Source organism: Pseudorasbora parva, chromosome 20 (genome assembly GCF_024679245.1).
Source record: "Pseudorasbora parva isolate DD20220531a chromosome 20, ASM2467924v1, whole genome shotgun sequence".
In the NCBI taxonomy this organism is placed as follows: domain Eukaryota; kingdom Metazoa; phylum Chordata; class Actinopteri; order Cypriniformes; family Gobionidae; genus Pseudorasbora; species Pseudorasbora parva.
The window spans coordinates 21,288,162-21,547,493 of NC_090191.1; the positions used below are offsets into that span (position 1 = coordinate 21,288,162).

General features: G+C 38.6%; 8 protein-coding genes and 1 long non-coding RNA gene across 13 annotated transcripts in view; 4 read left to right on the forward strand and 5 right to left on the reverse strand.

Moving 5' to 3' along the window:
• The window catches only part of fgd6 (FYVE, RhoGEF and PH domain containing 6), a 29,783-nt gene extending 11,039 nt beyond the window's left edge, over positions 1–18,744 (forward strand). For both annotated transcript variants that reach the window (XM_067428138.1, XM_067428137.1), the window contains 19 exons: positions 172–280; positions 1,346–1,413; positions 1,565–1,595; positions 6,015–6,166; positions 6,383–6,539; positions 7,034–7,121; positions 8,279–8,329; positions 9,484–9,542; positions 9,628–9,699; positions 9,795–9,863; positions 10,319–10,402; positions 10,491–10,570; positions 10,712–10,811; positions 12,010–12,153; positions 12,241–12,343; positions 14,148–14,242; positions 14,358–14,486; positions 16,594–16,742; positions 16,820–18,744. In XM_067428138.1, coding sequence (XP_067284239.1) covers positions 172–280; positions 1,346–1,413; positions 1,565–1,595; positions 6,015–6,166; positions 6,383–6,539; positions 7,034–7,121; positions 8,279–8,329; positions 9,484–9,542; positions 9,628–9,699; positions 9,795–9,863; positions 10,319–10,402; positions 10,491–10,570; positions 10,712–10,811; positions 12,010–12,153; positions 12,241–12,343; positions 14,148–14,242; positions 14,358–14,486; positions 16,594–16,742; positions 16,820–16,856 — 1,777 coding nt within the window. In that variant the 3' untranslated portion in view covers positions 16,857–18,744. The remainder of the gene's footprint in view (positions 1–171; positions 281–1,345; positions 1,414–1,564; positions 1,596–6,014; positions 6,167–6,382; positions 6,540–7,033; positions 7,122–8,278; positions 8,330–9,483; positions 9,543–9,627; positions 9,700–9,794; positions 9,864–10,318; positions 10,403–10,490; positions 10,571–10,711; positions 10,812–12,009; positions 12,154–12,240; positions 12,344–14,147; positions 14,243–14,357; positions 14,487–16,593; positions 16,743–16,819) is intronic.
• A 113-nt stretch (positions 18,745–18,857) lies between these two features.
• On the forward strand, positions 18,858–34,120 carry nr2c1 (nuclear receptor subfamily 2, group C, member 1). Its single transcript, XM_067428139.1, has 14 exons — positions 18,858–19,371; positions 21,468–21,576; positions 21,945–22,175; positions 23,429–23,507; positions 24,162–24,341; positions 24,480–24,627; positions 24,716–24,812; positions 28,701–28,879; positions 28,972–29,128; positions 29,210–29,331; positions 31,437–31,576; positions 31,773–31,910; positions 32,003–32,108; positions 33,322–34,120. The coding sequence occupies exons 2-14, from the start codon at positions 21,523–21,525 to the stop codon at positions 33,494–33,496; spliced, it is 1,806 nt and encodes a 601-aa protein (XP_067284240.1). The 5' UTR covers positions 18,858–19,371; positions 21,468–21,522; the 3' UTR covers positions 33,497–34,120.
• A 672-nt stretch (positions 34,121–34,792) lies between these two features.
• On the forward strand, positions 34,793–37,777 carry ndufa12 (NADH:ubiquinone oxidoreductase subunit A12). Its single transcript, XM_067428141.1, has 4 exons — positions 34,793–34,950; positions 35,410–35,492; positions 35,592–35,679; positions 37,512–37,777. The coding sequence occupies exons 1-4, from the start codon at positions 34,862–34,864 to the stop codon at positions 37,690–37,692; spliced, it is 441 nt and encodes a 146-aa protein (XP_067284242.1). The 5' UTR covers positions 34,793–34,861; the 3' UTR covers positions 37,693–37,777.
• Positions 37,778–62,338: 24,561 nt separating this feature from the next.
• Positions 62,339–89,362, forward strand: tmcc3 (transmembrane and coiled-coil domain family 3). Its single transcript, XM_067428140.1, has 4 exons — positions 62,339–62,582; positions 82,635–83,584; positions 84,383–84,518; positions 87,693–89,362. The coding sequence occupies exons 1-4, from the start codon at positions 62,481–62,483 to the stop codon at positions 87,993–87,995; spliced, it is 1,491 nt and encodes a 496-aa protein (XP_067284241.1). The 5' UTR covers positions 62,339–62,480; the 3' UTR covers positions 87,996–89,362.
• LOC137049589 (uncharacterized) lies at positions 88,660–90,187 on the reverse strand. Its single transcript, XR_010899650.1, has 2 exons — positions 89,827–90,187; positions 88,660–89,654 (listed from the first exon to the last, which is right to left on the reverse strand). It is a non-coding gene; the product is annotated as an uncharacterized lncRNA (long non-coding RNA).
• Positions 90,188–92,596: 2,409 nt separating this feature from the next.
• On the reverse strand, positions 92,597–135,822 carry lamb1b (laminin, beta 1b). Its single transcript, XM_067427093.1, has 33 exons — positions 135,611–135,822; positions 134,426–134,598; positions 128,754–128,889; positions 126,415–126,488; positions 125,976–126,164; positions 125,314–125,377; positions 123,293–123,492; positions 123,103–123,223; positions 121,143–121,331; positions 120,498–120,674; positions 120,246–120,358; positions 120,091–120,170; positions 119,818–119,953; positions 118,527–118,685; positions 118,317–118,438; positions 118,112–118,232; positions 117,813–118,002; positions 116,872–117,015; positions 116,527–116,758; positions 113,706–113,866; positions 113,408–113,632; positions 112,958–113,172; positions 112,780–112,876; positions 110,143–110,512; positions 108,001–108,185; positions 107,675–107,916; positions 107,187–107,387; positions 105,444–105,588; positions 104,924–105,128; positions 96,158–96,299; positions 95,869–96,045; positions 93,296–93,455; positions 92,597–93,214 (listed from the first exon to the last, which is right to left on the reverse strand). The coding sequence occupies exons 1-33, from the start codon at positions 135,642–135,644 to the stop codon at positions 93,078–93,080; spliced, it is 5,316 nt and encodes a 1,771-aa protein (XP_067283194.1). The 5' UTR covers positions 135,645–135,822; the 3' UTR covers positions 92,597–93,077.
• Positions 135,823–136,440: 618 nt separating this feature from the next.
• LOC137048736 (peroxisomal succinyl-coenzyme A thioesterase-like) lies at positions 136,441–142,939 on the reverse strand. Of its 4 annotated transcripts, none has more exons than XM_067426977.1 (12): positions 142,816–142,939; positions 142,136–142,222; positions 141,063–141,265; positions 140,606–140,705; positions 139,996–140,186; positions 138,927–139,090; positions 138,375–138,494; positions 138,211–138,293; positions 137,836–137,929; positions 137,636–137,716; positions 136,900–137,041; positions 136,441–136,790 (listed from the first exon to the last, which is right to left on the reverse strand). In XM_067426977.1, the coding sequence occupies exons 2-12, from the start codon at positions 142,150–142,152 to the stop codon at positions 136,660–136,662; spliced, it is 1,326 nt and encodes a 441-aa protein (XP_067283078.1). In that variant the 5' UTR covers positions 142,153–142,222; positions 142,816–142,939; the 3' UTR covers positions 136,441–136,659. The 4 variants fall into 4 exon arrangements, with proteins under 4 accessions (XP_067283078.1, XP_067283080.1, XP_067283079.1 ...); XM_067426979.1 differs by having other exon boundaries at positions 142,855–142,923; XM_067426978.1 differs by lacking the exon at positions 142,816–142,939 and adding an exon at positions 142,430–142,752.
• A 7,951-nt stretch (positions 142,940–150,890) lies between these two features.
• Positions 150,891–176,419, reverse strand: LOC137049100 (bile acid-CoA:amino acid N-acyltransferase-like). Its single transcript, XM_067427486.1, has 10 exons — positions 176,248–176,419; positions 173,451–173,550; positions 173,165–173,355; positions 172,916–173,079; positions 163,626–163,745; positions 163,242–163,324; positions 154,467–154,560; positions 151,779–151,859; positions 151,158–151,299; positions 150,891–151,009 (listed from the first exon to the last, which is right to left on the reverse strand). The coding sequence occupies exons 1-10, from the start codon at positions 176,417–176,419 to the stop codon at positions 150,891–150,893; spliced, it is 1,266 nt and encodes a 421-aa protein (XP_067283587.1).
• Positions 176,420–202,744: 26,325 nt separating this feature from the next.
• On the reverse strand, positions 202,745–235,869 carry LOC137049101 (bile acid-CoA:amino acid N-acyltransferase-like). Its single transcript, XM_067427487.1, has 10 exons — positions 235,698–235,869; positions 229,074–229,173; positions 228,758–228,948; positions 228,509–228,672; positions 222,760–222,879; positions 222,377–222,459; positions 205,174–205,267; positions 203,809–203,889; positions 203,004–203,145; positions 202,745–202,863 (listed from the first exon to the last, which is right to left on the reverse strand). Exons 1-10 carry the CDS (start codon positions 235,867–235,869, stop codon positions 202,745–202,747), a joined length of 1,266 nt encoding a protein of 421 aa, XP_067283588.1.
• Positions 235,870–259,332: the final 23,463 nt, after the last annotated feature.

A 259,332-nucleotide genomic window follows, 5' to 3' on the forward strand; every position in this document is an offset into this window, starting at 1 on the left:
GATTTAACTTCGGCTAGCCGGCGTAGGTGATAACTAGTTCTACTATTCATTTGTTTGTTTAATTTAAGACCACTATCAAGATAAAATCATACAATTGTAACGTTGGGTAAGGTGTGGTGTTTGATTGTATTTACTTTGGCCTGAACGTGTGCACTTCCTGTTTGACAACAGATGTTCTGTGAGCGGTGATCTATCAGAGGATGGATTGAGCTCTAATGAGGACGATGGTAACAGCTCTGACTCCAGCAAGGAAGACATAAGCCAATCAAAAGATAAAGAGGTATGCACAAAACAGCATCACGCCGATCACATGGGAAACTTTTCCCAATGTCCTCAACAAGAACCTTTTGAAGTTTTAGTGGAATGGACATTCAATAGAGGGACATACTAAAAATAACTTTCAAAAGATGAATGGAAGTTTTTAAAGGGGTGGTTTCTGTGTTTTTTTTTTCTAGGCTTGGTTGTGTTTATGGGGCGCAGTATAATATGTCTTAATACTTTCATTATTTATTTATTTTTAAACACCATATTTTTCTTAGATTTGACCTTTATTCCACACCGCTGTCTCCACTGTCCTTTGAACGGCTCGTTTGCTTCCTGCTTCTATGAAGCCCATCCCTCCGAAAAACTTAATGGTCTAAGATTGGTTAGATGGCCAAATGTAGTTTCATGTATTGGCTATATTGGCTGAAGTGCCAAGCACAGGTTGTCTGGAAACGCCACGCCCCTTACCATTACGGGCAGAAGTCACATCTGTGGTGAATAGCAAGGTTTTATGATGTCTCCAACCCGGGAAGAAGCTTGTTATAGTCCAAACCAGGCATGTTTGTAGGCAATAAACTGCCATACTTTAAAAGACAATATCTCTGTTTGCACTGACCTTTCAAGCTGTAACTTTTCAGATATTGTTTATGCTCAAGTAGCAACATTAGACACTAACTAAAGTTAAAAAAGTGACATCGCATGCTATAAATACAATGAGAAAAAATTAACTCCATTCACGTGTGGATAAATCAGATTTGGGAAGGTCTGTCCAGCAGACTTTCTGTCTGGAGATAATCCATGGAGACCCCCAGACACACCCCGATTTGACAAACAGGGGGTGCTTTCAGTCAAACTGTGTCCTTGTGTTTAGACCGACCCCAATCCAAATAAAGACCGCAGCCTCTCACCAGCCCAAAACAACTCACACAAACACACTCACATTTGTTTTGCTATGAAGCTGTATGTTGTCGGTAATCATGGTTGGATGTAGCAACTGTGTAAGTTAATGACACTTCAAATTCTACCATAGATTTTAAAATGGTCTGATATTATAACAGCATTGTAACTTGTGTGTCTTCAGGAGGTAGAGAGGGCAAAGAGGAACAAGGTGGTCCACATCGCAATGGAGATCATGAGCTCAGAGAAAGTGTAAGTAATGACATTAGAAAGCCTTTTATTATGACACGCCTTCCATGAAGAATTATTTGAATGCATGTTCATATTTAAAAGTCTATATGTGCATATTCGAGTTGGGATATTTTGTTGAATTTCTATTTTGATTCATTGGTTGTCTTTGCAGATTTGTGGATGTCCTGAAGTTACTTCACATCGTAAGTCATCACTGTTTTCTCTGGCTTCTTAGAGCAAGAATTATGTTATGCAGGAAGTTTGTGTCCAGCCATTTGTTTGTGTAGTTTATTAATTTCACATGAATGTGTACTCGAATAGTGTTTGATTCTCACAGTTACAGTGGGATCATAGAGGGTAACACACACAGACACATCTGTCTGTTTATTTTAGGATTTTAATGAGTAGCTGTGTGCATGTGTATTTAAGGAAGCGCAAGACTACATGCGTTCTGTACTGACCAACTCATCAACTGACCATCAGCGTTGAAATGTTATGGGTTCAGTACAAGTTCCTCAAGCAAAACAAATCGTTTGAGCTGTAATGCATCTACGATAGACGTTTTTTGGAGGCAAGGCATTTTGAAGCCTGTTCAAAACTATTGCTGTTTAACAGGTTAAAAGCAGAAAAAAGAAGGTCATATTTTCCATAGCTCACCTTTCCATATTTTTTTGTAAACAACTATACAAAAAAGCTAGCCTGACGTCGTCATACTCTCAGAATATTCAGAATATTGGTCTGATACTGCACCATTGGACTGTGAATATGGGGCGTTTCAGCCGAACCATCAGTTGAATAGACCTACAACCAATCAGAGCAACGGAGTAAGTGACCTTTGTTGAGCAATGCATAGTTGACAACAGAACTCAACTGCAGAAGAAGAAGATGAGTGCAAACGATCTTTGCTGGTGTTGTAAAAGGAATTTAAGGATACACAGAGTATTTACCAACACGATCATCCTTTTTGAGAGAAATAGTTAAGATAAATGTATATACATTAACCTAAAGGATTGTTAGGAACAGCTGTTCAATTTCTCATTAATGCAATTATATAATCAACCAATCACATGGCAGTTGCTTCAATGCATTTGGTGTGGTCCTTGTCAAGACAATCTCCTGAACACCAAACTGTATGTCAGAATGCGAAAGAAAGGTGATTTAAGCAATTTTGAGCGTGGCATGGTTGTTGGTGCCGGTCTGAGTATTTCACAGTCTGCTCAGTTACTGGGATTTTCATGCACAATCATTTCTAGGGTTTACAAAGAATGGTGTGAAAAGGGAAAAACATCCAGTATGCGGCAGTCCTGTGGGCGAAAATGCCTTGTTGATTCTAGAGGTCAGAGGAGAATGGGCCGAATGATTCAAGCTGATAGAAGAGCAACTTTGACTGAAATAACCACTGGTTACAACCGAGGTATTGAGCAATGCAGTTGTGAAGCCACAACACGCACAAGGCGGATGACGCATACTTGAGGCGGATGGGCTACAACAGCAGAAGACCCCACGGGCTACCACTCATCTCCACTACAAATAGGAAAAAGAGGCTACAATTTGCACAAGCTCACCAAAACTGGACAGTTGAAGACTGGAAAAATGCTGGATGGTCTAATGAGTCTCGATTTCTGTTGAGACATTCAGATGGTAGAGTCAGAATTTGGCGTAAACAGAATGAGAACATGGATCCATCATGCCTTGTTACCACTGTACAGGCTGGTGGTGGTGGTGTAATGGTGTGGGGGATGTTTTCTTGGCACACTTTAGGCTCCTTAGTGCCAATTTGGCCTTGTTTAAATGCCACGGCCTACCTGAGCATTGTTTCTGACCATGTCCATCCCTTTATGACCACCATGTACCCATCCTCTGATGGCTACTTCCAGCAGGATAATGCACCATGTCACAAAGCTTGAATCATTTCGAATTGGTTTCTTGAACATGACAATGAGTTCACTGCTAAAATGGCCCCCACAGTTACCAGATCTTAACCCAATAGAGCATCTTTGGGATGTGGTGGAACGGGAGCTTTGTGTCCTGAATGTGAATCCCACAAATCTCCATCAACTGCAAGATGCTGTCCTATCAATATGGGCCAATATTTCTAAAGAATGCTTTCAGCACCTTGTTGAATCAATGCCACGTAAAATTAAAATAGTTCTGAAGGTGAAAGGGGGTCAAACACAGTATTAGTATGGTGTTCCTAATAATCCTTTAGGTGAGTGTACGAACAAGTTCTCAGTTTAGAACAAATTTAACCCAAGCGCTCTTTGGCGACGTTGGTGATTTACGTTACTGTTGATCATCTGTCTATCATCGTATAAAGCCCGCCCTGACAATTTGATTGGTCCGAACAGCTCTGGTTCGAGTATAGTTGCTCCGCAACGGATCAAGTCCAAACCAAACTTCCCAACCTCAAATTTTGTGGGCGGGGCTAAGTTCAGCTGGCATCCAGGCTACAAAAAGCGATGTTATTTGAGATGCCTTAATTGGCCATTTAGCAGTGGTACAACTTTTTTTTTCTAGGCAGATGAACTTATCATTGTGAGTTACATGTGAGTTTGCACATTCAAATAGTACTTTGTGGATAGTAACCTTTCATTACTATCCACAAAGTACTATTTACATGTACTATTACTAACTGATCGCCAGAAGCTGTAGAAATGAATGTACAGATTGCCGGCCGGGAGTTGCCGGGCAAAATCAAATCGCCGGCAGATCAGGCTGGTTTTACCCAGTCTAATTTAGTGGTGCTTTAAATGGAATAAGGGGGCAAAACATCAGTGTGCTAAAAGTAGACTGTTAGCAAGTGTGCTAAAGTACAGAATGCTGCAACATGGTAAACCCTCTCTAAACTATTTAAGTTTGTTTAAAATAAAAAAGATAATTGTAACATCGCACAATTATAATTTTTTTTAATATCTTACAATTCTGACTTTTTTTCTTAGAATTACACAAGTTATAAAGTCAGAATTCCAAGATATAAACTAAAGTCAAGTGAAGATATAAACTCGCAATTGCGAGACAAAAGTCAGAATTGTGAGAAAGTCGAAATTGTGAGAATACACTGGCAATAGTGTATTCTTGCAGTTTAAATGCTGAGATATAAACTGCAAGTCTTGCAAGTAAACTGCATTCTTGCAATTGCGAGAATTTTTTTTTAATTGTCACTTTAAAAAAAATTGAGATGAACTCACAATTGCGAGATATAAAGTCGTAAATATCTTTATTTATTTATTTTATTCTGCTGTGGAAACAAGCTTTCATACTAAACAGCAGTGTTATTTTAGTATTATTGATTTACTATCATAGCATTAAGATATATATATATATATATATATATATATATATATATATATATATATATATATATATATATATATATATTTTAATTTGAGTGATTTTGTTTCCTGCAAAAATCACTACATTTATCATTTTTATAAATTTGATAATTTTTATTGTGTGTTTTTATTTTTTATTTGTTTTTTTAACCAATTTTAGTACTTCAGTTTATTTGAATCCAGTTAGTTGCTATGTTACTTTGTCTAATTTTTGTTGTATTTTTTTATTTTTTACATTTTCATTTATTTATTTTTAATTTCAGCATTATTTCAATTAACGTTTATTTCAATAAACGTAACTTTTTTTTTGTTAGTTATACGTTAACAATAACAACAACGGCAAGCTGTTGCCACTCGTAATCTGTCCAATTTAAAGCATCATCACTAAGAAAAAAATTTCCCTGGTCGACCTCAGTAGCTAACTAGCTAGAGCAGGTCCTCAAACTGGGTCCTGGAGGGCCGCTGTCCTGCAGAGTTTAACTCCAGTCCTGATGAAACACACCTGAGCAAGCTTCCCAAGGTATTCAGGGTCACTAGAAAATCACAGGAAGGTCTGTTTAATTAGGGTTGGAGCAAAACTCTGCAGGACAGCGGCCCTCCAGGACTAAGTTTGAGAAACCCTGAGCTAGAGAACTGTGGTGCATCATCCTGACCCTGCCTTATTCAGATTGATTTAAAGAATTAGAGAGAAAGTCTGAGAAAGAGTGACAGGAAAGAGACAGCGGAGGAAAGACGAGAGGAAGAGCCTGTCCAGAGAGACTGTGGTAAAGGAATAAGAGATCAACGGACAGAGAGAGTTTTCGGAAAGAAATTACACCCACCCTCCCTTTAACCCACTTGTTTGGCCGTGACCCTGAACAGCTGTCCTAAAGACGTGTGTGTGTGTGTGTGTGTGTGTGTGTGTGTGTGTGTGTGTGTGTGTGTGTGTGAGAGGGAGAAAATGTTCCCTTCCCTTTACTTCCTGTTAAATCTGTTGATGGACTGTGCTGTCAGTTTATGTGCTTCAGTTCGTTTGTTTTTAGTCTGATTGTGTTTGAAAATACCTTGTTGAGTGCTAGTTTATAGTGCTATTAATTTTAGCTAATTTTACCATGAAAGATTTATCGCAAAAACAAACTATTATTAGCACTGTTTGTGGTTTAAGTTTTAATGCTAGTGAATAAAGTTATTGTTTGAATGCACGGATGTTAGCGTGTGCCTTTTGCTATTACTCATCTTGTTTAGCTCTCTTTGCTTTGTTGCCGTAGCCTGGAAATTTGGCAGTAGCTTACATCTCCATTTCTGTGTCAGGATTTCCGGGACGCAGTTGCCAAAGCGACTCGTGCAAGCGGGAGGCCGTTGGTGGAGGAGAAAGTGTTGAATCAAATCTTGTACTATCTACCCCAACTCTACGAACTTAATAAAGACCTGCTGAAAGAGCTGGAGGAGAGAGTTGCCCACTGGTAACAACAAACACACACACACACCATATGAAAGTTAAACATGTCGCAAATTAGTTTCTTGTCATGTAAAAGAACAAGAGCATTTAGCATTTGTAGGAAGTTTCTTGGAAGTATAACTTCTATATAAATAAAAATGTAATTTTGTCATTTCTAAATCTGTCAATCCTCAATACTGAACTTTTTTTTGTTTCCCGGGAATCTCGCTTACGCCTGCAGGTCTGATCATCAGAGGTTGGCTGATATCTTTGTTCAGAAGGGTCCGTATCTGAAGATGTATTCCACCTACATACGAGAGTTTGACCGTAATGTGGCTCTGCTGGATGAACAGTGTCGCAAAAATGCTCCTTTTGCAAGTGTTGTTCGTCAGTTCGAGGTAGGAGTGTGTGTGTGTGTGCCCATCTTTATAAGACTAAATGTCCATATAATGATGTACATCGTCCCCACAATGAAAAGAGATTAATATAGAGAATAACATCTTAAAAGGGGTGATAAATTGAGATATCAACTTTCCCTTGAGCTTTTGATATATAAAAGGTAATGGTAATATTAGAATATCCTGTAAGTGTCAGAGCTGAAAACTTCCTTGTTATTCAAAGTAAAGCTTATATACACCAGGCCCAGAAAACCATTGTGTATGCATTTTGATGTCATCTGTTGCGAAACACCGCCTCTACAGCACGTCTATTTCAGTAGCCCCGCCCACCGACTTATGGAGCTGTTCAGATCGGGCTAGCCAGCAGCAATAAATATGGCGAAGAAGATAGCAAGATATGGCGCTTTATGTACGCGTTTGTGGACATAAAGCGCCATATCTTTACGTACATTTGATAATGCTTCACATTTATGATTTAAATATTTCATCCTCAGACGAGTCCTCGCTGTGCTAGTCTTGCTTTGAAGCATTACCTGCTGAAACCAGTGCAGCGGATACCTCAATACCAGCTGCTGCTCACAGGTACACACCTACACACCCTGGTGTCAAGATGCGTTTTGGTCGATAGGATCACAAGTGGACGGTGCTGAATACAGGTGTAAACGGAGTCTAAAACTTTTTGAGCTTGTCCATTTTCAAGCACTTCCATAGGTAGTTGAAAACACATTCAACCGGATTGCTTTCATTGTAGTGTTCATTGTAGTGTTAACGCTCGTGGTCAAATGGCCACAAAAGACCACCTACTCTCCGCCTTCTGACCTTACACGTAAACCGTCACTGGTCGCGTACATCGCGCTTATTTCGTCCATTAGACTGAAAGATCTGAAAAACACAGATTTACATAGATCCACCCCTCAAAGACATCAGGATAAAAGTAGTGTTGAGCGCTGTTGAGCGGAAACGTAAACAACTCTGGCCATTGTGCTCATGCGCTCATCAAATATGTCTGTGATTGGCTACTACGATCAGCGCTTCACAAACATAAATGCATCAATGACGCTTTTCACTGAGTGCTTACAAAGATGGTCATGGAGTGTTTAAATGCAGGTGTCTATCAGCCTACTTCAAAACACTATCAAACACTTCCGTGTTCTTTCAAACCGCTGCTTGCATTGATCATAGTAGCCAATCACAGGCACATCCGATGAGCACAATGACCAGTCAGAGGTGTTTACGATTACAGCTCAACAGCGCTCAAAGCGTCACATTTTTAACATTTTAGTACCGATTTGGTATCGCAGTCGGTACTTTTGACAACACTAGACAGAAGTGGATGAAAATGGACAAAAGATACCAGGTGTAAAAAGGAATGTGTCTGCCTCGTCCATTAGTGATCTGATCATCCAAAACACATCTTAATACCAGGTGTAAACAGAGCTTCAGATGAGTGCACACTGCACTCCACAGCAGAACAGGAGGATATCAGGCCGTTACAGAAAACCACACACAGCTGATACGTCATCACGGGCACATTTTGGCGAAAATTCCTTTTTTGGTTTTAGCTAGATTAAGCATGACAGTTTGATTCAATTCAAGTGAATTTGAATTCTTCAACCCTTTCTCATGTGGGTTGGACAAACTTATGATTAACCTTAAAATTAAGCTAACAAAGTAATCAGGGGAGACACAGCAAATCTCTCTGACCAATTCTGAATCTTCCAAATCTTCATTTCTTTCAGATTATTTGAAGAATCTTCCGGAGGATTCATCCGACTACAAAGACACAAAAAGTAAGGGCATACCATTTTCCCTGGTACCTGGTAAAATTTGCACTAACCAAAAATTACAGCTAAGCCCATTGTTTTAGACATGTCTCATAGTTTTATCACCTCATTTATCAAAATCGTAAGTGCTGGTCAGTTTTTAATAACCCCTTTAGTTTTTTCAAATCAGTTTAGTCCATGTAAATCTAAAAAGGCGAATCTTGTTTTTATACAAATACATAATTTTTCATAAACTTGAGTCAGGTTGGTGCCATATTTCACTTTTGACAGGAATGTGGGCTGTGAGCAAGGTTGCTAAGTCCTTGGGCTACTTTTAAACTGTTAAATTTAAAGGTTTGACGAATTGCATTAATTATATTCGACTGAAGTACTTATATTGGAATATAGTATTTTCTAACTGATAAAACTCTGCTAAATGTTTTGTAAAGGAGAGCCACTGGTAGGAAGCCTTTGATCCACTATGATACACTGTGTATAAAATTGAATGACTAAAATATGTATTTTAGTTATGGGAATGACATATTTTGAGTTTGGATACTTGGGATATGGCCATTTAGGCTACTTGAGGCTATTTTTGATGGCCATTGAGCTAGTTTTGTAATAGACCTGGCAACCATTGCTTTGAGGGATAAAATGCAGTGTTCAGTCGATTGTACTGTTGTTTAACAACACACCAGTTGATCATCTGACAAAAAGTCTTTAAAAAAAAAAAGTTCTGAGTTGTAAAAAAAAAAACAGGATCTAGGACTTTTATACAATATGTGCCATTGCAAAGACTATACAAGCCTTGTTAAATTCAAAATGGCATCTAACCTCACTAAGGTCTATAAATACTTCCAAAAATGTAAATATCTATTTTTCCTAAATGCATGCTATTGATCTTGTTGACGTTTCTTCTCTTTTTTTAAAAATCTTTAATCTGTCTCAATTGAACGTCTGTCATAATACAGAAAAAAGATAGCTTTGCAAATTTCTTTACTTTTATTGTCAAAAAAAATCTAGTTCATTCAAATTAATCTGTAAAATTATCTATCAAGCTTTTTGAGGATGTTTGCTGCAAAATGAAACAAATTATTCTATTAAAAACTTAAGTTATTTAGTTTATGAGTTGATGAATAAAAATTGTTGAAAAGTTTTATTGGTTTGTTTGGTTTCCCCAGCCGCTCTTAGTGTGGTGAAAGAAGTGGCAAACCACGCGAACGACATCATGAAGCAAGGGGTAACGCAACAAACACACAGTCACACTCCTGCATTAAGACATCATGAAAATAAACAACATCTAACACGCCATCTCATTTATTCAGGATAACTTTCAGAAGCTGATGCAGGTTCAGTACAGTCTGAATGGTCATCATGAAATCGTCCAACCCGGCAGGGTAAGAAACTCAAGTACCCATGATTCATTGCGTCTGAGCAGTGCCTAAAGTCTCGGTGTTGGCAAACTAACGTACAGTTCTTGTGTCATACGCAGGTTTTCTTAAAGGAGGGCACTCTGATGAAACTCTCCAGGAAAGTTATGCAGCCCAGAATGTTCTTCCTGGTGAGTCACTATGGTCAAGTTGGCTTAATACTATTAAAATATTTATTTAAAAAAATTACAATATTATTTTAATATGATTTATGTACTATTACTTTTATAAATATTTAAAATTTTGTTTTATTTTTAGATTTTGTGTTTTTATTTTATTTATTTTTTTATATTACTTTTTAGCTTTACATTTATTTTAATTTAGTTGTATTTTTACTTATTCTTTCCAGTTTGTAATTTTAGTGTTTCAACTCATTGCAGTTACTTAAAATATATATATTTTCAACTATGAAATCTGATTTGTAGATTTGAGGTAGTAAACCTAAATAAAGACTTTATCTGGACGACATTGGCCGCACACCAATATTACTATACATAATGTTAATACACCCATTTACAACAGGAAATTGCTACATAACAGGAAACTGTGGATGGTGTAACACACACAAATTGTTGTTCCTCAACAGTTTAATGATATTCTGCTGTACACAACACCCGTTCAATCTGGCCAGTATAAAGTCAACAGCATGCTGTCTCTGGCTGGCATGAAGGTCAGATATCCATCGTAATAATACTCTTCCTCACACACAAACACTGACAGGAGATGTAACATATATGTGTATCTTGCGTCTTTAATAGGTGAGCAAGCCCAGTCAGGAGGCCTATCAGAATGAATTAAACATTGAGAGTGTGGAACGCTCCTTCATACTGTCTGCCAAGTAAGAAACATACACTAACACACGACTTATCTGCGGGGTCTACATGAAGGATAATCATCTTTTGATCCCTAGTGAAATAAAATGGATTCTTGGTACTTATTTTTAATTAAACTGAAATCATTAACTAATTGACATTTGCAGTTCAGCTACAGAAAGAGACGAATGGCTTGAAGCAATCTCTAAAGCAATAGATGACTACACCAGAAAAAAGATTTCTTTCTTTTCCAGTCGAAGCCAAGAGGTGGGTGCACTAAAGTGTGTGTGTGTGTGTGTGTGTGTGTGTGTGTGTGTGTGTGTGTGTGTGTGTGTGTGTGTGTGTGTGTGTGTGTGTGTGTTTGTTTCAGGTATTTCCTTTGTTGTGGGGACCAAATGTTCCCACAAGGATAGTAAAACCTGATTTTTTTGTCTACATTGTGGAGGCAAATTCTCATAAGGAAATCATACAAAATATTCTTTTAGAAAATGTAAACAAGTTTTCTCTAAGGTTTAGGTCTATGGTTAGGGGAGAGAATTGTACAGTATACTGTATATATTTTTTTAAAGCTTTAAAAATTGTTTGAAAAAGACATAAGCATAAAATATTCATAAAGGCTGGAGCAGAATTAATCATACCACGTCTAATGCACTTAACTTGATTAAATAAAATATTGACCATGACAATAACAACATAAAATTATAAAATATTCACAAGCAATACACCAGAACTTCTATAAACCAGCCTGACTGATACTGAAGTTTTTTAAGAAACCCAAATATATTAACACAACTTGTCCTTTAACAACATAAACATCATTAGATATTCACAAACGGTGTATCACAACTATTCTCAACATTCAATTTTGAAATTCTCAAAAACAATTCTGGGCAAAGTAAAAAAAAGAAAAAAAAGAATCTGTTGCCATTCATACCTATTAAAAACTACACTGGGAAAACTCAGCCTGATCTGCTGGCGATTCGATTTCGCCTTGCAACTCAGTCTGGAAACCTGTACATTCATTTATCCTTCTTCTGTTACACTTTTGCGGGAACCAATCACAGACTGGCTTATCCACCTGGCACGCTATTGGTGGGTTTAACATGATGACGGATAGAGAACCGATGGGATGTTGCCTGTTAATCACACCTCTTGTGGTCCGATTGGTTGAAGGATTATCCAATTGCATGCAGAGTCATTTGAACTATGCCAGTTGATCACGCCTTTTGTGCAGTAGAAAATACAGAGCAGACTCCCCAGACCAATGTTCAATCTTAAATTGAGCTTGGTCTGATGATAGCCAGACAAATAAAAAGCATCAGCCTTTTTTTCCAAATAAAAAAACAACTGATTTCAGACACATTTTGTAAAGCTCATAGGGATGCACTGCCTCTATTTTAAATTGTATAGTATGCAGGGGTTTTTTGGTCAAACTTTCTCACGCGTCTGATTTTTCTGTGTGTAGTTGGAGGGAATATCTGATGACGGTCTACCGCTGGGCTCTAAAGCTCCTATCTGGATTCCAGATTTGAGAACAACCATGTGTATGATCTGCACGTGCGAGTTCACGCTCACCTGGAGACGCCACCACTGCCGTGCCTGCGGAAAGGTGAGAAATATGAACAGTTCTAGGCTTTGTTTCTTTTTATGGAATGAACAAATAGGTCTGACTGATATCGGTTTGTTGTGGCAACAGGTGGTGTGTCAGGCATGTTCGTCCAATAAATACTACCTGGAATACCTGAAGAATCAGCTGGCACGAGTGTGCGACCATTGCTATATCAAACTACAGCACAAGGGTACATGATTTCTACTGTCACCCAACCTTCTCTTCCTTCCACTTCTCTACTAGTAGTGTTGTTTATTGAACATGCTTGTTTTAGAGGTCATGCTTGTTCGCTCATACATGACCTTAATGGGGTATTCACCCAAAGATGAACAATTGAAGTTGTATTAAAAAATATCCTGGCTCTTTCCAGTTTTATAATAGGAGTGAATGAATTTGAATTTGACGGGAAAAAAAGACATCCATCCATCATAAAATCCATATGGCTCCAGGGGGTTAAATAAAGGCCTTCTGAAGCGAAGTGATAAAAAATATCCTATTTATGACTTGGTAAACTATAATCACAGGTTTCCGATAACGACCGTACACAAGTCTAGTTCTGGTGAAAGAGTGACCTCTGACCTAATGCATGATGTATTGATGACGTATTGAAGCGCAGATGATAGAGCAAAACAAAACACCGGTCATGAATTAGAAGCCTAAAACGTGTTTGAACCGCGAGAGCCATCTCTCACCTAAGCTTACGCTACTTGGTCATGCGACGGGTCAGAGGTCACTCTTCCATCAGAACTGGCTGCCTTTAAGCCAGAAGCCCTATCACCCTGTAACCCAAGACTGGTTTCCCACTGAAGCTAAGCAAGGCTGAGTACCTGGTCAGTACCTGGATGGGAGGTCAACTGGGAAAACTAGGTTGCTGCTGGTAGAGGTGTTAGTGAGGCCAGCAGGCAGCGCTCACCCTGTGGTCTGTGTTGGTCCTAACACCCCAGTATAGCAATGGGGACACTACCGTCATAGAGCACCGTCCTTCAGATGAGACGTTAAACCGAGGTCTGAATCTGTGATCATTAAAAATCCCAGGATTTCCTTCAGAAAAAGAGTAGGGGTGTAACCCTGACATTATAGCCAAATTTGCCAATTGGCTTCTGTCCATCATGGCCTCCTAATCATCCCATACTGATTGGCATCATCACTTTCTTCTCTCCAGCAATAAGCTGGTGGTGGGTGTTCTGGCGCAATTTGGCTGCCGTCACATCATCCAGGCCTTTTATATGTAAAGCGCTTTGAGTACCCAGAGAAGCGCTATATAAATGTAACTAATTGTTATTAATTAGACTCTTAAAGGAAGTGTATTTAAGATTGTGGCCAAAACTGGTACTGCAATCACTTTCAAATGACTGTAGAGCGGTGTATCCCCTCTCCCCCTGACTCGAGGTTGCCAGATAGGCTGCAGGATCAGCAGGAATGTTTGTAGCTGCAGCTGTGGTAACTAGAGCAGAGCTGGCAAACAGTTGAGGGCTGCAACAACAACTTTTAAATAACAATATCCTGGCCGGACTACTGTTGTCAGTATTTGAAATGAACATGAGTTCTTAATGTCTAGTGACATATCAGGACCCATTTTATGATAAATTGAAATGCATTTCTTACATACAGTTCCTTTAACAGGCTGTTACCAGTTGCCAGTGATTAAAATGTATAGTTCTATATTTTTCTTACACAAACGCATCGTTTTGAAAAACTTTAAATTAATCCCCTGGAGCCATATGGATACTTTTATGATGGATGGGTGTGCTTTTTTGAGCTTCTAAAGATAAGGTACTATTCACTCCCATTATAAAGCTTGGAAGAGCCAGGATATTTTTTCATATAACTCCGATTGTGTTTGGCTGAATGAAGATTCACCTAGAATGACTCGAGGGTGAGTAAATTATGGGATAATTTCCAGTTTTAGGCGAACTAAGTATTAAACCTGTGTGGCTGCCCAGGCAAATACCACATATTTTTTTCTAATGTGCTGTTTTGCTCTTGCCTCTTAGGGGACCAATCCAATGTAACCGTTTCCCCTAGTGGGCGGAGTTCAACATTTGCCTTTTCTAGAAAACAGAAAAGGATTCCTTCTGCCCTCAAAGAGGTGACCTGAAGTTGTACATTAGCCTCAATGCAATGACATGAAGAATTTATGTCTGTAGTGAAGGTTTCGGTTTCTGTCACAATGCTGATGTCATATTAAAATATCTCGCTCACAGGTGTCTGCCAACACTGAGAACTCCTCCATGAGTGGATATCTGCAAAGATCCAAAGGCCAGAAGAAACCGTGGAAGAGGCTGTGGTTTGTCATTAAGAACAAAGTCCTCTACACTTACGCCGCTAGTGAAGTATGCTGCCTTTATTTATCTAATAAATTTTATCCAGTGTTGAGAACGCTTTATCAGTGTTAGCTTGACTGTAGCGTATTTACACTACAAAAAGCAAATAGAAGCTATGTAAAAAAAGACATAAGGAAAATGTTTGGAAAGCTGCTTCGAAACAAAAAATAGCTTACTACAGTATATAGAAACCGTTTAAAGGGTAGTGTGTACAGTACCAGTCAAAAGTTTGGAAGCATTACTATTTTTAATGTGATGAAAGAAGTCTCATGCTCAGGTCTCCATTTATTTAATCAAAAATACAGAAAAAAGTTATATTGTGAAATTATTACAATTGAAAATAATGTTTTTCTATTTTAATATACTTTCAAATAGAATTTATTCCAGTGATGAATATGGACCATCATTAATCCAGTCTTCAGTGTCACACGATTCTTCTAAAATTATAATGTGCTGATTCATTATCAATGTTGGAAACAGTTGTGCTTAATATTTGTTTGTATAACCTATAATAATTTCTCCAGGATTCATTGAATAAAATGTGAAAAAAGGACAACATTTTTTATTTAAATAAATCTTTTGTAAAAGTATACACTACCGTTTAAAAGTTTGGGGTCAGTCATTTTTGCTATTTTCTTTTTTACATAAATATTTTTATTGAGCAAGGATGTGTTAAACTGATAAAGTATTTCTAGTAGAAAACATTTCTATTTTGAATAAATGCTTGTGATGAACCTGGACAATGACATCATCACGAATGTGTCTAGTGCCTAGTGCTGGTGCTATTGTGTTTGAATTGTTTGTGGAAAAACTTTATGCATTTATACTTTATGTACATGGGTGAGGGGGTAATGCCAACATTTATGGTTTACCTGTTTAATGTTTGGTAAGGAGAATAGCAACCCATTAGCGGTTTAAAATAATGACTTTGTTGTTCATTTGCATAATAAAACATCACAGTGCTGTTCTTTTTAACTTTTTATTCATCAATGAATCCTGAAAAAAAGTATCACAGGTTCCAAAACTGTTTCAAACATTGAACATAAATCCTCATATTAGAATGATTTCTGAAGGATCATGTGACACTGGAGGCTGGAGTAATGGCGCTAAAAATTCTGCTTTGATCACAGGAATAAATAATGTTTTTACAAGTATATTAAAATATAAAACCATTATTTTTTAAAAGGTAATATTTCACAATATTATTTTTTTTCCTGTATTTTTGATCAAATAAATCAAGCCTTGATGAGCATAAGATACTAATATTTATAACCATTATTAAAATGCTATAATTTATTAGAACAATGACAGTAGTATTTATTTGGCACAAAAAAATTAGGACTGTTGTGACTAAGCTAAATGCCGCTTATAAAACAAAAAAAATGCATAGGGACACAATACAAAAAAGACGTAAAATTCCACATCTTTGTCCATTTTTTTATGAACAATTTATAAATCTGTGATTTACTATCAAGCTTCTCAACATTACACTTGGATGTATTAAGAATATTTTTACAAAGAAATGTGTTATGATTTTACAACAGTTTTTTTAAGAACAGTTTAAGGTTCATTCACATCAAGAACAATAACTATAATGATAAAGATATAGAGTTGTAAAAATCTCTCTAAATATAAAAGAATAGCAGAGTCCACACCACAACTATAATGATAATGACACATAGAAACAATATCATTGGGATCACTTTTACAACTGATTTATTTCAGCTGATGAACGATTAAAAACATTGATCAGAATCCATCTTTTAAGAGCGGTAGACGGCATAACTGCAATGCATGCTTTTAATAAACAGAACACTTTATCATGCTACATTGAAACTTGTTGGTAATGTTAAGCTGGCTTCTGTCAAAGCTACAACAAACAGCCAAACAATAAGCACAAAATAATCAGGATTTCAGCATCAATTTTGACCATGTAGCTTGGTCTTGGAAAAAAAAAAATATATATATATATATTTTGAACATTTTTGCAATACTGAAAACTGTAAATGCGTCAATTATTCCCCACACGCAGCTTTTTTCAATTCAGTGTCACAAGATAATGCAGGCGTATGACATAATAAAAGCTGTCATGTGACAATGATTGCGTTAATTTCAGGATGTTGCGGCACTGGAGAGTCAGCCACTGCTGGGCTTTTTCCTCCGAGAAGAGAAGACGGGACCAGCTCAAAAAATGCAGTTTAAACTGTACCATAAAAACACACTCTACTATATCTTCAGAGCAGAGGACATCCCCACTGCTCAGAGGTACACCAGACAAACAGGTCATGCGGTTGAATCGAATAAAAGATTTGATTCAAACTAAATCTATTCTTCTTTTTCAGATGGATTGAAGCGTTTCAAGAGGCCATGATCCTTTGACAGGGCTGGGTTGGATTAAATAGAATAAATAAATGTCGCCAGTCTGGGTCTCTCCACTGTGTTACACAGGCAGTGCGTCTGAGGATGCACAAATCAAAACCCAGCTTGAAGCAAAGGATGCTGGTAGATGTAGTTTATGCATAAATCTATCTTAAGCACCCTAGTGAAGGTAAAACAAGTGGCCGTTTAATCACACTTACTTCAAAAATGTGAGGTATTAATACATAAGTTTGTTCTTAATGTCATTTTTTAGGAAGCACTGCCTCTCTGTAACAACTCCTTACCATAAAACCAGCCCACAGAGCGTTCAGGGTCAAAACCGTCAGACAACTACAGCTCTACATACAGTTTGCAATTAATCCAGACCATGACGTTTACATTTGAATCCAAATTCTTGCCCGTGTTGAAACGCTAGATATTTTGAAACACTCCATTGATGCCATAGGGACAGTTTGAATCAAATTTCAGGTATTTGGTCACTGGTGTGATTCATAGTCAAGTCTGAATGTGCATAAGCAAGTATGACGCAAGGAATGTCTGATGCCAGGTCGCCACCTTTGACATGTCATGTGGCGCAGTCTGGGGTGGTGCATTATGGGAGATTTTGCCAATCAACTGTGAAAGATGGGAAACGAAGGCTTTTAAGAAGCTTCTGGGCCTTAATCGTGAAGCACAAACAGAGTGACTTTGTGTGAATTGTACGTAAAACCATCTTTTTTTTTTTACAACTGATCTGTTTTTGCACGAATGATTGATGCATTGAACGCAACCATTTATATTACATGCGGCAGTTTACCCAAGCATGGTTTTACAAACAATTCATTCATTACCTGCAACAATTTACATAAAAACGATTTTACGAATGATGCACACATTGAATGTAACGATATACATTTTTTTTAAACAACGTAATTTCAAAAACAGTGCTTTGCATGTGACAATTCACATGATTTTTTTAAAGATTCATGTATAAAATGTGAGCATATTTTAACGAAAGATTGGCAGTTTATGTATGCAAAGACAATTTGTGCTTTATATGCACAATTTTGTTCAATTTATACATATTTGTTCTGCAGTGCTCGTATTTCCCGAGGGCCCTTTTTAATTTGATTTATCAGTTAGCCTGTTACAGTTACAAAAATGTTTTTAATAATCTTTAACTCTTTTGTAAAAAGTAGGCATTTTGACTGATGTTTTAAACATTATACTGGACAGAACTGGAAGTGTACATATTTTGTAAATGGTAATATAATGCAGGCGTATTTAAAATAGTTCAGGATGTTTAATGGCCTCAATGAATTATGGGTAGTAAAGACATGGTGCTAGGCTGGCTAACTCAGCACTGTTTTAACTTACTATATATGACATTATAGCACACCGGCTGTGAATACAGAAAGAAAAACTAGTGCTCTTATCAGGGAAAGATATAACACACATTAAATAATCTAATGCACCTTGTTCAGGACACTTTGACAATGGGTAGAACATGATTATATTCTCTACAGTTTTCACTAAAATCCAGCAAGCCACTGATCTTTCACTGTTTGAAGGGTAACCGGTCCAAGAAATTGATTGTATTTGTTCAATATTGATCATATTTGTGTTTTGAATGTTTACATTTTGTAAGATTGTTTTGATTTTGGGAAACAGATACACCACTGTTATGTTTTTTTTTTTCACTTAAGAAAAATATAATTGCTATTATTCCTGATGCTTCTGGTCATCTTGGCACTAGTTCACTGTTGTATCCCAAAGTTCTGAGGATCTCGAGAGGGTTTTACACCCTGAAGTAATCTGTTAATATCTTAAGGATTTCAAGGGAGTAGGCTATACCCCAACATAAATGTAAAGTGCAAATAATTTTTTAATAAATAATGTAACGATAACATGTATGCATCTCTGGTTAAACTTGGTTTCATTTTGACTTGGGTTATGTTTGCTAAATATAAACATTAAAAGTGTATTTCACACTTCTTATACCATATTGATTTGATTCAATGCAGTTATATGTCGAATATGGGTTCTTCCAATTGTCGGTAAAATAACGAGAGCGACGTAATCTTTAATCTACTACAATAACTACTGCAATTGATTTACATTCTTAAATATTTTTTTTTTAAAATGTACAAATTCATATTGTGCATGATACATTAGCAGAACTGTTGGTACTTTATATGTTATAGCTAACGACAGAGAATTCACAATTTGCTAAAATGGGACACTTATTGGTTAATGTGATTCCAAATCATCACTTTGGCGTCCTAGAGCACTAATAAAAAAAAAAAAGAATATGATCTCTAGTAAATCATTCTGGCTAACAGAGTAAATTATCATTTAACATTCACTCAAATAAACGCTTACTGCCTCGCTCACGAGTGCATTCGCGCATGCGCAGATGTGCCGGTCTCCTCTGAACGGGTCGCGAACTCTGACCTCCTATAGCTGCAGTGAGCCGTCAGTTTACTATAATTTATCAAAACAACACCGTATTTGGATAATTACACACGGTTACAGGGTAAGATTAACCCTTTATTACATTATTAAACCATATTGTGCTTGCTGTAATTGTTCAGGATTAATAATTTGGGAGAATGTTAGCACTGTTGTTAGCCGGCCTGCTAACACGCGTTAGCGTAGTAGCCGCTACCATAACAGGAAATATCGGGAATCAAATCGATCATTGCATGTCCGTGATTAAACTGACCAGACTAGCTTTTTTTTAGACATTTGGGAAAAATAAACATGTATAACCAGGCATCGAATTGGCATCGTAGCAAATGTGATGCTGATATTGCGTTATTTAGCAAGCTAACGCTATCAGCGGCTAAATCTGATATCGGCGCTCTGATAAACACAACAAATACCGATACAAACATCACAAATGCGATTATTCGGACCTATCAATAGATCCTTTGGTGTTCTAAAATTGGGAAGATAATAGATTTGTCCTGTAGTCCACGTGTGAGGAGCTGCGGCACTGAAGATCCCTCTGTGTATGTGTGAAGAGCTTTAACCCTTCAATCATGACCTTTAACCTACAGGAACAGATCTAACTTTATCTTCCCGGATCAACACACACACATTCCACAGGAGTTACTGACCCCCAGTTGTCATTCACTGTCTAGATCACATTTATTCATTATTATGTCATTCGATTCTCTGAATAACACTAAAACCATACCGCGGGATGCTGGCTAGTGTGCTAATGTAGCTACTGCTAATCAGATCCATATGAGATTTCAGCATGTCTTCATTAATATAATCAATATTATTCATAACACACAGTACACCTAAACAGATGTATCGTGTGTATAATAATAGCTCATTAATAAAGCAGAAATCATGGGTCTGTAGAATGAATCATTTGTCGTGAATCATTTGCCTGATAATAAATAGGTTAACACATCACAGGAATTGAGGCAGACCTCATCTGCATCATTATTTAAGCAATTTATATTGTGAAAAATGAATAAACTAAATATGTATAAAATATAATTTCAAAATATAGCCTATTACTGTTTTGTTCTACTCCTTATGTTACTGGACTGTTAAGTTTATTTATGTGTTTATTTCAATAATTTTCATTTACTTGTCTTGTGTATGTATATATATATATATATATATATATATATATATATATATATATATATATATATATATATATATATATTAGGTTTTTATTATTATTTTTTTTTTTACACAATTTTTCTCTAAACTTTTCCACAGACCCCCTAACACTCTTGTGCTGATCCCAGTTTGAGAAATTGTACAGTGTTTTATTTATTTATTTGCTAAGGGGGGAAAAATAAGTTGGAAATTTACAATTTACCTTTGCAGTGCTATACTGTTCATGAACATCCTGGTGCCGTGATGCGTCTGACGAATTCATACGCATCACACTGCATTTAGATGAATATGTTAAAGGAACACCACTTTTTTTGAAAATAGGGTCATTTTCCAACTCCCCTAGAGTTAAACAGTTGAGTTTTACCATTTTTGAATCCATTCCGCCAATCTCCCGGTCTGAAGGTAGCACTTTTAGCATAGCTTAGCATAGATCATTGAATTGGATTAGACCGTTAGCATCACGTTCAAAAATGACCAAAGATGCAGCGGCACAATGATATTACGCAGTGCCTGAAATTAGGCTAACTTCCATCAACATAACCAACGTGTAAACCTGCTATACTTGGCTTACACAGGGAGCATGCTGGGGACTATTTTCAGGCGCTGTGTGATATCATTGCGCCTGCTGCACCCATGGTACGGCAGCAAAGGTTTTCAGTTTATTATACTTTAAATTATCATTATTCCACAGGAATGAGAGTATAGTCCCTAGCCATATCGGCCTAGAAAATCACAACTTAGTAATCACAACAACAATAGTACACAATGTAACTTCAAAAGTGTCAAGTTTTAAATAGGAAAAATAATAAAAGTCTTTGATCATTTTTGAGTGCGATGCAAACAGTCTAATCCGATTCAATGATCTATGCTAAAAGTGATGGAGCAGAGATCGGCTGAATGGATTCGGTAAAACTTAACTCTTTAACTAACTTAAAGTTAAGAAAGCATCTGATCAATCATAGAGTTGTGTGTTGTTTTTCTCAGGTGGGCGTGTGGCTGATGGGGCGTTGCTAAGCCACGGTTCTGACAAATCATTATCATGGATGGAGAAAGTCCCAGAATTCAGCTGGTGTCTGCAGACGGAGGCCTACAGGTGACTTACACTGCACATTTAGACACTCAAGGACTCAATCTTGTCAATGGGACAGTTTGGTGCGATTAAACATTTGAATGTTAACGAACAGCTTTTACCTGTCTGTTCAGACCGACATTAACATTTGCATATGAAACATGCATTATTTACGGATGGTTAAGTTGCACTGTGAAAAGAGTTAGCCAGCCAATAAGATTTGCACTTTTGGACACGTCATAAACTTCTCCTTGAAGCGCTGCTGGTTAGACCACTCGGTGTGTAAAATAATTTTAGTTCCGAACATTCATGTTTGTGTGAACAGGCTTTCTGACCTTTAGTGCTGTAAACGGTTTCATTTTGATGGTCTTTGTTGGCATGTGTCGTATCAGATTGTGACGGAGCAGCAGTTGGCTCAGAAGGTGCAGATAGTCACAGCCATTGATCAGGCTGGATCCGGCAAGCAGCAGTTCATATTAGCTAACCTGGATTACCCCAACCAGGAGAAACTGTTCATCAAACAAGAGAACTCGCCAGCCAAGGTCATCTTAACTTCTGCCGATGGGTCAGCTGTCAATCAACTGCTTTTTGCATCACCTGAGCTGACAGGACAACAGATCCAGGTAAATGTTTTACACATACACTGCTATACATTTAGCCATCAGCAGAGTGTGCTGCTGTGTGCATACTGTGTATGCGCCTTGAATTTCTTTGACCTTTTTAGTTGGTCCACAAGGTGGCAACACTGGCCTGAAGTATTGTTTCACAGTTGAAAAAGAAATGGAACAATCACTACTGGAGATCAGTGAAGAGATACCCGGAAAAGTTTAAAAGAGTACATTTTTATCGACCATAACTTCTATAGACACTGGATAAAGATAAATCTTTCTAGACTAGACTGGCATGTGTTGACTGACTTCCTGTGTGTGTTCATCAATTTGACTATACCATATTGTTCCGAATAGAAGACAATTTGGTTATGGTTAGAAATATATCTGAAAATACGGGTTCATCTTATATTCAGGGTCTAGACTAGCCTGACAAGGCAGACCCACATCAAGATGTTTGGTCTGGAACCTCACCATTGACAGGACTCAATCCGAGGGGCGGGATAAACGATTGTCTTTTAAACTCCCTCTGCACGCGATAGGATATAGCGCTACAACCAACCAGGGCAATGAAGGTGAAACAGAGCTTGTTGATTGATTAAACATTCGCCGTATCCGGTCGGCAAAACTCTGAACATATTTTCCCTTTTTAAGAATGACTTCAGTGCCGTTCTTTGTTCTTTTCTCAGAGAAAAGCTTAACTCCAAGTCTTCCAGAGTCACAGTCAAAGCTGATTCGAAAGACCGCCATTCTCCAGTTTCTGTGTTTACTAGTAGCACGCAAACACAACTCGGCCGTCGTCATTATGGCCCCGCCCACCGACTCTATACATGATGTGATTGGCCCGGCAAGAGTTTGGCGATTACAGCTCAGAAGGGTATTGAGAGTTGCTAGACGACACTCGCGGGCAGATTAGATTTGCTGCCGCTAGGGTGCGTCTAGATTTTCTAGGCTAGGTCTAGACTTTTGCGTGTCAATAATACACACAACAATAGTAATTTTAAAAGATCGCTAGCGCAAAAAGACGCTTACAAAAAAAAAGCTTACCTTCTAAGGCCGGTTTCACATGTATGTAAGCAGCGCACATTTTTTTGGCGCTCATGTTAACCGATTAGAGCATTTATACTGCACACAGAAGCATCGCAGGAGCTGATATCGGTTTGTATCGTGAGTGTGTACTTGCTTGTTTGTTTTTGTAAAAGGCATTTCCTTTTGTAATTTACACAATATTAATGTTCATATTTATAGGCTAGTGTTTTGTTTTTCAGTTTGTGACGGAGGGCTCAGAACAGGGCGCAACGAAGCCTCCAGTGGAGTATTGTGTAGTTTGTGGAGACAAGGCCTCAGGTACTTGACATACCCATTTGTTTTGTTTTAAAGGTGCAGTGTGTAACTTTAAGTGGCATCTAGCTGTGAGGTTTTGAATTGCAGTTGCCCACCGCCCACCTCTCTCTTTCGAAGTCAAGTCCAGTCACCTTTTATTTATATAGTGCTTTTTACAAGGCTGATTGTTCCAAAGCAGCTTCACATTGTTAACAGGAAAATAATGCAACAGAATTTGATTCGGTTGTACAGCCGCTCTGGAGAAAACGGTGATGTCTTCATCACCTGACCACTTGCGGACCCCACAGACTGTAGATGCTTTTAAGTGTGGTCTTAAAACCCACCTTTTTAGCAGAGCTTTTGATTCATTTGTTACTTCTTAATTTTTCAGTTTTATTCATTTTATTTTATTTACTGTACAGTGCATGCATGTAGATAGAAATGGATCATTCTAAGGCGATAAAAACATAACGGTTCATTATGTAAGGTCTTTTATACAACACTGAAAACATAGTTATGTATATTATATTGCATTTCTTTCAATAGATCCTCATAAATGCTACATACTGCACCTTTAAATAAGTGTAGACCTCAAATTGGCTGTAAGCTATTATTGGAGAGAGACACTTGTGAATAGTTGCATTTGTCCTGTTGGTCATTTTGTGTGTGTGTGTTTAGGTCGTCATTATGGAGCAGTGAGCTGTGAGGGCTGTAAGGGTTTCTTCAAGCGCAGCATCAGGAAGAATCTGGTGTACACGTGCCGTGGGTCTGGAGAATGTATCATCAACAAACACCATCGGAACCGGTGTCAGTACTGCAGACTGCAGCGCTGCATGGCCCTCGGCATGAAACAAGACTGTGAGTCCAGATCATATACGTAACACGTACCCGCACCACTTGTGCCCTGGACATGACTGATGCAGGGGTGCGCTGCTACTTTTTAAAAAAAAAAACGATAAGTCTCATGATTTTCACCCGCTGAAATTCCACCAACAGCTGTTCAGTGCGAAAGGAAACCGGTGGAGGTGTCGAGAGAGAAGCCAGCAAACTGTGCGCCCTCTATCGAAAAGATCTACATCCGCAAAAACCTCTGCAGCCCTCTCGCCGCCATGCCGACGTTTGTTAGCGAAAAAGAGACCACCAGGTACGGAGGCTAATGTGTTTTTAAGTCAAAATGTTTGTCTTTTTTTCTGTTTCTAGCTCTCACTCTGTGTCTCTGTGTCTGATCACAGGTCCACCAGTTTACTGGACTCCAACATGCTCTTGAATATACAGCAATCACTTTCCAAACTTGACAACACCATTTTAATTCCTTCTTCACCAGATCAGGTAAGATAAAAAATGTTTTTGGGGAAGTAATACTAATTATAACTAACTAACTAAATAGCTGCAGCCCGGAGGCTTGCTCCAAGAAACACATATCGTTGCAGTGTACTTGTACATTTGTAATGACAATAAACTTCTATCTATCTATCTATCTATCTATCTATCTATCTATCTATCTATCTATCTATCTATCTATCTATCTATCTATCTATCTATCTATCTATCTATCTATCTATCTATCTATCTATCTATCTATCTATCTATCTATCTATCTATCTATCTATCTATCTAACAAACATATATAGATATATAGTATATAGTACAGGACAAAAGTTTGGACACATTACTATTTGTAATGTTTTTGAAAGAAGTTTCTTCTGCTCATCAAGCCTGCATTTATTTGATCTAAAATACAGATTTTTTAAAAATATTGTGATATATTATTACAATTTAAAATATTTGGTTTTCAGTTTATTATTCTTTAAATTATCATTTATTTCTGTGATGCAAAGCTGAATTTTCAGGTTCGTTACTCCAGTCTTCAGTGTCACATGATCCTTCAGAAATCATTCTAATATTCTGATTTATTATGAGTGTTGGAAACAGTTCTGCTGCCTAATATATTTGATGAATAAAAGATTTTAAAGAACATTTATTCAAAATAAAAACATATTTTCAAATAATATAAATCTCATTTACTATCATTTTTTTTATCAATTTAACACATCTTTGCTGAATAAAATTGATTTATTTAAAAAAAAGAAAGAACAAAAATGACTGACCCCAAATGACTGACCAGTATTGTATATTGTTGTTACAAAAGATTTCTATTTTTAAAACATTTGCTTCTTTTTTTTTATTTGTCCCTTTTTTTTACTTTTTATTCATCAAAGTATTCATAAAAGTATCACAGGTTATGAAAAAATATTAAGCAGCAGAACTGTTTCCAACTTTGAAAATGAATCATCATATTAGGATGATTTCTGAAGGATCATGTGACACTGAAGACTGGAGGAACAATCCTAAAAATTCAGCTTTGCATCACAGAAATAAATGATCATTTAAAGTATAATAAATTGAAAACCAATTATTTTAAATTGTAATAATATATCACAATATTAAAAAAAAAAATCTATATTTTTGATCAAATAAATGCAGGCTTGATGAGCAGAAGAAACTTCTTTCAAAAACATTACAAATAGTAATGTGTCCAAACTTTTGGCCTGTACTATTTTGGCCTGTACTAATATATATATACTAATATATAACAACATATTTGAAAAGGAGAAAGCTAAAGTTGAGGAGGCATTGAGATGGTTGCGTTCACCTACAGGACTTCCCTCAGTAACCATAGCTACCTGGGTATCACAGCACGTTATTTTGACACGTGCTGTAAACTGCGGTTGCACTCTTTGACCGTTACATAGGCAGACGGGAGGCACTATGCTGATGTTTGCGCTGAGCACTTTCTGCAAGTTGCCAGACAGTGGAACATTGAACTCACAATTAGCATATTGACCACTGATAGTGCACGCAGCATGATGGGAGCGGCCAGGCAGCTCCTGTTCGAGCATATGCCTTGCATTGCATACAGCTTCCACAGAGCTATCAGTTTCTCTCCAGAACAGCCCGTTTGACAGCGCCTTGGCAAAATGCAGGAAGGTAGTGGGTCATTTCATTTGAAAAACATGTCTATGTTTTATGCTCTGTTTACGGTGGTTTTAGTTATAATAAATGTACATTTTGCATGTTAAGAAGAAATGAGCTGCACTGTTGTGTGAAAATGAAAACAGGCTTGTGTAAGTAAATTGCTCAGAGCAAAGGAAGAGAAGTAATGAGAACCTGGAATTGTTATGTTGCATTATGCATAGACATGAATAAGTTCTTTGAAAAACATATGACCTTTGATACATGTCTAGTCTTCATGCTCTGTTCAGTATGGTTTCACAAATAATAATAAACATACATTTGCATCACCGCTAGATGTTGCTAAAATGTATACTATATATAAAATTTTCCCTGTAATTAAAAAAACGCTACTATTTAAAGGGATAGTTCACCCAAAAATGAAAATTTGACCCCCAGGGCATCCAAGATGTAGGTGTGTTTGTTTCTTCAGTAGAACACAAATTAAGATTTTTAACTCCAACCGTTGCTTGTATAATGCATGTCAATGTGGTCTGATTCTATGAGAGTAAAAACACATAGACATACGAATCCATATTAAACACTGTTGATCGTGGCGACACATTGATGTCTTAAGACACAAAACGATGGGTTTTTGCGAGAAACCCAACAGTATTTTTTATTTTTTTACCTCATATCAGACAAATCTGATCTAGTATTCCCAACGCTATTACTTCCGTCGAAGAAGGTCAAAATAACGGTACGATCATAGCTAATATATATATATATATATATATATATATATATATATATATATATATATATATATATATATACTCATTAGTGCCTGGATGGATCGGTCGAATGAGGTATCTACATAACTATATCTGATCATGCCAGTATATTGACCTTCCTCTGCGGAAGTAATGGCACTGATGAGATTTGTCTGATATGAGGTAAAAAATAACATAAATAATGTTTCACCCGTTTCGTCTTAAAACATCACTGTGTCGCAACGAGCCGCAAGGTTTAATATGGATTCGTATGTCTATGTATTTTTTACTCTTATAGTGGCACTCCTAGAAAAACACCCCATTGACATGCATTATACGAGCAACGATTGGAGAGAAATATCTTTATTTGTGTTCAACTGAAGAAACAAACACACCTACATCTTGGATGCCCTTGGGGTAAGCAGATAAACATCAAATTTTCATTTTTGGGTGAACTATCCCTTTACATCTAGTCAAGAACAAGCTTCGACAAATTTCATCAAAAAAATCTAAAGAAAATTTGCATTAAAAATGAGACTTTGGGACTATCAAGTTCACTGTGGCAATATTTTCACGAAAAAAACCCTACCATGATGTAAATTAAACATATATTCCCCCCAGTTCTCACTACTAATATATATTTAACTATATATTATTTAAATTTTGTAATTATGGTAGTGGGTTTTTTTTGTTTCGTTTTTTTTAACAGCATTACATTTTGTGAAGCAATATTTTTTACTAATTTAAAAAATAACATAATATTTTGAAATATATATAAAAATAATAATAATAATATTTTACATTGAATTCTTCAATCAGTTTGATTAAATTAAAGGCCAAAGAAGTCTTCAATCTTTTAAATTATATAAGAAAAATCAGGAACAGAAAAACAAAAATTTCAATTGTTTACCTATGGTGTTTATATCAACTGCAAACTTGGCAGTCTTCTGAGAAATTCGCTGTTATAAGTGCAGCTGCTTAACAGTGTAACCACCATATTTCTATTATTATGCCTAAACGCCACCTTCTGTCAAGAGTTAATTTGCATTGTTATTCAGCCTGTGCTATTGTAATACACCACTACAAAAAAAATTCTAGATTTAAAATATAATAATTGGAAAATAAATATAGGCATAATATTTTATCATTTTGTCTCGTCATTTTTATAACTGCTAAAGTGTGAGGTTTATCATTTTATAAATCTTTTTTTTTATAGCTTTTTTTAAAAAGATTTTTCAAATCTTTATAAATCATTTTGTTCAAAGCCTGTATTTCAACAGTAAAGTTGTTTAAATAATATTATACAGTTATTTTATGGTATATATGTTACTATAGAGAGTATAGAGTATAGTATTGCCCTTCTCTGCTCATACAGTATTGATTTTATTTGTGCAGGTCTTCAAGGCTTAAATTTGATTTAAACAAACCCTGCAGATTCATACCCACATTTGTTTGTTCATATGTATATTCAATTTTCTGATGTTTAATTTAGAATGATTCCAGTCAGGGAGATCTGGGCACCCTGGCCAACGTGGTCACGTCTCTCGGCCACCTCAACAAAAGTCGTGAGATGATGGACAGCAGTACTGACCTATCGGGGATGGAGACCGCGAGTAACGATGACAGTGTTATGACGGACATGCAGAGGGATGAGTCGAATGACGTCACGCGGTGCGGAAAGCAGCACGTGTAATTTTGATATCAAACCTGGAAGACGTGCAGCACATGGCTGTGCTTACACGTGTGTGTTTGTTTGTGTTCAGGGCCTTTGACACGCTCACAAAGGTGCTTCAGCCTGAGGAAGGTTGTGGGGAAGAGGTGGCGGAGGAGGGGATTGTGGCTCTCAGGGTTGGTGAACAGTCCAGCGCCCTGCTGGAACTCGAAGGCCCGCTGCTCTCAGATATGCACGTGCCCTTTAAGGTCAGGGGTCGCTGTTGATTGACACACTGCAGTTATAGTGATCAAAAATAATGGTTGAATAACAATGTGTATTGTGTTTAGCTCATGATGCCGCTGCCCATGCCAGACTTCCTGAATCTGAATTACATCTGTGAATCAGCTTCCCGTTTGCTTTTCCTCTCCATGCACTGGGCACGCTCTATTCCAGCCTTTCAGGCCCTTGGGTGAGTGTATTAATGTCCTAGTTTACACCTAGTTTCAGGCAATCACAGGTGGGTAGCACTAAATATAGGTTTCAAATAAACTTTATTTCCGAGTACTTAATGAAAGGGTTAGTTCATCCAAAAGTGAAATTTATGTCATTAATGACTCCCCCTAATGTCGTTTCACACCCGAAGACCTCCGTTCATCTTCATAACACAGTTTAAGATATTTTATATTTAGTCCGAGAGCGTATTCAAGTGTATACACACTATACTGTCCATGTCCAGAAAGGGAATTAAAACATCATCAAAGTACTCCATATGTGACATCCGTTAGCTAATCAGAATCTCTTGAAGCATCGAAAATACATTTTGGACCAAAAATCACAAAAACTACGACTTTATTCAGCATTGTCTTCTCTTCCGGGTTTGACTTCAATCATCAAATAAAGATTCAAATAGGTTGCGAATCAGCGTATTGATTCATGATTCCACGAATGTCCAATTTCACGTGATTTGAGCTGTTTGGCAGTTTAACACACGATCCAAATCATGAATCAATACACTGAAAATAAAAGGGTCAAAATAAAAGTCACAACAACAAGAGCAGCTTACGTCACTTTAGAGTTCCTACTGGTGGTGCGAATACAACCAGAAAAATAATCGCCCTGATGGCTTGTTCCTATAACTAATGCCGCTTTCCAGGCAACCCGTAACCCGTGTTTTCCCAACCTTCTACATGTGAAAGTGCACTGGAACGGCAGTCAAACCCAGGACTTCCCGCTTCCCACTTGTGAACTCGACTCGTTCTAGATCAATGTACTCCCAGTTACGAGTTCTGACGTCGCATAGCGCGTGAAACAACAATGGCAGCCCCTACGGATGCGGTGCTTATAAAAGTTGTACATTTTAAAACCAAATCGTTTATTCAAATAAGGTATTGCTCAATATGTTTTGGCAAATGCTATGCATTATCAGCTGCTTTTCTAGAGTTTCTTCTCTGTTATATCAAATAAACAAGGAGTAAGCACCTTTTGCGACAGAGATGATTGTAAATGAGCATAAACCCAGTACAGTCCGCCATGCTTTGTTTACATCTAGCTACCACAATTCCTTGCGCTCGGGCAGTTTGGCAAGACTTTGCCTGTAACCCTACAAAGTCGTGAGTCGTGGTTTAAAGTCGTAACTTATGAGCTCAAAAACTTGCCTGGAACGCAGCATACGCTCCTATAACTTAGGGTGACCATATTTACTTAAAACCAGGAAACTTGGCCCGGCAATGAGATACTCAAATGATACTAAAAATGTACTCAAAGATTCCTTATTCATTTCAATACATTTAAAGTATGCCCCCTCTGTATGGATAGAAAATTGTTATATGAGGGCCAGGACAGGGCCATGTCGTGGGCAAACAGGACGTTGGGTCACCCTACTATAACTACCCAGTGTGAAAGCACCTATTATCTTCGGAGTCAGCATTATTAAAGCTACACTGTGTAACTTTTTTAGTTTATTCTTAGCTAAAAACACTGAGTTCTTTCAAAAATATATATGCTCATTAATGTATATTTACTTCTTTCAAGTAATAAAGTATTCTCGTAAGTTTATAATATGCCATTAAAAATACATACGTGTTGAGGGGTTTGAATGCTGGTCGCCATGTTGCCCCTCCAAATTGAAAGTACATTAGCCAAAGAGGGACATACCCATAAATTCAAGTTCAAGTTCAAGCTCGATGGCACCATGTCGAATGTGAAGAGGGGGACTGCCATGTTAATCTTGGACTAAATCGGCCACCGTAGGAGTTAAAACGAAATCAGAATTGAGAGAAACTAATATTCACTGGATTGTCATATACCTTTTCACCGCTAGATGGGGGAAAATATCACAGTGTCGCTTTAAGTTACCTACCTTTTAATATAGCCTTCATATTAATATGTGACTTATATGATGTCTTAACATTTTGCCCCCTAGATAGCGGAACAAAACTGCAGGCATAAATTGCCATTTATACCCTTATTTTTTCCCTTACACCAAATTCAAATAGCAATGTACAGTGCAATGTACAGTTTTATTTGTGACTTTAGCTGTACTCTCATTTCATTCTCTGTATTTTTGGTGTTTAGCTCAGAGAACAGCATAACACTGATGAAGGCCTGCTGGAATGAGCTGTTTGCTTTAGGTCTGGCACAGTGTTCACACATTATGAATGTAGAAACGATCCTCACGGCCATAATCAACCACTTACAGACCAGCCTGGATGAAGGTATGTGGACCTGTGGCTATTTTTGACTATTATGTCATTCTAACATGTTGTGTTAAACATTAAAATACAGTGTATTTTTAGCACTGGGTAACTTTGACAGCCCTAAAAATACTTTGCACAGATCCCCTAGCATCAGTTTGAGTTAATTCACAAAGGCACAGCCACCTAATGAGAGATGTGTCTGTGTGTTCAACAGACAAACTGTCCCCAGAGCGGGTGAAGCAAGTCATGGAGCATATCTGGCGTATGCAGGAATTTTGTAACAGTATGAGTCGCATGAGTCCTGATGCATATGAATATGCTTACCTCAAAGCTGTGGTTCTCTTCAGCCCGGGTGAGCACAACTGGAGTTTATCTGAAAAATATGAAATACATTTTTTTTTTAAAGTAAAGAATTAGGTTTATTTTATGTGTGTACATGCGTAGATCACTCCGGAGTGGACGGCACCCTTCAGATTGAGAGGTTTCAGGAGAAAGCCTACATGGAACTGCAGGACTATGTGAGCAAAGTGTATCCAGAGGACACATATCGGTGGGTGACTCTTGTAGCTTGCGGTCAGTGTTGGGTAAATTACTCTTAAAAAAGCAATTAATAGCTACTAATTACATCTTCAACAGTTAGATTACTGTACTAATTAAAGTCTCTAAAAAGTGTTTGATTACTTTCTAAATCCCATACCGTCCTCGACCAGTTGAACAATACAAGGATAGACATGAAACTGCGCTTTTAATTAATTCAAATAAATAATATAAAATTGCATACATTTATTCTAACTAGCCAAAGTATTTAAAGAGAGATGGCTACATTATAAAACATACATTTTAACATTAGGCATTACATTTTGATGTTAAATCCACTATTGTGTTATATAGAATTGCTCTATAGTCTATACCAGTAGTTTTCAAACTGAGTGACAAGGGGTTCCTGGAAAATTCTAGAGAAAAAACATGAAAAATTTAAATACATGTTTAGATTAAAATAAAAAAAGTTATTAAATAAACATATGATAAAATATTAAAAAAAAAAAAAAAGTACATAAATAAATGAGTTGTATTATACATGTAATTATTTATTATTTCTAAATTTCCTTGCCTAGAGAACTACAGAAAAAAAATTAAATAAAAAAAATTATATATATATTACTTGATTACATATGTGATTACAATAAACAAGTGATTAAATATTAAATTAACATAAAATAACATTTTATTATAGATAATAACATTAATATTAATAAGTTAGATTAAAATAAATGAATAGCAAATATGATTTATATAAATAAATAAAAACTGTATTTATTTAAATAAACAGATAAAAGGTACATTTAAGAGTACATTATTATAGTGAGTAGAAAAGATATATAATAAAGTAACTTATTAGAAACTAATGTTAGATATATCATATTAATTTGTTAGTGTATTGGTATTGGGTGTTTATAAAAGACAGTTGTCTTTTAAATTTTAGGATGTGGGTCCATATTTGGGGGTCCATGGCATTCTAAACGTTTGAAAAACCCTGGTCTAAACGGTATTTAATACAATTACTGTAATTAAATAATAGAAAAATTAAAAGGAATCCCTTTCTTTACTTTGTCAAGAGAGAAGTAAATTACAGTAATTAATTACTTAGTAGAGCATTATACCCAACAATCTAAATCATTTTAAATATTCAAAATGTACACATTTTTTATTAAGATATCTTGGATGTGATTAAAAACAGTATATTAATTATCTTCATCTGTTAGTCTTTCAAAACTGTTAGTTCGTCTCCCTGCCCTGCGGCTCATGAGCGCTGCAGTGACTGAGGAGCTCTTTTTCGCCGGCCTCATCGGGAACGTTCAGATCGACAGCATCATTCCCTACATCCTCAAAATGGAGTCTACCGACTACAACAGCCAGCCAATCAGCAACACTGAGTGACAGAAGCTTCGCCCACAGCAACACCCATCAGCTTTAAAATGTCATTGGCTTTGCTCACTCAGACCCTTTGGGCCAAAACAGCAATCTTTATGATATAATCATATGATTTTTGAATGAGAAATCATTTTGTTATGACTTTGCTTTTTCATTTGGTCAGTGATTGTGTCTGTGGGTTACGTAGTATGGATAAAGTGGATTACTTCTGCGGTTGGATCGTTTGGGCTTTTATTGTATTGCTGTACTTATGTTTAGAAAAGTGTCTTATAAAGACACAGGAAGTGCAAGGAACCTGTTCTTGAGAACTTGTTCCAAAGAGAACTTTGCCCCCCCAAGCACTGACTTTCTCTGTATGTATATGAATCATGTATATAGGAATAATAAATGTCAAATCGAGAGGAAAAATGTTGGTATTTGTTCGCCTGTTCCGTTTTTATGAACACATTTGATGTGATATACAGGGTTCCCACGGTCACAGAAAACTCCAACTTTTCTCCATCTCTGGAAAAGTCATGGGAATTTCTGAAGTTCTTGTAAAATGTTTTGTTTATGCTCTAATATGTTTAATTGGCAAAATATTCTGTGAGTGCAATCAATCTCTGTATTAAAAAAAATCTAGTAAAGAAATTGAAGTCATGAAAATGTTTTGGTCAAACCATTGTGTTGGAATCCATTAGTTGTTCCAGGTTCATTCTAAGCATTCATGTGTGAACTCTGTAATGTTTAAAGGGACTGTATGTAAGAAATGCATTTCAATTAATCATAAAATGGCCCTGATATGTCACTAGACATTAAGAAATCATGTTAATTTCAAATACTCATATCACTGACAACAGTAGTCCGGCCAGGATATTGTCATTTAAAAGTTGTTGTTGCAGCCCTCAACTGATGTTGATGTTGGCATGTTGTGTTTTGGCCTGAAGCTCCGCCCTCCACCTATCTACCAATCATGAATGCAGTAGTGTTTCTGCATCCGGGTAACCAGCTCTGCTCTAGTTACCACAGCTGCAGCTACAAACGTTCCTGCAGGCAGCCTATCTGGCAACCTCGAGTCAGGGGAGGGATAGATGGGATACACCTGCAGTACCAGTTTTGGCCACAGTCTTACATACACTTCCTTTAAATAATATGTTTGTGTTGTCATTTTTATTAAATGGATAATCAAGCTTGGGCATTTCAGTTGTAGGCTAATATTTCCTAATAAACTGCTCGTTTGTTTCCCAAAGAGTGCACGTCACCCAGAGTCAAACCAAAAACCAAAAGCAGAAAATCAAAGCAGAGATTGTTGACGGAACCATACACGCCGGATCGTGTGCAGGGGGAACTAAAGTTGAGTGACCGTCCGTCAGCGTTTAGAGTCCGTCAGCTATGGCGGAGTACGCGAATTTAGTGCGCCGGGCCGTGGGTCAACTCTCCGGTCATGGCGGTATTAAAGGCCTCCTTCTGCAACTATTCAGGTAGATCACTCGAATTAAATTGTTTTAAAGCTTTAGAGGTAAACAGGGGCGTGAAATTAAGTTTGTAAAGCTATATGACACCGAATCCAAAGCAATGACCTCTTTGATAGTGACTGTACACACTGGATTCAAAACACTGATACCGGTATCAACATATGCATAGTTAAGATCGTCATACGAAATAGAACTAATAAGAGGGGCAATGATGTAATTTTATTTTTATTGTTTATTTATTACTATTCATAATATTTTTATAATTTAGGATGCGAGACTGTACCCGTTTTTGCACCTGTAGTGAAATGTATGCTGCTGCCAACACAACTTTTTGCAGCCCTGCTTTTTGATTCCCTGGAATCTATTATTAATGTTTATATGTTACATATTATATTATATTTACTACTATAATAAATTACACTTAATATATTAATAATTGATTTGATAAACAAATGTCTTTCACAGGGTGAATGACATCAAGACAGGAGCCTTGGTGGGTATTGACAAATATGGCAACAAATACTATGAGGACAACAGATACTTTTTCGGTATGAATTTACATTTTTTTGAGGTCTTGTGTCTGTACACAAATTCAGTTTGTTTTATGTCTTCTCTGAGTGTGTATTTTTCCAATGCGTCTCTTCCAGGCCGTCACCGATGGGTGATTTACACCACAGAGATGAACGGCAAGAAGACTTTGTGGGAGGTTGATGGCAGCATGGTCCCTGCTGAATGGTAATGTAGATGCATTTGGCAAGTTCTAAATGGATTTAGTTTCTTCCTGGTGCCCTGTAATATGCAGTTTTCGCACTTAAAGTGTTAGTTCACCCAAAAATGAAATTACTCATCCTCATGTCATTCCAAACCCATATGACCTTCGTACATCTAAAATTAAGGTTGAACCACTGGAGTCACATTGACTATTTTAACAGTATTTTTTACTACCTTTCTGAACCTTGAAAGCGGTAATTAAATCGCTGTCTACAAAGGGGTCAGGGAGCTCTTGGATTTCTTTAAAAATATTTTAATTTCTGTTCGGAAGATAAACAAAGTTCTTACGGGTTTGGAATGACATGAGGGTGAGGAATTAATTGTTTGGGGTGAATTAACATTAAGATTATTATATGTAATTATAGGTTTATGCAGCTCTTTAAAGAACCTACTCTTGCCTTAAAGGTAAGATAGAGGATTTTGGAGAGGCTAGCATTAGCAAGCTAGTTTTGAAAGCATGAGATCCCAGCCTCCCTTCAGAACGCCTCCTTCAAAACACATGAACGTACACAGCAGAGTCTGCAAAGCGTCACGGGAGACGGCATTAAATTACCTCATGACTCAAAGAACGTAACATTACAATAATAATAAACGTAAACAACTTAAATAGCGCCAGCGTGACTTTTACCACCTGACGGCTGCAGATTCATTTCATCAGACGATGATAGCGTTGACCAGACTGATATCTTGAAATGGCGTATGTATGACAAGCCAATTCGTATGCCATTTTGGCGTGCTATCAAGACGCGTAATCGCTTTTTAGCGTGTTTATCAACAACGTTTCATCTATCCCCCTACACTGCGCCAATCCCTAAACCTACCCGTCACACACACACACACACACACGCACATATTCAGACACATTTTGAACACGTAACTCAAACTCTTCCCTAAACCTATCCATTTGTGTATTATAAAAAACAGGACGGTTGGCGGAATCACATGGCGTAGACATACACGTGGAGATGATGGTTCGTTTCGACATAGACATTCTCGTGGAATCACACGGCGTAGACATACACGCGGATAGCTCAAAATGTGTAACACGTAAACAGATAACACGCAACTTGGCTTTAGAAAGTGCCGTTTATGTTTACGCAAAGTCATGATGTCATGTTGCGTTGACAGAAACTCATTTCATACATTTCAAACATACATTTTGAGTCTGAGGACGTGAACAGCTCCAGGTAGAGCGTCACAGTTTGCCAACTGGTAATTGCGGTTACAACATGGCGTGAGCACAGCATAATTCCTCTTGATTCAGGGGGAACTGTGAAATGTGGTTTCTCTTTGTTTGTGGCCATGAGGATTGAAACGAGGATGTGAAGACCGTTTCGACCAGTATAGCAAAAAGTGTTTCTTACAGTAATTTGTCCTAATCAATAATTCTTATGATAAAAAAAATGTATTCATTTTGGAGCCTTTTTGTGTTAAGTGACCGAATAAAAAGTGCTAATTTGCAGCCATTATGATTGAACACATTTTTACAGAGAAATAAAAATGTCTGAATACATTGCCAAATACATGTTTATTATAGAATAGATGTTTGGAATACATTACAGAATACATGTTTGGAACAGGGAGTGCATGTAAAAAACTTTTTAAAACATTAAAAAATTATTGATATTTTAATATCCTCTTGCTGATCCACCATGGGAAATTAAAAGGAAAAATATATTTTAAAAAAAGTATTAATGTATTTTTTATAAATATTTTATTTTACACATAAATTCTCGCTGCTTTGTTTCAAATTTAGATAGGCTTTAATTGCCAGTGCACAATCTTTTAATTCTCAGGCATCGCTGGCTGCACTGCATGACGGATGACCCTCCCACCACTCACCCTCCAGAACCCAAGAAATTCCTGGCCCAGGTTCATGAGTTCAACCTCAGTGGCACATCAAACTGCTACGTGCCCTATTCAACCACTCGCAAGAAGATCCACGAGTGGGTGCCCCCAAAAGCCGGGGAGAAATAATCCCCTCATCCTTTCACCAGTTCTGCTGTTTGGAACGTTCTGTACATTGTAGCTTTATAATCATAAATAAATTAAAACAACTCTTTGTCTCTGTGTGACTTTAAAATGCATGTTTATAAAACTTGATTGGATTGTGAAAATTAATTTTCAGCAGTCAGTACTCCAGTCTACATTGTCACGTGATCCTTGAGAAATCATTTTAATATGATGATTCGGTGCTTAAGACGCATTTCCTGTTATTATCAATGTTGAAAATAATTGTGTGATTTAATATTTTTGTGAAAACTACAATATATTTTCTTGGGATTTTCACTAAATAGAAAGTTCAAAAAAACATTTTTTGTAACTAAATATTAGTCACTTTGTTCAATTTAAACTTTTGAATGGTTTTATATATACCACACACACACACACACACACATATATATATATATATATATATATATATATATATATATATATATATATATATACATACATACATACAAAGATGCTGGTCATATATGAAATTCTAATTATATGACCAGCACCTGTATAGATAAAACATATTTGAAATAAATTGCACTGATAATCATGACCAATAAGAAAGTGCACAAGAAAATAAATTGGACCATCTCCAACCGATACACTATGACCTGAAAAATACTGCAAATTACCCCTCAACTTTGAATCACAGGAAATATTGTAACTTGTGTATGACACTATACTGAATTGTACCCATATACCGTAAAAAAAAAAAAAAAAACCATTACGATATTTAGCCATTTACACATCATTCCTAGAGGTGATGATACACAGGAAAGCTTTTTGAGCAATGTTACTGGCAACCAAGTGAAACACAGATAGTAGGCCCTATCCAAACACAAATGTTTTTCCCATTCTCAGTAGAAAAATGCCACAAAAAGTTGCCCTGTGTATCATCAGCTTTAAAAATAGTTGTAATTCCAAACTGGTAAACCAGAGCTAGGAGCAGTTCAGTATGGTGTCATACACAAGTTACAGTATTTCCTGTGTGATAAAATGTAGAGAGATGATCATTTGCAGTATTTCTCATGTCATCAGTAGGCTATGAAATGGTCTTCACAGATTGGTCTAATTCCTATAGCAGCCAAACTCAGTCAGTCAATCGACATTATATGTATGTTATGAGCGTCGCTGTATTAATTTCTATTCGAGGGTGAGTGAGAGTCAGACGTTAAACAGCAGAGGGCACTGTGTCCATGTTTTTTTCTGATTTTTTCTCAACGGGAAAGTTTTTGAGGGACTGTTCAACTGAAACCAAAGCAAGCCTTCTCATTGTTCATGTTGAAAGCTGAAACCAGTTGACAGACTATAACAGCTGCTTCCTATTTAGTAATATTGGGCCCTCACTGGGGTAAGAGCAAATCTTCGCATTTTACTGCCTCCCTGTATTTGAGTCGAGGTCATTGACAAACTCATCAAACACATCTTTTGACAACAGGATATCTCTCGCATGTAATTTTTAAAAAATATAAATATGTGTAGAACCTGATCAGAAAGTGTACATTTCTCTACCAATAGGCCCAAACAGTACCATGCTAGTGTTTGTTAATACACTGAGAAAAAGGTACAAAAGCTGTCACTGGGGCAAAAAGGTACATTTTTGTATACTGGTACCCCAAAGGCACATATTAGTAGCCTTCCTAAAAAGAACAAAAGTGGCTGTAGACTACCTTTTGAAAAGTTACTTCCCCAGTGACAGCTTTTGTACTTAAGAGTCTATTGAGACTTAGTCTACTTAGTCTATCTATTGAGTCTATAGTTGGAACTATCAAGTATACCATAGTACATTAATATGTTAATCATTAAGTACCTTGCATATCACCTACCATCGAGGGTGGTATCACCACAGCATTTTTGGGGGGTGCAGCATTATCACCACAATTTCACAGGAGTAATGTGAAAATGTAGTTTGTAGTTTCAGTTTCACACACACAGTATACATCTGTGCATGTAAATGCAAAATCACTTACTAAAATAGGAACTATGATGTTCACAAGAGGAAAAACATAATAGAAAATTGTCAGCAGAGGGTCAATGTATTCATGACACCGGCAGCTTATGGTTAACACACTAATAAAAGTTTTTTGTAACTCATCTGTGAAAAACAGCCAGACAGCTACTTCACTCAGCTTGTAGTTGTTATCCCCCCCCCCCTCTCTCTCTCACACATACACACACACGCACGCGCACACACACACACACACACGTTCACTACAAAATGGATTGAGGTAATGAATTATGGATATGCACATTAGCATGGTGTCATTTCACACTGCCAACTGGTTTAAATTTTCATATCCCCATGAATAAGCAGCTGTTCGTGTAGTGTAGCCTATATAGGGTGTATTCGTATGTCAGATAAACGTAAGTCCTCTGAATTACCCCTGGTAACCCTGACTACACAGCAGGTAACATCGACAACACAGCAGCACCCTAGAAATGACCCAGAACACTCTGGATTGTGTATATTATCCTGGCAACCACCCAGAACACCCCAGGCAACACTATGCCAACCACCAGTAACACCCTAGAAACCACCAGAACACTCAGATAACCATATACCTCCCAGTCCCAGAACACCCTAGCAACACGCTTGGAGTCATTCACAATATTTTAACAAGTGCACAGTAACACCATAGAGACCAACCAGAATACTCAGCCAACATCCTGAACACCCTGGAAACCCCTCATAGTAGAAGCCTACTGTTTGTCTGGCTATCACCAGAAGAAGCTCAATTTAAGATTAAACATTGGTCTGGGGAGTCTGCTCTGTATTTTCTACTGCACAAGAGGCGTGATAAACGAGCATTATTCAAATGACTCTGCATGCAATTGGATAATCCTTCAACCAATCAGACCACAACAGGCGTGATCAACAGGCAACGACTCATCACTTCTCTATCTGTCATCGTGTTAAACCTGCCAATAGCGCCCCAGGTGGATAAGCCAGTCTGTGATGGTTCCCGCAAAAGTGTAACAGAATCAGAAGAAATGAATCTTCAGGTTTCCAGACTGAGTTGCAGGGCAAAATCAAATCGGCGGCAGATCAGGCTGAGTTCACCCAGTCTTGGCCTACTCTATTACCCTGACAACCCCCTAGCAACCCCATAGGAGCTATGCAGAACACCCAGCAACACCAACTCATTACACAATAGCAACTACTAGCAACACCCGGGTAGCCAGCCAGAACATCATTGTGGGCCCCTATTATTCACTTAATAAATGTGTTTTTAAATTGTGGTGTGTCTGTTCATGGCATATAATTCCAGCAATGTAGCGATGGGCAAACAGGTTTAAGTGTCACAGAACATAATAGATATGCTGTGTATTTTGAATCTCAGTGTAATGTGGCATCGCGTGTTATAAGAGATTCCATATGTCTTTATTTTAAGGCACCTAATGTGACAAATTTAGCGCTGGCCCAGATAGTGGTTAACAGCACATTTCTATTTTTTTCTCTGCAGTGAAGGATATAAAGAGAGGAAGACAAAGCATGTAGGATGGGGTTGAGGCTATATCAACAGGAAGAGGTACAAAACAAAAAGCTTTTCCAATCCAGCCACTCCCTGTTTAAAGAGACTAAACACTCAGTCATCTTTGAACACATTTGAAGGTTATGTTGGATGTATGTTAAAGTATTTTTAGTACAAATGCAGTACTATGACAAGTTGTACACAGTTGTCATCAGATTATAAGTTTTAGATGCAAACTGTACACAGTACTTCATACCATTGATTTCCAGAGCCCACACTGACTCACTCAGTCACAGGAAGTGCAAGGAACATAGTGTCAAGTCTGTTTATAATGTGTTAGGACTGAACGCTCTTTGGTGCACTTTATATATAATGTACCTAAATAAATGTTCCGGGTTACGGCCTATCAACAGTATCTATGCTGTCACAGAAAACAATTGAGTCATACATAATCTTATAACAACAAACAGAAATGGTGTTTTCAGTAATGTGCTTCAAATGGAAATCTTTGGCCCAGGTTTTGTATTCGGAATAAACATTAAAATACAGTGTTTTGCAAGTATAGTCACAAAACTTAAACATAGTGTATGGTAACACATGACTAGTGTGATAGAAACACTTGCAAAGGTTATTTAATCGTTTTACTTCCATCATGACCATGTAAAGGTAGTAAACCCAGCAACTTAAAGGAACACTCCACTTTTTTTGAAAATAGGCTTATTTTCCAAGTCCCTTAGAGTTAAAGAGTTGAGTTTTACCATTTTTGAATCCATTCAGCCGATCTCTGTATCTGGCAGTAGCACTTTTAGCATAGCTTAGTATACATAATTGAATCGATTTAGACCATTAGCATCACTCTCAAAAATGACCAAAGACTTAATTTTTTCCGACGATAATATTTTTCCTAAAACTTGACTCTTCTGTAGTTATATCATTTACTAAGACAAACGGAAAATGAAAAGTTTAGATTTTTAGACCGATATGAATAGGAACTATTCTCTCATTCCTGCGTAATAATCAGGGAATTTCCCTGCCCTTGGGTGGGTGAAGTGATGTTACTCAGAAAATAGTTCCAAGCTATATTGGTATAAAAAAAAATTACAACTTTTAATTTTCCGTTGGTCTTAGTATACAATGTAACTACAGAAGAGTCAAGTTTTAAATAGGAAAAATATTGAAAGTATTAGGTCTTTTTTGAGCAAGATGCTAATGGTCTAATCCGATTCAATGATGTATGCTAAGCTATGCTAAAAGTACTACCGCCAGATACAGAGATCGGCTGAATGGATTCCAAAACGGTAAAACTCAACTCTTTAACTCTAAGGGACTTGGAAAATAAGCCTATTTTCAAAAAAAAGTGGAGTGTTCCTTTAAAGGGATAGTTCACCCAAAAATCTTTTACTCACCCTCAAGTTGTTCCAAACCTGTATGAATTTCTATCTTCAGCTGAACACAAAAGAAGATATTTTAAAGAACATGTTTAACCAAAGAGGCCTAGAGCCCAATTGACTTCCATAGTATGGTAAACAAAAATACTATTGAAGTCAATGGTGCAAATCAATTGTTTGGTTACCCAAATTCTTCAGAATATCTTCTTTTGTGCTCAGCAGAAGAAATAAACTGATACAGGTTTGGAACAACTTTAGTGTGCGTAAATGACAGAATTTTAATATTTGGGTGAACTATGCCTTTTAACAACACAATACATATTGGCATACTAGAAAATGGTGCTAAAGCGATAGTTCACACGAAAATAAATTGTCACCATTTACTCCTTTGAGGTCATTCCAAAACCTTTTGTATGGGTGTATTTTAATATAAGTCCTTAACCAAAAAATGACAAGCTTTACTTTTCTAATTTTAAACGATCAATGCATTGCCCCAAAATCTTCCTTTAGTGCTTTTCTATAAACACAATTTTGCTTGGTTTAACAAACTGAGAAACGCCAGCATGTCGCAGAAATAGCAGTAGATAAAAGCAGGAGACAGATTCATGCTGTGATTTTTATGGGAGTTCTTGGGGGAACAGATGGAAACTTCCTGTTGTGCTGTGTTGTGTTGTCTTCTTTGTCTTTTTTTTTTCACTAAAAACTAGATCCTAGAATCATTGTCACCGCTAAAATGACAAAAAAATGGTAACACTTCATTTTAGGGTGCAATTCTCACTATTAACTATAGTTGCTTGTTGCTTATTAGTTGATTATTAGCATGCGTATGATAGGACACTAATACTGTGTATTAGTACTTATAAAGCACATATTAATGTTTTTCTCCATGGCCATATTCTACCTCCCTTAATCCTACCCAATACCTAAACTTAACAAGTACTTTACTAACTATTAATAAGCAGTAATTATGAGTTTATTGAGGCAAAAGTCATAGTAAATAATTGGACCCTAAACTAAAGTGTGACCAAATCAATGAATGCTTAAAGAAGTATTATGATTCCTACTGGGTTGTCAATATTTAAGGAACACAGCAAATCTGGTGGTCCAGCATTCTCAATCCCACTGACCTGTAAAAGTTAATGTCATCATTTAAAGAAGAGATAAATTTAGACTCAAGTCTTTGGTCATTTCACACATACAGACTATATTCATCAATAATTCACTTCTGAATGGTAGTCAGGAAGATGAATCATTAATAATGTGACAGCAAGACTTCCAGTGAAAGACTGTGTGTGATGTTTATGTGTGCGTATTAGAGATATTGAGCGAAAGGTTGCGTGACATGCCAGATCTTTAGTTTTATTCCAGTGCTCTTGATCTTGAAGACAATAGAGTGCAACAGTAGGGTTCCAGAACTAACATAGTAAGGCTTTTAAAGATAACAAGAAACCTTTTGCACAAAATCTTTTTTTTTTTCTTCTGAAAAATATCACTTGGATTTTCAGTGGCACTAGTACATGTGTTGTAATTTCCATATTGAAGGACACACTCTAAACCCGAATAAGTTAGCAAAAATCAGTTGGCTCAAATTGTTTAACCCCTTACCTGTCGTCGTCCTACCTCTCTTTTTTTGATAGGTTTGTTTTTCTTTGTTTCACGTATGCTACATTTTAGTAATTACCATAACTTAGATGTCATTTGAAAGCTTCCGAACTCAAAATTCCTCCAGTGAAAATCGTTTTGAAATCGGACATTGCGTTACCATGGAAGCGGTACTCTAAATTCTTCTATCAGCTCTTCCCCTAGTGGGCGGTGTCAGGTTACTTTTATTTGAACTACTTTATAATCAAAACCTTTTCTAATCTTGACAAAACACATATCATTAGGAAGGTCTGGCTCTCAAGGTTCCATATTGGGTGACTGTTTTTTGTTTATTTTTTTTATAGAAGTGGCATTTGAAAATAAATTTAGTAATGTGCTACAGGAGAATGCATGAAAAAAAATCTATAGAAAGTGGAGGACACCCGGTGGCTATTTTTGTTAAAGTGCCTTAACAATATCTCTGGGAAATTAAAATTTTGTGATGTCAACTTCAAATTTGGAACACACCTTGGTTAGACTCATGGCTTTGATTTTATAGTGATTTTATAGTATTTTTTATTTTATTTTTTGTAAAATACATATTTTATATCAAATAAAAAATATTTAGTACAGTATGTTTAATTTACAGTAAATTTAAACTTGCATAACTTTTTAATATACTTTCATTTTTTTGTGCTTTCCATTTAAGTTTGGACAGTGCATTTTCATGTCTATTCTCAAAAAGGGGTTGACATGAAGTGTAAGTAACCGTGTAGGTAACAAGAACTTGCAGATTTTTATTTTGTACTTTAAGTATTTGAGTGAGCTAATTGATACATTTAACTTAAAAATATCATGTAATCTCACATCTTTAGCAGTGGAAACTCTAAGATTACACAGTGCTTTGGTACCATTAGCATAGCATAGCAATAATACATTTAACATCATGTTCTCAAACTTACAAAATTACTGAAACATAGAATTTACAAAATTACATAGAATTACTATGCTTTTTAACTAGCATAACAAAACTTAAACACTACTAAATCTCCCACTACTAAATAACGGTAATCTTGCAAAAAAAAAAAAAAAAAACATAATATACCACTTAATTTATCGTCCCTTTTGTGTCGGGGCAAAGAATGTTGCATGGGAAATGGAAATCCCAGCCCAGGTTCGGTTTGATTTAAGTTTGTCAATAAAAACTTAACTAATATAAAAAAAAATTATTAACTTAGTTAATAAAACTCAAAACAATAAAACAGTTCCAATTACTTAAATATGCACTACGTAGTATTTTTGCAGTAACCTATCTAAAAACCACCAGGCCAGTGTTTATTTTGTTCAGTATTTTGTTCGTCTGTCAATTGCCTCAAACCTGGCATCATCAGACTATGCCTTTGTTTTGAATAGGCGCCCTCTAGCAGACGGAAAAAGTTACATAGTGCAGCTTTAAACTGTGTAAGTTTTGTGAACTCAGAAGGAAAAAAAAGTTCTAAAAGTTCATTCGTTTGAACGAACTTGTTTATATCAAGTTGGCTCTACTCAAACCAATTAATTATTTTGAGCGAAGTGTCGAGAGTGACGGTTTACAGTGTATGATTGATCTTTGTTTAATTTTTTACATTACAAAAACAAGCTGAACAAGCTTTTTATATCCACTGTATGTTGCACACTGTCTGTGAGAGAGCAGCATGCAGGCGAGTCGAAGAGTACTTTGTTCAGAGCCCCCATGGTGCAGGACCAATATATGAGATGGGAGGAAAAAATTATTACTTTTGTGTTCTCCCAAGAAACTTTGCTTTTGCTCACAAAAGCACTCAAATAGAAATACATTTATTTCTCCAACCTCATATCAAAAAAGTTTTGTGAGCAAATGCAAAGTTTCTGTGAGAACGCAAGAGTTTTGAAATATAATGAATAATGAATAATGAATAACACTGAAATATAATCCTATTCATCACTATATCTTTTTAAAGGATTAGTTCACCCATAAATGAAAATTAGCCCATGATTTACTCACCCTCAAGTCATCCTGGTTACTTATCGGTTGTTTTTTCCCTATCTGGTGGAAGCTCTATATTTTACTTTATAAAGTTTTAAATATGGATATTTTTCTTGCACAAATGCATCCCTCCACTTCAGAAAGCTTTTATTAACCCCCCTCCCCCCAGGCTGGGATTGATAGATTTCACTTTTATGGACTTCAAAAACGAAACAATTCCCTAATGTTATAAAGACTTTTTTAAATATATATATATATAACTACGATTGTGTTCGTCTGATAGAAGAATGTCATATACACTAGAATGACTTGAGGGTGAATAAATCATGAGGGGATTTTTATTTTTGGGTGAACTAACTTTAAGGGCTATGTAACTGTGGGAAGGAAATTCATACAGGTTTGATCAAGGTCACGGTGTCTTTATCAGTACCCGAAGGTACATTTGTTGCACAAGACAGGAGATAAAGACAATCCATTAAACTTAAAATATTAGAAAACACCAAAAAAAAAAAAAAAAAAAAAAAATCTACAAAGCTTCTTAAAAGGGTCATGATAATGTGCCTCTACAAACCAATCATCTCCTGCTATTTTTATTTATTAATTATATAGCTGCAGGTACAAAAGTATCCCTAAATCATCTAGTTCTCCACCTAAGTGCCACACACTGACCGCCAGAGCGGAGTAGCTGAAAAACAGCAGGTGGTAACATTTTCAGATAATAAAACTCACCTTATGCTGCAACTGGTTGGAGTAAAGACCTGCAAGGTTAAGTTCAACTATAATCTTTACTGGCCCTGTAAATCTGGACTAGCCTAGAAATCTAGACGCACCCTAGCGGCAGCAAATCTAATCTACCCGCGAGTGTTGTCTAGCAACTCTCAATACCCTTCTGAGCTGTATTCGCCTAACTCTTGCCGGGCCAATCACATCATGTATAGAGTCGGTGGGCGGGGCCATAATGACGACGGCCGAGTTGCGTTTGCGTGCTTCTAGTAAACACAGAAACTGGCGAACGGCGGTCTTTCGAATCAGCTTTGACTGTGACTCCGGAAGACTTGGAGTTAAGCTTTTCTCTGAGAAAAGAACAAAGAACGGCACTGAAGTCATTCTTAAAAAGGGAAAATATGTACGGAGTTTTGCCGACCGGATACGGCGAATGTTTAATCTATCAACAAGCTCTGTTTCACCTTCATTGCTCTGGTTGGTGGTAGCGCTATATCCTATCGCGTGCAGAGGGAGTTTGAAAGACAACCGTTTATCCCGCCCCTCGGATTGAGTCCTGTCAATGGTGAGTTTCCAGACCAAACATCTTGATGTGGGTCTGGCTTGTCAGGCTAAATCTGGACAGCTTTCAAAGGCAAAACAGACACCTTTTGATGTCCCCTTTTACATAGTCTCACAGTTCTTTTCAAAAGTAAATTTAGAACCTATGACTTTCCCAACATATTTGTGACTTTCTACACAATCCACCGCCTGGTCTTTAATCGTAGTGTCATAACGATAAAGCACAAGTTCTAAAATTTATAATCATGTCCTTTGTTTTAGTTATGTTTTACTCCAAATGTTCTATTGGCGCAACGTATTTTGAACCCCTAAAATGTTCTATATAGAACCATTTTTAAGTGTCAAAAGGGTTCTTTCTTGTCATTATATAACCTTTTTTTTTTAGCAGGAAAGGTTCTTTGGAGTTGAGTATACTCCAAAGAACCTTTTTTGCTAAAAAGGTTCTATAATGACAAGAAAGAACCCTTTTGGCACTTAAAAAGGGTTCCATATAGAACACTCCAAAAAGCATGTCCTAGAAAAACCACCTAGAACACCATAGCAACTGCCTAGCAACACCCTAGCAACCACCTAGAACACCCTAGCAACTACCTAGCAACCAACCAGAATACCTTAGCAACCACCTCAACATCTTAGCAACAGGGCCCGAGTTTTGCCACGGCAAGCACCACTCACAATTTCTTCAGGAATTGTACATTCTAGTTTAGTATTTTTGTCTTGTTTCTAGTCTAAATATCAAAAAATTCTTACATTAAGAAACAATTACTAGACAAGTAAAACATGTCTTGTTTTTTTTTTTTTGGGGGGGGGGATTACTCAAAATTAAAAGAGTTTTTGCTTAAAATAAGCTAAATAACTTTTGCTTGTCTAGTAAATACTTTTTGTTTTAAGAATTTTTAGATGTTTGGACTAAAAAATCTTTACAAAAATAAGTAAGAAAAGCATTTTTTGCAGTGAACCTTTTAGGGGTTCCAAATACGTAGCGCCGATAGAACTTTTTAAGGTTCTATATAGAACCTTTTCTTCTAAGAGGTTCATCACACCAGGTGAAAAACTCCTCAATAATAGTGCCATGACTGGGTTGGAAAAACATAAGGGTGAGTAAATGATGACACTGACAAAATCTGTCCATTATAAACTCTCTAGTCTAAGGGATGATTTGATGATAGCTTTCGGTGGAAAGTAAAACCGTCCCTTTGAGTCTTGATCTTAAGGGATGAGCTTTTGACGGCAACTCTGGCGTGTGTCATGAAAGAGATACCAGTTATTGGCTGAGATGAAAGGATGACCAACTGATGCATTCCTGTGTGTGTGTGTGCGTATACCAGCTCTTTTCATCTCACCCTTAGAGGATCAAAACTACACAGTAGTGATGTCATGTCCTGCAGGGGGGCTGAGAGAATTGAAAGGACGAAGGTCATTTTTCTTTCTTTTATCTTTCAGGTCTCAGTCTCTTTGTCTTTCTGGGGTTTTTTTCTCACATCACTAATTTACTGACAAGAACAAGGGAAAAGATAAAAAAGTCCAAAGTGGGAGTGTTAGGGAGACTAATGAACAGTGCACTAGCGTATGAACTAAGGACAATAAAATGAAAGACTAAATAGAAGGAGGCAGATTGAGGGAGATAGAAAGAGAGTGTTATCACTGGTAAAAGCTACAGAGGGATAATTCAAAAGAAGTAACTAACAAGCTCAACCTGTGCATGATGTTGCTGTTTGGGAGCTGGACAGCCTCAGTCTCCATTCACTTAAATTAAAGGGTACATAACACACACAGTTTCTGCCAGTCTCATGTTAATCTCAAGTACCTAGAGTAGTATTGTTTCATTCATATCTCTGAAGAGTCTTTAGTTTTATCATATTAATAAAAGCCAGATACGCTGTACAGATTTTTTCTTGAAAACAGCCAAGTTTGTGGAGGCGTGCAGTGGGTGGAGCTAATGAGTCACATGAGCTAGCACACACACACACACACACACACACACACACACACACACACACACACGCACACACACACACACACACACACACACACACACCGACACACACACACATCATGGCATTATCCCTGGATAACTTTAACTTCACTATACGTATGAGTTGTTTACATTCAGGGGTGTAGCACAAGATCCCGGGCCCTATGAATTGGCAGTCCTGATGGGCCCCATGTTCCCAAAATAAAATAGGCAGCGGCTATTTGTACTAAGCAAAAATAGCATATTTTCTTAGCGATAATTGTTAATTACACTAAGTGCAAATAGCTGTAGATGCTATTTACAAAGTGAAATAGCTTCACTAAGTGAAAATAGGTTATTTGCACCATATAAAAGTAGTACTTTGCAATATGTTTAAATAGTAATAACATGCGATTCATACTTTATTTTGACAAATACATACTATTTGCACATCAGTATTGTTGTACATCAACAGAATGCAATAATAAGTGTAAAGGATTATATTTATTTAAATTATTAAATAGATGCAGAAAAGTATGCAAGCTTCGGGACATACTACTTCGCCATCTTTGACGGACTCAATCATCGTCAGATTAGTCACAGTTCAAATCCTCCACATTCAGTTTAATCTCCTACCGTATCGGAGAGAAATGTAGCCGCTCGTTGATCTGCCATTTGTGGGTCTTTAATGCAGAGACTCCCCTCCTGTGTTTGCAGTTTAAATATAATGATGCATTTAAAAGTTAATGGCCAAACGTGTCATTAAAAAAGTTCACAATGCTGCTTTATGTGAAATATAATATGGACAACACTGAATAAATATATTTTTGTCAGGTTAAATATTGATAGGGTCACTCAAACCCCTTTCTAAACTTCTCTACTTAACCATCGAACTCGCACATCCGTCATGTTTGTAGTTTTTTAACGCTTTTTATCCGCGTTTGTAGTTCTAATCGAATCCTCGTCCAACTCGCAATGGGTTGTGGGCAATATCAGCCGTTAGAGTGCCCATCGATCCATACTCTGAATTCGGACCGGAAATAGTAAACCATCCGGGAATCTTTGGAATACTCTTTTCAACATACTACGATTTGGGACATACTAATTCTATTTTCGAATACTATTTAGAATGGATAGTATGCGAATTGGGACGCAGGGATGCTGATTGGTTGAGTTCAAAACTGTGTTGCAGTGCGTGCAGTAAGAGTTCTATTCAAATCAAATTATCCGACGACTAGGTTTGAGCTTTATTAAGCTTATATGCAGAGGACGAAATCCAGTGGGAACTGGAAAGTCATGCAGAGTCCTACGTCACTGAACTAATCTTCACGGTACTTTACTGCCGACGGCTACCGTAACCCAGACAAAGCTCGTTGATGGGCGTGCTCTTGATCTTGCTCTGGTTGATGTGTATGCGCTCATCTAGAAGGAGTGCCCATACAAGCAATTCCTCCCTTTATTAATTCATAAAGGGCAATTCTCGCAAATAAAACTTTCTGAAACTTCTTAGAATTCTTACAATGAATTGTATTGAAGTCATTATTCATGGAAAATCTTCCCCTCCCAAGGTTTCACATCTAATGTGTGCATACATACTGAAACTTGGCATGTTGAAATCAGATAATGTTTAGAACGAAATGAGGGTGAGTAAGCGATGACAAACTTTTTGAGCTGTCCCTTTAAGAAAGCAGAACAGTTACTTCATTCTGGAAAATGTGCATAGCGTGAAATGGAAATTAAACTGCATTTTGACTGAACCTCTCCCTCGTTTTTGCATTTTATCTTGTTACAAAACCTCACTTTATTGTGTTAAATGAATTTCATGTGGTTTCTGCATGATCAGTGCCGATCAATCTGCTAGACCCTGTTTTGGCTCATTTTTAGTAGAAAACCTTTCAGCTGGAACAGCCTGTGGGCATTCTCATGGATTACGTTTTCCACGGATTGTTAAAAATAGATGTTTTGGCCTTTGCAACACCTACTGTCACGCTTTGACATCTTTGTGTGTGTGTGTGTTAGAGAGAAAGAGGGGGGGGGGGGTGCATTACTGGGGTATTTTATTACTCGACACTGTAAAAAATTTTTTTTAACTCAAAATATTATTGTATCTGAACCACATACATTTTTTTTATAAATCATGAAAATAGCACTATTTGGCATGTTTCACTGAGTCATCGGAAATAAAACACACAATTACCCAATATGCTTACAAACTCTTTTAATAATATTTTAATAAAGGTTGTCGAATCTCAAAAAAAATTCATTGTAATAACTCAAAATGTAAATTTCAATGAACTCAACATTTTAAGGCAACCAGGTAACTTTTTTTCTAAATAATTTTCTACAGTGTATTTATTTTATTATTGGTTGCGATGGAAATGACACTGAAAATATATGATACATATAATATCATTAAAACATCCCTAGTAAAAAAATAATTAAACCAAATTGTATTTGTTATACATAGCATGAAATAAATGTATTTAAAATACATTTACATATTTATGTACTTAATATAAAAACCCTGTATTTTTGGTTTACTAAATGAATATAGGCCAACTAAAAAGTAAAAAGTAAATTAGTAATTTTGTACTTTAGTTATCCGGAGGTCCAACTAAAAATATAGGCCTGCTTATCCGACTGTGCTAAAATGGAACTACTGCAAGTAAATGCAATCTGGCATTTAAAGACCAAAATTATACACATTTTAGGCTTAATATTAAGAAATGTGCATTGTGCAAAAGAAGTATTCCAAAATAAAGTTTAATTTTAATATATATATATATTAGTCTCAAGCGATATGAAAATAAATATGTTAATGGGTTTGTACTATACATTCTGGTATAGGTTTTCACTAAGGATATGATTTAGGAACATTTTAAAATTAAATCTGAACTTTTTAACACATGAACCTCTGGGACATGAAAGGGCCAGCAGTTGATATATTCTTTATATTAAAACAATAGTGTCTGTATTTGTATATACTGTATTTTGCTGTCATTTTATGTTTTTATGCAAACTTTACTTTTAGTTATTGTTCTGTTTTACAGTTTTACAGCATTGTGAATTGAATGCATTTCAGAAACATCCACAAACTCAGAATCAGTTGCGAGTTTATCCGAGGGCAATTGTGATGATTCATTCATTTAATTATGTCTGGCAGATACAGTCTGTAGGTCACTGAAACAGCTTCGTTTCAATCTGTCTCTATGAGTGATTTAGGTCATGATATTAAAATGCATGCAGCTCTGTTGTAGCAGAGGTTGGGTGAGAGAACCTGCTTCAGAACTCTCATACGCATCTTATGTTGGAAAGAAAAAAAACCCTGCTAGATCTTAAAAATGATTCACTGGTGATGTACTGGCAAAAGAAAAAAGAAACCAACCAACACCCTAGCAGCAACTGCTTAGGAATGCACTAATAGACAGGAAAGCGAGGCTATAAGGTATAAGCAGCTGTATAGCTCCTAGATCACTTATAGGGCCATATTTACTAACAGCTTGCTCCAATGCAAACTCTCTTTTAGCGTTAAAAAACGACTGTTTTTTAAGATTTACTAAAGACATGCAGTGAAAATTTTGTGATGAAAAGGCATGGATAGGTTCAATTTATCATAGCTCAATTTAAGATTAAACATTGGTCTGGGGAGTCTGCTCTGTATTTTCTACTGCACAAGAGGCGTGATCAACAGGCATTATTCAAATAACTCTGTACGCAATTGGATAGTCCTACAACCAATCAGACCACAACAGGCATGTTCAACGGGCAACGAACATAGACTGTAAAAAAATATGGACGACTCAACATCATCCGTTTCCGCTTGCCATATTTGAAGCTTTCAGGTGGCCTGCACGGCGCTGACATCTTCGGACCGAGTCTGCGCAGTAGCGATTTCGGGACTGGAGTTGCGCAGTAGAGCGCAGGAAGTAGAGCAGGAAGTACAGAAGCAATATCAAAAGCCCGCCCACACTCTCGCAGATGCAGAACAATGAATTATGTTGGTGTGAAATAAACTGTTATGGAAATGTAGAAATTAAAGCTAAAGCTCCAATCTGCTCCCAAAAATCCAGAAAAAAGTCTGTTAGTGCCTCAGTGACAACTTCACTCAGAGAGGACGTCGATCTCAGCTGTCAATCATGACGTCACACCCCCCGTTTTTAAAGCATCAGATAACTAACTAAAACTAAACTTATTTTAAAAACGAACACTTGAAATGAAATCATCATGATGATAACTGCCTTCAATGACATAAACTAACTTTGGGGACTAACTTTGAAGTGTAATTTAATTGTTTAGTTTGCCTCGCGTCCATTAGAAAACACAGAGGGGTGGCTATACTGGGACCGGTCACCGGGGGGAAATCGAGGCACAAAAGCTTCAGTATCTGAGAGGGAGACTACAGGCTTGGCAACGACCCATCTTTTCTCTATCTGTCGTCGTGTAAAACCCACCAATAGCGTGCCAGGTGGATAAGCCGCAGTCTGCGATGGGTTCCCGCAAAAGTGTAACAGAAGCAGTAGAAATTAATATACAGGTTTCCAGACTGAGTTGCCGGGCAAAATCAAATCGCTGGCAGATCAGGCTGGGTTTACCCAGTCTAGTGGACGGAATTATTTTTATGGCTTACCTTATTGCGCATGCATAAGAGTTTCTTTTTCAGATGCAACATTTATTGGAGAAGAGTATTTAAATTAATTATGCAAGGTGATTTACTAGGTTTGCACTTGTCAGTTTACTGGTGTTTACGCCATTATTTACCACCCACAAAAAGCATGTCTTAAAGGGATAGATCCCCCAAAAATGAAAATTAGCCCATGATTTACCCTCAAGTCATCCTAGGTGTATATGACATTCTTCTTTCAGGCTCCAGGGGGTTAAATAAAGTCCTTCTGAAGTGAAGCAATGGGTTTGTGCAAGAAAAATATCCACTTTTAATCCGGACACTCGGGAGGTTGTGAGATATTGCAGATGCTACATGTCAGTTAATTTGATAATCGCATCAAATCAGCTGGTACACGACACGACTGCACTGCGAACCGGCGGCGATCACACAAACTTTTGCGTTAAACACAGAGAATGACGCTTTCAATGTTGCTGCTGCTATAGCTTCAGATACAAAAAATAAAGAAAAAATAAGTGTGCAAATGATTTGTTGAAAAGCAGAGAACAGTAGCCATTCCTTTCAACAAGAAACAACCAGAGGGAGAGAGAGCGGAAGAGAGAGAGAGCGGAAGAGAGAGTGTGTGTCTGTCTGTGTGTGTGTGTGTGTGTGTGTGTGTGTGTGTGTGTGTGTGTGTGTGTGTGTGTGTGTGTGTGTGTGTGTGTTCTGTATGTTTGCAGCAACTGAGCTATAGCCTAATAATACTCATAGATTGAGCCTATGTGACATGGTTGTGCATAATTTGGCAATAGGGGACAGCCATCCGCAGGTGAAAATCGGGCCGACTCCCCACATTTTTTAAACATGCTTAAAAATTATCAAAAGGTCGGGAGGTGCTCTGCATTTCGGCTCGTTTTTGCATTCCCTCTCACATGCTGCGAGCCATGACCATACGAGCATCAATGATGTCCACACGATTTCTCCCAAGAGAAAAAAATCGTCTGCGAGTTCGTACGACAGCAAAAATCGCACCGTGTACGCCCGCCTTTAGAGATTACCGTTTATAAAGTCTTAAATATAGATATTTTTTTCTTTCACAAACACATTGCTTCACTTAAGAAAGCCTTTATTGACCCCCAGAGCTGCGTGGAGCGGTTATATGATGGATATATGCACTTTTCTGAACACTTCAAAACAGAAACAGCCATTCACTACCATTATAAAGCTTGGAAAGAGCCAGAACATTTTTTTATATACCTCTAATTGTATTCATCTGAAAGAAGAATGTCATATACACCTAGGATGACTGGGTGAGTAAATTAAAGGCTAAATCTCATTTTTGGTTGAACTATCACTTTAAACTAGACACTAACTGGTAGATTGCATTGACCATTATGGAAATGATCCGGCTGCGTCTATGTTCTTTAATTTGCATGTTGTCAGTAGATCAAATGCAAAACTTTCCACTTCTATCAGCACTTTTTTTGAATTGTGCTTTCATGCTAATTTGCCTTGTTTAGTAAATCTAGCCGATAATGTTCCACACCTCATTGGCTGGGTTTTTTGTCTACTAAAATTTATTGGAAAGATATTTTTAAGAGATGTATGTCTGTCCCTCACAGCCTCTCTTTCATTCCCGCTCAATCAAAGATGGCGCTGCTGTGAATAAGGTATATAACCACTCACTTATAGCAACACCTGCTAACAAAAAAACTAATAAGCACAAAAAAACTATATGCTGACAAGTACTCAGAACACTTTTGTAATCACATAGGGTGGATGTTTTTAAAAAGACAAGCCATCATTTAATTATATTTAAATGATAACATACATCGCTAGACAGGTAATGAACATAATAGCTAACATGGCTTTACCAGTGCCTGAATTTGTGTGCACAATATACTGATTCACGACTTAGTGAGCTAAATGAGATGCACACACCATAACATACATGCTAATAAGATGCTATCAACCGCACAAAACACTTTAGCAGTTGCTTTGAATAAAATTGTCAGCTAAATGTATAAATGGAAAAGTAACAACCACTCAGAACACATTAGGAACCACATCTCAAAGTTTTAACAGCTACAGAAACCCTTAGAAAAACAAGCTGTACTAAAAACACAAAGCAGTAAAACCTAGCTCTAATACAGTGGTGCAGGTTGCATAGGCAGGTTGCATGTGACGAAACTGAAAAAATAAAACAGACAAAATATTGACCATTTAATTTTCTACACCTAAGCTCACTAATTGCTGTCACATTGACCAACGTGTTTTAAAGGTCAGTGGTTGAGGGTCACTGGGTTGACGTCATATGGTAATTGTATTCTCAGTGGGTCTAAACACTAATGTAGTCTGTCTGCATGTTTGTACGAACAATCTGTTGTTTTAGACAGGAAAGATGAACTCAAGAGACACAAATTGTTCTGGTATGAATGTATGTGCAAGCTCTTACAAGTAGGATAAGTGCTGGTATGATTGTGTAAGGTGCTTGTGCATGGAAAGTAAGCAGGTGTGTGTGTGTGTGTGTCTCAAATGCTCTCTCTTTGTGTGTGTGTGTGTGTGTGTGTGTGTGTGTGTGTGTGTGTGTGTGTGTGTGTGTGTGTGTGTGTGTGTGTGTGTGTGTGTGTGTGTGTGTGTGTGTGTGTGTGTGTGTGTGTGTGTGTGTGTGTGTGTGTGTGTGTGTGTGTGTGTGTGTGTGTGTGAAGATCTCATTACCTTGTCTGTTCAGTTCGAAGAACATCAAGTGAAAAGGTATCAGCCAGAGTGTGTGTGTGTGTGTGTGTGTGTGTGTGTGTGTGTGTGTGTGTGTGTATGTGTGTGTGTGTGTGTGTGTGTGTGTGTGTGTGTGTGTGTGTGTAACTGGTGTTACCAACAGGGCTATTTCACACACTTGAAATAAAGTAGGGCCTGAATATTTTATGTTCTCCATTTGTTTAGAAAACTGCAAGAGATTAAATGCCCTAGAGCTCATAGTCCAGCAAGGTGTGTAACTATTTTCGGTCTGAAAGTCTTTTGCTGTAGATTTGTTATAGAAAAGAAAGAAAAAAAATAATTGGGTATTGCACATATTCAGCATCTGCAGTGGGCGGCATGTGTCCAAAAATATGTGGCTTTTTCTGCTGCATAGAATTTATTTTAAAGCTGATTCTTGATTCTCGTGCACAGCTGACAGGAAACAAAATGCAAATGTACTACCTATGGTGCTAACATATTTAAAAGATATATCTGATGCAGTGTAGTGTACTAAACTTTTGCCATGATGACAGTAGTCAACCTGGAAGTATAAACTGACACAGTCACACAGAGTGTATGCAAATATCCAGAATAACCCTGTGGCAACATACAGTGGGGCAAAAAGGTATTTAGTCAGCCACCAATTGTGCAAGTTCTCCCACTTATAAAGATGAGAGAGGCCTGCAATTTTCATCATAGGTACACTTCAACTATGAGAGACAGAATGAGAAAAAAAATCAGAAAATCACATTGTCTGATTTTTAAAGAATTTATTTGCAAATTATGGTGGAATATAAGTATTTGGTCACCTACAAAAAAGCAAGATTTCTGGCTCTCACAGAACTGTAACTTCTTCTTTAAGAGGCTACTCTGTCCTCCACTCGTTGCCTGTATTAATGGCACCTGTTTGAACTCGTTATCAATATAAAAGTCCACAACCGCAAACAGTCAGACTCCAAACTCCACTATGGCCAAGACCAAAGAGCTTTCAAAGGACACCCGAAACAAAATTGTGGACCTGCACCAGGCTAGGGAGACTGAATCTGTGATAGGAAAGCAGCATGGTGTGAAGCAATCAACTGTGGGAGCAATTATTAGAAAATGGAAGACATACAAGACCACTGAAAATCTGAAGATCTCACCCCGTGGGGTCAAAATGATCACAAGAATGGTAAGCAAAAATCCCAGAACCACACGGGGACCTAGTGAATGACCTGCAGAGAGCTGGGACCAAAGTAACAATGGCTACCATCAGTAACACACTACGCCACCAGGGACTCAAATCGTGCAGTGCCAGACGTGTCCCACTGCTTAAGCCAGTACACGTTCAGGCCCGTCTGAAGTTTGCAAGAGAGCATTTGGATGATCCAGAAGAGGATTGGAAGAATGTCATATGGTCAGATGAAACCAAAATATAACTTTTGGGTAAAAATTAATGTTTGGAGGAGAAAGAATGTTAAGTTACACCATACTTACTGTGAAGCATGGGGGTGGAAACATCATGCTTTGGGGCTGTTTTTCAGCAAAGGGACCAGGACAACTGATCTGTATAAAGGAAAGAATTAATGGGGCCATGTATCGTGAGATTGAGTAAAAACCTCCTTCCATCAGCAAGGGCATTGCAGATGAAATGTGGCTGAGTCTTTCAGCATGACAATGATCCCCGAACACAACACCCAGGCAACGAAGGAGTGGCCTCATAAGAAGCATTCAAGGTCCTGGAGTGGCCTACCCAGTCTCCCTATCTCAACCCCATAGAAAATCCATGTTGCCCAGCGACAGGCCCAAAACATCACTGCTCTAGAGGAGATCTGTATATAGGAATGGGCCAAAATTTTGTTATTGACCAAATATTTATTTTCCACCATAATTTGTAAATAAAATCTTTAAAACTCAGACAATGTGAATTTCAGGATTTTTTTTCTTATTTCCATTCTGCCTCTCATAGTTGAAGTGTACCTATGATAAAAAATTGCAGGCTTCTTTCATCTTTTTATGTGGAAGAATTTGCACAATTGGTGGCTGACTAAATACTTTTTTGCCCCACTGTATTGTGTTTGGAATACAGCCAGTCAAATCTAAATTGGTAAATGTGTTTGTGTTCACCTATGATGAAACATATGATGTAAGATTAACAGTGTTGGGGAGTAACTGTTTACAAGTAATGGCGTTACGTAATTGAATTACAAAATAAATGTAAATGTAATCCGTTACAGCTCCTGAGAATTTTAAATTACAGTTACTTAGTAAAATGTTAATGATTACGAAGGGGCTTACATCTAAATATGTTCTGTAAAAAGCTAGGATATGTTGAATAATATTAATGTGTGTGTGTGTGTGTGTGTGTGTGTGTGTGTGTGTGTGTGTGTGTGTGATGTGCGATGTGCACGATGTAATTTAAAGGCTGTTTAGTAAAGCGATGCTATATTCTGCTGACTTTCATTTGTACTCTTGTTTGTCTTCAACCTGTCTGAGAGTTGCCACCATGGAAAGTAATAAAAAGACATTCCAGTGCTGTAAATAAAAAAATAAAAAATAAAATAATCCAGAAATTCGAAAAGGATATATAACAGTTCAGTGCAAAATATGTTTGCCAACTATTAAAATTCTATCGACATCAAAGGTTTCAATGTCAAACCTGAGAAAGCATCTCCAATGATGAATGTTAACCTGCAGCACCCAGTGGACAAATCTCTCTATTACTTTGTCCCATTTTGACTTGCAAAATAGTTACGCAATGTCACGCAATGAGTCTACACAATATTTTAGATGGAATATAACTGTTTAAAAATACAACATGCATGTTTTATATCAGTTTTTTTATTACAGTATTTGATCTAGAATTGTATTTTGTTACAATTTACTAATTTTTAGAGGTTTAACAAAGTAACAAGTAACTTTCCTAACACTGAATATTATTAGCATTAATAACTTACATTTTAGTCGTACCTAAAAATACTGCAAATATGTTTATGACTCGAATATGTGCACATATACAAAACATAAGCAAAAGCAGTGTGTAGACAGACTCAGTATAAAGAAGGTGCACTAAATAAATTCTAGTTCTTCAGAGGCCACGGTCTTATTACATTAGCAGTGTGTTTCTTCCTAAAAGGCTTCTATAGAGGAGAAAAATGCTTAACTCTACAATATTGTCGTTCTCTTTGTATTATAATGCTGTTGTTTTGGTGGTTTTTGGTAGATGGCTCTCCCTGGTTGTTTACATCATTTTGCATAGTAAGCTTTTTGGAATGGTATCAATATTTCAGATACCAACACAAAAACATAAAGCATCCAGTGTTTTTCATAACCACATGCTGTATTACTTTAGTCAGAACTGCACCATTATACAAAAATATAAAATAAATCAAACTTTTTATCATTTTATCCATGCCCTAAAGCCATGCTAAATCAATTTTGGATCTGGCACCCCCACAGAACACAGTCTCTGACCCTGCTGACCCCTCTGTGACCCTCACCAGACAGACCTCTGTGCTTACAAGGATTTGTGCATCTAAAAATGTGATTATTTAGCAGCACAGCAGGGCAGATGGGATTAATTGTAACAGTTCCCCTGGGAAACGAATTACCCTTTCACTTAGTGGCTCTCTCATACAGTAGAGTGAAGTTGTATTATTTCATCATAATTAGTGCTGTTTGCTAAAGCAAGCATATCTAGTACAATTAAACATTAAAATGATGTATACATAACTGATATTTTAAAGCTCTATGTTTAATAACCCATGTAAGTTAACAGATAAAAGGCGCAGGCATATTCAATTAACAATAACCCTAACCTTGTGTTACTGACTATTCACCTTAATAGACAACTAAGGTCTCTCTCTCTCTCTCTCTCTCTCTCTCTCTCTCTCTCTCTCTCTCTCTCTCTCTCTCTCTCTCTCTCTCTCTCTCTCTCTCTCTCTCTCTCTCTCTCTCTGTGTGTGTGTGTGTGTGTTTGAGTTTGAGAGGCAGACAGATAGACAGTGGTTTGACAGGCACACCCTTAATGAGCTTGATGTGACTCTTTCAGACCAGTAGATGTTTAAAAATTCAGCAATCATTTGAAAAGGATTGTCTATTGAAACATTAATGCTGTAAGATATAGCGGTTATTTATGGTTCGAGATCAGGTGACCGGTTGTGAATTGCAGCTTCTGTCCAGGTCAGATAAATAATTACTTGAGATAATCACACATATTGTTTTAATAATCAATTTTCTTAACATCTGTACTTGTTAGTGCATGATGAAATAGACTGTGTTTGGGGGTAGATTTTTTGTTTGTTTTATATATATATATATATATATATATATATATATATATATATATATATATATATATATATATATATATATATATAAACACACACAAAACACAAACACAAGAATATATATATATATATATATATATATATATATATATATATATATATATATATATATATATATATTTTTTTTTTTTCTAATATTTTTTTTTGGTAAAAACAAACAAACAAACAAACAAACAAACAAAAATATATATATATATGTGTGTGTGTGTGTGTGTGTGTGTGTGTGTGTGTGTGTGTGTGTGTGTGTGTGTGTGTGTGTGTGTGTGTGTGTGTGTGTGTGTGTGTGTGTGTGTGTGTGTGTGTGTGTGTGTGTGTGTGTGTGTGTGTGTGTGTGTGTTATAAAAATAAAAATAAAATGAATGAGATAAATGTGGTTTTGTATTCCACTAATATATCTGAATATATATTTTTGTTTAATAAAATGTATTGAATTTTAAATAATACTTTTTAAAACTTTGTTTCTTTGAAACACAATTTTTTTATATATATATATATATATATATATTATATATATATATATATATATATATATATATATATATATATATATATATATTTATGTTTAATTTTAGTTTAGGTTAATTTGATGTGCTATTGTCATTTTGCTACTTTTTTTATCTTTCTATTTCATTTTAATTTATTTTTTTATTTCAGTTTCAGTTTTAGGTTTTTTTTTTACTTCTACTTAACCATACTTCTACTTTGTTTCATTAGTCTGCAACATTTTTGTTTAAGTTTTTTAAGTTTAAGTTTTTCGTCTAACATTTGTTTTTGATTTCAGCTTTATTTAAAGGAACTGTATGTATGTTTTGGCAACAATCTTACATACAATTCCTTTAAAAAATTACGTTTGCTGCATATAGAGCCAGGCAAAGCCTAAAATCTGAGTTTAATTAAAAGTAGTTCACCCAAAAAGCATGTCTCACTCGCCGTTTACAAACCTGTATGATTTGTTTAATTTTATTACAGGTCTAGGCTACTTTATGATAGCCTATATAATATGCAAATGTGTGCATATTTAATAAGATGTCTCATCTGAATATTTTAGGGCTGTGAAATTGCAATGCAAAAAAATGATGTCAACTTTTAAAGTACGTATTTTTATTGTATTTTTATGGAAACAAAACATTTTAGTCTAACACCTGTAGTACCGCCCCTAAATGGCTCTGATGCAATGACGAACTCGAGCCCGCCCCTCCCTCCCTCCCTCCCTCCCTCCCTCCCTCCCTCCCTCTCTCTCTCTCTCTCTCTCTCTCTCTCTCTCTCTCCAGATAAATGTGCACAAGGGTCGAGGGATTGAGTGAGTGAATGTGTGTGCCGCGGAGATTACAAAGAGGAATCCACGGACCGAGAGCGCGCGGCGGCGCCCCGCACCCCGTGACACAATGTAGCAAATTAGACCGCCGTAATCGCACATGAGAGTCCAGTTTGACCGGACCGAAGTGAGCCGAACTATGCCCAGCGCCGAGAGAACTTTACCTGAACTCGAGAGGAACTCTTTCTTACACTGCGACATGGTTAGTTACGCTTGAGTGTTTTTAATCCAGCCATGCAGCATGTTATCTAACGCGCAGACTGTGCATATGTGTGGATATAATTTGATCAGATGTGTTTCTGCTGTTTCTGCTGTACGATCTAAGATGTTGTTTTTCCTGTTTACCCGTAATATCCGTGTCGTTTTACTATAGTAACACTGCAGTAACCAATAATGTTTTCATGTGAACAATGGTTTTGCTTCACGTACCGCGGTTTTACTATCTTTACCAATGGTGTTGGTATCATGGTTTTTATTGTATCTATTATTTCTATGGTTTTACAAAAAGGTTACTGTAGTAAAACGACGTTAGTGTCTTTTGTTAATACTTGTCGTCTAAAATGTCAAACTTGTATAGTGTTGTGTGTATGTACAGCAAGTGTCTGTTAAACCTTTACAATGGCAACAACATATAGCCTACCTCAGAAAACGAATTTATTTCTATTTATTTGCTAAAACATTGGGACTTGATGAGTTTATACATAATTGTTTTCAAAATAGTGGTTTAATTCATATGTTATTTATTTGTGCGATACAAACGATAATATTTACTTTTTAAACTGACATCTCACATCATGTTTCTTTTAGATAAACGCTGTTCTTCTGAACTTTCTATTCAGAAAAGAGTCAAGAAAAATGTATCACGGTGTCCACAACTATATTAAGCAGCAGCACAGCTGTTTTCAGCATTGTTTATAATAATAAAATAAAACAAAATCAAATTCAAATCAGCACATTGGAAGACTGAAGTAATGAATGCCTTCACATGAATGAATTACATTTTATAATATTAAAACAGAAATTTTAAATTGTAATATTTCACAATGTTATATTTTACTGTATTTTTCATTGAGTAAAATTGAGCACAAGAGACTTAATTTAAAGAAATCTTACTGAGCCCAAACTTTTGAACAGCGAATGTCTGAGACATTTCAGTTATTTGCATGATCTATGCATGTTGCTCAAGCATTGCCCATAAAAAAAAAATCCAAAAGGATAACCTAAGGAATTTCTATCATAAATATGAACCAGTATGAAAAGGGTCAGATGGGATTCTGCTATTTGAATCGTTCAGTTTTTGTGACTTGGTCTGATATAAACACCAGAAAAATAAGCTGAGTAATAAAGAACTTAAGCAATATTTACACTGCTATTGTAACTGTGCACACAAACTGTCACTCCAATGAGCGTGTAAGATTCAAAGAGCATTGGGTCATTAGAGTTGTCACAATATATCACAATACAAGAATGGAACAATATGGATTGTGGATAGTGACGATATGTATTGTGAATAGTCACTATGTCAGGAAAAAAATCAGGTTTACAGACTTTTAGTGTCAGTACTATATTAAACTACTATAATGTTGAATGTATAATATTGCAATGGGGGAAAATGTGTGGGTCCTGACGCCAAATGTCTCATGTTACCAGTAAAAAGTGGCCTACATCATTTAAAAAATATATATCCAGTCAGTGACAAGTGCAACCATATTCGTCTTCAATAAATCTGTATTTTCAGCTTCAGTATCATGAATATTTTTTATTGTGGTGTCACCGTTGCATTGTTACCAGCATCAAGTCCAAGTAGGCCATTCATTTCCACCCCTAATGTAATACCAATGGTTTAATCAACAGTACATTTTGTTTGTTAACCGTTTACTACATGTCGTGTAGTACCGCAATAATCGTGGGTTCAGTAACGTGATATGTATTGAATCGTGACATGAGGGTATTGTTGTTACACCCCTAATAGTGATACTTAACCTGTTAGACCGGTTACACTGGTGTCTCCTCATAATGGAACGAGTTAATTGTGATACTTCACCATCCTAATTCATGGAAATCAAAATCCCAAGTATCTCTTGCGCACACGCCTAAACCACATTGTAATGCGTTCGAAAACTGGGGTGATGGTGGCGTGTTGGAGCATGTGCTTAGGTCTTGAGTTGGGCTGTTGTAAGCAGAACAAGTGCTTCTGTGTTCAGCGCGTACGTGCGCGCGTGTGCAGACCCCCTGACCCCTGGCACTAAGACAATGTGCTTGCCAGACTGAAGCTGCGCCCATTGTGTTTTTTTTTTAATGCGACTAGTCCCTGCTTAGAAAAAGAACATGTCGGTTTGTCATTATAAAACTCAAGAGTGGTTGTTCACTTCTAAGTGAAGAAAATGAGTGCATTAGCAACACTGCGTCAGTCCATTTGTTTAAATGAGGCTCTTGGAGGAACCATTTACGTTTAAGTGTGATTTTTAGTGAATGGAAAAGTTGCTGATAGGTTTAATTGATTGTTTTGAATGTGTATGGCAGTGCGTTATTAAGCCCGGCGTTAATGGCGAGAGAACTTAATGCATTCGATTTGCCTTTCGTAATTGAATTGCTTCACGTGTTTGATGTATAATAAACGCGTTGCGTTAGTGAAACTTTATGGATCCCCCATTGGGTGAAGCGGTGAAGTATTGATTAAATGACAGATCAAATGGGACATGCATTGAGTTCATATGACAAATACAGGCAACGCTCCAGGGAGGCTAAACATTGTTTTGCCAGCCATTAAAATTCTGTGTATATTAACATGCATTTACATTGTTTGCAAACAAACTTTTTTCTTTGACATATGGTTGTAAATTCAGCTAGTCAAATTTTTTTAAAATAGAATGATCTAGCTGACTGATAGATTAAGTTTTGTATATATATATAGTATAATTTAGTGCTGTCAAACGATTAATCACAATTAATTGCATCCAAAATAAGTTTGTTTTGTTTACACGTAATATATGTGTGTATACAGAGTATAATTATTATGTATATAATACACTCACGTATGTATTTAAGAACATTTGTTATATTTATTTTTATTTTTTTTCTCATAATATGTATATTTGAAAACACATACATGTATATACTTAAGAAATATTTGCATATATTATATATATTTATATAATTTATATTATATGTAAAATAACTTAAACACATGCATGTGTGTGTATTATATTCATAATAATTATACTCCGTACACACATTATTATGTAAACATAAACTATTATTTTGGATGCAATTAATCACAATTAATCCTTTGAAAGCACTAATATAATTATTAGTCAATGTACATTACAATGGAAGTCTTTGGGGCAAAAATTACACCGAAAGAAAATGTTTATCTGTTATAAAACTGCTAGCAAGTTGCTTGCTATGTGTGCAAATGGTCATGTAAAGCCACCATATATGTACATCTGCACAATGTGAAAGGTTAACAGTAAGAAAAATGCAATACAGTAATCCACAAAATAATGTAATTGTTGTTGAAATTACTCAAATGTATGTACAAATTAGACATAGCATTTGCAGTGTTTGGACCAGTGAAAATGTTGGCAGGGAAAGTATAAATTTGACTTAAATGCATCAACTGTTTTCCACTGTCAGGCCGAAAAGGTTCTTAGAATGGTAATGAACGGTCCAGTTGTGTTTCCACTTGAGCCTGGTATGGCACGGCATGATTGCAAACCGTTCTCGGAACGGAATCGTGCTGATAGAATCTGTTAAGTGATGCTGCCTCAGGATTGGTCCCTTGTCTTTTGCCTGCGGCTGTCAGTTTCTCTGTAGCTGGCTAAGCGCTCCATTTGAGTGACGGAAATATATAATGCGGTCGTTATTTACGCCTTATGTCATCAGTAAACGGTTGTTACCAAGGCAACAACTGACGCTTTTCCAAAGAGCGGCCGTTCTCAGCTCAAATTAAACCAGAACCGTACCAGCTGACCTGAACCGGCACAGAATGGAACGGTTACGCAATGAGAGCCATTTGGCCCTACGGTGAAAAAGCGGCTAATGTAGGTTGCAAGTCCCATTGTTACCAACATAGTTCAAATGATTCAGCATTTTCTTGAAATCCTGGTTTTAAAAAACCGTCTCAAACAGCCTCACTAACGTGTAGTTGGAACTACAGCTTTCAGCCTGCGGTTTTAAAGCATAGTTTCTTGCTTTTATAACGTGGACTTCAATAGAATTAAAATTATTCTTTTAAATGTACATTTTAATTCTATACATGTGACCCTAAACCGGTTATAAGGGTAAAAAAAAATTAAAAAGTCATCAGAAACATCATCTGAAACCTGAATAAATATCTTTCCATTGATGGATGGTTTGTTAGGATAGGACAATATTTGACCAAGATAGAAATCTGGAATATGAGGGTGCAAAAAAAAAAAAATCTAAATATAGAGAAAATCACCTTTAAAGTTGCCCAAATGTCCTTAGCAATGCATACTAATAATAATTTTTTTAAAAAATATATATTTACAGAAGGAAATTTTCTAAATATCTTCATAGAACATGATTTTACCTAATATCCTAATGATTTTTGGCATTAAAAAGAAAAATAAACAATTGACCGATACAGTGTATTGTTGGGTATTGCCACAAATATAACCGTGCAACTTATGACTGGTTTTGTGGTCTAGGGTCACATATTTGAACAGTGAACCTGTAGAAATGGATAAAAAAGAAATACTGGAGTATGATATAAGATGGAACCTTTGATGAATCGATTAATGTCAGTAGTGACTAGCTTGTTAATTTCTCCAAAAAGACACAAGACATTGCAGTTAAGCCGCAAATTACACCATTGTATTGGAAACGCTAACTCACCCCAGAACGGTCAAGCAACAACATCCTTCAGTTGAGTTCGGCTAATCATGTTTTTTTCTTTTGAAGACCTCTCCGAAGAGAGATTTTGTTATATTTACCTAACTTCTGGGGACAATTATGTCCCTAAAACATATATACCATGCTCACACAAGCATTTGAGAATGCAGTTGATCCTCTAAGGACATTGTGACTTCTGTTGTTTCCAAGGTAACTCGTAAAATCTCTCCCCAACACCCTCACCAGCATGTGGATCATGTCTGGATATTGGACTGATGCAATATGTCCCACAACCCCCACCCCCCGAAAAAAGAACGCTCCCATCAATGGCTCTGTCCTCATGCCAAATGCTTGCAGTGTTGACACACTTATAGTATTAGCCTCACTCTGAGTTATTAGTGTCCCTTTGGTGACACTTTGTCCTATGTGACCATAACTTACTGCTGTACTATTGTGTGTCTGTTTGCTACAAATAAAATTGTGGAACTGGCTGTGCCCCAGAATGCTCTCTGGGAAGACAGAAGATTTGCGGATGAGGGTGGATCTGGTGTTTTTATATCTTCCCCTGTATTGGAAGAGACTTCCAGTGTGTTTACTGGAGGAAAACAAATGAAAGGAACATTCTTGGTTGGATATAATTGAAGTCCTATGCGGCATCTGTGACGTTGTTGATATCACAGAAAGCAATTTTGATGCATCATTGAGTTTGTAAAAACAAACGAAAGTGGGCCTTACAATGGAAGTCTTATGTGAATTGATTTATGAGTGTAAAATGTGTTATTAAAGTGCTTGCTAATATTGTATGCGCTAATTGTATGCGACGTATCCACCGGTAAAGTGATGCTTACATTGATTTAATTTCACCTTTTTATGACAAGGAAAAGTTTTGAACTGTAATATGGTGCAACTTCCTGAAAATTGTTATGGTGTGTATATTAATAATTCATTAAATTTGTAGAAAAAAAACATGAAACATTTATTTAAATTCTTGAAAGCTATATATACGTTGAATACAACATTACTATAAAAACTTGGCATGTGTTGGTAACTGTCTATGATAAAGAAAAGAAAAACTTGTAATTAGCACTGACTCATAAATTTTGTTTTTTTCCTGAGAAATCCTTTCGCATGTCTTGCCTCAGACTTTCTTTGTAATGCATTTTTTACTATAAATACAATGTATGGTTGATTTTAACAACTAAAGCCAGCATTTTAGTCACAGATGTATTGAGTACAGAACATTTCTTTTCTTTTTTAAAGGGTTAGTTTACCCAAAAATGAAAATGATCCCATGATATATTCACCCTCTTCAAGCCATCCTAGGTGTTTATGGCATTCTTTCAGACGAATACAATCGGAGTTATATAAAAAATGTCCTGGCCAATCCAAGCATTATAATGGCAGTGAATGGGAGGCCAAAATTTGAAGCCCAAAAAAAGTGCATTCATCCATTATAAAAGTAATCCACACAGCTCTGGGGGTTAATAATCGCCTTATGAAGTGAAGTGATACATTTGTGTAAGAAAAATATCCATATTTAATGCATCATAAAGTAAATATCTAGCTTCTTCCAGACCGCCTAACATAAAAAGCATAACTGGCGTGATGGATGACGGCTTTATTAACCTCCCGGAGCCGTGTGGATTACTTTTAAAATGGTTTGATTCACTTTTTAGGGCTTCAAATGTTCGTTTTTTGGGTGAATTATCCCTTTAAAGGGTTAGTTCACCCAAAAATGAAAATGATTTCATTAAATACTCACCCTCATGTTGTTGGACACCCGTAACACCTTCGTTCATCTTCAGAACACAAATGAAGATATTTTTGTTGAAAGCTGCTGGCTGAGCTTCAGAAAGGCCTCCATTGGCATTCAGTACATTCCCACTGACCCACTCAAAAGACCCATAAAGGCACTAAAGACTTCATTACAAAGTCCATCTCACTACAGTGGCTGTACAATAATTTTACAAAGCAACGAGAATTAGTTTTTATGTGCAAAAAAAATCAAAATAATGACTTTATCTGCCAAGTTTCTTCCGTGTAGGTCTCTGACGTGAACCCACCTGGAACTCGCGCGATAGCGGCGCTCCTCCTCTTCCGGGTCATGTATTGAAAGGTGGAGCTGCGTCATATTCTCGCGCATTCGTCGAGTTCACGTCAATAACTTAGTGGATTAGTTATTTTGATTTTTGTGCGCACAATAACTATTTCCGTCGTATTGTAAAATTATTATACAGCAACTGTAGTGAGATGGACTTTGTAACAACGTCTTTAGTGCCTTTTATGGGTCTTGTGAGTGGGTCAGTGGGAATGTACTGAATGCCAATGGAGGCCTATCTGAAGCCTTTCTCAGCCATCAGCTTTCAACAAAAATATCATCAGTTGTGTTCTGAAGATGAATGAAGGTGTTACGGGTGTCCAATGACATGAGGGTGAGTAATTAATGAAATCATTTTCATTTTTGGGTGAACTAACCCTTTAATGTCACTTGGTTTAATAATGGCATATAGTAAAGGTTTTCAATCGGTGCAAGTTCACCTGCTTATGTGTCTTAGAAAAGAGTGTCTAGAAAAGCGCTATTTAAATGTAACAAATTATTATTATTATTATTATTATTATTATTATTATTATTATTATTATTAATAACAATAATAGATAATGGTAAATAAATTTGGCTTGCTGACCTCAAAGGAGGCTCGATCCTGAGGCTCGGCTTGAACTTAGCTAACCCCCTAACGGTATTACATAGAAATTGAAAGAATGCAATAGAGGAGGAGGTGGAGAGATGCCAGAAGAATTGTCACTAGGCAACTTAATGACTGCTTAAATATGCTTGAAATGATGACTGGCATGACTGAATGATTTGGCTTCTCCTGAACCTACGTCTGGAACTTCATTTTTTTGTTGCTTTGTAACACTGCCTCTATGAAGAGTTTCAGTTTGAGCTTACAATAGTGGAAGTCACTTTGATGTCTGTATATAGGGGCTTATATGACCAGCATGTTTTTTAAAAGGGTACATGCAGTTTCTGGCAATTTCAGGTTAGTCTTTCTTGAGTACCAGAGTAGTATTTCATCATTCATATATCTGAAGAGTCTTTAGTTTTATCATATTTATAAAAGACAGACACGCTGTACATTCTTTCCGAAAACAGTCAAACTCGATGTTTACATTTCATATGCACTTTTGCGCCGATTGCCAACAAAATAGAAAGTTGATGCAGTTTCATTCACAACCTGCTGTTTCGACTCGTGACCGGGAAGTGGGAACAAACACTTGCAGAACTCCATTGCTACTCCAGAAAAACAAACTGCATCCACGGTTTAACACTGGGTTATTTGGGAAGCTGAACAAGGTTATCTTTCCCTCACAACCAGAAACACACTTTTTAGTGACATTGTTGATTTCATGGTCTAAAAACAAAATGACAGCACTGCCGACGGCTCCCGTAACCCGAACAAAGCTCGTTGATGGGCACGCTCGTTCTCGTCTGGTTGATGTGCATGCGTTCATCTGGGAGAATTGCCCATACAAGCAATTGCTCCCTTTATGAAATCGTAGAGGGCCATGCTTGAGAGAAAAAAGAAAAAAAAAAACTTTCCAAAACCTATTTGAATCCTGAAGGAGTGTATTTGGTCATACGTCCAACTCGTTTTCTTAAAGGAACTATGTAAGAAATGTATTTCAATTCATCATAAAATGGCCCTGATATGTCACTAGACATTAAGAAACCATGTTAATTTCAAATACTTATATCTCTGACAACAGTAGTCCGACCAGGATATTGTCATATAAAAGTTGTTATTGCAGCCCTCAACTGACTGATGTTGATGTTGTGTTTTGGCCTGAAGCTCTGCCCTCCACCATCTACCAATCATAAAGTCAGTAGTGTTTCTGCATCTGGGTTGCCAGCTCTGGATGCATAAAAGAATGCATAAAATGGCATTGACACACACACACACACACACACACACACACACACACTTTAATGAAAATTGTGCATAATCAAACTAATCTACACTGAGTTTTGTGTAGAACTGCACACATACACTAACATGTTTTTGCCCCCTGGCCCTTGAGTCTCTACAGTCACATGACAGGCAGACAGAGCAAGTTTCTGCAGGCTAGACACACCCGATGTCTTCGTGCAGATATGCGTGTTAAAAGTAACAACAGTGTGATAACGGATGGCTCGTGACTTGTTTGTGCACAGTTATGTCTTGTGTCCCAAAAAGCGTTAGTATTTACAGTGTAATCAGTGAGCCCCGTGCCTAAAGGCAGCTGAAGAGATCTCTTTTATAGTTGTGAGAAACCTTGTGGGTTTCAGTGTCTGATCTTGATATGCGATATTAAGTTAACCTGTGTGTGATAGTTTACGCTACTGCATGTGGGAGGGAGTCATACTGTTAAATATGTTCCTCATTCTCTTTTTTAAATTAATTAAATGTTTTGATATGAAAGAGAAAAACTTGCTATAAGTACATGAGTCATGCCCATTGAAACTGCGGGGGCATGATTTTTGAACCAAGTGGCTTTTCAGTTCAGTTTTCAATAAAAAGGCCTATATTTTTTTGCACCCTAAGCTGACCTTTTTATTGCAATAACAGTGCTTTTCAATCCACTGTGGCAAAAATAATATCATTACATGTCAAAATTAGGTCAGTCCAATCGATTCAAACATTTATATTGCAGATATTTTACTGCAAACTGAAAATGTATTAATCTACCCACTCTCCCATTTAACAAAATATCAGTGCTGTTGTTTTGTGTATAATATATTATTTAAAATTAATTAAATTAATGATGATCACTGAAAGAAGTTTACTTTTACTTGGTATAAAAAAAAGAAAAAAAGAAATGAGCTGCTCTGTTGCAATGTTTAGATGGTTTTCAGTTCTGAAACTTGCAGACAGATTTCATGTGTGTATTTTTGGCTGTATTTTGGCTCACTTCGTGCCCCAAGAAAGATAAGACACAAAGTCAAAAAAAGTTTAAATCGCATCTGAACCGCAAGTGAAATCGCATAGTGTTTTTTTTTTTACTTAAAAGTTTAAGACTTAAACCTTATTAAAAAAAAAAAAAAAAAAAAAAACTTAATATATTGTCTATAATACAGCCTAAAATAAGTACATGACCTCCCTGACTGCAAGTTTCAGAACTGAAATCTATCTAATAATTTTATTGAAACTAAGCAGCTCATTTTGTAATAGTTTTTTTTTTCTTTTTCTTCAAACAATTCAAATACATTAAAGGTGCAGTGTGTAGTGTTTATGATGATCTATTGACAGGAATGCAATATAGTATACATAAATATGTTTTCAGTGTTGTATGAAGACCTTGCATAATAAACTGTAATGTTTTTGTTACCTTAGAATGATCCATTTCTATCTACATACAGGTCCTTCTCAAAAATTAGCATATTGTGATAAAGTTCATTATTTTCCATAATGTAATGATAAAAATTAAACTTTCATTCTAAATTATGTTCAGTTATGCACTCATTACTTGGTCGGGAATCCTTTTGCAGAAATGACTGCTTCAATGCGGCGTGGCATGGAGGCAATCAGCCTGTGGCACTGCTGAGGTGTTATGGAGGCCCAGGATGCTTCGATAGCGGCCTTAAGCTCATCCAGAGTGTTGAGTCTTGCGTCTCTCAACTTTCTCTTCACAATAGCCCACAGATTCTCTATAGGATTCAGGTCAGGAGAGTTGGCAGGCCAAATGAGCACAGTAATACCATGGTCAGTAAACCATTTACCAGTGGTTTTGGCACTGTGAGCAGAGGCCAGGTCGTGCTGAAAAACCAAAATCTTCATCTCCATAAAGCTTTTCAGCAGATGAAAGCATGAAGTGCTCCAAAATCTCCTGATAGCTAGATGCATTGACCCTGCCCTTGATAAAACACAGTGGACCAACACCAGCAGCTGACATGGCACCCCAGACCATCACTGACTGTGGGTACTTGACACCGGACTTCAGGCATTTTGGCATTTCCTTCTCCCCAGTCTTCCTCCAGACTCTGGCACCTTGATGAATGACAGGCAAAATTTGCTTTCATCCGAAAAAAGTTACTTTGGACCACTGAGCAACAGTCCAGTGCTGCTTCTCTGTAGCCCAAAGTGGCTTGACCTGGGGAATGCGGCACCTGTAGCCCATTTCCTGCACACGCCTGTGCACTGTGGCTCTGGATGTTTCTACTCCAGACTCAGTCCACTGCTTCCGCAGGTCCCCCAAGGTCTGGAATCGGTCCTTCTCCACAATCTTCCTCAGGGTCCGGTCACCCCTCTTCTCGTTGTGCAGTGTTTTTTGCCACATTTTTTTCCTTCCCACAGTCTTCCCACTGAGGTGCCTTGATACCGCACTCTGGGAACAGCCTATTCGTTCAGAAATTTCTTTCTCTGTCTTACCCTCTCGCTTGAGGGTGTCAATGATGGCCTTCTGGACAGCAGTCTGGTCGGCATTCTTACCCATGTTTGCGGTTTTGAGTAATGAACCAAGCTGAGAGCTTTTAAAAGCCTCAGGAATCTTTTGCAGGAGTTAATTAGTTGATTCAGATGATTAGGTTAATAGCTCGTTTAGAGAACCTTTTCATGATATGCTAATTTTATGCTTAATGGGAAGTAATGGGTGGCACTAGAGCGCGCTCACGCCCCTAACACAATTGTCGCCCTAGGCAACCGCCTAGCTCGTCTATAGCAAACGCCGGCCCTGCCCCTTACAGTGAAATTGGTTTTACGCCGCCATGTTTCTACAGTAGCCTAAATGGACAAACTGCTCTATAGAGTGCTAGTCACTCTCGGCTGTCTTGTCCTGCGTCAAACGCCTTCAAAAGGGAGTGGTGAGCGATTGGAGTTCACAACCTCTAAATGCTCAAATTTACACACTGCACTTTTAACCCATAAACACCCACATTTACATGTCAACAGACACTTGAAGCAGGACAGTTATTTTGCATTCTAAACACCAGAAGGTGCTATTATTCTAGTGTGCATATAAATATCAATAAGTATGTATTTAAGGAAATTTGACAAAAGTTTGCTGATTTGGGATCCTTGGGTTAAAGACGAGTGATTGATGTTTTTCATAAAATGTCAACCTGCGTATCAGCTACAGACTCGTTCTGAGTGACTTTTAGTGACTAGTTGAATATATTTATTTTTACTGTAAATGTATGACATGTTATCTGTTATTAATGTTTCTTCCTGTTACATAGAGCGAACTTCTAGAAAGCTTTGTTTTTTTGTGTGGCTTCCTCATTGCAGCATAACTGTTTCCTGTGGCACATTCCAGAGTTGGAGGACAAAGCCAAGAAACCAAGAAATGCAGTTGGTCTCATAAACAGACATTACACTGTAAACAATTATACGATCAATAAATTATCACAACATATGTTTTTAACATTGTTTTAACTCATCAAAATAAGTTAAAGGTGCACTATGTAGTATTTTTGCAGTAAAATATCCAAAAACCACTAGGCCAGTGTTATATATTTTGTCTAGTTGGGTACTTACAATATCCCAAATGTTTTCAACTATTTGTAAATTGTGAGAAAATTGCTAATTTTAACTAAGGACCGGGACGTTTCAGCATAGCGTTTGAGTGAGTCGCCTTTCAATCGCATCATTTCTGTTACCCTCGGTTTTATTCTGCAGAAGCGCTTTTCTTTTGGCAGTGTGAACATGTCACAGCAGCGCCGAGCGAACGCACAGAGGAGCGTCATAACAATTTTAAACACACTTAAATATATCTGATATGATAAAAAGGTACCTGACTGGAAAAAGCGTAAGTGCGAGCGCACGGCGACTGTGTCCTGTCCCGTCATAATAAAAGTCCTGGTACTTGCGAGCCATGTGTTTGTATAACAATCACTCTAGCGGCCGTGCTCAGCTCCACAACACTCGGTCCTGCTGTGCTTTACACTACAGTAACGTTAATAACCGCATCCATGAACATGATTTCTGCCCGAGTCCTATTTTCCATTGGCGTCATCAAAATACGCCTTTGTTTAGAATAGGCACCCTCCAGTGGACGGAAAGTTGCAAAGTGCACCTTTAAGGAATTTTCAGCTTTTTTAAAACAAGAATTATATTATTATTAATTATATTAATTATATTGTAATTTAAGTTGAAATGACTGAAAAAGTTGATTGTTCTTAATTTAATTTTTTACAGTGTAGGAACTTTTAAAGGTGTCGTGAACTGGCTTTTTTATACTGTTGTCAACTAATAAAATTACCGGTTTGGCACCAGAATCCCAAAAAATTAAACGATACCCAACCCCGAGTGAACGCGCACGCGCGCGCACACACACACACACACGTTGTTTTACGTGATGTTTTACTCACGTAAGTTTGTTGCACCATTCCTGTCAGATCCAAGATAGAAGGCTCAACATTGTGTCTACAAATCCAGCACTTGAGACTTGTTTACAAACGATTCTGCAGTGAAATGAAGCGAACACACAAACGTTCTTCCCCACGTTAGCTGGAACTTCATTAAAAATAAATGTAGTATCACACATTCCTAATATTAGGATCCGGAGGAAGCTTATGCAGCGACTGTTCTTCCATAATATGTTACTATCTTCTTCGACGCGTTTATTGCGTGATCTGATGAGTTGGTGGGCGGGGCTGCTGAATTACACGTGCTTATTATTCTGTAGAGGCGGTGTTTCGCCACTAGATGACTTCAGGAGGAAGCACGCGATCGTTTTCTGGGCCTGGTGTGTGTAAAAGCTTTTCTTTGACTAACTAGGAAGTTCTCAGCTCTGAAATTTACAGGATATTTTTATATTTCCATGAGGATATACTTATATTATATATCAAAAGCTCAAAGGAAAGTTGATTTCTCAATTCATCACCCCTTTAAAATTTCACACTTCACTTTCCTAGTACAAACAGTTATAAAAGCAGGTTTTTTCTTTGTGCATGTTTCTTGGGAAAAAGGATTTGAGTTGTTTGTATGTGTGGTTTTGCTATTGGTTTTATGACATTACCTCTAAAGCAGGGCTCTTTTGACTGGATTAGAGCTTAGCCAACACACACGCGCTAGCACAGCTGCACGGCCCTCTCTCGTCAGTCGCCTCATTCGCAATGAAGTTAAAGAGAAAATCAATCTTCTACTCAGAAGGATTTGGGAAAGAAGTCAGAAAGAGAGCGAGTGAATGCATCTTTTCAGGATTTTTGTTTGAGGGAATTATGTTTTGGACTTTGTGCTTTGCTACAATAGGAATAAAATCCCTTTCTCTGTATGTTATGTCATGTCGCACTTGTGTAATTGTACAACCAGAATTTGGGGATGAAAAATAATAATAATGGTATATGATAATAAATAGTATGAAAAAACGGTAAATGAAAGAGCATTTCTGAATTTACAGTATTATTAAAAAACTTCCAAGACACTGAATGACATTTAAAAGACCCAAAACGAGAGAGGAGTTGTAAATGACAGTTATGTGGCACAACTTGCACTGTTGGTCACATGACACTGGCAACCTGACGAATGTAGTATGTCCGTTACATTTCATACCACACATTCATTCCATAAAGAATTTTTTTGAACAGTCACAAAGTAAGTGATTATTCAAAAATTATCTTAAAGTATGTTGAGGATACATTACAACTTACTGCAACATATGTTGTGCAATCGCTCAATCAGTGTTTCAATCGCGGAAAGACAATAAAACAGCTTGTAAACAATGTCACGTAACATCACATTTACCTCAGAAGTCATTCAGTGTCCACAGCTGTTAGTTCACTATAGAAATGAACTCTTTTGCTAAATATATGCACTATTTTAGCCTGTATATTCTACTAAATGTGTTAGTGATGTCTAGATTATTTAATGTATGTTTGAATAAATCTGTCATGATTAAAATACAGACATGGTGTATAACTGATTATATTTTAGCATCAAACTGGAAAAACGTACATTTATAATTAGATTTAGAAGTTAATGCAAAAGCTGCCATATGTAAAGTTAACATATTTGCATACAATGTGTTATTTGAGTGTTGAGTATTATATCTAAAAATAAATAGCAACTGAATTTAGGCTAATAGTTTGGGCTCTGTTGTTAACCTTTAATATTATAGTAATGTGCAAGTAAGGACTCCCCTTTATAGTTTATCACGTTATCTTTAGTTAATTTTAGTTATGATTACATTTATTTAAGGACAGCCACAATTAATTAACTTAACCACTGTTTAATAAAAATAAATAAGGAATTTTGTAAAACTGCTGTACCGAACCAGTACTGAACTGTGACTTAACTGAGGTACGTACCGAACCATCAGTTTTGTGTCCAGTTATACCCCTAGTGAACAAACAAACAACAATTTGAGACGTGTGTAAAGTATTGAATCCACAGATTACTGCAGATCTTAGTGACTGTAACCTAATAGACCAAAAAAACACAAGATATTTTTTTGTTGTGATATCCTAATTATAAATAAAACATCACAACAAATGTTTCCCAAATTTCTGGAAATTGGGACCACAATCAGTCATTTTGATCGCAAAAAAATACTTATTCTTGTGGGACAGTTATTAAAATAGTATCTGATTCATTGATTGATTGTCTACATGAAATGTCATATAGATTTAATTATTATTTATTTTAAAGTATATGTATTGTTTTACTGTGGTGCTTTTATTATAATTAAAACAAACCGTTTAAAAAAAAACATTAAAAATATTAGAAACCATATTTGTTTGTATAGGTTTATAGTATAGGATGCTGCAAAACCAGACTTCAGTAGGAAACCCTGTAAAGTATGCATACAGTCACACAGCACGCGTGGGCAGTTAAACCAGTCTTATCGTTTGTCTAGGGGATTGTCGGTTAGGTAGAAAAACCGGTTTCATTACGAACGAGCCCAAGCCTTTGATTATTTCACTTCAGATTAGATTTGAGTTTAGAGAACACTGGCTCTCCTATGAGGGCGGAAAACTGATCTTAGCTCAACACTCTGTTTTTAGCTGTGTGTGTTATACATCAAGTGTGTATTCAGCTGCTTTGGGATGTAGTAAAAGCATCGTGTCAGAAGAAACTGGCATCTCATCATTTTTAGTCTTTAGTCTTCTTTCATTTCCTCTTTCTCAGGCACTTCTCAGTTTAACACAAACAAAGAAATTTGCTTATCATGGTCTTATCGTTTGAGTGTGACGCAGAAAATTCCAATAGAAGTTTTGATTTCAATTTCATGTAAATGGTTTAGTTTCAAAACTATTCTTTCTGTGGACCTCAGCATTATGTAAAGCATGTGGACAAGCGTCACACACACACAAGGGTTTTTATAAGTCTTGAGTACAGAATTGTTCTCCACTCGAAGCACTCTTCACATGATAGGCCTGCTGTGAGGTCACTTTTACGAGCCACATGCTAACTAATCTTTTTATCTTAACCCTCTCTCTCTCTCTCTCTCTCTCTCTCTCTCTCTCTCTCTCTCTCTCTCTCTCTCTCTCTCAAAATAATCCAGGCTTGGATTATACAATCTCAGTCAGTACACCCATTCCTTGTTTAATTTGAAGAGGCGGTGTAAACTTCAGTCAGGCAACAATAATGTACTTTTAAAGTGAAAATTAACAGGTTTGCTTTGTAAGAGCAGATAGAGATTCTGAGAAACTAAGATGGAGTCGCTGGGTAAATCTCATGATGAGGAGCTGAGTAAGTAAGAGAAGAATGTTAGTCAAATGTAAGGTGTGTGTGTACAGGAAGGAGAAAGTAAGAAAGGTTATATGAGCAGACGTTCTGTTACACACGTTTGATCAGACTGACCTAGTTCTCCAGAGGACAGTTTGTGCCCTGAAGACACTGATACAGTCTGCTCAAAGTCAGAAGAGGTTCAGAGGTGCTTCAATAACACATATGCAAACACGATAGAGCTCTTTACATGCATTAATCATTAAACGCCATTCAACGAGAAAAGCCATGCTCATTTAACTAGTGAAAACGCAATATATTAGACAGGCAAATGCAGCTGTTTGCTATTAACAGATTCCTAACTGTCCTAGCCTTGGCGTTAAAGTATTGCGTATCATATTGTGAGATTTCTTAACCACTATAAATTGACATAAACTTTGAATGTGAAAAAAAATGAGTAATGTTTCCATAAAAAGGGTTTAACTCACACATTGAAGTTCTAGTTACCTTAGTAACATTTGTAGAATTCAAGAACCATTTTCAAAACATTACAAAGATGGTGCAGTATGTAATATTGACAACTAGTGGTTGAAATGGTTACTGTAGACCAAATTTAAAATACTGTTAGTGTTGTTTTCCCAGCAGCCTCCTCTTTAGAGTCAGACTCGACGCTCACGCTGGTTGCCAGATTGAGGACATGCAACACGTTTAAATATGCCTCTGGGTGGATACCAAGATGGATACCAAGGCTTTTAAGATCAGGTAGAATCTGGGATCTCTGACCCAGTTTGTTTGCTGGCTTCCATAGCTACAATATCCTGTGTTTTCCTCCAACTGGCAACCCAGGGGTGTCGAAATACTTTTGGCAAAATTGGGAGTGGGCTGTAGTTTTTGCTAATGCACTAATAAACCTAGGATTTTGTGAGATTATAACATTGGCCTGATCAAGTTCAAGGTCAAGTTATACTTCAGTCAACTGTACCGAAACTCAGAATTTCAGAACTATCTTTATTCTTAAGGCCTGACCCCTAAGAAATGGTGAAATGAAACTGAGTGAAATGATGTCTGATGAGATTGCGAAATTCATTTTGTCACCAACCAAAGAGCTTTTAGCCATAATGAGTTTTGAGTGTGAAAATGTGTTCAAATAAAAGCATTAAGAGTTGTCATAAGCTTGAACCCACTGGATGTATTTTATAAAATAATTTCTATGCTGAATCATGAAGTGTCCCAGTAATGCTCGAGTCTGTGTATATCGCTCCCTATGGTCTGCATTTGCTCGTCTTATCTTCCCTCTCTTCCACTGCAGTCGAGTCATAAAAGCTCATGTCCCTGATCTCTCTTGGCCTGTTACTGCTTGATGGCTAGCTGCCATGGTAACCGACAAATTTGATTTCATTGTAAATATCTGACATTTTAGACATCTGAATAAAGTTTTCTATAACCATGGATGGATAATTCACCCCTAAGAGCTGATAATAATAAGTATTCTGCTCTGAAATGAGCTTTTCTAAAACAACACTGATGGTTAGGAAATTGCAGCCTCCATCTGTCTCTTGTTAGCGTGTTAGTACGTGTTGAGATGCTGAATGTAGCTCTTAGTAAGCCTGGAGAATGGCCTGATGAAAACTAACAATCCTCACAGCCTTGTAGAAGAGAGAACTGATTCAGGGAAATTTAAAGCCAGAAATCAACCTACTGTTATCATTTATTGTTTTTCTTATGAGCTAAAGAAATTCATCTCCAACTCCGCTTACAAATTTAATTCATGCTGTAAATAACTGAAAGCACCATTTTTGAACTGATTAGAATTGACAGGGTTATTTTTAGACCTCCTACAGAAGAGAACATTTTCAGAATTGAAAAGAACGAATAACATTTTAAATTGTAAAGCTGCCAAATAGATTTAAAAAACCTGAGTGGACTACTTTCGTGGTTCCTTTTCATTTTTTTGTGCTTTATAGTTTAAATTGGCATCAATTAATATACATTCTGCTATAGCAAATATATCCTTTTGTGTTGCTAGGATGAAAAAGAATCATATGAGTTAGTCATGAATTAATACGAGTACATCTCAAGTGATCAATAGATGGATCAAATAGATTTTTAAAGATTCATCTCCGCAAGTAGGTATTACAAAACCACTAGGTTTTGATTTTTTTTTTACTTGGTTTAACCATGGTAACTGTCTTTGTGTGCAACCGCCCAACAAATAATGTGTCTACAGATGTTTATGGGAACCCTAAATATCTCTGCTCAGGATGGCACTAAAAACTGAAGTCCAAATGTATTGATCAGAATCGGTTAAATTTCCCTTTTTACGGTGTGGTCACACAATTTTGCGAACAGGTCCAATGTCAATTCTGTAATGACATATATGAAGCACAGCTCAAACAGAGGTCACTTTTAAACTAAGCCTCTTTCTGTTGGTCAACACAGAATCTGTGTGGGGAAAACTTTCACCCTCACAAAAAATTCTAAATTGTGTGGATTCTTATTGAAATGACTGGATTTTGCTTGGGGATATTGGCCGAGCAACAGGAAATTTGAATGCAAATTTTGCTTCAATTTAAAATGGGAAGGGTTCATGCCTGAGCATTATTATTTGTGTGTGTGTGTGTGTGTGTGTGTGTGTGTGTGTGTGTGTGTGTGTGTGTGTGTGTGTGTGTGTGTGTGTGTGTGTGTGTGTGTGTGTGTACCAAAGTAAAAACTGTGTGCATGGAAAATTTCAGGTCAACTGGACCACTTGAGATGGATTGACTTGGAAATTATAATTGAAATTTAATTTTTTTGGATGAACTACCCCTTTAGTTTGCCTGAATGCATTTTATGTCCTGCAGGACTCGGGGGATGGCTTATTATTGCCAGCCTATTGCACAGGTTCATGAAGTGACCTTATGAAGAGCTTCATTCATTTCCTCATTCTGAGAGTGTTATTTTCTGGCTTAATCGGATTCTTTACACTTCATTTGGTCCAGAGCTTGTTTTTTCAGGCCAAAAATGTTGCCCTAAATCTTTACTACTATGGTAAAAAAAAAAGGAAAAAAAGAAGAACCATTTTCATCATCCATGGTGTTACATTTGAGAAATCCTGTATCGTTATGTTGCTTATTAAGCACTTTTTCTGTTTTCAGTGCTGTCATGTGACTGACTGGCTGACTGAAAAAAATAGATAATTTGCTTATCTCCTGTTCTAATAAATGAAGCGTCGGTCGCTGAGGCAGTTTCATTACCATGTTTTCTGGATTGTCTCCAACTTTGTGCCCCTATCATTTATTGGCCGTGTCTGGCTACTATGTGTCTTAAAGCTTTATCTTTTGACTGACTTCCTTCAGACATGTGGCATTTCCAATATTATATATTTCAGATAACTAAATATATAAAACTATTAAAAAGTGCTTTTCCCCCCCAGTAATTGCAACAAAGCTAAAATACCATGCATATTAAATTAAAACCTTAACTAAAATAAGGTCTTTATTTCTACTGAAATATAATTAAAACAAAAATTTAATTAAAATGAAAGCAAAAATGGAAATGTCAAAAAAATACCAAATCATGTACAATTACAATTTTTTTTAACCAAATTAAACTGAACATATAAAATACTAAAACACTCTTTTTATACAACCAATAGTGTAATATCAAATATATTGTAAATATGTTGGCCAGCACTGTACACAAGCACTTTATATAAGCTCCCATTTATCCTATCTTTTTTAAGTTATTCATTTGATTCTCTCTCTGTTTCCTTTCAGGCGGAGAGAGGTGGTGACGTGAACACCCTCAGCGTGCCGATGGTCATGCGCAGAGGTGGTTCTGAGACGTGTTTAGACCTTGATTCTGATCTGACGGTACGGGACACCCCACGATCACGCTCCGGTCTGGACACCCTGCAGCAGAAAGTGCTAAAAGTGAAAGAGCAGCTGCGAATCGAGCAAAACTTACAGGATGAAAACGTGGCGGAGTACCTCAAACTCATCAACAGCGCCGACAAGCAGCAGAGCGGCCGCATCAAACACGTGTTCGAGAAAAAGAACCAGAAAACGGCACACAATATTGTTCAGCTGCAGAAGAAGCTAGAGCAGTATCAACGCAAGATGAAGGAGTGTGACCTCTCGAATGGGACCAAGCACACGCCCACACACTCCAAAGAAAACGAGATGCCCAAAGACAACCTCAAAGAAAGCGTGGTCACAGGAAGTGGGCGCCACGTACATCTGGACAAAGTCAGAACCGTCGGCCCGGGAGTTTCGCTGTCGCCGCCGTTCTTCTTCAGCAAGCCTCGGGAGATAGCAAACCTCATCCGCAACAAGTTTGGTAGCGCGGACAACATAGCACAGCTGAAGAGCTCCATGGAGACGGGAAGCGGGCTACATGCGGAAGGGGGAGCCCGGACTTTGAGCGGCAGCGCCACACTAACCCCTAAACCCAAATACCCGAGCGACGACGAGTGCTCAACAGGGACATCGGTGTCGGTTGAGAGTAACGGTCATGTGACTGGATCGGGTGCAACAGGGCAGCACAGCGGGTCTGGGAGAGGGGGCGGCCAAGGGGAAAGCAGCAGCCGGCTGGTGGAAGCCTGGGAGGAGATCAGGGAGTTGAGGGATTCTCAGAATCTACTGGCAGAAGACATTGAGACTCTAAAGACCCAGTTTAAATGTGAATTTGAGAATATAACACAAACACTACAAGAGGAGCGCTTCAGGTTAATAGTTTTTCATAATCATATTTTTTAATGCAAACATGTTAATGTTCAACACAACTGTGGTGTGTTAATAAATGGTTTTACAGAATATAGAATTAATAGGGATACAAAATATAGGTGTACCATTTTGGTCATTGGCAGATATTAGCGTTAAATTATAGTATTACAATTAATACTAGTTTAACTTATGGGTAATGGTGAACGTTGGATATTTACTTGTGGATCAGACTGATCTCATGAAATGGCATATATATGGCATGCCAATTCGTATGCCTTTTTGGCGTGCAATCAAGACGCATAATCGCCTTTTAGCAGGGGTTTTTAACAGTGTTTCATTCTATCCCCCCACTGCCCCTACCCCTAAACCTAAACCTACCCATCACACACACACACACACACACACACACACACTGCCCCTGCCCCTAAACCTACCCATCACAAGAAAAATTCTGCATTTTTACATTTTCAAAAAATAAATAAATTAGTATGTTTATAAATCCATTTACATTGTGGACACACATAATGGTTCGTTTTGAGCATAGACATACACGCGGATGGCTCAGTGCGTACAGATAACACTCCACTTGGCTTTAGAAAGTGCCGTGTATGTTTGCGCAAAGTCATGATGTTATGTTGTGTGGATGCTCATGTATCATATTTTTACGGTTTACTTTTTTGCTCGTTTTTCTTACCTTTCTTTCATCTCAAAGCTCTTTAAAAACACTAAAGTTTAAAAGTACTGTTAAATTTAATGTTTATCAAATCTCCGTGAATATTCACGTGTTCCTTCTATATTAGGTGCGAGCGGTTGGAAGATCAACTGAACGACCTCACTGAGCTTCATCAGAATGAGACCGCAAACCTCAAACAGGAACTGGCAAGCATTGAGGAAAAAATGGCCTATCAGGCTTATGAACGAGCCAGAGATATACAGGTATATACAGACACACACACGTGCAACAACACTCCGGAAAAACTCCAGACATGAGAGGACTTGTTATCCTAAAGTTATGTACAGCGCTCAGAAGGAATACCAGCCTAGTTATTCCATGTCCTGGCCAGCCGCAACGTGATAAAGCAATGAAATGATCTTTTCCATGTTTATTTGAGCTTTAGTCCTAACCAGCCACAACGAAAACAACCCAGAGTAAAATCATACCCCACATAACTCTATTGTAGACAACATAAATGTAGTGTTTTTCAAAAACAGAACAGGTCAAACGTTAACCCCAAATGCTTGTGCATTGTCATTGGAACATGGCCATGATGTGTCTTCCTACATGGTTGTTTAAAGGGACAGTATGTAAGAAATGTATTTCAATGAATCATAAAATGGTCCTGATATGTCACTAGACATTAAGAAATCATGTTAATTTCAAATACTTATATCACTGACAACAGTAGTCCGACCAGGATATTATCATTTAAAAGTTGTTATTGCAGCCCTCAACTGATGTTGATGTTGTCATGTTGTGTTTTGGCCTGAAGCTCCACCCTCCACCTATCTACCAATCATAAAGTCAGTAGTGTTTCTGCATCTGGGTTGCCAGCTCTTCTCTAGTAACCACAGCTGCAGCTCATAGGCCGTAAAAAAATATCAAAGCGGCGACTTCATCCGTTTCCGTTGAACAGAGTTGAAGCTTTCAGACGGCATGCACGGCGCTGACATCTTGGGACCGAGTCTGCGCACTAATGATTTCCGCATTTGCCTATTTAAATCCAAACAGTGACTTTATTTTTGGCCAGGCAGTGTGTGTATATAGTCAGAGAGATAAAAAAATTCCAAACCACACAACTTTGTGATTTTGTTCACATGCAATACTCTTTAGTAAAGCACACCAGGTTAGGATGCTGGTGATCGCAAGTGTGATTTATTGAGTTTAAGTTTAGTTAACAAGAAGTTAATCTTGAGGATTTACCTTTTAAACTATGTAGATTTTTTCCCCCACAAAAAATGTTCCAAAAGAAGCCAGAGCATCAAGCTTTGCAAAACAGAATTTAAAGACCCCCTGTGGTGAAATATTTTTTTTAATATTGTTTATGTCTATGTGGTGTTTTTTATATGTTTTAAGACAAACCATGTGCAACCACATATCTTTAGCATATCATCATTACTATGTTGTGAAGCAGGGGATTCTCAAGAGAAGCCTGGCTATTCCGCTATATTTTTTGGTTGATAAGAAAAATCGGGTACGTTTAGCAAGATAGAGGGTGAATTATGATGTTATGATGAACTATATGACTTTCTCTACTGACGTTCTAAGTTAAGTTGTTCAAAGCGTTTATAAGGATGTTGAATTTTATAAGGCAGCTGTCTGAAGCCGAAAGTTAACTTCCCCCCCCCCCCCCCCTTTTTTATGTACACAAGGGTATGCTCCTTGCAAAATATACTTCTTTTAACTCATACACAGGCATTCGAAGCATGCAGTTTTGAGCAATCTCTCGCCATGAGTTACAACCCATGTAAATACTGTACAAAGAACGTGCAGATATAAAAAGTCGGTGTGCATTCAGTACGCTTGTACTCTTCTGATGAGGAAATTCTTGTTACGTGCATTGTGCGCTGACCCTCGCCTTGCGTACACGTAAAAAATGCAGGGGGAGCCGAAGCTCATTATAATATGCAAAGCTTATCCAATCATAGCAGTGGGCGTTTACTTTCAAGTCTTCAGTGCGGCACGACCGTTCCAGGAGAGATCCTCAAAACCAGTGTAGAAAATACTTATTCATTATGATGTTTTTAAATGTAAAAACCACACAAATGTTATAAGTTGACCTCAGACAACAGTATAAAAAACCTGTTCATGACACTTTTAACTCGAGATGGCGAATGTGACATGGTTTGCGTAACATTAGCAAAAAAAAAATTTAGCTGTTTGATGACATAGTCAAGCAAAAGACGAATCATATATTACCATTACATGTCCGACGTTGTAGAGAGTGATCATTAAACACATACCATTCTGGTGCATTGATTTGTAGATGAGCCTGTCCACTTCTTCTGAATCAGTTTCTGCTTCAAACATATATGGCTAAATTAAATCAGTATTTCCACTTGCCATTGCGCAACGTTTACTACAGTAAAGTTAGCGAGTGGATCAGGTACTCTGAGCTCATGCCATTGAGTGGAGGTCGAGGCAATCTGCATATTCATGTGTCCGCATATACTAAATGAAGCAAGGGTGTATAGCTACATTCAAGCTATTTTAAGTTTTTTTGTTTGTTTGTTTGTTTTAGAGGAAAAACATTTAAATGTAATTTTGGTGGTGAAAGAGTTTTAAGGAATAAGATGATTGACCACAAGGGGAATTTAAAGGGGGGGTTGATTATGATTTCACTTTTAGTGTGTAATGTTGCTGTTTGACCATAAATAATATCTGCAAAGTTACGACGCTTAAAGTTCAAAGCAAAGGGAAATATTTTCTTTTAAAGAAATGGCTTTGTAAGGACTATAGCAAACTGGCTGGTAGGGACTACACAAGCTTCCTCTCAGGTTAGTGACATTACTAACCCTGAAATTTACATAAACCCCGCCCCCGGGAACACACAACAAAGGGGGTGAGATTATCGTGACAGAATATGCTAATCAGCTACATTCAATCAATCAACTAACCATTCAGGAACATCCTTTTGCATTCTACATGTTGTCACTTCTTGAGTCTCTCCATCATTGTCCGACTCCGGTTTGAACATAAAAGGCTGAAACCGTTTCATTGCCTGTCTGCACGAAGGTTATCAGTCCTGTTAACTGGAGTTCTTGAAGCTCCGCCCCGTGAGCAGCCGTTCATTTGCATTTAAAGGGGCACAAAAACGGCACGTTTTTTGCTCGCCCTCTTAAACGTACAATTTTAACATGTTGTAAAAAATGTGGGATAAAAGTGGGGTATTTTGAGCTAAAACGTCATACACACTATGGGGACATCAGAGATTTATTTCACGTCTTGTAAAAAGAGGCAATCAACCACCATTTTAAGTGCAAAAGCAATTTTCTCCCCCTGCGAAAAGCGCGTTACAATCACTCGTTTCCCAGCTGTTGTTCTATTAAATCGCAGCCATTTTGGGACGCTGCTTGACAATTGTTTTCATCTCCGTCTTTCTCTCTTTGCAGGATGCTTTAGAAGTTTGTCAGACGCGAGTGAGCAAGTTGGAGCTACAGCAACAGCAGCAGCAGGTCTTGCAGCTGGAAGGCGCCGACGCCAAAGTGCTGCTGGGAAAATGCATTAACATCATGCTGGCCATCGTCACTGTGATCTTGGTGTGCGTCTCCACGGCCGCTAAGTTTTCCGCTCCACTAATGCGAAGTCGTCTGCATGTGTTCGGGACTTTCGTATGCGTTTGTCTACTGGTGTGCGGCTGGAGCAACTGGGAGCATCTGCAGTGCGCAATAGAACGAATGCTACTGCCTAGATGAGGGACGTAAAACTTTGACGTTCTGGTCAGATAAAGTACTCCTCCAGGGATCTTCCCTTCACAATGTGACTCCTAAGACAATGGCTTTAACACACACTTTGTCCATTTTGCGTTTGTGTGTATGTGAACGAGATAGTGTTCCTGATGTACTGTAGCAGAAACGGGTCCATCTCTGTGACTGTTTTGTGTTATTTTGAATAACGTTTCCATTCGTCAGCTGTGTCTTAAAAGTAAAGGTTCATCAACTTATTACACCTTTTATGTGCTTTCTTAGGTGGCAGTTGCATGTTTGTGCTCACAAAAACAAATCTAAGTCATTTCAATCAATCAAGAAGATAATTTGTATAGCATAAAGAAAATGAAGACTATTTAAGGACCATATTCTTTAAAAAAATTCTACTGTTATGATACGTTTTTATGGGTGTTTTACTTTGAGTAATTCTCATTCTTCATTCTCAGTAGGTTCTTATTACTGTGATGAAGGTGATTCTGCAAACAGTAATTTTAATATATAACAATGTTTTTGCATTTTAATAACAATGAGTTTTTATTGCAGTAATGAGATTTCTGCGGAAATGTGATTTATAAATAATGTTAGAATGCAGAAGATGTAATTTTCTTAAAGGGCTTGATTTTCTTTATGCAAAAATGTGTGCGTATTATAATTTTCTTTTTTTTAATTAAGGGTGAAATACAAACCAGATGTGTTTTTGACATGCTTTGAGTTTCATTCGTTTACCAAGATTTGTTTTCTAGCATTGTTTGTTATAATGAAATGGCCTGAAGTTCTTTTCACCGGCACTTTAAACATGGCGCCTAAGTTTGAAAATATTTTTGTTGTTGTCATTATTATTATTATTATTAATATTTTTTAGTTGTGCTCTGTACTGACCACAAAATATGTAAACAAACACTTCCATTTTGTTTGCTAATAGAAATGCCTTCTGGGTTAGAGTCAGAAACTAGAACAAGAAAAGGAAACGAATGTCTCCGTCAAGTTTATGTAACACATTCTGAACTGTTCTTTGTGGAAGTTAAGAATTATTTTTTATATATTTTGAATTAGCTTTGTTTACTTTAATGATTCCCACAACGGAAACTGATTTAAACATTATTACCACTGTTTCTTTTGAGTGTGTGTGCCTGCCTGTGGTTTTGACTGAAGATTGTATAAACCACAAACTCTGAATTTACCCATGAACCTGAACTAAGATGTGGTGTAACATTAGTTTTTAGAGGCCTTTAATCTTTAAGCATGGGGATAGTGATTTTATTTGTTTTATACATGCTTCAGTGTCCATCAGGTAGGAAACTGGTCTGGTTTTAAATATTGTCAAAACCTAAAAATAAATAGCATCATGTTCTCTATTTTTTGTGTTCCTAATTCAACCACCTGATGTATCGCTCATTGGAAGTTGGAACCATTTATTGTGAACTTAGAAACTATTTCTTAAATAGCTGTTATAGCCGTTTTGTTCTTTGTTTAAAAAATACGCATCCCTACCTGTATTGTTTGACATTAGTTTCCTGAAAGACGATCCTTTGCAAGACCTCGAGGCTTGAATGTCTTTCATTATGTTCAAAGGTCACTGCGACGCTTCAGCAATATTCAGATGGTTGTCGCCCTCTTGTGGTTGAAGGAAACGGAGCATGATGAACTCTAGTGTGAACAAATTTAAATTAAGATATCGTCAGACTTGTTATTAATCAAATAATAAACTTTGGGGCATGGCATTCCACTCCATAATACTTCTGAGTTTCGGCTAAAAATACAGACCGATAAGACTTGTATGTCAGACCTGAACTTAACACCCAAATAGTAGCCAACTTACTTGAATTAACTGATGTAACGTTAGGCCTATCGTTTTCCATGCTGTAAAAATTTACAAACAAACAAAAAAGCTAGTTAAGCTAGTAGCATCGTTATTTAGTCAATAATTAGCTTCCCCGAAACTGGTCTTCTCGATATTTGAGGGTTTTGGTTGTCATTGCGTTGCCATTTAGGCTTTTTTCTGTCTCCAATGTTACTTTCAGCAACATATGAAGGACTCTTAACCTGTCTACGACATAATTGAAACCGATTGCCACCGTTGCTACTGATGGAACAGCAACGACAGCCGTTCGACCGTTAAATTGCGCATGCTCGACTTTAACTGCCACTTCGTGACGTTATTATACTCAATCTACTAACCCGGGTCTTTTTTTTTTTTTGTTTGTTTTTTTTACTAACCCGGGTCTACTACAGGAGAAAAAGCTGATTTGACGTAGTCGTTAATACGTGACAGATTAGATGAATAAATGTTATATTTTATAGTTAAGTGGCATTTGAATTGTTTCTGTATGCCAAAAGCAACTTCCTTGCTTTTTTAAATTACTTTTTTGTTTTGTTAAATGATGTTAAACGATCCATTATGCCGCCCTCTTTATTGATGCGTAACGTTAGTGATTTTTGCGTTCTTTGGCTACGATAGTTAACTGTTTACTTCGGGTCAGCTGTTAAAGTCCCTAAATATAATTACGTCACCACTTGATTTGCTGAAAGCTCCAGCTTATCATTGATCATCTAAAAAGGACAGTACGTTCTGGGTAGATTAAGCAAACATCTCAAAATAAGCAATGTAATGGATTCAGGAGAAATGACCATGAGTCTGACTTTGACAATGGCCAAATTGTAATGGAAAAGCAACTAGGTCTCTAAAACGTCAAGCCTTGTAGTCTCTCTCGGTCAGCAGTGGTGAGAATTTACCAAGAGTGGTCACAAACCACAAACCGTTGACCAGGTGTTGGACACCCAAGACTCATTGATGCACAAAGGCAATGAAAATAAATTATCTTGTCTGGTCTACTGTGTGGTTTATAGGAGGAAACAAACACAGTGTTGTGCTCTAGCTCACTCCATTCAGAGTGCCAACCCCTTGTCCACGACTAGTCGAAAGCACCTACATTAATTATAATAATGTTACATTTATATAGTGCTTTTCTGGGTACTCAAAGCGCTTATATATGGGGGGGGGGGGGGGGGGTGATCTCCACAACCACCACCAATGTGCAGCATCCACCTGCATGATGTGACGGCAGCCATATTGCGCCAGAATGCCCACCACACACCAGCTTATGGTGGAGAGGAGTGATGAAGCCAATCAGTATGGGATGATTAGGAGACCATGATGGACAGGGGCCAATGGGCAAATTTGGCTATGATGCCGAGGTTAAACCCCTACTCTTTTTCTGAAAGACATCCTGGGATTTTTATGACCACAAAGTCAGGACTTCGGTTTAACCTCTCATCTGAAGGACTCTTGCTCTTTGACAGTATAGTGTCCCCATCACTAAACGGTGGTGTTAGGACCCACACAGACCAGAGGGTGAGCTAACACCTCTACCAGCAGCAACCTAGTTTTCCCATGAGGTCTCCCATCCAGGTACTGACCAGGCTCAGCCCTGCTTAGCTTTAGTAGGAAAACATCTCCATGTAAACAACAAAAACGTGAATTTGTGAAAACATGTTCACGCATGTGTATTATGCGTTCGCGGGGTGTTACTTGACAAAGTGACATGCATGCACAATACAGCCTTTTTAGTCATTTTTGCAGATCCGTGTGAACAGGGATCATTTTGACAATGTTGTTGTTTGTTTTTAGTACATTGTTGTCATGTAAACAATGTAATGCTCTGTCCAAATACACACACTTGCGGTCTTTGCAATTGACCACTTGTCTACTTGCATGACATATATCCTGTATTTGGCATGAAGTGTTCAAGTAGGCGTGAAGACTGCAAATGTGTAAAGTATTTTCGATTAGCTGATGGGACACTGTTGCAAAAAAAGAGTATTTTTTATTTTCAATACTTTGCATTTTAAAATAAACTTGTTCAGTAATCAATATGCTTGTGAGTGCCCCCTTTGCGGCTGCTATGCACCCCCGATGCACACGTCTGCCAAGCCCGCAAGACTTTGGTCCTGTCCCAAGTGGCACCTTAAACCCACACGGTCTTCTTCTGAGTCTGCACTTTCATAACATAATGGCGATTTGACTGCCGGGAAGAAGTCCACTCCGCAACCTGCACCAATGGAGGCTCGTCAGAAGTACCCTTCTAAGACCTCAAATGACAAATGGGACACACTGCGGTCTCTGTAGGTCCACGAGACCAAAAGTGCACATGAAGTGTGCCATTTGGGACAGGGCCTATGAGCTACGCAGAGGACTTCTGCCCGGCAGTCAAAGCGCCATTACGCCGTGAAAGTGCAGACTCAGAGGAAGACCGTGAGGGTTCAGGGTGCCATTTGAGACACTTCATGTGCACTTTTCGGTAACGTGTCCGTTAAGTCCACCATTTGTCATTTTAGGTCTCAGAATGGTGCTTGCGAGCACCCCCTTTGAGGTCGATATGTGCCTTTGATGCGCACTTCTGCTGAGCCTGTCACAAATGGCACACTTCATGTGCACTTTCGGTCTTGTAGACCTACGGTGCACATGAAGCGTGTCCTTTTGAAAAGGGCCTGTGAGCTACGCAGAGGACTTCAACCCGGTAGTCAAAGCATCATCACGTTGTGAAAGTGCGGACTAAAAGGAAGACCGTGAGGGTTTAGGGTGCCATTAGGGACAGGGTCTGTGAGGTGTGTGGTTAAACCCTTGTGCAGATTGGAGTGCTGATGGGCGACATGTGCGGTTGATGGCTGAGTAAGTGTAGGTGACAGGAGGGATCCTGGGAAATGTAGTTTCTGACTAAACGATGACTAGACTGTTGTCAAAATCCAAACCTATTCGCTTTCCACAATGAGGGCCTTCCTCTCGTTTTGTAGAGTTAGAATGTTTGTTGAGATAGCTGTATTTTTATTGCACATTGCAGGATTTCTCATATCATATATGACACAATAAAAGGGGTGAACTTTTTTCATAGTTCTGATAAAGCAAAAATATATTGAGTGCTCTCAGTAAAATCTTATATTGTTTTTCAGTGTAATTTCTTAAATGAATTGCATTCCTGCAGTTAGTAACTTATGTTCGGCAATACAAAAATTGCATTTGCATGGTTGACGACTGATTATAGTTTAAGATTATTATTTATTAGTTCTTGGTAGTTAAGCGCAGGTGCTGTAAATGGTGATTTTTTGACTGAGTTCTCGCAGTACAGTCTCAGCCTCAAACTCCAGCCCATTCAGTTCCTGGGTTTTCTCCTCCAGAGTGTGCTGATTTATCACAAATGATCTCTCCAGCTCTGGAAGAGATAAAGAGAAAGAAAAGTCAGGAATCATAGTTAAATCTGTAATATAATATTTGAGTCTGTGAGCACTCTTACCTCTAAGTCTCTGTAGTTTGTTGGTGGCATCTATTAATAGATCTTTTGCTTCTTGTCGTAGGTGCTCGGCCTTCTGACGTGCCTCAATCACACCTGCTGCATTTTGATCCATCAGACCGCTAAGCAGTTGGTACTTAGGTTGCAGGAGTGAGTCCATCTCCTAAAATACACAAATATACACATACAGGCTTATTTGAAAGTGTCTAGGAGTCAATGATGAGTCAATGATGCATATGTATGGAAGCTTGTTTTCCCTACAGAATAAACATTTAATAATTGTCACTTTGGAAGAAGGTGGCCTGGTTTGATGAATCACATTTTCTTTAACATCATATGGATGGCCGGGTGTGTGTGTGTGTCGCTTGGCACCGCTTGGAACACATGGCACCAGGATGTACTATGAGAAGAAGGCAAGCCGGCAGAGCCAATGTGATGCTTTGGGCAATGTTCTGAATTCCCACCTCCAATTTCTCCAGAACTCAATCCAACAAGCATCTGTGGGATGTGCTGAACGAACAAGTCAGAATCATAGAGGCCCCACCTCACAACTTACAAGATTTCAAGGATCTGCTGCTTACATCTTGGTTCTAGATACCACAGCACACCTTTAGAGGTATAATATAGAGGTCTACTATATATAACAAACTGCAATAGTTAAGCCTCTTCTGAAAAAGAGAAATCTGGATAACTCCATAGTGAGCAACTACAGACAAATCTCAAATCTCCCCTTCATTGGCAAGATCATTGAAAAAGTTGTTTTCAATCAACTAAACAAATTCTTAAACTCAAACGGATTCTTTGACAATTTTCAATCTGGTTTCCGACCGCATCACAGCACAGAGACAGCGCTCATAACAATTATAAAGGATATTCGCTTAAATACTGATAAAGGTAGAATATCAATTCTGGTTCTACTTGGCCTCAGTGCTGCATTCGATACCGTTGACCACAACATACTTCTTGACAGGCTGGAAAACTGGGTTGGGCTTTCTGGGATGGTCCTCAGATGGTTCAGGTCATACTTAGAAGGGAGAGGTTATTATGTGAGTATAGGTGACCATAAGTCTGAGTGGACGTCCATGACATGCAGAGTCCCACAAGGGTCAATTCTAGCACCACTCCTGTTCAACCTGTATATTCTGCCACTGAGCCAAATAATGAAGAAGAACAATATTGCTTACCACAGCTATGCTGACGACACCCAGCTCTAATTAGCACTGTCACCTAATGACTACAGCCCCATTGACTCGCTGTGCAAATGCACTGATGAAGTTAACAACTGGATGTGCCAAAACTATCTTCAGTTAAACAAAGACAAAACTGAAATCATTACATTTGGAAACAAAGATGAAATTCTCAAGGTGAACGCATATCTTGAGGTGAAAGGTCTGATAACAAAAAATCAAGTCAGGAATCTTGGTGTGATTTTGGAGTCAGACCTGGGTTTCAGTAGTCATGTAAAAGTAATAACTAAATCAGCATACTATCATCTGAAAAATAATGGAAGAATTAGATGCTTTGTTTCCAGGCAAGACTTAGAGAAATATGTTCATGCTTTCATCACCAGTAGGGTGGACTATTGTAATGGCCTTCTCATCGGCCTTCCCAAAAAGACCATTAGAGAGCTGCAGCTCATACAGAACGCTGCTGGCAGGATTCTGAGCAGAACCAGAAAATATGACCATATCACACCAGTCCTCAGGTCTTTACACTGGCTTCCAGTTACATTTAGGATCGATTTTAAAGTACTACTACTTGTTTATAAATCTCTCAATGACCTAGGACCTCAATACATCGCAGATATGCTGATTAAATACAAACCCAACGGATCACTCAGATCAGCAGGATCAAATCAGTTAGAAATACCAAGAGTTCACTCAAAGCAAGGAGAGTCTGCTTTTAGCTATTATGCCAGCCGCAGTTGGAACCAGCTTCCTGAACAGATAAGATGTGCTCCAACAGTATCCACATTCAAATCCAGACTCAAAACACATCTGTTTAGCTGTGCATTTACTGAATGAGCTCTGAGCACTGTACGTCCGACTGACTGCACCTTATCTATGCATCATTTTTTAAATTATTTTATAACTGTTTTAGTTTACCTTTGTTCTTTTCTTTGGTTATCATCATTTTAATATTTTTAATTCTCTTTACATTGTATTCTTTTTCTTATGCATTTGTATCCCTGTTTTAATTCCTTTCTATGTGAAGCACTTTGAATTGCCACTGTGTATGAAATGTGCTATATAAATAAATTTGCCTTTCCTTTCCTTGCCTTGCCTTGCCTTACTATATATATAGAAGATAGAAGATAGAATGGAATAACAGAAGATTATGCTAAATTACCTGAAAGCTTCATTTTATTTTCTAGAAATTAATTTGTTTTCATTATGATATAAGGACAATTGTATCAACCTTACATTTTTTACTTTATACCCCCCCAAACAACATCAAAAATACAAATAAAAACATGTTTAATAAAAAAGCGGCATGCACAGTATTCAAATCATCATATGTATAAATTTCCTTCAAATGTATTTTTGAATGAACAGAACATAGTTATAGGCAATTACCCGTTCAGTGTGCTCAATTTCCGCTGTAATGTCATCAGCTTGTTTCTGAGTTTGAGTTGCACTGCGGGACGTTTCTTGAGTTTTCCGTTGGAGTTTTTCGACTTCTCTCTCAAGATCCAGAAATCTTCCTGTGCTGCTACTCAGTTTGAATTCTGTCGCTTCTGTTTTTGACTGTACCTATAGACAGACATGTAATAAATAAGAATCAATAAAAAAAAATAAAAAAAAAACACTAATATTGTTTAAAGGGCACATAAGAATTTTTCAAAGATATACTGTATATACTCACCGTTGTGATTTGTTCTTTTGTTTGGTTCTTTTCACTCTCGACCGCATTTAGTTTTTCAAGGGCAGCAGTTCTAGCACGCTCAGTATCCTGTAGAGTTTCCTTCACCTTATCAGTGGTCTGTTTCAGTGCTGTAGCTCTCTCACTGTCACACACACACACACACACACACACACACACACACACACACACACACACACACACACACACACACACACACACACACACACACACACACACACACACACACACACACACACACACACACACACTAATGTAATAAAGGAAACTGTTCAATGGTTATTTCCTAACTAAGAGCCTTTTTATTGCATGAGCTGATTTTATTATTAATGTACAGGTGACAAATTTTTCAGTTTTTGAAGGTCACATTAAAACAGATTTACCTTACCGTACTGTACCTTATATTTTTATATACTGTAAAAATATTTAAATTCAGCATAAAAGGTACTTGAAAAGTAGAAGTCTACTTTTCAAATACCTTTAATGCTGAATTTAAATATTTTTGCCTTGTCCCAGATCCAATTATTATTATAATTTTAAACTATGATAATCTAAACAAAGTTTGCAATATAAAATGTTTTAATATTACCATTCCACAATTATTTTCTAAATTACTGTACTTGTTTACCAACTAGACAACAGTGCCAATGATGTGCAAGTGCAAGGTGAAAAAGGAAATACATGATATGAGAAATCACAATAGATATCACCTGTGAATATTTTTTATTGTGTTATTTGCAAAAAGCTTACATTTTGATCAAATTTTCAAAAAGTTTGAAACCTCATAATGCACATATTTATTTCAGTCACACTGATTAAATTTTTTGGCTAAGAAGTATCTATCCTGGCCCCAGTTATATTGTTTACTTTGTCAATGCTGACACCTAGTGGTCACTTTAAGAATTCTCTCGCTTTTAGTAATGTATCAGCCATTTTGGATTTCGGAGCTCATGGTGCAGTGCATAGAGGTGCATCCACGTCCATCCTTTTCGTTTCGCTCTTGAACAAGGCACAATCTGTAAGTTTAAAAGATTAAGCTATGCGAAAATACATGACTATGTGTAATTTGTTAAGTTAGGTAAATGTTGGAGATCTATTTACATGTGATGTGATAAATGTAACTTGAGGACCGTAATTGTGATGCTAGATTGTGTATTTACTTTAACATCGTTTGTTCTACGTTTTGTAAAAGCAATTTATATGCATCTTACACTTCAGTGAATCTTACATTGGGACAAGGGACTGTAACATTGTATGAGATAGTGTTTTCTCAATATCATTGTTCATTTGTGTTGCAGTTTCACAAATTGGTCTTCAGTAAAGAAAGTTTGACCCTGACTTCCGTCTATGACCTTTACTGGGACTTTGTTTAACTCGCTGCCAAAGCAAAGTTCAGAAAACGCAAGCTGAGGGCAGAAGAGTGAAAAGATTACCTTCACATCGAAAGCTTTATAGTGGACTACATGCACTATCTCCTGAAAGTACCAGAATGTCGCACTCGTCGAAGCACAGCCAAGTTTCCAAGATGGAAACCAGGTCAGAGGCTAAATCTTCACCAAGCAACTCTTCATCCTCACGTCACTCCCATAAATCTAATGCAAGCCAAGCTGCAGCTGAAGCACGCGCAAAGGCAGAGGCCGCACGCACAAGAGCTGAGTTTGCAAAGCGCCAGATAGATATGGAGATCGAAAAGGCTAGGATAGAAGCAACGCTGAATGCTCTGAAAGAGGAGGGTGAAGCCGAAGCAGCTCTCGCAGCAGCAAGAGTGTTGGAATCAGCCGCAATCTGTTCCAATGACGAGACGAAAAGGGGTAGTTTCGTTGCAGCTGAACGCACAGATGAATATGTTAGAACACACTTTTCTCAGAATCAGAGTGTGAAGAAAGAAAAGGATAAAGGAAGCGCAGAGCACAAAGACATTCCTGAGACCTGCCAGTTTACTCCTGAGGCTGTAAATACAATGAATACACATGACCAAATGGGGTATCACCATACAAGGCAGCAAAATCGCTTTCCCTCTAATGTGAGAAACCCATGCTTACCACGTACACCGGCCCCTCGATCCAGCGAAGTGTCTGATCTTGCGGTGTTTCTTGCGAGACGTGATCTGCTCACTAGCAGCTTCAAAATATTTGACAACAAGCCAGAGAATTACATTCCATGGAAAACAGCGTTTATGAACGCTATTGATGGTCTGAATCTAAAAGGCAACGAAGAGCTTGATTTGCTTACCAAGTGGCTTGAAGGTGAGTCCCTCCGACATGCTCTGAGGATAAGAGCGGCCCATGCACATGATCCTCAAGCAGGCCTCATGCATTTGTGGCAACGACTAGACAAAAAATATGGTTCCCCTGAGGTAATTGAAGCATCTTTATTCAAACGTTTAGAGAGTTTCGCTAAGATTTCGAACAAAGACTTCAATCAGTTGCAAGCGCTCGCAGATCTGCTCCTGGAGGTGCAAGCAGTAAAAGAGGAAGGAAATTTACCTGGTCTTGGATTCCTTGACACATCAAAGGGAATCAATTCCATCGTCGAGAAACTGCCTCACAATCTGCAGGAAGCATGGATAGTTAAGGGAACAAAGTACAAGAAAGAATACCTACTTCATTATCCACCTTTTTCATACTTTGTTGAGTTTATCAATGAGTATGCTGAAATGAGAACAGATCCCAGCTTCTCCTTTCAATCTTCTAACCTGTTGCCTCTTAAAGCGGAAACAATCCCAATGAAACAGTCAAGATTCAGACCTTCTTTCTCTACCAGCAAAACAGAGATTGAGTCGAACATGTCTGTATATTCCAATCCCAGTTCAGTTGACCTGACAAGACAATGTCCCCTCCACAAAAGGAACCACTCACTAGTGAAATGCCGAGGTTTCAGAATGAAGTCCTTAGCTGAAAGAAAGAGGTTTCTCAAGGAGAATTATATCTGCTACAAGTGCTGTGCTTCCTCAAATCACAGGGCCAAAGACTGCAAGGTGAATATCCATTGTTTAGAATGCAATAGCTATGACCACGTCTCTGCTCTTCATGATGGTCCAGCTCCATGGCTTGACAAGGAACCTACCACACCAACAGAGGCTCAAGGCGGGGAGCAGGAGGAACCAACCCCCCAAGTGACCACATCTGTCTGCACAGAAATATGTGGAACAGGGCTACAAGGAAAGTCATGCTCAAAAATCTGTTTAGTCAATGTCTACCCTGATGGTTGTCCTGAGGAAATGAAACGTATGTATGTCATGTTGGATGATCAGAGTAATCTCTCTTTAGCGAGGTCAGCCTTCTTTCATATGTTCAATGTTCAAGGAGAAGTCTTCCCTTACACAATGAGAACATGTTCAGGCACAGTTGATACCAATGGAAGGAGAGCAAAGGACTTTGTGGTTGAGTCATTGGATGGAAAAGTATCAATGAGGCTTCCAACACTCATCGAGTGTAATTCGATCCCTGACAATAGACTGGAGATTCCCACTCCTGAGGCGGCTGCTTACCACCCTCATCTTCAAGCCATTGCCTCTCAGATACCTCCACTGGATCCTACAGCTGACATTCTCATTCTCATAGGGAGAGATCTTATTCGTGCCCACAAGGTCCGTCGACAGCGCAATGGGCCCCACAATTCTCCATATGCCCAACTGCTCGACCTGGGATGGGTGATTGTAGGAGAGGTGTGCCTCAGTGGAGCTCACAAACCCATAGTGAGCACTTTCAAAACTAGTGTACTCGAAAATGGCAGACCCAGCTTTCTCACACCTTGCAAAAACAGCATCTATTCTAAAGAAAGGTTCACAAATGAAGACCCCAGACTCTTCATGAGGAGCACAACACGAGCTCATGACATTGGGAAGCATATCTTCAAACAAACCAATGAAGATAATATGCTTGCGCTATCCGGAGAAGATGAGGCTTTCCTGGACATTATGGACAGTGAATTTACCAAAGACAAAGCAAATAGTTGGGTAGCTCCACTCCCGTTTCGCTGTCCCAGAGAGCGCTTGCCTAACAATAGAGACCAGGCTGTCAGTCGTCTCTTATCACTTCGTCGTACTCTGAAAAGGAAGACAGACATGAAAGACCATTATGTGGAATTCATGGAGACAATGTTCAAAAAAGGTCATGCTGAGATTGCCTCCCCTCTTGAACACCACAAGGAATGTTGGTACCTCCCAAGTTTTGGCATTTATCACCCACAAAAGCCAGGAAAGATCAGGATAGTGTTTGACTCAAGTGCCCAATACAATAACATATCCTTAAATCAAGTTCTCCTTAAAGGCCCAGACCTGAACAACAGCCTAATAGGTGTGATCATCCGCTTCAGATCTGACTCCTATGCTGTGATGGCAGACATTGAGCAAATGTTTCACAGCTTTCTGGTCAAAGAGGAACATCGAGATTACCTACGCTTCTTGTGGTTTAAGGATCACAATCTTGATGGAGATATTAAGGAGTACCGTATGAGAGTTCACGTTTTTGGAAATTGCCCCTCTCCATCAGTAGCGGTATACGGGCTCAAGAGAACAGCTATAGAGGGAGAGCAGGAATATGGAAGTGATGCAAGGCTCTTCATTGAGCGGCATTTCTATGTGGATGACGGGCTGAAATCATTCAGTTCAGAAGCTGAGGCCATTGATGTACTATACAGAGCTCAACAGATGCTAGCAAGATCCAACCTCCGCCTACACAAAATCTCATCTAACAGCCCCGTCGTCATGAGAGCCTTCCCGAGAGAGGATCTGGCAACTACTTTGCAGGGCCTTGATCTTGGCGTGAACTCACTAGTCATCCAACGAAGCTTAGGATTGTGCTGGGACTTGTCGACAGATACATTTGTATTTCAAGTTTCCATCAGTAACAAACCTTACACTAAGCGAGGAGTGCTCTCTACCATCAACAGCTTGTACGATCCTTTGGGATTTGTAGTACCTGTAAGCATTGAGGGTCGATCCATCCTGAGAGACATCTCTGGAAATGCAGATGATTGGGATGCTATTCTGCCCAAAGAGAAACAAGAGCGATGGCAGAAATGGAAAGATTCCCTCAAACATCTGCAAGGGTTAAAAATCCCAAGAATGTATACATCCACTTCATTGTCTAGTGCACACAAGAAAGAGATCATTGTTTTTTGTGATGCTTCTACTAAAGCTGTAGGTACAGTAGCTTACCTGAAAGTTACTGACGCAAATGGTCTCAGTGATGTTGGTTTCCTCTTCGGTAGAGCAAAACTTGCCCCAAAGCCGGATGTCACGATCCCACGACTCGAGTTATGTGCGGCTGTACTGGCAGTGGAAGTAGCAGAGATGCTTAGAGAACAGCTGGACACAACACTGGATGATGTGAGATTCTACACTGATTCTAAGGTGGTGCTAGGATACATCTTCAATGAGACAAGGCGTTTTTACGTCTACGTTCACAATCGAGTACAGCGCATTAGACACTCTACACAACCGCATCAGTGGAACTTTGTGCCCACTCATCTTAATCCAGCTGATGCTGCTAGCAGAGGACTCCCCTCTGAACAACTGACTTCATCATATTGGTTTAAAGGGCCTCCATTCCTCCTACAAGCAAGACAAGACGAACTTGATAAAACATCCTACACCCTCATTGATCCTGAAACGGATGCAGAGCTTCGTCCTGAGTGTATTACCTGTGTGACTAGCCTGTCACAAAGGAACCTTGGGAGTGTAAGGTTCTTACGATTCTCCAGATGGAGCCCCATGTTAAAGGCTGTGGCACGGCTGCAACACATAGCCAAGTCCTTCAAGCATGGGTCAGATGATGTCTGTCATGGATGGCACATTTGCAACAAGCATAAGGAGGAAGAGCAGCTAAAGCAGGCTAAAGCTACAATCATTCGAACTGTCCAGAGAGAAGTCTACAGAGATGACTTTAAACGTCTAGAACAAGGTCAGGCTGTGTTAAGGTCAAGTCCTCTCAGCAAACTCTGTCCATTCATTGACACAGAAGGGCTTCTCAGAGTAGGAGGTCGGCTGGGGAGGGCTCTACTACCATCTGAAGAAATGTATCCAGCTCTCATACCTGGTAAACATCATGTTACCCAGCTTTTGATTCGACACTTCCATGAGAAGGTGTGTCACCAAGGCCGTCATCTCACAGAAGGGGCCATCAGGGCAGGCGGCTATTGGATTGTTGGGGGTAAGAGATCAGTCAGCAGCTCTATCTTCAACTGTGTCACTTGTCGCAGATTGAGAGGCAAACAAGAGGTGCAGTTCATGGCAGAGTTACCAGCCGACAGATTACACATAGACCCACCATTTACATATGTGGGGCTGGATGTATTTGGTCCATGGCCAGTCGTGGTCAGGAAAACAAGAGGATGTCCGGCAGAAGCTAAAAGATGGGCAGTTATATTTACGTGCATGACCACACGGGCGATTCACCTAGAAGTGATCGAGTCTATGAGTGCTTCGTGTTTTATCAATTCCCTGCGACGTTTCTTTGCCATCAGAGGCCCTGCCAAAATCTTGAGGTCTGATTGTGGAACCAACTTTGTGAGAGCCTGCAAAGAGCTACAAATTGACAAGAAAGGTTGCCACAACACGAACATCCAAGCTTACCTATCGGATAACCAATGTTGCTGGCAATTCAATCCTCCACATGCTTCACATATGGCAGGGTCCTGGGAGCGCATGATTGGAGTTGCCCGGCGTATCCTTGATGCCATGCTGAAGCAACATAGCCCTGCAAGGCTCACACATGAAGTTTTGGTAACATTCATGGCAGAAGTGAGTGCCATTGTGAATGCTCGTCCCTTAACTGCAGTCTCCACTGATCCAGAACAACCAATGATACTAACACCAGCAATGCTACTCACGCAGAAAGTTGGAGCCCCACCAGTACCACCTGGCCAATTTGAAAGTCCTGACTTATGCAAAGCCCATTGGCGTCGTGTTCAGTATTTAGCTAATGTCTTTTGGGGAAGATGGAAGAATGAATATTTGAGTGGACTTCAAGGACGTCGCAAGTGGCGTACAGCTAAGCCAAACCTACAGAATGGAGATATAGTGCTTCTGAAAGATGCCCAGGAGAAAAGAAATGACTGGCCAGTTGGTATCATAACCGAAACCTACCCAAGTCAGGACGGCAAAGTTAGAAAGGTTGAAGTAAAAATCGTGAAGAAAGGTGAACAAAGGTTTTTTCTGAGACCAGTCACTGAGGTTGTTCTTCTGGTTTCTAAGGACACAAGTTAAGATGGCTTAATGATCATGTACTGTTATGTTGACCTTTTTTTACCGTTCCTTAAGTCTGGTGTGACATCAGTTGATGTCAGACGGGGAGTATCCTGGCCCCAGTTATATTGTTTACTTTGTCAATGCTGACACCTAGTGGTCACTTTAAGAATTCTCTCGCTTTTAGTAATGTATCAGCCATTTTGGATTTCGGAGCTCATGGTGCAGTGCATAGAGGTGCATCCACGTCCATCCTTTTCGTTTCGCTCTTGAACAAGGCACAATCTGTAAGTTTAAAAGATTAAGCTATGCGAAAATACATGACTATGTGTAATTTGTTAAGTTAGGTAAATGTTGGAGATCTATTTACATGTGATGTGATAAATGTAACTTGAGGACCGTAATTGTGATGCTAGATTGTGTATTTACTTTAACATCGTTTGTTCTACGTTTTGTAAAAGCAATTTATATGCATCTTACACTTCAGTGAATCTTACATTGGGACAAGGGACTGTAACATTGTATGAGATAGTGTTTTCTCAATATCATTGTTCATTTGTGTTGCAGTTTCACAAATTGGTCTTCAGTAAAGAAAGTTTGACCCTGACTTCCGTCTATGACCTTTACTGGGACTTTGTTTAACTCGCTGCCAAAGCAAAGTTCAGAAAACGCAAGCTGAGGGCAGAAGAGTATCAGAATCAATTTCAATTCACTGAATCATTTCAGATCGTATCGTTCTAAATGAACCAATATCGTCCTTGAATCGTATCGACAACCTAAAATCGTGATACGAATCAAATCGTTGTTAAAACGAAATGTTACACCCCTTTTATATATATATATATATATATATATATATATATATATATATATATATATATATATATATATATATATATATATAGTGGCCATGAAATTAAGTATTTGTTCTATTGTTTTAGTAAATTCTGGCCATTTTGATTTAACTAAAACAAGGGAACAAATTATTACAATGTGGCATGATTTAGTAAAACGAGGGAATAAGTTATTATATCATGCACACAATATACTTCTAACGAGAAAAATGAATAAGTAAAACATGGTGACATGTAAGTAAATTTTGGGAACGAACTGTTAATTTGCGGCCACGATATACATATCCCCCCCTGAATTTCACGTGCGGCGCTCTGTAGACATAGATATTTTTGTGTGTGATTGTGTGTGTGTGTGTGTGTGTGTGTGTGTGTGTGTGTGTGTGTGTGTGTGTGTGTGTGTGTGTGTGTGTGTGTGTGTGTGTGTGTGTGTTGTTGCTGTATGTATAATGCTTTTTACATAAATTGCCTTTCGAAGACAATAAAGTAAATAAATGTAATATTATTTTTATTGCAGAGGTACATATCAGATTAGTAGAAGGGCCTTTGAGTGCAGTTTCCTCGAAGTCAAAGACTACCTGCCTGAGAACTTTTATGTCCAATACTGGACATTGTTAGTGAGCAAATTAAATAAACTACTGAATTTTAAAAGTGTATTTGGAAAGTTTAATGTCAAAAGTTCAAAGGTGTGTGTAAGTGTTTACTCACTTGGCAGCCTGTGCTTGTTGCAGGAGTCTCTCTGCAGTGCGGGCATTGTCTGCCGTCTGGGTCAGAATATCATCCACACTGGTCAGTCTGGCCACATGCTGGCCGATCTCTATGGTCATGTTCTTTAGCGCTCCAGATGACACTGGCAAACTCAATTTCATCACCTCTTCAGCTATTTCCTCTATACGCTTCGGATCCGTTTCGTCTACAGAGACAATCGAATGTTTCTAATATCAAAATTAAAATTTCCACTATTTTTGCAGCATTACATAATAACAAATGTATATACAATATACCATTTTCCTATAATCCATTAGCAATGGTATATAGGTTACTGTATGGTGTGGTCCATATGTAACAAAAAGTCATACTGGGTTGGTATAAACTAAAAGTTGTTATAGTTCTGACAAATGTAGTAGGACATTTCATGTAGATCTACGTATACATGTGCTTAAAGAAAAAAATGTTAGTATTCTGAACAACTAATATGTGAGTGTTTACTATATGGAACATTTCATACTTGTGAGGAAGTCTCGTATTTGCTGAATGAGGTCCCTGAGCTCATCATTGGTCTGTTCCACTCGTGCTTTGCTCTGATTGGCTTTCAGTAACACTCCCTGAGCACTGAGCTTAGCCTCATCTGCACGTCCTCGGGCATCGGACACCTACCAGACAACACACACGCATATCTTTATAAACACACATATATATATGGACACATTACTATTTGTAATGTTTTTGAAAGAAGTTTCTTCTGCTCATCAAGCCTGCATTTATTTGATCTAAAATACAGATTTTTTTTTTTTATATTGTGATATATTGTATATATATATAATATTGTTTTTCAATTTATTATACTTTAAATTATAATTTATTTCTGTGATGCAAAGCTGAATTTTCAGTATCATTCCTCCAGTCTTCAGTGTCACATGATCCTTCAGAAATCATTCTAATATTCTGATTTATTATGAGTGTTGGAAACAGTTCTACTGCCTAATATATTTGATAAATAAAAGGTTCAAAAGAACAGCATTTATTCAAAATAAAAACATATTTTCAAATAATATACATCTCCTTTACTATCAATTTTTATCAATTTAACACATTCTTGCTGAATAAAATTATTGATTTATTTCAAAAAAAGAAAGAAAAAAATGACTGACCCCAAATTACTGACCGGTAGTGTATATTGTTGTTACAAAAGATTTCTATTTTTAAAAAAATCTTCTTTTTTTAATTTAAATTTTTAAAAACTTTTTATTCATCAAAGTATTATAAAGTATTATCACAGGTTATGAAAAAATATTAAGCAGCAGAACTGTTTCAAACTTTGGAAATGAATCATCATATTAGAATGATTTCTGAAGGATCATGTGCAAGACACTTCTTTCAAAAACATTACAAATAGTAACGTGTCAAAACCTTTGGCCTGTACTGTATATATATATATATATATATATATATATATATATATATATATATATATATATATATATATATATATATATATATATATATATATATATATATATATATATAAGTGTGTGTGTGTGTGTGTGTGTGTGTGTGTATATATATATATATATAATGCTAATAGGCTGGTTTGAAACATTTCTTATTATAATCAATGTTGAAAAAAACAGTTGTGCTGCTTAATATTTTTGTGAAAACCAAGATATGTTTTATTTCAGGATTACTTGATTAATAGAAACTTTACCATTTATTTGAAGCAATATTTATTTTTGCAATGATGTAAAAGTCTTTACTGTCACTTTTGATCGATTTAATGTGTCTTGCGAACGTTTGATAATTAAAGGAAGTGTATTTAAGATTGTGGCCAAAACTGGTACTGCAATCACTTTCAAATGAATGTAGAGCGGTGTATCCCCCCTCCCCCTCCCTCCTGAATCAAGGTTGCCAGATAGGCTGTAGGATCCAGCAGGAATGTTTGTAGCTGCAGCTGTGGTAACTAGAGCAGATCTGGCAACCCGGATGCCGAAACACTATGACTTTGTGATTGGTAGATAGGTGGAGGGCGGAGCTTCAGGCCAAAACACAACATGTCAACATCAGTTGAGGGCTGCAACAACAACTTTTTTAAAATGACAATATCCTGGCCTGGACTACTGTTGTCAGTGATATAAGTATTTGAAATTAACATGATTCCTTAATGTCTAATAACATATCAGGGCCAGGCCATTTTATGATTATTTGAAATACATTTCTTACATACAGTTCCTTCTATATTGCTGTGAATACTTACCATTTTGTTTAGCTTGTCCACTTCTCTTAACGAGTGCAGGACCTCTTGGTCTAAGTTTTTAGCTTTGTTCAAGGCATCTTGAGATTGGGTCACAATAGTCTCACATCCTTCTCCACCACACTGGGACACGCCATCCGCGTTCACACAGCCAAGACCACCACATTCACCGCAACCATCAAGACCTGACACCCCTCCGCACACCTACACACACATTTACACATCTGATTATAACCCATGAGAATATAGCTTTGATTCAATTAAATAATGTGCACATTGTTTAGATTTTGACAATTTTTTTTCTCAAAAGTTCTCAGGCTGTTTCTGAGAACATGCCACTAACATGCTAGCACAAACTCCTAAATGGTAAGTAAAGCTGACCCAATATAGACCCACAAATTAGTGCAGTGTTGCTTATTAAAACTAACTGCCGTTCAGTGCCGCTTTATAAAAGACAGAGCAAACTGAAAATCATTCATACACTTAGTTACCTGACGGCTTAGACGGGAAAGGTCTGCGGAGTCCAGTTCAGATCCAATTTTGTCCAGCCTTTGTAGATGCAGCTGATGTTTCAGGTTAAATTCTTTTTCTGTGGCATCTAGTTTGGCTTCTGCATCTTTCCGCAGCCAGGCAGACTTTTTGACCGTACTTTCCGGGTCAGAGACGGCTTCGTTGACACGAAGCTCCGCCCTACCAGATTCCCTGTAATACTCTCTGATGCCGTCTGCCGCACCTACAGTTGATGATCACCACACACTTCAGACACACAATGTGTGCGTGTTGAATTCGAACCAGTATGTTTGTGTGCTCTACTCACCTCTGGGGTCTGAATGTTTGATGTTTAGAACCTGCCGCTGTTTGTCAGAGGAGATCTCTTGTAGGTTTTGGGCCTCCTTGGTCAGACTTTCCAGGTTCTTCACGGCCATTTGATGGTCAGTAGATACCTTCTCCAGATCGGTTTCAGATCGGCCCGTAGACTTTCTCAGAACTGATGCGGTCTCACTGAGATCAGGAGAAATCAAATAGTATCAAAAAAGAAAAAGAGAGAAAGGAATCAAAGAGTATTAAAAGTAAACCATGTGAAAAAGAACTTAGCATTCACACTGTCTCTGGTCTTGAAAGCAGTTCGTGACTGGGATTGAGTCCATTTTACATTCACAATGTTTTTTTTTATTTATTTTTTTATTTTAAGTATGTGGAAAACTATTTTTTTCTCTCTAAATCAACTAGTTGGTGGATTGCCTGAATGGTTTTGGATTCGCCGAACCCCAATCTTGATGGGTGTTTTACATAAGAAACATTCTTGCATTGAAAAAAGCTAAAGTGTTAAAAAGGATTTAAGCTATAAACACTATTTACACCAAGTGTTTACATAAAGAGAAAATCCACAAACTACATTAGAACTTAATTTGATTAACTTTTTAGTTACGGAGGGCATGCACAAAAATGACTGCAGAAAAATTGCTGCCTTTGTAATGCAAGAGGGTAGAGAGGGAGAGAGGGCAGGCGGCCTTCTGTCAGACATTTTTTGGGGGAGATGCTCAGTGTTGAGACTGTCATCGTATCTGTATTCATTTTATTCTTTAATAGAACAAGATTTGGTTTTCTCTGAGACATTTTTGTCCTACATTTTGTAAACAGTAAACACAGTGGTTACGAAAAGAATATTTATGTCAGGTTTTCTTTTTAATAAATCTGCAAAAATGCTAACAATTCTATGTTTTTCTGTCAATATGGGGTGCTGTGTGTACAGTAATGAGAAAAAAAAATAATGAACGAATGATTGATGACAAATGATATTGACAAATGGCTGCAATATAACACAGTGAAAAATGTAAGGGGGTCTGAATACTTTCCGAACCCACTGTATCGTAAAATGATTCAGTTGAGACAAATAATGTAGCAATGTGACTTTCTGGAAAGTGGGATCACTACAGGTTGATGGCAGGAGGGTCACAGGTGTGGGATAGAACCTGGTGCGAGTCATGGGACTAATTGCGCATAAGAAAATCACCAATCATTGGACGTGTCAATAAAACATCAATTTAAAGAATTATTAACATACAGTAATAATCATTAAATATTTTTAAATGGGACTCGAGTGGACTCGGGAATAAGTCCAATTCCTAATATTTTCAGAGTCAACCAAGTCCATGACAAGACCAAGACCATTATATGGACCGAGTCAGAGTGTTGAGTACTACAACACTGGCAGATTCGTACCCGGGTCGATCACGTCAAAACCAAGTTCCACGAGACTTATGCTCTACTGACATTGAAACACACACATCTTTTTAAATCTTGTTCTACTGTAAATAGAATTTGCCAACAAGACGTGCTTTTTGTACTTGGTCTAAATAGACACTCAGATTTTTTAAATGTCGGACATGAAGTCGGACTAATTATAAAATATTGAATAATTTAAATAATAAATAATTACTAAACTAAAATATTAATGAATCTCAAAATATTCATAAAAATATATAAATGTATTAATAAATATTAATAATACAATTAATATTAGTAGGCTACTAATATTAATACTTTTTAATAATATTTTTTTGGTGTAATTTCTACATGCTGTCACAGCACTTGGTCGTGGGCACGTGGTCCAGGATAAACCTTTAAGCCTTTAATGGTATTTGTGAATATTTTGTTTAATAATGTCATATGTCTTAAGACCTACAACTATGAGGTACAACTATAACTAAGCTTTTATGATGCTGTCACCATAAATACTTTCACTGCATGGAAAAGAGCGGCGTAAACATTCTTCAAAACGTCTCCTTTTACAGAGACTATATGCAACAGTGGGCTTTCCATTTACTTCTGGAACTAGACTATTGCAAAATAAAACCAAATGCGTTTAGTGTGTGAATGAATTAACTTTAAATGATAGAAGAGAATATATAAAAAGGAAAACAATGGCACGATATGTGTGTGCATGTGTTATACACACTTGGCTTGCTGCAGCATCCTCTGTGTGTGTGAGAGAGTTTGCTGAACCTTGTCATCTTCCAGTATCTCTCTGAGCTGTCTGCTTTCATCCTCCAGACTCGATATGATGTCTTTATAGGGTGTAGCCACGCCCGTCTCTTTCATTTCCTCTACTGTATTCACCAGCCTCTGCGTGTGATTGGTCAGTTCTCCCACATTAACATCCCATTGGCGGAAACACTGATGACACGCCTGGCAATCAGGAAAGGTCCCCACGTAGCCGCGGCCACACGAGTCACACCTTCGCCCGGACACACCCTCTACGCAGACGCACTCGCCAGACATCTTATTGCATTGTCGAGTGGCAATGCCTCGTGGGTCGCAGTCACATGCTGGAACACAAACATGCACAAATGATTTAAAATATGAAATGGTGCCAAAATTCTTCATATGATTTAAAATCTTGGATAGAAGTGCTGGAAGGAGCAGTAAATTCTTGTATGCGCGTGTGTGTGTGCTGGAATGTGTGAGAAAGCATCTGTTTATTACCACGCATGATATACTAGGTGGAAAAACAGCTGGTTTTAATGCAAAAAAATTGCTTTTTTTACATAAAAGAAAAATACATATTTTAATAATGAAATTATTTTTTTATTTGCAAAATTATAATCACTGTGTACAGTCATGCAAGTCTGATAAGATGTATCACTGAGGATCACCTCATAACTAAATGTGTTTAAGAAAATAATGTCAATCTTAATAGTCTTTATGCAGAATATAATTTTATATTTTCTTTCCGCTTGTTATTGGGATTAAATGAGACTTGTTGAGTTGTGTAGTTCAACAGTTTTTAGTTTTAGAGGATTACTTTGGAACATTATGGCAATTTGGGATAATGAGAGCTTGTTTATCTTTACACTGGAATTTTCTTGACCTTGAAACATAAACATATGATTTTTGGTGTACAGTATTTCAGGTTTCATCTAAACTGTCTCTGCCAAAAGAACAATGTTTACTGTGTTTATTAGACTGAATCGAATGTGTGCATGTAAATGCAGTTAACATCCCCAAACCATTCAAAATCATTTGAAGCGTACAAGTGCTTACTTAAGTGCACCACAAAGATAAAAAGCATGGAAAGATTTAAAAATAGTGTTTGTTTGGTTTTAGTTAAACAAGAGCAATCACACACAATTATGCTTAAAGAGACAGCAGACCCTTATTCAAATAAGCGCTGGGGTCTCTTGGACTCTCTCTGTAGAATATCAGAGAGAACTGAATAAATCACACTGACACAAATAAACACTTCCCATATACTTTCCAGCCAGTTTCCTAACATTCTGGGAGTTTATTTACCTGGTGGGCATGTGTTTGTTTGCAGCAGCCCAGTCTCACATGGGAAACTTTGTCAGCGTACCACATGCAGGAACATTGTCTGGTAACATTTTAACCTTGTATAATGTAGTGTATTTGGACACTATCATGTTTGAGTGAAGCAGACAGAAGACTAAGGAATACATTAAATAGTAGTACTAAATCACAAGAAAATCAACTGCTGGCCAGCTTTCCAGACTTACTGGAATTAGCTGAGTGCAGATGCAAATCTGCATTGAAGGTATTTCCCTGTAAAAACTGTGTTTGTTAGTATTTGTGTGTGGTTAATGTGTTCAAGGCCGCATTTACACTGGTTTAACATTTTTTTCACAGATATCAGGCATAGATTGGATCTTGATTCTGCTCTTCATGCATCACTTTTTGTTAAATTTAATAAAAGTTGGTTAAATCTGGTCCTCTTTACTTCAGGTCATGTTAACAAATGCATGAGGATTTTCTGAATCAACAGCTTTGTTTTCAGACTTGCAAATTTAGTTTATCACTATATCGCAAAAACAATTTGTGGATAAATCAATGTTTTCATTTTATTTGAAAATTATCATTCATTATCCTTTTCAAAGAAACTGTATATTTAAAAAATATTAATAATCATACTGAAAGAATATGTGTATATATATATATATATATATATATATATATATATATATATATATATATATATATATATATATATATATATATATATATATATATATATATCTCACATACATATATATATACACACATTTTACAATTTTATATTAAAATTATAATCACTCTGTAAGGCTATGCAAATCTGAAAAGAGTTGTCACTAAGGATAGCCTAATTACTAAATGTGTTTTTGTAAAATAAAATACAATTATATTTTACATATTTAATTTTATTTTGAAATTAGATAATAATTTAAAGAGCAGTCACTCATGAGAATTAGCTCATTTAATTTAACACACTATAACACACACAAACAAAAAAAATCTATTTGCGGATTAAGCAGCATTTCCATTTAACGTATTCAATTAAATATTTTCCAAGAAACAGAATTAGAATAGAAATTAATAGGAAAATTATACCTATTGGGGATTTAAAAACATAAATATTTTGAAATATTTATTTTTATCTTGGCGTATCAATCCATTCTTTTTTAAACACTGTACTGTTAAAATATGTTGAAGGAAACTCTGCTATTGAGGAAGTACTCGTGTGCACAAATATTAGTGCAGCAGTTATCAGACTCCACTCACATGACCCCTGGAGCCCAGTTTCGATGAAGCAGTGCAGACTCACCATGGCATTGGACCTCAGGATTGCCCCAGAACAGCTCCCTGCACTCCTCACACGTCCTGCCTCCAAAACCAGGCTTACAGGAACACTGACCTGACAGCTGAGATAAGTGGATAATTCAACTTATGACTTGTGATTGATTTAGTCAACTCGTGATAAATATAAGTGTTTGTATTTATACCAGGTCGCAAGAGGAACTGTACGAGTGTTCTGGGTGGCACTGGCAAGGTTGACATCCTTTGCCACTGTTCATGTTCCATGTGTTGGGAGCACAGCGGTCACAGTGCTGACCCACCACACCAGGCAGACATGGGCACTGCCCGCTATCCCTGTCACACTCACACAGGCCGTCAACACAGCTCTGCCTGGTACTTCCCACAAGCTGGCACATACACTCTGAAGACATAACGATACAAAAACGATTAGTTTTCCTTGTATGGATAAAAACATTCTTCATATTTATTTTCTTTCGCGTTTCGCGGAAGAAAGTATGTCATGGAGGAAAGGACAACGAGCGTATACCACATACTAAAAAGAGCATGAAAGAATGGATGGATTTTTAAACACAGACACACACTGCATGTGCACGCATGCAGCCAATCAAAGGCACTTGTTTACACTGCATACTCACTCCTGCAGTTCTGTGTACGGGCGTCTCCATAGTAACCACGTCTACAGTACTGGCACGCATTGCCATCGGTGTGAAACAGGCATTTGCGACAGGCACCAGTGCGGGTGTCGCATGATTCGGGGTCTTGCATGTTAATATTTCCGTTACACTCACATGGGTGGCACCGCCCCCCTGGTACCTGAGGGTTACCGTAATAACCAGAGGTGCATTCCTCACACTTGGGTCCTAGAAGGTAGAGTAGGAGTGAGAAGAAATTTAAGAAATCGTTTCGGTTCTGTTCTCAAACTGATACATTTACCTTTGTAGCCCAAGTTGCAGACACAGAGCATTTGGAGGGAGTTGGGGTTTTGGTAACAGCTCTCTGCAAACTGCATTCCACTTCCAGGTCCGTTAGGGCACATACAAGGGCGACATGGCTCTCTGAAGCCCAGTGCGTTACGGTGATAACCACTTTCACACCTGGAACAGATGTTTTCAAATGTATACCTTGAGTGCAATGTTACTTTGGATAAAAGATCAGCCAAGTGGATAAATGTACATTAAATATAATTTTCTTCCCCTCAAGTTGTTTCAAACCAGTACAAATTTCTTTCTTCTGCTGAACACCAAAGAAGATATTTTGAAGACTGTTGGTAAACAAATAAGTTGATGGGCCACATTGTATTTTTTTCCCTACTATGAAAGCCATTTGGGCTCTAGGTTTGGTTACCCATATTCTTCAAAATATCTTCTTTTGTGTTCAGCAGAAAAAAGAATTTCATACAGGTTTGGAACAACTTGAGGGGGAGCAAATTATGTCATACTTTATTTATTTTTTGGGTGAACTATCCCTTTAATAAGAAGGTATCTGTTTCTGGGTAAAGCCACGTAAATAAAAGTTTCAATGTTTTCCACAAAGATATGTCTACATTTTTGAGGGATTTGTGTATATTTAATGATGGACATAATGTTTAATTGAAATTAACTTTCATTATAAACAACTACGACTACCTATAAGATTAAATAAAGTATTTTTAAATATTTCATAGCACTGTAAATGCACCACCAGGACACATTTGAAATGTAATGCTTCTCAAAAAAAACTCACTGAGCCCAGAAGGCGAGCTGCACTACACGTCCTAGGAAGTCTGTGCAATTATGGTTAATTCTACAGCGATTGGACAAATACAGCGCACAATGAGCAAGAAGCGCCCTATTATTATATTATTAGGCATTAATGCCCACCCCCTTCTCAGCATTTTTTTAAACTCTTTGAGCTATAAGCCATGAAGCCAACCAGCTATGAGGTGAATCACTACAAACTTTGATTTGAAGATAAAAAGATTTTTAACATCGGATAAAAAGACAAAATGTACAAGACCACATGCTTAATGACAATGCCTTTTAATGTATTTAACAAAGTTAAATAAAGGAGCACATTCAGGTAATCCCACCAATAAGCGAGAGAAAAAACCTGTATAGCCATCCCTCACCTCTGTCCCATGACAGTTTTACAGCAACCATTCACATCCCCAATGCCTTTCAGCTGGTTCCTATCCCAGTCATGGAAGAGGGGAGTACTCAGTGTTCCGGCCAAATATGCATGCATTGCCATATTTGATCTGATTACATGTATGAGCAAAACCGTGAAACGGCTTACTACAATCCCATGAAGCATTGCAAACAGCATAATAGTAATTAAAACATTGGATAAATATAAAACTACTCATTTACAAATGTTGATTATATATAAAAAAACGATATATTTTAAGTTAATTGGAAAATATGCACGTATATACAAACGTATTTTGAGAGGATTCCGTTATTTGCAGTGCCTCGGGAGTGGGTGGAGCTAAAGAGATCTTTTGTTGCATTGCTTTATCGACTCTCTGATTGGTTGAATTTCCTGTATAGCAATAAATACTCTGCATTAATTTGTGGGATGATTGATGGCTTCATCTGTTAACCCATGATATTGAAGGAAATATCATGGGTTAACAACCTCTCAGCTTTATTGTAGGTCTGTCTTTAAAGGTTTATAAGTTATCGTTCCTTTTCAATTTCCCTATGGAGTTTTTTCTTCTGGAACCCAACTGTTTTAATACATAATCATATTGTTTAATATGGTATACTGTATCTTTGGCACCACAAAAGTGGTGCTAACTCTGCTCTGGAGCAGGTTTTCATAATCAATGGTTAAAACTGGTCTTTACTAAAAATATGCATTAGACCGGTTAAACAGCATGATAAGCCCCGTTTCCACCAAAATTACCCGGAACAATTTGTACCAGGAACTTTTTTTTGTCTGCGTTTCGACCGCGATAAAGTTCCGAGAAGATTAGGCAAATTAGTCCGGTGATGTAAGACTGCACGCGACTGTATTCCTCCAAGCCAGTGACGGACAAGGGCTGTCACTTTTCGATATGCATTCGAAGATGACGTGAAAAATCCGTAATCGAACTATAAATAAACTATCCGGTTTTTAAAGTGCCATGTAGCGCAATTTTTTTTTACTGTCGGTGCGTTTACATGGAGCACTGTAATCAGTTTAAAAGTCCAATCTGAAGGAAAATGCTCCATATAAACACCTGATCAATCGTAATAAAAATGCCCAAACTGAATGAAATTGTAATCGTTTTGAGATGGGTGGATAAACCTTTTCATGAATCGATCAAACGAAACATTTCACCATGTAAATGACCTGACCGGATTACTTTTGAGTGTGCGTCCTTATGTGATGTTACACAGCGCGCGCCTTCACCACTGAAGCACACGTCGCGCTCATGCACCAAGCATGACAAGAGAGGAAATTACATTTTTCTGAGGGATAAACGTGTAAGACTGATTATTACTGAACGTAGACCGAACCTCGCAAAAGACTTTTAAAAATGCCGAGTTGAAATAAAATGCTGCGTCAGCTCAACCAATCAGCATGTTCAGCGCCCAAGTCCCGCCCTCGAAAGTTCCTGAACTTTGAAAAAGTACTACCTCGCGAGCAGGGCCGTTTGAAGGGGGAAATATTTACCCGGAACTTCATTTAGACCCGGGTTACTGCGGTCTAAACACACCGAGTACCACCCAAAGTTCCTGGTTCCTGGGTAAAGTTCCTGTGGTGGAAACGGGGCTTTAGACTCTCCTACCTCTCACAGTTGTGGCCTGTGGTGTGACCTCTGCAGTTCAGACACTCGCCCGTAACCGGGTGACACTGTTCGCTGTTCCCGTTACAGGAGCAGGGGTTGCACTGAGGGAAGCCCCAATGGTTGGGCTTACAGTTGCCACAGTGTTGCCCATATGCCCCTGGCACACATAGACATTGGCCCGTGGTGGGGTGGCAGAAAAGGTTCTGAGAGCCCAGCGGGTTACAGTCACAGGCTGATGAGAAGGTGATTGAAAAAATACAATGTTAATGTTATTCTGTGCTATTGGATATGTTGGTGTTGTGTTGTTGATTTGTGTACATGTGCATATGTGTAGTCTTCACTAACGTCTACATCCAGAGGGTCCAAATTGGTAGGTGGCCGGGGCACAGGCGTCGCAGTTCCTGCCTGAAACATTGGGTCGACACTGACACTGTCCGCCGTTAACGTCACACACTGTGCTCAGAGAACCTTGTGGGTCACACCTACATTCTGCCAGTGATACATAATAGAGAGACAATAGAGGTTTATTCACAGGCAACAAAAAACGTCAAAAAACCTGGTCTAAATGGTCTAAAGCGCACGGCTCAAGTGCACTTAGGGCGTGTTCGAATCCACTTTTGCTAGTTTATTGACAGGAGAAATGTTCGGCGTGGCCAGCGCATGGTCTAAAAAAGTTGTCCACATTCTCTTAATGATTCATGGGTGTGTTTTGGGAGTAACGTGCAAAAAAACTTACGGGGGAGATTGGCAAGTTATTGGCAAGATTTGCAAACAGAAAGACTAAACGCTTCTCTAGAATGGAATTCTTATGTCCCTATGCACGTATTATTACTCGCCCTTTTCATGAGTTCACACTTTTTTATTTACATCCTGTTGATAGGATAGAAATTTGGATAGATCATTTGAACGTGCTCATCCCGAACTTTGTTAATAAAACATCATTTTTTACATAAAAAGTACTGCACTATTGAGTTTAGACCAGGTTTTTATTGGTCAATGGCGCAGTCGTTTTCAGTTGTCTCAAAATAGCAATGCACCAACAATGCACCTGAACACACCTCGTTTTCAGACCAGGGTGCATAAATGGGCACAAATGCATTTGTTTCGGGCCGAAATTAGCAAAAAACACTTGCGTTGGCCGGGTGTATAATAAGGGTCCAAAGTGTGCATCACCGAACTAACTAGCAATATAACGGCTGTGTCCAAAAGCTTTGCTGCTTTATCAAGTATGCATTCTTAGACTATTATTTCGTGCTTATTTTTGATAATTTTTTGGACTGTCTCACCCAGAGCTCCATTGTGTAGTATAGCTGACGCACTGAAGATGTAGTCTTTGCAAATATCCGTCAAGGGGATTTTAATAACATTTTGGCTCCGTTCCATACATCTGTATTTCTTAAACATCTCCCAATCATCTTGCTGCTGGGGTCCCCCAGAAAATAGATCCAGGTCTTGCACCTCTGGCAGAAGCACTATCTACAGAAATCAGAAGTATTTGCATAAGTGGATATGTGTGTAATTGCGAATGTAAGTTGGTTTATTTAATGTTATATTCATGCACAAATTGAAAGTTAAATAAACTTACTGAATCGACAAGTGTGTGAGGAGAAGTGTGATAGCTGTATGATGAGTACTGTGGGAAGCTCATTTCCACTGTGTAGTTCTGACCCTTCTCCAAACACACTGGACCATCCAGAACTACATATCTGAAACACACAAACACAGGATCAGAAGTCAAATACACAATAAACAAAACAAAAAACACTGCACACACGCTAATGCAACTGTACCTGGATCCAGGGTGCAGTGAGACAGTCTGTGCATCATTGTATGTAGAAGTGCAGCGTGCTGTTGGGTAATTGATTCTGGGCCGCTCTATCTTTACTACAACCTGCTCCCATTCATCTGGCAACTACAATAAATGCATCAAACACATGTGCTTGCTTGTTTGTGACCATGTGTGCAAGTTATAATTTGAATATCGCATGTGTGTTTATTACCAGTGGTTCATAGCGGATCATTAGGTTGTATTCCATGGATCGTGGTAAATTGTAAATGTTGAATCTCAGTGTTTCACCCTCAGGTACGTTGACAAATCCTGTACCCGTCCAGGTGGGATTACGATCCAGAGGTAATGGTCTTTTAACCAATTTTACTGCCTGCGTACAATCAAAAAAGACTTGCATTTACGTATACCTATACATTTGGTTCTTTAACATGTTACAGTGAATGACTCAAACAATCATTGGGTCTCATTCAGAGAACAGCAGAATGAGCAAAACAAATTTCTGTGTATATCTTTCATAAAACTATTTTTAAAAAATGTTCTTATAATCCCTACATACAATTCTGAATACATATACATATTATCTATTAAGCATTTTGAGTAACATGAGTAAAAAAACTAGAGCTTTAATAGAACAGTTCGTATAAATCTCAACCTTGAATTTAAACATAATTTCCTTTTCCTTTGTTTTTTTTACATTTATGAATACATATCACATAAACAAAATGGTCCATTCCCTTGTTCCATTAAGATTTATACGAAATGTAAATAACTCTAGTTTTCTTTACTCATTTGAAATTCTTAAGTCATAAAATGAATGTATTATTCATTTTAATTAAATTTAATGGAATCTTACTATTTGAAATGTGTAAATCTAGAAAAAAAGGCTTAATTTTCTTTGAGTGTATGTAAATTGTCACAATTTTAAAATGTTGCATTATGATATGTTAACAAAATATTTTTTGGTAACATTAAAATATTGCTTAATTTGTTAAAATTATCTAACAATGGAAAATACTTCTAAAGCATTTATTAACCCAAGTTAACGCTAATTTCTATATTTACTATTATATTACTATATTTACTAATTATATTACTATTATTAATATTAATATTATTTAATGGACCTGAGCTAACATGAACTAAAAATGAACAGTTGTATTTTAATTAACTAGCATTAACAAAGATTCAGAAATACTGTAACACTTTTTTTTAATATAGTTTATTTAATAGGGACAGATACAGTAAACATAGATTATCTTTAAACAATCCCATGCCAGCATCTTAGTATTTATAGCCAAAGGCTAATTTGCAACACCTGTCCCTAGAAGGGCTTTTTGTATTAAGATAATACAATATTAAGTACAATATTAAGATAGTAAAACATATATTACTCTATTATATTAAGATGTTAACTAATGGACCTCAATGTAAACTAGTACCAATTTTTAGGCCAGTGAAAGTGGTTTAGGCCAATTAGGCCAGTGTTCCTAGATGACACTTACCGATCCAAAGGAAGCATCTTCAGCTTCATAAATGTAGTGATCCAGTGCTGCAAAGTAGTACCCAGAATGCACTTGGTCACAACGCCTACCAAACATATGCTTCTTACAAGCGCACTGCCCTGTCTCCTGAGAACAGCTACACAGCAAACAAAATATATGCAAGAATATTTATATTGGCCTGGATAAATTCATTTGAAATAAAAAAACATTTAAATTAAATTACATGATAATTCATTATTTTGAAACAAAGCTAATATGGGTAGGCCTACTTACTTATTATTCAAAGCCCCGCCTATGTCACAGTCACATGGTCTGCAGCCATCCATGTCATTACTGAGACCCCAGTGCTGAGGCTGAAAGGGAAAACTGTTATACACAAGCACAAAAAAAAAAAAAACCCAAAACACACATACATATAACACTCTTACCAGACACTGGCCGCAATTTCGTCCAGTAACAAGACGTTTGCAGAAACAGCTTCCTGTCTGAATATCACAGGGACTTCCTCCGGAGAGTGTGCCTTGAGGATTACAGCTGCATGCTGGGTCCACACACAAAAGAAAGAAAAACATGGTCATACACAGTGACTTCAGAAAACAGGAAGTCTTTCAGAGGTCAAAGCCTTGAAAGAACATGAAACAAGCAGTTTGTGTGTATAAGTTGTGTGTATGTTTATGTACATCGACAGCCTAATGGGTCGTCACTGAGGCCATAGTGTCCCTTTTTACAGTGGTCACAACGCTGTCCCTCCACGTTAGATTTGCAGCGACACTGGCCAGCAATCATATCTCTTAGAACATCCGTAGCGCTGTCACATAAGCCTCCGTTCAGAGAACCATGTGGGTCACAGTCACAGGCTAAACACAAACAGAAACAGAATTTACCAAGTCACCCATTTCCCAAGACATTTTCTTGAATCAACATATTTAGTTGATCCCGGAACAACATTCCTTTCTGAAAATTTTGTCCTAATACTATCCCTGCCCCTAAACCTAACCCTACCCATAAGTTATTCCTAAAACGATATCTGGATATGTGAATAACACTGATGTAAAGCATCTAACCCTGGTTATTAGCCTAAACTTGACATAAACTCTAAACTTGTCCCTCAAATCTGATGGAATCAAAAAAGAACATGTACTTGGTAAAACCCTTTTCACCAAACAGAAACACATAAATTACACAGTTCAATTTAATTTAATTAATCATTAATTGAATTTGAGTTTAATTATTCAAATATATATGCATAATAACACTTTACAGCATCCTTTCTGCATAGCAACAAAACTAATTGTCTCTATTTTGAAAGCATTAAACACACTTACGCTCGCAGATCCTGGGGTCTCTGATGTCTCTGTCAGGGTGCTTGTAGTAGAAGGGTTTGCAGTTCTCACACCATTGGCCCTGTGTGTTGTGCTGACAGTCATCACATACTCCTCCACTCCTGTTTCCCGTTGACAGATACATCGCCATGTCAAAGTGACAGGAATATGAGTGATGATTACACTCACATCCTGAGAGAATAAGAAAAAAAACACCAGATTAATGAATAATATTCAATAAGGTGCCTGACTAAGGCATATACCGTGGGGCAAAAAAGTATTTAGTCACTAATTGTGCAAGTTCTCCCACTTAAAAATATGAAAGAGGCCTGTAATTTTCATCATAGGTACACTTCAACTATGAAAGACAGAATGAGAAAAAAAAATCCAGAAAATCTCAGTCTGATTTTTAAAGAATTTTTTTGCAAATTATGGTGGAAAATAAGTATTTGGTTAATAACAAAAATCTCAATATTTTGTTATATACACTTTGTTGGCAATGACAGAGGTCAAACGTTTTCTGTAAGTCGCCACTAGGTTTTTACACACTGTTGCTTGTAGTTTGGCCCATTACTCAATGCAGATATTCTCTAGAGCAGTGATGTTTTGGGGCTGTTGCTGGGCAACACAGATTTTCAACTCCATCCAAAGATTTTCTATGGGGTTGAGATCTGGAGACTGGCTAGGCCACTCCAGGACTTTGAAATGCTTCTTACGAAGCCACTCCTTAGTTGCCCGCACGGTGTGTTTGGGATCATTGCCATGCTGAAAGATCCAGCCACGTTTCATCATGATTCATATGGATCATTTGTCCTGGTCCCTTTGCAGAAAAACAGCCCCAAAGCATGATGTTTCCACCCACATGCTTCACAGTAGGTATGGTGCAACTCAGCATTCTTTCTCCTCCAAACACGACGAGTTTTTACCAAAAAGTTCTATTTTGGTTTCATCTGACCATATGAAAGTATCCCAATTCTCTTCTGGATCATCCAAATGCTCTCTAGCAAACTTCAGATGGGTCCTGACATGTACTGGCTTAAGCAGGAAGACATTTCTTGCACTGCAGGATTTGAGTCCCTGGTGGCGTAGTGTGTTACTGATGGGAGCCTTTGTTATTTTGGTCCCAACTCTCTGCAGGTCATTCACTAGGTCCCCCCGTGTGGTTCTGGGATTTTTGTTCACCGTTCTCGTGATTATTTTGACCCCACGGGGTGAGATCTTGCGTGGAGCCCCAGATCGAGGGAGATTATCAGTGGTCTTGTATGTCATCCATGTTCTAATAATTGCTCCCACAGTTGATTTCTTTACACCAAGCTGCTTACCTATTGCAGATTCAGTCTTCCCAGCCTGGTGCAGGTCTACAATTTAGTTTCGGGTGTCCTTTGACAGCTCTTTGGTCTTGGCCATAGTGGCGTTTGGAGTCTGACTGTTTGAGGTTGTAGACAGGTCTCTTTTATACTGATAACGAGTTCAAACACGTGCCATTAATACAGGTAATGAGTGGAGGATAGAGGAGCCTCTTAAAGAAGAAGTTACAGGTCTGTGAGCCATTAATCTTGCTTTTTGTGTAGGTGAACAAATACTTATTTTCCACAATAATTTGCAAATAAATTCTTTAAAAATCAGTTTGATTCAAAATGTGTGTGACACATCAAAATGTGATTTTCTGTGATTTTCTGTTATCCTATGATAAAAATGAGAGGCCTCTCTCATCTTTTTAAGTGGGAGAACTTGCACAATTGGTGGCTGACTAAATACTTTTTTGCCCCACTGAAATATACCGTAATTAATATAATGTAACGTAATGTAACGTAACATAACGTAACGTAACGTAGCGTAATTAATAATATAATATAATATAATATAATATAATATAATATAATATAATATAATATAATATAATACATATAATATAATAATTAATATTATATAATATTGTGTAACTGTGGGCTGTTTGTCATACTTTTGCATGCGTTTGTCTCTCGGCCCACTGCTGGTCTCCAGGGCAGATCTTGGTAAAAGTCCTTACACTCCTCACAGTTGAGTCCAGTTGTGTGGTGATTACACATGCAATGACCGTGAACCTGCACACATACATATAGGTGAGCAGTGTGACCGATTGTTTTTTGATTGTTGTTGTTGCATACACTTACCATGCCCTCAACCCCTGCCTCGTTGCCGACTGGTGCACACTTGGAAGCGTGGCCGTAGCAGAAACAGTTGCCACGGACGACCATGTCATAGAGAGCGTAATAGTATTTATCTCTCACATCCTCTCGGCCATCAATCAGATTATCACCTAAAGTGTGCAACTTTTCCATCCGCACACGCAGATTTGTGATCTTCATTAGGTCTGTATGAACAAACAGACACGCAATGATTCATCAATAGTCAGACAAAACAAATATACACTAGCAACAGTTTCAACCACCACCCCTAGCGTTGTGTTCATTTTCATAATAATAAAATCAATTACTTCAGTTAGAGAACAGACACTACAATTAAAAACTGAACGTGTCTGTTCAATATAATGTGAGTGAGCCGAGCGAGTGTCACAGCACAAACACAGCAGGAGTCAGATTACATTCATTACGAGAGCGAAGAGCTGAGGTAAGTGCAAGTGCGGCATATGATGTTCAGTCTGGCCTGTTTTCAGTTCATGCCTTTGGAAGCTTAACTTTCACAGGAATTTATTTGAAATATTGAAACACTGACTTTGCAACGCTACACTCCATTAACATGAATGCCCGCAGCTGCCCGAGCCGAGCTGTGAGTGAGTGAGATCCAACCCTCCATGGACAGGTTAAAAAAACATGCGGAACTAGCTCCTCTCTGTAGTCTCTAGCCTTTGGCCAAACAATAATGACAATATTTGCATCATCAGAGATTTTTTTTCATAAATAAAATACATAAATCTCTCGTCTCGGGGCTATATGGGGGGGGGGGGGGGATCCCAATCATTCGAATATAGTACTAAATTTCTACTGATGCAGTAACCCTTTAAAGCATTTTCCTGTTAATCATTGAATTTTTCTTTGACCTTGTGTTCAACCCTGTTATGTAATTTCCCGCAGTATTTCATTATGTTCACAGTTACTGTACATTAGCCTAGAAAAGCTCAAGAATTCAACACTGCTACAGGAAAATGTATAGTATACTGTTTATTTGCAGAAAGCAAAGCACATTGAAAAACTGATCAAATTTAGTTAGTTGCCCAATTAAATTAAATTATTCCAACATAAATTAAATATACCAATTTATTGTTCTATACGGAGCCCCTAATGGTGATGGGAAAACAATAATATATTTTTCCACCAATCTCATATTTTTCCATCACCATGTCCCTATGGCTCAGCGGTTCCCAATCCTTGTCCTGGCACTGCACATTTTAGATGTCTCCCTAAACAAACACACCTGACTCAACTTCATCAGCTCATTAAGTACAAGCTCCAATGCTACGTCTGAAATCGAATACTTCCTTACTATGAAGTATGTAAAAAAAAAAACAGTATGCCAAAAGAGTAGTATGTCCAAAATGCATTCAGACACTTTACGATCCCATGAGGCCACGGGAGGGATTTATGATTAGAAGTGAAGCGATGCACATAACAGCAACAACATGAGGGACCCAGTACTTTCATTCCTACTACAAACATTCATACCATATAGAACATTCTTCTTTAACAGTTGTAAAGAAAATACAAATTTAAAAATAGTACCTACTCAAACAGTAAGCTGCAAGACCTCAAATATATGCGTGTTAGATAAGAGTGACATAAAATAAAATTCCAGTGTTGAGGTTCTCCAGGACCAGGATTGGGACCAACTGCCTTAGGGGTTACATGAGTTATTATTGTAGAGTCCAAAAAATAATTGTTGGACATTTTTTAAGTCTATAGATAACAGTTCATAAAATTGGCAAATGAAAACTCCTATTTTGTAGACGACTAATAAGGATACTGAATATTGGGTAGGGGACCCATATTAGCCCCAAATGTATATGGGGATTGTGTCCATATTCCCTGGTACTTTGGGATTGAAATGGTAAAAAACAGTTGTGAGAAAATGTAAAATACAATGATACAAAAAAGAATTTTCAGTGCCAGGCACCAATAGCACCCAAAAGCTTTCTATTGGTCAAGACATTTGCCGTGATGATGTGCTATTTACTTACTCTGAGTATGTGGGTTGTATGGGTCAGGAATCTTAAATGCAGGATCGAGTACCCTAAAAATGACCTGTTCACAAGTAAACAAGAGCAGTGACTCAGGAATTTATATATATATATATATATATATATATATATATATATATATATATATATATATATATATATATATATATATATATATATATATATATATATATATTTAATATTATTCAATATAATATAGCACTTCTGTCATGACAACTCTTAGAGTGTTTGGCATGGTAATGGGTATGAAAATGTTGATATTTGGTCTTGGCGGAATAAATATACCCTGCTGCTGATGCTGTTGGTTATTGCGACTGCCAACAATACATACGCGTTAGCTGCTGCTGTACAATATAGTATACATGAATTACCCATAACAGATTTATACAGGTGGAGCTGGGGAAGGTGGAGGGTTTCTGAAAGAGTGCTACAACTGCTAAGTCAAATGCTAACTAAGTATTTGAAGGTTAAGCGGTGAGCTCATTGGCTACTGATACAGCAGGAACCAATTAGCAGGGCCCTATAGAGAACGATGTGATTGCAAGCAGTTTGAGGACCTATTAGCCTTGCGCCACCTAGAGTTTCATGACAGAACTTTGTATTTATATGAATATTTGTCTATATGCATGCATATCACACACCTCTCCTTCTGTTGATGGCTCAATGCCAGAATAGCGGCTGTCACAAATGACATCATCCACTTTTTTGATTGGTCCACGAGGGATGTGTGGAAAGGATTCAGAGCAGTTATAAGCGTAGTAACGATACACCTCCCAGCTCTGCCCAAAATCTGCAGAACGTTCAATCAGCATGGCTGCGGGCCGAAAGGTCTGTGGAAAAAAGCAAAAAGTTTACATTTGCTGAGAATCGGATCCTGAAAAAAAGCAAACGTTTCTCAAAAGCAAAAAAGGTGAAGTAGATTTTAGACACAACTGGTACCAAAGGTTTCTATGATGCTTTGGGAAACACAGCCCTGAACTTGAAGAGAAGCACTTCAAACATATCTACACATATGTTCTACATTCCACAAGACTGTGTTCTGGTTCTGTGTTTATGTGTGTGAGAGAGTGTCTATCTCACCTTAAAGGTCATGATGAGGTGTGTGAAGTGGAATTCTGCCTCCAAATCCAGCTGAATGGTCACATTTTCAACCCCTGGTTGGATGGGAATGGATAAATGAGTGAGGAAAGAAATAAATGAGGTGCAACTGTGCTACATGCTAGAGCGCTGCCCACAAGACTATTGGCTCTAAGAAAAATACTTTAAATACAGTTTTAAAAAACCATAGTAATAGGTTAAATATTTGTTCACTCCAAGGAATCTGGTATAAATAGTTTCCTCACTCAAAATATCAAAGACTGTGGGTTGTTTCATGGGAAAAATAAAATGTCCTTGATCTTCTGAAACAAAAGAGTTCACTGTCTTATGTAAACACACTGTAGGTTTGTTTCCAAAGAGACCATTCTTGCCCCCGGATATGTTTGTTTCCCTAGTATACAGTAGGTGCAAAAAATTACATGAAATTAGTCGCATGTCAAAATTTGTAGTATTATTTGTAGTAACAGCAGGCAAAATGACCTATTACTTCTGCCGAGATTCAGAAGTGTGCATCCAATAGACACTGGCAACCCAAATGACGCTGTAGGTCACATGACAATCACACCATGGCGGATGTAGTTTTGCTTTATTCAGTTCTGTTACATTCTCTCTTAAAACGTTCACATTCTAGCTTTCCCCTGAGAAACTTGGCATTCGTTCACAAAAAACGATAACGTTTTTCGTCCCACCTTATATAATTTAAATTACAGCACTTTTGCAAGCCAATTCAAAGTTTTGTAGGGAATGCAAAAAGTTTGGTATCGAACAAACATTTTGTGAGGAACACATGGGGCCATTCGGTCTTTCTGCTTGCAAATTCCGCCATGTAAATAGCGAATCCGCCATGGCGTGAGCGCAACTGTCTTTTAACGGAAATGGGAGATGATTGTTTTATTACACATTATGCCCAAAACAAATCCATGAATATTAAAGAGACTGGGACAACCCTTTTGGACCATTCTATTTATCTGTCATTAAACTAGCAAAAGTGGTTTCGGACACGCCCTAAGTGCAAATGCGCCATGCACTTCAGACCGTGGGCTCAGATCATTAAAATAGGGCCCAACGTTTGCACAAGTATTACCATGTCACTTTAGAGCTCCATACAAGGAGGTAATCTACATATTGTATTCTTAGAGATACAGTAGCAAAAAAGAGTCTGTTTAATTTTATTAGTCATATATTGGAAAAAATTATCTAAGTATCCTTGAATAACATTATAAGTGGACATATGCAAACTATTGCCACTGTTGACATCCATCTGAATACATAGTGCTTTTTTTAATCATAATGAACATATTTAAAAAAATTATTGAAAATGTTTATCTTCTTTCGACATTTACAGGGAACTAGGGTGTAACAAAAGACAGCACTATGCCAAATAAAGCATCCAAAGTCATAAATTCCCTGAATTAGTGATGCCGCGCCACACCCGTGGATTGAGTCTGGTAGCGTGACTGCTGTGGAGCCATTCGCTAGGGAGAGAGCAGGCCAGCTGTTTCCCACGCCCAGCGGCTGCATTCATCCCAGCTCTCACTTTCTCATTCCCACTACTTCCTGTCAGCACTTCTGCTGAGCGGAACTATTTCTTTTTCCATCCCCTCTCTATTTGTCTATCCAAATTTCTGCCATGAGACACAGTGTTCTTTTGGGATGATATGAGAATTGCGAAACATAAATGTGTATAGTTTTCAGAATATTTTGAGTGCTATTATTACTCTTTGATAGGAGACTTGGAAGTGTCATTTACATGTCATTTAAAGGAATGATTCACTCAAAAATGGATGGTCCTTTCCACACCCTGTCATTCCAAATCTTTATGAATTTCTTTCGTCTTTGGATGACAAAAGAATAGATTTTGGTAACTTAATTGTAAAATCTTGGAAGAATGTTGGAAAAGCAAACTATTTGGGCAACCACTGATTTTATGTTAAAAAACACTGAGACATTGCTCAAAATATAGAGATAGATTTTTGGTTGAACTATCCCTTAAAGTTTCAACTTGTTCTCAGGTGTTTTCTCCAAACATTCCTGATAAAGAAATACACACAAATGAGACAACTGCCAGCATACAGTCAGAATACAGAGCTATAAAAATGTGAATAGCAAAGCTCATGAGGAATATTTGGGTTCATATATGAGATCTAACTTCTGAATGCAGCTACCTTCATAAATCTTAGCTTAGTTTGAGACATCGTTGAAATCACTTCTAAAAGAGTCTAAAAGAGGAGGCAAATGAAAATCTGAGAAATCTGTCTAGGAGAAAGAACTGAAATACTGATTAGATCATTTGGCATGGTTGTTATTGAGTGAGAACTCACCATTCTCAGACTGCCACCAGGTTTTGAGCCGGTTAGGAGTGAATGCTGTCACCACGTTCTCAATGGTGTGGCTGTTGGGGTGGGTGAACTCATTGTACATTCGTCGGGAATCGCATGTAAAACAGCTCTTCTCGCCCTGACAGTAGACAGAGATCGAGATGCAGATGTTAGTGGAGCATGTGAGACATACAGTATAGAGTCTTTTGGGGGTTGGCGGAATGAAAAACACATTCATGCCGACAGCAGGAATCCAGATGTTCTGGATATGCACCTGTTTTTATCACCCTCTCTTGCACATGACTCACCAATATAAACGCATGTATAGTTGTATAAACAGAAAAACTCACACAGGCTAAATCTACTTGGTCAAGCAAAACAAAAATTCTCATAATTTATTCGTCGTTTTCTTTTCATGCAATGAAAGTGAATAGGTATTGGTGCTGCAGAACTCTAAAATGGACAAAACACACTATAAAAGTAGTCTAAATGACTACCCCTGGATCACAGACCAGGCTTTAAGCCTAATCCCAGACTAAAATGCTTGAGCTGTTTCAACGAAAAGTAACTTGGGCTGACATATCTTACAACATGTCAATGACATTGTTTTGTCTCAAGATAAGGTTTATAAAACCTGTTTATATATAACCAGTGGCTATTTGCACTAGTGAAAGCAGCCTATTTTCTCAGCAATAATTGTTATTTACACTAAGTGCAAATAGCCGTAGATGCTATTTACTAAGTGAAATAGCATACTAAGTGAAAATAGTGATAGTACAGTATATGTTATCTAGATTCACAGTAGAATATAGATAACATATCAAATGTTGAAAGTGAGTTTCAAATTTTTTTGGACAGGTAACAATAAAAGGCCAGAAAATTTAAATGTACATACAAGGAACAGATGGAGGACTAATTTGCAACTTATTTGGTCAATAAAAAGATCCTCTCAGAGTGGCAGTGTCTCTCAGAAGTCAAGATGGGCAGAGGATCACTAAATTCCCAGTGCTTTGTCAAAAAATAGTGGAGCAATATCAGAAAGAAAATTGCAAAGAGTTTGAGGTTATCATCTACAGTGCATAATATCTTCCAAATATTCAGAGAATCTGGAACAATCTCTGTGCGTAAGGGTCAAGGCCGGAAAACCATACTGGATGCCCGTGATCTTCGGGCCCTTAGACAGACAATACATCCAGAAAACATTGCCGGTAAACACAATGCACCGTGCAATTCCCCATTGCTGTCTAAAACTATATAGGTCAAAAAAGAAGCCATATCTAAACATGATCCAGAAGTGCAGGTGTTTTCTCTTGGCCAAGGCTCATTTAAAATGGACTGAGGCAAAGTGGAAAACTGTTGTGTGGTCAGACGAATCAAACTTTGAAGTTATTTTTGGAAAATTGGGATTCCATGTCATCTGGACTAAAGAGGACAAGGGCAATCAAGTTGTTATCAGCACTCAGTTCAGAAGCCTGCCTCTCTGATGGTATGGGGTTGCATGAGTACGTGGGGCATAGGCAGCTTACAAATCTGGAAAGGTACCATCAATGCTGAAAGGTATATCCAAGTTCTAGTACAACATATGCTCCCATCCAGACGTCATCTCTTTCAGGGAAGACCTTGCATTTTCCAACATGACAATGCCAGACCACATACTGCATCAGTTACAACATTATGGCTGCGTGGAAGAAGGATCCGGGTACTAAAATGGCCATCCTGGAGTCCAGATCTTTCACCCATAGAAAACATTTAGAGCACAATAAAGAAGAAGATGCGACAAAGAAGACCTAAGACAGTTGAGCAACTAGAAGGCTGTATTAGCCAAGAATGGGACAACATTCCTATTCCTAAACTTGAGCAACTTGTCTCCTCAGTCCCCAGATGTCTGCAGACTGTTATAAAAAGTGGGGATGCCACACAGTGGTAAACATGGCCTTGTCAAAACATTTTTGAGATGTGTTGATGGCATGAAATTTAAAATCAGCTTATTTTTCCCGTAAAATTATAAATTTTCTCAGTTTAAACATTTGATATGTCATCTATGTTGTATACTGAATAAAATATCGAAATTTGACCTTCAACAAACTTCAACATCATTGCATTCTGTTTTTAGTCACATTTTGTACAGTGTCCCAACTTTTTTGGAATCAGGTTTGTACTTTATTTTGTCAGATACATACTATTTGCACCTGAATATTATTTTACCTTAACAGGATGCAACAGATGCAAAGATACTAGAGACAAAATTGTACACATCCACAAGGCTGGAAAGGGCTACAGGGAAACTGCCAAGCAGCTTGGTGAAAAAAGTTCCACTGTTGGAGCAATCATTACAAAATGGAAGAAGCTAAACATGACTGTCAGTGTCCCTTGGACTGGGGCTCCATGCAAGATCTCACCTCATGGGGTCTCAATGATCTTAAGAAAGGTGAGAAATCAGCCCAGAACTACACGGGAGGAGCTGGTCAATGACACCGTTCACAATGAAAAGAGCTGGGACCACCGTTTCCAAGGTTACTGTTGGAAACGATAGACTAAGACATCATGGTTTGAAATCATGCATGGCACGGAAGGTTTCCTTGCTTAAACCAGCACATGCCCAGGCCCCTCTTAAGTTTGCCAATGACCATTTGGAAGATCCAGAGCAGGCATGGGAGAAAGTCATGTGGTCAGATGAGACCAAAATAGAACTTTTTGGTCATAATTCCATTAAACGTGTTTGGAGGAAGAAGAATGATGAGCCATCTCTATTGTGAAGCATGGGGGTGGTAGCATCATGCTTTGGGGGTGTTTTTCTGCACATGGGACAGGGTGACTGGACTGTATTAAGGAAAGGATGGCCGGGGCCATGTATTGCGAGATTTTGGGGAACAACCTCCTTCCCTTTTTTTTCTGGACCGTTCCCACCTGGTGGAATGACCTGCCGATCGTGCTGCCGAGTCTGTAGCCATTTTTAAAAAACATCTTAAGACACATCTTTTCCAATTGCACTTATCCTATTGCACTTGACCAATACAGAATAGCACTTACTGATCATATCTACGTCTCTCATCCGGATTTGTGCCTTCAGGCGGGTATGTTACATAGTTATCATAGCTACCAAAATCCAGTGTTCTGTATTTTGCGTACGTGAGTTTTTGCTGTCGATGGCTATTGCTGCGCGTTTAGCTAGAATGCCATACAAAACCAACCCATTGGGCCACTGAATCCGCATTAACGACAACAGTTGGGGCATCAGCCTTAGTCCTAATGGGTTGTTATCATAGCTATCAAAATCCAGTGTTTTGTATTTTCCGTACGTGAGTATTTGTTGTAGCTGGCTATAAAAAAATAAAAAAATAAAAAGTTGTGTACTGTGCTAATTAATTGAGATTTCTTACAGCTCTTACAGGTTGTTGGCCTTGTTTGTTTCATTGCTTCTATTGCTCTACCCTTTTTTGTAAGTCGCTTTGGATAAAAGCGTCTGCTGAATGATTAAATGTTAAAATGTTAAATGTTTCCTAAGTTAGAGCATTGAAGATGGGTTGAGGCTAGGTCTTCCAACATGACAATGACCCGAAGCACACAGCCGGGATAACCAAGGAGTGGCTCTGTAAGAAGCATATCAAGGTTCTGGTGTGGCCTAGCCAGTCTCCAGACCTAAACCCAATAGAGAATCTTTGGAGGGAGCTCAAACTCTGTGTTTCTCAGCGACAGGCCAGAAACCTGACTGATCTAGAGAAGATCTGTGTGGAGGAGTGGGCCAAAATCCCTCCTGCAGTGTGTGCAAACCTGCTGAAAAACTACAGGAAACGTTTGACCTCTGTAATTACAAACAAAGGCTCCTGTACCAAATATTAACATTGACTGTTCAAATACTTATTTGCAGCTGTATCATACAAATAGATAGTTTAAAAAAATCATACATTGTGATTTCTGGATTTTTTTATTTAGATTATGTCTCTTACAGTGGACATGCACTCACGATGACAATTTCAGACCCCTCCATGATTTCTAAGTGGGAGAACTTGCAAAATAGCAGCGTGTTCAAATACTTATTTTCCTCACTGTAAATGCTTTTCCAATGTGATATGTGATTAAAAAAGGGATAAGAGCGAGCTCTGTAAAAGGCAGATTCGAACACGGGTTGATCGTTTCAAAAAAAAGATCCTTAAGCCTGACACTTTACTGATTGCACCACTGAAGACGTTAAAATACATGCATTTTTTATATTCTTTGTCCCAACCAGAGATTGTTATGCAGAGCTAGTGCAAACAGCACTTGCCAACAAGGCACACTATTTGCACTTGGTGTGAACAGACACTTCGCAATAAGATAACCAAGTTTATAAAAGCTACTTAAATGTCCTAATTGAACTAAGGAGTAATCCTGGCTTAATCTAAACCCTGCCAGGGAAACCAGGCTTATTTACTATTTAATGTGCTCTATTGTATGTAGTCTTATAAAGTCATTCAACTGTGTCTGATTTTTTCTGTAATATTGATACTGATGATATTCCCTCTCACTGAAGCTCTGAAATATTATTCACAATTATGTCCAATGCCATTGGTGCTCTTTTTGCAAGTCGCATGAACCCATGAACTAATTAGTGATACTTTAAAGGATACTTGTTATTTTTACAATAAGGAAAAGAGCCACAAGAGCAAAACATCAGAGCTCCACATATAGAAAGAAAGACATAAGAATTAGGAATAAAGTTGAGGCGAATTTTCAGTTTTGTGTAAACTATTCCTTTAAGGTTTGATAGTATCTCACATCTACAAATCCAGATAATCAAAACTGCATGTGGTAGATGTGTTGGACTGTTCCGTTCCAAATCCTATCTGCACACAGTTCAGATCACAAGAACTTGTTGGCATTTACAGTCAGACTTTTATTCTGAGGGCCACAGAGATAGTGTAAAGGACAAAACAGTGGCCTAAAGGGGTCTGGAACATCTGACCGGGTCCTTCATCCTCCCACCACATACTCTTCACACAGAGATCCAATTGTTTATCAGACAGTGAATATAAGTGTGGGAAGAAAAAAGCGAATGCTGCCTTTCCCACCCAACAACATATAGAAATATTATGATCAAATCACACAGATGTTTTAGCTTTAAGACATGGAGAAAATAAGTGAAATAAAAATATATATAAAAGAAAATAATTATATTTTTATTGTGACATTCATTTCATGACAATCAGATTTCCTTACCCCAAAATGGTGATTACTGCAATGCGTTTGGATGTTTTGCTTTTGTATTTATTTATTTTTTTGTCAATTGTGAATCACTTGTAATAAAACAATGTATTTTATTATAATACAAAAAAAGTATATGTCATGTACAAGAGACAGAAAATAAGTGAAAAAAACGACAAACATATTTATATAAAAAAATCTGGGTGTATCAATTTCACATTATAATTATATTGCGCATAAATAAAAATAAAAATAATTAAATTACTGAATTATTAAATTTCAATAATTTATGTATTGTGACATTAATTATATGAAAAATCAATCAAATATTCTCCAAAAACTGTCATTACTGAAATGCATTAGGACATTTTAATTATATAAAATATATTTTTGAATCAGAATTTTGTATTTAAACCAATTTCACATATCATAGGATATGACTTGACTTTTATAGCACATGGCATTGCTATAAAAGCACATGTTTGTTGCAGTACCTGCAAATGGCTCAAGATGCAGAATGTTTCCGGTCCGTCCAGTCCGCAAGTCGAGGAGGCCGTAAGCCGATGTGCTCTCCCTATCAACAAATCACCCGTAGAGGGGTAGCAGCTCCCTTCTGCACACTTGTCATTGTGATCAGGTAATTGTGCCAGGGCGTGCAAAGCAATGGCTAGGGGAATCATAATGAATTTATTTATCACGTTGTGCTAAAAAATAGTAAAGTGAAAGCATATTTATAGGGGAGACTGAGGCCAGTTGTCACATATTTCTTCAGTGAATGTTTTTATTTTATTTATTTTTTTAGTTTACATAGTCACTTACATTAAAGTGTAGCGATAGATAGATAGATAGATAGATAGATAGATAGATAGATAGATAGATAGATAGATAGATAGATAGATAGATAGATAGATAGATAGATAGATAGATAGATAGATAGATAGATAATTGAACAAGCATTGGTATGTGACAACATGGCCCAATAGCAAACCAAACAAATCCACTGCTACAGAAATTAAACATTTGTATTTGTATTCAAAATCTTACTGCAATTCAAACCTTGTGACAACTAACCCCCGGAATCCCCTGCAAAGATCAACAGTGAGAATGTTATGTAACTCATATTCTATTTAATTGAAATATGTTAACTATTACATCACTGAAACATTGTGTGAACTATGCACATGGTTAATCATTTTGGCTTCTGGTTACAGTATAATCTGTTCCTAATTATTGAAATGAATATCACATGGGAACGCTTATTGCCCTGATGGAGAGTTAAATGCGGCATGCAGGAAACCGGATGGGATGAACAAAAACCTTTAGACACTAAACCTGACAGACAGACACTAACAAATACATTCATAACAAATGCTGATTTTAGATCAAATAAAATTTCACAAATACTGCATAGTGAACCACTCTTCCCCATACTTGTATAAAAGTAGCAATAATAACGAAATAAAGTTTAGGGTTAGAGCTAAAATTTGCACCAAAAACAACTGTAGGCTACTCCTTGAACTGGTACTATACAGAACCCCAAATCCAAAACATCTGGAGATGTTAAAAACAACAGTAAATCTTGGTCACCATCAAACTCCTAGTCAAACATAAGCTGCATCAAATGAAAACCAGTAGCCGTTATATTTATTTATGGAAGAATACTGAAAAACAAAACTTACATATTGTAAGAGCTGTAGTCCAGAATGTCCACATTGTTGCTCTTGCTCTCCAGCAGTGTTTTCCAGAGCTGAATAACTGCGTGTGTGGAGTGTGGGAGAAGAGAAGCTCCCGCCCATGTCATGGTATTAAACAACGCTGATTTACGCGCGTGTAGTGCTGCTACAAACCATCTATTACGTCAAACACTCTCGCGGTGTATCAAATCCTTGTGAACTGCCAACCAACACAGCATTTGCGGGAAGTATCTCTTAGGATAAACGTGGAGCCAGCGCGAACAGCATTTTTGGGCATCATAGGCGCGGTTCCAAACACACAGGACGAGTTTCTTTTGAAAAACAGCTATATAAAGAAACCGCGTTTTTAAAACTTAAACTTTTAGGCTATGCTTTCTACAAACTTTACAAATGTTTTTAAGACAGTGCTCATATTTTGCGTAGTATGAATAAACGTTAAATATCAGCATCTTGTAGCCCCCCCCCCCCCCAAAAAAAATAAAAAAAATAAAAAAGATTCAACCCCGCAACTTAACGACAATAATGTGCTATGATGTTATAATGTGCTAAAATACCGATGACAGGTAATTTAATGTCATTTAATGTCATTTTTATTTCCATTTATTTTACTCAATAGGGTCAAACAAATCTTTAAAACAAAGCAAATAAAAAATGACGGATAGTTTTTAAAATTAAAATGGCTAATTAAAAAAACAAAAAACAAATATACACATCACAATAATTTGTTGTTCTGCTTCTTAGGCATTTAAACTACCCCCCCCCCCCCCCCCAACAACAACAACTCAATTAGAAAATGAATCATGTGTTATCAAAACTATGCAATAATGCTATATTTATATAAACATTTATTGCAAAATTAATAATGCATTGTATTGTTTCTAATACAAATGTATTACATAAAAATAAATACTTATTGTCTACTTTTATTGATGACAGATACCAAAGTGAAATGTGACTGGCAATTATTATGAACATTATCATTGCAATTATAAGCATCTGAAATCAAGCTGCACTCAACATTGTAAATAACAGAGCTACAGTTTCGCCTTTACTGCAAAGTTTGAACTGAAGTAGAGGTGCTTCTTCAGAAATGCTAATATCTTATTCCATGAGTCCTCTTGTGCGTAAGCATGCGGTTTGGTCTGTCCGCCCCATAGCATGACAACTGCAGCAATAACAACAACAAACATTCAGATGTATATTCAAACAAATTACACATTTTAAACGTTCTACATATGTTGATCTTATGTGAAAAATGCAAAGTGGTTGCTTACTTTTTTCTTTCATTTCTTGCATCATGAAGTTAGTTGCTCGGAAGTGAGGCGTGTACGGAGGTTCAATCAGATGACCCGCATCAGGATATGTTAGGACTGTCAACAAATGCCGATTTCCAGCTTTTTCCATCATCATCTCCATCTGGGTATAAAAGATCCAAAACAAGGACCCAATTCACATTAGACCACTTGAATCATAGTTAAGAACATTACGCCATAGTTACCTGATGTAACTTTTTTTTAAAGGGACAGGTCGCCCAAATATGAAAATTCTGTCATTTTGTTGCTTTTTATGGTGATTTGTTTTCAAGCTTTCAAACAGGCAAACTTTATTAATAAAGTTGATATATATATATATATATATATATATATATATATATATATATATATATATATATATATATATATATATATATATAAATGGCCCAAAAGACCCCCTTGTGCCCGCTAAGCATCAAACACTTTACTGTCACTTTCTCTCTCTCTCCTACTGGAAGATGCCTCACTTCAGCAGGACTGTTAGCCAATCACAAGTTGACTTAGGATCGCTGCACGTTGGTAGCGTTCTGTCCGAGATTTTGCCAGTAGTGACACTAACCGCACTGACTTACATATACATACATACATACACACACATATATATATATATATATATATATATATATATATATATATATATATATATATATATATATATATATATATATATATATATATATATATATATATGACTCACATCTGCAGCAGATTCAACAGAAGCCCAGTTCTGATCATCACCACCATTCACCAACAGAAGAGGACACTTTATTCTCCCAACCTTTGTGCATAAACAAGAGAACTGACATTAAAAATAATAATCATTATTATTGTTATTATTATAAATGCTATAAATGTTATTATAAATAGAAACAAAACGATTGTCAAAGTCATACTCACATCCACCTTGAGAGCCGGATCTGAGGGAATCGGCAAGATGATGTCTCTCTGTATTACCTGGTTCTCCTCATTCATACGCACCTTATACATTTGCCTGCAATGAACATTATTTGTTATTGAAACATCCAATTCTATTTCCAAAATTGTAGGATGTCATACGAGTGTCATTAATAGTGTGCAGAAAAGTTATAATGTGTTTGTATTTCAATTAGCTTTCTACTGCAATGGTCAGGAAGTCCTTTGCCAGTTCTTGACTTTTTTATTCACAATGTAAATATATGGAGAGAAATAAAAAATATATTACTACTATTGCTATAACCATTGCTTAGGATGAGGCCCTGTCAGGTTATGAATTTATGTTTAACATCCACTCACTTTTTTATCTCCTCAAAGGCTTCAAAAACAGATTTATCAACAGGAACCACATGACTTCCACTGATACACACACAGCACTGGGGCTACAAGACAGTAAAATGATATTTAAAACTAAAAAGCTGCATTTAAAATGTACTGCACATGTGTAAGTAGGTCAAGCGAACCTTGATGATTTTTGAGTAGGCTGCCATACTGAGTGTGACGGCACTTCCAAAAGACAGCCCAAGCATTGCCAAATGGTCCTTCTGTACCTTCGGATGATTTTGTAAAATCTGGTATGCATTCTACAGAACAATGTATATATGCAAAGTAAGTGGGATATAAAGTTAATCTGTAAATAATAATAAATAATAATAATACGTTTTATTTATATAGCGCCTTTCCAGAGCTCAAGGACACTTTACAATAAACAAACAACAATAAAGCCAAATGACAAACAGAGTAGACAGAACAACAGTAGGCAATTGAGAGTTTAAGTATAATAATACAGAAATCGGAGTGAGAAAAAAAAAAAAAACATCTTTAAGACCTATAACATTCAGAAAAGAGGTGTGTTTTGAGCATAATGCTCAATGTAGTGTAAACGAGCGCAATGTGCGGATAACAAGTTAAATGACAAAGGTTGGTCATTGTATGAAGGTTGACAACTGCAGATCACCAAGGATGTTATTTCAAATTTGGTCCACATTAATAGACTGTCAAAAGTTCTAAATTACCTCAAAGTATGACACATGGACATCAACTGTTCTCAGCTCTTCTGGAGCGAGGTACTCAAGTGCCATGGAAGCAAAGCCATGAGATGCAAGCAGGGCAGAGCGGTACTCGACCAAACCGCCACCTCCTCCCCACAGGTCCAGCACTCCTGGGTACGGCCCAGGGCCTAAAAAACACACAGCAAGCTATTTAATATAAAGCTGACATTTAACAAAAGTAGTGACAGTATTTTCTTCCATATTGTATTTTCTTCCATATTGTGATGTGCATCCAGAGAGAAAATGTAGGGTGGGGATTTGCTTCTATACATCGTTTGTTATTTGGACGGAGGCAGATCTGAATATGTGACTGCAGTCGATTGTAAAAAAAGGGTCTGGGTTTATGTGGACTAAAATATGAGGGAAATCTGGCATATATGTCACCATTTCACTGGAATATCAAGTCATGATATTTGAATTGTATAGAAAGAAATAATACCGCTGAATGATTCACAATAAGATCAATAAAATGCATTTAAATAATAGTAAAATAAAACATTTAATTTCAGCTAGTTTAGGTAGTTACTTTAAAGGGGTACTTCAGCGCTGGGAAGATGAAAGTGTATTTAAACTGGGTTTTTTTATGTAGTAGAAACCTGACGCACGGTTATTCGAATATACTACCGGATTTCTACTGATACAAAGCTTAATGCTAATCGCTGAAGTAACCATGAACCAAAATGTAATACATGTACAGTCTTGTGTAGGTGTACTCTGTGTCCTCCATTATTTTCCATATGGGTCATACACATGGTATAATATGGTAAAGCGTATGGTAAAGCGTATGATAAAGCATATGGTAAAGCGACATGACCGCACATTCACCGCACAGACACAGAACTATAATCAATTATGTTGTCGATGATAATCGACTTAATCTATTAGTTGTTGCAGCCCTACTATCCACACTAAAGCTTGGAACATAGTCTGCAATAACAAAGAAATATGTGTATGTAAATCACAGTATGTATGAATTGTATTTTTAATGTATGATCATGATAATGTTATTAGCATTTCAAAATGTTGTGTGTACCTGGAGGGAGAAACAAAGTTCCTCGTACTCCTTTCTCCCTGACGTTCACCCTCTGCACACCTGGTGCAACGTACCAGCGTTCTGTGACACTAGTTGCCAGGGGCGTTGTCTCGTTGAATCCTTGACATAGATGCCCACTGTATACTGAAACGTGAATTACCATTGGTGTAAGAATATTTGTCTTACGCAACCTTAAATGAAAAAGACCGGAAGGAAAGATTAATAGAGTGATGACATTTCAATAAGGCCTGCATCTCACAATTTTTGATTCTGTTGGAAAAAATGGAAGAAACAGCAATAAACACACCATGAGATTTTGCCAGTCTAAATCAAATATGTCCTTACTGCAGCCTTATTGCAATGATGTACTGGATTAAATGCAATACGTAGTGGACTCGTGATTTTCCCCCAAACTAAGTTAAGGTTAGGGTGTAGGGTAGGATTAGGGGTTAGTACTAGTTGTAGCAGGTAATGAGCACAGTGATTGACATTACTGATTAAATCTTTTGAATCGGTTGTGGGGCAGCTTTGATTTAAATAAATAAAAATAAAAACATTTCACAGATCATCGCACTACATGCTGCAGTGAGAACAGTCTCATCTAAGTTACCTGAGTCCAGATCGACTTCCTGGTATGGGCCTCATGCTCCACAGCAACCCCATCTGTTCTGTGCCTTTATAGGTGCCTCCCAAACTTTCATCTTTTGCCACTACATTTCAACAGGATATATACACATTCATGCACACTGCAACAATGTTTTATGGTATTATTGGCTAGATCATTTTTACTCTGCAAATAGATATGTTGATGAATTCTGTGATTGTATATCATTGTGCCTAGCTGGAAAATCCAGCTTAAACTAGCTTCATGTGGTCTCTAGTTGGTCGAAGCAGGGTTTTTTTTTTTTTAAATCATCATCCAAGCTAGTTTAGGGTAGTTATATCAGCTAGATTACCATCTAGCTTTTGTACAGCAGTGAATGTTAGTAAGGACTCGGTTTACTGAGTAACTTTTTTTTTAATGCTTTAACTTTTATAAGGGTCATGCATTAGACTGTACCACACACCTGTAACTGTTCCGTGTTCATCACTGATGTAGTGTCCAAATGCCTCCCAGAAGTCCTTGTCTTCAGACTGATGTAGACAGTGTATCGTCACCTCTTGATTTGGCAGTAAATTTACTATGATAATCTGAAACTTCTCATCCACCAGCCCTCGACTGGGCTGGACAGTCAGCAGAGGACATGTCCCATTCTCAGTGGTCACAGTCCTATTGAGAATTAAATGAGAGATTGAAAATAAATTAAAATGAATTGCATTAAATTGAAATAAATTGCATTGTTGTGTAGAATAGAATAGAATGAGCTTTATTGTCATTATATACAGGTACAATGAAACTGTATTTGACTTCTGTAATTAAATAAGAAAAAATAAATAAGGCGATACTCATAATTATTAAATAAATATCAATAAAATAAGTAAAAAGAATACTAAAACCATAGCAGAACATTTGAAAAAGACCCTGTCCTTGAAGTGACTTTAGTGCCCAATGTGTGGTCACATGATAATGACAACAATGCAGATGTAGTAAGTCCGGATAACATTCATACTACACACATTCATAAATAGAACATACTTTTTTAACAGTTGTGAATTACGTTAAAAATCAAATGTAGTACCTCCTCAGACAGTATGGAAATTCAGACGCAGCAATGGAATATAAGGCATCACTTTTGTGATAACTCAATGCTTTTCCATACTTTATGAAGTTCAACATATTCACTTTTTTTAAACCCATCTCTTAGTTTCAACACATCTATTAACCCCTCAGGACCCATGTGGATTACTTTTATAATGGATGGATGCACTTTTTTTGAGCTTCAGATTTTTAGCTGCTGTTCACTGCCATTATAAAGCTTGATTGTATTCGTCTGAAAGATTGTCATAAACACCTAGGATGGCTAGATGATGAAATGGTGAGTAAATAATGGGGTCATTTTCATTTTTGAATGAACTATAAACTGTGTTTACCTGTCATTAGCAAAACTGTCTTTGAAAAAAAAAATAGTCAAAAAGGAGGTACCACGTTAATTTATGATTTTAAAGTAGTTTGTGGTTTTGCCTTTAGAAATATCTGTACCTAACAGGTGCCAACATGATATAGTCCGATACGATCAGATCTTCTGTGATGGGGTTGAGATGATTAGCGCAAGGACAGAAATAATGTCTGAAATAAACAGAAACAACAACAAAACAACAGATGATATGGTCTTCACTTCCCGAAAACTTCACAACATGTTACCACAATGGAAAACCACAGTTTAAACCCTCAAAACTTTTGGCATGCTACATGAGCTGAAGTTGTGCTCGGGGATGTTTATGCGAGACCCATCCGGAAGGAAGAGTGTTTTAATCCAAAATATTGAAATCTTACCTATATGGAATATATCTGTCTATCAGAATATCGTCCTAGTCCCTGGCTGAGTGAGTGAGTGCCTCTCACGGGCTAATGTTGATGACGAAATGTTCCCTTTGACACTTATGCGCGTACAGAAGCAAAGGTCGTTTAACTCTTTTAGAGTGCATGTATTTTCTACTGAATTACTTTTTACTTAGATACATTCTAAAACCATGATTTAGCATGCCGAATCCTATTTTTTTTACAGTCTATGGTCGAAGCCCTTCACACGTATGGGGAAACCGCAACAATAATCTCCATAACCGCAACAAAAGCTCCACCGCCACATTGTGTCAGTAAAGAAAATGCGTCTACAGCATATGATTGATTTAAATGACCACAGGAAACGACCAGTTCCATACCACAAAAATGCCATTCCACTCCACGTGTATTCCTCCTACCTAGTTTATAACCGTTTATAACATTCCACACTTATATTTCCGTCCAGTCACACAAGGCATCACGCAACTGCAGCGGGGATGCCAGATTGGGCAGATGGACATATTTTTGTTTTGAGAAGACTTTGGTGGCTTAAAAACATTTAATGAACTATACAATTTAATTGTTTAAAGGAATATGTCGTGTTTAATAGCTACAATTTACACCCATGTGGACCTTTATTTTCTTAAAAAAATATTAAAAGAAAAAAAAAAACTTCTGGGTCAAGGGTTTATGGGGCATGTACCATGACAGGGTTAAAAGATAAGTATCGAGTTGATAAAATCAAACATTACTCAAACTATTTAGGCTTTGTTGGTCCAATGATGCTGATCATCAACTTTCTTTCTTTTTTTCTTTTCTTTAAAAAAAAAAAAAAATTAAACATTTACTTACAGAATACAAAAGTGAAGATTCTTAAGCCAAAAGACAAAGCCAGAGGTTCAGGGACTGACAAACATTACATCACATTTGAGTTCAGAGAAAGAAAGAAAGAAAGAAAGAAAGAAAGAAAGAAAGAAAGAAAGAAAGAAAGAAAGAAAGAAAGAAAGAAAGAAAGAAAGAAAGAATTTACCAAGAGATACTTATGGAGAGTCCAAACCTTCTTCCATTAAATATTTTCCACTAATGTGTTCCATTTCGTAACAACATGAGGAGTAGAAATGAGTACAGTCATTGAGAAAAACAGAACGAATATCTCTATTTTTTTTAAAATGTAGGTTTAAAACATATCTTGCCTACATACGTGTCAGCCGGGTCTGGGAGAGGCATTTCAGAACTTGTTGAAAAACTATTATGACCTTTAAATAGCATAATGACTCCATTAGGGATAGCACCAAATTCATTGGAAAACTGTTTTGGAGTAACAGGAATATTATAGTGAGAAATAAATGAGTAAATAAGTAACCATCCTGATTAAATAATTGGCGAACACGAGATCATCAACTTTCCCCTGAGTTTAGGAGTTTAGCTATGACAGCAGCGACAACTCAGAAGAGTAGCAGCACAATTCACTTTCCTCTTCTGCAGAATACTGTATTACATGATTGAAAAATATTAAGAATTTAAACAAATTAACACAACAAGAATAAAAAAGCTGTCTATGAAAGAGGACAACTTCTTCTCTAGAAAAATCTTACTACATCAATGCAAGAAAAAGTTAGTTTAGTTGATTTATGATAATTGAACATTTAAGCTCACATGTAACGTGTATAGCTTTATTAAATAAGTGCCTATTAATGATTGATTAACTAAAATTATACGTAATTGATTAAGTACATAAATAGCCTAAGTATATAAATAAGTATATAAATGATAGCTAAGAATTGCTTAAAGCCAGACATTTTAGTCTTTTTAAAACCATTTGCTATGTAGTGACCTTTAATTTGGAGTAGAAAGGGGTGTGACTTTATTGCATCAGAGGTGTGTCACTTTGCTCTGACTTGTCCAATTTCATTTTGAGCTCTTTTGTCTAGAACATAACCTGGCCTGGAGCAGGTTAGCCGTGGAGCGTAAATTAGCCTACTGTGGAGATGAACACTAAATGCCAAAACCTGGCTTGCTTGACACAAAGCTAATCTGTCTAGCCAGCTAAATCAGCTTCATGATAGGACCTTGGACTTGCCGTCATAGCAACAGGTCCATAGGATTAAACCTGCTCGGGAGCATCTTATTTAATGTAAACAGGATTAGACTGAGTCTTGAGGTGATACTTAAAATATGTCCCAGCCACTGTTACTTTATTACTGTTACACTTTATTACCTTACTGAACCAGGGCAATAATAATTTTAAATAATATAAAAATGTATTTGAAAATAATATTATAATGTTGTGCATAATCCTATAGACACTGTCACTTTTGAGAGATTTATTTTTGATGGAATAATTACTTTATAATTGTATTGGAGTCTTACATTGTACAGTTAATCTGAACCGTGTATTTTTTATTCAAGTTTTTTTTTTTTTACATTCAGTTTTCACAACAAAATTAGAACAATAATTACGAAAAACATCAATAATAAAAAACAAAACAAAACAAACAAACAAGATGGCTAAGCCATACCAGTTCAAATAAAAATGAAAAAAATAGCACAAAAAGAAGAAAAGAGGGCATTACACAAATTTATAACAATTACAGCATTGAGTACAGTGGAAAGTTTTTATCTCTTGTAACAATACTACAAAGACAGCTTTACAAATCGCAAATTTACATTTATGAATGTAAAATCTACATAGAAAAAGATTTAGGTTTATTATGAAGCAGGCATTTGAATCTGCTTAAAAAACAAACAAAAATAAGGTTAATTGAAAACCCTTGTAAAAATAATATTTGAGATAAACAAACTAACAACTTTCCAGAGCTGGGAAGTATAATGGCACAACCAAAATAAATGATTAAGAGTTTCAGTGTCATCCTGACAAAAGGAAAATTTGGAGTCAAAATTAAATCTAAATTTAGAAAGTGTTTGACAGGATAAATGTTATGAAGTAATTTGAAAGATATTTCTTTAACTTTGTTGGTAAGGAGAAATCTGTCCATGGACCATTGGACCATTAAAATTAAATTTCCAATTTAAATTGTCAAAAATGTTGTTCCAATACGAAACTGCAGGAGGCGCAGAGACAATGTTCTCAAGGAACAGAGCTCTTATTTTATAATTTCTCCCCTTTTTTTCGGCAAAACATGTCACCCACAGATGTGTATACAGGTTCAGGAAAAGATGTTATTCCTAAAGAGAGAGTATTTCTGAAAAGCATGCAGATGCCAGATGGAATAGCATCCATAAAAGTGGCAAACTCTTTATGAGTGGTATATTATATTCTGAGGGAAATGCCGTGTACCTAAAGAGCAGACCTTCCTTGTTAAAGAGCTGGCTAACATGAGATATTCCATTAATGAACATTTGATTATAGAACAAAGATTTATTTCTTAAACATAATATTTCTATTGTTCCATATTTAACACCGGTGGGGAGAAAAATTATGTTTATAAATGAGTCCATGCCAGAAGAACTTGCTGGTGAAAGTTAGAGAGCTTTACGGGGAGTTTTTGGACATATTCAAGTTTTTTTAAATTATATGATGCCATGACATTGCTTTCTTGCTGCCAGCCAATCGCTGCATTGCCGACCGTAGTTTCGAGTATCGATACATCTGTCCTCAGGGAACGCAAGAACTTCAATAATTTCAAGTCAATAATTTCAGACAAATTAATCCAGATATTTTAATCCAATCATGTTGGGTTTTCAGATTTTGCTTCCATAGATGTTTTTGTTGTTGTTACATGGGTCACTGAATTTCATACTCTTACATGAAACGCTTTGTAGGTGGCGCTATCGAGCCATTTTGCCACGCCTAATTTTGAAACCCATATCAGACATATTCAGACCACTGACGCATGTGCAAAGTTTCATTAGTTTTCGAGCATGTTTAGGCCCTCAAAAATGGCATTCATTTAGGAGATGAAAAATAATAGACTAAACAAATAGGGTCCTCACATCGGTGCACAGGCCCTATTATTTTTTTCTTTCCATAAAAATCATTCTTGCTTGCAAGATTTTTAAATGTGCATGGAAAATTTCTGAAGGTACGGTTTCTACATCTGGTGACTGTTTTTTCAATGAATCGATTAAAAAGTACTGTATATATAATCTGTATTTAAAAAAAAATATATGCCCAATGTTGTGCTTCAAACAACATGCAAACCAAAGCACAGACATTATCTGGTGAGGGGTAGAAGGAACACACAAATTCACGCATCATCTGCACATTTTATTACATTATAGAAATTTTTATTACATTTACAGTACAGTACAGTAGTCCATTTCAGGTACTGCTCTTAAAAAATACAATTATTTGATGGGTACAACAAGTGTATCACAAGACCACCTGCACATTACATCCCTTTTGTCACAAACCATGAAAATCATCATTAGTGCAACACTGCCACAAATAATTTTACTTTCGAAATAATTAACCTGGCACATTAAAAGCACATTTTGTGGATTAACAACTTTAACAACCTTGTTACATCCAAGCATCATTTCAGGTTTGAAGAATGAATGGTGAAGTAAAGCTCTCATTTGAAATGAGCATATCCTTAATTCACCCAAAAATTTGAATTCTTTCATTATTGAATCCCCCTCATGGCTACACAATGTGTATGAATTACTTTCTTCAGATAAACACACACAGAAAAAACGATTGTGATGGTAATTGGATGAATCAATGTCTTCTGAAGTGAAACAATAGGTGTGCAAAAAAAAAGCTTCATAACATGCCAGGCTTGGTTGAATGGATTACCATCACGATTGCTGTGAATGGTTTTTCAAGCGTCAACCAAGCAGCACCCCTTAAACCCATTCACTAGCATTATTTGAATTCACAAAGATATTCTGATATTTAAAGGCACAATAGCCTATGTATGATTTTTATCCACTAGAACAATGTTATATACAGTGGGTACGGAAAGTATTCCCTTAAATTGTTCACTCTTTGTTAAATTGCAGCCACTTGCTAAAATCATTTAAGAATTGTTGACATTTTTGCAGATTTATTAAAAAAGAAAAACTGAAATATCACATGGTCCAAAGCATTCAGACCCTCTGCTGTGACACTCATATATTTAACTCAGGTTCTCTCCATTTGTTCTGATCATCCTTGAGATAGTTTGACACATTCATTTGATTATACTGATTGGACTTGATTAGGAAAGCCACACACCTGTCTATATAAGACCTTACAGCTCACAGTGCATGGCTGCGTCTCAATTCGCCTACTTATACTACGTCCTAAAAGTATGTACTATTTTTGTGAAGAAAAAGTATATAATTTTGAGTGTGTAGCAGAAAAGAATGCAAGCTTCAGGACATACTACTTCACCATCTTTAACAGACACTGTCGCTTAGTTACGAGCATCCCGTCACCGTTTAACTACCCTGTAAGGCATTGTCAGATTCGTCACAGTTCAAATCCTCCACATTCAGTTTAATCTCCTGCCGTTTCGGAGAGAAATGTAGACGCTCGTTAATCTGCTATGTGTGTGTCTTTAATGCAGAGACTCTCCTCATGTGTTTGCATTTTAAATATAATGATGCATTTAAAAGTTAATGGCCAAACGTGTCATTACAAAAGTTCACAATGCTGCTGCAGGTGAAATATAATGTGGACAACTCTGAATAAATATTTTTTTGTCAGGTTAAATATTGATATTTGGTCACTGTGGCGAAGTGAACAAGCGAGGTACATCGGAGGAGCAAATGAGAGCGGGGACGTGATTGCGAAGGAGCGTCACCTGTGAGCCACACCGGTCTCGAGTCCTCTCATGAGGGAGCTTGGAGGCATTTAAGGACGAGCGAAACCAGTCAAGGACAAGAGAGGACCAGGCCTGGACTTTACGTTGAGTTTTGTTTATGGTTTGTTACGTGTGTGCGGGCAGTCGTCCGTGAGGGGCTGCCCGCGGTTTACTTTCGTTTTGTTTATTTAAAAAAAGTTGTTGAATGTTCGCCGGTTCCCGCCTCCTTCCTTCTCATCTACGAACTTTATTACATTGGTGCCGAAACCCGGGAGGAAGGAGGGACACGTTGTCGAAGAGCCCTCACAGCTGAGGGGGATCGTGGTGCTGAGGAGTTCGGGCAGCATGGACGGAGAAGGACCGCGAGAGTCTGCACGAGGCGGTGGTGCTGTTGGTGGTTTGCCGTGGGCCAGAGCCTGTTGCCGTCCACCATGATGAAGAAGGAGCAGGGAGCCAGGGGCTCGCTACCGACTGCCCTCAATCGGAGGAGCCACCAGAGGGCGGAGGAGGATCGGGCCGTCCACCAGTCGTCCAGCACCATCGCATAGCACCGCGAGGAAGAGCCTATCGGCTGGTGAGGCCCGAGCGGCAGTGTGTCAGGGGCGATGGGGGTATGTGGCGAGGTGAACGAGCGAGGGACATGGGAGGAGCGAGTGAGACCGGGGACGTTATTGCAAAGGAGCGTCACCTGCGAGCCACACCGGTCTCGAGTCCTCTCATGAGGGAGCTCGGGGGCATTTAAGGACGAGCGACACCAGTCAAGGACGAGAGTGGACCAGGTCTGGACTTTACGCTGAGTTTTGTTATGTGTGGGCGGGCAGTCGTCCGTGAAGGGCTGCCCGCGGTTGACTTTCGTTTTGATTATTTAAGAAAAGTTGTTGAATGTTCGCCGGTTCCCGCGTCCTACCTTCCCATCTATGAACTTTATTACAGTCACTCAAACCCCTTTATCTAAACTTCTCTACTTGACCGCCGGACTCGCACATCCATCATGTCTGTAGTTTTTTAACGCTTTTTATCCGCGTTTGTAGTTCTAATCGAATCCTCGTCCAACTTGCAATGGGTTTTGGGCAATATCAGCCGTTAGAGTGCCCATCAATCTATACTTCGAATTCGGACCGGAAATAGTAAACCATCCGGGTATCTTTGGAATACTCTTTTCAACATACTATGTTGAAATTTTCAATTTTGATCATTTTAGGTCAAACCGTTCTTGTCTGTGACTCACATAATGCAGGTCTATGGTCACCACCTCAAAGAGCATACACAGAGAAGTCCAAATTAAAGAATCCCCCATCGTAAGTACACACTGATGGCCTAAGACAGGGCTATTTAAATCTTACCCTGGAGGGCCAATGTGGTGCAGAGTTTAGCTCCAACCCTAATCAAACACACCTGAACTTGCTAATCAATGTCTTCAAGATGATTAGAAAATCACAGGTGGGTGTGTTTGATCAGGGTTGGAGCTAAACTCTGCACAGCATTGGCCCTCCAGGGTAAGATTTAAATAGCCCTGGCCTAAGACATGAAACGAGCGGTTTGTGTGAGAAAACGAACAGTATTTATATCATTTTTACCTCTTGTACACCACAGGACACACGCACGCACGCCCTCAGATCAGTCGGACGTAGTGGTGTACAAGAGGTAAAAACGATATAAATACTGTTATTTCACGCCATCAGTGTGTACTTACGATGGGGGATTCTTTAATTTGGACTTCTCTGTGTATGCTCTTTGAGGTGGTGACCATAGACCTGCATTATGTGAGGCACAGACAAGAACGGTTTGACTTAAAATGATCAAAATTGAAACTACTGGGGAAACAAATACTCCTACATCTCGGATGCCCATGAGGTAAGCTAAAAGATATCAAAATTTAATTTCAAAGTGAACTATCCCTTTAAGGGGGTCTGAATACTTCCCAATCCGTACTCACTGTATTTTGTTGACTTGTGTACTTACATTATCCCAAATGTTTCCAAGAATGTTTAAATCCAGAGAAATAAGCCATTTTAACCAGGACATAGACCTTGCGTCGCCTATCAATGACATCATACCATCATTACCCTCAATTTCTGGTTTTATTTTGTAGAAACCATTGAAACACCAAAGGCCCTGCACTCGCTACAGACACACCCCAAATCAAAACAGCTCTAGCGTTTTTAATGATGCTGTGGAAACATTTGCCGCTTCAGTAAATACACACTCGCAACTGTAAAGAAATGTGATCATCAAATGTTTTAGACAAACGTGATTATTTGCCAAATGATTAATCACTAAACGTTGTTGATTATTTTAATAACCTATTATATAATATTTATTATTTTGATTATTAAACAATTAATACATTTTAATTTTATTCATATTTCCACTTGTTTTTTAAGCCATAAAAACATAAAATATTTGGCTAAATGGACAGTAGCATAAACACTGGGTGATGTATTGTACGTATTTGCTTGCTGCTCAGTCCACATGGAAGTACACACAAACAAAACCAAAAAAACTTTAAAGAAAAGCATCTCTCCACAAACTCATTTGAAAAGGAACTAAAAACCAAAACATTTTCTCCTTAAGCTGGCCAGTAGAACATTTATCATCATAAATGTTCAATTTATGATGATTTATCATCAATTAAATCATCAATTAAAAAAATTATCATCAATTAAAAACACCCTAAAGATTTAAAACCGTTAAAAATAAAGGGGTTAAGTCTTTAATGCAGTGTTGAACTGAAGGTGCTGCTGCAGAAATGCTAATATCTTATTCCATGCGTCCTCTTGTGCGTGTGCGTGTGATTGGGTTTGTCCACCCCATAGCATGATAACTGCAGCAACAACACCACAATACATTCAGATGTAAAACACACACACTTGCTTATCACAAATAAAATATAGAATTGGCATCAAGCCAATTATAAAAAAAAAAAAAAAGTAAAAAAATATGAAATGAAAGAATTGGTTATGCATGCATACCTCTCTGTTGCATCGTCGGTAGGCAGAATTTAGTTGCACGAAAGTGAGGTGTGCACGGCGGTTCAATTAAATGACCAGCTCCGGGATAATTCAGGACTTCCAACAAGTGCCGATTTCCTGCTTTCTCCATCATCATCTCCATCTGGGTTTAAAAGGTAAATATCAGGGATCCAAATCATGTCAGACAATTTGAATCAAAGCTTATTAATAGTAAGTAAATGTTTAATAAATGGTACAAAAGGGGTTTGAAATGTCTTCTTTTTAACTCTTTAACTGACAGCATTTTTTTTAAAGTTGCCAATTAGCGCAATATATATATATAGCCTATGAACAGAACCTCTGCTTTTAAAGGTTAACAACAACAACAACAACAACATTTTATTCTAGATTCATGCATTCTTATTATCAACATTCAGAAGCAAGCCAATGCTTCAATGGCGGGGAAAGAGTTAACAAAAGATGTTTAACCTTCAAAAAAGTTGTTCCTGCACCTGAAAACGTTTGTTTTTTTTGCATGTTATCCAAATTTAGGCCATTTGTATACAGTTTCAAAAAGTTACTACAGTTAACTACAGTTTCAGTTATTATCTTAACTGCAGACAATATAATAATGTAACTCACATCTTCAGCAGATTCAACAGCAGGAAAAGTCTGATCATCACCAGAGGCCACCAAAAGAAGTGGACACTTTATTCTTCCAACCTGCATGCATTGAAAAACAAAAAAACAAACAATTAACATTACAAGAAAATAAAAAAATAAATAAAACAGATGGGTACAGGCTCCTCTGGTTAAATGCCTCCTTTGATTTTATTTTCCTCTTAACCACTAGATGGCACAAAGACTTACCTCAGGACTTTCCAAAACATCCACTTATCAATATGCACATTTGTCTGATATTTGACACTATTTCAGGCAGTAAAGTTAATTCTGCGCTCATTTGGTCTAATATTTTATGTTTTATATAGACATTTTATACAAAATGTAGATTTAAGTAGCAAATACGAATCACTAAAATTATTGAATATATTTTGAAAAGGTCTTGATTATGTTTGTCAGTTTTGTAATTAAAGCCACAGTTTTTCAATAACAGAAGAATATGTAAAAGTATTGTATTTGAAGTTAAAGGCAGCCCTTCTGTTGGGGAAAAAGGCATTATATTTAACATGATAGCAAACAGCCGGCTGACTTTCCATTTGTTGACATGACATAGTTAGATTCAGTTGGTATTAAGAAATAATGACCATATTCATAATGAAACCATCAGATTTAAAAATGTGATATTATTAATTTTATATAATAAAATATAATTTATTGTTACTAATATAAATCTATATTAAATTATCATGGGATCTCCTTCAGTGCTTTCAGATGCTTCACTTTTTAAAAAGATTTTGCTTCTATATTTTTCAGATATATTTCTATATTAACAAATGAAGAGTTCAGATGCAAAAGCCTCTAAAAGCCAATTCGGTCAACAATTAGATAATGATACTGTCACGCCCTCACAGCCATCAGACACTGCCACACCCACTCGTTCCCATCACGGGCATTCTGATCACCTGTGCACCATCACCAGCAACACTACTTAAGCACTCCTCACCTTCACACTCACTGTCTGGTCTTGTACAGATCCACCTGTGACCACCTGTCCTTCATAGAAGCCTTCATCTGTATCATCATCATCATCATCATCATCATCATCATCATCATCATCATCATCATCATCATCATCATCATCATCATCATCATCATCATCATCATCATCATCATCTTCATCATCATTTTCGTCTTTACCATCGTCTTCACCTCCATCGTCCTTCGTCTGAGTGTCACCATCCATCTAAGCATCACCTGTGTCCGTTACATCTGATAATAAACTTTGCACTTGCACTAATCCATCTGTGCCCTCATCTGTGTCTGACAGAAGACCAGACCGCATGCAGAGCTCTTCGGACACAGGTGGGGACCACATCGCAGACCACTTCACCACGCTGGTTCACGCTGTATGGTCCTCACTGGTTCACGACACTCCCTCCACCGCTATGCAAGCTAGCGTGTCATCACTTGTACCACCGGTACCCGTTACTTCATCAGCTGCCTGCGTAAATCCCATGGCCCGACCAGCGACCTACAGCAATCTTGCAATGTTCCCTGTATATGGAAGCGACCTCCCATCAGTTCCACAGCGAGAGAGGCCGGGTGGCTTTTATCATCTCATTACTCTTAGGCTGAGCCCTACAGTGGGCACAGTCGCTATGGGAAGTGAATACCCCTGTCATCGGCTCAACCACCGCCTTCTGCACTCATCTAAAAGAGGTATTTGGTCAACAAACAGCTAAATTATCTGTCCATGACCAACTGTTTTCTATTCGCCAAGGCAAATGGTAGACAACGAGTTCCTGTGCATTGAATTTCCGCACGCTGGCCTGTATGAGCAGATGAAATTAATCAGCCCTCGTCACCGCCTTTCGGCATGGCCTCCTCGCTGAAGTCAAGCAACTCATTGTGGTCTACGAGGACGCCATGGGCTTGGAGGCCTTCATCCAGAAAGCCATCCGCGTGTCTTAACGGTTATCTGCATGTGGCCTCTCCTCACCCTCTGCCGATCCTCCGCCCGCTCAACCATCTGTCGCACCTCCATCACCTGAACCCATGCAGATCGACTACCATCTCACCACCACCGAACGCCAACGCACGATATCACAACATCTGTGCCTGTATTGTGGAGGAGATGGACATGGCATTACCACTTGCCCTGTGCAACCCACTAATCCATCTGTGCCCTCGTCTGTGTCTGACAGATACTGAGTGAATGCTCTCCACATAAAGTATATGTTCATAAAATACTTTCACTTCGAACCCACTAAATCCCAGCCTCAGCCCATTCAGAAGTACCAGCATTTATATAGATAGAAGCCTGACAAAAATGCTTATTTCAAAGAAAAACATCAGACGGATTTAAAGGCTAAACAGTCTTCATATTTTAATGACAGCATATTTATTTAAAAAAAAGTATTATATTAATCCAAATAAACTGAAAATAGTAAAAATTTTGCTAAAGTGATTGTTTTGAACAATTATTAACTTGAGTATTTGTATCAAAACTGCCTGCATGTGTGGGGTAAAATGTCCACCATGACAGCTCATAGATTTTTAAATAAAATAAACCACTTTTATGATTTTTCTCACAATCTGTTTCTCAATAAATGTTCAATACAAACATACATATTTTTCTTTATATCATACATTAGGAGTATCAACATATACCATATCTACCATATTATTCTACCATATTAACATACTCACATCTATTTTGGCTGGCGAGTCTGGGCGAGTCATTAAGAAAACATCTCTGTAGATTACTTGGTTTTCCTCATTCACACGTAGTCTATCTACATTCCTGGAATAAATTTGTTTAGGGGTTATCATCAGTCAAATATTTACAATGAACAGATTTACTCTATATTACTAAGCAAATTACTACAATTATGTTCACATTTTTGTTATCATACTGTGGCCCCATAATCTGGACACTTTAATCAAACTTAAATTGACATAAAAAATAAAGACAAATTGGCATTTATTTTACAGAAAAAGTGTCTTACAATTTTTTTTAATAAACATTATTATATGCTTATATACATTATATACATTCACTGATATATAATATAAATATAAATATAATATATATTTATAATATAAATATATAATATATAAATCTTTCATCTTTAATATATAAATCTTTCATGTAACAAGAACCCTCATCTTGACTTGCAGTAGGAACAGCTGGGTGGCAAAAACTGCTAGGTATTACCTCAAAAGTAATTTAAATCAATAAATAATTATTGACCATACCAAAAATTTGAAAAGGAAAGTTTTGAGTGAGAAAAAGAAGTTCAATTCTGGCTTTACTGGCAGGGGGATACAGTAAGAGTCGGGTTGCTTCCATCCTTAAAATTTATAAGACTGCGGTTCATAAGAACAAGGTCAAGCAGCAGACATTGGAGACAACAAAGCTACAGACCGGCAGGGGGTGAAAACGACTCTCCACTGACCGGAATGACTGCCAGCTCATTTAAATGTCACACAACAACCATAGGATGCAATCAAGTGACCAACAAAAAGAATGGCAAAAGGCCGCTGGGGTGAAGTGCATGGCAAGGACAGTTCAAAACAGGCTCATAGGGGCAGGGCTGAAGTCTTGCAAAGCTAGAAAAAAGCCCTTCATCAATGAGAAGCAAAGAAGAGTCAAGCTGAGATTTGCAAGAGACCATAAAGATTGGACTGTAGAGGATTGGAGTAAGGTCATCTCTGATGAGTTCAATTTTCAGGTTTGTCCAACACCTGGTAGCCTAGAAATCTACACGCACCCTAGCGGCAGCAAATCTAATCTGCCCGCGAGTGTCGTCTAGCAACTCTCAATACCCTTCTAAGCTGTAATCGCCAAACTCTTGCCAGGGCAATCACATCGTGTATAGATTCGGTGGGCGGGGCCATAATGACGACGGCCGAGTTGCGTTTGTGTACTTCTAGTAAACACAGAAGTTTTGCCGACCATATACGGCCAATGTTTAATCTATCAACAAGCTCTGCTTCACCTTCGTTGCTCTGGTTGGTAATAGCGCTATCCTATCGCGTGCAGAGGGAGTTTGAAAGACAACCGTTTATCCCGCCCCTCGGATTGAGCCCTGTCAATGGTGAGTTTCCAGACCAAACATCTTGATGTGGGTCTGGCTTGTCAGGCTAACACCTGGGGCCTCATTTATAAACTATGCGTATGCACAAAAGACTGCGTTTGTCGCTCTCTACACAATAATTGGTATTTATAAAAAGCAAACTTGACGGGAAAATGTGCGGCTCTTTACGCAAACTCTGACCCAGGCATACACACAAAAACGGGTGAAATGAGAAATGGCAACACCGTCGACAGATGTAAGAAACGTGAAACTGTAGACCGTTGTGTAAAAGAAATGGCAATACTGCCTCTCATAAATAACCCTAAGACTTCACAAAGCAAGTCTTACAATTAACAGCCTACACAAACACCCATTTGATCAATCTGCAGTGTAAAACAAACAAAATCAAAAATTGAAATCGAAAATTACAAAACAAATGTAAATTAACACAAATTTGCAAAAAGAAACGTGTTCTGCGATAATATTGGAATGTTATACAACTCGTCCTCATAAATAATATGGTAAACAGAACAAAATAATGTACAAAACTGTCATGTCCGTCTGGCGGTGCAGATCAGAGTCCTGCACGGGTCCATTTTTGGAGACCCGCCCCCGCCCGTACCCGCAAGGTTTAGCACCAGATCCGACCCGTGACCCGTGAAAATTTCAAAATTAAATCCGTACCCGCCCAGACCCGTTAATATTTGGCCCGTTACCCGACCCGTGCCCGCGATAAATCACACACGCTAAAACATTCAAATTAAAATGCTTTATTTTTTTTATCCTACACCTCTCTCAACATCAACAGCGTCATGAATGGGCTAATGAAACAGGCAAAAGTGCCTTTAAAGACTCATTGTCAACAATTTCATATAGCTACTCCACTCACCAGCTTTACTTTTACTTCATCCATTGCTACTCCTGCAACGCTCGCTCCTTCTGCGCTACGAGAGGCATCAACTAAAGTTTCAATGTCGCAGTGGTGGTGACGTGATGGGTCAAATGGTATATCATTGTTGCGTGTATGTGTAATGGTAATTTGGACATAGAAATTGTAATAGCCTACAATATGTTGGATGGGGGAAGAAGGAGGCGGGAACCAGCGAACATTTAAAAGACTTTAACCAAACAAAACAAAAGTAACGTGAGTAGCCCTTCATGGACATCTCCCATGCGCACACGCATAATAAAACATAAACACAACTCAACGTCAAATCCAGGTCTGGTGATCTCTCGTCCTTATATGCTTCCGAGCTCCCTCAGAGGACTCGAGACCGTTGTGGCTCGCAGGTGACACTCATTCACAATCACGCCCTGGTCTCTCTCTCTCTCGCTCTCGCGTTCACTTTGCCACAGAAATATTGCACGTATTTTTCATCCGCCCATCCGCGCTACTACCCGCCCGCACAGAGTTAATTATCCGCCCGCATCCCCGCCCGTGAATTTTATAAATGTCATAATCCACCCGTTTTAGCCACTTTTATGCGGCCCGTTGCAGGACTCTGGTGCAGATATATATGCAATTAGATAGACAGATAGATAGATTATTATATATTATATTAATCTATATTATATAATCTATTCTCAAAGTTGCGTTGGGAGTTGGGTCTATACCAGCATTTCCCAACCAGGGTGACGTGAGCAGGGGTGCTGTGTAAAAGGTCCCGGCATGCACTTGCACCGCAGTTCATCTCACATCTGATAAGGCATCTTTACTATCGGTTGCAACTTGAAAATAATCCTTTATGTAGCCTATGTTTCTGTTGATGGATACACGTGCTGGCTTCTCAGTGATACATTACAACAGTGATGATAAAACAAAAAACGTGGGCAAAACGGTCTCTCTTTGTCTTTGAGTGCTGCCGTATGTCTGAATATGACCAGTCATTTTGCCCAATTCGCCATCATCACCCGAGTGTAGAGCCAGAAGACGCAAATGAGAACTTGCGCGCAGAGAGAGAAGATCTGTCTCTATGCACTCACAGCATGCAAATATTGAGTTATCTTTCCAGTTTTGCGCTTGAACAGACAAACTCACACAAGAAGTATGTCAACATGTCCATCTTGATAACTATCCAAGCAGACATAGTCTGTATATGGCTTAAGAGAACTGTATACAGTTGAGAAAGACGACGCATATCCCTGCATTAGCTCTTAAAGGGGCAGTAGCCTGTACTGCTGGCTGTTTAATGTCAAACAAAAGATACAAACATCACTCACTGCTTTTGATTAAATAGCTTGTGTAAATTTAATAAGGATTAAATTTTAATTTAAACAGTTAACTATACAATAATTTTACATTTGATTACTTTATTCAATTTCGCTACCTAAAAAACAATGTTAGACCTACATGAAAAACCTTAAAAGCATTGTTTATTTTATTAGTATTTTTGCTCAATAGTATTTATTTGTGCTGCTGCTTGTATTTAAATTATTTGTTCTTATTTTCTTTATTTTTATTTGACAGTAGTCCTTTTTTCCCTGAACATAATAAATACAGATCCATACTGAAACCGTGAACCTAAAACTGTGATACAAACCGAACCGTGAGCAATCTGTACCATTACACCTCTAGCTTAACGTATGTGGGAGGGTAGCACACTATTCTGAAAGCCTTCGGCAGAATTCAGATGAGCCATTTTAATCTAGATTAATCTAGATTCATTTCTAAATTAATCTAGAATTAAAAAATAAATCTATGCCCACCTCTAATTGTCACAGGCACGCCAGGCTCTGACGTCACAGATTCACAGCGCACGCTCTCACCTGAGAACTAATCACCCACACCTGGCACAAAAGACACACACACATGGACCCAGTCAATGTCCGGTCTCGCTAAGGACTCCCTTGATGATATGTACCTGTCTCCAATGTCTACTCCCAAGTCTTCAGCGATCTCCCATGTCCATTGCGTCCAACTTTGTATGCAAAAAATAATCCAATTTTACAGTCCAAGTCCAGCTTCGTTAACCACTTCAAGGATGTGTTCGGAAAGCCCACCTAGAATGCGTCAGTGGGTCAGCAACTTTATCACTTAAGGCAAAATAATATGTCTGTAAATTAGTATGCCTTGCAGTTTCGGACCCTGGCCGCCGCTAGCCGATCGAACGAGCAGTCACTTCTGACCACCTATCACCAAGGCCTGGATCCCTGTGTGCAGTTGCATCTCGCTGCATACGAGGACACCATCGGGCTTGAACGATTCATCCAACTTTCCATTCGCTTCGCCACTCGTATGCAGTGGTGTCTCGAAGAGCACCTGGGCCAGTCCATGAGCTTCCAGTCCCTCCATCGACCAGAATCCGTCAGCCCTCCAGAACCAGTATCCAAACCAATGCAACTAGAAAATACCCGTTTGACCCCAGTGGAACGGCAGAGATGGCTGGGGCAAGGATTATGTTTGTATTGCGGATCTCCTGATCACTACATCGCCAAGATCGCTACAAGAGTCAACCGCTAACCACCGTTGTGAACCTCATTACTGCCGATGTCTCCTTGCCAGTCTCTGCCATCCACGACTCTGGTTCCGCTGGGAACTTCATCTCAGGCGCGTCAGCTCTAGCTCAAGACGACTCATACTCCTACCATCTACCAAGTTGAATCCATAACAGGAAGACCATTGAGCCGTAAGCAGGTTCGCACCATTGTCGGTCCCGTTCAACTTCAAGTCGGCATCTTACATTTTGAACAAATCCACCAACTGGTTCTGGAGGAATCCACCGCTGATGTGATTCTAGGGCGCCCATGGCTGGAGCAGCATAAACCCGTCGTCTCTTGGAAGTCCTTGGACGTATTCTGCCCTCACCGGGCTTCCAAGTTGCCTCCACACTGGCCATGGGACTGCGCCATCGGTCTGCTTCTGGGTGAGCCAGTGCCCAAGGGGAAAATCTATCTCCTCTCCCTGCTGGAGAAGGCCATGGAGGATTACATCAAGGAAGCACATCCAACCTTCCACGGCCCCTGCTGTATCTAATTTTTTCTTTGTGGCCAAGAAGGACGGAGGCTTGCGGCCCTGCAAAGACTACTGGGCATTGAATAAAATTACAGTCAAGTTCCGTTATCCCTTTCCTCTCGTCCCAACAGCGCTGGAACATCTCCGTGGTGCCACTGTCTTCACCAAGCTGGACCTCCGCAGCGCATATAACCTCATCCGGATACATGAGGGGGACGAATGGAAGACCACCTTCATGACACCCACAGGCCACTATGAATACTTGGTCATGCCCTATGGCCTGGCCAACATCCCCTCTGTATTCCAGGATTTCATCCATGAGGTGCTCTGGGAGTTGCTCCACAAATCCGTCCTGGTATACATCGATGACATCTTGATTTACTCCCGGAGCCTGACCGACCATCACCACCATGTTGCAGAGGTCCTGCAACGCCTGAGGGAGTTCCATCTATACCTTAAGGCCGATAAATGCTCCTTCCACCAGCCCTCAGTGCAGTTCCTTGGTTATCACATCGATCGCAGTGGCATCTGGATGGACGAGGGGAAGGTGGCTGCCATCAGGACCTGGCCAACCCCCTCCACCATCAAAGAACTCCAGAGATTCCTAGGTTTTGCTAATTTCTACAGAAGATTCATCAAGAACTACAGTATCATCTCCAGTACACTCACTCATCTCCTGCGCAGTAAGCCCAAGTCCTGGAACCCCGCGGCCACGAATGCCTTTTAAGAACTAAAGGAAGCCTTTACCACCGCTCCCCTCCTAGTTCATCCAGATCCCACCAAACCATTCATCATAGAGGTCAGTGCTTCCACCAACGTAGCGGGAGCGGAGCTGTCACAACAGCAGGGGACATCCAGTTGACTTCATCCATGTGCCTTCTTCTCCCGGAAGGTCAACCCGGCAGAATTCAATTACGATATCGGCAATAGAGAGCTACTCGCCATCAAGCTGGCACTGGAAGAGTGGAGATATTGGTTGGAGAGATCCCAACATCCGTTCATCGTATTGACTGACCATAAGAACCTCGAGTACCTGAGAGATGCCAAGAGACTCAACCCTCGTCAAGCCCAGTGGGCCCTATTCTTCACAATGTGCAACGGACACGGTGCACTCCACTTATCCACTCTGCTCACACATCATTGGACATTGGCCACCCAGGGGTCAATGAAACCCTCTCACTGCTAAGCGACCGCTTCTAATGGCCCAACATGGCGGCGAATGTAAGAAGGTACGTGCGAGGGTGTCGGGAGTGTGCCATTTTATAACGGATCTACCAGTGTCTGATGGCTACACATGCATCCTAGTGGTAGCAGACCGATTCTCCAAGTCATGTCGTCTAATTCCCCTGAAGGGCCTGCCAACGGCCATGGAAACTGCTGAACTCATGTTTATGTGATTTTCAGATACTACGGAATTCCAAAGATATCATATCGGACCGAGGGCCACAGTTCATCTCCCGGGTCTGGAAGGCCTTCCTATCGCTCCAAGGTGTGACCATAAGCCTCTCCTCTGGCTACCATCCGCAGACCAACGGGCACATGGAGAGGAAGATCCACATTCCACGTGTCACTACTGAAACCTCACTATCCCTCTGTTTCTCCGTCCACAGAGCCTGGCGTAGCCGAAGAGACCCCCCTCCCACTCATCGTGGAGGACGGCACCGTGTATGAAGTTAAGGAGATCTTGGACTCCCAGCGTCGTGGTGGCCTTCTGGAATACTTGATGGACTGGGAGGGCTACGGTCCAGAGGAACGCTTATGGGTACTCAGAAACAACATACTTAACCCTAACCTTACCGAAACCTTCCATGCCTCTCATCCCAACAGACCGGCGCCCAGAGATAGAGGCCGACCACCACGATGTTGGGGTCCGCAGCCCTCAGGAGGGGGTAATGTCACCGACATGCCAGGCTCTCACGTCACAGATTCACAGCGTACGCTCTCACCTGAGTACTAATCACCCACACCTGCAGTAAATCACTACTACAATCACCAGGAGCACAAAAGACACACAAATGCACCCAGTCACTGTCTGCTCTCATTTGCGAAAGGTACTAACCTCTTCTGCTTACCCTAAGGACCCCCTTGATACTGGAGACATACTTACCTGTCTCCGACATCTAATTCCAAGTCTTCAGCGATCTTCTGTGTCCAGCGTGTGTGTGTTCCGTGTTCTCCAGCATCCCTCTCCAGTACCCTCTCCAGCGATCTCCACGTGTATCCTGCAAATCCAAGTCAAGACTAATCACCAGTTTATCCGCATTCCGTCAAGCTCTTAGAACACTGGTTGCTCAATTACCTGATTAATTGACCATCTTGTCTCCGTAGACTCTGTACCGTAACACTAATATATGGCTCTCACAGACCTATAACTTCTTCTTTAGAAGCTCCTCTGTCCTCCACTTGTTACCTGTATTAATGGCACCTGTTTGAACTCGTTATCAGTATAAAAGACACCTGTCCACAACCTCAAACAGTCAGACTCCAAACTCCACTATGGCCAAGACCAAAGAGCTGTCAAAGGACACCAGAAACAAAATTGTAGACCTGCACCAGGCTGGGGAGACTGAATCTGCAATAGGTAAGCAGCTTGATGTGAAGAAATCAACTGTGGGAGCAATTATTAGAAAATGGAAGACATATAAGACCACGGATAATTTCCCTCGATCTGGGGCTCCACGCAAGATCGCACCCCGTGGAGTCAAAATGATCACAAGAACGGTGAGCGAAAATCCCAGAACCACACAAGGACCCAGTGAATGACCTGCAGAGAGCTGGGACCAAACATAGACTGTAAAAAAATATGGACGTAGTGTCCGGAACGTCACCCATAGGATTCCAATAAGCCGTTCTGAAGCTTAAAGTAGGGGTGAGCTGGGCGTTGCCATCTTGCGAGTGAGTCATCGTGTGTCACTCCTGGATAACAGAAAATGGGCAAAAAGGCGGGATGTGCGGAGCTGAGGTGACGCATTTTCTGCAAAGGGACCAGGACCATCTATCTATCTATCTATCTATCTATCTATCTATCTATCTATCTATCTATCTATCTATCTATCTATCTATCTATCTATCTATCTATCTATCTATCTATCTATCTATCTATCTATCTATCTATCTATCTATCTATCTATCTATCTATCTATCTATCTATCTATCTATCTATCTATCTATCTATCTATCATATATAAGGGGTTGACCCGATGTTATTTAAACTGAGCGCATAAAATGCACAGTAGTAAAGAAACTCAAAAAGCAAGCCTCACTGTCACTGACATTCAGGATTCAGTTATGAATGTAATTGTTAAAGCCATTAGAAAAAAAAATATTTTTTAATAGGTTTTTAATAAAAAATAGGTTTTAAGTGTGATTTAAGTGCTGAATGTATGGGTCCACGTGGCATAGCAAACATTTCAAAAACACCAGAACATATTTTCTGAATTTTCTATATCTTACTTGTTCATCTCCTTAATGAATTCAGAGATGTTTTTGTCAAAAGGAATCATGTGACTTCCGTTAATACACACACAGCACTTGGGCTAAAAGACATAAAACAGAAACTGACCAACATACCAATGTAATACAACAAGAAGAAGAAAATCTGTATTCAAAAAGTGGATTAATTTGTGTGGGTTTCCAACCCTTCTCCTGCAGAGCTACTGTCCTACAGAGATTAGGTTTAAATCCAATCAAACACATTTGAACCAGCAGCTAATCAAGGTGCTCAGGGTTACTTGAAAATTATAGGCATATGTGTCAGAGCAGGGTTGGAACTGATGTCTGAAGTAAAGTTGTTCTCCAGGAGCAGGATTGGAGACCTCTGGTGTAGGCCAAGCAAACCTTGATGACCTTGGAGTAGGCCACAATACTAAGTGAGATTACACTTCCAAAAGACAGCCCAAGTACAGCCAGATGATCCTTCTGCACCATTGGATGATTCTTCAGGATCTGGTATGCTTTCTATAGTAAACACGTATAAACAAATATAAATGCACACATCTGTAACTGTAATTGCAAATGTTCACCACACAACCCATTTTTGTACTCAAACCGAATGCACTCGAACCGAATAAATTCTGCTTTTTGGGTTAAGGTTGGTTCTACTATAGAGAAAATGTTTATATATAAATACATTTTAACTTTCTGACTTTGTTAGGAAAGGTCAGTGAGAGAGAACAAACAATTGTAGAGGAGAGAAGGGAATGGGGTGCTTTGTCCATTGCTCTGACAGTGACATTTTTATTTTTATTACAGGCTCATTTCATCTTTCATTTATCCAACATGTGTTCTCCTTTCTTTTTTATGGATTAAGAGCCCATCTTTACACAGAATTTGAAGTTTGCATTCACAAAATTCGGCAGTATAAAAACTTTTGAGTAAACTACTTTTAAATAAATGATTAGGTAAACACAATAACAAGGAAACCAAAGCCTCTAATTTGGTTGTGAATAATGTCCAGCTTAAAGATCCTATGATCATGGCAAATGCATTTAATATTTATTTTATAGATAGTATATCTGAAATGACATGCCTCCTTGTTCCTTCTTCTACTCTACCTCACCCTATAAATAAAGATCAACTTATCTTTCAGATACAAAACATAACTGAGGCAGAGGTAATAAAGATCATTGCTACTCTTAAAAATTCCAAAGCCAAGGATGTCCATGGTATTGGTATCAACTTCGTAAAATCTTATAATGATGCTTTGGTACAACCTCTTATGGTTAATCAGTCAATCAATCAAAAAGAAGTTCCATGGTCTTGGAAAAAAGCCACAGTTACACACATCTTTAAATCTGGGTCTAAGACACAGGTCGCTAATGGATAGTTAAAAAAAAAAAGCATAGTAAACCAACTGATTAAATATCTGGAAATACAGGTTTTACCCCGCTTCATCGTATGCAGTTTGGTTTCAGGCCTAACCATTCAGAGACAGCGAACTGCCTTTTTGTTGAAAAGATGAAGTGTTTACTAGATACAAATCCCCCCACATTTTTTTTATTTTAAGAAGGCGTTTGATACAGTCAACCATCAAGTATTGCTGACTAAGCTTACACATTTTAATTTTTCCACAGATGCAATATCATGGTTTAAATCAAACTTAGGTCCCAGATAGCAAATTGGCTTCGGGCCTGATCTGGCTAAATTTCGGCTGAGATTTTGGCCCACGTACCGCATGGAATTACGGTCCAAGGTTGGCTCAAGAGCTTTTTGCCGAAAGTCAACCTGAGCAATGCCGGAAGCAAACCGAGACTCACCCAGAGTTTTACAATGTACCCAGAAATTATCCAGAACTGGCCCATACCAACGCCGTAATACCCAAATGTCAGCCAGACAAGAACCAAACTGCCACCACCTTTACCCCAGAACTCAGCCACAACTTATCCAGAAGCTCCAGAAAACAGCCATAACTGAGCCAATATTATGCCAGAGTGCCCAAAACAGAAATTATCCCTGTGTAATACTGATATATTGTGCCAGTAATAATAAAAGAATGAGACACTACATGAACGTTAAGTACAGCATTTTATTGAGAGGGGAAGAAAAGATACAAGGAAATATAAAAGCAATGGGGTAAAGTTACACCAATATTAGAGTTAGGCAAAACAAAAGCAACAAATAGTCACAATAATAAAAAATACATAGCAATAAATTAAAATGTTACAATAGAAGTGTGGATCATACTTAAATGAAATACAGAAACAGACCAAAATACAGTGGCTAAGAAATCTCAATGCACTGAAACAGAAGAAAACACATGAAAAAAAAAACAAACAAAAAAAACACCAGTAAATGGTTTGAACATCGCAAATACTCACAATGCAACCAAATACAGAAACACACTGCAAACAGCAAGAGACTTCAACATCCTGCAACAGAAGAAACCGTACATAGAAAAAACACCAGCAAGTGAAGAAAACATGCTCCAAATACAAAGCAACCAATAAATTTGAATAATAAAAACAAAAACAAAAAAAACACTGTCAAGTAAATATTTGTGATGTTGTTCTGCCATTTGCAGGGGATTTCTGTGTTTGGTTGAGTTTTGCGTATTTGCAGCATGTGCTGTCAAACTGATGAAGTTGGTTTCTTCATTTTCTGGGGGTTTTCTTCTGATGTAGCATGTTGAGCCCTATGGTTGAGCCCTCTCAGCCACTGTAACAAAAAGCAACAGCAATAACAAGCAATAAATTAAATTGCTGCAAACAATAATGCAATTATTACATTTTAAAAAAGTGTAAATGTGTCATGCATAAATATTGAAAGACAGAAACAAAAACTGGTCATAAAAGACTAATTATATAAAATGTACAGATTTGAAAAATAACAATAGAGTAAGGCAAAATAAATCCAAGTAGTCACAATACAAGAATAAAAACAAGACAAATTAAATTGTTACAAAAAAGCAATAATGCTATTTTTTTATAGAAAAAACAAGCTGGTTATAAAACAGACAAATAAAATACAAATAATATTTACAGATGTGCAAAAACACTTGTAAAAAAATTGCAACAATGTTAAACAGATTCCATACCTTTAAAATAACTTAAAATGTGTGGAGGTTTTATATTGTGCAAAGGTGTTCCTTTTTCTGCCACCCTCAGTCACCAGCTAGTTGAAACACCATTTTAATCATCTTTCGACCTCCAGCTCAGTTGTCTGAATACATTTTCAGAGCATACAAATAAAGAGTTAAAATTAAATGAAATGAACTTTAGAGACATAAAGCATTTTTATTACAAGACAATAATTAAAAAGTTCAACATTCATGAACTTCTAGAAAGACTTGGAAACAAAGATGCCAATCACAACGTGCCTTCCCATGTACACCTCTCCAATTCACCACTTTGGCAATGTAATTTCTGATTGCTTGATTCATAATCCACAAGAGCTTTAGGCCTACGTTCACTCCACCCAGCAATCCCAGTTCAAGTACCTGAAATATTTTTAATACATGCCATCACTATTAAGTCAAAACAATAACAGTCAACACTAGAACTTGCTTCAGCGCCATCTTGGGTTGGCCTGTTTTCAGGCTGAGAATTCGTTTATTTTCCCAAAGATTCAAACACTTTTAACAGCCGTTTTTATCGTGTTCCTTCGCTCACTCTGAGACAACATATTTTCCGTTAAGCATTGTAAACAGGGGCCGAGAATAATTCTAGCACCTCTAACATTACAACAAATACAATCCAAACAAAGAAGCTAACCGCACACAAAAAAGCCTATAGATTCTACTAGTACTGCGCTGTAGATGGCCGAGTCAAATCTAGTTAAGATTTAAAAAAAAAGTATCAACTTACCTTGATCATGATGTATTAAAACTCCAAAAGATAAAACCAAGATAGCTTGATTGTCAAAGTTAGAACAACAATTTGAATTTCACCGCGAGACTGTGTAACTTCCGGATCCTCTGGTAGGCGGGATGTTGTCACGGAGTGCACTAGTTCTTTTAGTAGTAGTTCTTTTTCTAAAGTGGATTAAACAGCGTGAACGTAAATCAACTACTATTTCCCGGATGCATTGCAAACTGTGTCATCATATTGAATGAAGCAATCGTCATTGTAAAAGCGCTATATAATTCAAGTCGATTGATATTAGTAAACGTCTGCCAGACTGAGCATTATAATCAACATTATAATGGAGATTGTAATAGAGTCTGGGAATCAACGTCACTGCGCGTTGCATTCTGGGTAGTCGCCGCCATGTTTTAGGTCACGCTCATGAGTGTACAATGATAACAAATACGAATCACTAGAGAAAAAACGACTGTATTCGCGTTATTTAAGAACTGCTTGCACTCACTTGGAATGAATGTACTAATATTTGAATCTCTTGCGTACATGAGCACTCAGTCATAATGCCAGGACTTTGCACATATTCATCTTATTTCATACAATCAGAAATCATACGGTCGTATATATATCACACCACACACAGGACTACACGTTGATTTCTCTTTCGCAGTTTTTTTTTTAATATAGCCTAACGAAAAGGTCTGTATCTGATATTTAAAATAATATTGCTTGATCTCAGCCAGTGGGTCATTTGTTTAATCAACATATATCATATCGCAATTCCATAGCGTAACGTAATCATAAGGGATACCATTTGAGAGTATGGCCCGTAATGCAGCTTTGAAATGATTTGAACTGTGAATGCAACTTTAGCCTAAGTATCAGTACTAAACAGTTTTACTGGACTTAAAAGGTGCAAGTAACGTTACAAGAGTCCTTCTACTGAGAGAAGCAATGAAGAATTTCCAGATGTGTTTACATTATTTATGGCGTAACGTTACGCATATGCGGTTCAGAAATCAGAAAACTGTAATATATCGGTTATGAATAATAAATAAATAAACGCAAATTATAAAGACACATTTTGGATAAGCTGTTTATTTTCATTGAGGTTTACTTTTACTTTCACCTTCACCTGTTGTTTCCAAGCTGGTAAACTGACAAATTGCATGTCATTTAGGGGGTTTTTACCCCCCACGCAGTTCACGAGAGCGGCTATAGCAGTCCATAACACAGCAAGCGTACACCATTAGAATGTGTTTTTAACTATCCAACACAAGTTTTTACGTCTCCACTACTACACATTCGCTATGTAGTGTCTGTGTCCTAAAGTCCACGAATGAGATCCAATGTGCTGTTTCCAGGAGGGAAAGCTAAACAATCACACTCCATTTGCAATTCGGTTTCCACTCCGGTCGTGAGTGCGATTATGACAGTTAATGACACAACACGCGTTCACCATTATAACTGTTTTTAGCTGAATTAGTTCTACTTTTAGAACTAAAAGCGTCAATTTCCTATACAACACAGTACCGACAGCGCCTCCGTGACCTAAAGTCCCAAAATGCATTGCGTTGCTTACGTCACGATCCCAGACTCTATTATTCATTGTTAAGCAATTGTGAAAACTCTTGTCAAGCATTGTTTTTTTTGTTGTTGTTTTTTTGCTACAAAAAACAGTTTAACCACAGGTTTTTGTAGTAAACCTTTTTATACAAATGGTAAAATTATTCACCAAAAAACTTTGATTACCATTTGGATAACACCAAATATTCATTCAGTCCCAAATAATCTTTCTAACAGAACAATCATGTCTTCTTTTCTTTTAAAACCTGCTTCCTTTTGATTACTTTGTATTTCATTTTTAAATCACTTTTAGTAAAATTTGAATAAATATCTAGAAGTATTTTAACTAGGCCTATAACAAACATTTTATTTAATTATTTTTGACAAAATGATCCTTATAATGATAGTATGATGAAAATATGAACCAATTAACACCACATCTTCACAGCTGTTTTACAGTATACACATGCCAGAGATATATTATTTTATTATTTGGCTAACCAAAACCCAACCAGATCTCAGCCAAATATTTTCTTATTTTGGCAGACCAAACTCAAGCCAGGACTCAGCCAAACAGATACAATTTGCTTTTTTTGTCTTCTGGTTAGCCAAGCTCCAGCCAGAGCTCAGCCTAATGCCGTTTGACACAAGAGTGTGAAAAAAACAGTGCCAGAATTAAGCCAGAAGTGCCTAATGTAAGCCAGACTCGGCCCAGACTTTGTTGCTATCTGGGGTGATAGAACACAATGGTGTAAAATCACCCTACCTTAGTAATTATGTTGGAGTAACACAGGCCTCAATTTTGGGGCCTTTATTATTCTCAATGTACATTAACGATCTCCCCAATGTCTGCCCTGAACTCCATGCACAGATTTTTTTTTTTTTTTTTCATTTTTGGGTAAGCTATCCCTTTAACACTGCCTGATTTCTCATAGTGCATCTTGCTGCAAACTCTTTCCAATTCTCGAGTATTGATGTTTATCAGTGTGTATTTATAATTTATTATAATTTCTCTTTTTAGAACCCTACTTAATTAAACACTGTTCAACTTTGGAATGAGTGGTCTATGAGTAGTGCGTCTAACTCCTCCTAAACGGACATCATTTATTTGTTCTGATCCGACAATCTTTAGTGGTTGCCACCGGGTATCAGAGATAATGAATAACATTTACTTTGTTAGGCTACATTTAATTGAGTACATTTTTTGGGTAACTTACTTAGAGTATATTTAAAAATGGGTAGGCTACTTTTACTTTTACTCAAGTACATTTCTTGTGAAAAAACTGTACTTTTACTTCATTACATTCGGTGGCGTTCCTCCGCTACTGTCAATGGTAATAATTAATTAATATATTTTAAAATAAGTTATGTATGGAAGCCCGTTTCCGCCACTAAATTAAAAAAAAATAATAATAATTGCGACTTTTTATCTCACAATTCTGACTTTTTTTCTCACAATTGCGAGTTATAAAGTCAGAGTTCTGAGATATAAAGTCGCAATTGCGTGATATAAAGTCAGAATTCTGAGATATAAAGTCGCAATTGCGTGATATAAAGTCAGAATTCTGAGATATAAAGTCGCAATTGCGAGGTATAATGTCAGAATTCTGAGATATAAAGTCGCAATTGCGAGTTATAAAGTCATTGATCTGCCGCGTCCCGACACATGAGTTGTGTCGTGAACACATATAATAAGTATTTTAACTGTAGTTTTAGCTGATAATGATAGAATGATTATCTTATTACCTGAGTGGCATTAATATCTCTGAGCAAACGCGCTCTTGAGGGGATTTTAAATGCAAGCTTTGGCACTAAAACAGAACGGATGTGAGGTGATAACGTTCATATTCTGATGTGTTATTATGGAAATATAATCCCCAGAACATCACCACCCTTAGAATGTGCTGTAATTCATGATTTCCTTAGAGAACGAGTGTGTTGACACGTCCAGTTGGGCCTATGATATGTCGCTATACATAGGCCTACAGTCACCTGAGCGTGGCGCTGCTGGGATCATATTTCATAAATAACGAATCATTAATAGCATATTTCATTAATAACGCATCAGAATATGCTGTAAGGCAGGATTTCGTTTGAGAATTAATTGTATTGACCTCCATATGTGCTCGGTTTTGATCTCAAACGAAATCCTGCCTTACAGCATATTCTGATGCGTTATTAATGAAATATGCTATTAATGATTCGTTATTTATGAAATATGATCCCAGCAGCGCCACGCTCAGGTGACTGTAGGCCTATGTATAGCGACATATCATAATACTTATTATAATGTGTTCACGACACAACTCATGTGTCGGGACGCGGCAGATCAATGACTTTATAACTCGCAATTGCGACTTTATATCTCAGAATTCTGACTTTATATCACGCAATTGCGACTTTATATCTCAGAATTCTGACTTTATATCACGCAATTGCGACTTTATATCTCAGAATTCTGACTATATAACACGCAATTGTGACTTTATATCTCAGAATTCTGACTATATACCACGCAATTGCGATTTTATATCTCAGAATTCTGACTTTATATCACGCAATTGCGACTTTATATCTCAGAATTCTGACTTTATATCACGCAATTGCGACTTTATATCTCAGAATTCTGACTATATACCACGCTTTATATCTCAGAATTCTGACTATATACCACGCAATTGCGATTTTATATCTCAGAATTCTGACTATATACCACGCAATTGCGACTTTATATCTCAGAATTCTGACTTTATAACTCGCAATTGTGAGAAAAAAAGTCAGAATTGTGACTTTACAACTCGCAATTGTGAGAAAAAAAGTCAATTGTGAGATAAAAAGTCGCAATTATTATTATTTTTTTATTATTTAGTGGCAGAAACGGGCTTCCATAAAGTCGCAATTATTATTATTTTTTTTTAATTTAGTGGCGGAAACGGGCTTCCATAGGTTATGACTTTTTCGCAAGTCTCGCGAAACGTTGGAGAGGCTGCTTCGCGAGAGGTGTAGGAATCACCCGCATAAAATTAGCGCGCGTTTAGTCAGAAGATGATGGCCGAAGCAAAGGGAGATGTGTGTGAGGTATGGGAGGCAGATCACCCGTACGTGGTCTCAACTTCAGCCTATGTTTTCAGTCCAAGATGTCAAAAAGAACAGTTTCATAATTTAATGCATGCTGTACATGTGCACCAAAATGAACTGACATCTCAGCATACAATAATTCCAGCACCTGAGAAAACAGTGGTGTAACAATGATGCCTATATTTGAACACTATATGGTAATTTGTTAACTATGGGCACTTTTCCTTTATTGTAATACTATTTCACACACTGTCCATATGTGCTCTTGTGTAAGCATTGACAAATAGTTTGTACAGATTTGTATTTGCAATGCGAAAAGCTTGAGAACGAACCCCGTGAAGAACGAGTCATGATAAAAGAGCTCAAAGACGAGTTTCTAAACACAAGCTAAAAATACATGGACACAATTTTATTTGTCACATTTGCTTTTGTTAACACTATTTGGTAGGTTTAGGGTTTAGTGTGGGTGTATGTTAAAAACAACGTAACAACGCCAGATTCACGCAAATCTCTTCCGGAAAAAAACTAAGCTTTTAGCGCCACCCAGTGGACATTTTACTTCGAAACTGTCGCGATATGTACGTATTGGTACATATTTTGTAGTTTGCAAAAATGTTGCCACAGGTACCAATGAGATCAGGCTAAAAACGAAACAAATTGAATAGCCTAATGTGACATCTTGCATACACAAATCCGGACAGACAGTCTGCAGTGTATACATACATTTCAAAATGGGACTTTTTTTAACAATGCATATTAAAATATAACAACAAAGTATGTTTTAAAAAGAGCTGTGGTTAGCCCAGCACATCATTAATTTACACTGTTTAATCATTAAACACACACACAAAATATATATATTCTATATGGAGGTGTGTGAAAGCTCTCTAAGTAGTCTGAAATTCAGGGTTTTTGCTTCTTATCAATCAGATCGAAAGTTTTTTCATCTATTACTTTTTTACTCTTACTCAAGTAACTATTACGATTGTTACTTTTACTTGAGTAAATATTTCCGTAAGTACTTTTACTTTGACTTGAATAAAGATTTTGGCTACTCTACCCACCTCTGCCGGGTATTTATTAGCACCTAAGAGCTTAATAACAATTCTTTATATATAATGCCAGATCACACCGAATGTCATGTCAAGGTTGGTCCACATTAGCAGACTGTCAACAGATCTAAATTACCTCAAAGTAAGAAACATCAACATCTTGCAAACTCAGCTCGTTTGGACCAAAGTATTCAAGTGCCATGGATGCGAAGCCATGAGATGCAAGCAGGGCAGAGCGGTACTCGACCAAACCACCACCTGCCCCCCACAGGTCCAGCACTCCTGGGTACGGCCCAGGGCCTATACACATATTGAACTTAAATAGTTATGAGTGATTAGAAATGTAATTTATTTATTGTGTGGGGGTGTGTGTGTGTGTATATACCTGGAGGTAGGAATAATGTTCCTTGTACTTCTTCCTCTCTGATGTTTATCCTTTTCACACCTGGTGCTACATGCCAGCGCTCTATGACACTCATTGCCAGGAGTGTTTTCTGGCTGAAGCCTTGAGATAGATGCCCACTGTGTACTGAAATGTGAACTACCATCGGTGTAAGAACATCATACTTGCGTATTCTGTAATAAAGTGTATGCAGTTAAGTAACAAAAGATAGTGCCAAACCCAATAAATAAAAAAGAAACCTGAATAATAAACCTGGTAATAACGCTACCTGAGTGCTTGTGGACTTCCTGGTATGGGTCTCATGCTCCACAGCAACCCCGTTGGTTCTGTTCCTTTATAAGTGCCTCCCAAACTTGCATCTTTGTTCCCTAAGGTATATATAACAGGGAATATTCATGTCATGTACTTAATGTCTGGATCTTGTTCACTTGACAAATTTATTGTAGAATTCTCTATTTGAACAAATGTGCCAGACCAATAAGTTATACTTTGTAGTTATCCTTTCAAGATATCCTCTTCATCTACCTTACTGAAGAGCAGTTAGGTTAGCTCTTCATCTACAGTTAGGTAGATGAAGAGCGCTGGCTCTTCATCTACCTAACTGTTGTGAAAAGCACTATACAAATAAATAGATATTGTTGCTGTGAAGGTGTGGTAAGTTGAATTAATTGATTGCGCAGTTGTTCATCGAGAGTAATTCATGTGCTGGGCTCCATGAACACGCGAGCAGATATGCTGTCCCGGAAGGGAGACTCCACCCCTAGACAGCCTGCATGATCTGGAGCACTCTTGGGCAAGTAGAGGTGGACCTTGTTGCATTGAAAGAGGAATGCCACTACCCAACGTTCTTCTCAAAGGAGAAGGACACATTAGCCCACAGGTGGCCTTCTCTGCACCAAATCAAGAAGGACAGATGCTTGGTTTTAAATGGACTGCATTTATATGGACTGCATTTATATAGCGCTTTTATCCAAAGCGCTTTACATTTTTGCCTCACATTCACCCATTCATACACCGACGGCGATGTCAGCCATGTAAGGCGACATCCAGCTCGTCGGGAGCAGCTGGGGTTAGGTGTCTTGCTCATGGACACTTCGACACTTGGTCAGGTGGAACCGGGGATCGAACCACCAACCTTCTGGTCTTTAGACAACCTACATGAACCACTGAGCCACTGCCGCCCCAGAACTGCCATTTTACTAGTAGTGGCAACACTCTAGCAAAACCAACCGTGGTTCCTGGGGATGGTTTAGCTGCCAACAGCAACCCATGGCCAATTCCATTGAGGAAGGACCTCCTTTGCCAAGTGGGAAGGACAATTTGGCATCCCCAACCTGAGTTGTGGAGCTTTCATCCATAGCCTCTTGATGGGACTTATGAACACAATCTTTGAGGCAAGGACACCTTTTAAAGGTGTCTATATGCCCAAGCTGGTGTTCAGCCTGGGATGTAGACCCAGTATCTTACGAGATTGTTTCAATACTCGTTTCTACAGAAGCTGCTGGACAGCGGCAGCACTCCGTCTGTGCTCAAGGTATAGATAGCAGCTATTACAGCATAAAACACTCCTGTAGCTGGCCAGTTGGTTGGGAATAACGAGAATAAGGGCACATTTCTAAGAGAGGCCATGAGGCTGAACCCTCCTCACCTCAGAAAAGTTCTATCCTGGGACCTGTCCACAGTCCTAAGGGCACTCCAAGGCCTTCCGTTTGAACTTTTTTGGCCTCTGTCACTAATGACCACTCTTCTGCTGGATCTGGCATTGGTGAAGTGAATAGATGATGTGTAGGCAGTTTCAGTAGATACATCCTGCCTCGAGTTTGGGTCTAATGACAGCAAGGTCATCCTTAGACTGATATGAGGATATGTGCTCAATGTGCTTTCCATGTTTTTTAGAGCGTAGGTTATAATATTCTCCTTTCCACTGAGGGTAAGCAGACACCGCACTTTGTTTGGTCCAGGCCTTTAGGGGGTACATCGAGAACTCTAGTCAGTTTGGGCAGTCAGACCAGCTATTTGTGTGCTTCAGAGGCCACTCAAAGGGACTGCCAGTCACAAACCAGAGGCTATCCCATTGGATAGTGGACAACGTAACGCTGGCTCACAAGTTCTTAAACTTTGTCCTAAGAGGGTGAGGGCCCACTCCACCAGGGGAATGGCCTCCTCTTGTACTTGGTCTAGTGGAGTGTCCATTGGCAACATTTGTGCGGCGGCCAGCGGGTCCTAAATATCCACCTTTGCTAGTTTCTATAATGTAGATCAAATCTTCTATAATGTAGATCAAATAATGAACATCAAATTTTGTTGCAATATTATCCTGTTTAACACTGTAAAGCTGCTTTGAAACAATCGTCATTGTAAAAGCGCCATATAAATAAAGTTGATTGATTGATTGATAGATGTCCTGCCTTGCAAAGATTTTGTTTGCTTAACCAGTCCCCAACCTCCAGGGGTTTTTATGAAGGTGTCATGCCCCACAGGCTTCAGCTTCAGGCCTGAGCTCCTCTTGTTAGACAAACATTTAGGTCCTTATCTCATGTTTCCCATAAGCATCAGAAATTGATGCAAAGCTTTTTTCCCAGCTGGGCCAGCAACACCGTGGGGACTCACTCAAACAGCTTTCGGGAATTTGTCATTCTTACAATCACCATGTGAATGCTACCTTCACCATGAACCTAAAAATTGGGTTCAATTAAAATTTCTATTAATTAAGTTCAAACATTAGTTCAATAAGAACAGTGGAAATTATTAGCAACACCAAAGATAACAGGACATTATTTTTTACGTTTCTTACACTTCTGTAGTTTGAGGCCTGTAGTCTGTAGTCTTCCTCCTCTGAGTACTACCTATATTATAGACTTCATTTCCATCATGCATTGCCTCCTGCTATTTGCCCTCATACCCATTTCTGCTTTAACATTTGCTGCAATTTGACTTGCCATGTCTAATTTTTGTGCAAAGAGATGCTCTGCTCTGTACACACATCTCATAAGAGGTTTCAGTAACTCAAAGTATTAGTTACCATTGTGACTTTTGTAAAAGTCATGCATTAGACTACCACACACCTGTAACTGTTCCATTTTCATCACTGATGTAGTGTCCAAATGCCTCCCAGAAGTTATTATCCTCTGACTGAAATAGAGAGTGTATTGTCACCTTTTGACTTGGCGGTAAATTAGCAACAACAATCCGAAACATCTCATCCACCAGCCCTCGACTAGGCTGGACAGAGAGCATTGGACATGTCCTCTTCTGAGTGCTCACAGTTCTATACAGAGATTACAGGAGAGATTGAAATGTGATTCAACGGTCATAGTATATATAAGATGATTTTTGTATGGAAAATAACAGTGTGAACATTTTTCTAAATATTGTGTTTTTAAGTTCTTTGAAAAACAGCAATATGCAATAACTTCTCCTCCTATTGTATTATCTGTTGTCTTTTTTACACTTCCACCCAGTTCAAAGAAACATCTGAAGATACCATAATCTGAAAGTTACTTCTGGCTTGGTTTATAAAGAATATGGATGATAGCCAGAAGATACTATTACCAAAGCATTTGAAAACTTTTCTATCAGATTTAGATGTCAGGCTAATAATATCTATTATATCCAACCTTATTTAGTTTCCAACTAAGCAGTATTACTTGTTTGATGATGACCAAAATATAATTATACAAAAGCATGAACAATGTAAACAAATGTCAATGACTTATGTCAGAAAATAACTATTAAATAACTAATAGTTCAACAGTGGATTTATAAATCAAATTAAATGACTTACCTTAAGGAAATCAGGTTGCTCGCACAGTTTATTTGTTTTAATGCTGTCACACGTGCCATATAGAGAAGTTTACAATGAACAAATCTTGAAGTGAAACTCCTCATAATTGTTGTGGTTCTTCAGGGCAAGAATGAGAAAACAAACGCTGACCCTTGATTTTAACAGTTCCTGTGACTTTGTTTTCTCCACAGAGATGGACAGACACGAGTTCACCAAGATCTCTCTCTCACCGTCCCAAGATTCTCAATGGCTTTTATCCTGTCTCTCCATACCAATGACTGGAATGAGAACCCGGTGTTAATCATTGCACTGATCTTCTTACTCACCACTCCTCTCCTGGCCCAGGTCCCAAAGTGGATCCCCAAAATCAGGATTGAAAACCACCGGACTAGAGTGATTAGCTAGCATGAGAAAATCTCACAAAAAAACAGAGGAGACTAAACAGCAGACAAATTAAATGGAAAGAAGAAATGGGTGCGCAACAAACAAGCAGTAATTAACTGAGTGTGACAGAAAAAAATAAAAATAAGAAGTTAGACAAATCAAACTCCATTCCTGACAAATACATCACATTAGTGTAGTATAATATCTCTTTGCAATAGCAGTTTGTTTACACTTAATGACGTCACAGTTTTCACAAATTAGCATTTTTATAGTTTACACAGATGATTAGTGTTCAGGGTGTTCACAGCTAACGGCAAACATGCATTGCTCGTCACTTCAAGCGAAGGCGTGCATTAATTATTCTTAACTTTGACATGCTCATCTTCTGAAAATATTGCCAACAATCTGTTAGGTAATGCCATGCACATAATGTCAGTGCAGCTGACTAAGGCAGCTGGTTTAATCCAAAAATGAGCAGTTGGTTCGGTTTGACGTTGGATCAAGTTCTCACCACAAATTAACCGTTCCAGAGTTTGTTTGAAAGCGTACCGAGACCACTTCTTCAAGGAGGTCTCTGTATGCTTGTTTGGTCTGCTTTTGGTGTGGTGTCCAAACGAACTGCACCAAAGAGGGAAATGAACTCTAGTACAATTCAACCGAACTAAATGTGGCAGGTGTGAAAGCACCCTAAATGAACACTCCAAAATGTTTAAATGAACAGCCAAAACACATAGAAGTTTTTATTTTTTAATCATTTATTTACTGGAAAAACAAATACGGATTTTATTTTTGATTAATGGTTTTTATTACCAATAAAGAACTCTTGTACAAATCATGTAGACAACATGGGGGAAACTCATTTTGAATGCTCACCTAATGACGCAATGCCTTTTCATCTTGTCAACTCAAACTAACATTATTCAAATATACAATTTTCTTACAAACAAGCTTACACAAACGTGTAAATACACTTCTCCCATGAAATATGGAAATTCTTCCCTTCACTTAAAGGGTTACTTCAGCGATTAGCATATGGCTTTGTATCAGTAGAAACCCTGGAGTATATTCAAATGATTGTGCTTCCACCATCCCCCACTCTAACTCAGTCACAGTAATCCAGTAGTGGTGGCTTTGGAATTGGCCTCACAGGGCAGCGAAGCATTCTGGGAATTGTAGTCTTTCATCCCCATGAGACAAACATACATTTTCTGTCTTTTCTCAGTCTAGAAGGCACCAAATTCATAAATAATTTCACATTTCTACTACATTAATTACCCAGTTTAAATACAGATTCATTTTTCCAGCGCTGAAGTACCCCTTTAAGGGTATCTTCACAGATTAAACCGAAGCTTCACTTGCCGTTTAGGACTTCCAGGCACTTGAGTGACAGTAGTACCTGGAACCTAGTTCTGACTGCTTTTCGTGTACAGCATTGTTAAAATCATAATCTCTTATGTGTCCTGACACAATGCCATGAGTTTTTAACACAAACATGTGTGGCGCACCCTTAGCGTGTCTTAGCTTTTGTTTTATTTAAGTGCGCTCCCCAAATTCCTACTTGGTGAAAGATCTCTCTTTCTGTTATTAATTAACGCACCAATGTAAATTATTAATGTTTTCACTATATGTTCACTTTTATTCCTAAGAGTCACTTACTTCATTTATAATAACCACATAATGTCTGTATATAAATTAAAATATTAACTACCTGTCTATCTCACATGCTAATTAAAATGAACACTCACTTTTTATATTAAAGCATTATATTACTTTGACTGGAAAATAATTACTTTAACACAAATAAATATGTTCACTCTAAACCTAATTATTATACGCTAAATTATATTATTTAGCCTACTTGAAATATATCACCTGTATAAATATATCAAACCCAAAATATAAAGACGATCTTCACAGGAAATATTTATGAACTATTTACTTAAAGAAAATATAAAATATTTAGAAATATACAATTTGATTCAAATAAACAAATTCAGATAATCACAATTCTCTTCACATTAAATTCCGCAAATAAAACCAATTCAAAGTCTAAATCTAATGCCGGCAAATGACATGGCCATCAAAATGAATACCCTGAGAGTCAACTGAATACTCGTGGCAGGCCTGTTGGGTAGATTGAGATAGTTGAGACCTAAAACACAATGGTCGCTTCACGCCTCGGTGCAACACACAAAATAAACTCACGCAACAGAACTGATGAGTCGCCGTGTCGTCCTTCACCGCTCCCGATACTCAACGGCCTTGAAGAATCCCTTTGCTCCTTCACAGTCTCTTCCTCGATGATTAGGCTTTTCAGGCGATGCACTTAACACAGCAACCGAGCAGGCTACTCGCTGGCAAAGTCCTTTTTCCTCGTGCGTGGTAATTAGCCGTCCACACTTTCTCCTATGGGGCTAACTATAACCGCAAAGTCCACGATCTGAACGATCGCACTGTAACATAAAGTGTCTGTAACTCACTCTTCGCGCAGTAGGCCTAGACAATGTCACTTATGATAACCAATATTAAACTTGGTGTTTTACCGACTTTTAACTTGTATCTGTCACAGCACAATCTTCACGTGTGTCTCCATCTCATAGCAGTTTCTTCGTCTCCCCTCTTCCTTCCTCATTACCTCTCACCCTGTTTCTGATTGGACACTCTCACAGGTAAGTGCATTTCCAAACAACTTAATATATTAACACATATAAAACATAATATAAACTCCTGTATCAAAGTGAAATGTATATTAGAATGAAAATAACCAAAATAAAATATTGGGATATAGAAATAGGCCTACTCTTTTTTTCATAGGGCTACACATGTCAGTAACTGTAATTCTGAAACAGTTCATAATTTAACTCAGTTTGTTACAATTCTGACCTGATAAACTGGTTTACATAGGTCCCTTGTATGATTCTCCAAACACTTTAACCAAGTAGGCCTATGTAACAGGACATAGCACCTTAACCACACTTCCCATGCAGTACCCACCTGACACTTTCCCTTTCCCTGTGGTTTCGAACCAAGGCTTGTGGTTTTGGCAAAAACCGACACACTTTTGTGTTTAGCTTGCTTCTGCTGCATGCTCCTGGTGAAGCTAGGTTTTAAGGGCGATATTCTGGTTTTGAACTGGTCATTCACTCCCTTTTTCATTAGAAGCTGAATGGTATGCAGGACTCCGGATGTGTTTTACACTAGTCTTTCTCAGAAATGTCTGAAATTCATTAGACACGAACTGTGGCCCATTATCAGAGACAAATTCATCAGCAAAGTATTCTAAATAAATTCTAATTTATGAGCGGACAGAGCGGCTCACCAGGAATTCTCCTGATTCCCGCCCCTGCATTAACACCTCAACGGTCTTTCCTGCAGTGGTATTAGTGTTAGGTGTTTGCCCCTCATCCAAGGTTTCTGAAGTGGCAGATGAATGAACAAAGACCCAGTGCTGAGGGAGAGTATAAAAGTCTCTCTGCTTTATTTAGGAAAACATAGGTTATATACATTGAATACAAAAGGGGGCAACATGATTTGAACCAATGAGAGAGAGATTACATCATATAGCTCATGGTATAGGAATGTGATAAACAAGTCTAAATATGGTCATTTCTTGGTCAGGCAGAGCGCCTCAGTGGCGCAGGACGCCTCAGTGGCGCAGGCGGAGCCGGGCGCCTCTGTGGCGCAGGCGGAGCAGGGCGCCTCAGTGGCGCAGGGCGCCTCAGTGGCGCAGGCGGAGCAGGGCGCCTCAGTGGCGCAGGCGGAGCAGGGCGCCTCAGTGGCGCAGGCGGAGCAGGGCGCCGGAGAAACTTCCGGAATTTGGACCACCAGTGCAGGGACCACCGGCATCGGGACCTCTCGAACACGATCCACCGGCACATGATCTAACGGCACTGGGACCACCGGGACAGGGACCACCAGAACACGATCCACTGGCACTGGGATCACTGGAACAGGCACGGAGGGAGCCTCTCTTCTCCTCCTCCATTTCAAGAACCACCCGAACAGGGTCCACCGGCACTGAGACCACCAGCACACGATCCATCGGCACTGGGACCACCAGAACATGATCCACCGGCATAGGGACCACCGGCACAGGGACCACCGGAACAAGATCCACCGGCACATGGACCACCGGAACAGGGACCACCGGAACAGGGACGGAGGGAGCCTCTCTTCTCCTCCTCCGTTTCAAGACCACCAGAACAGGGTCCACCGGCACTGGGACCACCAGAACACGATCCACCGGCATAGGGACCACCGGAACAAGATCCACCGGCATAGGGACCACCGGCATAGGGACCACCAGAACATGATCCACCGGCATAGGGACCACCGGCATAGGGACCACCGGAACAAGATCCACCGGCACATGGACCACCGGAACAAGGACGGAGGGAGCCTCTCTTCTCCTCCTCCGTTTCAAGACCACCAGAACAGGGTCCACCGGCACTGGGACCACCAGAACACGATCCACCAGCACTGGGACCACCAGAACATGATCCACCGGCATAGGGACCACCGGCACAGGGACCACCGGAACAAGATCCACCGGCACAGGGACCACCGGGTGGGTGGGTGAATGTGGAGCCATTCTTCCTCCTCCTTCTCCCCGAAGGGATCATCGGAGGACTGGGGACTTGGCAGTCTGTGGGGAAGATTGGGGGAGACCCAAGAGGTGGAAGACCACCCCTCCAGGGCACTCCTCCACCATCACAATCGTACACATACCCCACAAACTGCCAAAATAATAGCGTCCCCAGCATTTCCATCTCCCAGGCGATGATTGGCTCATTAAGGCGGGTGTTAAACATGTCCTTGAGCTCTGTCTGACTGATGTTGAGCCCCTCCACTGCAAACAGGAACCGGTGAGCAAACTCCTTTATGCTAGCTCCCTCCTGTCGGAGGGAAAGGAGTCTACTGTGTTGACCTTCTCCTCATGCAGCGGAAGGGCAGGGAGATTGGAATTGGAAGATCCCCATTCTGCTGAGTCCTCAGATGGTTGTATCCTTATGTCACGTACAAACAAAGGAAATGGTGCGAGGACTCAAGTTCAGAATTGATAATTTACTTACAACAAAAATAAACAGAAACAGAAAAAACCCATGAGGGGGCAAAATAAATAATCAAAAACATGAACTGAAGACATACCAACACAGGGAACCGGGAGACATCGACGAGACAAGGATATGACGCAGACTGACAAACACAAGGAGCTTATAAAGGGAAGAAATCAAGAAGGAACAAGTGGGAGAAATCAACACTAATCAGATAACAAGGGGGGAGGGATCAGACAATTACATGAGCACATGCTCAGAAGGACAAAACCCACATGTGCACACAAGACAGGACAGGCATGTGACAATACTTAGCTATTATATCTATTTAATTACTTCAGTTTTTTTTTTTTTTTTTTTTTTTTTTACCAAATTGAAACATTTAAATTGATATAATATATCAGTTTTAAGACTTCAATTAGGCAATTTTATTATAATGTAAGCCTAATCAAATATGTATCTCACAAGGGGATTGTTAGGGATCCTTGCCATTTAAACGTTTAAAAACCCCTGATGTTACTGCTTAATTTTTTTTTCATATTATATTATTATAAAGAATTTAACTGTCCTGGGGAGAGTTTTAATAGTATTTTTTTTGGTAAAGAAGTCTTCGATAGTCTTGTTATATACACATTAAATAAAAAAAATATATACACATTAAATAAAAAAAATTATAACTGCATGATGAAACCACTCTTTGTGTGTGCTTACGTATACTGTACACGTCTGGTATAAAGAATGTTTTTGCTCAGGTGACCAAAATGTCCACCCAATAGAGGAAAGTTTTGCTCAGCGATTAAAGAAATTAGACGGAACATTGCTTATGGCTCATTTCAACCGAGTGGTTAAGTACAATACAATATGATTTGGGACGGTAAACCCTGGCAGTACCCTTACTTGATAAGTGTGGTGTATGACGAAAAGTAGTAATCAACGTCATTCTCACGTGAAGAAGAAACACAGTAGACACAGTGTACTCAGTAATCTAGGAACACCATGCTCTGTGACATACTGTTCCATTAGACTAGAACTCTGATATTTCATATTTCACATACTTGAAATAGTTTTGGAGAACAAGGATATATTTATGGCCTGATGGTGTCACAGGATCTCTCCAGTCATCTTTCAAAAGGGTAACTGGCGTGGGACTGGCATAGATCTTGAGCGGCATAAAACAAACTAACACTCTTAAACACAAATGACTCAGGAGAAAAGTGGAGGGTGACAGAAGTCAGATTTGAGTCCATTGTACAAAAGTGCTATTCTACTTGTTTAGACTGAATACTTCAATTTATAATAAGAAAGAGATCCAATGAACCATCCTGTAAATGTGGGGTAACTGGTCACTGTAAAATGAAATGTGAAACTTGTCACATCAGCACTAGATTTACAGAATTGTAGAAGCCATTTATTTGTTTTTTTATGAAGGATAATTGAGTGGGTTAGGCATAGACATCATATAGGTAGACGCAGAGCCGGATTAAATAAATGGACTACACTAGGCAGGCTGCATTTTTTTTTTGCATTTTTTTGAAGAAAAATAAGTTTCTTATTTGCTCTGTTTACATTTTTTCAACAAATTTAATTAATATTTTCTGCAAAATACAATAGCTTACAACATTTATAAATGTTGTAATAAAGATTTTCTGCTAAATGCAATAGCTTACAATATTTATAAATGTTGTAATTAAGAACAAGAAAGCAAACATGACCCCTTCACGTTCAACAAGACCTTTCAGAAATTGTCTAACAATAAATAATAATAAATATAACGATGGAGGATTTAAACTATGGAAAAATTCCTGATATATGTACAAAATGCCAAAATTATACAGGAACTCTAATTCACTGTACAGGTCCTTCTCAAAAAATGTGCATATTGTGATAAAGTTCATTATTTTCAATAATGTAATGATAAAAAATAAAATTTTAATATATTTTAGATTCATTTCATTGCACACCAATTGAAATATTTCAGGTCTTTTATTGTTTTATATTGTTTAATCTCAAAAAATGTACATATCATGAAAAGGTTCTCTAAACGAGCTATTAACCTAATCATCTGAATCAACTAATTAACTCTAAACACCTGCAAAAGATTCCTGAGGCTTTTAAAAACTCCCAGCCTGGTTCATTACTCAAAACCGCAATCATGGGTAAGACTGCCGACCTGACTGCTGTCCAGAAGGCCATCATTGACACCCTCAAGCAAGAGGGTAGACACAGAAAGAAATTTCTGAACGAATAGGCTGTTCCCAGAGTGTGTAGAAGATTTTTATTATGGAATTTAATGTAAAATAAGCTGTATATAAGACACTATTAGATATCGGATGTTTGCTGAGGTTGTGTTTGCCCTGTATTAAGTTCGTGGGGACGTTGACAATGTGCTTGAAAATGACATGTAGAAGATGCATGATGGACAGAAAAAGATCTTGGAATGTTGTGACGTATGAGCCAGGAAACCAACTGGAAAACTAGCTGAAGGTTGTTACCATTTTGGGAAAGCAGCTATGTATATATGCTAGGTAAACCAAAGTACTGGAGTTGTCTCCTGCAGGGGAAACTCAGCTTTGTTACTTTGAATAAAGTCTTTCTGAAATCAAATGATCTTTGGGAAATGATTTTTGCAAGAAGAACATTTCCAACAAGTGCTGTATCAAGGCACCTCAGTGGGAAGTCTGTTGGAAGGAAAAAGTGTGGCAAAAAACGCTGCACAACGAGAAGAGGTGACCGGACTGGAGGATTGTGGAGAAGGACCGATTCCAGACCTTGGGGGACCTGCGGAAGCAGTGGACTGAGTCTGGAGTAGAAACATCTGGCCGGTGAAAGTGGGAATAGCCAAGGATCTGACCGTCCCGGTCCTCCATGGAAGGGATTGGCCCAGGTTTGACCGCCTGCTTGTCGCATCCAGCCAGCCTGTCACATCCAGCCAGCCTGTCAGCCCGGCCGGGAACCGCCCAAAACGGAAGTCGACCCGGAGGTCCTGACGGCGTCCTGTGTTGCTGGCCTCGGACAGCCCCAGAGACGGTGAGTCCGGTCCCCGTGATACTAATTTGTTATTGAATCTCTATCAGCAGGTCTCTGGGGCTTTCGCCAAAGCGCAGCACGAGGACGACCGACTAAAGCACTGTTGGACCTAAGTGAGGGTGGTGGATGAAAAGGAGCTCCAGCCTGCACCCCACCCCACTCCGCACTTTGTGGTCAACAATGGTCTTCTGTACTGCGTCGCCCAGCCGAGGGGGGAGGAAAAATTGCTGCTGGTAGTGCCCCGCACCAAGACCGAGGCCCTACTGGAGATCGCTCACATGCACCCTATGGTAGACCACCTGGGGCCTCAGAACACCATTCAGCGTCTCCGGGACCGGTTTCATTGACAAGGCCTGGAGGCCGAAGTAAAGAGATTCTGTCAAGCCTGCCCTACCTGCCAGCGGACGGCGCCTCATCTTCCTCCCCCCAGCCCGCTGATACCATTGCCCATTATAGAGGTGCCCTTCGAGCAGATTGGAATGGATCTGGTAGGGCCGCTTCCGAAGTCCGAAAAAATAAAATTTTAATATATTTTAGATTCATTTCATTGCACACCAATTGAAATATTTCAGGTCTTTTATTGTTTTATATTGTTTAATCTCAAAAAATGTACATATCATGAAAAGGTTCTCTAAACGAGCTATTAACCTAATCATCTGAATCAACTAATTAACTCTAAACACCTGCAAAAGATTCCTGAGGCTTTTAAAAACTCCCAGCCTGGTTCATTACTCAAAACCGCAATCATGGGTAAGACTGCCGACCTGACTGCTGTCCAGAAGGCCATCATTGACACCCTCAAGCAAGAGGGTAGACACAGAAAGAAATTTCTGAACGAATAGGCTGTTCCCAGAGTGTGTAGAAGATTTTTATTATGGAATTTAATGTAAAATAAGCTGTATATAAGACACTATTAGATATCGGATGTTTGCTGAGGTTGTGTTTGCCCTGTATTAAGTTCGTGGGGACGTTGACAATGTGCTTGAAAATGACATGTAGAAGATGCATGATGGACAGAAAAAGATCTTGGAATGTTGTGACGTATGAGCCAGGAAACCAACTGGAAAACTAGCTGAAGGTTGTTACCATTTTGGGAAAGCAGCTATGTATATATGCTAGGTAAACCAAAGTACTGGAGTTGTCTCCTGCAGGGGAAACTCAGCTTTGTTACTTTGAATAAAGTCTTTCTGAAATCAAATGATCTTTGGGAAATGATTTTTGCAAGAAGAACATTTCCAACAAGTGCTGTATCAAGGCACCTCAGTGGGAAGTCTGTTGGAAGGAAAAAGTGTGGCAAAAAACGCTGCACAACGAGAAGAGGTGACCGGACTGGAGGATTGTGGAGAAGGACCGATTCCAGACCTTGGGGGACCTGCGGAAGCAGTGGACTGAGTCTGGAGTAGAAACATCTGGCCGGTGAAAGTGGGAATAGCCAAGGATCTGACCGTCCCGGTCCTCCATGGAAGGGATTGGCCCAGGTTTGACCGCCTGCTTGTCGCATCCAGCCAGCCTGTCACATCCAGCCAGCCTGTCAGCCCGGCCGGGAACCGCCCAAAACGGAAGTCGACCCGGAGGTCCTGACGGCGTCCTGTGTTGCTGGCCTCGGACAGCCCCAGAGACGGTGAGTCCGGTCCCCGTGATACTAATTTGTTATTGAATCTCTATCAGCAGGTCTCTGGGGCTTTCGCCAAAGCGCAGCACGAGGACGACCGACTAAAGCACTGTTGGACCTAAGTGAGGGTGGTGGATGAAAAGGAGCTCCAGCCTGCACCCCACCCCACTCCGCACTTTGTGGTCAACAATGGTCTTCTGTACTGCGTCGCCCAGCCGAGGATGGAGGAAAAATTGCTGCTGGTAGTGCCCCGCACCAAGACCGAGGCCCTACTGGAGATCGCTCACATGCACCCTATGGTAGACCACCTGGGGCCTCAGAACACCATTCAGCGTCTCCGGGACCGGTTTCATTGACAAGGCCTGGAGGCCGAAGTAAAGAGATTCTGTCAAGCCTGCCCTACCTGCCAGCGGACGGCGCCTCATCTTCCTCCCCCCAGCCCGCTGATACCATTGCCCATTATAGAGGTGCCCTTCGAGCAGATTGGAATGGATCTGGTAGGGCCGCTTCCGAAGTCCAGCCGAGGCCACGAGCATATCCTCGCCATCGTGGACTATGCCACCCGCTACCCAGAAGCAGTCCCACTCCGCAAAGCCACCGCGAAAGCCATCGCCAAGGAGCTGTTTCTGCTGAGTAGCCGGGTTGGCCTACCAGCCCAGATACTGACTGACCAGGGAACTCCCTTCATGTCTCGGGTGATGACGGACCTCTGCAAGCAGCTGAAGGTGCAACAGCTCCGGACGACCATCTACCATCCCCAGACCGACGGGCTTGTGGAGAGGTTCAACCAGACGCTCAAGAGGATGCTGCACCGAGTGGCGGCGGAAGACACTCACGACAGGGACCTGATGTTGCCTTATGTGCTCTTCGGGATCCGGGAGGTTCCCCAGGCGTCCACGGGCTTCACCCCCTTCAAATTCCTCTTCGGCCGGCAACCCCGAGGCCTGCTGGATGTCGCCTGAGAAGCTTGGGTGCAACAACCAGCCGCCCACCAAACCATCATATTGTTTTATAACGATATATAACTTGACGCTTTAATAACGCTCCTAAACCTTTCTCTCAGACTAGGCTGAGGCTCGTGATGTGGTGCACACGGAGTTTGCACCGCATCACAGAGAACAGAGAAAACACCGAAACAGAGAAAACACCGAAAAAGTAAGTGTCCCACACCTATATTATTCTGTTTTTTTAATGTATCATTATGTATTTATGTCTTGGATAACGCATTCAGTAGCTATGCTGCTTGAAAGGCTGCTTAAGAGTTTTATAAAGACGAGCCATGCACAGTGGCCTCCCTGAAGAAACTAGCATCAGACGGAGTAACGTTAACGCTTTCACTTTCATTCTTTAATATTGTTCATTCATCAAACTGTAATCTTATTGCACTACTTAATCTTTGTGTCTGATTTGTAGTAGAAATCCAGATTCATAGATGCAGATGAAATGACTAACAAAGGAAGGCTATTTTTGTGCAAAATCAGTGACAAAGTTTTAGGCAGGATTGTTTCATGAACGTTTTTTTTTCTGAAAATGTTGAACTCATTTGTTTTGAGCAGAAAATTTGACCTGTCTGATGTTTCTGTCTTCAGAAGCATCAAGTTTAACAGCTGCATCAACACTGATTTTTGACAATCCCCAAGAATGAAACCAAGGCTCCACTGATGACCGTTCTTTCTGTTCTGCTTTAAAAAAGGTATGTATATGGTATAGACAAAATGTGTGGTGCTTGTCTTAGAAGATTATTGAAGGATAGATATTGACCAATAATACTTATTTACAATAAAGCACAACTATGACCTCTGTGCATACCAATTCAAATTACTTACTGACAGGTTTTAGTCAGGACAGGATGGTAGTTAGAAAATTATCATAGAATAGAAAAAATACTATGTAAGTCAATGTGAGTAAAAGATGACAGAGTTCAACAATTTGGGAGAACTAACGCTTTAAAGTTGTAGTTCACCTAAAAATGAAAAATAGACCATGATTTACTCACCCTAAAGTCATCTTAGGTCTATATGACTTTATTTCAGACAAATACAATCAGTTATACCAAAAATGTCCTGGCTTTTCCAAGCTTTATAATGGCAGTGAATCTCTGTTTATGTTTTGAAGTCCATAAAAGTGCATCTAAACGTGCCAGGATGTTTTTTTTTTTTAATATAACTCTGACTGAAGAAGAATGTCATACACCTAGAATGACTTTAGGCTGAGTAAATCATAGGATAATTTTCATTTGTGGGTGAACTATCCCTTTATCCTAGTTGTTGTTGAAATTATTGAAGTACATGGGTAAGAATTTTAATATAATTGATTCATTATGAATGGGGTCTGTTTAAAACTAATGAAAAATGTATTCTTTAAGACTATTTAAAGTATTTCTTCATCCTCAAACTATCTTTAACTCTTGTTTGCCAGCACACCTACCATATGACTGAATAACAGAAGAACAACTCCACAATTTCCTTATTTGGAGGACTAATACTTTTAGAATGGGTAAGTAATTCTTTCATATTAAATATTTATGCAAAATGTATTTATCATTTTAACTTTTGGTCAATGTTTGGATATGCCTTAATGTTTAAAGGGATTTTTAACTCAACCGTTGCTGTGTGTAGGTCATATAACAATTCTATGGTAACAATTCTATGAGAGCAAAATCTATGAGAGCTATCTGAACGTGAAAGTATGCGTTTTTCAGATCTATTGTGAAAACCCAATCCCCGGGGCGAATGTGCGCAAGGATTTTTTTCACCGTCAGCATCTGGAAACAAACGTATCATAAGTGCTTTGTTCAGATGTCTGGAAAATGGACCTGAGACCGCCATCCATTTTCGTGACGAGGAATTACCAACAGTAAAAACCTGACTCGCTAGCGTCGGGTGCACTGTTTCCACCGCTCTCTCCTTTAACAGTTTTAACACCTCAGCAAGAAGCACGTGACTGACACTGCTTCTTACTGAGGGCTCGACCACGGCTTGAATCATGGGGGTCTGCGAGCAAAACTGTAGCGAGAACCTTGTTTTATATGTTCAACACCCAATATTATATACCAGGAATGGCCTGCCAGGCCTGGGCTCGTGAAGCCAGGGGTTGAATTAGATTCAGGGGCAGGCCGCTTCGTAATAGGGGCCTGTTAACCCAGTTGCTTGTGCTGTAACACTGAGATTGTAACACTGTGGGGATAGTGTTTACTCAGTCAGCAAATTTCCTTTGGCCCGGATCTGGCCCAGGTAAACAGCTTAGATGTGGCCCAGATTAGATTGTGTTTGCCGGCCCAGATCTGGCCCACTTCTTCTTTACCACAGCACAGCCAAAGCAGTGCCATAATTCCACCAAACGTGAGCCAAACAATACAATTGTATGTGGCCCTTATATGGAATTTTAGTATGGCTGAGTTTTGTTAAAATCTAATGGCCCTTATGTGGCCCACATGCAACAAAAATGTATTCAATAATTTACTTTTGACAAATATTTACAGTTAATCAGAAACCATTTATATTAACATAAATAACATTCAAAGTGTGACACTAAATTTCAAGTGTGGATTATGCTAAACTAGCAATGAGAGTTAAAGTAGAAGGGAGGGGGGAATCACAGTAACTTGCTAAAGATAACAAACAACTACTTCACAAGAGGAAAAAAAGTCTCTAATTGTAAAGAACTGTTCTGACAGAATGTAGGAGATCCAAATGCAGTATTTATTAAGAGGGTAATCCACAATCATAGTCAAAAGCAGGCAAAAGGTCATACACAAGCAAACAGTCCAAAAAGGCAAACAAGACAGGAGAGACAGGCAAACAGGTAATCCGGGAAACAGGCAAGAAATCCAAGAAACCAAGAGACATGAAAACGAAGAAAATGCTCAGAAATGCAGTGTACACAAAACAAGACTTCACAGTGAATAACAGACATAACCAGGCGGAAAACAGAATAATAAGAGTGTAAACAGTGAAAGCTAATGAGTCCGGGCAAAGGATAATGGGTAATGTAGTTTATGATAGAATGACAGTCTGGATTGGAGTGCCCTCTGGTGGTGAGCACGGGCACTCACACTGGTGAATTGTGAGACTAATCAGTGTTGGAAGTGTGTTGCTGGGACCATAGATATCCATAATAAGGACTAGATATCTTAAGGCGGAGTCACCATCGGCATCACCGGCGGCCATGTTGTCACAGGCAGGCTTTCTGTTGGGCTCTGTGGAACCTGATGTAAGATGAGTGGTCTGTCCGAACATAAATACTCTTATCTCGCTGAAATCTTGACGGATTTACAAATGGTTTGGTTTCTTACAAACGTTATTAACATGGCTACAAATCAGGATGCTTTAACACGTTGAATTGCAGCTTTTCGTTTCGATAAACGACTTAATCGTGCAGCTTGTGTATTACGGCTAACTTATGTGCACGTTATCAAGGGGGCTGAGACCACAATCGAGCTGTTCAAAGCTGTTCAGTTTTATTGACACCAATAACGATTTTATGACAACCAATCTTTTGTCTAATTAAACTAAACTTAGTTTGCTTTTTCTTTTGTTTGTTTAATTTTTTTTTTAAATACAAATTATTTTATTATATTCTTATTAAAAAAGCATATATATATATATATATATATATATATATATATATATATATATATATATATATATTTTTTTTTTAATATATATATATATATATATATATATATATTTTATATTTATATATATATATATATATATTTTATATATATATATATATATATATATATATATATATATATATATATATATATATATATATATATATATATATATATATATATGCTTTTTTAATAAGAATATAATAAAATAATTTGTAAACTAAAACTAAAACTGTGTACCGAATGGCAACATGAGAAATTATATATATTTATACACATATACAGCTCTGAATTTTTTTCCCAGAGCTAGCTCTATATATATATATATATATATATATATATATATATATATATTTTTTTTTTTAATATATATATATATATATATATATATATATATATATATATATATATATATATTTTATATATTTTATATTTATATATATATATATATATATATATATATATATATATATATATATATATATATATATATTTTATATATATATATATTTTATATATATATATATATATATATATATATATATATATATATATATATATATATATATATATATATATACATATATATATATATATATATATATATATATATATATATATAGAGCTAGCTCTGGGAAAAAAATTCAGAGCTGTATATGTGTATAAATATATATAATTTCTCATGTTGCCATTCGGTACACAGTTTTAGTAGCCTATATATTGATTTAACATAAATACCTTGTGTGTGTGTGTGTGTGTGTGTGTGTGTGTGTGTGTGTGTGTGTGTGTGTGTTTGTGTGTGTGTGTGTGTGTGTTCATTGCACCCATCTGTTCTGTTCAATGTTACTTTCATATTAAAGTCCATGGTTATAATTATTCATAAGTATGTAGTGTCATAACTCATATACATCTCTGACATTTATAACAAACGAAACAGTTTGAAAATCGGTTGAAAATCGAGCAAGTTATGGTTATTTAAAAGTACATGCACCATTAAAACACACTGTTACGAGTGAGCGAGCTGCCTGTGACAAGATGGCCGCAAGTTGCGGACGGCGACCTCCATTGGCCAATAGCGCGCACGAGACATCTAGCCTTTATTATGGATATCTATGGCTGGGACTGGCGTTGTTTCAACCGACTGCACCTGCAATAAAAAGTTACATTTAAATAATGTTAACAGCAATGCAACCTGGAAGCTAGGTCTGCATAATTATGATTAAAATAAATCTTAAACTAAATGGATAGTTCAACCAAAAATATAATTCTGTCATAATTTTTTGTCAGTTTTTTTTAATCATTGTAATTCATCATTAGCCAGGTTAAGATTTGATTTGATTAATTTATTTTTGCGCCAAAAAAAACAACAACTAACTAACTTTGTTGCGGCCACAACAAAACTTATCTCAGGTGCACACTTTTAGATTTCTTATAGTCCTTCACGATTGTTTCACTTCAGGCTGTACAAACAAAATAAGTGCTGTAAGCCATGTCACACTGTAAGATCAAAACTGTCATAAATGTCAGACTTTACGATAGTTGACGCGCGTTAAAAACGGACGCATGCAAGAAAATTAGTGTGTACATTGTTATCTGGGCCATATACCTCAAAATGAGTTGTGAACCAAGAGAACATTTCCCGCCAATTTTAAAGTTATGGCAAAACAAATATGGTCACATTCTGGCCCATATCTGTTCAGCCATGCCATATCTTGGCCATATGTGCCACACAATACCAACATGTGGCCCAAACATGCTTGCTATCTGGGTAGGTTTTGGCGGTGCAGTGGGCGCGCGCCTCACATTTATATTGCGTGTGCGAGAGTGGGCTTTGTGAAAAGTGCTTGGGTGCAGGAGTGCAGACTGTAAAGTGGGCACATTTCCTACATAGAAAAGGCTCTTTTGTGTGTAGTTGTAAACAATGTGCTGTGGCGCGCACTGTGTAGTGGGCGCAACCTACGTAGAATACCCACGGTGCAAACCAGTGAGCGAGTCCACAGGGGTAAACGCACACAGCATTAGTGTGCAGACGAGCGTGTTTAACACAGGCTAGTTGACTGCAATATTTAATCTCCAGTCACTTATCTAAGGGAACTGGGAGAATGTAAGGAAGTCCACTGTGTAATCCGGCCGCGGCGGGATTTATTTTTGATTTTGTGGGGCTGAATTAACAGTGCTTATGTAGGGGTGCACACTGTGTAGTGGACACTTTGTCTACAGTGTAAAAACCTTTCCAGCTGCCTGAATAAAGGGGACTGGAGAGCTTCGGCTCGAATTCGCCTATTCACTCTAGTATTCTTGGTCCGCAGCGGTAGCGCGACGGAACGAGAGAAGAGGAAGAGTGAGGAAAAACTCTGTCTGTCGGCAGCGGCTCAAGTTCTCGGCTCAAGTTCTCCTATTCACTCTAGTATTCTCTGTCCGCGGTGGTAGCGCGACGGAACGAGAGAAGAGGAAAAGTGAGGAAAAACCCCGTCTGTCCGCGGTGCCTCCTCAGCACGGCGGCATAGTGACGAGAGCTTCAGCTCGAGTTCGCCTATTTACTCTAGTATTCTCTGTCCGCGACGGGAAGCACGACGGAACGAGAGAAGAAGAAGAGTGAGGACAACTCTGTGGCAGCGGCGGAAGAAGAGCCGCGGCGGCGGCAGAGTGAAGAGAGCTTCGGCTTGAGTTTGCTCATGTCCTCTAACATTCTCTCTCCGCGGCGCTTATTCAGCGCGACGGAACGAGAGAAGAGGGAGAGTGAGAAGAGCTCCGTCTTTCCGCGGCGCTTATACGGCGCGGCGGAACGAGAGAGTCCTCGCATAGAACAAGCCTGTAAGCCATTAAAAGTGGCGTTGCAGCGGCAACACACACACATACACACACACACACTCAACATAGACACACAGAATAAAGGATATTTAACACCGGATGGCGCAGCTGGAACACAGGTTGCTGAAGGCGGAGACCCGGTGGGAATCCGGCGTCCTCAGGGCTGCAGGAATGTTCGGTGTCGCTGAAGGAGATAAAACTTGACACCTATGGTGAATCAGGGTCTTATATAGCCTCCTGTATGCTAATATAAGCCCCTTTTTCGGCGGTCTCTCTGGAGTGCCCCCATTGGTTCACTCCTCTCAGCCGCCTCACCATAGGTTTCTGCAGTTGCCGCGGCCTGGCCAATCAGAGTGCTCCTCGCGCCGGGCTATTGCCGTGCAGCTGCACTGCACTTTACATAGATACCTTTATTAATAAAGTTTTGCTTCATATTCTCGAGAAAAGGAGTTTTTCCCATACGCTATACGAGGAACCTCTCTCGAAAGGGAACCACAGTTTAAACCCTCAAAACATTTGGCATGCTACATGAGCTGAAGTTGTGCTCGGGGATGTTTATGTGAGTGCCATTCGGAAGGAAGAGTGTTGTAATCCAAAATATTGAAATCTTACCTATGTGGAATATATCTGTCTATCAGAATATTGTCGAATATCGTCAGAATATCGGACTGACAAACATTACAACACATTTGAGTTCGGAGAAAGAAAGAAAGAAAGATAGATAGATAGATAGATAGATAGATAGATAGATAGATAGATAGATAGATAGATAGATAGATAGATAGATAGATAGATAGATAGATAGATAGATAGATAGATAGATAAAAATAAGACTAGGCTAAATAAATCAATGATACTTTTTTATCAAAAAGTATACATTCAAAGTTCTAGTAGCCTTTTTGTTACAGGAGGTAGATAAGGATTTAAAATATATATCTTAAGATCTTCTTGAAAGTGAGAAAAATTGGAGGTAACTTTCATAGATTTACATTTGTGGATAACATTTTCATATTGCTTCTCAAAAATGAAACACCAAAAAATAAAACATCCTTGAAATAAAGCTCAAAGTCATTATATATTGTTTACAATGAACTGGCAAATGTCTTCCCAACATTTGATCACAATGCCAAAATAGATGTAAAATAGTCTCTGGTTGTGAATCACAAAAAGTACAATTTGCATCTAAGTAAATAAGTAACCATCCTGATTAAATAATTGGCGAAAACGAGATCATCAACTTTCCCCTGAGTTTAGGAGTTTAGCTGTGACAGCAGCGACAACTCAGAAGAATAGCAGCACAATTCACTTTCCTCTTCTGCAGAATACTGTATTACATGATTGAAAAATATTAAGAATTTAAACAAATTTACACAACAAGAATAAAAAAGCTGTCTATGAAAGAGGACAACATAAAGAAAAATCTTACTACGTCAATGCAAGTAAAAGTTAGTTTAGTTGATTTATGATAATTGAACATTTAAGCTCACATGTATCGTGTATAGCTTTATTAAATAAGTGCCTATTAATGATTGATTAACTAAAATTATACATGTAATTGTTTAAGTATATAAATAGCCTAAGTATATAAATTAGTATATAAATGTTTGCTAAGCATTGTTGTTTTAGTCCAGATGTTTTAGTCTTTTGAAAACCATTTGCTATAGAAACTAGGGGTGTGACTTTATTGCATCAGAGGTGTGTCACTTTGCTCTGACTTGTCCAATTTCATTTTGAGCTCTTTTGTCCAGAACATAACCTGGCCTGGAGCAGGTTAGCCGTGGAGCGTAAGTTACTGTGGAGATGAACACTAAAAGCTAAACCACTTTAATGGTGCCTAAAACCCTGGATTAACGCAAGGCTAAACATGTCTGGCTAGCCAGCTCAATCAGCTTCATGATAAGCCCTTGGACTTGCTGTCATAGCAACAGGTCCATAAGATTAAACCTGCTCGGGAGCATCTTATTTAATGTAAACAGGATTAGACTGAGTCTTGAGGTGATACTTAAAATATGTCCCAGCCACTGTTACTTTATTACAAGACTTCATTACTGAACCAGGTCAATAAATATTATGCATGTCCACTATGGTTTCGTACACCACTACAAATGGCCGTCCCTTCAAATAATGTCCTATTTCAGGGTATAAGGGGTCGATTTCAGATTCAGCCCCTGTCGTGGAGACTGAGCAGCCCAACACCTCGATTGAGACAGAGCAGTCTGTCAGGTGTGTGTGCGCATGTATGTTTGAGTGTGTTTTTAAGTACAATACAAAGCAATTCATTGGTTTTGTTTAACACTGAAACAATTTTCGAGTTGCGTTGTGGTAAAAAGAGCTACGGGTAGCGCCAGCTGATTGCCGAGTGCAACCATTCTACGTCATCAACATAGAACGCAAACAAAATGGCGCCGCCCATGGTCCAAATATAAAATCTATTTTTTAAATAACGTAGATCTTTCATGGGTTTTCTACTTCATATTTCAGTAAGAGACATAATTTATGTTATATTAAACCATACAAGTCTCAACACCAGAGGATCCCTTTAACTTTGTTGGTAAGGAGAAATCTGTTTTGAATGGACCATATAGTTTTCCAATTTTAATTGTCAAAAAGGTCGTTCCAATACGAAACTGCAGGAGGGGCAGAAACAATGTTCTCAAGGAACAGAGCTCTTATTTTATAATTTCCCCCCTTTTTCCGGCAAAACATGTCACCCACAGGTGTGTTAACAGGTTCAGGAAAATATGTTTTTCCTAAAGTGAGAGTAGCCTATTATTTCTGAAAAGCATGCAGATGCCAGATGGAATAGCATCCATAACAGTGGCAAACTTAGGTGTTACACGTATATTATATTCTGCAGACCTTCCTTGTTAAAGAGCTGGTTAACATGAAATATTCCATTACTAAACCATTGATTATAGAACAAAGATTTATTCTTAAACACAATATTTCTATTGTTCCATATGTAACACCAGTGGTGAGAAAAATTATGTTTGTAAATAAGAGTCCATGCCAGAAGAACTTGCTGGTGAAAGATAGAGAGCTTTACAGGGAGTTTTTGGACATATTCAAGTTTTTTTCGATGTGTCTTTTTTATTTATATGATGTCATGACATTGCTGTCTTGTTGCCAGCCAATCGCTGCATTGCCGATCTGAGTTTCGAGTATCGATACATCTGTCCTCTTCAGGGAAGACAAGAACATGCAGTAATCTCAGACAAATTAATCCAGATATTTTAATGCAATCCTGTTGGGTTTTCAGATTTTGCTTCCATAGATGTTTTTGTTGGTATTGAGTTGTTACATGGGTCACTGAATTTCATACTCGTACATGAAACAGTGCGAATGGCACTTAATAGAAATTTTGTAGGTGGCGCTATCGAGACATTTTGCCACGCCTAATTTTGAATCCCATATCAGACATATTATCACCACTTCTGACGCATGTGCAACGTTTCATTAGTTTTTGAGCATGTTTAGGCTCTCAAAAATGGCACTCATTTAGGAGATGAAAAATAATAGACTGAACAAAAGGGTCCTCACATCGGTGCACAGGCCCTAATTATTGTTTATGTCCATAAAAATCGTTCTTGCTTGCACTTTTTCAATGTGCATGGAAAGTTTCTGAATGTACGGTATTTACATCTGGTGACTGTTTCTTCAATGAATCGATTAAAAAGTACTGTATATATAATCTGTATTTTAAAAAATATATGCCCAATGTTGTGCTTCAAACAACATGCAAACCAAAGCACAGACATTATCTGGTGAGGGGTAGAAGGAATACACAAATTCACGCATTATTTGCACATTTTATTACATTATAGAAATTTTATTACTTTTACAGTACAGTACAGTACAGTAGTCCATTTCAGGAACTGCTCTTAAAAAATACAATTATTTGATGGGTACAATGAGACCACCTGCACATTACATCCCTTGTGTCACATAAATCATGAAAATCATCATTAGTGTAACACTGCCACAAATCATTTTACTTTCGAAATGATTGACCTGGCACATTAAAAGAACATTTTGTAGATTAACAACTTTAACAACCTTGTTACATCCAAGCATCATTTCAGGTTTGAAGAATGAATGGTGAAGTAAATTGGTGGTGGTTGAGGAGATTCCCCCTTCTATATGTAAAGTGCTTTGAGTGCCTAGAAAAGCGCTATATAAATGTAACAAATTAAAAAAATTATAAAGCTCTCATTTGAAATGAGTGTAACAACAACGACTCATGAGTTTAATGTCTCGGGGAATAATTAACTCAAAAGGGATTTAATATTCAATATTCATGAATTTATGAATATGATTTGCCAGTTGTTCATTACGTATTAAAATTTTCCGATAGGGAAAATTGTTTAATTAAATACAAGTAACCCTTTACGGAATTGCTTGAAATTATCCTACTAAGTTTGTCCTGCAAATTAGTTATAGACTTTTCAAATCAATTCTCAATAATGGATTACTGCTTTACGAGCGCATGAGAAACATTAACTTTACTGATCAGGATAAGTTCAATATTTCAAATGGTCATACAGTTTACTTTACTAACATAGTAGCATAAGCAGTTAGGTAACGTTTAGATCGCAAGTTTCATTGACTTTGTGTATGTGGCAGAATAACAGATTCAACTCATTAAATGTCTTTCGGAGGTTTAATAAACACAGACTAAAAATAACACTACAATTCACACAGAAAGTACATACTAAATATGCAACAAGAGAGTAGAAGTATAGATATTAACGAAAGAATACATAAAAGAGAATAATGAATAGACTGAAGTTAGAGAGAGATAAAAGAGAGAGAGAGAGACAAAGAGAGGGAGAGAGAGAGAGACAAAGAGAGTGGGGGAGGGTAAGCAACAACTTTCCTTCAGTTCACCAGATACGACCTTCACGGAGTTAATTTATCCCAACGGGAGAATAACACACCCTCTTTACAGCAGTAAGAAATAGAATACTTGCATTCTTTTTGGTTTCGTTTTGGCTTCTCGCTTGTGTGCATGTGTGTCTGCGTGTCCGGCGGTCCGGCGGTCCGGCGGTCCTTTCCGAGGTTGGGAGGGAAGCGGCTGTTTGCTTTAGCGATGCTTCGTGTTCTTGAAGATCGGATTGTAGAAGAGAAGATTTTTGGAAGAGATGAGGCCTGCTTGGAGGGCCTGCATTGGTGGCATGGCTTAAGTGCCAGCCCCCCCCCGTGGGTGTTGGCTCCCACAGGAGAGAGTTGAAGAAGTAAAAGCCAGAGAGTTTCGGAGAAGAGAAGAGAGGGAGAGCCTGTCTTCACTGGTCTTTTAAGGTCTGGAAATAGTCCCACCCTCCAGGGTTAGACTTAACCAATGAGATTGTTGGGATTTCCCGGCGGGAAATTCCTCAGCAGATTTATGGCTCTTTGTTTGAAAGTTCGATCAGTGGGTCTCTGAGTCTTCATACTATAATTAATGCAACAAACACACATTGCATTTTCTGAATAAGTGATATACATGGAAGTGTAAGTCGTGAAGTGAGCATTAATTTGATAGGAGACATGACATATATGAGGTTATCTGAACTAGTACTTTGTTAAGACAGAGACAAAAAGATGCAAAATACCATACAGAATAAACATTTTACAAGACAGTTATGTGTTTACATATAATGTCCTGGGGTGCATGTTCATTTATAGATGGTTTGTCTATAATTTGAGGCAAAAGCTCTGTGTCTTAAAGTCTTTGTGTATAAGACTTCATGTGGCCAAATTCCTTTCGGGTCGTAAAACGATCTTATCAGATGGTTTCCAGGGTGACTGAAGAATCTCCCTCTGTTGTGTTGGGGGAAGGTATGCTAGTGAGCACAACTTTCAAAACATATTTGTTAAATGTAACTGGCGATTGTGTGTTTGATTCGCCCGAGTCGCTACATGAGCATATCCTTAATTCACCCCAAAAATTGAATTCTTTCATTATTTATGTGTATGAATTACTTTCTTCAGATAAACACAAACAAAAAAACTATTGTGATGGTAATTGGATGAATCAATGTCTTCTGAAGTGAAACAATAGGTGAGCAAAAAAATAATATTTGAAAGCGTTTAAACGATACATCATTGTTTCCGGTCTACTGTCATATGAGCATTCATGAAAGGAGCATTGTGACACGTGACATAAGTTGCAATCAACTCTGCTTCCTTTTTACTTCTTGCAGGAACTTCACAACATGCCATGTTTGGTCAAATGGATTACCATCACGTTTGTGTGTGTGGTTTTTCAAGCGTCAACCACATAGCACCCATTCACTAGCATTATTTGAATTCACAAAGATATTTTGATATTTAAAGGCACAATAGCCTATGTACGATTTTTGGATTAAAACCACTAGAACAATGTTATATACAGTACAGTGGGTACGGAAAGTATTCCCTTAAATTTTTCAGTCTTTGTTAAATTGCAGCCACTTGCTAAAATAATTTAAGAATTGTTTAAATTTTTGCAGATTTATTAAAAAAGAAAACTAAAAATAATCACATGGTCCAAAACATTCAGACCCTTTGCTGTGACTCTCATATATTTAACTCAGGTACTGTATATTTCTTCTGATAATCCTTGAGATGGTTCGACACCTTTGAGTCCAGCTGTGTTTGATTATACTGATTGGACTTGATTAGGAAAGCCACAAATCTGTATACTTAAGACCTTACAGCTCACAGTGCATGTCAGAGCAAGGGAGAATCATGAGGTCAAAGGAACTGCCCGAAGAGCTCAGAGACAGAATTGTGGCAAGATGCAGATCTGGCCAAGGTTACAAAAAAATTCTGCTGCACTTAAGGTTCCTAAGCACAGTGTACTCCATAAATGGAAGACATTTGGGATGACCAGAACCCTTACTAGAGCTGGCCGTCCGGCCAAACTGAGCTATCGGGAAAGAAGAGCCTTGGTGAGAGAGGTAAAGAAAAACCCAAAGATCACTGTGGCTGAGCTCCAGAGAGAAAGTCAACCATCATTGCAGCCCTCCACCAGTCAGGCTTTATGGCAGAGTTGCCCGATGGAAAACTCTCCTCAGTGCACGACACATGAAAGCCTGCATGGAGTTTGCTAAAAAAAACACCTGAAGTACTCGCAGATGGTGAGCGATAAGATTCTTTGGTCTGATGAGACCAAGATAGAACTTTTTGGCCTCAATTCTAAGCTGTATGTGTGGAGAAAACCAGGCATCACTTGTCCAATACAGTCCCAACAGTGAAGCATGGTGGTGGCAGCATCATGCTGTGGGGGTGTTTTTCAGCTACAGGGTCAGGACGAATGATTGCAATGGAGGGAAAGATGAATGCGGCCAAGTACAGTGAAATCCTGGACGAAAACCTTCTCCAGAGTGCTCAAGACCTCAGACTGATCAACTTAAGTCTGATTTTAGCGAATGGCTGCAATATAACAAAGAGTGAAAAATTTAAGGGGGTTTGAATACTTCCCAATCCGTACCCACTGTATTTTGTTGACTTGTGTACTTGCATATCTCAAATGTTTCTAAGAATGTTTAAATCCAGAGAAATAAGCCATTATTAAGCCAGGACATAGACCGTGTGTCGCCTATCAATGACATCATACACTGTAAAAGCCAATAGTTGTTCTTACTTAGACTTTTTAATTTACTTTACTTAATGTCCAATAATTTGTTGAACTTACTTAAAAAAAATGTAATCTGAACTATTTGCATGCTAATGCATTTGTTACTCAGAAAGCCTAAGTAAACATTACTTGAATGTTTTGAGTAACATTTTGCCAAAGCAAAAAAAAAAAAAAAAAAAAAAAAAAAACAGGTGGGCGGGCATTATTTACATTTACATTTAATCATTTAGCAGACGCTTTTATCCAAAGCAACTTACAAAAAAGGGAGAGCAATAGAAGCAACGAAACAAACAAGGCCAACAACCTGTAAGAGCTGTAAGAAGTCTCAATTAATTAGCACAGTACACATTATTGGGGTTATACTGACAAAAGACAGCAAATAAAATGGTCAATATGATGCTGTGGAAACATTTGCTGCTTCAGTAAATACACACTCGCAACTGTCAAGTAATGTGGCTGTCAAATATTTTTAGACAAACGTATCTGCTTGCTGCTCAGTCTACATGGAAGTACACAAATAAAAAACCAAAAATAAAGCATCTCTCCATAAACTCATTTGAAAAGGAACTAAAAACCAAAACATTTTCTCCTTAAGCTGGCCAGTAGAACATTTATCATCATGTCATCAATTAAAAACACCCTAAAGATTTAAAACCGTTAAAAATAAAGGTGTTAAGTCTTTAATGCAGTGTTGAACTGAAGGTGCTGCTGCAGAAATGCTAATATCTTATTCCATGCGTCCTCTTGTGCGTGTGCGTGTGATTGGGTTTGTCCACCCCATAGCATGACAACTGCAGCAACAACACCACAATACATTCAGATGTAAAACACACACACTTGCTTATCACGAATAAAATATAGAATTGGCATTAAGCCAATAAAAAAAAAAAATTGTAAAAAAAAAATGAGACAATTGGTTATGCATGCATACCTTTTTGTTTTGTCGTCTCTAGGTAGAATTTAGTTGCACGAAAGTGAGGTGTGCACGGCGGTTCAATTAAATGACCAGCTCTGGGATAATGCAGGACTTCCAACAAGTGCCGATTTCCTGCTTTCTCCATCATCATCCCCATCTGGGTTTAAAAGGTAAATATCAGGGATCCAAATCATGTCAGACAATTTGAATCAAAGCTTATTAATAGTAAGTAAATGTTTAATAAATAGTACAAAGAGGGTTTGAAATGTCTTCTTTTTAACTCTTTCCCTGACAGCATTTTTTTTTTAGTTGAAAGTTAGCGCAACAGGCAATATATCAAAAGAAAGAACAGAGCCTCTGCTTTTAAAGGTAAAAAATAAAAATAAACATTTTATTCTAGATTCTTGCTTTTTTTTAATCAACATTTGAAAGTGTGTGAGCAAGCAACAAAATCTAAGAAAATCATGTTTTTGTCAAAGACTACGCCTGGATCACATCCATCAATGGGGCAAAGCTTGTACAGTCCTATACCCCTTCCTGGGTCGACATTTCATTTGGAAATGTTAAGCTATTTTAATTTATATGCTGTTTAATGTTTGATGATCGCATTATTTTACATGTCCCAATGCTTCAATGGTGGGGAAAGAGTTAACAAAAGATGTTTAACCTTCAAAAAAATTTTTCCTGCACTTGAAGATGTTTGTGCTTTTTGCATGTTATCCAAATTTAGGCCATTTGTATACAGTTTCAAAAAGTTACTACAGTTAACTACAGTTTCAGTTATTATCTTAACTGCAGACAATATAATAATGTAACTCACATCTTCAGCAGATTCAACAGCAGGAAAAGCCTGATCATCACCAGAGGCCACCAAAAGAAGTGGACACTTTATTTTTCCAGCCTGCGTGCATTGAAAAAAAAAAAAAAAAAAAAAAAAAACAGACAATTAACATTACAATAAAATAAAATAAAAATTAAACAGGTGGGTAAAGGCTTCACTGGTTAAATGCCTCCTTTGATTTTATTTTCCTCTTAACCACTAGATGATACAAAAACCTACCTCAGGACTTTCCAAAACATCCACTTATCAATATGCACATTTGTCTGATATTTGACACTATTTCAAGCAGTAAAGTTGATTCTGCGCTCATTTGGTCTAATATTTTATGTTTTATATAGATATTTTATACAAAATGTTGTAGATTTAAGTAGCAAATAAGAATCGCTAAAATTATTGAATATATTTTGAAAAGGTCTTGATTATGTTTGTCCGTTTTGTAATTAAAGCTACAGTTTTTCAATAACAGAAGAATATGTAAAAGTATGGTATTTGAAGTTAAAGGCAGTCCTTCCGTTGGGGCAAAAGGCATTATATTTAACATGATAAACAGCCGGCTGACTTTTCATTTGTTGACATGACATGGTTAGATTCAGTTGGTATTAAGAAATAATGACTATATTCATAATGATACCATAAGATTTAAAAAATGTGATATTATATAGGCTAATACAATATAATTTATTGTTACTACTATAAATCTATATTCAACTATTATGGGATCTCCTTCAGTACTTTCAGAAGCTTCACTTTTAAAAATTATTTTGCTTCTATATTTTTCAGATATATTTCTATATAAACATATGAAGAGTTCAAATGCAAAAGCCTCTAAAAGCCAATGTGGTCAACAATTAGATAATGATACTGAGTGAATGCACTCCGCATATAGTATATATTCATAAAATACTTTCACGTCAAACCCACTAAATCCCAGCCTCATCCCATTATACCAGTATTTATATAGATAGAAGCCTGACAAAATGCTTATTTCAAAGAAAAACATCAGACGGATTTAAAGGCTTTTGCATCTGAAAAGTCTTCATATTTTAATGACAAAAAAAGTATTATTATATTAATCAAAATAAACTGAAAATAGTAAAAACTTTGCTAAAGTGATTGTTTTGAAAAAGTATTAACTTAAGTATTTGTATCAATACTGTGTGGATGTGTGGGGTAAAATGCCATTCATTTTTAAATCAAATAAACCACTTTTATGTTTTATTTTCTCACAAAATCTGTTTCTCAATAAATGTTCAATACAAACATATGTATTTTTCTTTATATCATACATTAGGAGTATCAACATACCATATCTACCATATTATTCTACCATATCAACATACTCACATCTATTTTGGCTGGCGAGTCTGGGCGAGTCATTAAGAAAACATCTCTGTAGATTACTTGGTTTTCCTCATTCACACGTAGTCCATCGACATTCCTGGAATAAATTTGTTTAGTGGTTCTCATTAGTAATATATTTAAATTGAACAGATTTACTCTATATTACTGAGCAAATACTACAATTATTTCTGATCACATTTTTTTATACTGTGGCCCCATAATCTGGACACTTTAATCAAACTTAAATTGACATAAAGACAAATCGGCATTTATTTTACAGAAAAGGTGTTTTACAATTATTATTATTTTTATAATAAACATTTATAATAAACATATCATCAAAACCCAAGACGCAAACCCAAGACTTTGCAGTGGACACATGATGCTAATACAGCCTTTCAAACATTCAAGATCCGGTTCACTTCAGCTCCCATCCCTCATCATCCAGACCTAGACGAAAATTTCATTGTGGAAGTAGATGCTTCTGACAATTGTTGTCATACTCACAAAGAGTTGCCTTCTATTCTCTCAAGAAATGTTCACTGCCGAACTGAACTACCAAGTCTACTAACTACCAAGAGATGAGGTACATTATCCATTAAATCTGCATAAGAACAATGTAGACTTGTTAGAAGGGGCCAAACATCCATTATTCACTGCTATATATATATATATATATATATATATATATATATATATATATATATATATATATATATATATATATTAGCGGCCGGGACTCGATTAAAAAAAATAATCTAATTAATTAGAGGCTTTGTAATTAATTTAACGAAATTAATCGCATTGTAATTGCATATAAATATTTGACCTGAGAACAATGAGAAGTAATTTTTCACATGTATTTTTAGTATACCATTGAATAAGGACTGAATACATAAGCTTAATCAACAAAATATTGTTTATTTATTTTAGTCCAGCAGACCAGTGCAATGTGCCATTAAGTGTAGCAAAAGCATAACTTATTTGTGATATTTGAGGCTCGATGTGCTGCGGTGATACTCAAATTCCTTGTTGTATAGCTTGCACACAACCATGCTCTTGTCGATGCTTCCATCCTTTCGTTTTTTAAAGCAAAATTTCCCATCCACGGGGCCAATCAAAGCGGTCTCATCAGCTTCTTCATTCATGTTCACCATGGTTTGTTGTTGTCTTGACTCGTCAGCGCTAGTTGGTGTTCCAGTATAATCGGTCCGTCAAAACTCATTCATTGAAAAACGTTCCGCGGTGCAAAAAATAAGTGTGGTTAAAGGGGGGGTGAAACACTCAGTTTCAGTCAATCTCATGTCAATCTTGAGTACCTATAGAGTAGTATTGCATCCTTCCTATCTCCGAAAAGTCTTTAGTTTTATTATATTTATAAAAGAAATATACCGAGCTGTACCGAGTCTTTCCGGAAAAAAACGAGCGCCTGGAGGCTTATCGAGTGGGCGGAGCTAAAGAATGTGGAGAGCGCAAAGCGGTGACGTCCTCAAGCGTGGAGAAACTCATGGCTATCGAGCTCAGCTAATAGATATATGATCCAGAATCATTCAGAGGCTGAAATAAATTGAACAGGAGAAACAGCAACAACAGGACGTCCGTCTCTGTGGTATGTACTGTATTTAGTGGCCTGTCGACATTTGTGCGTCTTTACTCACAGTTTATGAGGACATGATTCGGTTTAGGGACTATTGTATGCGACTAAACCTTAGCAGTAGCAAGCAAAACAGACTAGTGTAATGTTATACATAGAACAACAATAGAGTCTGTTAGCGCATTTGAATGACGAAGCATGCGATTGTGTCATTTACTGATGTTTACTCACGTGACGATAGCCGACAGCATAGACATTTGAAGCAGTTTTACTCACCGGCTGCTTCCAAAGCAGGACTGAACCTTTATCGCTGGGACCGCTCCGTGAAAAAAAACACTTCTTTGGTATGATTTGGTAAAGTCCTGACAGCAGTGAACGGTGGAGATCCACTTTTGAGATGTGACTGAAGCGATGTTGTGAAGCTTCCCGTCATATCTGCGTTCAAATCGTTTCAAATGCAGCGCTGCCTTCCCGGAATGCTGTGCTGAAGCGTTGAAGTCGCTTGATGTCACCCATAGGAATAAAGTGGAGCGCGGCGCCTGGATCGACTGGATCTGCACCTGAGAGAGTGTTTATGGGCGTGCATGTCCTCTCTCGCTCTAGTCACGCGCGCGCGCGCACCCTACCGGGAGAAGAGCCCGTACGGCCCATACAAGGACCTTCCGTCTCCCCCCCCCCTTTAAAATCATAGATATCCATAATAAAGGCTGGATGTCTCATGCGCACTGTTGACCAATGGAGATCTCCGTCCGCAACTGGCGGCCATCTTGTCACAGGCAGCTCGCTCACTCGTAACAGTGTGTTTTAATGGTGCAAGTTTTAAATAACCATAACTTGCTAAAATTTCAACCGATTTTCAAACTGTTTCGATTGTTATAAACGTCAGAGATGTAGTTATTAAATTACTACATTGCACTGTGCCTACTTCAGAGATCACTTTTCCCACCTAATTTTCCCTACCATCAAATGCCTTATCTCTTTAGAAAGCTGAGACCCTATAGTTTTTTAGGAAACGAGCAGAATAATTATGTGAAGTAAATGGTAAATGGACTGCATTTATATAGCGCTTTTAACAGACCCTATGGCCATCCAAAGCGCTTTACATTTTTGCCTCACATTCACCCATTCATACACTGACGGCAATGTCAGCCATGTAAGGCGCCATCCAGTTCGTCAGGAGCAGCTTGGGTTAGGTGTCTTGCTCAAGGACACTTCGACATTTGGTCAGGTGGAACTGGGGATCGAACCACCAACCTTTCGGTTTGTAGACAATCTACATGAACCACTGAGCAGTGTACTGGCACTGGCACAGTACTGACGAAGTACTGGCACAGTGTTACAGCAGCTAGATTATGTTTTTTTTTTTTACACAAGCTGCACGATTAAGTCGTTTATTGAAACGAAAAGCTGCAAATTCAAAGTGTTAAAGCATCCAGATTTGTAGCCATGTTAATAACGTTTGTAAGAAACCAAACCATTTGTAAATCCGTCAAGATTTCAGCAAGACAAAAGTATTTATATTCATACAGATGAATCACCTTACATCAGGTTCCACAGAGCCTGACAGAAAGCTTGCCTGTGACAAGATGGCCGCCGGTGATGACGATGGTGACTCCCCCGTAAGACATCTAGCCTTTATTATGGATATTTATGGTTAAAATTATGTTATTTATTTTTTGCGTAATTAATCTTAATTAACGCGTTAAAGTCCCATAATTAATTAAACCTTAATTAACTCGTTAAAGTCCCGGCCCTATATATATTATATGTATTGTGGCAAACCGATGGTGGAGAAAGGCACCAATGAACAAAGACGAAGGTCTAAACTAGGAAAAGTATTCAACTGTGAGTACTTTCACCTGTTTACACTCCAAGCATTGTATCACTCACAGCTGTAGCCAGTAATGACCCAATGGAGGTCAGTATAAATCTGGGAACTTTGCTTCACTAAAGGATAAATGGTCCTGGGTGAAGACTACCCCAGGACAGGGCACATGAGCCAAAGGAGGCCTAGAGTGGCCTAGTGTTCAAGCAGACGAGGAGAACACGGATACCCCAGACCGGGAAGAACCTAGGTTCCAGTTTAGATTCCTTTTTGCAGTCATCAGTTCTTGGTTAAATAACATTTTATGTTAATCCGGCCTCTGCCTCTCTTGTGGTTGTGTTTTGTGGCAGCTTAAACCTCTCCTTGCACTGGGGTTGTCAATATATATATATATATATATATATATATATATATATATATATATATATAAAATTTAAATCAAGAAATAATTATTGACCATACCAAAAATTTGAAAAGGGAAGTTTTGAGTGAGGAAAAGAAGTTCAATTCTGGCTTTACTGGCAGAGGGATACAGTGAGAGTCGCGTTGCTTCCAGCCTACTGCGGTTCATAAGAACAAGGTCAAGCAGCAGACATTGGAGACAACAAAGCTACAGACCGGCAGAGGGTGAAAATGACTCTCCACTGACCGGAAAGACCGCACTCCCCACAATTGTCTTTGAGTGCTGACGTATGTCCGAGTAAGACCAGTCATTTCGCCCAATTTGCTGTCATCACCCGAGTGTAGAGCCAGAAGATGCGAATGAGAACTCCAGCGCAGTGAAAGAAGATCTGTCTCTGTGCACTCATCCAAGAGCGTGCAGTCTCACAGCACGCAAATATTGAGTTATCTTTCAAGTATTGCGCTTGAACGGACAAACTCACACAAGTACTCTTGATAAGTATCCAAGCAGACATAGGGCCCTATCTTGCACCCAGCGCAATTGACTTTCTACACAGACGCATTTGTCATTCCTATTTTGCAAACAATCCCTGGTGCTATTTTGCTGTTCGAATAAACAATTGCGCCACTGACCAGAAAAAACCTATTCTAAAGTCAGTGGCGCGTTGCGCATTGTTCATTATGCTATTTTAAGGGCACATGCTTGACCATAATGTATAGCGTGCACAACGCGCATACACTTTGCTCATGTAATCTACACAGATGCAACAGTTATTTTTGCAAATCGTGAATTGTTACACTAAAAAAATATTGTGGCAAGGGGGGCGTGGTTCAGCGAGGTCTGCAGCGGGAGAGAGAGCCGCGGGACGAGCGGTAAGTGAGTGGGTTGGACGCAGATTAATAACACCTGTCTCTTGTTCCAGTAATGAGCGCGGAGAGGGTATAAAACATCGATGGAACCGGAGACCAGGGAGAGAGAGAGATTGGACGGTTGATGCCAAACCCCCACAGAGACTGAGTAACCGGAAGCCGGAAGTGCCGACCCGGAAGTGATCGTGTGTTTATGTGAATCCACACCGCAGTGTGTGTTGTTGAGTTTTTGAGTTAAAATAAAAGAAGCATCAACCGTCCAGCCCACCCCCGTGTCCTCTTCCTTCCTCATACTATCGAACTTTGTTACAAATATTAACACATGAGATGACGGAAATCATTGTGGTGTGCCACGAAGATGTGAAAAAATAGGCATAAATCTAGCTTACAAATTATTCAGGCTAATTGTAGTAATAAGGATCAGACCTGTTTGCCCAATAGTGGCAAGACATATATGTATATAAGGACATGTCCGTCAAGAACCAGGAAAAAAAAAATCGACTGAAAAACTGAAAAAAATGTTTAACCGACGCTATTTTGGGTGGGTTTCTCCTATTCCCATACAACACAATTTCTCTGTCTTTCACTGCTCTTACAAGAATATCAGTCTCCTCGGCTGTGAACCGCTCCTGGCGTGCGCCTGGTAAATACGCCATAATAATAGCGATCCATAATGGAACTTGCACACCTGCTTTTAAAGGGAATGTTGGATGACACTCTGATTGGTTTATTCACGTTGCGCCCAAACCACACCTATGAATAATGAAGCTACTTCAGACCAACCCATTTTAGATTTGCGCCAGGCGCAAGAGCCATTTATCCTGCAGGAAAAATAGCAACAGCGAGAGACCCAAGAGACCAAGACCCGTCCACAAAGTTACTTGCGCTTCGCGCTTTACACTTGCGTTTCAGAACGTTAAAATAGGCCCATAGTCTGTATATGTCTTAAGTGAACTGTATACAGTCGAGAAAGACGACGCATATCCCTACATTAGCTCTTAAAGGGGCAGTAGCCTTTACTGCTGTCTGTTTAATGTCAAACAAAAGATATGGACATCACTCACTGCTCTTGATTGAATAACTTGTGTAAATTTAATAGGGATTAATCTTTAATTTAAACAGTGCAATATCCATTTTATTTTACATTTGATTACATAATTACTTTGATTATTCAATTTCTCTACCTAAAAACTAATGTTTGACCTACCTGAAAAACCTTAAAAGCATTGTTTATTTTATTAGTATCTTTGCTCAATAGTATTTATTTGTGCTGCTGCTTGTATTTAAATTATTTGTTCTTATTTTCTTTATTTTGATTTGACAGTAGTTCTTTTTTCCCTGAACATAGTAAATACAAAACCGTACTGAAACCGTGAACCTAAAACCGTGATACGAACCGAACCGTGAGCAATCTGTACCGTTACACCTCTAACGTAACGCATGTGAGAGGGTAGCACACATGTTCTGAAAGCCTTCGGCAGAATTCAGATGAGCCATTTTAATCTAGATTTAAAAAATAAATCTATGCCCACCTCTAATTTTCACAGACAGGCTCTCACGTCACAGATTCACAGCGCACGCTCACACCTGAGTATTAATCACCCACACCTGCAGTCAATCACCACTACAATCACAAGAAGCACAAAAGACACACACGCACCCAGTCACTGTCCGGTCTACTTTGTGAAAGGTACTAACCTCTTCTGCTTACCCTAAGGACTCCCTTGATGATACTTGCCTGTCTCCAACATCTACTCCCAAGTCTTCAGCGATCTCCTGTGTCCAGCGTGTGTGTGTCCCGTGTTCTCCAGCATCCCTCTCCAGTACCCTCTCCAGTGATCTCCACGTGCACCCTGCAAATCCAAGTCAAGACTTATCACCAGTTCATCCGCATTCCCTCAAGCTCTTAGAACACTGGTTGCTCAATAAACCTGATTAACACACCATCTTGTCTTCGTAGACTCTGTACCTTAACAGAAGACTGGACAACAACCGCGAGCACCAGTATGAGCCACCCGGATCCATTCCAAGAACTGGTGGATGCAGTTCGCCGGGAGCTATCCTCCGCTCCACCATCACATGCCCCGGCAATCACTTCCGCATCCACCAGCACATCTTCTAGAATCCGTCAGCCCTCCAGAACCAGTATCTGAACCAATGCAACTAGAAAATACCCGTTTGACCCCAGCGGAACGGCAGAGACGGCTAGGGCAAGGATTATGTTTGTATTGCAGATCTCCTGATCACCGCCAAATGTCCATCTAGTCCTCTTCGTCCTTTGGTGAATGTGATCTATCCATCTAACTACAAGAGTCAACCGCTAACCACCGTTGTTAAACTCATTACTGGCGATGTCTCCTTGCCAGTCTCTGCCCTCTTCAACTCCGGTTCCACTGGGAACTTCATCTCAGGCGCCCTCTGCCGTCAGCTCAAGCTCAAGACTCATACTCCGTCCATCTACCAAGTTGAATCCATAACGGGAAGACCATTGAGCCAGAAGCAGGTTCGCTCCATTGCCGGTCCCGTTCAACTTCAAGTCGGCATCTTACATGTTGAATAAATCCACTTACTGGTTCTGGAGAAATCCACTGCTGACGTGATTCTAGGGTGCCCATGGCTGGAGCAGCATAACCCCATCATCTCTTGGAAGGCCGGTGAGATCCTAAAGTGGGGAGCGATAGCTGTTTCACCCGCTGCTTCTCTGCTCTTCCCGTCCCGTCTATGTCTCGTTCCAGAAACATTCCAGTGTGTGCTACGTCTATTAGAGGCTTCCGGCTTGTCATTTAGGCTTCCTTGATAGGAAGATGGCCGCGCCGGGTGTGGCAGGGATAGCTGCAGCATTTTTTGCTTATGCGCTGCTTACAAACACCTTTTTTTACACAGAAACCAGTCAACTTCTGAATGACTCTTATTCTAACAGCACAACTAAACCTTTATCAGTGGACTTTGTGATAATCAAAGTCACCAAACATCTTGGACTTGGAAAACATGTCCTGGCCTCTACTTTCATTCATTCACATTTGTATGGAGAAACTAGAAAGCACTACAAATCGGCACTCAAGCCGCAACAGAGCCTCGCACTAGTAATCACCATCTGCCTTTTGCTGTCCGGGGACATCCACCAATGCCCCGGTCCGACAAATGGTTCAATATCAGATAGTCACCATATCATCACATCCAACTATTGCAGGAGTATCCCAAGCAACTTACAGGGATCGGTGTTTGGAATGGATGTGGTCACTGGTTGGGCGGATCCGTCGGGGATTGGCGGCGGCGGGTTTGCCGGCTTCGCTGCGCTGCCCCCTCTGCCGTGTGGGATGCCCCTGTCGGTTGGATGTTTGGACGAGGACTCCTTCCGGGATGGCCGGGGAGCGTCGTTTCACCGGAGTCCATCGTGCACATTGAGCTGTGCCGTGGAGGCCTCGGTGGGGTCGGCGCGAGGGAGTGTTGTCGGCAGTCCACAAGTTGATAAGGATCTTACCGGAGCGGCCGGCTGTCAGTCCCTATCTACATCGGCAAGTAAAGTTCGAGCTCCATCTTCTCTCTCCTTTGGGAACCATGTAACAGTTGATAGCGCAGAATTTGAGGAGCTAACTGCGATTAACGTCAACAATAGAAACAGGAAACTGCCAAATCCAGCGATAAGAAAACACCGGAAACTTGGGGTATTTCAGACAGTTAATAACTCCAAATTAATCTGGGACTCAAGATTAAAGCCGAAAGGCATTCTATGTGCACATTTAAATATACGAAGTATCACGTTAAAAAGTGATCAAGTCCGCCACCTACTAACTGATTCTAATATTGACTTTTTATGTCTTTCTGAGACATGGCTTAAGGACACTTCACCTTCTGCTATAATATCTATACCTGGTTATAAAATGTTTCGTAAAGATAGACAGGGTTCTAAGGGAGGAGGGGTCATGATTTATGCCAAGGACACTTTTAACTGTAATGAAATTCATGTCATAGATGAGAATGATTTAGAATTTATTGGTTTAAATGTTACTTTGTCACCGCAAATGTCTTATATTCTTATGGTTATTTATAGACCTCCCTCTTCTAATTCAGATTTTTATGAAAAGTTGGACAGTTTATTAAAACAATTTAATCCTGCAAAAGAACTTATAATGTTAGGTGACCTGAATGTTAATTGGGAAGTTAAGCAAATCAGGAAAAACTTGAAAAACGTAATGGATAAAATGGATATGACTCAGGTGATTAATGGCGCTACAAGAATTACAAACTCTACAAGCACTCAAATTGATTTAGCTTTTACAAATAGGCCAGAAAGGATCTTGAAATCATATAATATGCTTACTGGATTGTCTGATCACAATCTCATAATGGTCACCAGAAAATTAAATAAAAAGCGTTTCAAACCTTTGCCAGCCACAGAATCCTTTAGGATACCAAAGCAGGAACAACAGAACTTCATAGATTCATTTGATGCTGTAAATTGGGATGAAATACTCTCTGGCATTAACTTAGACAAGGATTGTTCTCTTTTTTCTAATAGAATACAGCAAATTGTTAACCAATTTACTCGGAAAATTAGATTACGAGCTAAACAAAATGTCCTTCCATGGTTAAATGAATCGGTTCTGAAATTGATGAAAGAACGAGATCATTCCTTGAAGCTGGCTGTAAAATCAGGATATAATAGGCATCAATTTATCTCTTTAAGAAATAGAGTGGTGAGAGAAATAAGGAAATCTAAAGCTGACTTTTTTATTAGTGCTTTGAAAAGTGCACGTGGAAATTCTAAAATAACCTGGCATTATATAAAACAACTGACTGGAGAGCCCCACAAAATTAAGACAACACAAATGCGAATTGAATTAAATGGAGACATTTTGACAGAATCAAAGGTATTAGCTGATGCTTTTAACAACTACTTTATTAAATCGGTAGCAGAAATCTCTAAGAACTTTATAATAAAACAAAAAAAAGAACAAGTAGTGTCTGCAACACAGTCTTTCTTCATAGCAAACATCACTGAGACTAAAGTCATTGATATAATTAAAAGATTAAAACCATCTAAGGCCAGAGATGTATTTGGTATGGACACAAACATGCTTAAAAATTTAGGATCGGCTTTGGCTACTCCGATTGCTTCTATTATTAATCAATCTATTTCCAGTGGTCATTTTCCAAAGGCCTGGAAATCTGCTATTGTTACGCCAGTTTTTAAGTCTGGTCTATCTACCTCAATGAATAACTATCGACCAATAAGCATTCTTCCGGCCATATCTAAAATTGCTGAAAAATGGGTGGCTGAACAGATTGTCCAGTATTTAAACAGTAGCTCCCCCTCGTTTCACGCCATGCAGTTTGGTTTTAGATCCAAACACTCCACTGAAACGGCTACGTGCCTTTTTATTGAGAAAATAAAATTTTCTCTTGATAAGGGGGGAGTAGTAGGGGTGGTATTCTTGGATCTCAAGAAAGCCTTTGACACAGTGAACCACTCAGTTCTACTAAGCAAGCTTCCACAATTTAAATTTTCTTGTGACACTGTTAGCTGGTTTGAATCCTATCTGCATGATCGTACACAATCTGTACTAATTAACAACTGCAATTCTGAGTCGCTTAGGCTAACTACCGGGGTTCCTCAGGGCTCAATATTAGGGCCCCTCTTATTTAGCCTTTATATCAATGACTTGCCTAATGTTTGCTCTGAAGTGGAATGTTTAATGTATGCGGATGACACCGTTCTATTTGTTCATGGTCGCTCTAAAGACATTGTTGCAGATAAACTTACTAAAGCAATGATTCGTGTTACATCTTGGCTGCAGGAGAACTGCCTGCAGCTAAATATTTCGAAAACTGTAGGTATGTTTATCAGTAAAACCAATAGAGCTTCATTTAATCCTGACATAATAGTTGCTGGAGAAAAATTACAAATAGTAGATCATTATAAATATCTTGGCTTAGTAATAGATTCACATCTCTCCTTTAAAGCCCATATTGAAAAATTATGTAAAATAATCAAGTTTAATCTTGCAAATTTCCGCTCAATTCGTAATGACATGTCGACCGAAGCTGCACACATTTTTTTGCATTCCATGATTTTCAGTCACCTCAACTACTGCTTTACAAGTTGGTCTCAAGCAAGTCAGAGCGCAAAAAGACCTTTGGAAATACTGTACAAACAAGCCATTAAAATCATGGACAAAAAACCAAGGCACTATCATCACTGTGCAATTTTAAAAAAACACAGCCTTTTAGATTGGAACAGTATTTATACGTTTTTAAATTCGAATCTCATTTACAAAGTGACACATGATTTGGCACCAGCTCCTCTGGCTGAGTTCATCAGCCAAAGAAACAGTTCTGAGCGCGTTACTCGAGGCTCTGCCAGAGGAGACTGTGTCGTCCCTCTGCGCAGGAGTGTTTTCAGTCGCACGGCCTGGTCAGTGAGGGGAGCTACAGAATGGAATTCTATACCTGAGGAGGTTAGACAGCTCAACACTTATAAGGCCTTTACAAAAAAATTGAAAATTTGGCTCATTAACACCTATGTCTGCCAACATTAAAAGTCGAGTCTATTGAGCTGTACTATATATTAGATACACTATAGCCATTTTTGAAAATGTGTTTTTGGTGTGTCTGATTATTGTAACAGGCACAATGTATTAAGTTATTTTTCAGTGTTATTTATATTGTAGTCAATTTGCCGTAGACTTGTAAATGTATATTTTTGTTTGTATTTAATTGCTTTTTTTACATCTTGGCCGGGGGACTACAGATGAAAAATAGCCTTTTGGCTAATTCTGGCTTTTTTAAACCATGTTTGTTCGTGTGTTTTATGAAATTGCACTGTCCCCTTTTAAATAAACCATTAAATGAAAAAAAATATTAGAGAGTCCCATTGAGCAGCGATCTGTGGAGATCCCATCCTGCTATGCCTCCTTTAGTGACGCATTCTGCCCTCACCGGGCTTCCAAGTTGCCTCCACACCGGGCATGGGACTGCGCCATTGATCTGCTTCAGGGTGAGCCAGTGCCCAAGGGGAAAAACTATCCCCTCTCCCTGCCGGAGGAGAAGGCCATGGGAGATTACATCAAGGAAGCACTCGACCAGGGTTACATCCGACTGACCACATCCCCTAATGCATCTAATTTTTTCTTTGTGGCCAAGAAGGCGGAGGCTTGCGGCCCTGCATCGACTACCGGGCATTGAATAAAATTACAGTCAAGTCCGTTATCCCCTTCCTCTTGTCCCAACAAAGCTGGAACATCTCCGTGATGCCACTGTCTTTACCAAGACCTCTGCAGCCCATATAACCTCATCCGGATACATGAGGGGGATGATTGGAAAATTGTCTTCGTGACACCCACAGGCCACTATGAATACTTGGTCATGTCCTCCGTATTCCAGGATTTCATCGATGAGGTGCTCCGGGAGTTTCTCCACAAATCTGTCCTGGTATATATCGATGACATCTTGATTTACTCCCGGAGCCTGGCCGACCATCGCCACCACGTTGCGGAGGTCCTGCAATGCCTGAGGGAGTTTCTAGCTATCCCTAAAGGCAGAGAAATGCTCCTTCCACCAGCCCTCAGTGCAGTTCCTTGGTTATCACATCGATCGCAGTGGCATCCAGATGGACGAGGGGAAGGTGGCTGCCATCAGGACCTGGCCAACCCCCTCCACAATCAAAGAACTCCAGAGATTCCTAGGTTTTGCTAACTTTTCCAGAAGATTAATCCATAACTACAGTATCATCTCCAGTCCACTCACTCATCTCCTGCGCAATAAGTCCAAGTCTCTGTCCTGGAACCCCGCGGCCACAAAGGCCTTTCAAGAACTAAAAAAAGACTTTACCACCGCTCCCCTCCTAGTTCAGATCCCACCAAACCATTCGTCATAGAGGTTGATGCTTCCACCACCGGAGCAGGAATGGTGCTATCACAACAGAAGGGGACGCCCAGTCGACTTCATCCATATGCCTTCTTCTCCCGGAAGTTCGACCCGGCGGAGGTCAATTACGATATCGGCAGTAGAGAGCTACTTGCCATCAAGCTGGCCCTGGAAGAGTGGAGACATTGGTTGGAGGGATCCCAACATCCGTTCATCGTATTGACTGATCATAAGAACCTCGAGTACCTGAGAGATGCCAAGAGACTCAACCCTCGTCAAGCCCGGTGGGCCCTAGTCTTCACAAGGTTTAACTTCTCCATCTCTTATTGCCCTAGGTCCAAAAATGTGAAGGCAGATGCTCTCTCGTGTCTTCACACTGCAGAGGAACTTTCAGAGAAGTCTGAGCCAATCCTACCCGACTAGATCTTCCTAAATCCCATCACTTGGTCAGAAGAGACCATTCACTCCTCCAGTGTCTCCTCCAATGCCCCGCCGGGTTGTCCCCCAGGGTTGCAATATATCTAACGGACACGGCGCACTCCACTTATCCACTCTGCTCACACATCATTGGGCACTGGCCACCCAGGGGTCAATGAAACCCTCTCGCTGCTACGCGACCACTTCTGGTGGCCCAACATGTCGGCAGATGTAAGTAGGTATATGACAGGGTGTTGGGAGTGTGGCATCTCCAAGAGTCCCCGGCACCTTCCTGCCAGTAAGCTCCTTCCTCTGCCCGTTCCCATTTCCGTTCCCGGGGGTAAAGTCACAGACACGGCAGGCTCTCACGTCACAGATTCACAGCGAACACTCTCACCTGAGTACTAATCACCCACACCTGCAGTCAATCCCCACTATAATCACCAGGAGCACAAAAGACACACACACGCATCCAGTCACTGTCCGGTCTCATTTGCGAAAGGTACTAACCTCTTCTACTTACCCCAAGGACTCCCTTGATGATACTTACCTGTCTCCAACGTCTACTCCCAAGTCTTCAGCGATCTCCTGTGTCCAGCGCGTGTGTTCCATGTTCTCCAGTGTCCCTCTCCAGTACCCTCTCCAGCGATCTCCACGTGCGCCCTGCAAATCAAGTATTTGGTCACCTAAAAAAATAAAGACTTCTGGCTCTCACAGACCTGTAACTTCTTCTTTAAGAAGCGTTTCTGTCATCCACTCGTTACCTGTATTAATGGCACCTGTTTGAACTCGTTATTAGTATAAAAGACACCTGTCCACAACCTCAAACCGCCAGACTCCAAACTCCACTATGGCCAAGACCAAAGAGCTGTCAAAGGACGCCAGGAACAAAATTGTAGACCTGCACCAGGCTGGGGAGACTGAATCTGCAATAGGTAAGCAGCTTGGTTTTAAGAAATCAACTGTGGGAGCAATTATTAGAAAATGGAAAACATATAAGACCACTGATAATTTCCCTCGATCTGGGGCTCCATGCAAGATCTCACTCCATGGAGTCAATATGATCACAAGAACGGTGAGCAAAAATCACAGAAATCACACAGGGACCCAGTGAATGACATGCAGAGAGCTGGGACCAAACATAGACTGTAAAAAAAATATAGACGTAGTGTCCGTGACGTCACCCATAGGATTACGAACGATAAGCCGTTCTGAAGCTTAAAGTAGGGGTGAGCTGGGCATTGCCATCTTGCTAGCGAGTCATTGCGTGTCACTCCCGGATAATAGAAAATGGGCAAAAAGGCGGGATGTGCACGCAGCTAAGGTGACGCAATGACTATAGATGGCAGATAAATGGCAATCCACCTGTAACCACGCCCTTAATTATGCAGAACTTTAAGGCTTTATATAACGTAAACGAATGAGTTATAAAAAAAAATCACCCCCTCACATTTGTCATGAAGGTCAAAATTAGCCTTATAGGCCAAAACCACAATTTGTACCAGGCTGTAAACCAGTTTTTTTCTGCTGTAAAGTTGAGAATTTTAACATGGGGCTCAATGAGATTCTGCTCCATTCTGGAGCATGTCTCTAGTGGCCAGTTGAGGAATTTCAGTTTACATTACTTCCATATTGGCTTCAAGAGAGATCGCAGGAGGTTGCCACTTGGGACCAAAGTAACATAGGGTACCATCTGTAACACACTATGCCGCCAGGGACTCAAATTCTGCAGTGCCAGACGTGTCCCCCTGCTTAAGCCAGAACATGCCCGGGCCCGTCTGAAGTTTGCTAGCGAGCATTTGGATGATCCAGAAGAGGACTGGGAGAATGTCATATGAAACCAAAATAGAACTTTTTGATAAAAAAATCAACTGGTTGTGTTGGGAGGAGAAAGAATGCTGAGTTGCACCAAACCTACTGTGAAGCATGGGGGTGGAAACATGCTTTGGGACTGTTTTCTGCAAAGGGACCATAAATAAATGGGGCCATGTATGGTGATATTTTGAGCAAAAAGCTCCTTCAATCAGCAAGGGCATTGAAGATGAAACGCGACTGGGTCTTTCAGCATGACAATCCCAAACACACTGGCCGACGAAGGATTTGCTTCGTAAGAAGCATTTCAAGGTCCTGTAGTGGCCTAGCCAATCTACAGATCTCAACCCCATAGAAAATCTATGGAGGGATTTGAAAATCTGTGTTGCCCAGCAACAGCCTCAAAACATCACTGCTCTAGAAGAGATCTGCATGGAGGAATGGGTCAAGCTACCAGCAACAGTGTGTAAAAACCTTATGGCAACTTACAGAAAACGTTTGACCTCTTTCATTGCCAACAAAGGGTATATACAGGGCCATGTTAAGCCTTTGCGGGGCCCTGGGCTAAGCTTTTGTGGGGCCCTTGACCACCACCCCCCCCCCCCCTCCTGAACCTGATAGCTGGACTGGAAACTTAAAGTGATTACAAGTTCATATCAATATTAATTTACAAAGCATGACAGATTATTGTCAGCATTACAATACACCCTTTAAATGTCAGGTTTAAACAACGTTTTATTCAATTAATCACTTTATATTTACTTTATATTTATTATACATTACGTTGCTCGTGCTCAAGTGGCAAAATATTTAAACTATAGGCCTATGTTAAAATCAAATTCTTTTACATTAAAACTTACAATAGACCAAAAATCTAGTCTTTAATTTCTTTAATTTTTAAATCTTTTAAGAAATCCTGCAGGTCATAAATAACTTTATTTCTCAAGAAAGGACGAGAGCTCTCCATTATGTCTCCCTTTTTCCCTAAAAGTGTCTGTTTCCTTGCTTTACCCGAGGCAAAAAGTAATTGAAACAGATTAGACTTTAAATTACATGAATCTGTGGTGAAATAACCAGATTTTCACTTCAAGCATGTTTATTTTAAAGCAAACAACGTTCTGTCACTTTAATTCAGCGCGTCCAGCACAAAATAGACTCTGTGTAGAAGCGATCGACACGCTGCTTCAGGCGCACCGCTCCTGGAAAGCACTGCCGGATCGCATCCGAGAGCAGTGTAAAAGCTGTAATCCGTTAACACTGGGACAGAATATATAACAGGCGATCTATTCGTGATCAAACTATTTGCGTTGCAGATCTAAGCAGTTCATAGGAGTCATTTGTTGGACTAGCCTACTACACAATGATAGAAAGACGTGTTTTATTGCTATTATCTCATCACATTTGAAGCGCTGCTAATGTAAATCGGTAGAGGAACAATTTATATTTTATGCATTGGGAATTTGGGATACACTAGCTGCCTGCTGGGGTGGCAATGGTCTTTCTTAGGGCGGCAGTTGCCGCCCCGCTAGATTCGCCACTGCCACTGTCATATTTTCTTACATTTTTGTTCGACATGTTGAGGTGACGATGTACTGGGTGTCCGCTGTGACTCGATTCGGGTGTGTGACAACGATGCTCAACGTACGCATAATTACCTCGATCCCCTCCAAAAAAGGATAACGCAAAAGAGAATTGTCTCGGGCACCCCCTGGTGTTCGGGGCCCTGGGCTGCAGCCCATGTTGCCCATTAGGATAACGCGGCCCTGGGTATATAACAAAGTATTGAGATTGACTTTTGTTATTGACCAAATAATTATTTTCCACCATAATTTGCAAATAAAATCTTTAAAAATTGTGAATTTCTGGATTTTTTTTCTCATTCTGTCTCTCAATAGTTGAAGTGTACCAATAATGAAAATTACAGGTCTCTCTCTCTCTCTGTGTCTCTCTCTCTCTCTCTCTCTCTCTCTCTCTCTCTCTCTCTCTCTCTATATATATATATATATATATATATATATATATATATATATATATATATATATATATATATAAGAAGGGGATGACCTGATGTACTGCGCATGTTATTTAAACTGAGCGCATTGAATGCACGGTAGTAAAGAAACTCAGCATGATAACTCCTGTGTCTTAATGTTAATTAAAAGTTTAACAAGGAATCACATCAATGGATGTAAATCTTTCACTCTTAACTATGTTGGTATGTAGTCATTCAAAAGCCTTTCTGTCACTGACATTCAGGATGCATATAATAAAATTCCAGTTATGAATGTAATGGTACCTTTAGAAGCCTTTAGAAAAAAGGTTTTAAGTGTGATTAAAGTGCTGAATTTATGGGTCCACGTTGCATAGAATAAAATAAAGAAAAACACCAGAACATATTTTCTGAGTTTTCTATATCTTACTTTTTCATCTCCTCAAAGACTTCAAAGATGTTTTTGTCAAAAGGAATCATGTGACTTCCGTTAATACACACACAGCACTTGGGCTAAAAGACATTAAACAGAAACTGACCAACATACCAATGTAATACAACAAGAAAAAAAAAATCTGTATTCAAAAAGTGGATTAATTTGTGTGGGTTTCCAACCCTTCTCCTGCAGAGCTACTGTCCTACAGTGATTAGGTTTAAATCCAATCAAACACATTTGAACCAGCAGCTAATCAAGGTGCTCAGGGTTACTTGAAAATTATAGGCATATGTGTCAGAGCAGGGTTGGAACTGATGTCTGAAGGAAGTTGTTCTCCAGGAGCAGGATTGGAGACCCCTGGTGTAGGCCAAGCAAACCTTGATGACCTTGGAGTAGGCCACAATACTAAGTGAGATTATACTTCCAAAAGACAGCCCAAGTACAGCCAGATGATCCTTCTGCACCATTGGATGATTCTTCAGGATCTGGTATGCTTTCTATAGGAAACATGTATAAACAAATATAAATGCACACATCTGTAACTGTAATTGCAAATGTTCATCACACAACCACCCATTTTTGGGTGCAGGTTTGCATGCGCTCAAACCGAATAAATTCTGCTTTTTGGGTGAAGGTTGGTTCTACTGCTGAGAAAATGTTAATATATAAATACATTTTAACTTTCTGTCTTTGTTAGGAAAGGTCAGTGAGAGAGAACAAACAATTGTAGAGGAGAGAAGGGAATGGGGTGCTTTGTCCATTGCGCTGACAGTGACATTTTTATTTTTATTACAGGCTCATTTCATCTTTCATTTATCCAACATGTGTTGTCCTTTCTTTTTTATGGATTAAGAGCCCATCTTTACACAGAATTTGGAGTTTGCATTCACAAAATTCGGCAGTATAAAAACTTTTGGGTAAACTACTCTTACATAAATGATTAGGTAAAGACAATAACAAGGAAACCAAAGCCTCTAATTTAGTTTAGTGAATAATGTCCAGCTTAAAGATCCTATGATCATGGCAAATGTATTTAATAATTATTTTATAGATAGTATATCTGAAATGAGAAGCCTCCTTCCCTGGTGAAAAAAAAGTATACTTTATGGTATTTCAAATATATTCTCTTTTCCGATAGTATATTAGAAATATACTTACAAAAAATGAACCATTTCTAAATATATAAAAATATATTAGCATCATATTTCACAATACAATTTTTAACACACTTTAAAATAATTGTATTTTAGTATATTTTCTAAAAATATATTTTAGAAAAATATACTTTAAATGAAAGTTCAGTGTACTTTTGTAAAGTGTATTTATTTGAACATTACTTTAAAATATATATTTTTATATATTTTAAACTTATGCTCAAAATTGTCATTGTTAACAATGCACTAAAAGCATATTTTAAAAATACATAATTAATATCATTAAGCTGTATAAAAAGTTAAATACTGTTTAAGGTTATTTATTCATGCTTAACTGTTCAAGCATAAGCATGAATAAACAAGTGATAATAAATTATTATTATATAAATAAATTATTATATGGACTAAAAGCCCATTTTTAAATATATGCAGTGTGCTATAAGCCCTACTTTAGTTGTGATTTAAGTGTAAATATGTTTAATAAGTTTACACTGGCAAAGAAGAATCGTGTTACAATCGTACACACACATCTTTATAAAACCAACAGCACACTTAAAATACAACGCAAGAAAATATGAGTTAAATAGTTGTTTCTTATCAGAATTCAAACGTCTCTTTATTGGTCTGTGACCAATCAGATTGTGTTGCTCAATGCCTGCAGCCAATCAGAGCAGAGGCAGAGCTGCTGGTACTCGTCTGTATGACGCTCACTCGCGGGAGGTTTGCAGCCTTGCAGGTGAAGTACAATGTTGCGTTACATTGTTAATTTAACACAATTTATTACATTGTATAATTTATTACAGTACAGTTAATTTATTACAGTGTATAAAACACTGAGAGCGGAAAGTACATTGCTCATTCTTCGGACCAGTTCAATTACGCCACATCGCTGCCTGACCTTGATGGTGACGATAAACTGTTTTGGGATAAAATGGCCTAATGTTACATAATCCTGAAAAGAACCGGAAAAAGTCCTGCTGTTTGGAGGTAAGTAATAAGTACTAAACGTGAATAAAAAGTTGAATGAACATGCACCTGACCTTATATCGTATATTCTGTTAACAGATTGCGTTCTTCACGAGTGTTTGCTGTCAACTGTCTCTGATGATATGTAAGCGGCCATCAGACGCAAGTGTAATGAGCAGCTCACCAGAAAATTGAATATAATGTGTAATTTATATTTATGTATAGAGATGGCCAGTGTAATTAGTTCAATTATATGTTTTCCAACATCTTCCAGTGTTATTTTAATGTTTGAAGTAAAGTAAGTTAATTTTGTTTAGCTTTGCTGAAACCATGTGAAACCATTTATAAAAATTGTTGGGCTTGTTTAATGAAATGTCTCTTCATTAGTTATGTGCGTTAGATTTGATTTAATTTATTGTAATGTCCTTGAAAGCAAAATTCAAAGTATATTGTACAATCTGTATAGCTGACTACAAAGTGTATATTTTTAGTCATTTGAATAAGTCAAGGTAAATAAAATATATATTATATTCATAGTATATTGCTTGTGTGTTCTGATTATTGTAATTAACTTTTAATTTACTTAAAACACAAATAAAGTATACTATAACACAAATAAAGTATACCTATAATACAAATAAAGTATACTTATAATACAAATAAAATATACTTATAAAACAAATAGAGCACATTTAATATCACTAAGCATGCAATTAGTCACTATACTTAAAGTATACTAAGTATACTTAAAGTTGTTCCAATTTAGCACACAAAAGTACACTAAATACACTTAAAGTTGTGCTTTAACACAATTTAATTACAACTTAAATATACTTAGAGTAAAATTAGTTGTGTCAAAATAGCACACTTCAAGTTAACTTTAGTCATCAACACACTTTGAGTATACTGAAAATGAGTCTGGCCGCAAGTATACTTAGTATACTTTTTTTCACTAGGCTACACTCTCAGAAAAAGGTACAGTGCTGTCACTGGGGCAGTACCCTAAGGTACAAAAGTGAAAAGGTACATCTTTGTACCTTACTCACCCCTAAATGGTACATATTAGTAACTTAAAAGGTACATATCAGTACTTTAAGAGTGCAAATTAGTACCCTAAAGGTACATACTAGTACCTTTTTGGTTTTGTACATTAGGGTACTGCCCCAGTGACAGCACTGAACCTTTTTTTCTGACAGTTTAGGATGTGCATGCGCATGGTTTTATAAATCTGAATATTTCGATGAACTTTTACGAATATATTGTAGATATTTCGGGCGATCATTTGAAATGGATTTAGTCTGATTGGCAGCAGATTCAATGTGACTTGCTATTGTTACAGCCCTGTCCATTGTAAGATAAGCTTCTAGTAAAAGCTTCTTACAGATCCTTCTCAAAAAACAAGCATATTGTGATAAAGTTAATTATTTTCCATAATGTAATGATAAAAATTTAATTTTCATATATTTTAGATTCATTGCACACCAACTGAAATATTGCAGGTTTTTTATTGTTTTAATACTGATGATTTTGGCATACAGCTCATAAAAACCCAAAATCTCAAAAAATTAGCATATCATGAAAAGGTTCTCTAAACGAGCTATTAAGCTAATCATCTGAATCAACTAATTAACTCTAAACACCTGCAAAAGATTCCTGAGGCTTTTAAAAACTCTCAGCCTGGTTCATTACTCAAAACCGCAATCATGGGTAAGACTGCCGACCTGACTGCTGTCCAGAAGGCCATCATTGACACCTTCAAGCGAGAGGGTAAGACACAGAAATAAATTTCTGAACGAATAGGCTGTTCCCAGAGTGCTGTATCAAGGCACCTCAGTGGGAAGTCTGTGGGAAGGAAAAAGTGTGGCAAAAAACGTTGCACAACGAGAAGAGGTGACCGGACCGGATGAGGAAGATTGTGGAGAAGGACCGATTCCAGACATTGGGGGACCTGCGGAAGCAGTGGACTGAGTCTGGAGTAGAAACATCCAGAGCCACCGTGCACAGGCGTGTGCAGGAAATGGGCTACAGGTGCCCCATTCCCCAGGTCAAGCCACTTTTGGGCTACAGAGAAGCAGCACTGGACTGTTGCTCAGTGGTCCAAAGTACTTTTTTCAGATGAAAGCAAATTTTGCATGTCATTCAGAAATCAAGGTGCCAGAGTCTGGAGGAAGACTGGGGAGAAGGAAATGCCAAAATGCCTGAAGTCCAGTGTCAAGTACCCACAGTCAGTGATGGTCTGGGGTGCCATGTCAGCTGCTGGTGTTGGTCCACTGTGTTTCATCAAGGGCAGGGTCAATGCAGCTATCTATCAGGAGATTTTGGAGCACTTCATGCTTCCATCTGCTGAAAAGCTTTATGGAGATGAAGATTTGGTTTTTCAGCACAACCTGGCACCTGCTCACAGTGCCAAAACCACTGGTAAATGGTTTACTGACCATGGTATTACTGTGCTCAATTGGCCTGCCAACTCTCCTGACCTGAACCCCATAGAGAATCTGTGGGATATTGTGAAGAGAAAGTTGAGACGCAAGACTCAACACTCTGGATGAGCTTAAGGCCGCTATCGAAGCATCCTGGGCCTCCATAACACCTCAGCAGTGCCACAGGCTGATTGCCTCCATGCCACGCCGCATTGAAGCAGTCATTTCTGCAAAAGGATTCCCGACCAAGTAATGAGTGCATAACTGAACATAATTATTTGAAGGTTGACTTTTTTGTATTAAAAACACTTTTCTTTTATTGATCGGATGAAATATGCTAATTTTTTTAGATGGGAATTTTGGGTTTTCAAGAGCTGTAAAAAGCCAAAATCATCAGTATTAATCCAATAAAAGACCTGAAATATTTCAGTTGGTGTGCAATGAATCTAAAATATATGAAAGCTTAATTTTTATCATTACATTATGGAAAATAATGAACTTTATCACAATATGCTATTTTTTTGCGAAGGACCTGTATATTCGTGGGATAAGCACATTTGTCTTGTGAGGTACCTGCAAGTGGTTACCAGCTACTCTGCTAGCTTTTGACACAAAGTAGGCTTTCAGTGCATCCTCTCCATCCTTATACATCGTACATGTGATAGGCGATGAGTGGAAAATCTGTTGACTCTCCGTGCCAAGGCAATGATGCAGTACAAATCTGTCTTTCGTCTGACCAGGGTTCCCCCAATAACGCATACGTAATTTTCAAAGATCCACATAGCAAGCTCGGTAAGGCAAGAAAAAAACTTTGGAAAGGCCAGTTGTCAACAGCCATTTTCGTATCCAATGATAGTTGAAAAAAAAAAATTCAGCAGAACATTGCCCAGAGCTTAAAGGGGTAGTTCACCCCAAATTTTAAATTCTGTCATCATTTATTCATCCTCATGTTGTTCGAAACCTGTATAAGTTTCTTTTTGTTCTGCAGAAAACAAAAAACAAAAATATATTTTTATAGAATGTGTGTAACAAAGCAGAGAGAAGAATCATTGTATATTATTCCCTGCTATGGTAGTGAATGGTTGTTCTCTCTCTTTGTTACAAACATTCTTCCATATATTTTATTTTGTGTTCAGCATAACAAAGAAACTCATACAGGTTTGGAACAACTTGAGGGTGAGTAAATGATGACAAATTTTTTTCTTTCATTTTTGGGTAAGCTATCCCTTTAACACTGACTGACTTCTCATAGTGCATCTTGCTGCAATCTCTTCCCAATTCTCGAGTATTGATGTTTATCAGTGTGTGTATTTATGATTTATTATTGTTGTTTTTCTTTTTAGAACCACATTTAATTAAACACTGTTCAACTTTGGAATGAGTGGTCTATGAGTGGTGTGTGCATCTAACTCCTCCTAAACGGACATCATTTATTTGTTCTGATCGGACAATCTTTGGTGGTTGCCACCGGGTATTTATCAGCACCTAAGAGCTTAATAACAATTCTTTATAAATAATGCCAGATCACACTGAATGTCATGTCAAGGTTGGTCCACATTAGCAGACTGTCAAAAGATCTAAATTACCTCAAAGTAAGAAACATCAACATCTTGCAAACTCAGCTCGTTTGGACCAAAGTATTCAAGTGCCATGGAAGCGAAGCCACGAGATGCAAGCAGGGCAGAGCGGTACTCGACCAAACCACCACCTGCCCCCCACAGGTCCAGCACTCCTGGGTACGGCCCAGGGCCTATACACATATTGAACTTAAATAGTTATGAGTGATTAGAAATTTAATTTATTTATTGTGTGTGTGTGTGTGTGTGTGTATATACCTGGAGGTAGGAATAATGTTCCTTGTACTTCTTCCTCTCTGATATTTATCCTTTTCACACCTGGTGCTACATGCCACCGCTCTGTGACACTCATTGCCAGGAGTGTTTTCTGGCTGAAGCCTTGAGATAGATGCCCGCTGTGTACTGAAATGTTAACTATCATCGGTGTAAGAACATCATCCTTGCGTATTCTGTAATAAAGTGTATGTAGTTAAGTAACAAAAAATAGTGCCAAACCCAATAAATAAAAAAGAAACCTGAATTTAAACCTGCTAATAAAAAGCACACACCAACATATTTCTCTAGTCAACGCTACCTGATTCCTTGTGGACTTCCTGGTACGGGTCTCATGCTCCACAGCAACCCCATTGGTTCTGTTCCTTTATAAGTGCCTCCCAAACTTTCATCTTTGTTCCCTAAGGTATATATAACAGGGTATATTAATGTCATGTACTTAATGTCTGGATCTTGTTCACTCAAGAAATATATTGTAGAATTCTCTATCTGAAGAAATGTGCCAGACCAATGAGTTAAACTTTCTAGTTATCCTTTCAAGATATCCTCTTCATCTACCTGTTGTGAAAAGCAAATAAATATACAAATAACTAGATATTGTTGCTGTGAAGGTGTGGTAAGTTGAATTAATTAATTGTGCAGTTGTTCATCGAGAGTAATTAATGTGCTGGGCTCCATGAACACGGGAGCAGATATGCTGTCCCGGAAGGGAGACTCCACCCCTAGACAGCCTTCATGACCTGGAGCACTTTTGGGCAAGTAGAGGTGGACCTCATTGCATTGAAAGAGGAATGCCACTACCCAACATTCTTCTCGAAGAAGAAGGACGCATTAACCCACAAGTGGCCTTCTCTGCACCAAATCAGGGAGGACAGATGCTCTGTTTTATTTGTGGCAACACCCTGGCAAAACCAACCGTGGTTCCTGGGGATGGTTTAGCTGCCAACAGCAGCCCATGGCCAATTCCATTGAGGAAGGACCTCCTTTCCCAAGTTGGAAGGACAATTTGGCATCCCCAACCTGAGTTGTGGAGCCTTCATCTATGGCCTTTTTTTTTGTGAACAATTGTTTTTATTGAATAGTCAGAACAATAAGGAGAAGACAACATATTTGATTGTTACCCTCCCCCCACCCCCCATGGTTGACCTATACTGTACTGAGAAATTACAGATCATTACAGTGGAAAAGGTGAAAAGAAATACCTAATCGTCAGATAAAAATAAATACATGAAAATACAATAAAAATTTGAGCATATACACATACATATATGTTAAATTAACATCCAAGAGAAGAAAAAAAAAGAATTAAACTATATCAAAAATAGCCCTCCAGATCTTCAAGGTCTTTATCTTTGCTCCATGAATGCGAGCTGTTGAAAGTTCAAAAGAAATAATATCCAACAGAGATAAGCCATGAACACGTTTGCACAATTTATGCGGAGGAATCCAGCAACTAACTAACATTTTCTTTGCAGCAGTGAGAGCAGCTAAAAGTAATTGTCTCTGTTGCAAAGACAACACCATTTCAGAGAGGTTATTTAAGAAGAAGAGTTCTGGAGTCAAGACCATATCCTTATTCAACCGAAATGATATGTCATGAGCAAGCTGAGACCAGAAGTGAAAAAGGGCAAGGCATTCCCAAAAGAAATGTAAATATGTACCAAGTGCCTTCTGCAGGCATAAATTACAATTTGGCGAAGGTGACAAATGCATATAAAAGTGTTTTAAAGGGGACAGATAAAGTCTATGCAGAAGCTTCCAATGGATCATCTGATGATTTGGGTTTCTTATTTGGGTGTCTCCCAAATTTGGTCAGAAAATAAAGTTTAAGCGTCACCACTGATATCCTTGGACCAGACAGTTGCTATGGATAATGGTTTGTATTTTTTAATGAGTTTTTAAGGAGAAAAGAGTAAATACCTGAACCAGAAATAACGGAATTATCAGTTGGAAGTAATACTTTCAGTAAGGGGTGTACAGGCAGTCGTGTATCCCAGGGAACTCCATATGCTCGGAGCGCTGACCTAATGCGAAGGTACATGAAAAAGGAAGTTCCTTGTATACTAAAAAGAGCCTTAATATCTTGAAATGATTTCAGGCCTTTGTCATTATAGATATTACCAAAAAAATATACTTTGCATTTGACCCATTGAGGACAATGAAATGGGTTCTTTCCGGATAATTTTTTTTATTATGGAACAGAGGTGAATGACGATGCCCCATCAAATTTGGCTCTATCTTTCTCGCCACCGCTCTCCAAGTAGAAATAAAATGTGTTATGATAGGGCCAAAATGAAGTTTACATTGTCTAAGTGAGACACAAGCAAAAACCAAATGCTTTATATTGTAAGGAGAAACCAGAGATTCCTCAATAGCCCACCATGAAGTTGACACATTTGAAATAAACCATGTTGACAGTGCATGGAGAGTAAAGGAGTCTGCATATAACTTAAAATTTGGGAAAGGACCAGCCCCCATCTAATCTGCTGCGCTGTAGAGTAAATAACTTAATTCGAGGATGTTTACCGTTCCACGAGAAATTACTGAATTAAGTTTTTTCCAATAGCCAGCTGGTGGAGGTAAAGGAATCATAAAGGAATAGAAATTAACACGAGGAAGGATGTTAATTTTAACAACAGATATTCTATCATGTAAAGAAGAGGGATGGTGTGTCCAATTTGCAAGATCTGAGGTGACTCTAGCCAAGTTGTTGTTAAATTTTTTTGAAACAATGTCCTGCAGAGATGGATAATTTCACCTCGCGGAGGTCTCTGGGTTATCGAAAGCTTAAACAAATTGCTACTATGATCTAACAGAGAGAGGGGAGAAATGTCGACTTCAAGTATCATTAAAGTCAATGAAGAGGAAACAAAAATGTAGTCGATCCGTGAATATGATTTGTGTCTGGCTGAAAAAAATTTATAAGATTTTTGGGAAGGGTTAAATAATATCCCTGCATCTACTAATGAAAAAGAGACTATACATTGTTTAAGTTGCTCAGTGGAAGCAGTCTGGGAATAAGAAAAATTGTTGCCAGATCTATCAAGGTCATGGGTCATTACAGCATTCATATCTAATGTGATCGTAGACCACTCTTTTCTGCTCTCTTTGTTCACCGGTTAAAAAGTCAATTTTAGAGCACATATTCTGGATTGTTGTCACGCAGCTGCCGATTTATTTTTCTTCTTTATTGGAGATGATGATGGTGAAAGATAAGCGAGTTTCCGACTGTGTGACATCTACGAACCAAAGAAAAACGAACAAAACTACCCCAAATTTAAAGCTACACTGTGTAACTTTTTTAGTTTATTCTTAGCTAAAATCACTTAGTTCTTTCAAAAATATATGTGCTCATATTTACTTCTTTCAAGTAATAATGTATTCTCGTAATTTTATAATATACCATTGAAAATACATACGGGTGAGGGTTCGGATGGCGGTCGCCATGTTGCTCCTCCAACTTGAAAGTACATTTGCCAAAGAGGGACATACCCGTAAATTCAAGCTTCGCTTTTCGTGTTTTTACACTCGATGGCACTGTGTCAAATGTGAAGAGGAGGATTGCTTGAGGCTGCTATATGACGATGGAGGATCACTCTTAAGCCCCTTTCACACTGCACGTCGGACCTGCAATATACCCGGAACACTGCCGGGTCGCCTTCTGTGTGAAAGCAACCACGTCCCGGAATTGATTACCGAATTCGACCCGGGGTCGGGGACCTAGTAACATTGCGGGATATGTATCAGAGTCGCCAAGGAAGCGGAAAAGATAATTAAGACGGCAACGCAACGGGCAAATCAACAAGACAAAAGTAAATAATAAAAATATTGGAGTGGCCTTTCCAAGATGGAAAGAGCTCATGAGGAGCAACGATTTTAAAAAGGACGCCGACGTTGCCTGCTTTCTTCTCGACAGGTAATATTAATTCAGCCTATTTGTGTATATTGGAAGTTTTATTGTTGCTTGGCTAATTATATCATGGTGTGCTGTGCATAACACTAGAACGACGTCTAGGATAGTTTTCCTCGCGTCAATGATTAAAAAAAGTATTGTTTACCTTACAACATAAATCCGTGTTCTATGACGGATAACATGAGATTAATATTTTAATTGCATTATAATTTGTTTGCCTTACGCTAGTGATGTCGTACAATATACAGAATAACGATAGCACTGATAAAAGTTACTTTACTAAGATTAGCTTGCATTCGTCTGGGAACCTGATAGCTGATGTTAGCAATGAAATGGTAAAAAATAACGAAAACGTAAAACTATTATTCATTTTACATAGATTAATTTGATCATAGATCATTTGGCAAATTAAATAACTGTAAATTATAATAGTTTTCAAAAGTAACCTCATCACTTGAAGCAACACTCACCGAAGAGGTCGAACTGGAAGCCATGACTAAATCGGCCACCGTAGGAGTTGAAACGAAATCGAAATTGAGAGGAACAGAAACTATTATTCACTGGATGGTCATATACCTTTTCACCACTAGATGGGGGAAAATATCACACAGTGTAGCTTTAAGAAAGAAAGTTAAACAGAAGAAAATAAGGGCTACATATGCGGAGCTTGACTAATGTGCGTCTTGGCCCATGAACGCGTCACGTGATCTCATCTACGGCCTCTTGATGGGACTCATGAACACAATCTTTGAGGCAAGGACACCTTCTAAAGGCGTCTATATGCCCTATACCATGAGGCTGAACCCTCCTCACCTCAGCAAGGTTCTATCCTGGGACCTGTCCACAGTCCTAAGGGCACTCCAAGGCCTTCCGTTTGAGCTGCTTTGGCCTCTGTCGCTAATGACCACTCTGCTGCTGGATCTGGCATTGGTCAAGCGAATAGATGATTTGTAGGCAGTTTTAGTAGATACATCCTGCCTCGAGTTTGGGTCTAATGACAGCAAGGTCATTCTTAGATAGATATGAGAATATGTGCTCAATGTGCTTTCCACGCCCTTTAGAGCGCAGGTTATAATACTCTCCTTTCCACTGAGTGTAAGCAGACACCGCACTTTGTTTGGTTCAGGCCTTTACGGTGTACTTCAAGAACTCTAGTCAGTTTGGGCATTCAGACCAGCTATTTGTGTGCTTCAGAGGCCACTCAAAGGGGCTGCCAGTCACAAACCAAAGGCTATCCCATTGGATTGTGGACAACGTAGTGCTGGCTCACAAGTTCTTAAACTTTCAGTGCCCTAAGAGGGTGAGGGCCCACTCCACCAGGGGAATGGCCTCCTCTTGTACTTGGTCTAGTGGAGTGTCCATTGGTAACATTTTTTGCGGCGGCCAGCGGGTCCTAACTATCCACCTTTGCTAGTTTCTATAATGTAGATCAAATCTTCTATAATGTAGATCAAATTTTGAACATCAAATTTTGTTGCAATATTGTCCTGTTTAACACTGTGAAGCTGCTTTGAAACAATCGTCATTGTTAAAGCGCTATATAAATAAAGTTAATTGATTGATAGATAGATGTCCTGCCTTGCACAGATTTTGTTTGCTTAACCAGTCCCCAATCTCCAGGGGTTTTTATGAAGGTGTCATGCCCCACAGGTTTCAAGGTCCACTGAAATCAAAATTTAATTTTTTTAGCTTTTACTGTAGTATGACGGTGTTAGCCTTGAAGTTATGAATAAGCTGGTATGTTCCAAAACTATGACAACATTTGCATTTAGGAGATATAAGCATTCAAAATTTACAGTCTCTCACTTCTGTTAAAAGGAATCTCAGATTTTGGTGACATCATCGCAGACTTCACTTTCTGGTCAAATCTTCTGTCCAATCAAAATGCACTCTAGAATCTAAAGCCCACCCCCTACACTGCTGAATCTGTTGCTGAAATCGGTCAGTTGTTAACACATTTACTATCTCGTGTTTCCCATAAGCCAGGGATTTTCAAACTTTATGATACCAAGGACCCCCAGATATGATGAAGCTTTATGCTGGACCCCCTTCCAAGTAAAATCTATATATTTTGATGCATGAACAAAAAGTTAGATAATTAGTAAGTGTGACATTATAAATACAATACATTGTTTCCAAACTTAAATTGGCTATACTTAATGTTGGATGTATAAACCTGAAGAAGAACATTTTCTTTGCACTTGTATAAGAAACTTTCATAATAAATGTATGTAAGCAGCTTGCGTAGCCTACTGCATTAAGAATACTGCCTTACAACCCCAGTAAGCAAGATGCAGGGGACTATAGTGAGAAGAACTCACTAAAGATACTTTCCAGGATTGTGTCATGTATACGGCAAACAAGTAGAGAAACGGTTAGAAATTTTCCATTTTTGCTTTTGTCTTTTAATTCTCAAAAATGTTCTGAGGACCCCTTAGAACCTTCTGAAGTACCCATGGGGGTCCCCAGATCCCAGTTTGAAAACCCCTGCCATAAGCATCAGAAATTGATGCAAAGCTTTTTTCCCAGCTGCGCCAGCGACACCGTGGGGACTATCTCAAACAGCTTTCGGGAATTTGTCATTCTTACAATCACCATGTGAATGCTACCTTCACCATGAACCTAAAAATTGGGTTCAATTAAAATGTCTATTAATTAAGTTCAAACATAAGTTCAATTAGATCAGTGGAAATTATAAGCAACACCAAACATAACAGGACATTATTTTTAACGTTTCTTAAACTTCTGTAGTTTGAGGCCTGTAGTCTGTAGTCTTCCTCCTCTGAGTACTACCTATATTATAGATTTCACTTCCATCATGCATTGCCTCCCGCTATTTGCCCTCATACCCATTTCTGCTTTGACATTTGCCGCGTTTTGACTTGCCATGTCTAATTTTTGTGCAAAGAGATGCTCTGCTCTGTACACACATCTCATAAGAGGTTTCAGTAACTCAAAGTATTAGTTACCATTGTGACTTTTGTAAAAGTCATGCATTAGACTACCACACACCTGTAACTGTTCCATTTTCATCACTGATGTAGTGTCCAAATGCCTCCCAGAAGTTATTATCCTCTGACTGAACTAGAGAGTGTAGTGTCACCTTTTGTCTTGGCGGTAAATTAGCAACAACAATCCGAAACATCTCATCCACCAGCCCTCGACTAGGCTGGACAGAGAGCATTGGACATGTCCTCTTCTGAGTGCTCACAGTTCTATACAGAGATTACAGGAGAGATTGAAATGTGATTCAACAGTTATAGTATATATAAGATGATTTTTGTATGGAAAATAACAGTGTGAACATTTTTCTAAATATTGTGTTTTTAAGTTCTTTGAAAAACAGCAATAAGCAATAAGTTCTCCTCCTATTGTATTATCTGTTGTCTTTTTTACACTTCCACCCAGTTCAAAGAAACATCTGAAGATACCATAATCTGAAAGTTACTTCTGGCTTGGTTTATAAAGAATATGGATATAGCCAGAAGATACTATTACCAAAGCATTTCAGATTTAGATGTGAGGCTGATAATATCTAATATATCCAACCTTATTTAGTTTCCAACTAGGCAGTATTACTTGTTTGATGATGATCAAGAGATAATTATACAAAAGCATGAAAAATGTAAACAAATGTCAATGACTTATGTCAGAAAATAACTATTAAATAACTGAGTTCAACAGTGGATTTATACAAATTAAATGACTTACCTTAAGGAAATCAGGTTGCTCGCACAGTTTATTTGTTTTAATGCTGTCACACGTGCCATATAGAGAAGTTTACAATTAACAAATCTTGAAGTGAAACTCCACATAATTGTTGGGGTTCTTCAGGGTAAGAATGAGAAAACAAAAGATGACCCTTGATTTTGACAGTTCCTGTGACTTTGTTTTCTCCACAGAGATGGACAGACAGGAGTTCACCAAGATCTCTCTCTCACCTTCCCAAGATTCTCAAAGGCTTTTATCCTGTCTCTCCATACCAATGACTGGAACGAGAACCCGGTGTTAATCATTGCACTGATCTTCTTACTCACCACTCCTCTCCTGGCCCAGGTCCCAAAGTGGATCCCCAAAATCAGGATTGAAAACCACTGGACTAGAGTGATTAGCTAGCATGAGAAGAGATGAGAAAATCTCACAACAAAACAGAGGAGACTAAACAGCAGACAAATTAAATGGAAAGAAGAAATGGGTGCGCAACAAACAAGCAATAATTAACGGAGTGTGACAGATAGAAAAGAAAAAAAAAATAAGAAGTTAGAGAAATCAAACCCCCTTCCTGACAAATACATCACATTAGTGTAGTATATCTCTGTGCAATTGCAGTTTGTTCACACTTAATTACGTCACAGTTTTCACAAATTTGCATTTTTAAAGTTTACACCGATGATTAGTGTTCAGGGTGTTCACAGCAAACGGCAAACGTGCATCGCTTGTCACCTCAAGCGAAGGCATGCATTAATTATTCTTAACTTTGACATGCCCATCTTCTGAATATATTGCCAAAGATCTATCAAGGCAAGGCAAGGCAAGGCAAATTTATTTATATAGCACATTTCATACACAATGGCAATTCAAAGTGCTTCACATAGAAAGGAATTAAAATAGGGATAAAAATGCATAAGAAAAAGAAATACAATGTAAAGAGAATTAAAAATAATAAAATGATGATAACCAAAGAAAAGAACAGGTAAACTAAAACAGTTATAAAAAGAATTAAAAAAATGTTGCATAGATAAGGTGCAGTCAGTCGGACATACAGTGCTCAGAGCTCATTCAGTAAATGCACAGCTAAACAGATGTGTTTTGAGTCTGGATTTGAATGTGGATACTGTTGGAGCACATCTGATCTGTTCAGGAAGCTGGTTCCAACTGCGGCTGGCATAATAGCTAAAGGCAGACTCTCCTTGCTTTGACTGAACTTTTGGTATTTCTAACTGATTTGATCCTGCTGATCTGAGTGATCCGTTGGGTTTGTATTTAATCAGCATATCTGCGATGTATTGAGGTCCTAGGTCATTGAGAGATTTATAAACAAGTTGAAGTACTTTAAAATCGATCCTAGATGTAACTGGAAGCCAGTGTAAAGACCTGAGAACTGGTGTGATATGGTCATATTTTCTGGTTCTGCTCAGAATCCTGCCAGCAGCGTTCTGTATGAGCTGCAGCTGTCTAATGGTCTTTTTGGGAAGGCCGGTGAGAAGGCCATTACAATAGTCCACCCTACTGGTGATGAAAGCATGAACAAGTTTCTCTAAGTCTTGCCTGGAAACAAAACATCTAATTCTTCCATTATTTTTCAGATGATAGTATGCTGATTTAGTTATTGCTTTGACATGACTACTGAATCACACCAAGATTCCTGACTTGATTTTTTGTTATCAGACCTTTCACCTCAAGATATGCATTCACCTTGAGAATTTCATCTTTGTTTCCAAATGTAGTGATTTCAGTTTTGTCTTTTTTTAACTGAAGATAGTTCTGGCACATCCAGTTGTTAACTTCATCAATGCATTTGCACAGCGAGTCAATGGGGCTGTAGTCATTAGGTGACAGTGCTAAGTAGAGCTGGGTGTCGTCAGCATAGCTGTGATAAGCAATATTGTTATTTTTCATTATTTGGCTCAGTGGCAACATATACAGGTTAAACAGGAGTGGTGCTAGAATTGACCCTTGTGGGACTCCGCATGTCATGGACGTCCACTCAGACTTATGGTCTCCTATACTCACATAATAACCTCTCCCTTCTAAGTATGACCTGAACCATTTGAGGACCATCCCAGAAAGCCTGACCCAGTTTTCCAGCCTGTCAAGAAGTATGTTGTGGTCAACAGTGTCGAATGCAGCACTGAGGTCGAGTAGAACCAGAATTGATGTTTTGCCTTTATCAGTATTTAAGCGAATATCATTTATAATCTTTATGAGCGCTGTCTCTGTGCTGTGATGCGGTCGGAAACCAGATTGAAAATTGTCAAAGAATCTGTTTGAGTTTAAGAATTTGTTTAGTTGATTGAAAACAACTTTTTCAATGATTTTGCCTATGAAGGGTAGATTTGAGATTGGTCTCTAGTTGCTCAGTATGGAGTTATCCAGATTTCTCTTTTTCAGGAGAGGCTTAACTATTGCAGTTTTAAGGGCGGTTGGAAAAGTACCATAGAGAAGTGAGGAGTTCACCACTTCTAGGAGATCTGCTTCCAAACAGTTAAACACACTTTTGAAAAAAGAAGTGGGGAGTGCGTCAAGGGCGCAGGTTGATGTTTTAAAGGGATCCTCTGGTGTTGAGACTTGTATGGCTTAATATAACATAAATTATGTCTCTTACTGAATTATGTAGTAGAAAACCCATGAAAGATCTACGTTATTTTAAAAATCGATTTTATATTTGGACCATGGGCGGCGCCATTTTGTTTGCGTTCTAGGTTGATGACGTAGATTGGTTGAACTCCTCAATCAGCTGGCGTTACCCGTAGCTATTTTTACCACAACGCAACTCGAAAATTGTTTCAGAGTTAAACAAAACCAATGAATTCCTTTGTAATTGTACTTAAAACACACTCAAACATACATGTGCACACAAACTCACCTACAAGTCACAAACAGATCGGCGGGCGCGCACACGACAGGCTCTGTTTCAATCGAGATGTTGGGCTGCTCAGTCTCCACGACAGGGGCTGAATCTGAAATCGACCCTATACCCTTAAATAGGGCATTATTTGAAGGGACGGCCATTTGAAGTGTTGTCCGACACCATAGTGGACATGTTCAAGTGCAGTCATTCAGTCTCACGTTCCACCGCAATAACGAGTGTAAAGCCGATTTACAAACAGCTGTCCGACTTCACGCACTCAAACATACATGTGCACACAAACTCTCTCTCTCACACAGACTCACACACACCCCAACAGATCGGCGCGAACACACACACACACACACACACACACCCCAACAGATTGGCGCGAACACACACACACCCCAACAGATCGGCGCGAACACACACACACACACACACACACACACACACACACACACACACACGCACGCACTGCGTGCGGACATACCCTCAATCTATTCCCTGTGTTGATATCCTAGATAGACTGTTGATAGTAGATTAACTGTAATGCCTAATGTGACCAGCAGAGGGAAATATCTAGGTAGGACGATGGGATAAAGTAACGTGAGGAAGAGAGGCAGGATGTTTTGGTGATGATGCATGCGATTGAGACAGAGCAGTCTGTCTGTTGTGTGTGCGCGCCCGCCGATCTGTTTGTGACTTGTGTAGGTGAGTTTGTGTGCACATGTATGTTTGAGTGTGTTTTAAGTACAATTACAAAGCAATTAATTGGTTTTGTTTAACTCTGAAACAATTTTCGAGTTGCATTGTGGTAAAAATAGCTACGGGTAACGCCAGCTGATTGAGGAGTTCAACCATTCTACGTCATCAACCTAGAACGCAAACAAAATGGCGCCGCCCATGGTCCAAATATAAAATCGATTTTTTAAATAACGTAGATCTTTCATGGGTTTTCTACCACATAATTCAGTAAGAGACATCATTTATGTTATATTAAGCCATACAAGTCTCAACACCATGGGATCCCTTTAAGATGCTGTACTGTGTCTTCTAAAATGTTACCATCAATTGTTTCGAAATCAGACATAGTAATTTTCTGAGGTTTTGGTCTGATCTGTCTGACCCCAGTGCAACTCAAGGATGTGCTGATTGCCTTTCTGATATTTTAGATTTTCACTGAGAAGAAGGAAGCAAACTCGCTGCTAGAGCCCTGCACGGGCCTCAAATCTAGGCCCTAGCCCGGCCCTGGCCCGAGACGCTGAAGCCCTAGCCCGGCCCGTGTCCGACAGCTTATCAAAATTCTCGGCCCGAGTCCGACTGGAGGCCGTTTTTTCTTTTTTTTCTTTTTTCTTTTTTTTTCAGCCATTAAAATAGTTCTGTTTTGTTTTTAATGTCAAAGTAGTTATGTTTCGTTTCGTTTCTTTATTGAGTTAATTTAGAAAAATGTTTAGAGCATTTTTTTGTTTGTTAAATTATAGTTTTAATTTTTTTTAAGTGACGACCAAGCGACCAGCGGCCGACAGTGAGTTAACCGCATATTAAATCTATTTAGTCTCTCAAATCAACTCTTGACTTGTCTTGCCTATAATAAAATCCATAAATATAAAACACTTCAAGCATCACAATGTTAGTTAATTTCGCCAACTATTACCACCACAGTAGCCTAAAAGGCATTTTTGACGAGCTGAGGCAGGCTGATTCTGCTCGCGGCTCTCGCAAACGGAGCTAAACAATCTAAAAACAAATAATAAAAACATTTGTGTGTCTTATAGCCTACCTTACACCTACGCAAAATGAATATAAATCCGATCTTCAATTCCCGTGGTATATGCTCATTTAACGGAGTTTACAGCAACCGAAGCAAAAGATTCAAGATGCATTTTATTCAGCAGCTTATTTCAAATTCAAAGACCACATAAGAAAGCGCGCACTGGTAAGATCATAAGTCTCATTCATTTTTATTGAAGATGATTGTGTTTTTGAGCATCTAAGACTTATTTTAAGTTTCATTTACGGCCATTTGCTTTGGCTTGCAGTAGTCATTTGCGGCGATGCGTGCAGCGCCATCATATCTATCTGACTACAACATATAGCCCATAACCCTCTCACACGTTTATTTTTTAACCGTTTGCCAGGAGTAAAATGTATACATGTGGTTTAAACAACCAGATAGGCTACATTTACATTTGTCCAGTTTCGTCTGAAATGCTTTCATCCTTCTGAATTGGTTTGTTTAGTGATCGGACTACATTGATAGCCCTGTTCATTAATAGCAGCAGACGCCCCGCGGATGACACGCAACAGAAACGCCACGCTCACACCACGCTTGCAGTGTGTCTCCGGCCTTAACTCTAGCAGCTGCGCTGAAGAAACGCGCGCTGCTGCTGCTGGCGCGGACTCTGAACATGCTCTGAACACTGTGCGAGCCATCTTGACAGTCGCGTTAGCTATTATGGTCTCGTGTTCACCAGCGCAGAACATCTCATTGTTCCTTTTAATTAATAAAATAAATATAAAAAGAAGGAGAAGCCTCAAAAAGGCCCGAAGCCCGGCCCGCGTTTTAGGTATGACGTGAAAATTGGCCCGAAGCCCGGCCCTAGGGGCGTAAAAAAGTCAGGGCCCGTCGGGCTCGGGCATAAATGCAGGGCTTTACTCGCTGCATTTGCTGTCTGAGAGCATTTCCCTGGGAATGTGACTCGGGGGGGGGGGGGGGGGGGGGGGTTGTTAGTCTGTCTACAGTAGCAAAAAGAGTGCGCGTGTTGTTTATGTGTTTGTTTATAATATTTGAGAAGAAGGTCTGTCTAGCTTTGCCTAGTTCAACATTGAAAGCACGAAGGCTGCATTTATAGATGTTATAATGGACTGCAAGTTTTGTCTTCCACCACTTTCTTTCAGATTTTCTGCATTGTCTTTTCATTATTTGAACTGCTGTTGAGTTTCTCCATGGTGCCTTTTGTTTGCCACTCTTTTTCCTGACTTCCAGAGGAGCAATATCATTAATTACACTCTTAACTTTTGAGTTAAAGGAGTCAAGAAGAAAATCAACAGAGTCTGCAGATATGCTTGGTTTTAGAGATAAAGCCTTCATAAACAGCACATTAGTGTTCTCATTTAAGCATCTCTTTTTGACAGAGACAGATCTAGCTTCAATGGCAGGAGAGCTTGATATGTCAAAGAAAATACAGAAATGATCAGACAGTGCCACATCCTTAATAACAATCGATGAAATGTTTAGACCCTTACTGGTAAGTAAATCTAGAGTGTGTCCACGATTGTGTGTGGGTCCCATTTACATGCTGTGTCAAATCAAAAGTGTTAAGAACAGTCATGAGCTCTTTTGTTGTACTGGATTCAATATTGTCTATGTGAATGTTAAAATCCCCAGCAATAGCAAAACAGTCAAACTCTTGATAACAGCTCTGTAAATCAGGTAATGCCATGCACTAAGGCAGTTGGTTTACGTTGAATCACGTTCTCACCACAAATTAACCGCTCCAGAGTTTGTTTGAAAGCGTACAGAGACCACCTCTTCAAGGAGGTCTCTGTACGCTTGTTTGGTCTGCTTTTGGTGTGCACCCTAGTGCAATTGTTGCTTTCACACCTGACCAAACGAACCGCACCAAAGAGGGAAATGAACTCTAGTACAATGCAACCGAACTAAATAAGGCAGGTGTGAAAGCACCCTAAATGAACAGTCCAAAATGTTTAAATGAACAGCTAAAACACATAGTAGTCTTTAGTTTTTAATCATTTATTTACTGGAAAAACAAATACGATGACAGATTTTTTTTATGATTAATGATTTTTATTACCAATAAAGAACTCTTGTACAAATCATGTGGACAACATGGGGGAAACTCATTTTGCATGCTCACCTAATGGCACAATGCCTTTTCATCAACTCACATTATTCAAATATACAATTTTCTTACAAACAAGCTTACACAAACATGTAAATACACTTCTCCCATGAAATATGGAAATTCTTCCCTCCACTTAAAGGGTTACTTCAGCGATTAGCATATGGCTTTGTATCACTAGAAACCCTGGAGTATATTCAAATGATTGTGCTTCCACCATCCCCCACTCTAACTCAGTCACAGTAATCCAGTAGTGGTGGCTTTGGAATTGGACTCACAGAGCAGCGAAGCATTCTGGGAATTGTAGTCTTTCATCCCCATGAGACAAAAATACATTTTCTGTCTTTTCTCAGTCTAGAAGGCACCAAATTCAAAAATAATTTCACATTTCTACTACATTAATGACCCAGTTTAAATACAGATTCATTTTTCCAGCGCTGAGGTAAACCTTTAAGGCTATCTTTACATATCAAACCAGAGCTTCACTTGCTGTTTAGGACTTCCAGGCACTTGAGTGACAGTAGTAACCTAGTTCTGACTGCTTTTCGTATACAGCATTGTTAAAATCCTGACACAATGCCATGAGTTTTTAACACAAAGATGTGTGGCGCACCCTTAGCGTGTCTTAGCTTGTTTTATTTAAGTGCGCGCCCCGAATTCCTACTTGGTGAAAGATCTCTAAATGATTAATGTTTTCACTGAATGTTCTCTTTTATTCCTAAGAGTCACTTACTTCATTTATAATAACCACAAAATGTCTGTATATAAATTAAAAAATTAACTACCTGTCTATCTCACATGCTAATTAAAATGAACACTCACTTTAATATCCCCTTTTTTATTACACCTACTTAAATTGCTATACTCTAATAAGTATTTATATTACTATGACTGGAAAAGAATTACTTTAACACAAATAAATACGTTCAACTCTAAACCAAATTATTATACGCTAAATTATATCATTTAGCCTACTTGAAATATATCACCTGTATAAATATATCAAACCCAAAATATAAAGACGATCTTCACAGGAAATAGTTATGAACTATTTACTTAAAGAAAATATAAAATATTTAGAAATATACAATTTGATTCAAATAAACTAATTCAGATAATCACAATTCTGTCTTCTCTTCACATTAAATTCCCCCAAAAAAACCAATTCAAAGTCTAAATCTAATGCCGGCAAATAACATGGCCATCAAAATGAATACCCTGATAGTCAACTGAATACTCGTGGCAGGCCTGTTGTGTAGATTGAGATCGTTGAGACCTAAAACACAACCGTCGCTTCACGCCTCGGCGCAACACACAAAATAAACTCACGCAACAGAACTGATGAGTTGCCGTGTCGTCCTTCACCGCTCCCGATACTCAACGGCCTTGAAGAATCCCTTTGCTCCTTCACAGTCTCTTCCTCGACGATTAGGCTTTTCAGGTGATGCACTTAACACAGCAACCGAGCAGGCTACTCGCTGGCAAAGTCCTTTTTCCTCATGCGTGGTTATTAGCCGTCCACACTTTCTCCTATGGGGCTAACTATAACCGCAAAGTCCACGATCTTGTCCACGAGTGAACAATCGCACTGTAACATAAAGTGTCTGTAATTCACTCTTCGCGCAGTAGGCCTAGACAATGTCACTTATGATAACCAATATTAAACTTGGTGTTTTACCGACTTTTAACTTGTATCTGTCACAGTAAAATCTTTACGTGTGTCTCCATCTCATAGCAGTTTCTTCGTCTCCCCTCTTCCTTCCTCATTACCTCTCACCCCGTTTCTGATTGGACACTCTCACAGGTAAGTGCATTTACAAACAACTTAATATATTAACACATATAAAACATAATATAAACACCTGTATCAAAGTGAAATGTATATTACAATGAAAATAACCAAAATAAAATATTGGGTTATAGAAATAGGCCTACTCTTTTTTTCATAGAGCTACACATGTCAGTAACTGTAATTCTGAAACAGTTCATAATTTAACTCAGTGTGTTACAATTCTGACCCGAGAAACTGGTTTACATAGGTCCCTTGTATGATTCTCCAAACACTTTAACCAAGTAGGCCTATGTAACAGGACATAGCACCTTAACCACACTTCCCATGCGGTACCCACCTGACACTTTCCCCTCCCCTGTGGTTTCGAACCAAGTCTTCTGGTTTTGGCAAAATCCGACACACTTTTGTGTTAAGTTTGCTGAACTGCTTGCTTCTGCTGCATGCTCCTGGTGAAGCTAGGTTTCAAGGGCGATATTCTGGTTTTGAACTGGTCATTCACTTTTTCATTAGAAGCTGGATGGTATGCAGGACTCCGGATGTGTTTTACACTATTCTTTCTCAAAAATGTCTAAAATTCATTAGACACCAACTGTGGCCCATTATCAGAGACAAATTCATCAGCAAAGTATTCCCTTAACACAGGGGCGGAGTGGGACCCATTTTCAGCCCGGGAGGCCAAGACTGACACCCCACCAACTCAGGTAGGTCATGCATCCTGTGTCTCCGATTAAAGTAGAAGGCTTGTTGTGTTTTAGCAAAAGTGTCCCTTTCTCTCACTTTTCTTCAAGGCTTTTCTTCAGCGTAGGCAGCGTCGTATGAATTTTCCTGCCCATCAATAATTCAGCAGGACTTGCCCCTGTAGATGAATGTGGCGTTGCACGGTAACACATCAAAGCGAGGAGCCTACTACTTTCTACTACTCCACAACTTCTGACACCATGTCAAATAAGTCTCTCTTACAACGACTTTGTTGCTAAGAACTTATTATTCAACAATTCACAACAGACACCGTCTTCATTGACACACTCTCGTTCTGTCCTCTGCTCCTTTTAGTCCAGCCCCCTCTCACTCTCAACCTATCCCAAAACCAGGCTAGGTTGTCAATCAACAAATGCAAGTATCTACTCTCTATGACAATTGTACTATAGTCACTGTAAGTTACCTTGAGTCACATGTTCTGTGTGCTCGTTTGTCTAGAAAAAAAAAAATCTGTTTGTTTGGCACATTTGACCGCATCATCTTACAATGCCTTTCTTTTTTTAAACCTGGCTTTTTCAGCTCCCCCTGGAAACTCTTTACTATCCATTTTATCCTTCCGCGATTAGCTTATTCTCTCCACAGGATTAAATAACGATTTTGTTTTGAGAGAGGGCGCTCTGACAACAGAAAACTGCATTTTTTTAATGCACGGTCTGATGATCATGCGCTACTTTAAATTGAAATCTAGTGTAATTAGTGGTGCTGTTATATCAGTCACACAGTAACTAAACACATAAAGACAAACAGAGAAAATTAAGAGAAAAGAAAAATGAAGCAGCCGAGTCTGCCGGCCCAATTTATGAGCGGACAGAGCGGCCGACCAGGAATTCTCCCGATTCACTCCGCCCCTGCATTAACACCTCAACGGTCTTTCCTGCAGTGGAATTAGTGTTAGGTTTTTGCCCCTCATCCCAGGTTTCTGAAGTGGCAGATGAATGAACAAAGACCCAGCGCTGAGGTAGAGTATAAAAGTCTCTCTGCTTTATTTAGGAAAACATAGGTTATATACATTGAATACAAAAGGGGGCAACATGATTTGAACCAATGAGAGAGAGATTACATCATATAGCTCATGGTATAGGAATGTGATAAACAAGTCTAAATATGGTCATCTCTTGGTCAGGCAGAGCAGGGCACCTCAGTGGCACAGGCAGAGCAGGGCGCCTCAGTGGCGCAGGCAGAGCAGGGCGCCTCAGTGGCGCAGGCAGAGCAGGGCGCCTCAGTGGCGCAGGCAGAGCAGGGCGCCTCAGTGGCGCAGGCAGAGCAGGGCGCCTCAGTGGGGCAGGGAGAGCAGGGCGCCTCAGTGGGGCAGGGAGAGCAGGGCGCCTCAGTGGGGCAGGGAGAGCAGGGCGCCTCAGTGGGGCAGGGAGAGCAGGGCGCCTCAGTGGGGCAGGGAGAGCAGGGCGCCTCAGTGGGGCAGGGAGAGCAGGGCGCCTCAGTGGGGCAGGGAGAGCAGGGCGCCTCAGTGGGGCAGGGAGAGCAGGGCGCCTCAGTGGGGCAGGGAGAGCAGGGCGCCTCAGTGGGGCAGGGAGAGCAGGGCGCCTCAGTGGGGCAGGGAGAGCAGGGCGCCTCAGTGGGGCAGGGAGAGCAGGGCGCCTCAGTGGGGCAGGGAGAGCAGGGCGCCTCAGTGGGGCAGGGAGAGCAGGGCGCCTCAGTGGCGCAGGGAGAGCAGGGCGCCTCAGTGGCGCAGGGAGAGCAGGGCGCCTCAGTGGCGCAGGGAGAGCAGGGACCCTCAGTGGCGGAGGGAAAGAAGGGACCCTCAGTGGCGCAGGCGCAGCAGGATGCCTCAGTGGCGCAGGCGGAGCTGAGCCCCGGAGAAACTTCTCCGGTCCAGCAGTGTCCACCGGAATAGAGTCCACGAGCACTGGGACCACCGGAATTCGGACCACCCGTGCAGGGACCACCAGCATCGGGACCTCTCGAACACGATCCACCGGCACTGGGATCACTGGAACAGGCATGGAGGCAGCATTTCTTCTCCTCCTCCGTTTCAAGACCACCGGCACTGGGACCACCGGCACACGATCCACCGGCACAGGAACCACCGGCACTGGGACCACTGGAACACGATCCACCGGCACTGGGACCACCGGCACAGGGACCACCGGCACAAGATCCACCGGCACAGGGATCACCGGAACACGACCCACCGGCACTGGGACCACCGGCACAGGGACCACCGGAACAGGGACCACCGGCCCAGGATCCCCTGGAACTGGGACCACCGGGTGGGTGGTGAATGTGGAGCCATTCTTCCTCCTCCTTCTCCCCGAAAGGATCATCGGAGGACTGGGGACTTGGCAGTCTGTGGGGAAGATTGGGGGAGGCCCAAGAGGTGGAAGACCACCCCTCCAGGGCACTCCTCCACCATCACGATCGTACACATACCCCACAAACTGCCAAAATAATAGCGTCCCCAGCATTTCCATCTCCCAGGCGATGATTGGCTCATTAAGGCGGGTGTTAAACATGTCCTTGAGCTCTGTCTGACTGATGTTGAGCCACTCCACTGCAAACAGGAACCGGTAAGCAAACTCCTTTATGCTAGCTCCCACCTGTCAGAGGGAAAGGAGTCTGCTGCGTTGACCTTCTCAGCGGAAGGGCAGGGAGATGGGAATTGGAAGATCCCCATTCTGCTGAGTCCTCAGATAGTCGTATCCTTATGTCACGTACACACAAAGGAAATGGTGCGAGGACTCAAGTTCAGAATTGATAATTTACTTATAACAAAAATAAACAGAAACAGAAAACAAAAACCACGAGGGGGCAAAATACATAATCAAAAACATGAACTGAAGCCATACCAACACAGGGAACCAGGAGACGTAGACGAGACAAGGACATGACGCAGACTGACAAACACAAGGAGCTTATAAAGGGAAGAAATCAAGAGGGAACAGGTGGGAGAAATCAACACTAATCAGATAACAAGGAGGGAGGGATCAGACAATTACATGAGCACATGCTCAGAAGGACAAAACCCACATGTGCACACAAGACAGGACAGGCATGTGACAATACTTAGCTATTATATCTATTTAATTACTTCAGTTTTTTTTTTTACCAAATTGAAACATTTAAATTGATATAATATATCAGTTTTAAGACTTCAATTAGGCTATTATAATGTAAGCCTAATAAAAAATGTATCTCACTAGGGGATTGTTTAGGGATCCTTGCCATTTAAACGTTCAAAAACGGTAATTTTTTAATGTTATATTATTATAAAGAACTGTCCTGGGGAGATTTTTAATAGTATTTTTTGGTAAAGAAGTCTTCTACAGTCTTGTTATATACACATTAAATTAAAAAATGTATAACTGCATGATGAAACCACTCTTTGTGTGTGCTTACTGTAGCGACTCAGGCGAATCAAACACACAATCGCCAGTTACCTTTAACAAATATGTTTTGAAAGTGTGCTGATGGACAGACCTTCCCCCAACACAACAGAGAAGGATTCTTCAGCTACCCTGGAAACCATCTGATAAGATCTTTTATGACCGGAAAGAATGTGGCCACATGAAGTCTTATACACAAAGACTTTAAGACACAGAGCTTTTGCCTCAAATTATAGACAAACCATCTATAAATGAACATGCACCCCAGGACATTATATGTAAACACATAACTGTCTTGTAAAATGTTTATTCTGTATGGTATTTTGCATCTTTTTGTCTTTGTCTTAACAAAGTACTAGTTCAGATAACCTCATATATGTCATGTCTCCTATCAAATTAATGCTCACTTCACGACTTACACTTCCATGTATATCACTTATTCAGAAAATGCAGTGTGTGTTTGTTGCATTAATTATAGTATGAAGACTCAGAGACCCACTGAGTCGAACTTTCAAACAAAGGGCAATAAATTCTGCTGAGGAATTTCCCGCCGGGAAATCCCAACACTCTCATTGGTTAAGTCTAACCCTGGAGGGTGGGACTATTTCCAGACCTTAAAAGACCAGTGAAGACAGGCTCTCTCTCTCTTCTCTCTCTGGCTGAACCAACACGTCATCGTGGCTGGCCCTTGAGCCAGGCCACCAATGCAGGCCCTCCAAGCAGGCCCCAACTCTTCTCATCTCTTGTTCTCTTACTCCGCTCTCTTCACTTCTCCTCTGTGGGAGCCAACACCCACGGGGGGGGGGGGGCTGGCACTTAAGCCATGCCACCAATGCAGGCCCTCCAAGCAGGCCTCATCTCTTCCAAAAATCTTCTCTTCTACAATCCGATCTTCAAGAACACGAAGCATCGCTAAAGCAAACAGCCGCTTCCCTCCCAACCTCGGAAAGGACCGCCGGACACGCAGAGACACGCAGAGACACGCAGAGACACATACGCACACAAGCGAGAAGCCAAAACGAAACCAAAAAGAATGCAAGTATTCTTATTCTTACTGCTGTAAAGAGGGTGTGTTATTCTCCCGTTGGGATAAATTAACTCCGTGAAGGTCGTATTTGGTTGAACTGAAGGAAAGCTGTTTCTTACCCTCCCCCACTCTCTTTGTCTCTCTCTCTCCCTCTCTCTTTGTCTCTCTCTCTCTCTTTTATCTCTCTCTAACTTCAGTCTATTCATTATTCTCTTTTATGTATTCTTTCGTTAATATCTATACTTCTACTCTCTTGATGCATATTTAGTATGTACTTTCTGTGTGAATTGTAGTGTTATTTTTAGTCTGTGTTTATTAAACCTTCAAAAGACATTTAATGAGTTGAATCTGTTATTCTGCCACATACACAAAGTCAATGAAACTTGCGATCTAAACGTTACCTAACTGCTTATGCTACTATGTTAGTAAAGTAAACTGTATGACCATTTGAAATATTGAACTTATCCTGATCAGTAAAGTTAATGTTTCTTATGCGCTCGTAAAGCAGTAATCCCTTTATTGAGAATTGATTTGAAAAGTCTATAACTGATTTGCAGGACAAACTTAGTAGGATAATTTCAAGCAATTCCGTAAAGGGTTACTTGTATTTAATTAAACAATTTTCCCTATCGGAAAATTTTAATACGTAATGAACAACTGGCAAATCATATTCATAAATTCATGAATATTGAATATTAAATCCCTTTTGAGTTAATTATTCCCCGAGACATTAAACTCATTAGTCGTTGTTGTTACATTACGTATACTGTACACATCTGGTATAAAGAATGTTTTTGCTCAGGTGACCAAATTGTCCGCCCAATAGAGGAAAGTTTTGCTCAGCGATTAAAGAAATTAGAGGGAACATTGCTTATGGCTTATTTCAACCGAGTGGTTAAGTACAATACAATATGATTTGGGATGGTAAACCCTGGCAGTACCCTTACTTGATAAGTGTGGTGTATGACGAAAAGTAGTAATCAACGTCATTCTCACGTGAAGAAGAAACGCAGTATACACAGTATACTCAGTAATCCAGGAACACCATGCTCTGTGGCATACTGTTCCATTAGACTAGAACTCTCTGATATTTCATATTTCACATACTTGAAATAGTTTTGGAGAACATCCAGTCATCTTTCAAAAGGGTAATTGCCGTGGGACTGGCATAGATCTTGACTGGCATGAAACAAATTAACACACTTAAACACAAATCACTCAGGAGAAAAGTGGAGGGTGACAGAAGTCAGATTTGAGTCCATTGTACAAAAGTGCTATGTAGGGGTGTGCCGTTTTCAGAATTGGTGATGACGGTTATGATGTGAGTCAAATGTGACGGTTCGTAACATAACCGTCGTCGTGGGGAGGTAACGTTCATCTGTTATAGGACAACTTAGTTTGAATAAAAATGCATTAACAGTCTGACAGTCATAAACAGGACTCAGGCCACAGCCTGGATGGAAAAATAAATAGTTAACTTAATGTTTGAAACAGCAGGTTATCAACTTAATCGATATGAAGTGCCACTATGCAATCATCACATCTTTCAGTTTGTCTACCGCATCAGATGTCGACGCCGTCCTCTCCAGCAGCTGGAATTTGTTTACAGATGCCATAGCGACTCTCAACGGCCACCAGGACTTATACGGTTTTATAAAAGCTATTTATTTGTTGTAAAGTGTAATAATCATCTCAGAAAAAAAAATAATTCTAATGTCAGGCGCAGTTGAAGTAATTGATTGCTTACATGTATAGGTTTAGGGGACAGTGTCATTATGCCAACATTATCTTCATAACTTCTTACGAAATAAAAAGTTTATCCCTCTCTTGTCAACATTATAGCTTGGTGCATGTGAGCGCGGCGCGTGCTTTGTACGTCATATAAGGACGCACACTCAAAAGTAATCCGGTCAGGTCGTGTACATGGTGAAGCATGTTGGTGTATTTACGTGCCTATTTTGCTAAGAGCGGATAGCGCGTTTCATTGTCTCTCCACCATGATAGTGGATTAGCCGTAGAGTCAATTGGTTGTTCTTGGAGATAGCGGGTTAACTCCGTGTCAGCGCGCGCTCTGATCGGTAAAGGGGCAGAGATTTCAGACCTCCGTTTCTTAAGGAGATGATGGTCTCCAAGATTTCTCAGACCTCTCCCGAATCATCTCCAGCAGTAGCAGCCTCCGAAGCACCACTAACTCCGTCTCCATTTCCCTCGTCAGCTGATACTTGTAATTTTTTTTTTTTTTTTTTTTATGTTTGTAAAAAATATTTTATTAATACGGTTTTGGCGGTTATAGAGTTCTAATGACAGTGTTTAACTATAACCGTCGGTCTCACGGTTATATACTAACCGTCACACCCCTAGTGCTATGCTACTTGTTTAGACTGAATACTTCAATAATAAGAAAGAGATCCAATGAACCATCCTGTAAATGTGGGGTAACATGGTCACTGTAAAACGAAATGTAAAACTTGTCACATCAGCACTAGATTTACAGAATTGCAGAAGCCATTTATTTGCTTTTTATGAAGGATAATTGAGTGGGGTAGGCATAGACATCATATAGGTAGACGCAGAGCCGGATTAAATAAATGGACTACACTAGGCAGGCTGCATTTTTTTGGGCCCCCCCTCCATCGATGTTATTTATGAATTGAAATCTGAAACTTACCAAAGTTACTAATAAAAGTTAATTCACATTTTACATAGCCTAGTCTTTGGTTACAAATTGGTTATGTTGTATATTAAACAGTCTATCAGACTATTTTTTGATATTCATTATTTATACATCATTACACGGCTCTATTAAATTATCCTCATCCATTGGGAGTGTCATTGTTAAGGCAGTAGTACCAGTAAGTATAAATAGTACGAGTGTGCAATGTCGTGGAATGTATACGCCAAAACTCATTTTGTGTGCATATGATACGCTGTTTTTCGTGTGCATATGATACGCACTTTATGGCGTATATATGACACGCGCTTGGGTAGGTTTAGGGTAGTGGGGCGTATATATGACACGTGCTTGGGTAGGTTTAGGGTGGTGGGGTGGGGGGTTCGTATGTATAATACGCCATAAAATGCGTATCATATGCACGCGAAAAACAGCGTGCCATAGACACGCCAAAATGAGTTTTGCTATACATTCCACGACATGCACACTCGTACTATTTATACGCATTTATGTGTGATCGGGTTGAATTAGCATATCATGAAAAGGTTCTCTAAACGAGCTATTAACCTAATCATCTGAATCAACTAATTACCTCTAAACACCTGCAAAAGATTCCTGAGGCTTTTAAAAACTCCCAGCCTGGTTCATTACTCAAAACTAGGGCCGTGCAGAGACCCTTGGAGGGGCAGGTGGTCAAAGTATAAAAGGGGCACATGGAACAAGGCTTTTAATCGGGCTGTGCTCAAAATATCAATACAGCAATATATTGCCACACATTCCTTTCTAATACGCGTTTCAATACAGATGTTTCTGTATTGATATGGCAGCAAATGCTGTGGTGCAGTTTTGATAAGAAACCTTTTAAAAGGTCAAAAGTAAAAAAAAAAAAATCTTTCCACCTATTAATAACTCTGGGATTAGAAACTGTTATACTTATGATTCTTTTATACGGAATAGTAAAGAACAGCTGTTATAGTAAACTGTAGGTAGGACATGGTCATTATTCAAAATCAACGTGGCCCGTTACGTACAGTACTGAATAGTTTTATTTAACGTCATGTCAGTATCTGGCTATTTTCATGGCAAAAACTGAATTACACATATACAAGAGTTACATTTATGCAGTAAAAATAAAAAACAAGCAAAAAAACACACTAAAAAAGCAATATTATACAAGATTTTGAACATTAACTTCTAAAAGCTTATATGGTAAAATCTTTTAATCTTAAATTCCTAAATAAATCCTTTAGTGTGTTTGCTGCCTCTGCTGTTGTTGTTGCTACTGATACTGCTGGAGTATATCTGAGACTATAGACATTAAAACAAGCGGTAACACTTTACTTGAAGGGGTGTGCATCAGACTGACATGACACATTCATAATTATGGCATGACACGTCATGAATATGAATGAGTTTTTATGTATGTTTATAACAACTGTCATTAAGTTTCGTTCGCTCAGTAATGTCATTTTTAATGTAAAGATGACATTATGTGAGATGTCTTTGTTAGTGATAGTGACAAACTTTAAAATTTAAAGTCGTCATAACAAACACATCTCACATAATGTCATCTTTGCTTTAAAAATGACATAATTGAGCGAATGACACTTAATGACAGTTGTAATAAACATGCATAAAAACTCCTTCATATTCATAACCTGGGTATTTTCAAACCTTTTCCTGAAATCTACTTGGGCCATATCTCATGTACTCTGCACTTTGATGTTAGGTCAGGTTCATTTTATATTGACATCGATATTTTTAATTAATACGTTTTAAAGTATTATTTCCAGAGATATATTATTGAGTTTACAGGCTATAGTGATTTTGCTGTCGTAAACACTACTGTTACAGAAAAACATATTTTTTTCATATTAAAATTAGTGCTGGGAATCAATTTAAACAAATTAACTAATTAATCACATTTTTTCTGTAATTAATCAAGATAAATCACGATTTAAAAACATGGGCATTTTTTATATTTTGATATTGTAATCATTTCAGTTACTCTCCAAATTAATGTAGAAACAATTTAAAGACAACATATATGTGTTGTATTGGCATCTTTTTATGAATGAAGGCCAGTATCACTGATACTAATGTCTCTATGAAACATTATGACATTGCATTACAGTATAAATGAAAGCTACCAATTTCAATATTTATTAGGCTTTAAAAAAACACTTAATTTAAGTGAACTTAAAACAATCTTTATATAAACCTTTTATAATAAATGTTATATTTACCGATGGCCTTTTAGAAAGAAAACGTAATAGTAGCACCTTTCTGAACTGCACAAATAAATTAAATACAGATGAATTATCATTAAAGCTACACTCTTCTCTGTGATGAACATTATTGACATGAACATGATTGAAACCTGTTCTGAATTTATATAACGTTATATTTTTAATGATAATAAAAAAACAGATATAGGCTAATTCAGAGGATGAAAAATCAGTATAAGCCTTTACCAGTGTTTTTTAAATAAATCCTAGAATAAAAATAATAGATATTTATTAACTCAACATAACTCAACAAGCTGGTGAGCCAATAATCCAGTATGTTGCTGCACTGCAACTTTCGTCTACAACCCCAAATCAGAAAAAGTTGGGACAGTTTGGAAAACGCAAATAAAAAAGAAAGTAGTGATTTCTAAATTTACTTTGACTTGTATTTAATTGCAGACAATATGAACACAAAATATTTCATGTTTTGTCTGGTCAACTTCATGTCATTTGTAAATATGCATCCTTTCCTGTCATTCAGACCTGCAACACATTTCAAAAAAAGTTGGGACAGGAGCAATTTAGGGTTAGTAATGAGGTAAAAGGGTTAAATAATGATGTGATTTGAAACAGGTGATGTCAACAGGTGATTGAAATTATGATTTGGTACAAAAGCAGCATCCAAGAAAGATATAATCCTTTAGGAGCAAAGATGGGCCGAGGATCGCCAGTTTGCCAACAAATACGTGAGAAAATTATTGTAATGTTTAAAAACAATGTTCCTCAAAGAAAGATAGGAAGAGATTTGAATATTTCACATTCAACAGTGCATAACATAATTTCAAGATTCAAGGAATCTGAAAGGAATTTCAGTGCGTAAAGGACAAGGCCGCAAGCCTAAGCTGAACAACCGTGATCTCCGATCCCTCAGGCGGCACTGCATCAAGAATCGTCATTCATCTATAAGCGATATCACCACATGGGCTCAGGACTACTTTGGCAAACCTTTGTCAAATACCACAATACGTAGTTACATCCACAAATGCCAGTTAAAACTGTACTGTGCCAAAAGGAAGCCTTATGTTAACAGTGTCCAGAAGCGCCGTTGACTTCTCTGGGCTCGGAGGCATCTGGGATGGACCATCACACAGTGGAAATGTGTACTGTGGTCAGATTAATCAGTATTTCAGGTATTTTTTGGGAGGAATGGACGCCATGTGTTCCGGACCAAAGAAGAAAAGGATCATCCAGACTGTTACCAGCAACAAGTCCAAAAGCCAGGGTCTGTCATGGTATGGGGTTGTGTCAGTGCCCTTGGCAAAGGTAACTTGCACTTCTGTGAAGGCACCATTAATGCTGAAAAGTACATAGAGATTTTGAAGCATAATATGCTGCCTTCAAGAAGATATCTTTTCCAGGGACGTCCATGCATATTTCAACAAGACAATGCAAAACCACATTCTGCACACATTACAAAGTCCTGGCTGCGGAGGAAGAGGGTACGGGTACTTGACTGGCCTGCCTGCAGTCTGACCTGTCTCCAATAGAGAATGTGTAGCGCATTTAGAAGCGAAAAATGCGACAACGAAGACCCCGTACTGTTGCCCACCTTAAGACTTGTTTGCAGGAAGAATGGGACAAAATTACACCTGAAACACTTCATCACTTGGTGTCTTCAGTCCCTAAATGTCTTTTAAGTGTTGTGAAAAGGAATGGCAACATTACAAAGTCGTAAATGCTTTACTGTCCCAACTTTTTTTGAAATGTGTTGCAGGTCTGATTGACAGGAAAGGATGCATATTTACAAATGACATGAAGTTGACCAGACAAAACATGAAATATTTTGTGTTCATATTGTCTGCAATGAAATACAAGTCAAAGTAACTTTTTTACTTTATTTGCACATTCCATACTGTCCCAACTTGATTTGGGGTTGTACTTGTGAGTTTACAAATGAAGATGATATGAATCGTGACCAGCTGGTGGAGAGCGTCAGTAATCCGCGTATCCGAGAGAGACTTTTGCTGAAGGATAAGTTAACATTAGCAGAAGCTACTACAATTACACAACAAGTTGAATCGGCAGGAGAGCATGCTAAAGCAATAATGAATACACAGAACATTTCCGTACCGATGGTGAATGTGCAAAGAAAGGCTAAATTACATGGACGCGGCGCTGGCTAAAAATAGAACGGCTGGCACGCGCTTCACTGCTTCATTCACATCGCCTCGGACAGTGACTTCACGTAGGCCTACCTGCTTCCAATAAACATCTTGCAAATGCAGTTGAATGTCCAGCAGCCAAGGTAACCTGTAACAATTGCAAGAAAAAATTACATTTTGCACGTGTCTGTAAAACAACACAAACTCACACAGTGCATGAGGTAGTAATGCCTGATTACACGCTACTGTTACTACAAGATAGGGATGTAAGCGCTAAACTCCACTGTACTGTTCAAGTCGAAGCCAGTGCGGTTCAGAGGCCTATCACACTGACTGTTGATACAGGTGCTTCTGTCTCAGTTCTGCCTAAGGGCATGTATGATTATTACTTCGGAGAAGTACCCTTACAACCACCTGCAGCATGCTTAGTCACATATTCGCGGACTCCAATTCATTTGATCAGCTGTTTGCACACAACCATAGTAAAATACTGCCGCAAATGCTCAGTGAACTTCTATGTGGTGGATAGAGGAACAGCATTAATGGGCATGGATCTCATAACAGCTCATAAACTGTGCATTAAAGGAGATACAATCCTACCAGATCCTGCTACAACCTCCACATCACGCTCTTCAGAACCAATGTTGCAGCTTTCTACTCAAGTGGACTCAACCTCAGTTGGCTGTGTTACTGGGTTTATGCATAAAGTCAAAGTGTCAGATTCAGCCATGCCAGTTAGACAGAAACTACGACGCCTGCCCTTTTCTCCGAGTCCGCTGAGTAGGACAGACTACTTTCTGCTGGAGTTATAGAGTGAATTGAAGCATCTCCATGGGTGTCACCGATTGTGGTTACAATGAAAAAGACTGGTGGCATAAGAATGTGTAAAGATCTCAAGGAACCGAATAAGGCTGTAATAATAGACAGTTACCCCCTGCCTCACATGGAGGAATTATTGACCACTTTAGCTGGATCTACCATATTCTCCACAATCGATCTTGAGAGTGCATATCATCAAGTGCCTTTACATTCTGAGAGCCGTGATTTGACAGCGTTTATCACGCATGAAGGACTATTCCGGTTTTGCAGAGTACCATACGGTTTGGCTTCAGCACTGTCGGTATTCCGAAAGATGATGGAGTGCATACTCAAAGGTGTACCAAACGTGCAAAATTACCTCGATGATGTCATTTGCTTTGGACGCACAGAAGCGGAACACGATGTTGCACTGAATACAGTACTGAGCCGACTTAAGGAGGCTGGTTTAAGGCTGTATGAAAAAAAGTGTCAAATTAGGCAAAAGAGTTTGCGCTTTTTGGGACACTTGGTTACAGCACAGTTCAGCCAGATACTGAGCACGTACAGGCAATCGTACAAGCTCCAGCTCCTAAGGATGCACCAACCCTACGTTCATTCCTGGGTATGCTCTCATGGTATAATAAATTTAGACCTAATTATGCTACCGTAGTGGAACCCTTACGTGCATTTATCCGCCAGGGGGGACCATTTCAGTGGAGTGAGGAAATGGAGAACAGCTTTGTCACTGTGAAGCAATTGTTGGCTGCAAGTTCAGCATTAGCATTGTATGATCCTAATTTACCATCCATTATCTCTATAGACGCATCAGATTATGGTCTTGGAGCAGTGTTCACCCAGACCACACAGAGCGGACAGTCGCTTTTGCCTCCAGATCATTAAGTCGGACTGAGAGGAAGTATGCAACAGTGGTGAAAGAGGCCTTGGCATGCGTGTGGGCGGTGGAAAAGTGGAGGACCTAAAAGGAGCAGACAGAGCAGGAATGCGCATAGCTAGATGGGCTGCGCGCCTGTTATGCTTTATTTATGACGTGGTCTATCTTGCAGGTCCGTTGAACTGTACAGCTAATTGTCTTTCAAGCATGCCTTTGCCCTATACCTCAAACATGGATTCGGACGCAGAACCTGAGCTAGTTGCGTTGCTGTCAATGTCTCTTACGTCAGTTATTACAAAGGAGTTTGAGTCTGCTTCTATGGCCTGTTTTGAGCTTTCTGCCCAGCATGATCAGATTGAAAAGGGTTGGCCAACTTAAGCGAAAGCTCTGTATTCCCTGCTGCAGCCATACTTCAAAATGAGGCATGAACTTTGTTTGACAAACAATCTAGTGTTCCAGGGTTCAAGGTTGGTGGTGACATTGCGCAGAACCATTGTCACTTTAGCACATGAGAATCATCAGGGCATAGTAAGGACCAAGCAG

Bases quoted from the DNA above. Each gene is read 5' to 3' on its own strand.
- nr2c1 (XM_067428139.1), top strand. From the start codon at position 21,523: ATGGATGGAGAAAGTCCCAGAATTCAGCTGGTGTCTGCAGACGGAGGC. The intron at 22,176-23,428 runs GTAAATGTTTTA...TTTGTTTTTCAG, and splicing joins TGACAGGACAACAGATCCAG to TTTGTGACGGAGGGCTCAGA. The intron at 31,577-31,772 runs GTATGTGGACCT...TGTGTTCAACAG, and splicing joins ACAGACCAGCCTGGATGAAG to ACAAACTGTCCCCAGAGCGG.
- tmcc3 (XM_067428140.1), top strand. From the start codon at position 62,481: ATGAGAGTCCAGTTTGACCGGACCGAAGTGAGCCGAACTATGCCCAGC. The intron at 83,585-84,382 runs GTTAATAGTTTT...CTTCTATATTAG, and splicing joins CTACAAGAGGAGCGCTTCAG to GTGCGAGCGGTTGGAAGATC. The intron at 84,519-87,692 runs GTATATACAGAC...CTCTCTTTGCAG, and splicing joins AACGAGCCAGAGATATACAG to GATGCTTTAGAAGTTTGTCA.
- LOC137048736 (XM_067426977.1), bottom strand. The intron at 140,187-140,605 runs GTAACTTAGATG...TTTTCATTTAAG, and splicing joins GGAAGTCGATCTGGACTCAG to GTTGCGTAAGACAAATATTC. The intron at 137,717-137,835 runs GTGAGTATGACT...TTATGCACAAAG, and splicing joins ATCCGGCTCTCAAGGTGGAT to GTTGGGAGAATAAAGTGTCC.
- lamb1b (XM_067427093.1), bottom strand. From the start codon at position 135,644: ATGTGGACATTCTGGACTACAGCTCTTACAATAT. The intron at 134,599-135,610 runs GTAAGTTTTGTT...TGATTCCCCTAG, and splicing joins GACTACAGCTCTTACAATAT to CCATTGCTTTGCACGCCCTG. The intron at 123,493-125,313 runs GTAAGTAAATAG...TTGTTCATACAG, and splicing joins ATACAACCCACATACTCAGA to ACCTAATGAAGATCACAAAT.
- LOC137049100 (XM_067427486.1), bottom strand. From the start codon at position 176,419: ATGCTCTCTGTCCAGCCTAGTCGAGGGCTGGTGGATGAGATGTTTCGG. The intron at 173,551-176,247 runs GTGTGTGGTAGT...TATATACCTTAG, and splicing joins TGAAAATGGAACAGTTACAG to GGAACAAAGATGCAAGTTTG. The intron at 173,356-173,450 runs GTAGCGTTATTA...ACTTTATTACAG, and splicing joins GGAAGTCCACAAGCACTCAG to AATACGCAAGTATGATGTTC.
- ndufa12 (XM_067428141.1), top strand. From the start codon at position 34,862: ATGGCGGAGTACGCGAATTTAGTGCGCCGGGCCGTGGGTCAACTCTCC. The intron at 34,951-35,409 runs GTAGATCACTCG...TGTCTTTCACAG, and splicing joins CTCCTTCTGCAACTATTCAG to GGTGAATGACATCAAGACAG. The intron at 35,493-35,591 runs GTATGAATTTAC...CGTCTCTTCCAG, and splicing joins GGACAACAGATACTTTTTCG to GCCGTCACCGATGGGTGATT.
- LOC137049101 (XM_067427487.1), bottom strand. From the start codon at position 235,869: ATGCTCTCTGTCCAGCCTAGTCGAGGGCTGGTGGATGAGATGTTTCGG. The intron at 229,174-235,697 runs GTGTGTGGTAGT...TATATACCTTAG, and splicing joins TGAAAATGGAACAGTTACAG to GGAACAAAGATGAAAGTTTG. The intron at 205,268-222,376 runs GTAAGATATAGA...AATTTATTCCAG, and splicing joins GTCTTTGAGGAGATGAAAAA to GAATGTCGATGGACTACGTG.